The sequence below is a fragment of the Dromaius novaehollandiae genome, chromosome 1, assembly GCF_036370855.1.
Source record: "Dromaius novaehollandiae isolate bDroNov1 chromosome 1, bDroNov1.hap1, whole genome shotgun sequence".
Taxonomy (NCBI): domain Eukaryota; kingdom Metazoa; phylum Chordata; class Aves; order Casuariiformes; family Dromaiidae; genus Dromaius; species Dromaius novaehollandiae.
The window spans coordinates 140,291,992-140,580,349 of NC_088098.1; the positions used below are offsets into that span (position 1 = coordinate 140,291,992).

The following is a 288,358-nucleotide window of genomic DNA, read 5'->3' on the forward strand; positions in this document are numbered from 1 at the left end:
AATGCAGCTGTCATTCAGCACTTTCCTGCCTATGAGTTCTTCAGTTTTTTTTGTCATTGTTGTAGAGTTTGTTGGGGAAATGAAGAGAAATTTTAAGTGGAGTACAGACGAAGGCAAAGGTGAAAAAAGCCTGGTATTTATCTATATAGGTGTATTTTAGTGGACAACTCTACTGATAAATAAGTATACTCAAATAGAATGTAGCATGAATGTAAGGACACATTCAGATCAAGAGTCTATAACCCATCTTCCCTCTGGTAATGGCTAATAGTGGATGCTTAGGGAAAGAGGGCAAGTAGGGAGTGATCTTTCCTAGCATTGCCTAACACCTTCAGTAGTTTACTGGTTTCCTAAGTCAGTATTTAATATTCCAGTTAAGTATTTCATGTTCCTGTTAAATGTCTCCTCTCCAATTTTGTCTTAGGTATTTTTGGAACTCATTTATATTTCTGGCCTGCACTGTACTGATGAGTTCCACTACTTACATGCACCAGATGAAAAAGCCATTTTTTTTGCTTTCGAAGTTGTTGTCATTTTGTGCCCTTTTTCTTGTTTTTTTGAGAAATAGCGAATGACCATTTCCATTCACTTCCTCTGTATCATCCTTGATTTTGTAGATTGCTGTTGTGTTGCCTTGCATTCGTCTGTTTTCCAAGCTACCTTTTGTGTCCTTTGTATGGAAGGTGTTTTGTTCCTTTGTTACTTTCTTCCCCTAATGGATGGTTTTCAGATTTAATGATCAGAACTGCATGTATTAAGTGCATGAAGGACAGTGAAGGCGCCTGAGTTAGCAGTCAGCAGCAAAATGACATCTTCTGTTTAATTCTCAAGTTCTTTTCTAATATTTCCTGGTGTATTAATTTTTTCTCTCTCTCCATCATCACCATTAAGCTGATGTGTTGCAAGGACTATCCAAGAGCTCCTTTCTTGAGTCATTATTGACTATAAGTTATTAAAGCCCATCGTTCTGTAAAAATAACTTAGAATGGCTGAGTTGAGACATCTAACTTTGGAATACCATATATAGGTAAAATGAGTCCCATGTTTCTCTAAAGCTAGGGGACCATGTTGATGCTACCTGAGGTTATATGGAATGTTTTGACTGCGTTAGAACTTGTTTAAAGCTCTTCTTATCTGGATGGCCAGATGCTTTTGCCCCACTTGGTTAGGTGGATCCCATCTCTCCCTAGCAGTCCTCGGTTCTCAAAGAGGGTTCCCTGGTTGTAAAAATTGTAAAAAAAGTTGTAAAAATCTGTGCACTCCTGTTGAAGACCTTCTGCCTCACCAGCAGGTTCAAGGAGAAAATAATCTAGGTGCCCATGTCCTTGGCACTCTCCTGTAGAGCCCTGTAGTCACATTTGACAAGCTCCAGGCCTCCCCTGGCCGTATGATTGGTGCCCACATGGAAGAACAGTAGGTGATAGGGTCCAAGGGCTGGACAAGCTTCAATTGCCTCTCCTCAACGGCCCAGGTCTGAGGCCCAGGCAAGCAGATGGGGGCCTCTGTCTCTGACAGCTGAGCGTCTCCCACTGCTAACACTTGCTGGCGATTGTGGGAGATCCCTGGTGACTTGCTGGATTGGAGACCTCCTGACGCCCCTTCCATCTGGAATTATCTTCTGATCCTATGAAATGTAAGTGATACAAGCAACAAAATTCTGTATCAGAGATTGAATTGACTACAAAGTGATTAAGCTGTTTTATAGATTTAATGGGACTTTAATTCTCCACTAAATCACACTGAATAGTTAGACCCCCTAACACTAACAAACACAACTGAAAGGTTTTCCATTAGCTTCAGTTATCCATTTCCCTCATCTGAGGCTTATAAAAGTAATATATAACTGTAGGAATCCTATGGATTCTTTTTTTTTGACTTCTCCTTTGCAAGATGGTAAGATTTTGGAGAAAAGAGGGAAAAAATGTGCATAGATATTAGACGTTTGCTATAGCACTGTACTCTAAACTTAAAGCTTAATGCTATTATTTTCTTTGGGCCCATTTTAAACACATGCATGCACATATATTTGTATCTGTCTATACATATTCAAGGCAAGAAAAATGTATGGTTTAAAAAGTGCCATTAGTTAGTTATTTTACAAGAAATACATGGTTTATATAGATAGTATTTGTCGTGTCACTGGGTACTGCTGAGAAGAGTCTGACCCCATCCTCTTGACAACCCTGATCACGTATTTATATACATTGATAAGATTGCCCCTGAGCCTTCTCTTCTCCAGGCTGAACATTTCCAGTACTCTCAGCCTCCCCTATGAGAGATGCTCCAGTCCCTCAATCAAAAAGGCCCCTTTGTGGCCCTTTGCTGAACTTGCTCCAGTGAGTCCATTTCTCTCTTGTACTGGGGAGCTGAGAATGGGTTGCAACACTCCAGATGTGGCCTCACGAGGCCTGAGCGGAGGGAGGGGATCAACTCCCTTGACCTCTGGCACTGCTCTTTCTAATGCAGCCCAGAATACCATCGGCTGCCTTTGCCATGAAGGCTCATTGATGGCCCATGTTCATCTTGGTATCCACTGGGACCTCCAGTGCCTTCTCTGCAAAACTGCTGGTTGGTGCTCAGCCTGTACTGGTACTCCTGAACTCAGGTGGTTTTTCTCTGCCCATTTCTCCAGCCTGTCAATGTCCCTCTGAATGGCAGCACAACCATCTGGTGCATCAGCCACTCCTCCCAGCTTTGTATTTTTTGCAGACCTCTTTCACTCACTACGAGCTTTCAAACATAATTGAGAGTAGCATCACAATGACCTTGGCCAGCTCTCTCAGCACTCATGAGTGCATCCCATTAGGGACCATGGACTTGTTTGTGTCCAGTGTGTTTAAGTGTTTCCTAACCTCATCCTCCACCAAAGCTAGGTCTTCCTTGCTCCAGACTTCCCCTCTGGTCTCAGAGGCCTGGGATTCCTGAGAACTAGTCTTACCAGTAAAGGCTGAGGTTGAGAAGATATTGGGTACCTCAGCCTTTTGTGTGTCCTTTGTCACCAGGGCCTCTGCCCCATTTAGTAGCAGGCCCATGAAGAGTTATAATATATTCTCATAGTACAAGTGCAGAAAAGTCCATTTTATCTGTATTGTACTTGATCGTATTTCTTTTCTGGGCCCTTTTCACATGTAAGGAACCAGTCAAGAGCTTTTCCTGGATTGAGAGAGGAATGGAGGAAAGGCTGTAAGGAGTTTCCTACTGCATAGGAAATGCCAGAAAGAATTGTCCTTTGTGGAACGCAGTATTACTAAGAGCTGCAAGGGCTTCAAAAGGTGAGCTGTTAAGCTTTACCTGTACTGGTTTTGATTTTTTGTTGTTGTTGTAAGGCATATCCTAAATGAGAGTTTGAGACACCAGCATCTCAAAGTTACTGAAAATGTTTCCTCATAGAGTAAATAGCACTCCAGCTCACGAAGACATTAGGCTGGCTGGTGACGACTACTAATAGTCCTCAGTCGTCAAATGGTCATGACTCACTGCTGGAAAAATCCTTGGAGATGAGCATCCCCAAGTTCATTTCCAAATTGATTTTGGACATCACCCCATCAAGGATACACTACTTTTTATTCTATTTAGTTTTTTTTTTTTTTCTTATAACCGTGCAAGGCTTGATTAGCCCAGACAAAACTCTACTAATTTTAGCAGAGCTATGCCATTTCAAATGTATCCAGAATCTGGCTGAAGATTTCATGTTTGGAATATTTTTTGCTGGGGCACTGTAATAGAAAGACTTAGAAAATACAGTTAACTTTATAATTTCAGATAAATTAACAGTTACTTTCAAATATGACTTTCACTAGAGGTCCAATGGAAAATGATTAAAATCACAGAACATTTGGGGAAAATTCTTTGCTGAGGACCTACAACTCCCTTAGAAACTACGGGAGATTGTGCATATCTGGTATCTCTTAACTCTTATTCATAAGTCAGGAGCATCTTGAATACTGTTTTTGTGTGTTAGTAATTTGCATGGATTTGGAAGATAACAGCAAGTCAGCAAAACGGAAAGCAATGTCTAAGCTGCTTCTGATTTTCATCTTGCAGTGCTTAACAATATCTTTTATAACATGGGGAGAGGAGAGGAATGTTTAAACCACATTGCTAAGAAATTATCTTATTTCCGTGGACAGATTCCTTCTCATGGCCCCAAGGTAAAAAGTGCTGACACGTGTTCCTTATTCCACATGGAATTCAGCAGTTCAAGCACTAACCTTATTGAATCCACATAGATTCAATGCATACAAGGATATTTGATATGAATTTTTCAAAACTAAGATTGCACCAGAAACAAGGCAGTGAATGTCTAGCTTAGTGAGAGATGTTTTTAGCTAGTCAGAGCTTTGAGTTTGCCCTACAGTCATAGTGCATTCCTTGATACTTCTCTGTATATGCAATAAGGATCCCTTTTACATCTTGTTACAAATGTGCCCCTTTCCAGTGGATTTGTACCTATTAATTTGAATTCCAAGATTTTATTGGAAATTTTTCCTTATAGTAGAAGCTTGGACAGAATTATGTCAGACAACTTCCAGAGCGAAGATGGTAATTTTCGTACTGCAAGACTATTCTTGTCTGGAGAACTCACCCAATTATCTGATGCACTATAAAAGCTGATGTCATTATTGCTTTCACACTAATTTTCTACTGCTGTGTTGAGAAAGAATCTGTGGAGTAATCAGTGAAAGAAGTTAGCTCTCTGCTGAAGTCCCCCTGCAAACTTTGCTGGTAACCGTAGGATATTTTGAGGGGCAATATGAGGAGGAAGAGCCAGTGAAGGCCTCAAGAAAGAGGACAAAAAAAGAGTGAATGACAAGAAATATAGGGATCCCATAGAAGAGAAGGAAGAAGTGCCAGAAGAAAGAGACAAGAACCAGAAGAAATTAAAAGAGGTTTTCAGGTCAGTGTATTAGAGATACAAGCAAAGAAGGGGGCTATTTGAATGCAGATTTGCTAGTCATCCCTCCAAGAATGCTCCAAGCAAAAGTTTGGAAACACTGTGTTAGAGATACAAAATGTTTTAATGAGATGGCTGCTTTCCCTCTACATTTACGTTTTTGATTGTGTAAGCAAGATTTCCTATTTGACTGTCTGTTGCCTAATGAAACTACTGTGTTACATACTTCAGTTGATGCTTAACATTTCTGAAGTTTTTTTCTGCTCTCTTATTTTTTGATAATGCATGTATTATTTATATTCCAATACAGTCTAGAAAGTTGTACCCCATTTTACTTGGTGGCAAGCATAAGCATAATTCATGTCCAAAAAATGCATAACATTTATCTAGACAATGTCAAGAAATTATAGGATGTAGAAAATAGTAATATTTTATTTAGGAAAGACCAAGTCATTAGAGAATTAAGGATAAGATTCATTCAACCTATTTACAGACATGTCTTAAATGTCTAATCTATCTTCCCTTTGTGAGTGATGGAGAGATACAATTTATCTGAGCTACTTTAGACCACTATTGTAAGGTGCAATGAACAGTACCCTCAAGGTGCCCATTTCTGTGTGTTATCTGTAACTGATATTGAGACAAGTAGCTCAGATGTGACAATTAGAAAATAATTGTCAGAAGATTAATTCATCCCTATTAGAGCTTTTTAGAGGACATCTATATGAACCATTTTCACCATGGACAGGACATGTCTCAGAAAAACAAACAAAGAAGTGTGGATAACACTCAATCTCAGAATAATCAGTCCTTCATTAGAAAGGACATTTACATGGATCGTGAGAAAACAAGACCCAAGCCTTTGGTCTTCCTGTTTCAGATGCTAAGAATCAGTGTACTAGGTAGGCACTTCAAGAAGGGCTTTCTTTTTCACCTTGGAGCTGCTCCATTTCATAAAAATAACTTATATGTATATATAAATAATGACTACCACCACTTGGGCCATGTATGTATTATGCACTGAGGTATTGGCTATTCTGGAATCTCTCACTCTTTTATTTTCTGTGTCAAATGTTATTTTTGCATAACAGGAGAAATTTTGAAAACTCAGGAAAAAGATGCTCTTTGGGTAAGTCTAGTCGCAAGTGCAATCAAAACACTGAAACAGAAGAGATTCATTATGTACCATAACCTGCTTATTGCAAGGAGTGGACAGGGCTGTATCTTCTCAAATACTGAATTGCATAAAGGATCAACGAGATGGTGGCTGCCGTGTTATTAGTTGAGGTAGGTAACTCAGTGTGTCTGGAGAATGATTCCTCCTGATCTAAAGAGCTCTGGTTGTCACCAGACATGGTTTATCAATACAATTACTGGCTAGCATAGAAACAAATTTACCTCATAGGACAGAAACAAATGTACCTTCCTTTGTAATCTTGACACTTTTCACTAGCAACAGAGGCAGCCTTTTAAATGTTGTGATACCTTCACCTACTGTTTTATTTTTATGGTAGCCATTCCTTCATGTATATATATATACATATATATATATACCTTCCACATATAAACTGCTGTTGTCTTATTTAACAGTCTTTTTTTCTCTCCATCTATCTTCAGAAGTACTACTTTTAAAAGTGCAGCTGGATTTCTCACATGAGAAATTTACCCCAATTAGAAGACTGCTATAAAAGCTATTTGAATGTTTGTTACTACAGTAACAAACTGACTGAGCTAGTAGGAGCTTTTTGCAGCTTGTGCCATTTTGTTTCTTGACAACTTACTGTCATACTCCTTTTTCAGGAAAAGGGGTATGTGGTACCTCTCCTAGAATCCTAACAATGTTTTCCATTTTCAAATACTTCTTTCAAGTTAGGTTTTGCTTGTGCGCCCTTTCTAGTCAAAAGCGTCTGTGTGTGATGAGCACAAATAACACAGAGTTCCTGGTCCAGGAAGTACATTTACGTTTTAGGTATTAGTAGGATTAACTTATTAAATTCACTGATTTACTGTGATTATTCAGTGTGGCACTGCAAAAGGTCTCTGACCATACTTTACATGCAAGACTTGGAAGACATTTCCCTCCAGAAACAGCAACTGATTTCACAAGGAACTTGTAGAAATATTTTCAACAATGGATATTTAATTCAAAACTCTTGCACAAGAAGGAAGGAGGGAAAGGCAGGCAGGATAGATATTTCAACAAGTCAAGAAATGTTCCCATAGGACAGTCAATTTTTGCATTATTTATGTCTCATTTCAGCAGTGAATGCTTAACAGTGTGGATCAGGCAATGAATTCTCTGGTACACACTCCGTTCTCTGGCAGCTATATCATAGCTAAATTTTTCTATGCAGTTTTTCCTGAGATGCACTGCTGATTTCTACCAGTATCCATTCAACAAGAAATTAACAACAGCTTCAGCCTTGCCCAGCTACTTCGATGCTGTGAACTAGTTGCAGGGCTGAAAATGTTGTAGCTGCTCTCCAAAAACACAGGGAGGACTGTTAGAAATACAGGCTTTTCTGCAGGGATGAAGGTGACATCACATGTCTGGGACCTTGACAAGGTTAGGGCAAGGTTTAACTCAAGATCATACTTTGACAGTTCAGTAATCCTGTTTTAAACTAATAATATGGCTTGCGACATACCTGTTCTGAACCCCGCTCTTACAGTCAAGTGCTCTGAGTAACAAAATTTTCTCCTGTAGGAGGTATTACCTTGTTTTTCTGCCTTTGCATTCACTAGGGAGACATCATACAACCAGGAGAAACACTGCTGCTGCAAGATCCCTCTGACGTTCTGATACCAGTGGAGGAGATAATAATCCCAAATTATTCTGAACTTTTAGAATCTAATAATCTAGTGAAAATGTGAATTTGATTCCAGTAGGACTATGTGTCTGATACTTTCAGAAAACCCCCAAAAGGATGAAACATCAAGTGAGTAATAAGACAGATATATCAGTTCTGTGCTTATGGACTGATAATATCGCTGCATCTGAGCCATGTCCATATGTTAACCTTTAAAGCCTAACATCCTTTTATGGATGTTATCCAGGAGGATAAGAAATACCATTTATACATATAGGAGAAATGGACAAGTATGTCATCCTCCGTCTGAAAGGATGTTTTTTCTTATTCAGACCATAATAAACAAATGAATCTTGAAGAGTCTGGAAATAAATCTGAACTACAAGATATGTCAGGACTAAACTGGAAGAGTCTGTGAAATGGAGATTTAAAGGAGCAAGTGAAGTGCAGAAGAAGAGCATAAAGCAGCTGCAGACAAAATGTTGATAGCCTCGAGGAAAGGAGAAAAAGGAGATAAAATCAGGTCCAGCCATGCCAGTTTTTCACCTTGCTTCCCATCAGCCTGCAGGTCCAGAGCTGGGAAATGGAGAACAAAGAATACTTGATCTACAGTCAGCCATTTAGATCTCAGGGTGGTTGTGATGGGGAAAACTACGTTAACTGAAGCAGCTGCAGTACCTTCAGAGGTATTTTAAGCCAGGGCAAAGATACAGTGTCATTGTACTTTTGTTCCAAGTTTCCTTGCTTTTTTAAAAAAGGATTTTTAATTTAAAATTTAAAGAATTTAAAAAAGGATGGCTGTTCTAAATTACTTTTATCCTCCGCTCTTTGCTTCATACTCTCTCTTCAGAATTTGCCCCTTCCTATTTTTTCCTTCCCTAAATTCACCTGAAAGTAAAACTGTAGAATAAACATAGCATTTTCCATCCTTGGACTGACCATTTTCCTTGTGTGTCACTTGCCTTCCCCTCAGCTTGTCTCAATTCAGTTAGTTATTATTTGGAGCAGGGCACTGTCTTTATGTATGTGCAGGGTGCAGCATGAAGTGAACCCAGTGCTGTTTGGTCTCGAGGCACTGTGGTAATGAATAAATATTAATAGACCAAATTTAATGAGACTCAGATTCTTCTGAGCAACAGTTTACTAACTAATGCTATCTGTATTTATGCTTCTCAGTGAGAATTAAGAAGTTCTGTTTTGGTCTGCTGGTATTCAGAAAGAACCTAACCCACCATAAAAGGCTGGACAGATCTTTGGACAGAAACAGCAGCAGGAATATAAAAATCACCATTATTGTAGACAGGAGTGTGAACTATACACAGGCAAATTCAAGGCCAGAGAGCTCAGAGCATAAAAAGTGCTAAAGCATTTCCTTGCCGTAGAAATGACCCAAGAATGACTGGAAGAGGTAGTAAAATGGGGCGAAAAATAGCAAGAAAAATTACTGTCTTCTCACATTTTTGCAAGCCTTTGTCCTGTAAAACTGTAGTCAACCTATGAGTGCCCTGCTCCATCCCTCAGGCCAACAGGAGTTTGGCAGAGGTGGCAGAGTAGCTACTACAGCACTAATTACTAGTCTCTGAGGAAGAGTACAAGAGTGATTGATAGCACTGCAAATAACAATACTTGGTAAATAGTGGCATGCAGAACTGATGGCAGGCAAGCTAGGCTTATTTATGGGAAGTGGCAGTTCTTAAGGGTTATGCTGGTGCATAGTGAAAGAAACCCAACTGTTTCATTACAGTATAATATTTTAGGAAGAATTAAAGAAACATATATTCATAGACACATACACCCAGATAAAGGCAAAATTCTGCACCAACTTTTATTTTTTGAATCCAGTACTCAAGACTGGAAGCCACGGTGGTCCAGGTTTTGGTCCAGCTTTATAATGCAAAAGCACCTTGGAAGAAAAGGTTAAGAGGAAGCATTAATGCTTCAATACCAATCAAGAAGGCAAAAATAGTTCTGGAGTTGCACTGAATAATTTAATTATTTTAGAGGTTAATGAACAGAAAGGTGATCTTTTGCTACAAAATTCTTGTTGATTCAATTGATAGCTAGGTTTCAGCCATACCTGCTTTCTGATAGAGATTCATCCATGAGACAGCGGGTCAGGATGCTGATTGCAGCATTCAGCTTATTTCTGGTACACTGGCTAAAGGCTTGCATTACTCTCACAGAGCTGCAAATGGTTTGTGTACTTAATTTATGCTTGCATGCACATAACACTCACAATTTATGGTCTGTAGGTGTTAAAAGCAGACTTGTCATGTGTAATATGTTTTCTTCTTGATTGTCATTGTCTTAGTTCTGTATTAGTACTGCACTTGCATTCTCCTCATACTTAACTGTGGCCAAGAGCCTGCTCAGCTAAAGTAACTCTTAAGTTCGGATACTCTTCTTTTTCATAGTGTGACTTCTAATTTAAGACTTTAAATTCAATAATCTCAACCTTTTTGCTAAAATTACCTCTTGTAAAATTTCTTCATATGTGCTTCCCCAGAAGTTGAATACAGTAGGAAAAATATAAACAGCAAGAAAAAGAAAAAAGAAAGCAATATAGCAAAAGGAAGTTTTTAAATTATGTAGCATGTGCTATAGAAAAAAAATCCTCTCTCGATGTTAAATAGTTGGCATAAATGAAACAAAGGTGTCAAAAATGCATTTTTTTGCCATTTTTCTGATTATTCTGCAAACTGGTTTTAGTTCAGTTTGGAAAAAAGAAAAAAAAAGACTACTTTTCCTTTTCCCCCATGTTTAATGACAATGAGCTATCTCCTTACAATTTTTTTTTTTAAAAGGACCTTTGGAAGTAAGGAGTAAAGGTGTGATTCCACTCACTTCTGTGAAAATGAGATTAAGGTCAAAATTTCCTGTTTAGAAAATTTCAGCCTAAATTTTCTGGGAAGGCTTTTTAATCAGTGTGAGACAAAAGATGGAGGGAGACAGTTTTTGATCTCTGCTTTCAGGTTTGTACAGCTATACTTATGTGTGTGTTCATATTAAAAAGATCTGAAATTGATTATTTTGTGTGACATCATGCCTTTTGATTTAAGTTTTACTGAAAAATAAAAATACAAGAGTTCATCAGAAGATGAAGGATAAACTACTATCTTGATAGAAACATTATCTAAATCAAGACAGCTGGACATTGTAATCAGTGCAGATAGCATCTAGGCCAGGAAAATAAAATCCACATATAGAATGTTGCTGAATATTGCTGAAACACATACTTCTTCAGATTTGGATTATAGCAAAGTAAATATTATTTAAGTACTTTAAAATCTGTCTCCTACCTCATAAGTGTTGAACTTGATAGAGAGATTAGTGGAGCAAATAAACCCTATGGTTCCTGATTTACTTTGATCATTAGATGTCTTTTATTTCTTTTTAATCCAAGGAACAGTGGTAATAACACATGTTTTATGGTTACTCATTTGAACTCTGTTCTTGGGTCTTTGCAGTTAAAATGCTGAATTCAAGCTTATCAGCCAGGAGGTTCTGCTTGCTTGTCATACTTGCCATGGAAACTGCAGCTAATGTTGACAAACTGAGAGTATTTTGAAAGGCATGAATTAAAATTTCACTACTGCAGGTTATGGCTTGAAACTAAAACTAGTTTGTGCACTTGCTAAATCATATGATACTATGGTGACTGGCTCCTTAGGTACAAATAATTGGCCCAGCTTCATTTTCTCCTAAAAGGATACACATCAAATGTGGCTCAGGTGCAGCCCCACCAAATTCACATCCAGATTAGAGCAGCAGTTAAGACCTGTTGGAACTTGTAGAAATGCACACTTGAAGTGGTAGCTGGGTTTTGACAGATATTTAAAGGAATTTCAAAGTAATTTCAGGATTGGCAGCAAGTGAATTACCTGCCTAAGTAGGTTCTTGGAATTCTTGGGAGTGGCCAACTACCTGATGGCAGCAAATCCATGTTTCAGGGCCTTCTTAGCCATATTTCTTTGATACTGTGGATCGTGGGTATTTTAAATGCCTCAGATATTTTTATAATACCGAAGTTAAGCAGAGACAATGGATATCTTAAATCCCTTATTCTCAAGAAAGGAATACCTGTACCTGTTGTGAATGACAATTCACATTCACAGAGTTCCTCTTGTTTGTAAAAGAAAAGGTATCAAATGTGCCACGTCAACCCTTGTTGTCCTGCCACATAGAGAAGTGGAAATTTTTATTTAACATTGAAGAGAACAATCTGTGCTGTGCCCTGGGTAGCTTACACTGCAAGACCGAATTTTTTTCTTAAATTCACCTGTGGGCATACTTTGTATGCTAATACAAATCAGGCACAACTGATCAGCATAGTCTGATGTTTCCATTAAGGATTGTACTGATTTTGGTACCCAAACTAGTTCATTTATAGCAGATTCATCTATCTTCTCATGATACTACATTGTGCCACACAGACAGACTGCCTCTTTTCAGGAAAAGGCAACCACATAGTTACTTGTGGGCTTCTCATACCACTATTTCTAACAAATCATCAGACTCTGATGATTCAGGTGAGACATTAATTTGCATATCATAAATGAGCATTGATTGTCTTTAATTTGTGCTAGCATGCAAAGCATGTGAATTATGTACATATAAATGTATAATTTATAACATTTACATTCATAGCTAATTTTATGGTGTATATATACATTTACATTTTTGCATTGTACACTTCTAAACTAATAAAGAAGTATATGGTATTAATCAGTTGGTTAACAGAATAGCCATTCCATTCTTGGATATTTGCTGTATGGAATAAATACATACAGAATACAATGGAATATCAATAGGTTTTTTTTTTTTTTTTTTCTAAAACTCCTTGTTATTGTTTTATGCTATTGTACCCACTGTAGTGTGCAGTGGTGCAGCTCCAGAAAGTACTATGCCAGTATATTTCACAAGGTATCACATGACTATAGAATACTATGTATTCTCAAGGTGTAAATGGATAAAGAGGTAATTACCAGAGTGGGAGAAGATAAGGACATGAAGCATGGAATAAGAAAGACTATTTAAATACAGAGCAGAGACTTATAACTCTCTTTCTTTCTATTCTTCCATTATTTTCTGTGCTTTTGTCTCCAACAGCGTGAAGTTGGGTTCACTTTTACTTGGTCAAGTAATTTTAAAAGTGACCCCTTCTCACCCTATAGATTTGTTGGCATATTAAGTAATACTTTCTTGCATTAATGGCAAAAGATGTCTTCACTGCAGAGAAACAGGACTTTTAATTTATGACAAATTACATTTAAAAATTTTATTTCATTTTAAATAATCACATGAAGCCAGAACTGTTCAAAATATCCTGTGAACTGCAAATTTGGTGGAAGATTCATTTTGAAAAACCAGTGAACACTGTTTCCTTGACCACAAGTGCCCCAGTGCCCCAGCAGTGCAGCTGGTTTTCTTCAGATGTAGGTAAGCTTCATTAACGAATGAAGCTGAATGAATCTCAAGGGTCTGTAGGTTAAAGCTAGGGCTGCTGCGGCCTGGCTCTATGGAAAAACACAGCTGTAGACCGCCCTGTGACCTGCTTTGCCTCTCCTTGGAGCCAGGTACGTTCAGGCCACTTGGGCTCGATTTCGTAGGCACCTTGTCCCCCGTAATGGAAGTCACTCAGTCAAAGGTACACAAAGATCATTGAGCTCAATTCTGGAAATGTTAGTGAAGAAACATCAGCTATGTTTATTTTTACTTTTGACAGACAAGTAGAACTTATTCTGCTTTCTCCATTGCTACAAGAATAATTTATTTGGCTGCCCTCTGTGAACCTCTTTAATGCCACTGGGTGGACAATAGGCTCTACCAGTCCCATTGTGACAATAAGCCTTAGTATCTTGTGTTCTTGTACTTAAAAGAGCCAGGAAATTGGTTTGGACCTGGATGAGTTTGCAGAAATAGCAGTTAGAAATAACAAACAGCTTGAAAAATAACCATATTTCATATAGGAGTTATTGAGAGACAGTAAACATGAAACCTACAGATACCAGTTTCACAGGATCACTTTTCAGAGGGAAATTGTGTGATAAACAGTTTTGTTCAGAAAGGGAGACTTTTCTTGGTTTGAATTATTCATGCTTAATCTTGACCATTATTCTTATGTTAGTTGATTATGAAGCATATTATAGCGAATAAGCAGAACACCATAGCAACATATAGGAAACCAGTCTTGTAAATTTTGGAGATGGTGATATCATTGCTTTTAGTTAATGTGAAACAATTATTGAGCTGACATTTTTGAATAGGGTTTTTTCCAGTTAAAAAAGTGGTGCTACTATCGGATATGACATTGTGCCTCTATATTGCTTCAGGCTTCTCTTAAAAAGTCTCTGAAAGTCAATTCTTTTTCGTAATCACTGTTCCGTTAAACAACTTTGTCATGGCCTTGGCTTTTGAACTAGCAGTGGTGGAAAACATTTTTCTTTCATTTTAATGTCAACCACCAACCCAAAGCTGTCACTGCAATAACATTTAAAAAGTTGTGTATGCCAACTAACATCCTTGCTGTGTAAAATTTGGGGAGGGGGGAGGAGAACAGTTATTTCAAAGCACAGCTTACAAAATTGTTTAAGATTAATTAGGGTCATAATAACTTGAATTCTAACAGTATTTTTGATAGATGCAAGCATTTCAAAACTCATCTTCCTGAGCTGAAATGTTACAGTACTGCAGCTGGGAAAGAGAAAAAGTGAAAATATTACTAAAAACTTTACCACTTTCAAGAAGAAGTTGCAAAAATTACCAGAAATTCAGCCTCTGTAATTAAATTTTGTCTGCAGAATATCTGTTAGTGTGTTCACATTTTTGACTCTTAGCAAACTGATAAATACGAAAATAAAATTATGCATTGCTTTCGAAAAGCAGCCCTCCTTCCTAACACAGTCATTTCAAAATTACATTACCGATTACATTAAGGTAGAGAGGATACAAAATTCATGGACTGGAAATGAAACATGCTTTCCACAAGATATCACTGAGAACTGCAGAATACTTGCAAGCATTTTTGCCACTGTCATTTTAGGTTTTCTTCATAAATTCGTGTTGTTTTTATATTTTATCAAACCTGCTTTTGTCTCTAATCATATACATCACAGTGCCATCTAGTGTGGGAAGAGAAGAATATGAAGAAAATGGATGGCTTGAGCTGTAGTCTGCATGGAAGCAAAATCAATGCAATGCACAGCACTAACTGAACAGGATTCTGCCTACGCTTAACAACTATGTCTTTAATTTCAGTAGCTTGTCACCAGGATATATGCTAGCACTAACGACAGGAATATGATCTGTTCTGTATTTTGCCATGTATGGACTTGCAGTTTTGTTAGTTATGGCATTATACTTGATACAATGGAATTCTTTCCTTAGTGTTTGATTACCGAAAAATGTCCACTCCTTACTCCGGTATCATAAATAGTGTTATTATCATTAAAAGGTCTAGAAAATATGAAGAGAAATGTGAGGGAGATGCTACTTAAATAATTGATTATTTTGCAGTGAAAATTTGTCATACAAAAGACTGTATGGATCCTTAGCTAATTCTTTGGAGCCAGCCACGATTCTCTACTATATACTGGCTGAGTTTCTGATCAGCTTGAATGTCTAGTTGAGACCATACATTCCAACATTATGAGCAGAAGAAACTTGAAAGGTAAATTCAAATACTGAGAAAAAATGTTTTTCTCTTTGTCAGCAACTCTCATAATGGCAGTGGAGATTGGAGGCCACAGGTGCAGACTAGCAAAGGTCCTGTTCTGGGGCTAAATGCTGCTTGACCTGATGTGTGTTATGACATAAGCTTGAGTTCTGCTTCATGTCTGAGATTTACATCGCCGAAAATACTTCCTCATACATTGGCTGGCATTTTCACTTGTGTTTGGCTGAGGAGGAAAGAAAGGCTGTACTGCTTTAACAAACAGTATTGACTCATGCTGGCTTGCCTCTGGTCTTCCAAAGATGCAGCAGAAGGTCTTGCAGGCTCATCCACAGCTTTCCCAGCCACGGACCTTGGCTCATGCCAGTATGCTTTAGCATGCTGCTATAAAACACTACATACATTGCACACTTCTGGGAAACTTCACTGGACATAGTGTTTTGTGTCTAAGGAGGCCCACGGGGCTGGTGTACCAGGGCTCTGCCACTCACTGCTGCATGGAGACAGGGCAGAGAGAGAGGACCTAGCTTCTCTCATGTTAACGTTGTCCCCTTCACAGACCAGCTAACCAAACCAAAGATGAAACAGAGAAGCTCACAAGCGTCTGCTCTAAAATGAAGGACCTGAGCTGTTCCTCTGATCCCTGAAGCATGCTGATCCTGTATACAAGGACTTTCAAGGCTGGCCTTGAGCCCGGGTGCAACAGCACAGCTTGCCAGTGTCAGGCATATCCTACCCGTCCTTGCCAGAGCTTCTGGCCACTACTGGGACAGCTTGTTGGCTGCCTCCTAACACAGAGATGTTTGGCCTGGAGTGTGCAGGCAGGTAGGGCTCATGACCTATGGAAACCACTTGAACTGGCCCTTTACCCTCTGGCCCATGCCTTTAGTGTGCAGGTAAGCACAATAAATCCTTACATCTCACTTATTCTAACTCTCAGGAAGTAGGAATTTAAGAGCTATTTCAGGGCTTTAGCATATACTGCCAAAAAATGAGTAAGTGCTGAGGAGACTAGAAACTGGGTATACATCTGAACAGGCCAAGTAAGCTGAATGTGGACTGGTATCTACATATCTATCCATGCAGCCTTTTCGTGAAAACAGCTTTTTAGGGAAATGCATGTAAGATATAGGAAGTAGAAAGTCACAGTTTGGTTTTCTCCTTCCTTTCACTGAGGTGGCTAATTATACATTAAGGAGAATATTGCACCCTATAAAAAGAACATTAGTTACATATGTAACTCCTACAGGTAACTCAGCTGTCATATGGCAAGGTTGCAACAGGAGACATAGTGTCTTCCCTGAGCATATTGCGAACCAAGGCTCCCCTTGGAATAGTCTTTATATATTTCAGACAACCCACTTCTTAAAGATAAAATACACTTATGCATTCATCAGAATTCATGACAGAGAACAAATTCCAGCCCTACTGACCTCAGGGGAGATAGAAGTGCACTCACATGTTTCCTGAATGAGGAATGAGTATAAGAACACCAAACTGAAATTCTGGTAACAATTTTACACCTTCTCAAGTTTAATACTTTCCTAAAGTAAGCATCGAATGTTTCTGGGTTGTCTTTAAACTTCCATTCTGCATTTACTCCCCTCCTGTCTATGGATATACTCCCTAAATGAGAGGTTCATAGAATATTTGTTCAGAACCAACTTCTGTGCTTAAACAAAATTGTTGCTTTGAATGTTTTGATTGTGATGATTCCAATAAAATAAAAACTAGGCATGAAAACAAATGATGATACACGCTGAAGGGGCAAGGTGTTAGCAAATCCAAATGTTAGGCAAGCACCTGCAAATTGAAGCATACAATTTATATCAAATATTTTACGTGTGTAGTGGCTCATTGCAAAGCAAGGCATTCTTATGCTGTATGCTTCCTGCTGTCATCTTAAGTGCAACAGCAAAACCATTTGTGGGATTTTTTTGGATCTAGATGTCATAACGAATGTTAGAGGAACAGTACTGAAAAAAGGGCATGTTTTCTCTCTTTCTCTAGAGAGAAAGATATGTGATTTCTATATTAGATGCTGTCAAGACTAAAACACGTTTAGAATTTAAGGTAACTTTTATATTTAATATTGACAAATCTGATTTACAGGATTTCTGCTCCTTCTTTAACCTACAGACAGGATTAAGATTCATGAGATTACTTTGGTGATGTGAAAGCAATTCACACAACTATACTTCCACAGAATATTTGCCTTTTCTAGGATATCCTTAATTTTTTCAACACAGTATATCATGACTTTGTTTTTAAAGTCGGTCGAAAATGGTCAAACTGTTCTGAAGTTCAGTAGTATTATTCTTCCCCCTGCAAAAAAAAAAAAAAAAAAAACCCCCAAAAAAAGCCTCCAGTGAAAGACAACAATGAACAATGGTGTTCAGTACAAGCAGGCAAATTCCTGGCATCTAGTAACTTTTGAAACTGTAGCTGTACCAGCTTTATTTCCATAATGATAGTGGTAAAACAAAGAGGATACCAGCAGCATTCTTTTGTGCCTACATACAAGCGCTCTTGGCCAAAACTAAGGACCTGTTGGAGTTCTTATTAAATATTAGTCAAATGTTTTAGTTCAAACAAATATTTTAAAAGACAATTTTGATAAAAAGATACAGACAATTTCTGTGGTTCAGTTATTAGGTAAATGGTTTTCTGTGTTCCACCTCTGCTAGCTGTCACAGGAAGTTAGCTTAGCAAATGGTGGTTCAGCCTTTGGTCAGAAGCTCGTTGTACTAAGCCTGTTTCAAATGTCATAAATACATCTTGTTGGGATGTTTTATTTCTCTCACTTCCCTCCAGGCAGTCCAGCCTGGACTGGATTTATGTTTTTTTTTTTTTTTGGGGGGGGGGTCTGTTTTTGCTGGAAGGCCTACCAAAAAAGCAGTCTTTGCATTTTGAGAGAGCTGAAGTTGCACACCAAGTACATCTTAATTTAGTTATTGAGCTGATTTATTCTCAGAAATGTCTGAGGTGGTGTCCCTTCAGTCCTCTTCTGATCCTGAGATATTTTCTTTCATTTTCTTGTCCAGCTCCAAATGAGAACAGTGTGGATAAGTATTAGCGTTAGATTTTTGTTATTAAATTTCCACTATCATACTGTATGAATAGTGCTACCAAGGCAGCTTGAGGAATATTCTGAGATCCCTTTTTGTGGCTACAGGTATCAATTTTGTACAATATAGTTATCTCTCTGAATGTTGGTGTAGCTATCGCAAAATAATTCCTTTTTATTTTCTGGTAGGATTTTTTAATAGAATACACTCATCATTAGAATATTTATTATCACATCTCCTAGCAGGTGTCTATAGCCTCCAACGGAGCGTGGCGTAAAGAGATCCTTGTGAATGGGCTGGTACACTCAGCCGTACCAATCATACAAAACAGCACCATGTAGAGTCCTAGCTGAGGTTCAGAAAGCAATGCAGCTGCCTGAGTACAGTGCTGTGTCTGCAGTCATTACCGCAGCGTAGAGCTGGGCCTGCGAGCCTACGCGCAGTGCTGCGAGGCATCAAGGTTGCCAGATGGTCCGGCGCAAGCCGTGCACCAGGACTGCTTTGGCAGCATCTCCACCGCCCTCCCTTGCCCCAGCAGCACAAGTTGGCTCGGGGGCACTTGCAGGCTCGAGGGAGCAGGTGCAGAAATGAGTGGCTAACCCTGCTCCTGACTTTGCCTCATCCATCCAAGTGGCAAAATAAGCAGCAGAGATATCTGCTCTGCCTGTAAATCAGCTTTGAATTGCTGGCACATTCAGCAGTGTCAGCTAACTCCAACTTGCTGAACTGAAAAGTGAGAAGATTTACGAATGGTTTGACCTTAGGATAGCTTTATTAATCCAATGTCTTCAGCTTCAGCTGTCCAAAAATTATTTAACCACAAGCCCAGCCAGAGCCTTGGGTCTGTATTTTCCAGTGAAATTCTTGTCTCTTTTTTTGTAAAGACATACCCATTAAGACCTTCATTTTATCCCTTGCTATCAAACCAAATGGATGGAACCAAACAAAAGTATTGCCTAAGTACATGATATAGGTGTGTGACCTCTACTTTTCTAACATGCTTTTTAAGAAAATGAGCATCTAAATCATCCTCAAGCATTGCTAATACAAGTTAAATTGAGGAGGGACATATACATCTCCAAGATGCCGCCTCAGATTCTCTTCATATGGAGGTAAGAATCTGTCTCAGTTCTCATTAAAAACATTAGAAAGCGAAAATAAGTACCACTACAGAGGAAAAGATACTAAGAAAAGTCAGATTCTTCAGAACGAGATGATTGTCTTAAAATTACTTGTGTGTGATGTTCTTAGAGTATGAGAGAGAAATGGTATACATTTATTTCTTATGTCTAATCACTTGGCAAATGTCAAGATGACACTTCATATGCAAGCATACCTTTTATTACTTATTTTTTACATTGTGACAGTGTATAGGCAGCACAGCCTGGTATGTGTATAGGCATATGTAGAGAAACAGCCCATTCTCTTAAGAGAAAAGTAACAGTTTGCCTCTCTGTGGTAGAAAAGTAACTGAACATCTGCAAACGGTTCTTTGACTCCCATCAAGAGAAGGGAAGAGACCATCATGCATGAAGTAACATTCTGCTTGACACTGAGACATGTGTGGAAGTATTGAACAGCTGATAAACTTCAGATTGTCAACTAATAATTCAGATTCATGATTTTACAAATTATTTTGGGCAGAGTGCTGTCAGATGTTATAACATCCTCTGCTACTGCTTTATTACAGTCCTGTGCAGCTTTCTGAAAAAACAGTCAGTCTGTCATTTGTTCCATCTGTGCTTATGTATAATACTGTTAGTGTCTTGTATGTGGTAAATTAGAGGGCTTTTTAACTACTAGCAAATAAAATTAAATGCTAATCTTATAAAGTTGAGTGTTTCTCTTAAAGTATGAAAACTATTTCATTATAAGCCTGCTTAACTTGTTAGGGCAACTAAGACTGACATTTATGATAACTAATGCAAACGTTGCTTTCATATGACATAATTATACTCTAGTGCCAACTTTTCTTATGCCAACAACATTGTGCCAACTCCTCTGAACAAACTCCTTCATAATAAATATGAAGATAGCACATATAGATAAACTAACTGGCTGAGCTCCTAAACGCATCAGAGTAATATTTGTTATTTGATGAGTCATAGATTATAATGAGCTATATTCTGAAACACAGAAGGATAGAAGGAAGCTCTTCAAAGAGGGACAGGACTCCATGTGGTCTTAAAATGGGCCTTGACAAGGTTAAAGGCAGATGTTATGGACGTGGCTCTGGGGGTGGATGGTGCTGCAACTTCCTCATCTGCCTGACTCCAGGAGACAGCACAATGCAGGCAGGTTCCATTCACCATCCTGACAGCAAAATTTGCTTCAGCCCCAGTCTTGCTAACAGGACAGTAAGATCTTCTAGTTTGTTGGTGCACAAATGCTAAACAGAAATTGTTTTTATGAAGGTTCTTACCTTATTATGTAATGCTTATGTGCAATGTGTTTGTGGCTAAGTGGTCTTTGAGGTGATGCAGCCTTAGGACTACAAGAGTTACAGTTTATTACTTTTTGCTGAAGATTGTGTATAATTCTAAAGCATGAAATCAAATCAAAATTGTTTTTCTTATTCCTAGCTAACTACTATATAGGAAGTGTAAAGTTTTCTATATGCAAATTATTCTTGTCTTATCTTCTGGAAAGTAAGTAGAAGCACACTTTTGGGAGAATGTTTTTATCTTGTTATTGTCAGCTTCCAAGAAAACAAACTGCATCAAAATGACTTCAGAAGGTTATTCCTGACCTTTAATCATGAGTTTTTCCCAACATTTTTATCATCTGTTTTACTTCACACTTGCAGCTGAATTAAACCAGATTATCTTGGAATTGATGAATATTTTTATCAATGAACTAGATGATGACAGTGTACTCTCTAAATTTACAGATAGCACCGAGCTGGAAGGAACTATCAGCAGCTTAGGAGACAACATTAACATTCAGAATAACCTTGACAAATGGAAAAATGGAAAAAAAAAGATGCTATTTAATAGACATAAAATTACACACAGGCAGCAATAACCATCTGCACTGAGAGACTGAGAAATAACTGGCTAGGGAACAATTGTGCACAGAAGGCTCTGGATGTCATAGTGGATCACAAGCTGATAAAGCAGCAAATCAGCTGAGCAATTGCTTTTTTTTCTGCAACATCCTGGGATATATAAATAAACATAGTCTGTAAAATAATCTTTTCACTCTATTCAGCACTGATAACCAAATATTTTGTGATTCTAGGTTTCAATTTTTAACTATAAGTAGCTTAATCCAAATTCTTCTTCTCTTCACATGTGCCAGATACCTAGCCTCACCATCACCTCGTAAGGCCAGCTTCAGTAACTGAGGTACTCTGATCCCTGTATGACCACTGCACTTAAAACAGCCTTTTAACCTTCAGTTACAGCCCTCCCTCTATTCCAAAACAGGATGAGTATCTCAAGATTCATGTGAGTTTGCTTTTTCTCGTACATGATTTATCAAGAGGGTGGTTTCATTGCCCTTGTTAAGGAATAACAAAATGTCAGAGGTTAGTCAGGGCAGTTTTCCATCGACATAATTTGGGCCAGGATTTCACCCAGGGATATAAAGTGATTAACCACATGTCACATGGCAGCACAAACCAGTTGTGAAACCCAGATTATCTGACCTGTGATCTGTCCAATCACATGACCACACTTCCACACTTCGATACCTTTTACTGAAAAAGCTGCTGAACTGAAGCAGCAGTGCTCAGCAGGAAGTTCCATAAAGACGTCATTTGCGACATAGTTGTCTGTCTAAGTAAAGAGCGGGCTTGAGCCTCATCTTCTCATTGCATTGAGTAAAGTTTGGAGTACCTGATTAGACAGTTATATCCAAGAATGAGAGAGTGAAAGAAAATGAATAGTTTGTACAAATGCAATGTTTGTGAGGAATACTGTAAAACACAAGCATTTCAGAGAGAAGTGTGAGAATGTTGGAGAGTTCTGAGTGCTGACTTCTTAGGTTGTTCCAGGTACAGCAAAAGTATGAGAAAAGGCACAGAGTTGTGATTAAAAAGAGCAGAAAGGAGCACCTAGGCAAGATGAGTCAGCAGGGCTTGGTAACATAGAAGTAGGCAGAAACAGTTTCAAAATGCAATCAGGAACAAGCCTCTCTTGAAAGAGGTTGAGGAGTTGAAATGAGGATGAGTGCCTGATACTGGGCCAAGTAGAGGTCTGAGTGCTTTATCCTGAACTGAAGTCAAGACAAACAAGAACTTTTTGCAGCATTCAGGACTGTGATATACATCCCTACTTTGTTGCTTCATTATGCAGCTGTGTAAAGATAATTGAGAGAACTATGCTAGATTTTTCATCAACAAGCAATAAAATGTGATAAATATATTACATGGAATGGCAAATGTTAGAATTAATAAGCTGAAATGTTGACGAATTACTGTTTATATACTTGACATGTAATAATTGCTCTATTTATCATCTGAATCTGGAGAACTTAAATAGCGAGCATTTATAATTAATTTTCTTCTCTTGCAAACTGCAATTCATTCCACACTCAAAGGAGTCAATGTTAATTTCTTCTCTATCAGCCACAGGCCATAAGTTAATGTATTAAAAAATCAGAACATTTAAAATAACAGTCTAATTAAATTATATCCTCTACTGTTGGAGAAAAACACATGATTCTTCAGAAGATAATCAGTCACCACAGTAAACACCATTTAGTTCTTCTCACAAATCTGCGTCTACCCACTGGCAATCTTAGGCTGTCAAGATGAAGAATTCACTTTCCTGAACAGATGAAGGATATTGACTTCAGCCTCATTAGCAACTTCAAATGAGAATGACAATGGGGGTTCATTAAATAATAATATTTTTCCATATACTGAGTCTCTCTCATCATACAAAAGAATATGCTTTACGCAGCGTGACAAAGCCCGCATTTCTGATTCGAGCTTCCATGCTGATCATCTAGATAATGCCTTGTCCTTAGGCTCTTTCCTGTTTGAGCATCAAGGGCTTGCTACTGCCTCACTGAAATCAGTAAGATTGGCATGTCCATCTCAGCTCAGCATGCTAAGAGTAACTTGCTCCAGGACTCCATTCACCCAAGTCCCTCACAAGATCTGGGAACTTCTAGCAGGACCACGTCAGTCAAAGCGGCTAAGCACACAGCCCTCTTAACAACAGGCATTGCTGTCCCACAGAGTGAACTGGAGGAATCTAATCAAAGACCTGTGGGCTTTTTATTCATACAGCTTTGCTACTTAAAGAGCACCTGGATAGGTATAAGAGATCCTTTCAGTGTATACAGCTGGGAATAACTGCCAGGGAAAGGCAACTATTAAACTAGCTACTTTTGCACAGAGAGATAAATTCAGGTCTACCACAAATAACTATTTGATTATATATAATCATTTAGGCTGTGTGTGTAGTACCTGTGAATATTACCTGTGTAGCTACTCCGGAGCTATTTTATTATGGAATTGTTACAGCTGAAAACTAATTAAGTTGTTTTTTCAGCTAGTAGATGTTCTCATATCATAAATATCATTAAGTTCTAGCAAGAAATTGAGTACTCTATTAAAAAATTCACCTCATTATAATCTATTCACTTTTAATGTTTTTTTTCCCCCAAGTACTAGCAAGAGTCTTGAAATAGTAAAGATAATGATATTCCGTAAGATGAAAACAGTGAACACTTCCTTGTGTTTGGCCACTACTCATTAGTTCTCAGTTCCCTTTTAAGAATAACTTTTCAAATATTTTTAATTTTAAGATCTTAAGGGAAAAATAGCATGTGATTGATCTTACTCTCCTCACCCAATTAGTAACTTAATTCCAATGTACAGAACTAAGTAGAACTGACAGACTACATCTTCTTCTGCATTCTTATATTTTTGTTCTTCAACAGCTATCATTGAGGTCAAGGGCTTAACAAAGGGTTAGAAACCCTTCTGTTGCAAGGTGCAGTCCAGCACCTTTCTCACAGAAACTCAGGAAGGCCATTCTCATATGTAGGTTATTCCATTGCCCTGTCTTTGATATTTAAACTTTCACATGAGTGCTCCAGTACCAGCTGTCCCTGAAAAGAAAGCTGATCACTCCCTAGTAAGTTTTATTGGAGATGTATGTGATCCACAAAGTTCTGGCCCCTGCTGCCACAACTACTTAGGTGTTTTGCATTAAAAGGTCATGGGAAACAATACAGAAGCAGCTCAGAGGAATTCAGTGCTTTCCCTTTCCAGGTGAATGCCTTTGCCAGTAGGCATCTGGGATTAGACTCCTGTTTCTGTCCATCAGATCAGTGGAGAAAGACAGGGGGGAACCTCCCCTTCTTCACAGCATTTAGGAGGCTCTCCCGGCCTAGTTAATGGGCATTTGAGCTCATTCAGGCTAAGTCCAAACCAAGGTAAGACAGTATGTTTGAAGGTGAGTGGAAGATTGCAGGGAAAAAAAGAGTAAGCCAATTGCCTATACTGGAAGACATATTTTTAGCATCTCAATCTCAGAGACTGTTTCAAGCATAAAACTTTATTTTACATAAGTTCTTTACTGTGGCCATGACTTAGATCTCGGGGTAAGAGAGAGTTAGGATGCTCGCTTTTCCTCTTAGCCAGCAAGGGTGCTCTCTTCTCTCCCTGCCACCCTCCCTCAGTGGGTGACTGTTGCGTATAGCTGCAGTCCCCTGGAATTGAGCACTTAAGAGATGCATGCAGTGATGCTCAGCATATCTTCGTCCCTTTGCTGATCAGGTCAGGCAATCACCTCTGGTCATGCTAAAGAGCCAACATAACCTAGACTCACTGAATCTGAAGACATTGTATGTGGTAAAAGGCAAAGTCAATCCAAATCCATTTCTCTTAATGAAGACATTGGTTTCACATGAATAGACATCCTGATCATGCAGTTCACTGGACATCCTTATTGTGGCCAGAATACCAGGGCTTTTCACCCAGTGGCAGTTTGTAAAGCTTCAAAAAAACCAAAAAAAGTTGCAACAGCTAAAACAATGAACAAGCAATTTCTTTGTAGATGTCTTGTACAGAGAATGAAACTATTAAGTGAACGTTCTAAATACACTTCATAATGCAGATATATTAGCAATAATTATTTTTAACAAATTGAAACTACATTATAACTACGCTGCAATTATACTAATTACATTGAAGCTAATGCGCCTGTACTAAGAAGTGCATTTGTTTTCTTTCGTTAAACCCAAGCAATCAAGTGAACCAATTACAAAGAAATGCTTGAACTAGAAAGTAACCACTCTTTGCTGGAAGCAGTCTAGCTATGTTCATCATCACAGTTAATTATAAGTTTTTCTGTCCAGCATAGAAGGTCTTTGGCCTTCTACAATAAGCAGCATGAAAAATGCTGTAGACTATCATCTGGAAAATACAGGTGGAAAGAAAATGATTTTCTGATTTTACACAAGTGCAACATTTCAAAACATTGCAATTCCTACTGAGGGAGAGGATGTTATCCCAGTGCGGGATTAAATCACTTACCTCTTGTGTTGAAAAACAGGTCTCAAGGTTTTCCTCTCCTCTAGATACAGCAAGTATCTGAACCCTGGCTTTATTCACTCAAATTGAGTGGCCTCACAATCCTATTATTAATGGGATTTTTCAAGGCTAGTAGCATTCTGAGAAGGTCTTCTGTGTTGGACCTAAGAAATTTTTGTCTGAGCTGATGCACTTCTATAAAAAGTTTGATTTTATCAAAAAAGTAGCTTTGCCAGATGAAAAAACAGAAGTAATTACCAATATCGTATGGAAGACAGTGTTCTCACACTGAAGACTAGCATGTTCTTCAGCTTTTGAAAGCACTTGGAGACCCAACCTATATAAGAATGGAGTTCTGCTGATCAGCCAAATTTAGCTTTCTCAGGAAATTTAATTTTAGCCTTGAGAACTGGAGGTAAAATTCCATTGGAACAGTTGTTCAAAAATTAAAAAGTAAAACTTCTTTTTTGCTGGGCTTATTTTATATCAGTGGCAAAGCTGAGTTGAGACAGAAGTTCTTACTTCTTTCTGAGACCATCAGTCATGGAATCATGTTCCATGTCATGGAACCATGACAGTGAGTCACAAAACCTAGCAATAAGACAGTGCTTTACTGATTGTTGCATCTTGACTACTGGTGCAGTTGCACTCAGATTACCTGGCTATAAATAAAGCAAATATTTCTTTGACACCTGAATGCCTTTCCAAAATCTAAACCTGGAAAAAAAATCTCCTTAGGGGAACAGACAAAAATTAATTTCTTTCAGATAAAATGTATCCCTATACCTGAAGGGTGCTGGTCTCCAAAATATGCTTAGCTCTTAGATAACCTTATCACTCTATATTTTCCTTATTTGTATACAGACCTTTGCCAAAAATGAGATATTTGAATTATCTCTTTTAACCCAGCACGACCATTCTTCATGTTGTTTTGTCCCTTGATCACATTGTTCATGTCCCTACAGCTGTTTTCCTGTGACTGTTGCTTCTCTTTCCTCCACCTCCTCCATGCACTCTCTACTCCAGGCATTCTCTATTTTTCCTTTGAATCACTGTTCTATTTTAATTCAATTTTCCTTTTCATACGATGGATTCTTACTTCTTTTCACCTCCCTTCCTCTGATTATCTTCTCTTTCCATAACTTTTGAATTCATGGTAACATTTTTTAATTTTTACTCAATAAAATGAGGTGATTAATATCAGCCTAAAAAAAGAATCAATTTGTAAAAAGCCAGCTCCTAGCAGTTGCCAGGCAACAGCCTACAGGATCACCAGTCAGTCGATTGTTGGTTTAATTACTGTCTAAGCAAGTATTGTTTAGGCTTGAGCTGTCTTCTATAACACAGTCCTAAGGCAAAGTCCATTGGCTTATGTTCCAGGTGCCCAACCTGGAAGGACAGCAAAGACTAGGACTTTGTATAATACAGACTTTCTTCTATTATGTAATAAAATAATCTCTTCTATATGTTTTCATAAAGGACAAAAGCTTTCATAGCAACAATTGCTTTTCCAAGGTATTTGGACACCTAAGCTGACAGGCAGATGGAGAAGTTCATGTGCAGAAGCTATGCATGAGTTTTGCTGCTGGTCTGCACATACATGATTTTATTTTTCTGGGACAATAAGGCTCCTCATTCACATTGAGCTCATATGTGTCAAAACTGTCAGGACTGCTGATTTTATTTGATTCTAAACAAGGTAATATGCAAGCCTCAGTCTTTTTAGAGTAATTCAACTTCATAAACACTTCCACCTTATACAGTTACAGGTTTTGTCTTATACAGTTATAACAGCTGCTACTCACCTTATTGGTAGTACAGGTAACTACATGATGTACATGCATTTTAGCAATAGAAATCCATCATGTCACAACCCATTCACAAGTCTTTAACGTATAATCTACTAGTCTGAAAGAGTAATCTTTAAACTGTGCATTTAAACTGAATAATAAGAGAAGATGAACCAAAAACCCAACAGGCACTTTTGGGAAAAAAAGATTACTAGTACAGCTCAGCTGTTGAGTAAGGAAACAGAGCAGATGGACCTCCTTAAGCTTTTCCTAACCCACTTCTTCATCTGAAGAGAAATGAAGAAATTTAGATAAGACATGAAATAGGATGTTTAGGTGGACTTCTGGAGCCTTAGCCAAAATTATTACTGAAAATACCATTACACAGCAATCACCTAAGTTTGTTTGCTGCCTGCAGTTTGACCTGCACTTCATCTAAATGCCTGTAGTTCTTCCTCTGCAAGCTTACAATTGCTTTGACCTGAACACTGCTGCATCTGTGCTGGCTTGAGATCCTAAATCTCCTAATATTGCAAGTATGGTTAGAGAACATCATCATTTGTGAGCACATATGGTTTCTCACCATAGAACTGTGGCCAGAAGGTTCAAAACATGGCTAGGGAAAAAAAAAACAAAACAAAACTGTCCGTGCACATGTAAATATTCTGACTTACAGACTAATGCTCAAGAAGTGGGGGACCCCTGAATTTTAGGCCTAACGAAGAGTTAGATCTCCCTCTTCCACTTCTTGCTTAGTGGTCTGTTTACCTTTCTATTTATTTTAGGCTATTAGCTAGTTAAATCGTGTGTGTTCACGATTTATGCTTATGAGGAGAAAACCTGCTGGAGTAGAGAGGCAAGATTCATGTGACCAGAAATGGAGACATCAGAGGATGCCGTGAGCTATACAGAGGCAGGAAAGGTATATGAGGAAAGAGGGAAGCCAGAGGTGCTTCTCAGCATGCTGGCCATAGAAGCAACATCTCAACATGAGAATTATCTAGTAGTGCAGTGTTATAGGAACTTTAGAAAAAATATTTTGTAAGTCTCTTCTCATTATTACTGTGAGTTCTCAGTTGGAGCCAAGTATCAGGTCCAGTAAGACTTGCAGAAAAAAAAAAGTACAAAGTTCAATTTTTAGTATTTCTCAGATGTGATGGTGATAATGCAAATACTTTCAGACAGAAAAAATCCTGTGTCATTGCTGAAGCGGTAGACCATAAACTGATGAAAAAATAGCCTGGTCTCATTAAAGTAAACTCTCATATTTCTCTGAAGATTTCTTCTTTCAGAGAGTATGAGTTTCATTAATAATGCTATTCTACAGTTTTCTATTTTCTTTTAATTTCTGAATTAACATTCTTTTATATTTCATAATCAGAGTTAATGGATAGTTAATACTTAAAAGCCTCATTGGCCAAAGATGATAGGAATCAAAGGCATTAAAAAATAATAAAGATTTTTTTTCCTCTCTGATTTCAAAAAAAGGTTTTACCTGCCTATTATTTTGTCATTTTCGAAAATTAAAAGGTTTGTCTCCTCAGATTCCTCTGTTTTGGTATAGTATTTTCCCCCAATTTTGTGCAACATTTTACTTATTTGGAATTCAATAGTAATGTTTGTACTAGCATGCAACTTTTAAAGATTTGGGTATCTCATTCTTTAGGCTGCTTTGAGAATATCCACCTATGCTCTTATGTATAATTAAAAATCATGACATTTGGTAATAGTTCTCTCCTTTCATTTGTGGCATTTAGCCATCATTTGTAGATACAAAGCTTCATAAGTGAATATTCTAGTGTGCAAAGTTACGGGTGTGAGTTCTGTATTAACTAAATAGCTGTATTTTGTCTATCTAATAACACAGTTTCCATAAGTAATGTCTTCTGATTTAGCAAAACTTGTTTGTCTCCATAAACTAAATATGCAGTCACAAAAAGTTTGGGGTTTTAATACATACCTTAAAAAAGCCAGGGTTATTTCAAATTAAAAGATACCAGAAAAAATGAAATCACACTCAGATGCTTAAAATAATTTCTATTGTTAATGACTAACAAAGTCACTATTTTTCATGGCTTATGTCCATTAACATGTGTCCTGGTGCAGTAAAGTGCTTCACTTATTTCACACTGGAACAATTTGAAGATATAATAACAACAATTTGAAAATGTAATAAATACCAAGTGAGAAAAGTGAGTTGACATTCTTAAATCAGAGAACTTTGTGTAGCTATGGCAATTTGATAAACAGTAACTATCCTCTGTCAGACTTTGATTCATGAACAATGAACTCACTGTAGTCTTTAAATTTTTACTTCTGGTATTTTTTATTAATCATTTTGCTGGTGTTATTGAGACATATTTGGCTTATCAAAACTAATTTTGGCTGAGTGCATCCACTAATACATAGATTTTAATACTTACTAGGCATGTAGCCCATGCATAAACATGATTTTGGCAAAAACAGAATTTATCTCAAGCCAGTGTTGTTGAGGAGTGGCTACTGTGACTAAGCAGCATGATTGTTCATGATTTGTAGCAGAAAATCTACTTAGCTTTCAAGACAGCAGCATCATAAAAATTCCACAATCAGAGAGATATGCGATGACATTAAAGCTCAAGTTGCTCAGGAATTCTTATGGGACACGTAATGAACTGGTGAAGGGAAGACCATCATGAAGAGATGAGATGCTGTTAAGGTGAACTTCAAGACACTTTATCTGTTTTATGTTTGGCCAACAGTAATCTCATGATCTTGTATTTACAGATGGATGAATAAGAGTTCTGATCATTGCTGGAAGACAGCTGCAGCAGCTGCAGGACGTATGGCAGTCATTTACATTAATATGTGAGGCTATAAACTGGAGGGGCTGAGGAGAGAATAAGCATGTCATTCAATCAACCTTATTAAGTAGGATGGTAATCCTCAATAGAAACATGAGAGAGGCAGCTGAGACAGTAAGAAAATCCATCTGACATGAGCAAATAAGATCACAGAATTACAGAATAACTTAGTTTGGAAGAGACCTCTAGTCCAACCTTTGTTGAAGGCAGGGTCAATTTGAGCAGTATGCTCAGGGCTGTGTCCAGGCAGCTTTTGAATGTCTCCAGGGATGGAGATTTCACAACCTCTCTGGTCAACTTGTTCCAGTGTTTTAGCGCCCTCATGGTAATTCTTTTTACCATATCTAATGAGAATTTTCTATTACCCAACTTATATCTGTTGCCTTTCGTCGTATCCCTGTGCACCTGCAAGAGTAAAACAGCTGTCTGGTCCTATTGACTTAGGTGGGATCTGGACTGCAGAATGCCTTTGTTGAATCCAGACATGCATGAAACAAAGAAGCCTTCTTAGTCAGGTTGCATTAGTGGTCATAGTCCACCTTGCTACTGTAGGAGGTTGATTACAACAAGAGCAAATTCTTTTATTCTTTGCATGAAAAAGCAAAACCAAACTGATAAAACAGTAGTGGGAGCTGCTTCATTGATAACTCTGAAATTTCAAAATCATCTTCCCTATGAAGCTGAGACCTTGAACAGTCCCCATAAAAGATGACAGAGAGAATATCAACACTGAGCCACTTCTCAGGGATACTTTAGATTAGTCCTTACACTATTATTTTCAACATCAGGTGGTCATTCTAGAAGATAACAAAAAAATTTTGAAATCTAAGTTTTGGCAGGCCAAGAAATCTATTTGTCACTGAGATTTGATTATGCCCACCATAAACCTATACCAGTATGTCATACCCAGATTTCATTCTTATCTGGAAGAACTTTTTCTAGTTGATATTTCATTAAAATATTTGTGTTTCAACAAATCAGGATGTTCTAAAAAAATTTAGAACTCTATGGGTGTCAGTCTGAAGATCTCAAGCATATCTCATCTTTGAGATGAGATGGGAGATTATTATATTTAGTTTTGAGTAGTTCAGCGCCAGAAATGCAGTGTAAAATCTGGAGTGAATTCTGAGAAATGATAAAAGTAATTAAAGCATTGAGAAACTGATGAGTATCGTATGTAAGTAACCTGACTAAGCAAAAACAAGGTAGAAATGTATCCTTGTAAATATCTGAGAGCATAAGCATTAGAAACAAATTGCTCTTCAGGCACTACTAATCCATGTAATTATGCTAACTTTCAGAGTTACTCTGGATTTACACCACAGTGTGAATAAAAGAATAGCCCAGTTTGAATAACAGAACGCAAAAAGGATAGCAAACAGAAGGGATGTGATATATGAACAAAAGGGAAAATAAAACGCATTGACCATAAGGAAAGTCTCTTGAAGTTTAATTGTACCTAACTTGCAGACAGACTAAGAGATGCTTGCTTGAAAAGATGAACTCTGATGAATACAGCAGCATTTTTTGTAAGAAGTTTCAGTTTTGGAAATTTAGAGAAGTGCCTCAAGATAAGAAATCAAAATCTCACAATGAGTAGCCTTGCAATCTAAACAGAATTTTATGACTCACAAACTTAATCTTTTTCAGTGAAGGAGTAGCATTATTATCATGCAGTTTAGCTTGTGAGAACAATTTGCTTCATCTTCTCTACGAGATTTAATTTGCAGATACTCAATCCTCAAGTCTGGGTTTTGGGACTATTTCAGAAATGGCTAACAATACACCATATTGATGGAAAAAATTCTAAAACTGAAAAGTCACTAAGGTTTGGAAAAAAATTTTTCATTTTGTCTGTTATTTTTATTTTTTTACTTGGTGGTATACATGTACACTTAATGTTTAGAAAAGAAAAACCTAAAGCAGTTTTCTTCTGCAACTTCTGATGGGTAACTAGAGAAGGTAATATGGAGTAAGATAAGATGCAGGACAGAAAGGTTAGTGTTATACTAACCTAACCTAACTGTGAAACAGACTTTCAGAGTAAGCTGAATTAATGGTCAAATTAGGCCCTCACATTTGTAAGCGACAGCAGATTTGAGAGAAGAAAACCTAAGAGAATCATTCTGGCCTTATTAGTGTAATTCCCATTTTTATTTTAAATTCCCAAAGGAATGAAAATTTAAAATCATAATTTAATTGTTTCAATTGATCCCCAACACTTTCAGCAGAAAGTGTTGAATGAGACAAAAAAAAAAAAAAAAAAAAAAAAAAAAACAACCAAAACCCAAACAAGGCAAGCAGCCTATCACTTTGCATTTGCTGGTAGTGAACTGAGATTCCATGTCATTGAAAAGTTTGGCTACATTTTAAACAAAAACAGAAACATAACACAGTTTTAGCATTTACCAGTGCACTGGGTTATTCCTTTCCAGAGGAATATGTTTTTTTACTTCTTTGTCAAAGGATACCTAGTCATAGTAGTGAAATGCAAAGAACAGTTTAGCGACTCCTTTTTTTTTTAGCCCAACACAGTTCAGTCATCCAGATATAATGCAGTCATTTCACATATGAACTAAGCCAGTAACAATAATTTGAAATTCATTAACTGAGCAAAAATCCCTCCCAAAATCAAAGGAAGAGTGGTTTAATATGAACGGATTTCCTTTGCTACAAACACACCACTGAATCTGACAGCTTCCTGCTTGCCTCCTCTCTCCACTTTGCACATTTTTTCGGTCTGAAGTTGTACTGAAGACCCTCCTTCAACTGTTGTCCAGACATTTTCATTCAAATGAAAAAAAAAAATCTTGATCACTTTTCGCCTCTTGATCCTTAGCACCAGTAATCTGCATTCCTGCTCTTCTCGACTGTCAGCTAACTCCCAGCCATTTGAGCACAATCTTTTTCTGAAGAACGTCATCCTTCCTGGACTCTCATAACTCACTTCCTTTCCTCCTCTATGTACCTTTCCTAGTTACTCTTTTAGTGAGTCTTTAGGAGGATCGTCCAAACTCCCTGGCCAATGGGACAGAGCGGGTGCTCAGTAACTTCGTGGTTGATGCCAGGCTAGAGGCAGTGGTCGACAGGCTGGTGGGCACAGCTGCCATTCAGGGCACCTTGACAGGCATGGGAGCAGCAAAGGCAAATGCAAAGTCCTGACCCAGGATGGAGTGACCCCCTACCTCAGTACACACTGGGGATGGTCAAGAAAGCAGCTTTTTCAAAGAAGACCCAGTGGACAACAAGTTGAATATGAGTCAGCAGTGTGCCCTGGGTGAGGGTGGTCAAACACTGGAATTAATTGCCCAGTGAGGCTGTGAAATCATCAACTCCAGACAGCAGAAATCTGACTGTACAAGGCCCTGAGCAACCTGATCTAAAATTGGCCCTGTTTTAAGCAGGAGGTTGTAACAGATGACCTCTGAGATCCCTTACAAAATATATTACTGTATTATTCTATAGCTGTTCTGTTACTGTGCTAAAATTTGCAAGGACACACATTTTAGTATTTTACATATTCAAATTTTAACATACAATTTTATACAACATCCACTAACTGTTGTAGATTGAAACATTATAATATCATTTAATGTACAGAGAATAACATTTCCAACATAAAAGTTAAGAAAGTTACTCTATCTCTCTTCTCTGTCTCTGTTATAATCCCTTTATATTCTTATCCAGGCTGAAATAGTGAAACAGTGGAACACCCACCACTGAAATAACAGCCTACCTGGCTGCTGGACATGTAAGGAACTCAGAGTATTATGAGTTTGTGCTTGTAGCCTTCTATAATCCTAAATAAATCAAATGATGTATTTATGTACCTTAATGTAATGAGTCAGATAGGATACTGAATCTTATCTGATGAGCAAAGAACAAACTGGGGAGAGAGGGATGGTAGGGAGAGAGAGGTCTGTATTCTGGTTAATTCTTCTTAGTGTCATTGCTTAGACCATGCACCGCTGTCATAAGACATTTGTTCTTTCATTCAGAAGCTCATCAATCTCCTTTGAACAGTGTGACTCCCTTAGGATGAAAATGGTTGCATTCATGCAAGATGGAACACATGGCTATGCCATCTATGTATAGTAGCCTCCAATGTCCATAATCACTAAGCTCAAAAATTTAGGGACAGAAATGGTACAGAATTAATCTACTGGAGGATACAGAGGTTTAACAGACATATATGGTTAGGAAGAGGTGCGGTACACTAACAACAGAGCCACAACACATGAATCAGAGACAGGAGCTTGTTGCTAAAATACATAACATTCATCCTCATAGGAGAATTCATTCCGCTGTGTACCTATATTATTCCTCCAAGGTATTTTGAGATTATCATCTGAAACTTCACTGGATGCTTCTGTTGCTTAGACAGTCTCCATCCTAATAGATGCAAGAGTTTATAGCTATAATCTAATCATAATATGAAATCATGTTAAAACATTAAGAAAAAAATCAGAGGGTTTGCTGATTGAAAAGAATAATGATAGCTTACTAGATTAAGCAACATTTAAAATTGACTGTAGAATCCTTTTACAACTCTACTGCTTATAAATATATTGATAGAATTAAACAGAGAAATCGAAGTACTAATTTCTTTAATTTGCAAGGATAGACTTGCTTTTGTGTGTCATGACAGGTATCCCTGTTCCCTGTTAGCACAGCAACAAAGGCAACAAGCAAAATGGAAATACTGCCACCTTGTGTCTGAGCTGCCATTAAATGTTATCCAACTGAGCCTTTTGGTGCAAAAAGATCCTATTATGTTATCTATGATCATTGGGGGATAATAAGACCCTAAACTTGAATTGTCACAAAGGTGCTAATTGATTTAGAATAAATATCTACAGGCAATGCTGTAGATAATCATAGTATTGGATGTAACAATATGAAGATCTAATATTCTCTTTTATTAGATGAGATGTTCAGGAAACTCAATGTGTATGTACTCAGTACTGCTACACCCAGGTAAGGTCCCTGCAGCAATTATGCTATGAGTTCTTATGCTTTTTTCAAAATAAAGAAAGCCACTTCTCAAAAGTGGTTAACTTATTTCAACAGAATTATCAATGTGTTAAAAGTTTGACATGATGCTTAAAAATGTAGTTGAGTTGTGCTGACAGTCTCACAAATTGTAATGTATACTTAATTTAGCATGACATTTTTAAATGTTAAGCAACCTGTTGCAGAGGATGTATAAAAACAGCTTCACTGAAAAAGTATGATACACACATTGCATTTTGTAAATAGAGACAGCAAAAAATCTGCTTATTTTGCCATATAAACTGAAGTGTTGCTCTATGGCAATGGTTTTGCAAACTGGGTACTTCACAGAAGGTAAGCAGGAAAGATTAAATCATCTCTTTCTAGTGTAGTGACTCAGCTTTATTTAACCTAGCAGTTCCAGTCAGAGTAGGCTTCAAAGTGTTTTATTGCTATAAGCATGCACTAAGCCAAATCCTAGTTTTCCAGTTAACTGCACAGGGACCATTTATGCATATCTAATTTGTACATGAATTATTCAGCTCCCATTACTTTGGGCATTATTAAAAACCTTTAGCAAGTCAGGTAAGCGGATATGAGAAGATAAATGCCTTTGCCTCTCTACTGCACTGTGTTTTTAATAGTGTACTGCTGGGGGAGGTGGGGTATTTGTTGATAACTTGCATTTATATAAAACAGACCCAATGTATGGGTACAATATCACTGCAATCACCTTTAAGGTCAATCGCGAGAAACTCCCTTGTAGTAGGGAGTACTGTAGACTGCATTATGAAGCTTTTTTGTTAAACAAACCTTTCAAGCGACCTGCTCATTTGCTCCTTGAAAACCTAAGGTTTCTAGCAAGGGTGGCAGAAATAGAGTTACTGAAGAGGTGAAACAGAGCAACAATGAGGATTAAGGACAGGGATCCTTTGGACCATTGAAGATATTGCTCGAAGGACCCACTGTATGCTGAGAAGCTCTGAACCCCCTTGGGAGTGAGTAGGGTTAGGACCTTGGGCAGCAACATTTGGAAGCATTCACACTGTCCTGCACTGAAGGCAAACTTAGGGGTCAGCAGCACAGATGTTAGGACATCTGTGGGATGTAGGTGAGCCTGGGCTTTGATGTGACCTCAAAGCCTGTGTGGGCAGATCCATGAAGCATGACACTCAGCCCCAGTGTGGTGGAAGTGGCATACCATTACAAAGCCAGAGGCTCTTGCCAGTTCACAGAAGACTGATTCTGGACAGAAACACTTCATATGATGAGTTTATACGGTAATTCTTTAGGGAATTGGGAGCTTGTAGGTTTTCTCATCATAGCAGCTGCAGTCAAAACATTTAGGCACTTACTTAAGTAAACTGTAACTTAAATATTTAAGTTAAACACTTTTAGTGATTTCCATTGACGTGTTCTTAAATGCTTTGCAAAGATACTATGATGCAGAATACTGCCACCAGCATTGCATATAACTGCCTTTAGCAAAATACATTTTAATGGTAAATCCTGAACAGTACTGGCTACTGGCAAATCTTATATGGTATATAGGGAAGCCTACAAACAAAACAGATGTGGCTATCGGTAAACTGCAAAAGCTTAAGAAAATTATCCCATTTATGGCAGGAGTCAATTCAAGAGAACTGAATAGTTTACAGTATAATTCAGAGAAGTAGAGCTCATTTTGCCAATCCTATTTGGAAGTGTGTACTGCCATTTGACTTCCTTTATTAATATCACATGGCAGGGAAAGGTAAAACTAACGTAGCCTAGAAGAATGAAAAACACTTATTTACGTGAGTGCATTTCTCAGCACTAAGCACTAATATTTCTTTAGCTGCATGGTACCTGCTTCAATGGCATAGAGTTGCATCTATTGCATTAACAGGTAATTACCCTTTATTGTAAATACAGATATTTACTTTCCAATTTGTGTAAATGAAGTTCATTTGAAATTACATCATAGCAGTAGGAAACATGTTAGAATGCCGTAGATCAGGTATGAAGGTGGAATACTTATTAATCACAGGAGAAATTGTGGCAGAGAATGCTTCGGATTCTTGAAAAGCAAGCATCTCACTTAATTTCAGCCATTTGGTCTGCTTACCTAGGTTTCTTTGTTGACTGTACTGGAAGATACACATCTCCAGAGGGCAATTCATCAGAGAGAATGTTGGTAGAAAAATCAACTCAACCCTAGATGTTTGATAATACAGAAGTTTTACTTAACACTTAAGTCTTCTATTTGGGACCTTGTTTGGCTTGGCATTTCTGATAATAACTCTTCAATTTAACTTTCCTATGCATTGTACTTCTTTCTTTCTCCATTGATCAAAAGTTGTCTACCCTACAACTTCTGCCAATGGAAAATTAGGAAAGAAAGTTTGCTCTTTCTTCTGGATATTGTCAGGCTTTTTATCCTTCATAACTCGCATGAAATATGCCAATTCAGAGCCAATTCTATTATGACTTACACAAATCATGCCTAATTCATTTAGCCCATTACATTACTCTCACACATAGAGGAAAGCAATATATGTCTCAGTAATTAGTACTTGTCTGGCAGCTTTAAGGTAAGTTAACATGAAGCTGCCATTTTCATTACGATTTCCTTTTGACAATGTAATAGGAGCTAATTATTATGGACTAGATAAGCAGAGACGTCTGTGCAAAATGTGAGGAGCCATTAATAACTCTTTCCAATTACCATTTACTCTAGGAACTTTTATCAATAGCATATATCTGCTGCAATGTGCTGGCTCATCCGATCTGTCTACCAATAGCAAAAATGATATCAAGACTTCATTTTCTATTTCCTTGCCTTATCCACTCATTAGGAGCAAACTAGGAGTATAAAACAGCATAGGTTATGATGACCGAATTTTCCAGAGGCACATGTTGTGTAGGTTCCCTTTCGAAAATAGGGCTGGAGACCCTCAGTTTTGGGGGAATTTTGGAAATGTTATTTTGGAGTTTGTTCACAAGGTCTTTGTTACTCGGTGTACATTTTATCTTTGGAAAGAACAGGGAGAAAACAGAGAAGTTTATGCTGTTTTGAAGAAGCTGCATAGAAAATCTTGGTGGCATGGAGAAGAAATATTACAGGACTCCTCCTCCCCACAGACTGAAGTGGACAGTTTCCATCTGGCCCCTCAAAGAGGTCCTGAAATGGGAATGGCTGTAGTAAAAATTCCCCAAAGAAATCCTTGAAAGGTCAGTAAATGTTTGTACTTCTTTAAGAGAACTGCAGCTCATTTCTCAATTGGTTGGGATGTGCCACAGAAAAAACACAGCCTCTCTCTGTGTGCAGTTAAATGGATTCAAACTATATTTCCTGACATTTTGCTGGCTGATAAGAAGACACACCTGAGAATAAAATGCACATATGGGACATTTATTTGTCATAGCATCTATGACAAGTGAAATTTCCCATTAGACTATAAATAAAGAACAGCTGTGAAAACCTAGACAAGTTATTATAAGCAAGCATAGGCTGAACTAGAAAATGAAAAGCAGTTATTTTGGAAATACAGTCTCAAGGCTCTAAATAACCTCTTAGACAATTTAATAAAGTTCTTTATCCTAATTATTTTTTTCCTAAAATGAGAAATAGAGACTTCATTGTAATGCTGCTGTCTGCAAACTTCAAGTTATAAACATCTTTTTTTTAATATATTCATTAGACATAAAAGACAATCAGAAGTAATACTTATTAGTATTTTACACTGACACAAGTCCAAATGTCAGAGCAGGTCATTCCCAGACTTTTTAAAGTGTGCTTGTAAGCAGTGTGGAAATTGCAACATGGTTTTCATATTTTGGTTTTGTCAAAATAGAGTTTAAAAACAAGTTTCTACAAAATCTTCTCTCTGTGAAGCAGTTAATAAAGATACTTATTCTAAGGTTTACTATATTGTGACTCTATGTCCTACACAAACACAGTAGACGGCATATTCTAAACATGTTATAATCAAGTGCAGCACACACTATTAAACAGGTTGCTTGGAAGCTGGATTTCATAAGCTTTCCTTTTCACAATACAGCTTCCATATAACGAATGGAAGGTTTAGGTAGTCAGACATCTTCTGCCGACAGAAAGTGATATATTTCAGTCACTGAAATCAACATAATTCCTCAGGCACATACAACAGAATAATTTAACACAACTGGTGGTTGGTGCTTAAGAAAAGCCAAACACTAGAGCAGGGGGGATTCTGCAGGTTAGGAAACAGTGTGGGAAAACCTGCTGGTACTATGCATGGTGTCCTTATTTCAGTGACCAGCACTTTTAAACAGTTTTTTTAAGTCATCAATAAATATACATAACCTTTCCACTTCAGTCAGTCAGCAACTAAGAAGAGGAATAATGGCATCGCTTATGTCTTACTTGAAGTCATTTATAATTTCCAGCAGTAGCGTTACAGGATATTTAATAGCATCTAGATACTTAGGAAACAAAATATGTTGAAACCGTTTTCATTAGTAATGATCTGCAGTGGTAAGTTATATTCATAGCAATGCCAGAATTAACTTTAAAATATCACCAGAACAGTTATCAATAATGAGCTTCAAAGCTCTATTATATTCTCAGATTCTTTGTAGTCAAATTGCATAAAATGTCAAGTTAACATTATAGGTCCTTTAGTATAAACATTTGTTTTAATTAAATACATTTTAAATCAGTAATTATGGTAGCTTGATCTGATTAACATGGGTTAAAGCAAGTCAGAGATGATGTTAATTACACTAAATATCTGAAGTAGGATTTTGGACAGAAGCAGAAATATCTCAGAAACTGATAGAAAAGTATTGAACAGCCTGCCTTAAGAAATTCTAGAGGACTGAAATGCGCTACTTTTTCATACACATTTTTCCTTTTCCCTTCCATATCCACATAGAAGGAGATTCATTCTCTCCTCTTCTCTACCATTACTCATTTATAAATTGTCATCTCAATAGAGGTAAAAGCCGATCATCAAAAGAAAGTAAGAAAAATAAGTGTAGATATTCTGCTCTTGTTTCAGTAAATTAACAATTTCTTACCTCACATATTTATTAAGCACAAATCCACAACTTCTGTTCACCTCTGTGAGGCTTGAAACCAGGAAGACAGGAGGCCTTTAGCCTTTCCAGACTTTTCCAAATTTGACTATAGTATCTCTAACATTGAAACATAGCACCCCAATACATTTACCCAGTAATATGATGAATAGACAAGACCTTCTTTTTAACTGTACTTTTTTCGGATGGCGGGTTTAGTCTGAATCTCCAAAATAATGTATAGTGACCTAACCTGTACCATTCTTGCCAGAATTTGACATTTATAAGTTTGTGTAAGGTCATCTTTCTCCACAGGCTGAGAATTACAGTAATGTCAATTTTCCTGCCTAACAAAGCCAGTTCCTGAAAGGGCAGGTGACTACAGGATCCAATATCTTAAAAATTATTTCCATAAACCTGAGAGAGTAAAGAGAAGATGAGACTTAATAATATTGTGCATTTATTCAGTAATTTACAAATTTTAATTAATTTAGCTGTTAAATAAGAATGATAATGCATATCAGCTTTCTAGTAAGCAGAGACTGGTCAAGGGACTGAGCTAACACTTCGGTCAATGGAAAAAAACATACACGAGCTAAGGGACTTGCCCAAGGTCACAATCAAGTCTGCTGCAATGACAGTGATCAAGTGTATGTTGACGGAGGACAGCGCTGTGTGCCTAGAAAAGAAAGGTATTTTCTCCCTTTGAAGGCTTTGCAATTCATTATCCACAAGGGAACATAAAATGTTCTAATGTGACTCCATTGTAGTTCTGCTGATTACTTCAGGGACTGATTTTCTTTGGCATTTGTTTTTACAGTCAACAGCCCAGCCCCCCTATATTTAGCAGCAGTATATAGTATTTGAAAAATTTCCATTACAGTTAGTTTAATACTGTAAGAGTGCAAATGCAATTCATCTTCATGTAAAGTAACAGAACACCTTCATTTCTTTCAGTTGGATTTATGCCACCAGCAACACCTTCCTCTCCCCCCCTTTATTTTTTCTTCTCTCCTTCTGACTTTAGATGATAACTAGAAAAATCTTTGTATAGCAATAATACTTTGTTTCTTTTCACCAATTACCTTGATATATTATTAAGGTGTTACTTTTCCCTTTTTTGCTGCAAAACTATGTTCTTTCTTTTACCTGACAAGACAACGTAGTAATTTTTTAGTTTTAGTGTATGTAAGATAATGTTACAATCACTTATACTATCAGAAATCTTGACTTGCACATGATCCACACTTCTAACTCCCAGTTCCTCTTGATCTCTTTACCTTGAGTACTGCTGTTTCCTAGTGGAGAATTCACATGAAATACTGCTTGGTTCTCTGCCACAAATTTATTTGTATCTATATATTTTTCCACTGGAACCAAAGCCAAAAAGCTCAAATAAAAAACAGACTTGCATCTGCAAAAAATCCAGATGAGCATTACAAAGACATTAGCAAAAAATATATTTCAGTCATTCCACATATTATATATAAAGTTGACACAGTCCATCTATATTTTGAAGGAAAAAAATCATCCCAAACTACTATACCTGCAAAGAAGTTAACACCATTATAACCTAAATAATTTATGAAAAATTTTAATTATGAAAGATTTTAAGTAGAATCTGACTGGAAGCCAAACAAGTAGAATCAAATACACAAAAGCACCCTCCCCCTAAAAAACTAATAAATATTTGATATTATTAATCCTTGACATGCTGCACACTCAACATTAATTCTGATGCAGTTTCTACCAAATGTACTTCATAAATACTGGTGATTGCATAATAATTTTAGTGAGGGTTTCCAAGATAAACATCTGCTATAAAAATAGCCTGAGATCACTATCCTCTTACATGTAAAGGATTAAGTAATATCACACTTTGCAGGCCCTCTTTATCTGCATACGAATAATTTGCCATCCCCACACTCAGGCAATTAAAGGCCAGAATCAGGGTGATAATATATAACAATTAGCTCTGCCTCTGTTTCCAGAATATATCTTCCAGAAATGCATCTGTTCCTCGTTAGACTTCAATAAGCAATGGAGAATTCATACCTTTCGTTAGTGCTTCTACCAATGCTTAATCACTTTTTCTCATTACTTAAGCTAATGCTCTGGCTCTCATTTGAAATGGTCCACTTTGAACTACCTGTACTGGATAACACCATCAGAATAGTCTTCTCAAAAGCACATCACCTTGACGTTGATTTTCATAAACTGGGTAGACTGTACTCTCTTTTGCATTTTGTTTCATCTTCAGTTAATTTTCTGACTCCTTTCTGCATCTGCATCAAATTCTTAAATATCCATTCAAGTTGCCGACATCAGAACTGCATTCTTGTATATATATGTACATCCTATGTGTATTCTACGTAATATTCTTGTCTGGGACCCAGTGGCAAGTATAAGCAGATAGGGTTTTACCCTCATGTTCCTAGATACTCCTCTGTTGCTAGGCCATCTGAGGAGCTTATTAGCTTCTTTTTTTTTGCCACAGCTTTACTCTTGGAGCTCATATTCTGTCCATTATGACATCTAAATCTTATTCAGTTGTTCCTGTCTAATACATGATCTTTTATTCTATATGTGGAACCCTAAATTCCTTTTTCTGCAATCATAGCTTTGCATGTTTGGTATTAAATTACACTTTCTCTCCTGAACCAATTTTACTAAGTGATCCAGCATGCATGGTTTGATCATCCTCATTCTTTTTTTACCATTCCACCTGTATTTGTGTCATTTGCTCATTTTACCCATTTACTTCCAGGCTATCAGGAAGCATTGTCAAGCATTGCTCTGACTATTTTAGAATCACAGTAGACACATACATTTGATGGTGAAGGCCATCCCCATCATGAAGAAATATTTTATGGGCAAACTATATGGAAAATATGCAATCAGTATTTGTGTTGAATTTTTAAATTCCTACTTTGAATAAGTTTTACTTATATTTTAAATATGTAAAAATACTTTTAAAATAAAAAGTAGGTAATATGAAGGCTTTAACATTCTCTTGAAACATGATTTTATTTTTTATTAAAATAGCTTATGTGATGGTGATCAAGTCTCAAGAGGAAAGGGATTCACTTAGGAAACAAGAGATAAAAAATGAAAAAGTTATATTTTTGTTTTTAGAATGGAGAGAGGAGCAAAGAGGTGAGCTTGGAAATAATGAGTCACAGAAACAAAAGAGAAATTTTGTCCTAAAAGGAATTCTTCTTCCACAAATTTATTAGCATTATAGAAAATACCTGACAACATTTCTCAGTTTGCTGCAGAAGCTGACTCTGAGTGTTTGCACAGAATTCCAAAGCTTCTGGTCTTAATAAAACAGAGAGAAATACTCATTTAAAGATGTTTCCCATATAAATTATCTACATGCTCTCCAACAAAATCTGTGTGAATTGAGACTTGAGGGGTTTAGAGACAAGATGTCTTGGAGTTTAAATTTTCAGACAGAAAAACTTCATAAACAAAGTAGATTTCACCTTTGGGATTATCCTTTATTAGGGTTTCTATTTCTTATTCACTTATTCTTTTATTCAGTCATTCATCATGTCATAATGAGCTACTTCTGAGGAATAATATGAACGTTTCCTTTCTTAATCTGTCCTGTGATAGAAAAACCAGAAGGAAAATAACACTGTATAATGCAATCCATTTCAGTATTTTCTCCTACTACCATCCCTCTCTCACCTCATCTGAATTTCATAGCAGCTGCATTCCCCTAATCTTGATGTCCTGGCAGGTTGTGATTAGTAGAAAACTCTGCAAACTGGTTAGTTTTCTATTAGCTGTAAGGGCACATGATGACTCCAGAGTGTGGGGGTTGTTTTGTTTTCTTGTAGGCAGTACCTTTAGGAAACAGAAGACAGAACAGACCAACAGAGACCAAGTACAGTTTCCAAACAAGATTAAGCTGAGAAGCTCTGATGTGACAATGGAGTCACACTGTCAGCTGACAGTGCCCATTCTGCAGCTTGTCTGTGGTATGATGCAAAGCATCAGAGCAAAAAAGCAAGAGAAGCAGAACAGCAGTGAGGAGAGGCTAAGGCTAAAGATGATGCAGGTAGTAGAAGTCCATTATTATTATGCATTGAGTATTATTCCTCTTAATCAGCCTAATCACAGAGAAAAGAAACTGCTAACAACTGCATTAAGACATAAAACAATTCTGCATAATATGGACCTATTCCAACTCCAGTTCCAATATGACCCATCTACTCTAGTGCAGGTTAGAACGTGCACGTCTTATGATAAATTAGTTCAAAGAAAGCACTAACTGTATTCTAATGCTTACATCCTGCAGATCTTTTAACAGTTTCACTTGAAAATGTCTTAAATTAAGGCATCACAAAATCGTAAAACATGTGCCTGGATGTGTCTAATATTAAACATAGGGTAGAATAGCTTAGAAAGCCATACATGTGTCAGATATGGAATCTTTCCAAATTGCATCAGCGAGTGCTTAAATTCTGCAAGCTGTAGGTAGGAAACAATAGAATTGGTAAGTTTGAATCTCTAATTAGAGTAGTTTAAAGACTGTATGAATTAGGTGCCATTGCTTACAACAAAATCTGAGGGAGAGCTTGCTGCAAGCCAACACTCTTCATGGAGTGAGATACATTTCTTGCTCCCATGAAAAGCTACATAACTCTGAGTTCTCTTTTCCCTTCTTGTTAGTAGTACTAAGCTAGGTTTTAATGCTTTTGTACAACATTATTCATCTGTTATCATGGATTTTGCTCTGACAGGTTATTTCACCCAGTGCAACCTTTTCTCTTGTAACCACTGCTTTAATTTCTTTTATCTTTAGAGAGCTATCAGGAGTGCTGTTAATACTAGTTCTTCCTCTTTTTCACTAAGGAATATTAATGCAGTTCAAGGGGAAAACTGATTTAATAGCATGAGGCATTTTGAGAATGTAGAAATAATTAAAGTACAAAATAATTTTAAAAATGGGTCTGGATTTCATGTTCAATTAATGGAGAAGACTTTTTCATCATCTGTGAGAAGGAAGGGTGCTGAGAATGTCATTACAGTTTATGTACCAGTGTGTTCCATTTTTCTTCTGGCTGAGGAGAAGTCCTTGCTTTTCACTAAAATGATGACCAGTTAATTCAAGTAAGAAAAAAAATAGATATGAAGGTATTTCAACACCCAATTCATATTGCTCTATTATTCTTGGTAATAACTGCTTCTGTTACCAGGAACACTTGTAAAGCATTATCTAAGGCAGTATAGGAACTGTTTTTTCATTTTAGTTTCCATGGCACTTGGATTCCACTGAAGGCTTGTTAACTCCTGGAAAGTTAGGAAAGATTAAAATTCTCAGAAAATACAGACACACAGGCTGAATTTGTTCTGCTGATATTAGTGACAGATTTTGTTCAACATCTTCCCAGCCCAGCGCCCTTGAAAGATACATATTTATGGACAAGCTGACAGCATTCACTATTTCTAAATATATTTGCAAATTTAAAAACTCTGATAATGAGTGAATATCTTGGTCTTCAAGTCCATCTGCCAGGATCCATTCAAAACACACAATCTATGCTTGATTTCAAGAAGTTCACCTCAAATTTTGCCACATACATAATTCATAGCAGTATCATGAAGGAAGGGTCTGGATTACTTCTTTACTGTAATTATCTTGAAAGCCTACTTTTTTCATAAACAGCTAGCTTGGTCATCATTTTCTTCATTGTGTTCTTCAGTATTCTCTATTTCTCATTTAAGCACTTTCAGCACCTTATAATTTTCTGTTTTCATTTTGTGTTTCATTCTCAAGTGATTTTACAGAAGATAGAGCCTTATCCAAAGTTTGTATGTCTTCAGAGATTTTTTCCAATTTACTTGACAGGAAATCTTTGAGAGAGTGTTCTGGAGAGAGCTGGCTGCTGCATTGCTGAATCTAACCCAAAGCTCCTTTAGGTCAGTTTACCTTGAAGTTTTAAGTACCATCTATTTTTTTCTGCTATCAATTTTGGTCAGTCACAAATTAACAGTAGGTGTCAGAATTGTTAGAAGTTTGCCAAACTAGGAAACATCATGTAGGGTATGAGATGTATTGCAGCAAGAAACAGTTTTTACTTATGTTCCATTGGATCCAGGTAATAACAATTCATAAATGACAGAAGATAACAAAAATGAAAAGTTTAGTTAAAATGTGGCCTCTGAAGACAGGGTCTTCATTATATACAAAACTAATTTCATTCTATCTACAAATAATATATAAAAACCTTTTGTAATAAGGCACACAAAAACATTATAAAATGATTTATATTATTAACTATTATTTATGAAATGTGTCAGTTGCAACTTGTAGGTAATATTAACAAACCAGTTTTGACTCATATTTTAAATCTTTCAGAGAAAATCAACTGAAGGAAATGCCCAATCTACAAAGTATGACATGATCTAAAACTGCCTCAATAAGTGAAATTGTAGACTTATATGGTCACGTTTACAACATGTACCTGAAGATGGCAAGGCCATCAAAGTTTTTAATGGTGCAGATGAAGGCTTGACTGAGGCTCATGATCTGGGCTATCATATAGCCTATGAGATACATATGTGTATATACACATACATACATAAAGATATCTATCTATCTATATATACCTGCAGTGCTGCAGGAATCCTTGCAATGTCACATCTTATTACCTTAGAAGTAAAAAGTAGAGAATGTAATAGTTTACATATATATGTTTAAAATCCACTGTTGGTTTTAAATAGACAGTGGTGTTAAAAACAACACATTCTGCTGAGATATTAAGAAGGAACAGCATATATGTATGAATTGATGAATTGCTTTCAGAGAACATTCATGACCCTTTAGATTAACCAAGTTTTGGGAGCTGAATGAATTATTGGTAGATTGCTAAATGCACTACCTAAATGTTTCATGGTTACCATTAAATTATAAAGTTGTCTTTTTTCTCTTTTCTGACAGTTATTTATTTCAAGCACATGTGATTCTAGCTTTCTAAATAGTACCTATTGGTTAAGTACTGCAGGCTGTGCATATGGGTTAAATTACATACTGGGATACCAGTCAGATCTTAACTGTGATGTGATGATCATCAGATGGGTTTTACCCTTCTTAAGCACAAAGGCCTGCAGTATACATCAAACCATAAAAAACCTGTTTAGAGTAGTGTTAAAAGTCTGATATATTCCTAGAAATATTCAAGCAGATGAAAGCTGAAACTGTTGATGACCAGAAAGTATTGTGAAAGTAGAATCCTTTCTTTCCAGAAGCACTATTAAAAAAAAAAAAAAAAAAAAAAAGAAAAGAAAAACTGACTGCTATGAATGGCCCTAAAAAACTTCATGAACTTCAAACATGAGCAGTTCCATGGATATCAAGTACTTACATACAATTACTTACATGGTTTGTCATGCTGTGAAATGTTCCTATAAGCATTATTTTAAAATTCCTGAGAAAGTTGCAACCATTTAGGAGTCTAATTTATTTTCTATTGAAAAAGATTGCTTTCTGACATAATTTTGATGAAGAACAATTTTTTAAATGAAAAATATATTTTGCCTGAAAAAATTTTGCTTTTGTTTTACTCACAGAAAGCCATCATTAATCTTACAGAGGTCAAAATTTGAAAAACAAACAAACAAACAAACAAAAGCTCTCAGGCATCCATACCTTTATTCAGATTTTTAAATTTTGTCTTCATTTTTATTTTTCATTTCAGTTTTTTAAACAAAGGTTTTATTTTCTTTGCTATTATTTAAAATTTACATTTTATTTCTCAATGACAAAAAAAACTGGACTTGCAATTTTTTGCTATCAATCTTCCTTTTTATTGCCATAAATTGATTGATATCTGTGTTATTTTACTCAACTCTTTTGTCATTCCTAGTTCCTTTTTCCTGCTATGCAAGTTTTCAAATGATCCTCATTATTAGAATGTTCAGAAAGAGCAAAGCTCCCTTCATTCATTCTTCAACAAGAAAAATGTCTAGATACTGAAGATCTTTTTTAGTAAATTCCATGGCAAAAAAAAAAAAAAAAAAAGAAAAGAAAAAAAGGGAAATGAATATAGATTGAATATTTTTTTTAGTGATTAAAAAGATCTAGAAACTGTTCTATTTTGGACCTTTGAGGAAATAAGGAAATAATAATGATTCAAAGGAATAAAGAAAAATAATAAGGAAAATGCAAGTATTTTTATAAAATTACTTTTTCTGTTCATTTGGTTCTTTTCTGCCCCCAAAGCTCTATGCAAAAATTTCCAGGTTTTGTGTTTTACTGAAAAACTCTGATTAGAATAATCCAGGCACTGGGTTGGGTTTATGGAACTACTGTAAATCAGAGAAGAGATCTGCATTAAGTTGAATTTAATTTTTGTGCAAATAGGCGGATAGCAGTCTTTCATATTACAGACAGGGAACAAACAAATAGGAAAGTAATTTGTTTTCCCCCAAAGTACATTTTGATATTTTTGGGCCTCAGTCTGATCACCACTAACTCACTTAACTTTAGTATTGCCAGAAATTCATGGCTTCATAAACTTAAAATCTTAAACTTAAACTACCTAAACAAGAAATAAGTGTATGAAAAGCATTTTTTCTTTATTGAAAACAGAAAAGAACATACTTGCTAAAATCTCTGAAAAGTAAAACCATCAATTTCAGCATACACCTACAGAATGAGTGATCGAAGATTGTTTATACCTTAAACTGTTTGTTCACCTATTTTCTCACTCACTTTCTGCTCACTTGCTACTTATTTTCTATACAATCTGTTTCATTTAAGGCTTTAGCAGGATAAATATTTATAATCTTTAATACAATTCATTTTCTGTTGGATCCTCAAAAGTAATTTATATCCTTTCCAACAAATTTACAGTGCTAAATTTTAATCTGTTCCCTACCACTGTAGACTTTAGATGTTCATGCAAAACTGTCCAGCATTTTATGTCATCCAAACCTAGAAGCAAGCTGATGTGTCAGCTGCAAATATGTAGACTGCAAAGGATACAATTTTGGTGAGTTTTTATTGTTCTACAAATTAGAGCTCTATGAGGGGAAATCCATTCTTTTCTTCACTTGAAGGACCTAATGAATCTATTTCAAAAACCTATGAGATTCTCTTTTTACTTGTAATTACAGTAAAATTATTCTAATATTCATATTAACCTAGGTGCGGCTTGTGTTGCTATCATAATGCTCACCTCAGAAATGCCTGCTTCTTCATTGCATAAAAATAAGGCCAGTCTCTTGAGTATAAGATGTATTTGTCTACTTTATGAACTGAGATTTTCTGAGAAGATCAGAAGAGGAATGCCTCTTAAGCAACTAGAACTTTGAAGAGTATAGTTCATACAAGCTACTGTGAAAGTAGATACTATGGATAGTACTATGATAATATGGAAATAAATAATACTAATATACTATGGAAGTAAAAATTGCTATGTTAATCAAGGCCAAGTCTGATTTGATATGATCTATGTTAATGTAAATATATTATGACAGAAGCCATAAAACAAGTTCATTCTAAGTGTCCCACAGCTGCACCATGTTTTGTGAGTATATATGTTTTAAAGTTACTCTAATTGGATATGTATTTCTGATTCCTTAGTTTGTCTAACTCATAAAGGTCATGACTGAAGATGTTTGACAGAATGACATTTGGAGGGAAAAGCAAGTGTTTGTTATGGAAAGCAAAAAATAGATAAACAGGATTATAGAAGAAAACACTAAATGTCAGCCACTTCAGCACCATGCTACTTTTCATGAATTTATGTGAAAGTATTTATACAAAAATTCATAATGTAGTTATGAAAAGTAAAAGTGGCTCAGCAATAGATTAAGAGATAATGTGCAATGTAAAAATAAATACATATTAGAGTAGAGCAAGTCTACATTTACTTTCATTACATGAGAAAACCTAAAACACAGAATGGTCCAGGGGAGGAGAGGAAAAGAGAGAATTGAATGTTTACCCCACTTCCTTGTCCCCTGCCATGACATTAGTACTTGTTAAGGCATCATCAAGTGCAGCACTAAGGTTTCTTCCTATTTCCTCAATCCTATGCACAGCATTCAAAGAACCAGAGAGATGTGGTGCGGCACAGCCACCAGGAAATGTGTGTTTCTTTGTGACTGCAGCCCAGTTCTGTAAATTCACACCTCTCTAGGTAAACCATTACGAGCAAAGAAGGGCTCAGGATCTGTTTTCACATTAGATCTAAGTCTACCCTGTACACAGCCAATGTTGCAGAGGAGAATGCAAAGTCCTCTGCACAAAAGCCCCAGTATAACACAGCTGAGCTAGAGGAGACTTACCAAATCAGAGCACTTGGTATGCTATAAGTGATATCTTATGGGGCAATTAAAATTTTCTGTTAAAATAACAGTATAAGCTCGGACTTTGTATTAGTTAAATGTGAAGTGTAAAATCATGGTTCCACTGGCAGCAATATGAATTTCATCACTGGTTTTACTGAGGCCAGGTTTCAGCTGTTGCATATTGGCATAGCTACAGAGACATTACTGAAGCCATGTTGATTTGCACCAGTTGAGGATTTGGCCCAGATTTGCTAAGCACTGCTAGGCTTTGTACCACAGATATCTTGGGGATAAGGTTAACCATCAGCTTGCTTTACAGGCCAAACAATATCCATCAAAAGGTCAGAACTTCCTGTCACTACCAGTCCTATCTGGATTTCAGAGGCTGCTGTTAAAATATCGTCAGGTATTGCAGAAGACAACATAGTAACCAATAAGCCACTTTACAGCAGAGGAGAGTATATGACCTTCATACTGAAGAACATATGATGGATTATTTTCCTCTCAATTATTGCAGAATTTTCTTTTTTAATAGTTACAGGCATAGTTTTTAACTTTACTTCATTTAGTTCTGAGGCCAGATTTTAGCAGTAAATGTATGAGATACAGTCACAGACCCTTTGTATAGACAATGTGATATTTAGCATTTGTTCTAAAAATTCAGCCTGACATTTGGATAAAACTCTATCAGTACTTAGGAGTACATTACATTTCCATCACTCAGAACAAATAACTGGAATAGGATGAGAAAACTTTTCCTCAGATATGACAGATTTGCTCCTTGAATAGGAATCTAGTTTCAGAGAGAGACTAATTTTCCTTGTCCAGAATACCTCTGATTTGTTAAATGTTGAATTTTCAGCTCTTGCCACATTCCCTTCCTACCTCCACTTGAACCAGAAAGAAGTGTGTGCAGCAATGTAGGAAAAACACGTCATTTTTGATAGTCTGCTTTGCCTGTGGTATTGTAGAACTTGCCTCATTTATCCTTTGAAGGGAATGAACATCATCTTTTACCTAACTTTTTATTTATTACAAAATTCTTTAAAGATGTCTCTCATCCTTTGCTATTTTTTGTCTTCTGGTTCTAAATGAATTATCAGATGAACACTAAATATCATAGCTGGAAGCATTTAAGTATAAGGTTGTCAAAGAGAAAATAATCTTTTTAGGGGACATCACTAGTAATCTCCCACCTGCCATTTCTGCCTTATGAAAGGCCCTTCATTGTGCCCAAACATAGCAGTCCCTACTGTCCAGTTAGAATCACTGTGTAAGGAAATTTCCAGGCCTTCTGTAGGCTCCAGGAGCCTCCAAGGCCAGCTGTATCCACAGACTCAGTCGAGATATGGAGGGAGCCACTGGCTGTTCTTTCACTTGGACTCAACATGTGTCATATGTACAAAGGGTCTGAAAGTTTGCCCCTGTGCACCTCAGTTCACAGTTCTGGGACCTTCCCAAAGCTCACTAACTGTGAGAGAGGCAGGATTTGCTGCCACACAGCATGTGCATTAGAAGTGTTCCTTCTCTACACGCACAAAATAAACTCCATTTAATATCTATCTCCTCAGAGAATTTGAATATGCTTTCTTCATAGAACAAAAGACAAAAGGTATCCATGAACCCAAACAACTTTGTTTCATGAAACTATCTAGCACATATAATAGCTCCGAAATATCAAAAGTGATGAATAACTAACCTACTAGATAGGATCACTGCTCATTCCTAAACTGTGGGCTCCAGGTGCTACTGTAGGAAATGCAGTTGGCTGAACTATGAAATAAAACTCTAGTGGTCACCATTCAAAAGTCTAGCTTTATTCCCAAGTATTGTGGCAGAAGCAATGCTCTTATTTTGCATATGCAGTGTAGGGAAGTTTTGCAGAATTTTACATGTCATTGCAAATGCTGATTTCTAATGGGTATTTCAAGAACAGACCAGACAATTATGTATACAGAAGGGACACTCATGCTAGAGAAAAAAATGATGAAAGGAAATGGAAAACATTATAACTGCATCCAAAATGAAGACCAGAAGGAGTGTTTGAGTATCTAATTTTGATATGCAGCTTATTTGCACAATGCATGTTAGAGGAAAGATTGACCAAAGTGTAATTGCAGAATGTAGGCAGTATGGGTAGGTTTAAAGACTATTGTAAGTAGATCTATTATCCCGGCTGGAAATGAATATAAAGTATGGCATGACAAAGCTGGAAATATTTATTGTGTGATGGAGTGCTCCGAAAGAAACAGGAAGAGCGAGACAAACTTTACAGAACAAGAGCATAACTGCATTAGGTGATTCCTATATCATTATTTTATGCTGAAGTATATATTAGAAAGCTAGATCTGTTGGCTATAAATAAAAGAATAAAGGACTGTGCCACATCAAAACCTTTTCCTTTTGACAGGAAAGTTCACTTGAAAAGCAGGAAAGTACTCTTGGATATAAATAATTAAACCAGAAAACTTGGAGCATGAAAACAAAATCTTACTTCCAATGCTTTGCAGTGGCTTGAATCTCATGATGCAGCTATAATAGCCATAGCTTATGATATGGTTTCTATTAGAAGATACTGGGTCCTTCTGAAAGCCAAATTCATGGCCACTTCTAAGTATTGCAGAAGGTGGTAACATTTCAAAGTCATGGTATCTTAACATAAGTGATGGCTGCATTAGCAATCTTACTTTTGATGCTCCAGGCAATGAAGTAAGAATAACAGATTAACAGGGGTTTTTTTAGGCATAGATTTGAAAAAGGCTTTACAGGTGAAAGGAATATTATTGTCCTTTTGCAAACAGAAATCTGAAGCACAGAGGAAACAACATATCTGAGTGCAGTTGCACAGTAAATCTGCAGCATATCTGGGAAGAGAACGTAGGGTTACTAACTTCCAGCTGGGGACTCTAACTGCATATAAAACATAAACATGGGCTAGTTACACTGTACTGGCAGAGTCAGAATAGTAGCCATCAGATAACCATTATATTTGTACAACACTTGATTTTATAGGAGCTGGTCTAAATCTTCTTTAGGGACTTGAAATACAGTGAGTTGGAGTCTCAGTGGAGTCCGTGTAAGTGCTGTTAGATCACAACACTGTAGAATAATGACATGTATGCTTGAGGTAAAACACAGCTTTCTCCAGTAGTACTGGATGAGGAGATAATTTGTTGTAGAGTGAATACTCAGAGAACATTTTGATTGTTTGGAATGATTCCAAAAAAGTAAGGGTTTTCTTCTAAAAATCCTGACATAAAGAATTTTATTATTGTTTATAATGCAATTTAATCTTCAGCACACTTCAATAGAAGAGATGCTGTGCTCTTCTCCTGTGATAACCAGGCAAAGTTGCACAGTACTGCAGCAAACAAAACCAAAGAAAAAGTCCCAAAGCAAACATCAAATCTTAACGCACACTCAGTTTAAGTCTAAATTTCCACTTCTGTATCCATAGGCTACCAGACTGCACTTTCAGGCTGAAGGAAAGAAGCAAGCCATACTAGGTGCAGTCAAAACAATATCAAACACGTTTTCATGAAGTGGTGACTGTATCACCACAAGAAAGCTAATACACCAGCCAGTTCCCTGCTTGGGCGTTTTGAAACACATCATTTCAATAGACTAAGTTGAGATCTAGACAGAAATTGTGCTGCTGAGTGTTCCACCTATATCTTGTTAATCATGTTTCTTGAGAAAATGGCTTATTCTACTGCATCCTCCGCTACAGTTCTTACTTTAATCAATACCATTTCTAAATTGCAGTTACAAGCTCTTTATATTAATCAGATTGCCATATATAATTTGCATAAAATAATCCAATTTTTTTCACTGAAAATCTGTCACCTTTCTCAATATTATCCCACTGAAGTAAGTAGAGCCAGGAACCCAAGTATGCATATGTTAATACAAAAAACCCAACCAGACTAATTATGGAGTGGAATCAGGCAAATGGTGTAGCCTGATTCCTTATTTGTTATATGCAGTCTTAATATACTTCTAAGAGAAAATGCTTAAAATGAACTTAATATTTAAACCAACATTTTAGGCTCTGTAGTCACATTGAAAGATATGAATGAAGGCTGACTGCTTTTGTTTCAATTACATTACCATTATCATTACATGCAAATTTCTTTCTGGCTTTAAAATTCTTTAAGTTCTTGCTAAAATAATTAAAGTATTAAACTAAAAATATTAAACTCCAGCTGTTTTGAACATTTTCAGCTTGTTATTAGCATGGAACAACATTTTGGTTAATTGACACTTTTGCATTAACATAATTCATCAGAAACTGAACCATAAAGAGTGCAGGCTGGATTTTTAATATAGTCCTCAGTCAGGACTCATTTTTCTCAAGAAAAATAAGTAGCATTTATGTTTAGCTTCTTGCAGGTGAAATCAGTGGAGACCTAGAGTTTTAGGTGGTTGCATCATATTTTTGTCTTCTAGTTGTTTAATATCATTTTGTTATTTTTTAAAGCTCAGAGTTCCAGACACAGAGAAAAGATGGGAAAGGATTTGTTAACCAACTTTCTGATTTTCATTCTTTATGTTAAATATGTGAAGTCTATTAAAAAAGAAAAAAAAGAACAGTTTAATATAAAAGGTTATCCTGTAGTGGGAAGCACACACTAAAATTAGAAGGATACCCTTACATCTCCTGTTTAAGACATGCACCAAAGCAAGATTCCTCCTGTCATTTAGTGTGGCTTTCATTATTTGATAGATGCTTGATGGTAAAGTGCTGTCTCGCAAAAAATATTTGTTGTTCTGCTGTGGGAAGCAGGTGGAATTTAGGTTCCTGTGGATGAAGACGTGGTGCATGTGAAATTTAGGTTGCCGTGGATGAAGATATGGTGCCTTTTTTTATCCAGCTGTTCCATGAGCATAGCACCTATAAAAGCATTGGTTCAGCTGAAAAAGTTTGAAACACACATTTCTTCCTCTCTTGGTGGGGAGGAGACATACTGAGTATAATTTGCTCTGAATGGTCCTGGGACGGGCACTATCTATGTTTCCTGTTGGAAGTGCATGGTTTCACAAAGGAGGTTGCAGTCATCCATTCAACAGAGTGATGGAACAAAAATACCTAGCCTGGTATTAGGGCATTCATTCTGGGAAACAACAGTCTTGTGTTCTCACCTGCTTTCTTCCACTTGCTTATGAAACACATACATGAATCTAAATCTAAGTCTCTTCTCCCTTGAATGCCTAAATTGGAAACCTGATGGTCTTGTTCTTTCTTCAGCTCCCAAATCATGGATTCTTTTGCCCCAAAGAACCTAGCCTCAACCAGAGAGAGAGTCTTCAGCTCATCCTAGAGCCATATGATGTACACTTCTTTCTTGGAAAGAATGAAAGTGGGTTTTGATGTTAGGTGTCAACACCCTAACAGAGGTATAAAGCATATTATGTGTTCAGCATTGCTAACTGGTGAGCTTACATATCTACCTACAATATGCTGGCAGCTCTGAATTTCGTTTTGTGGTAGCTATCTGTACCTGGACATGAGTGTTGAACTCAGACCTCTGGAGTCTACTGGACATACCAAGTGCCTAAAACTCAGCCTCACAATGGTGCTCGAAGGTAAGAAACCTATTTTAGAATTCCCCTTCTGCCATGTTTGAAGCAAGGACTTGAATCCAGATTGTCATCTTGAAAACTGTTCTCTTGTAATCTTGAAAGACCACTCCAGTCACTAATCTACTGTCCATTGACTTTGCCTCCTCCTGGATATGTAGTATTTTGCATAAATAATGAATTAATTGCAGCCAATTTTCATTTGTTTCTCCTAACTCTGAGAAGAAAGTCCTCATCACTGAACTATGGTATCAAAAAACCCATGATTGTTTCTCTGGCCAAATGAAAATTTATTTCATTTATAGACAAAATTCAACAGAAGATATTCAGAGTGTCTTGAGTATCCAACAGTACACTTAAGATACTCTTATGAGATACACCTCAGAGATAAGGTAAATTACGGAACTATTCCTTTAAGTATCTTCCTAGAATTAAGGCACCTAAACTTTGGTAACCTCCGAAGAAAGGTAGTTTTGTGCAAGTCTGTGGGCAGGAAAGTAGGTTATAAAGCATTGGTGATATTTGATAATGATTAGTGGATCTCAAAGGATCAAAATGTTCTAGTTGTTGATGTTGAAAGTTGAGTAAGTCCTTTTATGGCTCTGGTCTTTGTCATAAGGCATGTAGAGTGGTAGAAGACTTCCTTAAAAGTGTGTAACATTTGTCCACTCCTATCACAAGAGATTATTACCTTTGGGCTATTTTAGAACTTTTATTTGTGTATATCTTCCTAATGTTACTAAATGAATGGCTATATACACTGCATTTTTTTGCTGTGCATTTTGCCTAAGTACTCCCCCTCTAGAATAGTTTTATTATTCAGAAGCTAGGATAAGAAAAATAATATCAGGCCTCTGTGTTTAACATCTAGTCTCCATGCCAAGTAATGGACATCACTTGCAATGTTGTGATCACTCATTCCTTGCCCTTTAACATCCTTTATTACCTGTTGAAATTTTTCATTTTTCTCATACATCCCCTATATAAATCCAATTTATCCAATTGATTTATCCAACAAAATCAGGCTTTTACCTAGGCCACCTCTGGAGCTTCAGGAAGCCTTAAACTATATATTTTTACCATGTAGTATTATCATTTGAGCTAACTGGAGAGAAGACAATAATGAAAATAACACTTTTTCTTTAAAAAAAAAAAAAAAAAAGGCCTTTGAAGGATTGAACAAACTGGATTTGCCTAAAAAAAGTTCTAGTGGGAATGCATCAAAAATTGAGAAGATGGCATTGTTATGGTCTGCAAGTATGTAAAAGGCTTCTGGAATGAAGAAGGAAATAATCAGTTCTCTGTGCCTAGAGAGGATGGAAAAAGAATTAATGGGCTTGAATTACAGCCAGGAAGATTTAAAATAGATATTAAGTAAAATTTTCTAACAACATGGGTCATGAAACACCAGAACAGATTGCCTGAACCACTTTTGGAGTTTCAGTCATTGGAAATCTTTAAGGACAGGTTAGGTAAACATCTATTGCAGCTGACAGGTACAGTTGATTCTGCCTGTGGGCAGAAGGATAGAGTAGATGACCTCTTGAGGTCTCTTCTAGCCTTATTTGTCTCTGATTCTGTGATAGGCAGCAGTTTATTCTATAAGTACTCTCGTGATTTCAATAGGAGTATTTGTAAAAGAAAGTACTCTTCAAAAATATTATTTGCAAAGATGTCAACAGTTGTCTGAAAGTAAATAGATTATGCATAAAAGGAGTAGAGCTGCTGGCTAAGAACGTCATCCACAATTTTTTTCTGATAAAAAATCACACATTAAATAGATTTTCTTGAGGCTAAGTGTAACAGTTGGCTTTGAATTTTCAGGAAGGTGTACATGCAGAGCCACATTGCTCCCCCAGCATTATCAGCAAGATATTGAAATGCCTACTTCCCAAATGCTGTACAAGATACGATTTTTGTAATTTACACAGTTCATGAGTCTCTGAGAAGGAAGAGAGAGAGACCAAAAAGGTAGGAAGGCAATGGAATCCCATCAGCAGTATTGACTATGGATATCTAAGAACTTATTAGGTTTTAAAAGAAAAATAACAGAAACTCATTCACCAGGGAGAGACATCTAGAGCATCTGCCATGAAAAATTTTTATTCCAGGTTTTATTCTCACATTTTAATGACCATTTTATAAGACTAAAAAAAGAATGGACAATAAACCTAACCCTTTAAGAAACTTGTTTTTCCCTTTGCCCTCTTAAGCAGTGTCTTTCCTCAAGAACTCAAGGAGGATTTTATTATCTAGCCAGTTGCTTTGGTGCTGGACGCTTGACTCTCATTCAGGAGACGAAACATCTTTGCTTAACTGTCCCAGATGTATGGTTATTACAAGGAACTCAACAGTCTTCAGGTGTGATTAACCTGACCAAATATGTGCAGTTATAACCATCTGCATATCTACACCTGAAACTTCTTTTAGAGTCAGTGGAATGCAATGAGCATTCAGCCAACTTATTTTAGATGTCTCCTTTAGGATGAGAGGAACTGTGCCTTAGAAATGCTTATTTATTTCCAGTAACTATAATGAAAACATAAAGTGACTAGCCAAAAAGTGGACCTCTGTATCAAACAGATTCTTAAATAAATGAGCATCACTCTCTTTCTAAGAAAGATTTTCATACTGTATCTAATCACTTCATAGTCTTCCACATACTTCTCCTCACACCACCTCTGCAGAGTAGGAAGTTCTGCTGGCCTCTTTTTGAAGACATGGAAATGAAGTGCAGGACAGTTAGGAGACTTGCCCAAGGTTATACTGGAAAAGAGGCTTGAATCCAAGTTTCTGAAGTCTCTGACTGTGTTCCACTGGATTTTCCTTTTTCTTTATAGCATTTCTCTGAAAATTTAACAAAACATCTGTTTCTAAGGCAATCATTACAGGCCTGCCACTTTATCCCCCTGAATACACACTAATATCCTTAGACAGATTGTTGAATGAGAAAGAAGAAAACTGGTGTGTGAGGGCAGGAGAGACTTTTTTTTAATTAGGATGTTGCAAAACATGACGGAATGGAAATGAGCTGTTGATACAAGGATAGCAGATCTGTGAAGATTTAAAGCTTCAGAATGAGGGTAATCTTGCAAGCATCCATATGGTAAAACAAAGTTTTCTGATTTAGAAATGAGTAAATTTTCCTCCAAGGTTGAAACATGTGTATACATACTTATGTGGTATATATAGGCGTATTTTAGTTTCCACTAGTTTGATCCAGGGATGGGCTGTTATTTTAAGAACGCTTAACAAAAGGGAAATAGAAGTGTGGCATACTAGAACTGTTAAATGTCCGGTGCTTCAAATATTTTTCAGTCAGCAGGAATTGCTAGGCAGACTCCTATGGGAGGAATCATTGTTTATCTTTTGCTATGTGGCAGGTGGTACTGTTTCTACCAGTACCAGAGAGGGATAAGCTCCAAGAAAGTATTTTGGCTTCTAATTTGTCACTAAATTCAATGGGACTCAATGTTCAAGGTTAACCCAAGGTAAACTCTTGGTCTCATTTGAGTTAATTAACAAAAACCCATTGCCACCAAGGAGAGAAAGATTTCCTTTCTGGTTCAGATGGAGATAGGAGACGTAGAGACTAATGTCTGAAATATATGAAGTGCTTGAAATGGAGAGATGGGAAGTAGAAAGAAGAAAGAAATAGAAGAATAAAAAAGAAACCTCTCACAGTGTAGTAAAAACATGCTATGAAGAATCTCTAGCACACATAGAAGTACTTTGTAAAACACAGTAAAGCCCTAGCTTCTTTTCCAGCTCCAATACTACTAACTCCAAAAGTATGTCTGTGTGCAGGCAGCTCTTACATTAAACTCATTACATTGTATTGGGAAGAAATCTCACATGGGCTAATATGCAGGCTTCTCAATATCAGCAAACTTTAAAGAACATCAGGTATAAGTCTCCTGGGAATTCTGACTGTGAAAGGTTTATTATGCATGTTGAGCAAAGTGAGAAGTTCTTGCAAGGAGTGGAGCAGCACAAATTAGAAATATTCTTGAATATTTCTGAATAATCTAGAAAATGTAACTGGTACATTTCTCAGAAATTTTACCGAGAATTGGCATAGCTAGCTATAAACTGTTCAGCACAGGAACTTCCAGATTAGGGAGAATGCTGGTAATGACAAGAAATGCCTACAACGCATAAGTGTTTCTCTTTATTGATATGTGGGAGACAATGCATCCATTAGCAGCAATAGTTTGCTCAGACCATAAGACCTTACAAAAAAAGTGTTAGTCAGAAAAGTGGCTATATGTGAAAACTAATTTATCTTTCCAGCAAAACTAAAGACAGAGGACCAAGGAAAACTGAATTAAGCTTCCTCCGTGCTGGTACTGCTTGAAATAAATTTGGGCTCTAGCACAGGCTGCAACAAGCCCTTAGTAGAGTGCTGTGCTTTGGTCTTTAAATACATTGTGTAATAATTACAGCCTCATTTTTTTTTCTAATACAACATATGTGAAACTTTTATGTATTCTGACTGGGCTGTCTAAGCAAAACTACATTCTCCTGGTAAAATTCATGCAGATGTCCTCTGTGGAAGAGGAAACTTGTTTTCTTGTGCATAGATACAATGAATTTACATCAAGATATTATTCTCCATAAAAGCAATCATTTAACAATAAGTAAATAGAATACTGTTCTGTCTTGCACTGGTTTGGCCAAAACCAAACCAATCAAACTTGTAAGCTTTTTTTCTAAAGTAAGATAAGAGGGAATTCTAATATATCTAAACTGTACCTAAAATCAGCTTCTTGTTGATAAACACTATGTTAAGTGTAAGATGGTAAAATCAATATTGTCTCAAATAAATATAGGAATAAATGTAAGGACTACAGAAAACAAAACAGATAAAATCCTTAATTTTTGTTTCATTTCTGCAGTTTCTTCCTATGATACAAAAATTCTAAACAGATTTGCAGTAAATTACATTACTTTGCTTTTCAGTGTAAGGTTTCTGCCTAGTAATTCCTAGCTGTATTATATTTCACTAATTTTTATTTATGCCAGACATAAATTTAGCTTAATTAGAGTCCTAAAGTTAGCAGTTGTGTTCACAACTGACTTACTACCTGATTAGAGGTGCAGAAAATTTTGTATTCTGTATATGATGAGTGAAAGGAAGTGATAAGATTTTATAACAACTCAAAGACAGTAATGTTGCTCTAATTAGAAGAGTTGAAAGGTTTTTTTTTCGCTTGTTTGCTTTTCATGACATACATTCATATATTCCAAAGTGATTGCAGTTTATTTTTTTCTTTTTACATATAAAAGATTAGGTCCTATCTAATCTGGAATATTCTATGGATCCCATAAAAATGTAGAAAATAATGTTAGAATTTTATATTCCATAATAAAATGTATTTAAAAATCTTCCCAAAATCACCATTAAGCCTTCTTTGGTCATTGCTGCATTTTTAAACTAAGCATATCTCATAGAGGGTAGATAGTTGTAGTCTCTGCTGATGAAATAAATTTGCCTTTTCCCATATATTTTAGTAATTAGCTGTATTTAGTTGAAGTCACATTTGTGAGGAGAGATACAAGATACAAGGTGTATAAATGAAATGAAAATTACTGCTTCTAGCTGTGTGCCTGGTTTATCTATATTTACTTGCTGGAGTATGCGTACTCTGGGGACCTTATTTTTCATCATGTAGATGAAAAGTGTGTTATATGTTTTGCGTGACACAGCTTTGTTTTGGTGAAGACTAGAGAGGAGGAGGAAGAGGAGGCTGGTTTGTGATTATGTATCTCCTAGTATAGAGCTGGAATATATCTGGAGGGCGTACATGGACCCAGAAACATTGAATGCTCCCAGAACTGATAATATAGTCAACAAATAGAACAGTCTCTCTTTTGGAACTTTTTCCATTTCATATTAGCTCATCTTTACTGCTGGTGGCTTTTATAGAACAATTTTTGGCAGGGTTGTATATCAGTATTGTCCTTTTTAAAAGAATTTTATTTCATTAATGTTATAAGCTATTCTGGTAATTCAGAACCAGAAAGTCCAGCGGCAATTCCATTTATAAAGAACACTGAAGAGCTATATGGAAGTGAGGACCGAAGAAAGTTATCAAGTCCAGTCTCCTCCTATTGGTGGCAAACACCTCATAAAATCTGGTTCACACACTGCAGACAGGTTTTTTGGTCCTGTATTTCCTTTTGAAAGACAAATGTCCTTTTCTTTGATGCTTAAAAACTTCTATTTTAAAGCTAAATTTACTAATGGACACTATATATATGTGTGTGTGTGTGCGTGTGTGTGAATTTCATAAAATTGGTTAAATTGCTCTATCCGCTCCTGCTCTTCAGACTCCTTATACGATTTAAAGAGCATTCGTGTACTTTTCAGCTTTCGTTTTTCAAGATCAGGTAGATCAGTTTTTCCATATCTTCTTGCGAAATTAACTCTCAGTTTCTAGGAATATGCTTGTCATTTTTCCCATACTTGTCTCACCTGAATGATCAAAAAATACTCTTTATATTCAAGGTGGAATCTTAACAATACTACATGTGAGGTAATGGTTAGGCTGCAACTGACACACTGAATACTTCATGTCTTTATAGAAAATAATCTTGCTTGATCTTTTTACACACATTCATGGGTGCATGGCACTGGTGTCTCAGCAGTGACAATATACCAGATCTCTTTTCCACACAGTATTTTTAGCTAACCAGCTCAGTTTGTAACAGAATTTATTATTAGTCATTATTTTGAACTACTGAATTTCCTTATATAACTCCAGCTCTGTAGATATTCCAGTCCTTCTTAAAGATTTGTTCACCATCTCTATTGAACATGTGTCCAAATTTTAAGTTGTCAGAACGTTAATTATCATAATGCCATAATAATAAACTCTCTGCAGCTTCTTGTCATTTCATTTTTATGTAGTTCCGTTCTACAATGTCTAGTAATCTCCATGTCCACCATGTTAACTATTGCTTCCTATGTAATACCATAATAGGATTTTGTTGAAGACTGAACTGATGAATTCGGCTACATTTCCATTTCTGAAAAAAAAAAAGTCCCTATTTCCGCTCCCCCAAAAAACAGAGTAGGGCGGCACAGTTCACTTCTCATAAACTCACGTTACATATCATTCCATCCATCCTTTTCCTTCATGCCTTTAATTATTTATTTGCTTCAAAGATTGTTACAAAATTTTGCATATTATTGGGGCAAAATTAATAGACCTATTTCTTTGGTTGCTATTTTCTCATAGGACACCATTTTCAAAAACATATTTTTTAAAATCTTGCTACTAGGCTCACGATTTCCTTTCCCAACTCTGTCAGGATTCTAGAGTGCATTCAATACATGTGCATAATCTTTGAGTTTTACTTCTCCTTTAAATGTAATTTTCATTTCTAAACCCTTAATCCCATTTCTTCTTTACCTCCATGTTAAACATAAAGCTGACCTTTCTAAAATCCAGAGAGATACAGTCTTCCAAAATATGTAACATATAGTTTCTTTTCCTGGGGCTCTCTGCTGTCATTTGGCCAAATATGATCCCACTAATTTCAGGTGTTTTTTGCCCTGTGAGTGTCAAAGCCTCTGCCACATGTTGGGGTGCCTAAATTTTGGTCTGGTACTTGACATACGCCAAGAAAAGGCCTTGCAACGTATAACTCCACACAGGCCACAGGGCTCGCCCGCAGGAAGTCTGGGGCTCAGTGGTCAGAGTTTGGCATCATCAGCTGTACTGAAAATTGAAGCACATTATGCATGCTAAGTTAGAGCTACACTGACACCATCTTGCATTTCATTCCTACCTCCACAAATTTGCTTCCTGGTTCTTTTTTTATAATTCTGGTTAAAGAGTCTACATTTTCTCTTTTCTCTTTTTAGTCCTACCATAACTTTCAAGGTGGTTTTACCTTAAGAGGCCTAGGATGTTGCTTGCTTAGTCTGCAAATTCCAGATAGAGTTTGCTCTTTTGAATTAATTTGCATGGCCTTAAACTCAAGTCCTTAAACTCTCAACCCAGTGATTGTCTCTAATTGGTCCTCATAATTTCTCGAAGCTTGCCCTTTCAAAATCAAAATCTTTACTTACAGACATTTGTTTATCCTACTGTTTCATTTAAACTGGATCAGCTAGGGATCATTAGATTCAAGGTTGTTTTCTACAGAAGGCTCATTTATAACATGACTCGTGTTGTCATATATTTAATGTTACGTCTATGCTTTATAATATCTATTAAAATGTAGTTATTGAAGGTACAGGACAACTATTGAGCCCTGTAATTTTGAATATTAGTATATGACATGCCCTAAAGCACTACCTAAAAATAATGCATTAAAATTGCAAGTTCAAGCGCTCAGTGGGAATTACAGTTCAAAAACTAAATTATCCTAGCAATTAATTGTGCCTATTTTGTGTGTGCACCATGTTAAGGCATTTAGTTATAAGATCACGTCATTTATTTTCTCCATGGGACTTCTGCCTTAGGCTGTGCACAGAAAGCATGAAGATAGCTGTTGTCTTCTATTGGAAATATATATATTCCAATTTCAAAAGAGCTGAATCCTTCACTCAAATCTTTACAAACAAGTACCACATGAGTGACAGAAACACTGTACTCCAAGAGACTTTTTCACTTTTCACTTTTCAAATACAGGCATGACACTGTATGTCTTGTCACATCAGGACTGAATCAGAATTGAATCCTCCTGGGTTCATCTGGAAGTGATAAGGTAAGTACAACTAATTAAATACCTCCAGCTTGCTGCACCAACCTGGAGGTATTTAATTAGTTTATTAATAATTTTGTATTATTTTATTATTAATTAATAAAAATTATAAATAAATAAATATTAATTAAATATATGATAAATATTTAAATATTTTTGGTAGTTATGTATTTAGAATTTTCCATCTGTTCATGTTCAAGAAGTTTTCAGAGAGGACTTGGGCCACAGAGGGTATAGAGGCCATAGAATGGTATGGCTGCATGTGTAAGGAATATACTACTCCAATCTAATTGCTTTAAAGTAAAAAATCTTTCATCTGAAGGAAGAATGGAAGCAGTCCTTTTCTTTTATAGTCTGATCCTACCCCTCATTTTCACACTTACAAGGCTTATTTTGAAATAACTAGGTGAACTAGGTAATATGGAGTAATATGCTTATTTCTGAGAAAAGAATCTTCAGTAGGTTAGTAAAATAAAAAAGAATTTAGGACTGGAAAAGTCTTCTAAACTGTTATGCAGCACTTTATTGCAATGCCATCTGTCACTAGGAAATGACCTTGCTTTCTCAAAGTCATGAAATTTTATTGTATGAGTGTGAACAATCTTGCCCTTGTGATGATGACAATAAAAAAGGAGGACAGACTCCATAATTAAACAATGGATTAAAGAGGTCTCAGAAACTAAGATGTTCATGAAGAGTTTTACACCTCCTGGTGTTGACTGTAAATAACTATTTGGGTCCCCTATTATCTAACTTGTATAGAGTGGCATCAACTGTGCACAAAAAGGTAAATATATTGGCATGTACATTGCAGGAGAGCTATCACGCTGTAACACTATTCCGCTTTACTGCTAAACTACGACTACCTCAAACTCTGAACTGAACTGCCAGAGTTCTTGCAAAAAAAAGACTGTTTTTCTCTTAGTCAGGAGAAAGTGGGCAGTTCCTCTAACTATCAGTTCTTGCTACTGAGGGCCTGATGAGTACCCAATACCATAACTACCTAATCTGATACTGGACAAGTTGCCCAACTTCATCTGCTCAATGACATTTGCAAAGAGAAATCAAGACAATTCACTGTGTTGCTTAAGACACACAGTTCAGCATAAGCCTTGGAGGAAATCAGGAGGTGTTATGCTGACTGATGTAGGCTGGGGATTGGTCCACACAAATTCATTTTGCTTGTCTAGCTAATCTGTGATTAATTCATTCTTTCATCCAAGTTTGGGCATTATGATCTGGATGGACGGATGGGCTCAGAGGGTAGTGGTTAATGGTTTGTTCTCTGTCTGGATGCCTGTGACAAGTGGATACTGTCAGCTTCTATGCTGGGACCTGCCCTGTTTAATATCTTTATCAGCAACCTGGAGGAGGTGATGGAGCGCACTCTCATCATGTTTGCAGATGACATCAAATTGGGAAGAAGAGTCAATATGCTGGAGGGTAGGGCTGCCACCCAGAGGGAGCCAGACAGGCTGGCCAACAGGAACCTCATGAAGTTCAGCAAGGACAAATGCCACGTCCTGCACCTGAGAAGGAAGAACCTCAGGCACCAGTGCAGGCTGAGGACTGATAGTCTGGCATGGCTTTACCATGTAAAGAATTTTATTATAAAGACACTGTATTTGCTAACATAGGAAGGCAGATATTAATACTGATTCCCACATTTGTGTTGTCCTGTTGGTCATATCCACCTAAGCTTTGGTTATTGCAGGTAGTGCTATAATTGTCACCAGCCTCTCTGGTCTTCTGAGTGACACAAGGAAAGAGCACCACTCTGAAATTTATTGCCAAATGAACAGAGGAAAAAAAACAAATTCACCTGAGGTCATTCACTATTCTCATGTTTCCATATATGTGTGTGTCAGCGCATGCAAATATGCAAAGTTACATACTTAACCATTTTTAGTAGAATTAATAAAAGACTGGAGGTAAAGGTAAATATAGTGCTATAGATTTTCATTCTATTCTTCTCAAAATTAATTAACCTTGAAGAGAGAACTGTGAGCAAAAGAAGTCTGAATTGTTCTGTATTTTAAATCTTAACATTTATAACACAGAGCAGGAAAATCCATGAAAACAAATTTGCAGGTTCAGCTTCTTCTTAATTGTCGTCATTTTTCATTCTATCACTTTCAGTGTTATTTCAGGTTGAAGGACATGCTGCACGAACAACAACCTCTCAAAAGCACATCAAAACGTTTCAGCTTAATGCAAGGGAACAGAGAATGTTTTTATATGCTGTGCCTTACCTTTAGCTATTTTTTGTACAAAAGTGTTGTTGTAGACATTGGATAGGAATATTAAGACTACACAGTTATTACCCAGATATGTTTATAAAGGATCATTTCATGATGTTATAGGTCTGCCATCCTGAACATTCTGATTTTTTTAAATATGTTGCAGATAAATGTTAAAGGATGCAAGATTTTAAAATTATGCAATGATGGGGGTTGAGGAGAAATAATTTATATTGTGTAACAGGTTAGACAGTCATTTAAGATTGAGGTTAATTCAACAGAATTATTCCAGTTGTGTCACACATTCCTTTCAGTCACTGCACACATCAGTAGACTCTGTGTACAGCCTAGCCCAATTGATTGGTTCATCTCTCCTTGGCAAAAGGAACAATTGCAAAAAAACTATTACAGTTACAGCCTGTTCTACAAGCTAGACAAACATCTGGGAAATCTGGCAAAGGGACAATCAGAAAGCAATTTAAGTATGGCAGAAAATTAAAATAATGAAGATAAATACATGAAAGTAATTTTCATCTACACATACAAAGCAAATCTGATATTGTCTTTAGTTAGATTACAAATCTGGCTGGCAAATAAGACTGTCAAGAAAGTGGCACTTGGCTCATTACTATGTGACTTTCTAACTAAAATTTCACGTTCAGCAACAATTAAACATATTTGTATTATCCAGATTAAAAAAAAAAATCATGATAGCTATTACATCTCCAAAAGTAATTGCAAATGGGAAATCATCACACAAATTAGTGTTGTTAGTGCTCTCTTTTCTTGACTCTTTGCTATTCAGTTTGTGTGTTTCTAATCTGTAAACAGATAATAAAATCATTTCTGATGAAGTTTGCATATGCCACAATTATTGGCTCAAGTGGTAAATAATAATAGAGAGTTCTGTATCACTCAGTAACCTGAATTCATTTTTAAACATCATGCGTTTTAATGCTGCCATATGCAGGGCTGTACATCTAGAAACAGAGAAAGTAGGTCACACTCACAGAACACAAAAATGTTTCTTGGAAAGCTTGTCTCTGTGAAAGCCTTTGGGGTCTGGTGGGTAACCAACTGAATATGAGCTCACAGTGTAATACATTGGCTAACACTAATGCAGCTCTTAACTGTGTAAGGTGAAGACTGATAGAGAGTTTAGAGATGATATTATCTCTATGTATGGTATTATTGACACCATTTCTAGGATACCATATCCAATCCTAAAGTATACACCTAAATGGGAAAGGTTAAAAAAAAAAAAAGAAAGTTCAGAAATTGCCTTAGGTTTACAAAACTTGCAATACAGCAAAAAATTGTAAAGAAAGCTCAGTGTCGTTAATTTATAATAGAGTTAATCGTGGTTTGTAAGTAACCTCCCATTATATCTCCAATTTATCTACAGATAGATCTCGATCTACCTTCAGATAGATTTCAACATGAAAGACATTCTTCATCTATCTAAAAAGTGAAAAAAAGTTCAGTGTCTAAACATTAATAAACACCGCATTCAGGCTAAAAACAAGGTGCACGTTTTTAAAGTAAGATGACCACTAAGAAAATTCCCCAAAGATGTGTTGATTTCTACATTATTTTCTGTCCTGATATGAAGAGTGGATGTCTGCCTGAAAATAAGCTTTACTTCAACCAGAAGATAAATACTGGATATACAAATGACAAGCAAAGAATTATGGTCTGTTTGATACAAGAAATCAGACCAAAAGTGACAAGAATGTGTCAGGAAGATATATTTTCATTGGAAAACGTATTTTTGCAAATAAGTTGAAGACACAGATCTGGAGCAAGTGAGGCCTTGGCTTTGCCCTATTCTGTGTGACCCTGAAGAAGATGAGAGTCCCTGGAAGGAAACAAGTATGTTCATTCAGTTAAAACATTGTTTGCTTCTTACCTTTCTTTATTGGTGTCTCAGGTTCAACATGTTCATAATTTGTCTCTGTGTTGTCTCCTTTTTTTAGCATTACAGACTAAACCTCATCCGGGACTATTCTATCATTTTGGCATCACCTTTGATTTTGAGGCTTCGGTTTCCACACATTGGAAATCAAATTTTGTTCTTTGACATATCTATCCATTCACATAGCTAAACTTTTATCATTTTCCATCCTAAATACTGTGACATTCTTTTCTATAGTCTTGATACAAGAACATCAATTTTTTATTTGTCAGTAACAGAGCAAAGGGTGTTTTCCAAGTCTTCAGTTCTGGTCATCGCCCCTCTCTTGGCATTTCTTCTCTTCTTTTCTGCACTACATTAAAACATCATTGTTCTTGTTCAACATTGAAAAATTTAATTGATCTCACAGTAAACTGATGACATCACTGTTTATTGTTCATCTCTAACTTTTTAAAATAGGCACCTTCATGCTTTCTGCTATGTTTGGGAAGACTGCACAACATATATCTTTAAAATTATCCGATCACTTCACTTCAAACCCTCCTCAGAACTCACTGCTCGTGTTTGCTGTGATGAGGCCCACCATGTAGTTTGAAACCATCTAATTGGTTTTCTGCATCTCCCCAGCAATCTTGGCATAGACATTTATTGTCTCTTTCTTTAGATACAGGTGATGAGATTTTTGGAACAGTGAACCAGTATTTTGTCTTGGCTTCCACTACAACTGGTAATTGTAGTACTAACACTCTTACTACCTCTCACATCCCTTGCTCCTGGGAGGGAGCAGTTTGAAAGGCTGCATAAAGACTGCAATTCCACATCTAGGAATGAAGAATATCAGCTTTATGAAATATACAGATAGATTTCTGGAGTTTACCTACAGGCCTGAGGCAGGACTGTGCAAAATCCTATTCCTCAAAAGGAGTTGCGGTGTCCATATCTTCAGGGATCCCATGTGGCAGGAATGCTACAGGCCACCTTTGGGAGCACAGGTAAAAGAAGAGTTATGGTGCTGCCTTTAGTACAGCAGTTGTGTTAGTATTAGGTACCTGAAGAAATGTGCAAAGTCTGTCATCCTCCCAGCCACAGGCATGAGTGTTTGTCCACACAAAGCATAATTTCTGGCATAAATTCATTCTTTCCATTTCAGTTCTGGCTTCCATTGTTTTACTTACAGAAGGAAACCATTTCATGGAAGTATTTTTCAAAATGACTTACTTTTCCATGCTAAATTTTTTCACCTTCCCTTGAGGAGTGGTGAACTACAGAAGACACAAGCTGGCTCCAAAATTCAGAAAGCAAATTAAAGACCAATATCGAGCAGATTTCTAGTTTCTGTAGTTTCTTTGCTGCACTGCTGCAAGAATTATCAAGAGATAATATAGGAGGAGAATAAAATTGCAGATAAGTAAGACATCTCCTATAACTTTGCAAGTCTATAAATAATGGTAAGATAGATTCCAAAATGTTTATGTTACCTCCAAATTATTGTATCTCTCTTGTATATTACCTTTCTCGTGTGTGTTCTAAATGCTAGCAAAGTCAATATGCAGGGTAGATGGGACATGCAATAGTCTTTTCAACCTGTGGCCGTGAATTTATTAAGAAAACAGATAGACTACTGATCTTCAAAAAGTTCATATATAAGCTGTATTACTGTAAGTATGTCTGTCAAAATCCCCCTAAGACTTCAACAGAGATTGTGGCAAGCAACTTGTTTTCAAGGTAACTGTTTTCTATTTAGCTTTCTTTTTTTATTATTTGGGAAATGCACTTGAAAATACATTTGCTCATTTAAATAATTGCATTGTTCAAGTGTTGTAACTGGAGCTATAATTATTTGTTTTTATAACAGCATTAAAGCCAAAGAGAACTGAGTAAAGACTGGCACATTAGGGCCATTTAATATAATAAATTAAATCAGTGAATTGGAATATGGTGGTTTATACGAAAATAACAAATATTTTAACATTAACATTATCTCCCTTATTTATTTACCTGAAATCAGAACCTAGTGTTGGTAATTTCCCTACAATAAGAAACAGTTACTTAAGATGCAGTCAGCTTAATTTAAAATCAATTAAAAGCAACTCATTAAAAAGAAATAATTCAGTGCAATGTAGAGTAGTTCTCACTTCACAAAACCAGTATGTGGCGCTGTCTCCTGTAAAAAAGCAGCCCTCGATTTTGTAAAGCTGGTCTTCAAAAAAGCTTGTGTTTACATTGTCAGCTGTGTATGTCACACTGGTTTGAAGCATAGAGGGGATACTAATCACTGTATTTTAACATAAGAGCAATGCTTTTATTATTTGCTATAATTTATAGGTATTACTTCTAATTCAAAAAGATTATTTAATTTCATTTACTGACCAAAAAAATCAGTGAGCAAAAAATAAGAATATTGTGTCTATTATGTTTATTTATATGTTTATAGATACTATTTTGATCACAAGAAAAAAAAGGAACCTTCACACAAGTAACAAAAGTCAGATGGGAAATAATTTGTGATTCAGAAAAAAAGGAAATTAGTTGTGAGAAGCAATCTGAAAAGTTAACTAAAAGGAATCTTGTCTGCCTTAAAAAATTACCATGATATTACATGGGAGTTCTGAAAGGTCCAAACCTGTCTCTGAGCAACTAAAATGATTTCCTAGTTATCTCCAAAGATTTGTTGGTTTGTATATCTCATTTACTTCCATATGTCAAACTCCTTAGTACACCTCCTTAATACAAGTGTATTTACAAACCTGTATATCTTATTAGTCTATCAGTTATTTAGCCCATAGTGGTTTTTGATTACCTACAAAATTCTTGAGGAACTAAGCCTGTTTCTTAATCTCCATGTAAGGGCACAGCTCCTGTGTGAATTCAGTTTTACTGGAATTGAACAGCCAGTCTTTTGTGTGCTAACCAAGTCAGCCTTCACTTAAAAGGAACTCACAGACTGTGCTGATGATCTCTGTAACCATGACCTTTCAAACACAAACAACTGAGTAAACTGTGTATTCATGAACTTTTTAATTATTAAGGGCTCTGTGCCCTTTGCTACTAGACTTTATACAAAAGAAACTGAATTCATACCCTTTTAGTTAAAGCTGGGGTTTCTAACATGTCACATAAATTGCATTAGCATTAACACTGGGGATATATCTATAGAACCATCTGCCCTCTCTGGATTTATAGATAGTTACATATTTTCTCAGGCATTTCTTATTATCTACTAAAATATGGCAGTTGAAAACATTTAGTATACCTCTAAACACTACGAATCAGCTAAGCAATTTTCTTTTCCTGACTCAGGGAAAGAGGTTGCCAAATTTTTAGTCAAGGTTTAATAAAGCCTTCCTGAAAGTTAGTCAGATAGAAAGTGGGAAGTCCTGAACATAATATTTAGGCCTGAATGGGCTCATCGCTATTTGTCACAATACTGCTAGGGCCACACTTTTACTTTTATGCTGTTCTATAATGTGAACGTGTTTTCTTTTTAAATACAGAGGTGCTGGATTAGGATAAGTGCATTAGCTGCTGTCAGCAGAACCCTAACTGGTTCTCCAGTGGGAGGAAATCATTCAGAATTGGGAACTGTTTTTGAGCTACCAGTGAGTGACCTCTGTTCATTAAAAGTGGTAAGTAGTCACTGCAACTCCAAAGATGAGGAAGACTTCTGGAAGTATAGCTGAAACAGTCTTCCTTGCCTAACCAGGGCACTTCCAAAATAGCCTGTGGAAAATGCTTACACAGTGCAAGCACTGGGGCAATGTCTATGCAAGTAGCAGCTGACCTCGTCTTCTGGTAACTGTGCTCCCTCAAGCACTGATGGACACAAATTGTCATTTCAATTTGTTAGCACCTGCAGGAGTGAATCTGGCCTACTGGCTTCTTTCAAGTGAAGATTTCTAGTCAACTGACAGGAGAACTTGGCTCAGCCACTGTAAGCTGCAAAATAATATTTAAACTTTGTCTCACTTCCTATTATATGTCGCAAATGCTTGTGACAAGAACTCTGTTCTTGTTTTACTCTGTGGTTATTTATGATAAGTTAGTAAAATTACGTCTAGAACCAATTCCTTAGTTTGGGTTTAACAAAGGTCTACATGCTTCGGTTTCATTTTACATATCTGTACGTGTATGGAAAGTGTATGCACATACTCCTTAAAAAGATGACCTTGGGGAATATGTTTTATTTTGCATTTGTGTATTTCAGGACATCCATAAAGAGAAGGATTATACCCAGGCGTAAAATTAGTATAAGCAAGATTGGTCAAAGACCTTGCTGCATTTTGTTTTAGGAGATTTTCTCAATGTGCACTTAACTTGTGCTAAAGCCTGTTTCAGCAAAGAAGACTCCTGCAGTCCATTTAATATAGTGTTCTATAACCACATTAAACTACTATTTATAGTTCCTGAAGTGGCCTAAAGACTACTTATTTCAGCTGATACGACCTTGAGATCTCCAAGTTCAGGAAGATCAATCGACAGATTGCAGGCAGAAAAGATTCACTTGCTCCTTCTGGTAGCACATAATTGCAACCGGAGGAGTTCATGTATTGTACTTCAGAAGAGGAATGTAGTATGTAACCTCTGTGCTATATGCTGTGGCATGCGCTTTCAGCACAGGAACTAAAAAAGCAGAGAAAGAGCATACTTGTTGTATACTGTAGAGTAGCCATTTTAAAGCTCAAGACATTATTACAATTTTGCAGCTATTTACCCAAAGGTATTGGACTAAAGAATTGAAAATTTTCATTCTTAAGTAACTCATCAGGGAAGATTTTACGGCTTTCACCTTGAGAAAAGGGCTTACCACGGCACTCGGTTCTCTGTCAAAAAACAAGGAGTTTCAAGAACTTCACCACATACTTTCCCCCCGCTTAAGAAAGAAAAAAAGAAGTCCGTAATACAAATCAGACTCCAAGGGACGGCAGCTCAGCCACTTCCCGCACACCTAGCCAGGCTGAGGCAAGGCTGCTGAAACGCAAACCACGAGCGGGCCGTGCTGCGAGCGGAGCGGAGGGCAGCGCGACGGGCCGCTCAGGGCTTCGCACGGCGCGACCGTTGGGCGCCGGAGCCCTCCGCTAACGGTCGGTGCCAGCGGCGCGGGGCTGCCTGTCCCCGGCGCCCAGGTGGGCGCCAGCCGAGCCGAACCGAGCGCCCTGCATGGCCACTCCGACCGTGTGTGTGTGTGCGTGTGTGTGGAGGCGTAGGGTGGCAGCTCAGCAGGCGCTGCCCCACAGGTGGGGGCGAGCGCTGCCGAGCCGACCCGCCGGCGACGCGACCTGCCTGCGGCGGCACAGCCCGCCCGCCCCGTCCCGTCACTCCGGCGCGGCGCAGCCAATGGCGCAGCCGCCTGTCAGCCGCGGCCCTCCCCTGCCGCGAGCGGGGGAGGGGTGTGGGCCGGGGAGGGGAGGTCGGAGGGGCGGGCGGGGGCGAGCGGAGTTGGGCGATTGAACTTTTCTTGTTTAGTTTCCGCGGCGCGGAGGCTCCTGCACCCAGTGCAGCCCGGCACCGCCCGGCGAACGGGACCCTGCCGCCGCCTCCCGCTCTCCTCCGCACCCGCCGGCCCGGCCGCCCGCTGCCTGCCCCGCGGTGCGATGGTGCGCGGGGCGCCCGGCGCGTCCCTGACCCTGCTGCTCTGGGTAACGGCCGCCTGCGGCAGCCCCGCCGGGCCGGCGGCTGGCGCGGCCGCCGCTGCCCGCAGGCAGGAGGAGGCTTTCTCGGCGGCCAGATGCTCCTCCAGGTGCCTGAGCCTGCAGATCACTCGCATCTCCGCCTTCTTCAAGCATTTCCAGGTAGGGGCATGGCGCCGCCGAGGGACGTCCCGTCGCCGTCACCCTGCGCGGCGGGCGGGCGGGCGCCGCTGGGCCCCGGCACGGCGGGCGGAGGCAGATGCGGCCGCCTGGCTCGTCCCCGCTCTGCGGCAGGGCGCGGGGCTCGCCCGCAGGCTGCCGCCGCGCCCGGTGACACGCTCGCCCCGGCACGGGGAGACCGGGGGCGGCACGGCGCTGCCCACAGGTGCTCTCGGCGGTGGCGGGGCGATGCCGCGGCGGGAGCCCGGCGAGGGGCTCCGCGGCGATGCGAGGGCTGCCCGTCCCGCCGCTCCCGCAGGCGCGTCGGGAGCTTGGCGTCGCGAAGCCGCTTGCAAAGTTTGAGTTTTATTAATTTTTTTTTCTAAGACTGATGCTCAGGAACGTGTACTGCTTAGCCGCGGTCTCCTGGGAGGTGAGGGCGGGGGCAAGGCATGATTTCTGAAACAGAGGGACACGCTTGTGCCTGACGAGATGGTAAAATGGGGATGGAGTTGGGGGAATAAGATAAAATGGACCGCGCGGAGAGAGAGGGAGCCGTGAAAGCTGCTGAAGCAGCGCGGGAGGTGGTGTGACAGCAGGGATGTGCGCCCCTCGTTTCCCACCTCCAGTTATGCACCTTTCCCTGCTCTCCTCCCCAACTGTTCTGCTTTGTGCAAGTATTCAGCCGACCCGACCCGAAGAAACGATGGAAACCCTTCTGGACTGCCTGCGCTGCCTCCCTCCCAGCCCCTTTTAGGAAGGGAACCGGGAGGAAACGGAGCCACCTCCACCTTTCGGGATAGCGCGTCTCTGCAACGTGAAGGGGACTAAGCGGGGACGCGCTTCTTGCTTCCCTTGTGCCTTCTTGTGAATTATAAACCAAAACTACTCGCATAAATGTTTGCGCAAAGCAGCTCTGAGGGCTAAGGTGTTGGCATGCAGAGAGACATTGAAGGATAACCCGATTTAGAAAAAAAAAAACGGAAAGAAAAGCCGAACGTGCCCTGTTTCAGCGGGACTTGCTCGGTGCCTGTGTCTGCGCTAGGCGGGCCGGGCGCGCACCTCGAGGCGGCGCGGAGGAGGCGCTGGTCCGCCTGCCTGCGCGACGCCAGGACCTGCGGCAACTCCCCGCGCCGCGCCCGCGGCGGCTTAGCCGGCAGCTCCGCTGCGTCTGGGGCAGCGCAGCGCTTCCTGTGAATGTGGTCTCCGCTTCGCGGGATGCCTCGAAAGGAGGGGACTCATTAAAGCAGTTCATTATCTTGAAGAGGGATTAGTATTGTTTTTTATTGCGTTGTCAGGCGATTGTAACCGACTTGTTTTACAGTTTCAGTGGCTAAAGAGGCAGTTTAGATCAAGCCAATTCCTAGTGAAAGGTTTTTTTTGTGTCGTCTTGGCATGATTTCTTTTCCGACGTAAAACTGCGGACAGAATGCACTGCCAAACAATAGTGATTACATTTTAATTAGCCAGGGATGAAATAAACTGCAAATTACTCAGTTAGGAGTCAATAACTGTGGGTTTTTTTGTTTGTTTGTTTTTTTTGTAATCAGTTGCAAATCTTCGGGTTTTAACCCCAACCTGCTAAAGCACAAGGTAATTTATCTAAATTACGAGGGATTAAAGTCCTGGTAGACATGAAACAACTGCAACGTTTGGAAGATAAAGTAGTCTGGCTTATAAAAGTTAAGCTTTCCATTGTCTTTTAATGAGGGAAGGGAGGGAGCTTTTAGAGTACAGTGAGCAGTGGATGCTCTCAGAGACTGATAATACACAGTGCACTGTAGGTCACGCAGGTCTGCTCTGTATTATTCCATGATGGTAAAGAATGTTTCCTTCCTCCCCTTTTCTTCTTCCTCTTTTTATCCCCTCCCCCCATTTTGGTCTCAACTGGTAGCAATTTCTGGAGTTCTTTTCATTGCAGAGATGCCCAATTATCTTGTAATCTGATTCAGCCTTTGAAGTGAACCAAACACTAGCTCGTCCCAACGGGAGCAGGAAGGAACTCCAGTGTCTCCCAGTTAGAACAGGACTTGAAAGAAGAGTGACCCACTCGCTTCACCAGCCTTGCTTTAGATACTGCCTTAGTGGTGGGGATGAGGACGACAGCAGCTTGATGCTGCGTGGAAGGTGACTCTCCCACATTTCGGAGAAATAGTTCACAGTACCAAAAAGACATCAGTAACAGACTTTTACAGGGAATGGGGTATCAAGTAGTATGAACAGGAAAACAGGTGTAGGTCTATAACTACAGGCTCCCTTATTTGAATGCCAGCTGGTAATTTTTCAAATTCCCAAAATGTTTACAGGAGATTTTCATTCTTTTTCTTACAAAGAGAATTTTCAGTCATTTTTATTTACTATCCTTATTTCTGGCAGGGCCAAGAGAGATGTTCTGTTTTATTTATTTATTTTTATGTTACTTCTCCGAAGCAGTTCTAAACCCGGTTTTAAAGGTACATTCTCACTAGGAAATTATTTTAACCAATGCACAGGTCAGAGACTTTACTTTTTTTTTTTAGTACTGTAGGCTATTGATGTGGGCTAGAAGAAGAATTAATCAGCTAAATCAAAAGTCTATGATCTTCAGAATGCCTGCTGAGCAAGCACAGATGCCTGTTATTTGCCATAAAATTCCCATGGCCAGGAGTTTTTCTATTTTAACAGCGTTGGGCAGTTCTAGGTAGAGGTCACACCAAAGGACATTACGGATCCATATGGGAAATATCACACCACGTGGTCCTTATAGCCCAATAAAATATATATTTTTATATCTATATATGACCTGTCTATAGACTGAGAAGTTCCATACCAAACATGCTGGCACAAAGTGCTTTCAAAACAAAACAAAACATAAACTGTAAGCAGAATGGGTCATCGTTGTTTCTTCTTTTGTATTGTTAATTATAGTCCTCATCCACATTAGAGAAAGATGTTCAGTCTCTGAATGAAGGGGCTCCGACATCTGTCTTGTGCAGCACTGGGCTTCAGGTTATTTTTGGCTTTTGGGGAATGATAACATTTTTATCTGACCTGTAGAGCTTGGGCTGCTGGACAGCAGAGAATGGACAATTCATTGTCCTGTGAGGAGAAAGAGTAGGGAAAAGAGAATGAGGCACTCTAGCCTAATGTTTAGGATACTCATTTATTTTTTTTGTGTGGAGAGTATTGAGATGTGGGTTTTAGCCTCTGCTGCAGTGACTGTTGTATAAAAGGTATGAGGGAGTAATTGGAGCATTCACTAGAACCTGTCCTTGCTCCTAGGTGACTGCATTAACAGGTAAAGTAGGGTACCTACTTCTGTGCTTTGTTTCTGGCAAAATTGATTATCATTGTTGTCTACAAATCACCTGAACAGGGGAAGAAGACCAGAGTGTTCTTGGAGCAAGTAAGAGCATGGCAGTCAAGTGGCCTGTCTGTGGTGGAAAAGACACAGATTTGAACCTGACTGTCCTGTATTGTAAGTGTTCTACCCACTGGGCTGCTGTCTAAAAGAGCATGTCTGTGTGTAAGTGAGAAAGCCAAAAGCTGTGCTTGTAAGAAAGGAGGGGTGATTCCTCCTCTGTTTTAGAAAGAAGGGAAGGGCTAAAGTGCCTGACTCTATGAGAAGCCTCAAGGCTATGGATCCTGTGTGGAAGAAGGCATGCTGTTTTAGGAACTGAGGTTGTAAAGAACAGTGCTGGCACTGAATACATCCATTCCCTCAGTATTTTCAAATGAGTAGAGTTAAGGCAGTTCCTTTCTCAGCTTTTTGGCTGATATACAGGAAGAAGTCAGGCTGTTGGATTCTACTTTGATGCATCCAAAGTTTCTGTGTGAATCTAGCTTTATAGTAACTACTACTAGGTAAAAAGCTCAACTGATTAAGATCACAGTTATTGCACATGTTTTTGCATCCATGAAAAGACTATGAAAAGACTGAATATATGGAAGAACCCTATATAGCTTTCTGGGTGACTGGAGAGGAGGTTTGAATACTCAGATTAGTTTGTCTAGAGCTTTTCTGTATAACCTATCTGGTTTAGTGGAGTGAGACTAAATTCCTTGCATTGTTGTCTGTGAATATGGAGGTTCGATTCTCTGTACTCTAATGGCCTTTCCCATCAGTGATATTAGCTGTGGATGAACTTATTCCACTTGGGGGAGTAGGCATAGGAGTGGCCTTTAGTGTTCATGTTTCAAGTTGAGTGAAAGCATGGTTTGGATTTTAACCTCTACTGCTAGCCACCTGAGCCATGTTCAGAAAAGAATATGATTGAAGATTTTCTGTGTGGATGATAAGAGTTTGGGGCAAGTATCATGTAAGCATATAGATTAAAACAACAGCATAAAAAACATTACTGAATGCATGTAGTGCTTACTTGGACCTGTGAACTCCTGGATCTTCTGTCTTAGTTGCCATGTGTTACAGACCTCTTAGGTGTCTTCCTGCTTAATATGTGAATCTCTACAAGTTGGCTTAGGTAGTGGAGATGTGCTTAATATGTGAATCTCTACAAGTTGGCTTAGGTAGTGGAGATGTACATCTTGTCTACTGGCCAGGCGGGAGGGTGGTGGAGCATGCCACAGGATGGCAGAAAGGCAGCAGCAATAGATTGTGTTATCAGTTACCAGACAGACCACCTGGCCATGTTTGCTGTTTGGAGGCACAGGAACAGAGAGAAGCCACAACCACATGCTCATGCTACAAACGCTTGTAATGGAGCTATAGTAGAGAAGGACATTTTCTCCTCCTATCCCCCCACCATGCTGTGCTTAAGGTACTACTATCCCTGTTTCACTAATGGAGAGAGTGATGAAGAAAATGCAGTTTAACTGTTATGTTACTCCTTCTGTTATACAAAAAATTGAAAAGAACAGGCAGGTTGAACTTGCAGGTTCTATCCCAAAGAAATATGTTGTTGTATTCATGGTCATAATACATTTATCATTCAAGGAGAAAAGGAGGGATGATCTTGAATAGAACAGAGAATAGGAGTAATTACATTTTATAGATATAATCAGGGCCAAACATCGGTACTCAATTTTAAATTTGGCCTCAATATTATAAGTTTCTTAAATTACCTTATATGTATATGACCATTCTTGGTTGACAGTGCATTAAAAACAGAATGTTAATCCTAAATCCAATTAGATACTTTTTTTCCCTCTTATTTTCAGACCTTTGTACATCTCTCTCTGATTTTGTTATTTTTTTGTGTGTTTGTATAGTCTTCAATAGTAAATTGAATCTTAGCAAACCCTTTCTTTATTCTTGAGCGGAAAATCTAGGTACATTGGTATGTATACATGTAGTGTGAACCAGAATTGTGATTACTGCTCGAATAGGCTCATGAGACATTGCTTTGAGCTGATTAACACAGGTACTGACTAAAGATATACCAGCAACAGTGTGGATGAGCTCAGTCCTATAGAGGTTCTGTATTCCTACATGAGCTAAATTGTTTGAATGCTGGATGAGTTCCAGTCAAACCTTTTGATACAATGTAGACATTCCTGAAATGCTAAGCCAGTATTGTGATATATGAAGGTAAATTATGTAGAGATTTCACCTCATAACTGCGATTTAATATAAATCTCACAGTAGTGTATCTTACAAACAACGGGTCAGCTAATGCTAACTCAAGAATGTTTTTGTAAGGATGGAAAAAATGTTCTTTTAAGCTAATAGTTCTATACCTTGCCTAGTGTTTAGTAGCTGTAAGAAGGAGCCACAAGACCTTAAATGTTTGTTATGTTCAGTAAGTAATAACTGTATGATGGTAGAAGGTTGTTTTTTACTACCCTAAATGGACTGTTGCTTGTCTATGCAGCTAAAGTTTCTGAAAGAAAACAGACAATCTTTTAAATAAATAATAAAAAGTTCTCAAATTTTATACCTTCAAATACATAGTGCACAAGTGATTACCTCTAGATATCCAATACCAGATTTTACCTACAAGTCAGGCAGCTAGTTGTCTAAGTGCCAGCACATCTGCCTTCAGATTGCTTGTAACTAAAAAGTGATTGCACCTGTGAAAATCTGGAATTGATTCCAGATGGGGAAGCTGTAGGCCAGGCTAAAAGTGTATGGTATCTGTGTCTCTCTCTGCTCAGTTGTAGAGAAAAGGGAGATCATGAAGAAACCATTTATTTTAGCTCTCTTGAATAATTCCCAAGCCTTAAATTGTTTTTCATGAAATCTTTTGAAAAGATATGTAGTACTTTTGTAATGATATGTAGTAGATATGTAGTGCTTTATACCTGGCATGTTTCAGTTTCAATAGATAGGCTGTGCAGGCACCTAGTTTGCTTAGGTCTTTCAGGACATGTTCACGATCTTTTCTACACATTACTACATAGGAAATGTGTGCCATCTGCTTGCATTGCCATTTCAGTACTCCACTGTCTTCCAAAAATAGTCCTTGCGTTAAAAAATTCTGACTTTTATATGTTTCCTTGCAAACACACTGCCATTAACTTCTCTGCACAAATAAATTTGATCACTTGTGATTACTTTATGATTTTCTCTCTTTTCTTTAAATCCAAATCATTCTTCTGTTTTGATTGGTCATATGACATATGATCTGCATAATTATTTTGACATTTGGTGTGCTCTTATTATTGAGATCCACCATCATGAACACAACAGTTGCATAGATCTAAAGTGATCTTGTATAAAATCTTTGCAGATGAAAAGTTTATTTTGAATGATGATGGTTGCACCTCATGAAGACACCTGCATTATTCAAAATGCTGGAAATCCACATTGTGGACTTGAGCCACAATTAGTCTTTGCAGTTTTGTCCACATCTGTGGTATGAGCCTCACTGATTTCAGTGGGGGTTACGTTCCCTTTCTTATGACCAAACTCCAATCAGTGATGGCATCAGTGAAGGCTTCTGCAGTTGATGTGAGTACCTGGGTTACAGAGTCTGGTCATTGTTATCTAGCAGTTTTGATTCCTCAGATTTGGGACCTTAAGTTTGAATATTGCCATCTCAAATTTGAATGTTTGGTTGCATCTCAAGTGTCAGTTTTAAATACAAATCAAATGAATTATATGAAAAGATAAGAGAATGGTGAGTGAGTTTATTGGACAGTAAGAGCTGGCAAGATACTTCTGTCACGTACTGCTTCTGGATGCTTACATATTTGAAATAATTCTTTATATTACCTTGCTCTTTTTCATAAATTAAAATTGCTACTAATTTGATAAATGTGCCTGAGCCCAAGTGGAATAAAGCCAGTAAGAGTGTTGCCGTTGATGCTAATTTGTTTTGAAACAGACATTCTATGTATAGAATATATTGGCAAGGCATAGTTATAATATCACAGGTGTGTATGTTTGGGGGGCATTGTTTTTGAAAAGCATTATAAAACTTCAGAAATAGGAATACTGGAGTTCTAAAATGTAAATCCTTTTTCTGTTCCAACATGTATCCACTTACTACAGAGTATAAGGAAAGGTTATAAGCTAGGTAGTGTTCATGTTTAAATTGTTGTTCAAACATTGCCTGCATATGGATTGCCTCTGTGATTAACTGCTACTTGGAACTGTATTTAAATGTGTTTGGTTTAGTAAGTGTCCTATAAGGAAAAAGCCAATGTGTATCTAAGACAGCTTGAAAACAAACTAATTTCCCAGATGCTGAACATTTGTCATTTTTCAAAGGACAAATTTCCTAGGAGTGAGTGCTAAATTTGTGTGTGTCTACAAATGGAGATTATTATTCACAAGCTTGTCTACTTCTCCTCTGGCTATTCTATGTGAATTTTTGCTATTTGGATTTGAGTACATATCCAGTTTCTATAAACAGAAAAAGAAAGTACTGTTATTTAGTATCCATATTTTTAAAGGTTGAAAATGAGATTAATAACCAAGTATCAGGAATATGTTATATTGGAAGAAAGAAACATTCAGAATGATATTAAGTAGTCAGTGCCTAGCAAATGTAAACCTTGCACCAAAAGAGTGCTTGCCTAGGAGTTTACACCAAGAATCTTCATTTTTTGACCTTTCCCACAGCTGAGCTTTATAAGGCCTTATATTTCAAAAACCTTTGAAGTCCATGAAAAGCCTTCTGTTGATTTCAGCTGGATCAGGTCCTTGTATGAATGCTGGGGCCATGCAGCCTTTGTCAACAAAGAACAGTGCTGTGAATTGCTGTCCCAACTCTAGTAGTATCCCTTTTTCATTTTTTTAATGTCCAAGAGATCACAGGACAAGAATATGGAGAACTGGGGGTGTTGAAAGGTAAGTGCACCCTTTAAACTTTGAAAGTACAGTACTATTCCTTTCATCTCTGATTTAAAAGAATCACACTTTCATTTTCCTCCACCAAAATAGTCAACAAATATTTCCAGAAATAGGGAACAATCACAGCCCTAAGTTAGTAGCAAAATTTCCGTTTATTTCTGTGAACCAGATTTTCACCCATGTGTCTCTAGACTGTCAAAGAGGTATGACATCAAAATTATATAAAAATGTTTATCTATGGAAAACGTAATACAGGAAAAACACATGTTTTTCAGCAAAACAGTTGTGGCTTACTATACTTTTACTGGCAACTCGTTTTGCTATTTTTCTTAGTTTCTATGTTACACCATGTTCCTTTAAAACATAGATGACTTGACTCAAGCTGAAAAGGGGGTGACTTCCCCTGGTAGCAGCTGAGGTAACTGAAGGAGATGTGGCTCCAGAACTTGCAGGAGAAGCAAAGAAGAGGCTCAAAAGGGCAAAAGCTGGAGAAAGGGGATCTGTGGGATCTGCATCTCAAGCAGGCATACACTGGGGGAAGAGAGTGCTGGGAAGAGAAATTGTCTGGGAGTAGAGGGGACTGCAGAGTTTACTGTAACACAGTTAACTGAAAGGCTGGAAACAGGGAACAACCCTGCACAGACATAGTGAGCACAGGAAGAGTTGTTTGTAAATGACTTTTAATTCTGCATTGTCTTTGGCAGCTGCTTTGAGTTTTACCTGTGTTCTAGTAAAAAAATTAGTTTGAAAACCTTTTTGTCTTCACTGAGGAGTCCGGTTGTAGGAGAAACCTCCAGACAAATTCATGCAAAGATGTAGCTAATTTGTGATCCTTCCCTGTATATCAATGAAGGCAAATAAACATTAAGTTTGTTGTTCTATAGCAGGGATCCTCGAGTGTGCAGCCCACCCAGGTAACTTTGCTGAACTATGGCCTGCTTCTTTTCATCTTGTTTCCATTCATTTTTTTCCTAGAACTAAATTGGGAGCGTAAGGGTAGGTTGTGGGCTGTGTGTGTCCTGGTGGTGGCAACCTGCTCCACATTTCTGTCTTCCTAAGGACCTCAACTCCCCCTTCTCCCATTCATGGATGATGGGCTCATGAGAAAAAAGGGACAAGGAACAGGCTGCTTTGGCTTCCTGAACAACTCCTGCTCTCCAGACAATACAAGATTGCTCTCTGGAGAGTGTTCAACCAGAAATACATTCTGGAGATGGCAGCCTGCTCTCTTCAGGCCACACTGTGATTTACTTACGTGTATTTGGAATTAAATAGTAATCCCAATTCCTCAGTAAGAATTTTGCATCTTATGCATTTTCTCTGCATTTTCAGAAATGCTGGATTTACTGTATTGCACACATAAACTGAGTTTAGTCATGTGATGAGAAAAGGGCTGCAACATTATATTGCCATACACTAGAAAAAGCCAAGTGGCCGTCAAAATGTTGGGCACCAGTCTACTGTAAGGATTTTACCTTTCAAGGCACAAGTCTGACAAATTATTGCCTTTGTACTTTCTGAAGTGGTCACAACTCAGAGTGAAAATCTAGCCAGGGTAGTGAGGACTTTATGCTTCTGCTGCCTGTGAGGGTTGCAAACCAGCTGCCATGGATCCTATAGTAAGGTTCTTTCAGAACAAATCTCTTCTGTCCACATAGTCGAAACTTGAGGTTGATGGTAAAGACTGGATGAAAATAACGTGTTCACCTAGGCCTGCGCAACCATAATTCAATGCTCCTTCCCATTCTTGTAATTTATAAAAATAGTTCTGTTTGTCTTGTTTATAGATTACTCTTTGATGGGGGTATCTTCCTATTAACATATATTTAAAAAAAGAACACAAGTAACTGTACTTGACTCACATGAGCATGATTTCTCATCTCATATCATGATTTAGCTCTTAGATACAGGGCTATATGTCATTTGTAGTTAACTGATAATATTATAAACTGTTAATGATTTGTTTGTATTACTGGAACTTTGCAGTCAGGCCTCAGGGTTTTTTTGGGCCTAGACAATATAAACTTGTTTGTTAACCCGGCTTGCTATAAAACTTTGGATTTTATTGGACTTTAGCAGATGTATGGACAAATATGTGAGGCAGTAAATAGTTGAAAGCCAAGGAGGATGAAATAACAAAAATAGGATATCCTAATAGAGAGATAATTAGTCATATTTTTTCAGAATTTATGTTCCCACCTGGAAGCTAATTCAACAGGGCAGGTGTTTTTTTTTTTTGTTTGTTTGTTTTTTTTTCCAGTTAGATGATGGTTATAGCTCCTTTGAAAACAATGAAATCACATTACTGTGCAAATGGAGCTAAACAATAATGAATCGCACCATTATCTGCCTCCGTTTTTCTTTGTCACAAAGAGTATATAATGTGTTGACACTTGATTCATATCGAGCAGTTTTGGAAAGGGAACTGAATGTAGGAGAGCTAGAGGCTTTTTTCTGTTTTGAGATTTCTTTCTGTGCAGCTACTAACTCAGAGATCATGAATTAACCAAGCTTTGGTCAGTCTGGATCTGCAGTACTTGGAACATCTGGGGCTAGAGAAATTGACAGAAAGAGGCAAAAATCATCCGATTAATGAGGTGTATGTCTCTCTGTTCATATAGTACTTACTTGCAGCTATGGGACGTGTTTGTCATGATAAGTGAGGAATGTAGAGGATGTAGATTTTTTTTCTGCAGCTAGCAGCTTATTGTTGGATTTTATTTGACTTAAATTGAACAATGTGTGAAAGTATGCTTTTAATAAACTTCATGCATTTTTTTATCTAGTGGATCCTCATCGATCAAGTGGAATAGGAATTCATTGGATGTTGCATATGCTGCATATTAGCTGATCTTGTAAAAGGTTGTGTTTAGTCATGTAAATACACACACAAATTTTATCACTGGAGAGCACTGAAACTGCAATTTTAATGGTGATTAAATGCTTAACAACAAATAATAATTATTTCAAGCCTCCTTCCATGTTCAAAATCTTATTTTTCTCAAGTAGAAGAAAAGCAGGAATGTTGTCTAGACTTGAAAGTTAAACCAAACTTCAGCCATTTTGTAAATTGCAGAAAGGGATAAACATTTAGAGTTTTCTGAAGGATATACTGGCTGCCTTTGGTGTGGGATAGAAAGCATGACTTACAGATAGTTTTAAAGACTAAAAAGCTTTATACATTAATGTATTGTGAGTTCATAGTTTTTCTATAGCTGGAGGTCTTTCAGCCTGCTGACTGATGTTTATCAGTTTTTCCATTTATACAATTAATAGTTTAATATAGGATTTTTCTGGAGCTTTCAGTGCTGGCCTGAGTCTGATATCCATACAGCTGATGGTGATGTCTCCAGCGGTTTCAATGGAAATAAGCTTATGCCAGTTGCAAATGTACTAGAAATGTTTCAGAATTTATGGATTAAAACCTCAAAAATCTCAGTATGCTGTTCAAGGACAATTAACCTGAATTTGTTAAATATCATCTTAACATCATCCTTTACAAATCAGAGTGGTAATAAATTATACCATGCCATTAGGATAAAACAAAACTGAATTGCCTAGTTATTTGCCAGATGCAAAGCACCTTGACTACAAATTAAGGTATTTTTAGGAGAGAGTCCTTGAGATGGTCAGCAAAGGCAGAAGCAATTTTTAATGTAAACAGAGCTAACACTATCATTAAAGACGGTAATGAATTTTTTACAAAATGAAGTATTACCCAGTTCCTGATTGTTACTCTGTAAATCCAGGTGCCCTCAGGGATTCTAAAACATCCCTTTAAGAGGATAAGCCATGCCTGTTGATGAAGCTTAATAATAGGAGCAGATGTCAAATTTTCATGCCCCTGAGATGCTTACTCATACCTACTAGATCCATCTGGTCTGTATCGAGCCTCAGTCAAGTTGTTCTCATCCGTGACCATCCCACTGAGAAAGCAAACCGAGAACAGCTTCTGAGTCCAATGAAAAACAAACTTGAGTATTATCAACATATGTCTAGTACCACAACCCACTTCACTTCACTGTCTTTCTTAATTGCTTTACACAGGTGAAAAGACTGGTAAAATGGAAGGAGACAATATAATGGGGAGAGAATTCCTCGAGCATACTGCCAATATCTGGGACTTTTCAAGGATGGAACCACTAAAATATTTGTCAGCTTTGCAAGAAGAGGTGATTTAAGAAAGAGAAACAAAATTTTTAATATAAAAAAACTACTGCTAACTCAAGATGTTGACGACTGGTATTAACATCCGCTGTCCACACTTCATGAGCATATACATTATATTTTTTTCTTTTTAGTGCCCTTTAATATAGATCAAAGACATAAAAAGTAAAAAATCTAGGCTTGAAAGCTAATTCCCAGAATTCCATATACAATTGTTTACATTGACTAGAGGTTTTAAAATGCTGTGGTTTGGGCAGTGACTTAGGCTGAGCTTTGACAGCCTCTCATGTTACAAGCCTTTCAATACTTCAGGACAAATTACTCTGTCTTAATTTTTAAACTCGTTTACCTGATGCCAAAAATGTCTGAAACATGACGGACCTGTCAGGAAATGATTGCTCTGTATAGCTGCTATACCTCTGGTGACCAGACGTGTGTCAATGACAAATGCTTCGGTCCTGCCTTGAAGAGAGATTTATTTTCTATTTATGGTATGTCTTCATTAGCTAGTTGTCAGACTGTATTCTAGAAAGCTGGCACATGAAAGGCTTTTGTGTTTCTGGAAAGTTTTATCATAATAAGATGAGGAAACTTAGATCTTTCATTGAAAATTGTCACTGTAGAAGGATCCAGTAAATTCCTCTGTAGCTCAGACTGTATGAATAGTTCTAGTAGTTTATATCTTTCTGAAATAATACAATTTAGGTTGATTTTTCTCTCCCTCTCCTCTCTTCTTCCTTCCACAATCTAAAGTTGGTCCTGTTCCTTAAGCTGGATGGATAATGAAGGGTGATCCAGAAGGCTGGAGTGCAGCAGTTGTCGCATGTGGTACACATTTCATGTGGCATTCAGTTCTTATAATGCAGAAAAGGCTCCTAAGGGACCTGGAAGAAATGGATTGTGTCTGTTGTTCCCTGTATGAAAAGACTGGCTTTCCTACCAGGAGTATCTTGCCAGTGTTGCAGGGCAAAAGGATCCCAGCTAGGATCAGGTTAGCAGGCATGTTGCATTTCAAGTGGGAAGGGACACACTCACACTTCCCACCCGACTGCTTGCTCCTTTGCATGATGCCTGTTTTCCATCTGTTGTCAACACAATGCTGTTGCAGTCTTTGCTGTTCTGGGAGCTGCTGCAATTCCTTAAAATTGGATGGGGGTAAAAATGTGACCTGCAGATGAATATGAACAGTGTGCACAGGTCTGAGAGCAGGGGAGAGACAGAGCAAAACTGAATTGGAGCCAGGAAAAGAGGGTCACAACTTCCTCTTGATTACATGATACGATATGGAGGGGGATGTTCATTACCGGATGTGATAAATGGGATCTGTCTACTGTGCGATTGTCGTCCGCTAGTCTCTGTTATTGGCTTAATGGGGAAGTCCTGCTTTCTGCAAGATAGAGAGCTGTCTTGGAAAGGGACAGGCAAGGGCCAACTAGTTGGGGCAATGGAGAGATGACTCAAATATCAGGCATCAGTGCATCAACTTGCACTGCGTAATTTTTTTGGGGGGGGTAGTGCTTTATAGGTGAGGCAGTAAAGTCATGAGCTATTAAAACTCTACCCATTAACATCTTATCTCTCCCTTTGTGGAATGTCTACAATGATATATGGAAAGACTATAGCAATTAAAATATGTCCAGGAAATAGAAATTTTTCCTGAAATACAGGTAAAATATTGTTGTGGTGAAAGCTGTTTTTTGTGTGGCTGATGTATGTGTCTTTGAATTAGTGCTTCATATTTTTAGACTTTTAGTCTGTGTTACAATATTGTATTGTTTTTTGTTGAGACTGAAGTAGGCCGTGTTGTTTAAGAGTATGCAGTTCATTTTGGTTCAGACTCAGTTCTTCAATTCCTGAATGACCACAAATTTTTGCAAAATTTTCTAGGAAATCCTAGGCCAGGTGAAGTGTACTTCACTCACTGGGCTGTGGCTTCTATGGAAAAAGGAAAAAATGCAAACAGGCTGCTCAACAACTTACATATTTAGCAATTTTAAGGGCGTTAAGGAATGTGTTAACTTTTACACTTGTTACTTTTTAGCTAGACACTTCAATAATATTCTTGTAAAATAGGATTTTTCTATAGAAAACTATATTTATAAATATGTGGCCTGTGGAGTTACCAGTGTATAATTACAGCCAAATTTTAGATTGCTTAATTTGTTTGTATGTTTGTGCTGTTTCGAGATTATGCTTTCCTACATGCTTTTCCATTATCAAAGCAGCTTGGGATATTGAAGCCATATATGTATACTGGTAATGATATTTATTGAGTCTGTTGCCATTCACAGGTCCAAGAGGAGAAATTTTATAGCCTTATATCAAGAGCATTGGAATAGAATAGGGAATATTTATCACAAATATCTTCTATTGAGGAAAAACACTTTATGGAATTTATTTATTTTTATTTTAAAGGGAAATGAAAATATATGTATTCATCAGCTTGTGGTGGATATGGCTGCTACTGCTATTTAAAATATTTAGTATCTTGAAAACTAATAACACATCCCAAGGGAAAATAAATTCCTGAAATTTATTATGTTAATTTTATACTACTATTTTGGGAATAATTAGTGCTTTAAGTATAACAGTGTTACCATAAAATTAGGTGGTGCCTGATATTTCAATCATAATAACATGGATACTAAAATGTTAAGTTCTAAACTTACATTTTAGCACACATATGTTTTCCTTTTTGTAAAGGGACCTTTTGTTAAGGGCAGCTGTATTTGTGTTAGAGTGAAGTGCAGTATTGAATAATGTCCCTCTCATGTACACTAGCAAGAATACAAGAAAAAGCAGCAAAATATCATATGTCCAGTATGTAGTTCATTGTATTTAGCATAACTAATGAAATTTAGATCTAGAATTGAAGTATGACACCAGTAATGAAATTTAGATTTAGAATTGAAGTATGACACCAATAATTAATCAGGCTTTTCCACTGGCATCAAGTCTTGCTATCAGAAAAGATGCCATGGCAGCGCAAGCTGCATGGAGTACTACATGTTTGTATGATCTATAGTTAAACTCTTTGTAAGGAAGATTTTAGATAATCTAAAAACTTGTGTTTGTTACTCTTTTTTTGTATACTTAGTTCCTTAAGGACATGAGACACCGGAATCCTAAGCTTGTTGCAAGTTCTGAAGGGAACGGTGTCTTGAAGGGCCCTGAACCAGTGGGGTTTCTGAGGAAAATTCCACACTAGCAGGGAAGACTGAAATATTATTCTTGTGTGTTTGTGGAAGATATTAGAAGTGGCTGAGGCATATCCCCATTAGCGTTCTAACATAGATCAGAGTGCGTTTTTGAAGTGAGTTTCCTGATCATCATTGATTGTCTCTTGCTTCAAGCCAGGGAGTGATCTGAGAGTTCATGCAGTGGATTCCTTCTGGACAAACCTAACTGGAAGAGGTGAGCCAGGGGGACCTACAATATTTTAGGGAATGGGAAAGTTGGCAGATGTGTAGCATGGACTTCACATCCATCCAAACCTATTGTTTTGCTCAACAGATGCGTTTGTATAGTTCACATTGGTCCCTAGTATTCCCTGAGATGTTTGTAGCTGATTGTGGAATGATCAATTGGTAGGCAGTGCACGTGATTGCAGCCTATGATAAATAAACCACATCACATACTGTTGGGAATCACCCAGCTAACCATTAATCTTGCAATTATACGGAAGAATAGTAATATAGACTGTCATTTTCAGTTATAAAGTCAAACCAGTGCTAAAAGCAGCATGCATATATTTCTGGAATATTACTGCTTTTTGGCAAAGCATTCCTGTTTTATCAAGTGCATTAAAATAGGCCATATATGTCTATGTTAATATCGCATTTTGTGAAAGTAAACATTATATCTTTAAAATGTATTTTGATCTTTTCAGTGATAGCTTCCAAGCTTTTTGTCGCATCCTTGAAGCAACATATATTTATATTGTCTCATTATTTCATTTGTATATAGGAAAATCTACTCTATGACATAACAGAAAAGGCGCATCGGAAGCATTTTGGAAGGGTAGCGGATTTGAAATAGAGCCTAAAAACAAATACTCAATAAGCCATGTTTTGCTTACCATATTCATGCAACTAGATTAGTCACTGTTCCCTTCAGTTGGATTACTTATTTGAGCAGGATTTGGCCCAGTGTATATTCCTGAGTGTGAGGTTCTATATTTACTTTTAATATCTTCAAGTTAGTGTCTGTGTATTTAACTCCTCCTGTTGCTTCGTGAAGCTTATTCCAATCTGAAGTTTCTTTTATAAAGTGATAGAAGCTTCTGCCAACTAGAGTAAGACCTCAGTTGAGATCAGTCTTAGAGGTGGTAACAATGAAGTCGGTGAAACCACAAGAAGGCAGTCATAACTCAAAAGTGCGCTAGAGACACAACGGTCATTTGTTTTTACAGCTTGAGTTTATCTTGTAGTTTTTCTGTTTGAGAAGATGATACTGTAGGAAAAAAAAAAGGTGTTCTGTATTAGAGATTCAAATTTAATCAAAACAATGTATAGTCTGTATTTTCAAAACTACTGATCTCTCGTTATTTCTTTGGTAATGACATTTGGATTTTGATGACTGTCTTTTTAGGAACCTACTGATGATGGCAGCCAGACAAGAAACACTTGTGTGTTTTAGATGGTGGATACTAATTTTCTTTTTTTTCCCTTTTTTTTTGGTTGTAATTACTTTGATCTTAATTGTTTATCTTTCTGCGTTTTCATTTTGGTGCATGTAAAGTTCTTGGTTTACATATTTCAATATCAACTCTAATGAAAACAGTCTGTAATGGAAATGAAGGTTGAAGGTGACCTGCATGTTTGGGAAATATCGATATAAGGTTTAGATCAGTACGGTTTTATTCCTTCCCAACCATCTATGGGAGGACCCCATCATATTGTTATGACAGGGGTTAGTACATTACAGGTGATGGCAGCATCAGTATAAATCTGAAAGAAAACTTGACTGAGACATTATAAAACTAATAGTCACACTGATACTTTGCCTTTGATTAAATTATTTGTCATATGCATTTTTGGGGGTTAAATCCAGATATTTAAAGTTAGATTGTACTGTTAGTCAAGCTGTTACCCATGATAATTTAATTTTGGTTTATATTTACAAACTGCAGTTATGTCACCAGAATCAATTGTTAGGCAGATCTGTGTTATAACTACTTCTTATACTCAATCACCTCTTTACCTTTAATTACTTCGGGTTAACTAGTAACCAACATTTACTTTTTTCCGGTTTAAATATCTGTGATAAAGAAATGGATTCTGCTAAGAAAGATGTGTATTTCATTTAGCTATGAAGGATCATAGTGAGTAGTTACAGTAACAGATGAGCTCCAGATATGTGTTCCAAAATGTGTTCTTCCACTCAGCTTTCTTTTCATAATACTGTTGCTCTATTTATTAGAGGAAAAAAAAAAGTTAAATCCATTATATGTCCTTAAAGATAGCAGAGAAAATATATTTACATAGTTAAAGATAATTCTATATTTCCACGTAAGTTTCTCTTATAAAACCCACTCATCATGAAGATATCCGAGTGCCTGATGGTAGTATATTAAACAATGTAAGTAATATCTGCTAAGTAATGCTTTTCTTGCCTTCTCTCAGGGTAGAGCCATATACAGTGATTTTTTTGTTTATTTTAGTAGGTTTTATACGTTTTGTTGTTTTTCCTGGTTTGGGTGATTTTATCTGGTTTTATTGTTGCTTTGTATTTTTGCTAATGAGAGCAAAGTCTAAGGAGCAATTCTTACGCTTCTGGGAAAAACGAAGAAGTTATCATAGAGCCCGATCCATACTGTCAGGGTGCAGCAAGGGCTGGCTGCTCCCCACGGACTGGGAGCTGGGAGCCAAGGGTGCCCCCAGCGCAAGCCATGCCCTCACAGATGGGGTGCAGTTTCACATGGTCTGCATGTGGTGGACAGAGCCAGAGGCTGGTAGCAGGGTCCATCAACAGCCCCCAGCACCATAAGCAATGAGCCCAGTTCAGGGTCCTTCCAGGGGCTCCAGCTGGGAGCAAAAGAAGACCAGGGGCAGGGCTGGGGACAAGGCTACAGCAAGGTGTCTAAAGTCCATCCAGGAGACATGGCCAGAGACAAGCTACAACGCACAGCTAAGGGTCCATCCAGGAGACGAGCTACCTACAGCACAGGTCTGGGGTCCAACCAGGAGGCAGGGCTAGACACAGGTGCTCCTGTAGAATAGCTCAGACAAGGGCTGAATGCACAGGGTGTGTGTGTGGATGGAGACCGCAGGTGTGGCTGGTCTGGGCCATTAAGGCCAATTGGTGCCCTCAGATCCTTGATATCTGTACACACAAGCTTAACTTGTAACATGTTAGATAGGTGGAAAATATCAGCTAAATTCTCTGGAACAATCAAAAATGAAAATCGGAGGTTAGGGATTTAAAAAAAAAACAACAGCGAAGTACTATTATGGTACTGTATAAATCATGTCATGCCCCACTTTGAATGTTCTATGCTGTCCTTGTCCTTCTATCTCAAAAAAGGTATAGTAGAAATAGAAAAATTACAGAGAAGAATAACAAGAAAGTTCAAAGATATGAAATGTGCCACTAGCTACCCATTCAGTTCTTACAATTTTGCTTCCATAAGCATTTTTTCAGATCTACTCTTGGATAGAAGACATTGCTATCTGGAATTTGATTTGATTCAGTATGACTACTCTAAAATATCTAAATATGAATCTCAGTCTTGTTTTGTCATCTTACCTATTTCCCGCTCAAAAACCACCTTTGCCAACTGTTTGATGAACTTCTATATAGTTGAAAAGCTTAGGTAAGTGAGGCATGGTTTTGGAGAGGCGATCTCTTGAACTCCCTTTCTTCTTTCTTGCTGTGGTTACTACACATTGCTACAATCTCAAACTTTGTTCCAGATTTAGTGGGAAGATAACAGACAATTTGAAGTGTTCATGACATCTGTTTTATGCAAATTACTTTAGATGTAATTACTTTAGACTTTATAAATTCAGTAGAGAAAGGTCTGATCATAATTTGGAGATACTTCTGTATGTCCGTTGATTAAGAGACTTACCATCAAAATGTGAATGCCTGCTGTGGGATTCTGAAGTAGATTATGTGAATATTCTTCAGGCTTTAAAATGCTTATTTTTTTGCAGTATATGACAGTGTTTTGTACAAGCTAGGGTTTCCTAGTAGTACCTAGGGTTCTCATATGGCTTAATATAGCTTAGGGGTGATGAAAGCATCCAAGTCTGATCACTTCATTCTGGGTTGGGATGAAGTATCCCAATTAAATGAATATAATGGAAACTGTTGCTGTACATGCAAAAAGTAAAAGTAAAAAAGTGTCAGAAATGGTCCTGATAAATGGCATTCAACTTATGATTCTTTGATTCTTACTTTATTAAATTAATTCCATATTAGAACCATTATAAGCCAACAGAAATTCTGTACTGAGCAATTCAATTTTACTTAAGGTAAAATTTACAATGAAATAAACTTTATAAACTGAACAAGATGTTGAAATTTCAGTTATTTGTATGTCCTTCCTACCTTCTCTGTGTAGAATTCAAGGGACCAGAATATTTCTGGGATTCTCTTGTCTTTTCTGGTAGTTTCATCGAATACTAACACTTTTCTCTCCCAGTCTTCTCCAATGGATGGTCTTCAAACTTGGCTCGCAATGAACAAGCTTGTAGAAGTGAAGACACTGAAAAATATGCTTGTAAAAAGCAGCAGCCTTGTTTCCCAGAGGTGAACCTTGTCCTTGGGTCTTACGACCTTTCTCATTCCTGTCTCTCACTCCATGTATCTCCTGTTCATTTCTGAGAATGGTTTGATTTTATTGGATGGGTTTCACTCTAGCCTGTTGCTTAGAATATTCTCAAAGGGCGTAAGGACTTAAATACCTTCTGGCTTGGTAAGACGACACTTCCAGGGCATGTGTCCTAGCTATTATATAAAAGGGCGCTCTCTTCTCATTTTCAGCCAAATTTTAAAAGAAAAGTGTGAGCCAGTTGTTTATATGCAACAAGATAACTAAAATACCACAGCCCTGGAGAGGGGCTTGGGAATATGACTCCCCTTTTTATACATCTGCTTCAAGTTTGTGCTTAAACGCAGGAGAAAGGCTTTCAGAAACAAAATTTTCTTTAGCTTTTCCTATCTGCTGGGTTTGGTATCTCTCTCCACCAAATGTACTGGCTTTTTTGAAGTTCATTCCTAGGTGCATCTCCTTTGGTATTTGGAAACTGAACTAGCTAGTGTGAATTTGTGAATTCCATTCTGAGGGTCAGTAAGGTTGGGCATGGGAACACACTGGATTGCCGTTATTAAGTCCCTGTCTGAATTTGGGTCTTAGTGAGCATGCAGTGAGGAAATGTACATCAGGCATAGTATAAGTGATATTTTACCATTACATATAATTTCATGCTGCAGAGATTTTTGAAAGGTCAAGGAAAAATTTTTGGACCCTGTCTCTTTAAATTCATCACTGCAGCAACTATTGGTTTATCTGCTTGATTCTCTGTTTCACGTCAGTGGGAGGCTGTTACTTGAAGGGTTTATTTCTGTGCTTTTCTTGTGATCTTGAAACAAGCAGGGAGGTCTTTGTTTGTCAGGACATGTCACCTGTGAAGGTTAGAGGTTTCGCTCAAAACTGATTTGAAGATTGGGCAAGGGAGAAAAGACCTTCAAAAGTGCTAATAGCAACACAGGTATTGTCATAGCAGATTAAATGGTTAGTTGATTTTGCACAGTCAGTCTCTGGCACTTCAGAAGAAGGACTTTTTCTCCTAACAGATATTTATGGGCAAAGATGCAAATTTTCCTGAATTCTTTTTTTGCCATTGCTCCAGTGAAAGGCCCATTTTTACTTGTTTGTGACAGTTATTATTTTTTTTCCCCAGGGAAGACTGTAGATAGATGAAGATTGATTCTTTCTTGCTTCTCTACTTGTAGTTTTATCTTACAAGATCCTGCCCAACTTTTTTTTTTTTCGAGGCATGAGAGGGCACAGAACATAGATGTTTCTCTTAACTGTTCAGGCCAAAGGACATTTGTGGTTTACCAATGGAAAGCAAGTATCCACATATACTTGCTGAAGTGAAGCCTGCTAAGACTTTAGCATTAGAGATCAGAGATTAGAGATACCAACTTAACAGTTTTGTTGCAGATATTTGTGGTTTGAATTATGATGGAAAAATTGAATGATAAATCTTGTAATATTTGCCTGTTTTTTGGATTTTTTTTCTATCTTTGCTTTTGTAATCACTTTCCTTTTACACGTCTGGTTCAGATTCCTGGGGAATTTTCAAAGGCAGTCTGTCTCTACTTTCATTGGCCAACAAAAAAAAGCAAAGCCAAATAATCTTGTTCTCTGAAGACCTGATTTTGTTTGTCTACATTTACATTTTAGGCACACTGAGAGGTGTTTGGGGCTCAGGCCGTGACCTGAGTTCCTTTTGCCTCTATCGACTATGTGATGTTGGGGACAGTTTTAGTCTTGTCTACCTGACATCTTTTGTGTGATCTCAGTGCGGAGAAGGTAGAATAGTTGGAGTTTGCCCTGTTGAGCACGGTTTCTTTTCTTTAGCATACAAATTAGGATACCTCAAAGCTTGCCCTGAAGGTACAGCAGTGGGAGGCTTATAGATGAGAATAAAAAGTGGTATTTAACTCCTCCCCAAAGCCATTTCTGCACAGCAGAGCCAGTCCATCACTAAAGGCAAAGTCAAAACTCTCATTGGCGTAATTCAGATCAAGAGTGGGTTTGAAGAAAAGCAGATGTGAGGGAATTGAGGATGTAATCTGGAGGCATGTAAAATGCTCCAGATAAAATATAGGATTTCTGTGCTTTGAAATTATGGTTTCAGACAGGTACACTGGATTAAAAACAGGAAAAAAAATCACAGCTGAACATTCGTGTAATTTAGATTACTCATTTGCAAAACAGGGCAGTGATCATTTAACAAATCTGCTTCCTCTGACACCACGTTGTTTAAAGAAAGCCTGTAGAATTTGCTTTCACCTTCTAAAATGAAAAATCATTCATATCAGTGTTAGTTTGTATGAAATTCATGTTGCTAAACAATACTTCTGTTTTCCTAAACTTACTTTTAAATTCAAGTCATAAGAGTTTTCAATAGAAAAATGAAAACATTTGTAGACATTAAATAGTCTGAAGAAGGAGGGCCACACATCTGGACATTTACTGCATTATTGTTTCAAGTAACAGATATAATTCAAAACCAGGAGTCCTTTTTCCAGGTCAATGGAAAGCAGCAGCATAACTGAAATAAAACAGCAAGCTGCTACTAATCTGTTATTGCATTCCGCTACCTCTGTCACATTTTATACGAAGAAGAAAGGGAGATAGAAATTGAAAGTAGCACATAAAATATTGTCTTAACATTACTGCTGGCTATATCTGTAAATGGAAATAATAAATCCTCATATGGCATTGAGGATAATACTGAAGTATTCCCACTAGCATATGTTATTTACAGCTATTCTAAAGTTTTATTTCTTCTGTTTATATCCCCTTCTTTTTGAAAGGGTTGGACCTTATGTTTTGCTCATTCAGCTATTGTTATACCTACAAATCTTTTAGTTAGCCAAATTCTACGGTAATTAGAGATAAATATGATATTAGCAAATTAAATAAGGATTGCATAATAGGCTACTGGGAAGATAATTTCAATATTTTATAAACATTTTCTTAAATTGTATGAACCAAAAATGTTTGAAATTGCTTCTAAATGAGCTTAGAAGTGGATAGCAGTGGATATGTCTTTACACTTGGCATCCCCAGAGCTGCTTAGGTATCACAGCAATAGAAATTTTTAGCATCACAGCTCATATGAAAAAAATGAAGTATATGAAAGATCCTGAAATTTGAATAAAGAGTTGAGGTGAAAGCGTAAGTACAATTTGCATTACTGTGGTTTTTAATGTGCAAGAGTAACATGCAAATTCAATGCATTAGTATCAGTTCCTGAACTTCCCAATGGGTTTGATCCAAATCTTTGCTGCTGTTAGCAGGAAAACTCTCACTGACTTCTCTTTGCTTTTTATCTGATTCAAAATGTGCTTACTGTTCAAAGTGCAGAAGGCACTGATTTATTTTGGCGGGCTGAAACACTTAAATTTCTTGCCTAGTTACCCTATGCTCCCCAGTTTTGTCTTTCCTGCTGACAGAAGGTAAGAGAAGAATTCAGAAGGTGATTCTGATTTTCCCTTGGAAGTGACTTGCTGTTGGTATTTTTAGGGAACCATCTTTAGCAAACTGTGCTCCTGTCTTTAAGTACTAAAGCAAGGTGCCTCAATTAGATGACTGATTTAGCCGAAAGTATCTATTTCTCCTACTGATCTCAAATCTCAGGGTAGATCTTTTTGTAATTCACTTAGTCCAACAGTGAACAGATGAGTGTGAATAGCTTAAAGCACAAGCAGTCCTGTTGATACCATTAAAACTACTTGTTTTTAAAGTTAAAAGCAGATTTATGTTCTGTGCTGTAAGAAGGCTTTAATTTCTGCAAACTATCTAATGGGACCGTGTCAGTCAAAATTCGTTCTGTTTTCTGTCCTTTTACTACTTTGTCTTCTGGTCCTTTTGGTGTACAGTGTCTTGGGTAAAAAGGGATTCTGGTTCTTCTTACTGGTTTCTGTGTTGGAGCCAAGCTGTTGTGACAGCTGGAAAGATTTTTGAAATGAACAATCGTGGGAGCTTGTGTGAAGGCAGGACTGCATACACGTATGAAGACAGGCATAAACATGATCTCCGCAAATATTTCCTGAGGGAGCCAGCTCCAGACCTTCATAACTCTGATAGCATAGTTCTGTATTTAAGTTTATAAGCTTTGCTGAGAACACAGAGTACTGTTGTGCTAAGAAACTGGTCTCATTGGCTTGGGTACAATGCATGGTAATGCATCTATTTCTTCTGTTGGGTTATAGTTGTTGCACATCCAGAGAATAATTTTTTTTTGTGATTTTTATACATAAAAGTTATGTGTGTATATATACATTATTTTTCTCCTCTTACGAAGAAAAAGTATAGTCCTTCTAGTTCCTCTGTGTCCTGGCTGACCTGAATTCATTTTCCCTAGAGACTGTTGTCTACACTCAGTGCCAAAGGTGAAGGCCAAGTACAGTCACATTAATTCATCCCTATGGAAATACCTTGATTAATTAATTTGAAAAGATGTCTTTTTACTCCCTCATGGGCTCACCATTATTGACGAGTTGTAGTCAGGTTGTGAGTAATGAATTTACCTGAATCTTTTTTCGTCCTGTTTCCAACTGATGAGCTCACGAATTATGGAAAAGAAATGTATATGTATAAGTTCCTAAATGCATGAACTCAGTGGTGCTATAGTTGTAACCTGTTTCTACTCCTCATCCAAGGGGTCACCCAGGTCATCTTTGTTGCTGTTTTAATCCTTCTCCACACAGAAAGTGCATCAATATTTTGTGTAATCTGTTAACCTCGTGAGCATATACCTCTCTTTCCTGAGCTGTTGTTTTAGTGGGAAATGTTGTTTCCAAAATTCACACTTCAGAAGCTCCTTTTGTAGAACAGCAGGTTGCTATGTGTCCCTGTGCCAGTTTCATATCTTTCTGTTCTCATCATATTCCCTTTTTCTTTGGCTTAAATAATCATTTTGCATGTGGTACTGTATTGGTTGCTTTATTGCAGTCAAGATAAATGAGACCTGCAGTATTTCCTGATGTGGAAAATCAGTTATCTTATCGAAGATGTAAACCAAAACTGGCATAGTTTGCTTTTGGTAAACTCATGCCACATTTGATCCAATTTCCAGTTACTTCAAAGCTTTTCATTGTTTTTCCTCATTAATTTATTCTATTCATACATTTTGTTAAATTGCATGAACTTTCAGTTCATGAATCACTACCATCCCCATCAAATTCTTAAATAAAGGATTTACATTTGTTTTCTCCCTGACAAAGTCTAGATAGTAAATGCTTACAAAGGTGGACTAAAGGGAGGCTTTAGTTGGTTTTCCACCAGTCTTGATTAAATGCTTGCCTAGCTTTTCTGTGGTCACTTTACACTTTTCTGAGCATTTTACTGAGCATCAGAATTGGAGTCAGGATTGCTACTAATGTCTGGGTACAACATTTTCTAAACAGATCTGGGAGGTGAATTCTGTTTAAACTTGTTTGTATGATCAGATCTTTTCTTAAAGAAGTCTAGATATTCATGTGTCTTTTCATTGTTTTTCAGAACAATGGGTCACTTGCTTGGTGCCAGAATCATAAACAGTGTTCAAAGGTATGTTCCTCTTCCCACCCCCCACCCCGTTTATAAAGTTGTCCAGTTGTCTGTAAATTTAAATATTTTTCATGTTAGCCTATTTTTCTGGAGCATCTGATTATTTTTTATTTGGAAACCTTGACCTCTAATAAAGTATCCAAAATTAACACTAAATGATTTGCTCTTTCAGAACAAAGGAATCATGTCTGAGGATAGATATCCAATTTAGGTAAACCAGCATAGTTCTGTGGTTATCAAAAACGTCACACTGGCTGAAATCTGGCCTATCATTTCTATTCTTACGATATTTTTGAACAGAAGAGAGTAAAACTGTCAATCATATAAAAATATTCCCCCAACAGCACTGAGATATGCCAACATTCAGCATTTCATTCAATCTGGGTATTTAATTTCTAGAATGACCCTTTATTTCTTTGACACAATTCTTGATACAATTCCCTGTGGCTCTAATGATGCCCTATCCTATGCTGGCTCTTTAACCCTGAAAGCTTAGAGAGTAAGTGAGGTTGCAGTCAACTGATTCTGGTGTACAAGAATCTTTCCAGGGTGCCTGGAGAGAAGCAACAATGTTTGGCAGCTTTGGCAAATCAAAGTTTAATTACACACTCTAGTCACCGACTGTTCCCTTCATAAACATAACGGAAGATGCATCCATTCCTTGCCTTAGAAACTTACCTGAAAATTGTGAAGAATGCATAGCAAGGAAAAAAAAATTCTTCAGAGTTTCCTATAGTATCTTTGCCTAATCTTACTGAAAATGTATTCCCACAATTTACATTATATTCACAACAATTTAGGCATTTTAACATAAATCTCTTTATTTGGTGATGGAAGAGACCATGCAGTCAGTAAAACAGGGCTCAAGTGGGATTAGCTCCAGCAATTGCATGCAGCTAAGGAAGTACCTACAAAACAAGACTATGGGGAATCCCCTTGCACTCCTCCTGGGAAATCAGCATGCTCAAATACCTGTCTGAAGTGCCTGTACACAAATGCATGCAGCAGGGAGAATAAACAGGAAGAGTTAGAGATCTGTGCATGGTTGCAGGGCTATGATCTCACTGCAGTTACAGAGACATGGTGGGATAGCTCGCATGACTGGAATGCTGCCATGGATGGCTACAGGCTTTTTAGGAAGGACAGGCCAGGAAGGAGAGGTGGGGGAGTTGCTCTTTATGTAAGAGAGCAACTGGAATGTATGGCGCTTTGCCTGGGGGTGGATGAGGAGCAGATAAAGAGCTTATGGGTAAGGATTAAAGGGCGTACTAACATGGGTGACACTGTTGTGGGTGTTTGCTACACTTGATCAGGAAATAGAAGTAGATGAGGCCTTCTACAGGTAGCTGGAAGTAGCCTCATGATCACAGGTCCCTGTTTTCTTGGGGGACTTTAACCACCCTGATATGTGCTGGAGGAACAGCACGGCAAGGCACAAGCAATCCAGGAGTTTGCTGGAGAGCATTGATGATAACTTCCTGACACCCAAAGAGGACAGGTGTGCTGCTGGACCTTGTACTAACAAACAAGGAAGGGCTGGTTGGAGATGTGAAGGTCGGGAGCAGGCTTGGCTGCAGTGACTGTAAGATGGTGGAGTTCAGGATCCTGAGAAGAGGGAGCAGGGCAAAAAGCAGGACCACAGCCCTGGACCTCAGGAGAGCAGACTTTGGCCTCTTCAGGGACCTTCTTGGAAGAATCCCATGGGATAGGGTCCTAGAAGGAAGACGAGTCCAAGAGAGCTGGTTAATATTCAAGGATCACTTCCTCCAGGCTCAAGAGTGGTGCATCCCAATGAGCAGGAAGTTGAGCTAAGGGGGCAGGAGACTTTCATGAATGAACAAGGAGCTCCTGGCAAGGCTCAGCAGAAGAAGGAAGTGCAGAAAATGGAAGCAGGGACCAGCCACTTGGGAGCATCATAGCAAGGTTGTCAGAGTATGCAGGGATGCAACGAGGAAGGCCAAAGTGTGTTTGGGGTTGAATCTGACAAGGGATATGAAGGACAGCAAGAAGGACTACTTTAAATACATCAGTAACAAAAGGAAGACTAGGGAGAATGTGGGCCCACTACAGAATGGGTCAGGGGCCCTGGTGATAAATGACACAGAGAAGGCAGAGATACTGAATGCCTTCTTTGTTTCAGTCTTTACTGCTAAGACTAGTCCTCAGAAATCCCAGGCCCTGGAGAGCAGGGAAAAAGTCTGGAGGAAGGAAGATTTTCCCTTGGTGGAGGAGGATTGGGTTAGAGATCATTTAGGCAAACTTGACATCCACAAATCCATAGACCCTGATGGGATGCACCCACAAGTGCTGGGGGAGCTGGCAGATGTCATTGCTAGGCCACTCTCAATCATCTTTGAAAGGTCATGGAGAACAGGAGAGGTGCCTGAGGACTGGAAGAAAGCAAATGTCACTCCAGTCTTCAAAAAGGGCACAAAGGAAGACCCAGGGAATGACAGTGAAGCCAGTCGTCCTCACCTCGATCCCTGGAAAAGTGATGGAACAGTGAAGGACAAGATGGTGATCAAGAGTAGTTGGCATGGAGTCAAAAAGGGGAAATCATGCTTAACCAACTTGAGAGCCTTCTATGATGGGATGCCTGGCTGAGTAGGTGAGGGAAGAACAGTGGATGTTGTCTCCCTTGACTTTCAGTAAGGCTTTTGACATTGTCTCCCATAACATCCTCATAGGCAAGCTCAGGAAGTGTGGGATAGATGAGCAGATAGTGAGATGGACTGAGAACTGGCCAAATGGCAGAGCTCAGAGGGTTGTGATCAATGGCGCAGTGTCTAGTTGGACTAGCCTGTAGCTAGCGGTGTCCCCCCCAGGAGTCAATACTGGATCCAGTATTCTTCAGCTTATTCATCAGTGACCTGGATGAAGGGAGAGCGCACCCTCAGCTAGTTTGCTGATGATACAAAACTGGGAGGGGTGGCTGATACACCAGAGGGCTGTGCTGTCATTCAGAGGGACCTTGACAGGCTATAGAGATGGGCAGAGAGGAACCTCAGGAAGTTCCATAAAGGCACATGTGGAGTCCTTCACCTAGGGGGGAATAACTCCATGTGCCAGTACAGGCTGGAAAGCAGCTCTGCAGAGAAGGACCTGGGAGTCCTGGTGGACAACAAGTTGATCACGAGCCAGCAATGAGCCCTTGTGGCCAAGAAGGCCAATGGCAGCCTGTGTTGCATTAGGAAGAAAATCACCAGCAGGTTGAGGAGCTCCTCCTCCTCTACTCAGCCTTGTTGAGGCCACATCTGGAGTGCTGTGTGCAGTTCGGGGCTCCACAGCAAAAGAGAGATATGGAGCTACTGGAGCGAGTCCCGTGAAGGGCTACTAAGATGATGAAGGGACTGGAGCATCTCTCATAGGAGGAAAGGCTGAGAGAGCTGGGTGTGTTTAGCCTGGAGAAGAGAAGGCTGAGGAAGGATCTTATCAATGTGTATAAGTATCTGAAGGAGGGCGTAAAGAAGATGGGGTAAGACTCTTTTCAGTGGTGCCCAGCAACACAATGAGAGGCAACGGGCACAACTGAAACACAGGAAGTTCCGTCTGAACATGAGAAAAAACTTCCTTCCTGTGAGGGTGACAGAGCACTGGAACAGGCTGCCCAGAGAGGTGGCAGAGTCTCCTTCCTTGGAGATACTCAAAAGCCATCTGGACACGATCATGGGCAACGTGCTCTAGGTGACCCTGCTTGAGCAAGTGGGTTAGACTAGATGATGTCCAGAGGTCCTCTCCAACCTCAACCATTCTGTGATTCTGTGCATCCAGTACTGACTATTCCATTGCAGGAAAATAAAAGTTGATCACTTTTGCCAGTATTAAAAACAAGAGTATGACCATGTGCATATAAGAAGACAGTGGAACAATTCCTGTCAGCTTTGCTAAGATCCTAAGGGTTGCAATGAAATCTCATCATTCTTGAAGAAGATTAAAAAAAAAAAAAAAAAAAAAAAAAAAAAAAAAGCAATGCAGAGGGTGTGGTTCATCATAACTAAATTTCCTTTTAAGGAAAATAGGAGGATCTTGCCCATTACCGCAGTGATCCAGATGTAATTTTCTTTTTTCATTCAGTTATCAAGGCTGCCATGGTATCTAATCTGAAAGGTTTCCCAATGGCTTGTTGCTGCCTAACAAGGAAGGGATTATAGAAGAGAATTCATCCAGCTTCTTAGGCAGGGCAAAGGTTATATGAATATCTCTCTGAGTTGTTCCAAGCTCATAGACTCAACATAAGATTAATCTAAAGTAGTATAAATTTAAGGACTACCTTTAGATTGTATTACTGAAATCACTATATGAATGCTACAAATCAGGATTATTTTAAGATTGAAAATACAATGACTTTACGTTTTAAATTACTTAATGTATCCTTTACAGTCATCATACCTTATGTTTTCATTCTTTCTTTAGAAAGTAATACATTTTCCTTATGATAGCCACTTTGCCATCTTTAGAAAAAGAATTAAATGTAAACTCAGCTGAATTGTTAGCAGAACTGGACATGAGTACAACTAAGGAAAATATCTTTATGATAAAATTTGGTCTTTTGTGTTTTGCAATACAAAGTTGAACAGTCAAATTACACAGCTTAAACCTTCAGAGTGATACAGTGGATTGAGTAAATCTTTTAAAAAAATGCAACTTCTTTTCACTGCTTCTCAGCTGTATATGAAGCAATTTTGTTAAATATCTCAGATTGCATTCTTTCGTAAGAGATTCTCCCAGTGTCCAGCTTTATTTTTCTGCTTGTACTAGTTAATGACACAGCTTTTCGAGGTGATTTGTGGTACAGTGAAAATGATGACAACGTATGTTCAGCTACTTTGTTCGCCTCTGTGAAATGCAGAAGCACCTTTCACCAGCACGAATATTTGAGTCTGATACATAGTGAAGAAGTTTTATTTGAAAGTTGCTTCAATGTGTAGACAGCAGCTGATAAAACAATAGAAAATTATATACTTAATTTAGTAACTTTTTGTTATTTTATTATAGGAGTTATAAGATGGAAAAGGCATGGTGGGTTATTTAGTCCATCTCCTTACTTGTAACATAACCAACACCGATTTTATTTTAGAAGCATTTTTTTCATTTCAGGGACAGAAAATAGCCTCTGGAAGTAGAAGCCCTGGATGGGAGATGGAGTTATACAAAAGAAAATATCATTGTAAAACATCCAATAGATGTGGATTTGTTTTTCATGTGTTTTCTGCTCATTGCAAAGACATTTGATCTGTTTTGGCTTCAGTTTGCCTAGACCTGAAACTCTGAACTGTCGAAAAGCTGTTCTGAGGTCTCTCTCCATTATCGTCTGAGAATGAGATCAGTTCAATATGAAATTCTGTGCAACTCTTGTGGACACAATCTTGTACATATCAGTACAAGAATATATCAGGGATTGTATCAGTATACTGTAATGCTATGAAAAGTATTTTTTTTCCTCATGGAATTCTGTGGTCTTTTTATTTAAGAACACTTCTGTAGTTGAAGATAGCTGCTGTTTAAAATACTGTACAAGTTCATTTTGTCAGTCAAGCAACTCTAAAGTAAATTCAGATTATTGCATCAGTGCCCTCTAATACAAGTGTAGACAACAATTCTGTTAGTATGAAAATGAATACCTTTGAGAACGAGTAATTTTTCAAAGAGATAAATACAATGAATTAAAATGGTTATAGCTCTCACAGGAACAGTTGTACATTGCTACCTACATCCCAAATGGCTATTTATTTTTGTTATTTTAATGGAGCAAGTCACAAAAGCATGACTGTAAGCAGCAAGATATGCACCAATGCTTTTATATGTATGATTTAATTTAATATGATCTCTCCAGTGGCCTATTTCACAAGATAGAACTCGAGGGAGCTCTTGAACGCTTGCCCTGTTTGGACATGAGATTGGTAATTTTAATATGTTAAAAATACTCTGTTATCATTAGGACAATTACAGGTTTGATCATTAAATAAAATGCCATTTTTCTCTGCAGTAGTTATGTATTTACTGCCATTAGGAGCTCCTAGCTCTATATCTATGCTTCTACAGAGTTCAGTGGAAGACTGAGGGCTTTCCTGGGATCCTGTCAATTCCCCAGTTGACTTCCACTGCAAATATGAGTATTGAGGTAAACTTGGAGACTGTAGATGTGATCTTGCACTGCAGTCAGTGAAGTTTTTCATGAACTTCTTTGGAAATAGATTCAGAACCAAAAGTTTTTTCTCTAACTTCGTGCACATTTCTATTGTTTTGTAGAATATGGCCTTTATAGTATTTTGTAGTTTTGTCTTTTTTTCTTACGTTTTGCTCTTTTCTATTCTGTTCATTCTTCTCACTGTTCTTTTTTTAAATCTCATGTGGTCTTAGAAGAGTAAGAAGTTTTTTAGAAAGTGAAGTTGGATGGTGGAAACAAATCCTTATTTTTTAGTCCTTTAAGGTAGGTATCTAGGGTATTTCAATTTCTTGTAGTCTCTAAAAAGATCATGTGTTGACACTGAATTCTTCCTACAGCTTTATCCAGGAGAAAAGTATTTGGTATGGTTGGTTAGGTTTAAAAAAAAAAAAAAAAAAAGCTTGAGGATTATTATATATACAAACTGATGACTTCTAAGTGACAGTATGTTCTATTTATATGTTGATAAAAACAGTGAATATTAATTCAGTAATGATTTGGTTCCGAAATAGAGTGTTTAATCTCTTAATGTTTAATATATTCAGCATTAAGTTCAGTCTTGAAAACTTAGTGGCTTTTTCTTTGGAAATGAATACTTTAGGATTGCTGTGGCATGTTATATTTTAGGACTTGCTTTTCAAATATATCGAGAGCTTTCCTTTATGTTCCAATGTTCCGTTCAGATTTGGTTTAGATAGCAACTGTTTAAAAAAAATAGCATTTCTTTTCTTTTGCTTTGTTATACAGTAGATTATTGGCAGTCTGTTAGAGTTGCTGAGTATTGCAAGGATGGGCTCATAAGCAAAAGTGGACAAAAGTGGAGCTGCAAAGTGGAGAGGTGGAGAAAAGGCAAAGTGGGCTGGGTTGCGTTGGGCTCAGTATTTCTTCACACACAGTTGTCAGACTGGCACCTGGATCTTAGTCATCTCTACCCATTACTGGACATCACGTGGATCAAAAGCTTGTTTGGGGGGAGAGCCAGACTGGTCAACTCTTTCTTTCCTTCCACACACATGACTACATCCTAACCCAGCTCCTTGTGCCAACAGCTGGCCCCGCAGAGAAATGTGAAAATAGAAACTCTGTGTCTGTTGTTAGGTTGGGGGAAGACGGTTAACACTGGAATCTGAAAGGTATAGGTTATGTATTCAACCTGGACTTATGCCTTACATCATAGAAGGTTGTTTGTGTTTCATATTGCAATTAAAATATTTTAATTCCTATAATCTATAGGCTGTCTTAAAAAAAATACTTTGAATCAGGTTACATGTGTGAGTATGCAAATGAAATCTATTTCAGTCTTATTCCTCCCTTCTCTCTCCTAGATATGGGTTATGATAGTATTTCTATCATATCTCATACTCTGAGCTACCTAAGTGATTATTTTAGAGTTACATGGTACAGGTTATATATGTGAAGAAGTAGTGTCTGTAATGTACTGATCTCATCTAACATATAACAATCTAATCTGTTATTTCAGTTTAAAGAGTCTAAACTTGTTTTCAAAGCAGATCTTTAGTCTGCTTTGATACATATTTGTAACACTCCTTAATATCGGAAAAGTTGCCTCTAAATGACAGCTTGTTAAACAAACTGCATCTTCTTTTATTTTTGGTTTTAATGGTAGTTGCTAGAGAGGAAATGGTGGGGTAAGTTGCTGTTTAAAATCCCATTGGTTGGATATATAGAGTGTCTAAAGTAGAATGTCTAGTTCTGCTTTGGGAAAAAGTGAGAGGTCTCAGGACATTTTTCCTCTTTTTTGTTCTGAAAGTTTCATTTTAGGAGCAAAAATCACATAATGAAATGCATATGGACTCTTGCTCTTTCTACAAGCATAATTCTCATTGATGCTAATGAGAAATTCTGAGTAGAGAGACCTGTGTACGATACTGAGAGAATAATTTTGCCCAGTTATGGTAATTGAGATGTGTATTTTCCTGAGCTGATCTTCTACATCTTTACTTGCAACTCCCAGTGTTCATGAGGGTAGAAAATTGTAATCTTGTTTTTATCCTCTATACAGATGTTCTTATCTGGCAATTTCATTATATTGCTTCTCAAGAGGAAATACAAGTTACTTAATGGGTTCAGGAGAAAAGGAGAAAATATTCTTTAATTTTCACAACTGAAAATTTTTCTGATGCACATTAGCCCACTGACTACATATATACTACTGACTGCACACAGGAGAAGGGCTGTTTCACTCCTCTTGTTCACATTGACCAGTAACCTCTCGTTTTTGGAATCCATTTGAACTAAAAGCATTACAGTAACCATTACATTTGTTGAATGGTGTCCCACTAACAAGAGTTCAGCTATGTGTGGATCAGGGTACTACTACTTGATGTGTGCAAGGCTATCAAAGTCTGTTCCAGTAAAATAGACTGTGACAAGCTACTCAAACTTGTCAAGGATAACAGGATCACACTGGAGATTCGATGGTTTTGTACAATGGCAAGAATCTGTTTTCTGTGATGTTTTGAATTTCCCCACTGACTCTGTGTTTACTATTAAATTTCACCCTCAAATCTTTACATAATTCTTGTTTAAAACTTTGCCTCTCCTTAACTTATCCTCTGAGAATCTTTTGTCCTTTTTCCTCCACTAGTGTCACTGTCCTGTGTGCCCGTTTCTCAGGTTCTTACACATCTATGTTTTCTTCCTTTCTGCTTATGCTTACTAATCCCAGGATGACCCCTGCCTACTGTCATTCATGAAGCTCCTGTCTTGTCCTTAAATTCCACTACCTTCTGTTGTCTTATTAACAGCGAGTCCAGCTACCTGTATATAAATGCATAGGATTTTCTGTTCCTGTTTCATTCTTCTCTGTTTTTACATTGTGAGCTCTATAGTGCAGAGGACAGTATTCTCAAGTAGTTTGGAAGTGCTAAGCACATGACAGGTGCTTCACTAAAAAGCAATAATAAGGCATGAATGCTAAGCAAGAGTAACATGAAATGATGAGGTGCTCTATGTTTATGCTGATTTAACAGTGCATTTTAGCCCTAAGGAGGATCAAAATTACTGTGAAAGACATTTTAAAAGAGTTTGAAGTAGAGGTTTTTTTTTTTCTTTTTTCTTTTTTTTTTTTTTTTACAGCTCTTCACACAAGTTTCCCTTTTGGTCAACAGCTGAAAGTCCAAAGACCAGGAGGCATAATTTAGAACTGCATGTGCAGTGGCATTTACAAGGACTGGAGATAAATGGGGTTTGTTATAATGCACTGTGAATTGCAATACAACTTTCTTGTTCCTAGTAGCCAAGGCAGTGATCACTGGTCGATTGATCTGCAGGAAGGCTGAAAGGCTATTTTTGAGTTTTCAGAACAGAAAGGAAAATGTGAAAATAAAGATAAGTTTACAAAAGCTGCAGCCAAATAAACATTCTGTTTCAGAAAAGACAACTCTGATTTCTATTTAGAATAACACACACTCCTGCATTCAATCTGTGAGCAATTATTCAAGGCTTCCAACTGAGCTCTTTCCAAAGATAATGCAGGTGGAAAGACGAGTTAATGGTTTAAACAATTAGAGATTTGATGCACTCTTCCATCTGTCAAAGCCCACCAAAATGAAAGCTCACAGTTTTAATTTGTGCCTCCAGCATCTAACTCAGTCTGAAATGGTGTCAGTGATTTGCCCTGCCCACAGTACTGTCATTCTTATGGTAAGCATTTTGTGCACTCATGCTGGGAGACTTTTATCAAACATATTAGTGTGCATTTGAGAGATCATTAGCCTGAAGCAGCTGGAACATTCCAGGTTTCTTAGCCTGGAAACTCGCATCTCTGCTGGAAAGTATGTTGAGCCACTGATATTTACACAAGAAAGCTGCAGCAGGGCAGGGTTAGCTATGTAAAATTTAAGAGAAATAGCGGTTCTTGGTATTGTCACTCTATCATGATTTAAGTACCACCCTTGAGAGGGTAAGATAATAGGTGTTTTGATTTTTGCCTAAAAAGAAAGAATGAATACAAATTTCCTCTTGATCTGCTAGACAGGGTATTTTTCTTTCATCTAGTAAAAGACAAGGTACAATAGAATTGGAATTCATAAGAATTGCTCAGATTATTGGTGTCCTAAAAAGATAAAATAATCCTGAACATATGGGGGGGGGGGGGGGAGGAAGACAGATGTAATACTTACTGCTTACATTTTTATATAAGCTTTGTTTTTTTAATTATATTTATCTATAAGAAGGTAGGTGGGGTGAACAGCAATAGTCATTTGATTAAAGCTAAACTAGCCAAGAAATAGGTTGGCTTAAGTTTCTGGATATTTTTGTTTGGGGAAATAGGAAAAAGAGCTTCTGATTCAGTGCTTTTGTTTACACAAAAGCATTAGTGTATAAATGTGCTGTGATGACAGGAATCCCTTTGTTCTCTAAGGGCTTTGAGAGCTGACAAATGAACAGAGTTAAAATCCAAATGATGTTAACAGTAGTTAGTAATCCCCTGATTATCAAAAAAACCCAACAACAACAATTCACTTGTATTAGAACATGAGGCATTGAAATAAATGGAAACTAAGAAAATTCATGTTCTTCACAATTGCCATATTGGATCAGATCAGTCATGTTTTTAGTCTAATATTTTGTTACCAATTAGATTCTCCACAGATAGGTACACCTGCAGATGAAGAATAGCCTGGTATTAGAAAAACTTACTTAAACCCTATTACGTAATTTTGGGTTGTGCTGTGAAACATAAAGAGTATGTTCTATCACGGATACTAGTTTTGGTTTCTCAGCTCTTACTGTTTACTGATTTAAAAGTTAAGATATTTTTACCTTGGAGAATAGACTTTGGTGACCCACCAAACATGTTTTTCTTGGCCTTCACTCTAAATAGGCCTATTGAAAACTTTCTTCTGTTTTATGGCAAATGGTTAGAATCCTGTTCTTTACTTTTAGTAAAAGATTATCACCCCTGTTGATAGCCTTAAGATACATAGGTAGGAAAGGATCATGCTAGTTGTTTATTCCTATATTGCAGTTGTTCATTGATTTGGAATTCTGTAGAGTTTTCTCACTGATCTTCATCCTGGGTTTATTGGAAAGCTTGGCTCTTCTGGAACTTGCTTTTCTGGCCAGTTGTATCTGTTCCACTTGCTAATGAAGGTAAGAAAACCTGATCACTGTGCTGTTTGAAATTTGCACTACTGAATGCTGCGCATAAAGAGCCAGTGCTGAGCGTAACCAGCCAAAAATTAAGTAGTCCACTTTCATAGAGAAAGGATACAGAATTGTCATTAGCTGCTGAATTGTGCCAACATGGGCTTTGAGGATAATGGCATAATAGTCTCAACTCCAGTCTCAAACATGCAAGTCTTGGCTTTAGATCTCCGGTCTACATACTCTACACTATATACAAATATATACGACAGCTAAGGAGAGAAATCCTTGCAGACATGCACACACACATACTTCTCCCCACCTCCCCCAGATATTTATTGAAGTTGGCATTCTGAAGCACTAAATGCTTCTTTAACTTAGCTTTATCTGCTTCAGTGAGCACTGTTCAGAATCCAGGGATATTCACACTGCAGATCCCTTTATTTAGAGGTATTTGAGCACAAAAATAATCCCTTCCTAGAAACTTTTGAAATAGCAACTGAACTGTGCAGCCTAATCAACTGTAAATCTTTGACATCTAGACAGCAGTTGATTAAGTAACATCTAACAGAAGGCCAATCATTGCTGGAGCAACGTTGGTTAGACACTAAGACAGTACTATTGAGACTGAGGCAAATTTAGCAGTAAATCTGCTTGAAAGCAAGCAACAGGTACATCCCTTTAAATCATTAGAGTTTTACCAGCTCTCTCACCATTCAGTTTGCTGAAATCTTGTACATATTTTTTTTCTTATCTTTCAGTAATTTTTCACTAGGATTCAGAGGCAAATACATAACATAAAAGTATATTTGAGATTTTGATTTCCCAAATACATTCTTAGCTCCCTAAGCTCAGCTGCATGATTGCTACTGTGGAATTTTAATAGCTCAAATAAGCCAGAAAATCTGTACAAAATTTATAAATTTGCAGTTGAGATCAGATCTTAATTTTATCTTATTAAATTACGTTTCATTAATTAATTTTTGATGCAAAACAGGCTGTAATATTCTGTTTAAATATACGATCCTTTCTTCCTCTTGTGGGAGACAACTGCAGAATTAGATTGAATGTAGCTCTAGTTAAGTGACAAAGATAAAATGTAGTTGCATTGACTTTTAATGTAGTAATAAAATGTATTCAAGTCACTGTAAAGGGATAGAGCCTGAAAACCCTGCATGCCTTTGCCTTAGCCGTGACTTTAAAAGCAGTTTTGCTCTAATAAGCACATAGCCTTATTCAAAACCCACTGAAGTAGGGAATTCTGACTTTAAATAAGCTTTATATCCATCCATAAGGCAAGATTATGCTTTTTCAGGTGACTAGCCATGGAATTTCTCAGTTACCATAATATTGAAGGAGACAGATGCAAAAGTGTGCTTAACTAGATGAGGATATTGTGCCTAGAGGAAGCAAACTGTCTTTGGAGTGCACAAACAAGGTTGTAAGCATCCTTTCCCCAACACACTCATTGAGGTGTAAGGAGTGTATTGAACTGAAAGTAGGAGCTATGACTATTTTCAGCTTTTGAGTGCCTGCAAAGAATTGGGAAGCTACCTGCAGGCAGAAGCATGATCTGTGCCACAATAGGATTCACAGGTTTTGATTCATAAGATGTGGTGTAATATTTAATCAGGCATTAAAGAGGTAATTGCTTTTCAGCACTGCCTGTATATTAGAATAACTCTCTATGTACAGAAACCAAAAATGTTTCTGAGCAGGTGTGCTATTAAAGAGCTGTTTTTGTGCTGTGGATTTTAAGCAGATCTGCTCAGTGAGTTTCACTGGAGAGCTGCTTAAAATCAGTTTAGGGTATAGTCTAAGGATAGTTGGTCAGAAAGGCAAAATTCTTTGACAGTTCTTCCATAATAATCACATACTATCACTTATTATGTGAATTGCAAGCATGCATTTTTTAAATCAAATTAAATGGTATTTTAGCTCTTTCAATAGCCTGAAGAGTTTAAGCACAAAAAGGCAGGAAAAACAGAATAGTCTTCCTGAAGTGTAGAACTATACAGACTTGAATCCCAAAGACTGAGATACTGACAGAAAGCAGCCACAGAATTACAGAAGGGTTGAGGTTGGAAGGGACCTCTGGAGATCATCTAGTCCAACCCCCCTGCTCAAGCAAGGTCTCCCAGAGCACGTTTTCAACACTGAACCTTTCTAAACTCATTTATGTATCTGCAATTGGGTGTAAAGGCTACTTCCTGCATTCTAATTTAAAACTGGTTTATATCATCATTGTATACAAGGTAAAAAACTATACTAGTTGTAAATCCATGAGGAGAATCATATCATATTTCTTGAATATTCGATGTATGTATTTAATGTTTATGTGACATGCAAAGAGCTATTCTTGGTTCATTTTCAACATCAAGAGTTTTCTGTGCAGGAATACTGGCAGGATCCACTATACTGAAATGAAAGAAGACAAAGGATAATTATTCAACACTGCTGCTTTGGTGCTGGTACCTGTAGGTTCAAAAGAGAATTACTTTCTTAGAAAGGTGTTTTCAGCTTACGTATTTAGGAATGAAAGGATTACCATAATTAATTTTGCAAAGGGATTTTTCCTCTGTGTTATAAAACAGGAATCTTGAAGTCATGAGTAAGAATCTTTACTCCATAATATCTAATGCCGGGTTTACTTTAAGATGTAAAACCTATGGAATTCTATCAGGTGTCAAAGTTTGCAACCTCTGGTTTTGGATAAAGAAGAAAGGTGTCTTTTTTTTGTCACTGTGGTGATGCTTTGTTATACTAAATATATCCAAAGTATATTAAATATAAATATTCTCAATAAATCAAGGCACAAGCAAGAGCAGAAAACTCACTCACAGCACCTGGGATTTGAATTGCACGCTTGGAATATAATAGGAATTTTCGAGATTTAGGAAGACAGATTCAATTTTTAAAGCAATTTCATATTAGGAATGAAATATCTCCAATTTTATGATTAATGTAAAACCTTTAGCTATATTCTCACTGACTGAATTTTGAAATTCTCAGGGATGGAGCTAGATGTTTTTATTTTACATAAACACAAACACCCTGTCAGCTTTAGTAAACATGGCATTGGTTAAATAGTAGTTTCCATGTTATCATTGTTTTCAACTTAGGTCCACTCACAAATGCCTCAAATCAGGCTTTACCATCAAGTGGATGCTGATGTGTTACTCTTCATAATGTTTAGAATTTTTCCAGTATAGCCTGAAAATACAATATAGAGTAGGTGAATGTATCCCTGGCCTAGTTCATGCGGCCATTGTTAGGGGGAGAACTGGCCGTGCTTCCTTCTGGGTGGCAAAAGTGCTCATGGGAGGTATGGTCAGACCCAGCAGGCAGAGATCAGTCTGGCCACAGTTGTTAATTTTTGTTTGGATCTTGACCATATTGTTGAGTGATATGAGGGTCTCATTATTCACTCACTGGGTGGCAGTTATAAAACTACTGAAAGGCTTTGAGCTGGGCAGGGAAGCGGTTTTTTGGGTGAGATTTTTGGGAAGGTTAGGAGTTGCAGCTGTAAAGAAGCACTGAGACAATGAGAGCTGACAAGTAACTATTTAAATCAATGAAAACAATACCCAACCCATCTTAGCCACCTTGGAAGATGATAGACTCAAAAAACATTTCTTAAAGAACAGCTGGTGTGTCAGAGAAAGCCTCCAACAGCCTTCTAATAGAAATCTATTCTGCCCGTATATCATTAAGTGTTCTATTTTCCTAACATTATTTACCATTGAAGGTATCTACATGACAAAAATACTGTGTTCTGGAGTGTGTACTGGAGTTCACCCATTCGTGCTGCACAATTTCCTCATCTGAAGTGGTCTTTCACTTTGTATCACCATAAACAACAACTATGATAATTATGATCTGGGGTTTTTTTTTTTGTGGGGTCCTGATACGGAGAATAACCACCTTTTAATTGGTCTGTTTTTCAAGAGACAAATTCAATCTTTCAGTTTTGTAACTGAGTATTTTAGAATTAATCTACAGTTATAATATTTGAATAACACATTAAGAATATGTTGAAAAAGAAAAGAGATAACTAGTTGTTTGTTTGTTTGCTTTTTTCCTTTTAATTTCCCTACCAATGCATAAAGTAAAACAAGAAGAACTAAAATAATGTAGTTTTATTGTGTGAAAATGTATTTTTTGTTAATGGACAATAATGCTGTGTAAAACTACAGTACTTATTTTATTCAAAGTAATATCTATCTTTAGGGGAAGTCATCTGGATTTTCATCTTTCCTAGGTTTAATAATGGCTTGAAAGTATTGCAGAAAAAAGAATTTAATCCCTTAAATGGCAAATAAGTAGGTCATCATCATCTTCAGGGAACGGCTTTTTTGTCCTCATTATTCCTGGGTCCAGCATTATGCATGTTTGTTTTAGAATATGCTTGAAAGTAGTTATTGTAAGGAAGCAGGTGTATCTACATGCAGTTTTTTAAAGATGTCCTTTCAAAACTCTTTTTTGCAGATAGCATTGACAGTAACGTAGATTTGCAAATGCTATGGACATACATGAATGCTTTCTTTTAATCATCGAGACAGGAAGATTGAATTAGCCAGAAATTCAGTCCTTCATACTCCCCCTTTTTTACCACTTCAGTGGTGGAAAGACAGTCTATTTTGCCTTGCAGCAGCCTGAGTATACACGTATACCTTCCCTAGTGCGGGAAAAATCCCGATTAGAAGTAGATGGAAGTGAAGTATGAGATGCAGCTGTAGTTTGCCCGTGATTCTTCTTCAGAATTATCTTGACCTCCTCACATAAGAATAGCATAGCTAGTTTGGCTCTCATCAGAATGAAGGGAACAAAATAATTGCAGGTGGACTATCTAGATCTCTCAACTGATCTGTCCTATAGACATCCCCTGACATGGGGGGGATATAGACATCCTCCTATAGACATCCGTGAATGGAATGGATTTGTATGAGCTAGGGTTGTAAATAGAGTGGATATTCAAATAAAAAAAAGATTCTTTATGTATAGAAGACTCAAAATAACACATCAGAGTCTGCTTTTAACTTTACTAAAAGATTGTCAGCTGTGATACTGCTTTAAAGGTGTTTGTCTGTAAAGTGTAATGTGCTTACTATCTCTGTATACTTATTCTTTTGGCCGATCACACTCAAATGTTAAAGACTGGTGACATTTTATAAAAATAATATTAGGAGGACACCGTGATAGTGAAGGAGCAGTGAACACACAGCATGGTAGTAGGTAAATCATATACCTACATCTTTGCTGAAACATGACAGCAGATACATAACCATGGTTCTAATGGAGGACTGCCAAACCTCTGTCCTCTGCCTGCAAAATCTGACCCATATTAGAAAATGAGCTCTAGTTTCACTCCTGAAATTTACTGTTTGTTCACAAAATGAAGTTGTTTTACCACAGAATTAAAAAAGGAAAGAAAAGTTTATTTCTCAGTTACTCGAAGGGCTTTTCTCGTCTCCACTGAGTTGTCACCACAATTTTCTGAAAAGATCAGTGCAATGCAGACATCGATGTGTGGCGAGTGTGTTTTGTATTTACACAGAAACTCACTTGATTGTTCTGTTAGGTCAGAGTGATGTTTTAAGTAGGTTACAGTTTTGTTTTTGCTTTTTTCCCCAGGAAAGGCTGAAATACTTAAATACATTTGTGTTTTTATTGTCATTTTATCAAATAATGAATTTATGCAAAGGCACTTGAATATGTTTTATAGTGCTGTCATAGAAAGCTAGGTAATTTTTCTTTATTAGTAACGTTTGTTCAGTGATGACAAGTTATCAAACAGTACAGAGCTGTTTAACACCTTGGAAGAAGACAATAAAGAAACTTGTGAAACAAACTCAGTGAGAAACACAGTGTGTTTTGGGAAATCTGTCATTGAGAAGACAGGCCTGTAAAGATGTTGGGCCTATTTTGACCTTTCCTCCCCTTTTTTTGTCCCCTACTGTTTCAGCTTTGCAAATAACTTCACATTTGGTACCTGACTTGAAAGTAGACCCCATATAACGTAAACATTTCTCAAACCTATTAATACTACTGTTCATTGTATAGGGGGAAAAAATCAGTTTTTGCAATGTTTGTAATTGCATCTCAGAAAACTGGCTTCACTTTCTGTTAGTGACTCTAAAATATTAAAGGGAGTCAAAATCTCATCTCATTTAAACAAATTATGTATGTAGTTATTTTGGGGTGGACTGTCAAAGCCATAAATGTTGCATTAAATCCAAGTACCGTTGATGCATGGTACTGTATGCCTACAGTAATCTGAGATCCACTGTAATGATGTATGACATTCACTGTGCATACTTTGTGTTATATTTTATCCAGCATTTGGCTAGCATGACATTCTGACCTTGTCTGTTTGGGGATCTCATTTACTGTGAATGTTGCAAGAACAGTAAACAAAGCCTAGAAGAATTGTCAAGCTGCCAAGTTGTATTGTTCTGTATCTTTTCAAGACAATGCCACATAAATTTATCTGTCTCGACACCTTTGTCTCTCCTATTAAGAAAGCCTTAACTAACATCTCTTTAGTTTTATGGTTCACCATCTAAAAATGCCACATCTTATAAAGAGATAACAGGTGGAAAGGCTTTTAAGAAAAGGCCTCAGGGAGTTGGAGTAAGTTAGGAAAAAATAACAGCAGCTAAATTGTCTAAGGGATTCCAAGATTGACAAGATTGTATCATAAAAAGAAGATATAAAACATTTAAACATTTAAATAACATTTTTGTATTAAAATTTATAAATTGCTGTGAGTGAAGCCAGTGAGTAAATGTTGTACAAATACGTTAACTAGGAGAATACAGTTTTGCATGAACAGTCATTTACAAATTGATAGCAGTAACTCTGAAACAATTTTGTTTTATTGCGTTTTGCCTCCACCTTTCTCTCTCCCCCCCTCAAAAAACTTCTGAAAAAGAAATGTTGCACTGTCTTCAAAGTCTATGGGAGTTTTGCATCTAACTCCTTTAGGCACCCTGGCAAATCTGAACCTAAATCTGTACATAATTTACTTTTAATTGATTATCAAGCTTATTTTAATTGAATTTTTTAAATTTGCATCATTTTAGATAGAATCACATCTTGATAATATGGCTATATTTTGATCTAATCATTTAAACTGGATTTTTAACTACTTCTGTTTTTAATTAAACCAAAACTACTATCAACAGTATGCATCTTCAGTAGGTATTTATAGACAATGAGAAGTGCAAAAAGGGAAGAAGTCTTTAACAAAGTGGCATAGGAATAGTGTTTAGAAAGTGTGATTATGGCATAGTTTTACTGGGATTTGGATGTAAGGTCTCTAATTTATTTATAACAAAGTTAATCGTCTTCTAGTCGAACAGTTAAATACTGAGGACATCTTTTTTGAGTTGTCTTATGCCTCAGCCAATTGACAGAAGATAAGCTTCTATACCCATCCCTCCCAGTACTTTCAAAGTGCAGTGGAGCTTATTATAAATGAATGAGTCATGCATAGGGTGGAACAAACGCACCATTGGTAGCCTACAGAGATAATAACACTGACCTCCGGTCATTTTACAAGAGAACTCTCTCGTGTAGGTCGACTTCCCACTGCTTTAAACCCAAACTAAATAGACTATTCACGGGGAACTGGATTGACAGATTAGAGATTTATATGCACAAATATAGGCATTAGCAGCATGGTTTCTGCACTTTAGGACGAGAGGTAGTTTAAATGATCAGACCACTAAGAGCAGGACATTTTTCTGTATAAAAGTGGGTTTGTAAACTTCCTCCATACTTACTGAAATATGTAGGAAGGACATAAATGTCCAACCTTGCAGTCTGTGCGTATGCAGGACTCCCAATAATATGAAGAGAAATTGTTGAAGAAGGGTTATAAGAGGACTGGCATTTCATAGGTGACATTGGGGTAGATGCAAATGGGGAAAGCTACTGGGTGCTAAAATGATGTGCATTAAAAGCACATTCTTTCCTTTCTTCCTTCTAATGTGTGTGCACAAAAAACAAGTAAGCAAGAATACATAATTTCATAAAGGTAGGAAGTTTAACATTTGTTGAATGTTGCTCATTTTGAGAGGATCTTAAGATGCTAAATTTAAACTTCAGAATATGAATGATAATATGCAGTAGTTCAAATGTTTACAGCACAAAGCATGACATCTAAGTTTGTCAAATAACTTCATCTTCTATCTCTAAAGTATTAATGTTAATGTAATGCAATTTGTAAGTAGAACTAGTCCACCCGGGGCATACTAGAAATAAATTTAATTTGTGCCTCTCTGCAGAAAGAAATGTATTCTGCCTGATTTTAACAAAAGGTTATATTGAAAGGAATGATTTCAAAGCAAATGACAAATTATTGAAAATACATTTTTATTATAGAACAGTGCTTTTCCACAGAAGAAAGAAAAACAAAAAGCTAGAATAAGGAAGGAGAGGGGTTGAGGAACTCCCCCTCATACTCACTAACACTAATTTAAGGGAAATTGCATGAAGGGAAAATCTTCTGTTCTGTGTGTGTTTTTTTTTTTTTTCTTCTCCTCTCTCTCTTTTCTTCTGATTTCCTTTAAGGGTGTGAATCTTAACAGGATCATTCCTCATTTCTGGGCTCTTTAATACAGAACACTAGAGCATGTAGTCAGATCTGTCCAAAACTTTTTTTTTTTTTTTTTTTTAATAATTGTTCCAATTATATTCTACCTGCATAATACATGGCAAGCACATTGGTCATATTTGATTTATAGAAAGTGAAGCAATAAAAATGTTTTGGAAATTTTTAAGAAAGAAAAGAAAATGGCAAACCAATGACTGGGAGTTTTGGTCCATTTTAACATTTATCAGTCTGATCCCCTAAGTCACTCTTCATGGGAAATAAGACTAAGTTCTGACAAGATCTTATAATGTAAATTATTGGGATATATTTGCAAGAAGTTAATTTCCTGAATCTGTTTTGACGCTGTAGTTTCCAACTCTTACTGAAAGCACTGAAAACACTCTTTGTTATCTGTTCCTATACCAGAAACTTGTTCTTAATCACTAAGAAAATCATCCTTGTTGATTAGTAATAGTTATTTATATGTATGTATGCATACATATATGTATGCTTAAATAGTTTCTGTTCTCCATGAGGCAGATGAATGGATGCTGGCAATGATATTCAGTTATCTGGTTGAAGAGAGTTTTTTGAGACCTGGATTCAGAGATCTTTACTTGGTCATACTTCCCTCAGCACAAATTCAGGATAACAAATTCCTGAGGCTTTCCTTAGTTTGCACTCAGGCAAAGTTTCCATGGAAATCAAGACACTGCAATGATTCAAGGTCCTCTTCCCCCTCAGGCTGAAACTTTTGAAGACTGGCTCCAGCCTTGCAACAATTTTCTTTTTGGAAGTTTTGGGAGTTTGTTGCCAGTCAGGAATGGAAAAAGCCACATATTCATTCTTTGTGACAGTGTCATGATTTTTTTTTCCCTGAACCAAATTGAGTAGCCAAATGTCAGTTTTTCACCTAATTGATATTTCAAACCCAGTTGTGTTTTCACAGATCTGGACCTATTAAAAATAAGATAAAATAGAAACTGGTGTCTGGGAGAGGTAGAACATTTTTACTTTTTTTATTTCTGCGGCATTACCTGTGTAAACCAACATCTGCCTATCCAGAAATGCACAATTTTCAAATGTGTTCATTTCTCTTGCTTTTTAAATTCCACTTGCTTAAACTGTGTTTTTTGACTGTGCTTGTGCAGTGTGCTGGAAAAGTTTTTTGAATCTTAAAATGCGTGGACTGCACTAAACTTTTGTCGTGACTTTTGCAAGCACTGACAATGTTGCACCTTTGATGGTTAGAGGGAGTTGCCGTGAAAAGGCAGAAAAGAAACAAGAACATTTGGCATCTTCTGCTTTCAGATGGTTCTACATATCTAACCTCAACTTTAGATTTCATCCTGTAACATCACTTCCCTGGGAAACTTCATCTGCCTTCCATTGGGTTCGCTAGTCCATGCAGATATGTACAGACATCCTTCCCTCCATAAAGGAAGAATTTAGGATTATCAGTCTTTGTTGCTATCTTGTTTGAAGACTAGAAGTTTTACTTGGATCTAAGTGCAATTTTAAATTTGCTTGACTGAATAATTTTACTACATCTGTGTCTGTTCTTGTTTTTGGTTCCTCACAAAGAATTACATTTACATTAGCAGAGAATTATTGCCATACTGAGAAAATTGTGGCTTGACACAGATGCTGAAGATGTGTTTGGGACTGCTGCCTTTCTTAGAGCTATTGTAACTATACGATCTTGGTGAATACTTTAGTTCCTGTGAGCTTTTTTCTGTTTGCTTCTTTAACAAGACATGGTATTTTAAAGCTCTTTTTTTTCTAATTGAAATTCAGTTTGAGAGAAAAAGAGTCATTCTGATTTTCAGGTTTACAGTATATATTTATACAAAGTATGGCTAACTAAACTTATATTCCATGGGGCCCTGTTTGCTCTTGAACATAATCAGGCTTTCAAAATAATAAGGACTATTAGGGTAATTTGAGAGAGACTTTTTTTTTTTTTTTAGGTATTTGAAAAGATACTGGGCAATGAGACATTCTAATGGAAAGCTAGAGAACTGTTAAAGATTTGTGATGGTCCATTGTAAATTTCTCCAAGTGGGCCACCATTTAGAGAGACTTGCACATACATTCTCTATTATATTTTCTGGGTAAAATCCAGTCCCAAAGGAAGCCAGTGTAATTTTCTCCTAAGTGTCAGTGTCGTAAGGAACAATACTGAAGTTAATAGAACGGGGCATACCATCATGACAGCTAGTGTAATTTTGCAGCTAAACAGTGGTGCCCTACCTATGGCAGTTCAAACTACTCCAGGATTTGCCTTTGCTTGTTGGCACAGAAATCTTTACAGATCATTGCAGCTTGAGCTCCTAGATCCTATATGGGACTATCTACCAGAATGTCTGAGTAAAAACAATTTTTTGCTTTTACTGTAAACTACATCTTACTGATATGTCTATCTGTAATTATGGGAGTATAGGCTTCATGTCACTATTAATAAAATGGATAAAATTTCTATTAGTGACTGTTGTATATGTCTGGTTAGGCTGAAATTACACGAAGAAATTGCTAGAGTCCTAATGTTTCCATGGTTATCTTTTTGTCCAGTGGCTACTTTTATGTCCAAAAATGCATGCTGAAGTAGTGCCTGTGCCTGTGACCCACACTCAAGCAATCATGCCCCTTGCCAACTCTTAAAAAGCAAGTGTTACATAGCTTGCTATGATAGCATCATATAATCTGTCTTCAGTGTTGTTTGTAACCAGAATGTTATGGTGAAATAGATTTTCTATGAGGGGTGAGCACACTGTTAATTGCTGCTACCCTTATTCTTTATATTATGTTGCAATCATTTTTATTTATATGGGAAACTTGGGAGGTTCCTGCAACCACATACTTGTCTCTTACAGAGCATTTGTGTACACATCAGTGTAGGATCCTGATGTAATTGGATCATAAGCCTGCTACTGTAGTATAAATGAATATATAATAACTACACGCTTTTCTCTTTATGTAGATATAGATATAGATACAGATCCCGAGCAGTCAGCTCTACTGCTTTGAGCAGGGGGAGTTGGACTAGCTGATCTCCAGAGGTCCTTTCCAACCTCAACCAATCTGTGATATAGATAGATACAGATATAATCATGAAGAAATAAACTAAGAAAAAATTAGACTTTCTGATTGTTTGCAGTATGTGCATCCTTGGGTTCTTACCAGCCAAACAAAGTGTTTTAAGATGCAATATTTAAAAGGGGAGATATGAAACACAAAGGAAGAGTTGACAGATACTGTCTTCATTGTCCAACATAAAATTGTCTGTTTCCTTTGAAATGCAGATTTCATTTAAAAGAGGGGGAAAAGAAGAGAAGCAGCATTTAATTTAGATTTAGGTTGTTTTTTTTTTAAAGGAAAGATAAAATGCCTTGGAGGACGGATTCATGCTAAGTTTAGAATTGCACAGGCTGTCTCTTGAGTTGCAAGGAAGTATCATTGTTCAATTTTTAGCAGTCTTCATTACTGAGGAATACTGCAGGTAGGATTGATGGTTATTTGGTCACTTTCTAACTGCAGCTGACTTTATTCCCGAGGAGGACTGTGCTTATATTGACTGTATAATTCACCGTTTTAAGAGGAATAAAGATAAAATAACCCATTATGCGAAATTATGTCGAGATAGGCCCATATTGACTTTAAATGGAGTTATGTCAGTGTTTAATTTGGGACACTAGCTAAGAGGGCTCAAATAGTTTCCTCATTTTCTCAATTTACCTTTACTCTTATTGCTAGAAAGAGTAGGAGACCAGGCTGCTTTAAGTCAATGGATGAGAAGTAAACCAACCTCTTTTTCTGCTTTCCTTTGGAGCTTCTGATTTACCTTCATCCTCTCTGCTCTTACAGCTCCTCAAGTTCAGTTGGTTGGGCTTTATCACTCTAAGCCTTCATTTATTTGCTGATCAGAATTCAGATTAGTGCTGCTAACAAGGTGAATTCTCTGTCTACTTCTTTTGAAAAGTGGGTAACACCCAAAAGAGATGATATTTGAATGAAAGTTACATGCCATGAAAGCTTTGTACTGGTCTTTGTGTTTTCTGGTGTGTCATGGGTTTGCCACACATACTGGATTGCATTCTTCTGATGAATTATATGGAGCATGGGAGCTGCTCTGAGTAATACTTAGATGTCAGCAGAACTAAAGGTCTAAGTGGGTGTCTGGATCCTACTCAGGGTGGCACTGGCTCATTTATACTGATATACATTTTACAATCCACCTGAAACTTTCCTGATCTTATTAACAAAAGAATAAAATGCAGTCGTAGGAAAACCTGCTCCATTTTTGAAGCTGTTTTTCTCTTTTGTTGTTGCGAAGAAGTGTGTCTGTCATAGTGGAAATTAAAAAAAATACATCTACTGTGGATGAAGTCACTCTTTTATCAGCACGAGTAGTCAGCACAGTACATACATTGCCTTCAGGCTGGGTTACAGATTCTGGTTTGTGTGCTACACATTTTCTGGTTCTTATTGTACCACTGAGGAGGTTGTTGCCCCCAGGTTGCCCTCCTCATCTGCAGTATCCCTGTGGTTACTGCTTCCCCAGTCTGCTATTGAAGCTGCTCCAACGAGCACATCCTAACCTGCTTCAGTCAGAACAGGTTAAGTTGGAAAATTCCACCTGTTTTGCTAACCGGACTGAAACAAGTCACAGACCCACTTGTTTGAGGAAATCTGAGGGTGCAGTATTCTCTGGTGTAACGGGAGTATGACAGAAAACGGGAGTGGGATATGGGGATTGTCACAGCAAGATATAACCCAGGGATAGAAAGGGATTATAAATGGTGAATTGCTCATGGGTGAATGTAACTCAGGTAGGAACAACTTTCTTTTGATTTAGCTGAAGTTGAGAGTTACAAGTTCTAATCATTGAAGCAGTAGGCTTGGCAAATTCTGCGTCCTCCCTCTTCTCTAACTTCCCCATCTGTAAAATGGGAATGGTATTTATCTCACGTGGACTTTGCTGGAAGCAGTTTTTTAGGGTCAGTAAAGTAAATAGATTCCACTGGGTCTGCTGTTGAACTGAAAAATAATTTTTTTCCATAGTTGGCATTACATATGTGGGTAATGAAATGTTTCTTAGAAAGAAAGCTGTAGTAGTGTTTGAAGTGTAGTAGCGTATGGTTTGTGTCCTACAGCTGTCTTTGTAGGATGAAATATTCCAAAATAAGAAATATTTGTTGTCCAGTGTCTTTGCTAGGTGTCCACCAAATTGAAATCTAAGTCTGATGATCTTACATAAATCAAAAATGAGAGCTGGAAAGAGAGAAATATGGGTACTTGATACATTAGCAGAGTAGCAACTAAGGGCTACTCTTGTGAAGCAGAGATCTACTTACCTATGAAGTTTTAGTTTTAGTTTCAGTTTCATATTGCTTTTTCTTCAGTGCAGAACAAGATTGGGAAGCTATTTTTAGGATATAGCATATTCTCTTTAAAATCTAATATAGCAGGTATGATAATGGACTGCTTTACCAAGGAAACCAAGTAACAGTATTTTATGATACACAGGGGGTGGGAATCATAATTTAATTTATTTTTTTATGGATACAATATTAAAAAAGGAAAAGAGCAGAAGAAAAAATGTTGGCCAAGAGACAACATGATGCTTGATTTTCTGTAATGAGATAACTGGGATAACTTACTAGACACACTTGCAGAAATCTAGGGTGCCTAGTCACTGATAGTGTTTTTGGAATTCTTTGCTTGGGTAATATGACTGAAATCTGTAATCATTTCTCATGACATCTGATCTCAGTACAACAAATACTGTGGAGAAGAGGACCCATTATATTCTGTTCCAGGGGAATCATGAACCCTTTTCACCAATTCTGCTAGTTATAACTATGTGTTGATTACATTTGTTTATGCTAGTAAAAGGATGATAGGTCTAATAGTACACATATAGAGAGGATATTTATGGAATAATCAATGTGTCATAATGTAATATATGTGTTCCTTTTGGCTAAAATTACATTTTAGATTAAGTCTTTTTTTTGGGGGGGGGGGGATAATAATTGACACCATGATGAGCTGATAGGTGTGAAATAAGTCTGCCATACTTTGGCTCTCTATTTGCAGCATCACAGAAAAATAGATAAAGAGCTTGATTCTTCTTATACATCAGAAATTGCCCTAATAGATTGTTCGAAATTAGTGTTCTCTAAACATAATAATGCTTTATGAAATGTTTTTACTATATGCTGGTCTGCTGTGAACACTTTTTCTGTTGATCGTAGTAAACCTCTACGTGGTTAACAATAGAGAATAAACTCTTAGCAGTGTATTGGTGTAGTATCCTGTGGTAACAGTTGGTGTAATGGAACAGGAAAATGCTGAGTAAATAAGTGGTCTACATATTATTCATACTTCTTGCACCTCGGCTTAACTCTGCTATCTTACTTGCCACAGTTTGGTCTTTCCAAAAACGTTCAGTAGAGCTAATATATGTATGTGTTAATGGTTCCTATTCAACTTCTGGAGTCAGAGTAACTTGGAGTTTCTTGGTAAAGCAAGTATTGTATGCAGAATATATTGCAGAGCTAATATAAAATATAGTAAACCGTAGTTGCAATACTATCGGAGACTTTCAAACTGAAATTATTAAATAATAGATCTATTGGCAATCCTTAATCAGTCATCCCTGGTTTGTTAGATACATTTTCAAATCTAAATTTGTATGCAACCATTACACTTTGGTTCATTAATATAATTGGGTTCCTGCTGATCAGCCTTCAGAGCTAGTGCTAACATAGCCCAGGTGGGTTAGAGTGCAGCATCTAAATGTTTGTCCCCAAGAAAGTTAGAAAGAAGGGGATACATGAATTCTAATTTTCTCTTGTGAATCAACAGAATTTGCAGTTTAATGTAATCTGGAATTAATATTAGTAAATATTAACATGGAGGTTTATCAGCTGAGGCAGATCAGCACTGAACGTCTGTCCTTTTCTGGAATCTCCACTGAGGGACCAGTAGCCAGTATGAGGGAGGCAGAGCAATGAAAACCCACATCAGCTCTCTGTTTGTTGGTGCAAAATCAACACCACCCCTGGTGTGACTTTCAAAGCAGCATAGCCACAAAAAGAACTTCTAAAAAAGCTTCAGAAATACCAAGCTAGTGCATTTATCTATCACACCAGTATTTTTGAATGTTTACACGCAGAGTCAAAATCAAAGTCATTTCTCATTCCCTCCTCTACCTACTTGTTCTCTCCATTTCTTTGGCTAGAGTAATCATATGCTGCTACGTAAATCATATCTGTCTTTTTAGTGATGATGGTTAAAGTTTGATGACAGGGATGTGAAATGTTATGAAAGTATAATATTTATTTCCTAGATTGTGACCCAGAATATACAGAAGATAAAACATCTGGTTCATAGGAAATCAAATGCTTTATCTTTCTGTATTCCATGAAACTAAAAATTTTATACTGTCTTATCTTGCTTTTCTGTATTGTCAGCTTCAGTAACAAACTGGCTCTCATTTTCTTATTTAAATCACATGCAAGAGACAAAAGAGTGCTGAGTGAGCCTAAGACGAGTGTAATTTTGTGTTCTGATTGAATTATTTCATACCAAAGCATCCAGTACGTCAGCTGAGTGAGGAAAACAATCACAATAAACAAACATTTGTGTGTGTTTAGGGTGAGAGATGGAAGAAGCATTTGGGTTCCTGTTACATGATCACTATGATCATACAAATACAGGTCTGTCTGGGCATTTTTTCATCTGTCAATCTGTTCTAACATATGACAACTACAGTGAAGAAAGAATTGCCATTGAAAGATGTCTGCAGTGGCTCTTGCACTTTTGGTGTTAAAACATAATACGTCTGATTTTTACTAAAATTGACTTCAAGAATTCCTGTACATGATTTCCCCTGTTTTCTCACACAGCTGGCTGAGTTATCACAACACCTGTGGCCTACATAACAAAAATAGGCAAGATGGCAAATATGAAAATATATAAATATATATAAATATATATAAATATATGAATATATTTGAATAAATACATATATATATATGAAAAAATATAAATATAAAATGCAAATGAAACCTATGTGCCCACTGATGCACAAAAAAGCTATAGCTATAGAGAAATAGAGTTACAGCTTTAAAATTTCAGGGAGAAGTTCTTGCTTTATTCTAAATCCCCAGTGGATTAGGATGTTATATTAATTTGTTCTAATGGCTGAGATAATGCTTGAGTCTGTTTCTACTTGATCTGGAATGTATTTGAAACATTCCTACTCTTCAGGACAAAGTACTTTATCTGGGAAATGTACAAAAGGGAATCTTCCTGCAGTGTGGAATGGTTGCAAACCCTTCTGTAACAGTATAGAGTCTACTGGTAGACATATCTTCTGGAAGTATATTTTCCTGGTTGCCTGATGGTTCTGTTGCCTTAAAATGCTAGATTTCCTGCACCACATAAATCTTGTTAGCAAACTCTTCCAACTAGCCAGATGTGGTTGCAGACGATGGTAGGGCAAATGATGCCAGATAAGGGCATCAAGCTAGAAGGGTAGGCTTGTGGGGAGAGGGGGACGGAGGGAGGACTTAAAGTGAAGGCCAAAAAAGTGAGTGTCTCCTTTGTCATAGGAGACTTGAAAGGTCTATTATTTTATTCTCCCCTTGTCCCTTCTCCTCCAATGGAAATAAAGGGAAGACATGTATTGCCAGAATCAGAAATGGACCTCACAGGGGAAATCACATTTGAAATTCTATGAGAAATATTTCAGAAGTTTCTTCAGAACTCCATTTGAAAAGTGCTGAAGTACCAATACCACATGTTAATTCCATCATATATCTACATATTGCACACTTCTGAAGGCAACCAAATAATGAAAAAATTGTCACATTATATGCTTTTCTATTTTTATAATAAGAAAATACTGATTTTTTTAAGCTCATGATTTATTATGAACCACAGCATCCTCATAAAAATTTAATTGCATGTAATTTATGCACATTCAGTACTGGATATTACACACAAGTATATGCTTAATTAATGAATCAGCCTGACTTTTTTTCTGCATCTGTTACTGCAGTAAAAATATTGCAGCAGCTATACTTATAATCTGTACATATGTACAGAAAGACATTTTGAAGAGGAGACTGGTATGTTTCAAATTTACATAAGAGATTATTTTCTCAACATCTTTTCCTGTTTATTAAACCATAAGGACGTTACATCATTTGGAGTCAAAGTAAAGAGCTGTTGTAAATATAGATTAAGATTTCATCAGATATTAGCAATAAACCTAGTCTAAATTGAATGTCTGGGAATAATTCCAATTTCTATCAAATCGTACACACATTTTATAGTGTTTCACTGAAAAAGAACAGGAAACGAGAAAATGTAAACTCATACGTTATGTTTTCAACAGATCTTGGAATTTTTAAGTGCCAAACATGTTTTGCATGCTCAGAATATATTGACCAAAATCCATTTTGAATTACAAATTATTTTCAGCTTGAAAGCCTGTTGTTAGGGAAATGCAGGCTGTGAATGCTAATTTGGATCTGCTTAAGCAATTAAGAACTGTAGCTTGAGCTGGACACATTTTCTTTGAACACGTCTTTGTTATACATGTATGGATACAACACCTATGGGCTATGCTGATGAAGTTACTGTGAAGCTTAACAGGCAAGTAACTAGTCACAGTATTTTTGAAACTTATAAAAAGCTCTAGAAAACTGGTACAATTGCAAGACTGTGTAGAAATTAATGCCTTCTGTGTTGTAGAAGAGATTCAAGAGACAAGTTTTGTTGTAATAATCCTGTGCAGTATTTTGGCTGTTCTTTCAAAGCAACAGACAAGAACTACTAGGGCATATTAATAATTTCACCACTTTATAGACACTTTTATAATAAAATAAATGTAAACATTTCCATACAAACGCTATATGTATAAAACTGCTGAAAATGTCTCATGTTTTGATATTGCATTGAAAACACGCTCAGCTTTGGAAAAAATGGTCTGCTAATTTTTCATTGACAGAAATGAAAAATGTGTTACATTGGAAGGAAATGTTAAGACAGATTTGCAACTTTTAATGGAAAACTGCTTCACACCTTGAATAAACAGAAACATAGAGATGTTTGAACAATATAAAATTGTTAATTTAGAAGTTTATGGAGGTAAAAAATGAGGAATTGTTGAATAAGTAGTTGCAAAAAATGTGTTCATTCAAATTACAGAGATGATAAACAAGTGGAGAAAAGAGGCCTTTTGTGATTAACATTCTCAGTTTTCAAGTATCTGTTATTATTACAATGTACATGATATGATCATGGGTTATCTTTCAAGACTCAATTAAAACAATTACAGTCCCACTGAAAGCCTGATGAAGTAAATGCAAAGGCATCATTGATTTCATCTGACTTTGTTTTAAAGCCTTATTGGCTGCCTTCGATTGTAGTTTTCAGGTTTAAAAATCTTATTTCTTATGACAGAAATCTCAGAATGCAATTCCTTGCCCTTCCTGCAATTAGTTTTCATTGCTATTAATTTGGGCAGTATTTTATCTTCAGTTCTATTTTAAGCTTTTCGGGGATTGATAGAGATCTGTTCATTTACATTTTTCACTGTCTACCAAAATATCAATTTCAGGAAAGGTAAGCGATATTTCTCTTTCTCCTCCAGCCTGGATTCTGCATGTTGCTAAGAAGGACTTGAGAAGCCTCTGAGCTTTTTTTATGGAGAATTCCTGCAGAATAGGCACTGCAAAAAGTTGCATGCAGCATTACCCAAGTCTCTTGTAGACATCCAGAGCAAGGAATGTGTAGTTGGGATAGAAAGTGAGACATTCTAGAGTGGGAAAAAGGAAGGGCATTATACAGCACTGCTGAGTTCTGGGAAAATTTGCTTAAGGCAGCTGGGAACCCAGAATCACAATCTGTAAAGTTCTTCAACTCCCCATAACCTGGTGCTGTAAGAAGAAGAATGCAAGATTAGAAAAAATCTTTTACTCTGCTCCTTAGTGTGTTTGTGAGTTTGACAGTGGAGGTCAAAACATGTGATTGCAAGTAGTATCTTCCAGCCTGAAAGTATGTAAGCTTTCCGTGTGAATTAATAGCAAATTATCTCCATCAAAAATGAATTAATGACTGAACTTACTTTCAGCATAACAATTTGGTCACTGGACCAGTCATAGAGCAGCATGATGATAGAACTATTTTTTTGTCAATCTGTTTGATGCTCAGGTTGCTCAGATTTATGTCTCTATGTGAGACTTTGAACAGAAATAGGGCAAATAGGCCTTTGTTATTTTGGAATACAGTACTTCTCCTTTGAGGATCATAGGAACATTTTAAATGCAAAAGTAGAAGAGAAAAAGCATTAACAGTTCACCTTTTATATTTTGCAGTTGCTTTAAAATCCCAAAGTTTTCTCAGTTTAGGAAAAGAATGAGGAAAAAGGAATTTTCCAAAGATAATACATTTTAGATGGGTTGTCCATAAAAGCCCATTTAAGTATTGGATGGTCTTGCAAGGGGGCAGTCTTCCCTTCCTGCACCTACTTGTTTCATCCCACTACCTTGTGTTGACTTTGCAGTGAGCAAGGTTGGCTCACGTGTCTGGCCAAAAACTTCTCAGGGGGAAGGAGAAGAGCAGAGGGGGAGTTTTCAGCATTACCAGCTCACTGGTCACTTCCTCAGTTGAAGGGAAAAAGAGCAGTGAGAATGGGCAGCCCAGCCAGAGGGGGAGGGCAGGACCAGGATATCTGCAGGAGGATCATAGTTGTTTTGGCTTATGCTGGTCATGGAACCTCACCTGCTCATCTCAGCACAGGACTCGCTCACTCTCATTATATGCAATGGGACTTGAGGGTCTTCTCACTTGTACCACTTCACTTAATAGCTAAGAGGAAGGATGCCGTTCTTTAAATACATCTCTACTCTAATTCTGTCGTATGCTTCTAACTTTATCTTCAGTTATTGCTTTGTGGACACCACCTCTAATTTCCAAATTCTTTGAATCTTGGGTTATTTATATACACTAAGGAAATTTATTTACACTAAGGAATTCAAATTCTGATTTCATATTAATTGCTTTGTGTTTGGTATAAATGACTAGACAAGGAGCAATCCACTGAAGAATAAAGCTCGCTACAGGTCTTGTATTGTGCATAACCTCCAAATACTTGAGTAAAGTTTTTGTAAGGAACTGGCATAACTGAGAAAAAAGAAGAACTTGCAAGCTTTGGAATATATGCACCCTCAAGCATATTTATGTGTAGGGAGAGAATGGTGAACATTTTGTGCTGATGAAGTGTTCCTTGTGTAAACTTAGGAAGTATATGTCACTGTTTAGTCTGCTTCTTTTTTCTGTATGTTGTGGAGTCACTGTTTCAAGTATCAAACATCCATATCTTCTATACTCTATATTGCATTGTTGTAACAAAAGTGGTATTTTTAAAGCTATATATCTACTTTTTTTTTCCTTTTTTTTTCTTTTTTCTTTTCTTTTTTTTTTTTTTTTAAGCAAACCTGACTGTAAGATGCTATGTCATTTAGAAAAATCAGTAGAATGGTTTCATGGAGGAAATAGCTTTTTGAGACTCATATGCCATGTTATGATTGACTGTTCTTGGCGGGTAACTGGAGCGGTTTGGGCTATTAATGTGGCAAATAGCAAACTTCAGAGTATGCTCTCTTTATTCTGAGATACTACATGAAGGTACAGAGTACCTGAAATGTAGTCTTACTTTTGCAATAGAAAATGGCAAAATGTGCCAAAAGGACTTATGAAACAAATAAAAATGAGGCTCTTAAATGAAACCTCTAGCTTATAATATTTGCAGGGCAAGTCAGTTACTTGGAGAACAGTTAGTGGCAATAAATTATTTGTAAAAGAATTACAGAAGCAATGTGTTTTTTCTCTTCAACTTCTTGATTGGATTTGTGCCTGGAGAGATATGGTGACATTTTCCCATGACTGAATTATAACAATCTTTAGCTAGAATTCTTCCTCTCTTTCAAAAAAATACTTTAATTGTTGTGACATCAGAAGTATATTTACTTTGTAGCCAAAGTAAAACCTGAACTATGCTCAAGAAGTGTAGATTTTTTAACGTGGTCAAAATCTATCTTTGCCTGCAGTGATGCCCTTTTCCTGTAAAGGCTCTAATATTAAGTGTGTTGGCATAGCCATCTCTGTTGGTCATCTTTAGAGCTGAAAAGGATTTCAGTAGTTATTCTGAACAAGAGAAGGTTGTATGAAAGGACTAGGGAAAAAGAAAATAAATCAACTGTAATGGCAACAATTTAGAGAAATACCCTTTTCAAGCTATTTTTTTTTTAATGTCTGGAGGAAAATTTTGCTCACAGAAGAAAATAATTGAAAAAGACATCATTTGAAATAGATTTCTTAAAAATGGGTGTACAGATTAGTCTAAAAGGTTAAAATAAAAAAAAAAAAAAAAAAAAGAAAGATGTGTTTGGGCTATGAGCTGCAATAGCTGTTGCCATTGCCTTTTTAAGAGTATGAATAGAAAGACTATTTATATAAAGTCATTTGGCCTAACCATTGTTCCAGAACTTGTGCCAAATACATGAATTATTGTTAAGATACTTTGGGCCCAGCCCTGTCCCCTTGGTTGCCTGGGTGGCTTCTATTGATTTTAATGAACATTGAATATGTTAATTCAAGCACAAATTGGCCCTATGATACAATTCACTTTTGTTAAAGCATAAAACAGGTTATTTCTCTATGGCCTATGAAAGTGTAAACATCTTATAGTATACTTGAAGAATGCATTTGTCAGATGCCTGCAAACTTTTAAAGCCATTCCGTTAGGAAACTGTAAAATGTGAAGGGAGAGAGCTAGTATATTTTTTCATGGTCAGATGTTATTAGGATTTTTTTGATAGCCATAATCCTGAAATACTCCTTGTTCTGCTGTGTATAAAAGTCAACACTATTTAAAAAAATTTACACTGTCCCCAAAAAGAATATTTTTCAAGATTCGGTTTGCAACTACTGGCATTTGCAGTAAACACTATATGTCTATTTTATGCTACAAGCAATTCTGTAAACAATTTCAGTACATTAGTAATTTTACTGCGGGGCAATGGAAGTTTCACATGGTGGTAGAAAAATTTCATCTGTCTCGAGATTAGAGAAAAGGGGGAAATTTTTTTTTAATACAGCATCCATTGATGCATTTGTTCAGACAAATACAGGGTGGTTACCCCAAGGTGCTTACATATTCACCTCTAGCCTTTTGCCCAAAGAAATACTGTTGAAAATATTAGAACAATTGAGAAAGTTTGTTTAAATAAGCAAAAATAGTGGGTTGGTGGTTTCATACATGTAGCTAAACATATAATTGAAAATTATATAAATTCAAATTGGGTGGTTGAGGAGAATGAGTAAAATCATGTAACAAATGTGATTGGCAGTGAAACAAACCAGATGATTATATCTTATATCTTGTTCAGAAGTCTCTTCTTGAGTACTTTTCTATCTACTGTCATGATTGAGTGTTTTCACATTTAAGAAATATAACACAATCACAGTATTGGAAATGTCTTCTGGAAATACTGATTACAGAAGTAATCTATTTCCGTGAATATTCTCGAATATTACAGTTCGTAGGTGGGAAATTGTATCTCAATATGTTGATTCCATTATGCTAATCAAATTAATACTTTGACAACTGGTGGAACTTGAGATTCAAACACCTACATTTTGGTTTCCATACAACTAATATATGAGGGAGGTGTCCAGGCTCCCACTGTTGTCTATAGAGATCCAGTTAGTACTGTCAGTAACATTTGAGAACTATTTATTTCACCCTGAAGCAGACACCTCTTTTTAGTCAGCTGACTAGTTGACTGTGTTGACTAGATTTCCATCAACTAGTAGGAAGTTGGGACCCTGTCTCACACATGGACATGCAACATGGATACATGAATGTGCACCCCACAGTAGGGCTGTATTAGTTGTTTTGCCCGTAAGCACCCAATTTCATTTGAGCTTCTGTAGAGTCCTGGAGCTATCCATGTGTGGCTGGCATATGTGACAAAATGCTTAAGACAAAAAGTGTTTGCCTTTCAGGTTTAGCAGCTGGAGGCCAGATGCAATTGTGTGAGATAGAGTAAATGACACCAAATACCTATGAATAGGCCACTGAATGAAGCCCTAGATAGTTTTTTCTCCCTGGAGAAATAATCGGCTTTGCCGTGGTACATCCAAAGCATGACTTCTGGGTTTTGTGGCCACAGAGAGTTACACATCTCCTGAAACAGGTGTCTTCCTTTGAGCTTTGAGCATAATGCATGCACAGCTTCCTAGCTCGATGGATTAAGGTACCTGGTATTGCTGAGGGTTAATTAGACCTGAAGAAGATTCTGTACCATTCAAGATTGCAAGTTGGATCCCCACTGTTCATCAGTAGTCACTCATAGCAAGGGAAATTTTGATGGGATCAAAAAGGAAAACAGGCCTGTCTTACTTCAATTTTGCAGTTATTTCATGAGGAAAGAGTTGTGTGATTTGGCCTAGATCCTACCAAGGTAGCAAGCCCCCTCTAATTAACTGCACACTAAAATGACTTTTTTGTGGTATATTACATTTTCAGTGCTGCATAAATAAGCCCTGAGGGTAAGGACAGGATGAGGGGGACAGTGAGAGAGAACATAATCATTGGAGAAAATGAGCTCTCCCCTTCATATCTGGAGTCCATGAGATTCTCTGTATAAGGCTGGAAACACATTGCTACCTAGCTTTTCTGTCTCTGATAAATAGCAGGAGGTTGTTCCTCATTTGTGTCTTTAGCCTGTGATTACTCTGTGTGTGTGTGCATGGCCAGCAATAGGTGGCCAGGTGGATGAGCAGAGCATGGCCTGGGAAGAATAATGCAGAGAGTGATGCAGCTGTTGCGGCAAGAGGTAGAGTTGTCTTTTGCAAGGCTCCAAACAGTTTTTAGTGGCCCTGCGTATTGGCCGTGTAGTCTTTCTTTCTTTTCTGGTGGTTGATTTCAAAAGGAGAAGAGTATGGATTTTAAAGCTTAAAGAAAATCCTTGAAACATTTCATTAAAAGAGGTAAAAGAGGTATACAGAAAACAGAAAGCCTGGAACGATCCTGACTGAATTAAAGGCTGTGATATTTGATTACACGTTAATATACCCTCACGATTGTACTGCGAATAGGATCCTTACAAATGACTTCACATAGAAAGCTTTACAGGACTTTTTTTTTCTTCTTCCCAACTCTCCCTTCTCTATTTACCTCAGCCGATGCCTTTGTTTTCCTTCTTTTGCGTGCGGACTTCTAATCTGCTGTCTTATCACCACTCCCAGCCTACTCCTGTTTGTATTGAGATCAATGGTAAAAACTGACATTCAGTTAGATCTCCATGATGCCTGCCACAACTCCAGGGTCCTCAGTGAAGATTTTTCAGGATTGTAAAGTTTTCAGATTTTCAATAATAGTAATTATACATAAGCACAAAGGTACATGCTGTACATACAGAAGCAAGCATTCTAGTACCCTTATCTAAATGTAAGTTACTCTGAGATTTAGTATGCCTCTGAGTAAGCACAGGGAATCAGTTCCTGAGATATTCTGGACACCTACAATCTCTGCTGATTTAATCTAAAATTATGACTTCTGGTTAAGGCCCTTTGGCTATACTTCATTAACTCATGTGTGTTTCCTTGCATATATTTACATAAAAAGGCAAGCTATCCATATCATCTACAGGGTACAGAGTCTACAGAGTGCTATGAAAAGAGCCTCCCAAAGAGCCACTTTTTAGATATTTGTTCTCTGGGGCACTTAATACCAACATACTTCCATAGTCATGCTCTATTTGCTCCCTCTGAGAGCTTGCTCAGCAGTCCCATTAAGATGAGTGGCAAAAAATTAGATGAAGCATTACATATCCCAGACTTCCACTTCACATTTTTGCTGTGCTACAGCATCACCTTTATCACAACTATATTCTGTTTCATCATCTCAACATCTGCACGCTATGATAGGTCACTTAATGATAAAAGTGTATTACTATCACTTTTTGCCTGTATGTATTGTATTCCATGATTGGAAGGATCAATGTTTTAATAATGTTAGAAATCAGTGGATAATTAGTCAAAATACTCAACTTCCAAGCTAATGTTAAAAAAAAAAAGAAAGCTACATATTTGCCCACAACTCTAGGATTCTTTTAGAAGTAGTATCTGTCAGCTAAATTTAATATTTAAGAAAGATTTTGCTTACCCAGTTAGCATTCTAAATTTGTACTCTAAAGTAATGCAATAGAATGATATCTATTTGCAGAGCTAAACTACCGCAGTCATCAATACTGAAAGTGAAGTCTGTTCCTTGGGTTGGGGCAAATCCCTGCCAGTCTGGACAACATAATCCTATTGCTTTTGGTCCTGGAACTAGAAATGGCCAGTGATCTGCACCAGGTCTACTGCAAGGGAAAATTTATCCAATTCTTCCAAAACAGTGCTGAGGACTGATTTACCAGTTGTTACATGCTGTGATAGTATAATCAGAACTATTTATTAACTCAACTGTCAGTTTATCCCACTTATCTCTCAACAGCATAATGTCAAACCTTGTTACTCAGTCTTAGAGAAAAGAAAGTGAGATAGTTTTTAGGCTGTGGTTTTATGACTGGCTTAAGCTGTTATAAATGCAGGCTGTCAATTAAAGAGGTGTTTACACACTCCTCTCTCCTTCCCTTTTGCACACCTCTGTGCCCCAGACAGCTAGTTTTTATGAGGCTACATAGTGAGCTGAATAGGGAAACTGGCTTGGCTGAAAACTTATCACTTTTTACATCTAGGGTAGTTCTATGTTTCAGCTCATTTACAGTGAAATGTGTGCTAGTCCTAGTACAGGAGGATTGGACTCTTTAGTGGTAACATACATTTAAATTGGCTTGTGCCCAGCATGTAATCATATCCTCAAAAATAAAATTATTAGAGAGAGACTTGCTATGAAATTTGTCATGCAAGTGTAGTCTTACTTTGCATTGAAAAATAATAAGAGGTAAAGCATTTATTTCATAACTTCTGAAAGAAATTTGTTTGAAACAAAATAGCTATTTTAGGTGACTTAGTTGGTGTTTTCTTAAGATATTGAGACCATTCTTTTTATTCACAATCTTTTTTTGCAAATAAAATGTGAAACACTCTAACTTTTAAAATATTATCCCAAAGTGTTTATTCTAAGAATTGTCATATAAACTTATAGAATTTTAATCATTTTCGTCTTTCAGAAGAGTACGTTAAGATACATGAAGAGATTATTGTGCAAAGGAATCACATTATCTCTTTTTAGAAAAGATTCAATAGATACAATGGGGATTCTAAACATGGGACAGAAAAATGTTCTTTGTGTAGTGGGACTATATCTGGAGAAAAGCTAAGATAAGTATAGAATGTTTTACATAATTTCCTGCTATACTTTGTTTTTCGGACCTGTTGTACTTGGGATTAGCTGAATTAGAATTTCTATTTTTGTAGAATGAAGTAATATTTCTGTTAACTATGATCCTGATACATTTTAGAAACACCATATTCTTGCATTTCTGATTACTTGCACTGTTTTTGTGAATTTGTTTACACTGAAATAAATAAAAATGCAAAATTATTTTCTTTAGATCTGTTTTTTTTCTTCCTCTTACCTACACAAATTCATATCATAAATCCATTTTAGCTCAATAGATTTTTTTCTATTAAAGCAACAAGTGTAACTCCTAATACACTGAAAACTTTCTACAGTTAGTTAGTATTATTAGATTGATTTGTCTGATCTGAGGTGGACATCAGAAGTACTTAAAAATATTTAGGCCAAGCTATAGAATGTAAATTGCTTGCTTCAGAGTAGGGGATGACTTTTTTTTGCAAGACAATCTCATTTTCATTTTTCTGTTCTTTTTCCTCCCCCTTTGCCATAACTGCATGAAGAGGCAGGCACAGATGCCTGCTGCCAGAATGTGATACTTAACCTGACCATCAAACAAGCCTCACAAAGAAAGGCTTTTCAGGTCCCCCAGTGAAACAACCACTGCATTTTATTATGGCGTGAAATTAGAAGTGAAAAGCCCTATGGCTCTTGCTATTTAGTAATGCAGAATATGTCGTTTCTGATGGCAATGGAAGTGCTGGGAGGGAAATAGAAAGCCAGAGAAGAGAAACAAAGTAACAGTTTAGACAAAGTAGGACCCCCTCCTTTTTTTCTCCATCTCCAATTGTTAGGTGGTCTATAAAACAATAATACTGTGGTGGATACATGGAAAAAGAACATTTTGTTGTGGCTCTTTCATTCAGAAATGTATGTGTGAATTTGCAGAGAGATGTTTAAGGAGAGTCATCTGTTATCGGAAGAGTTCACGAGCCTAACTCATTTATAAAACAGCAACAAAAAGCTTGACTTTGCTTGGAGAGAGCAATGCTGCTCTGACAGACACTTTAAGTTCCATAGCAAGATGGTGTTTATAACAGGACTGTGTGTGGTTATCTGAAGCTGCCTTGAAACAGATTGGAAGGGGAAAGTGCCAGCTTGAAGAGGTTTTCCCTTCTCTGTTTGAGATTAAAAGAGCTGTGTTTTCTCAGTGAAAATTATGTGCATATATAAAATGTCAAAATATTTATGACCACTTTTATTTTAAAAATATTAAGTAATCACTGAAGTAAATAGACAACCATTAGGAAATGAAAAAAGAGTATATGAAAAGTGAATTTTAGAATGTAAGATGGCCTTCTAAAGTTATCCAGCAGCTAATTACTACAGTTACTGCTATAACAGAAACAAATTATAAATGCCTATCCACAATTCTAATCTCTTGAAGAGAAAAACCATTATGTTTTGTGGATCCTTATTGTTAGCAGTAAACATTAATGTTATTTTTACTAGATTGCCTTCTTTGGACTCTGTCAGCAAGGCAATGGGACAGCGAACTGTGATCTAGAAATGTAGAAGCCTACAAGTGAAAAATCTGTGCTGTGTTACTTACAGTCTTGATCATAGATGCAGTCTAGGAAAAGTTTTAAAAGCAAAGAGAAGTAGTTTGCATGACTGGTCTAGGATTGGTGGAAGGGATGCAAACATCACATATCAGCTTATTGGTAAACTGCATTGCAAGACTTGAGCCTGAAGGAAAAAAAATCGGCCAAAGAGGCAAAACTGCTACTGTTGTAGCAATTTTCATTTCATTGAAGTAGTTCACTTCATTATTATTTGTACTGTAATAGCTCTTAAGGGGTCCTTTGTCCTAGGTAACAATAAATATGTAATGAAAACATGGTCCCTGAAATGAGGATATTACAGGGACAGCAAGGATGTGCAACATGAAAAATATATAGACAGAGTAGAAAGGAGGCTTTAAAGGAGAAGAGTGAAGATGAATAATGAAAACAACTCTCCCAAATACATGGGAAAGCATTCTATATGTAAGAAATAGCACAGAAAAAAGCAGAAAGGAACTAAGCAATTAAAGTTATTATAGCTAGCAGGAAGAAGTCTATTAGAGAAGTTCTTAGCCTTTTTAGACTGTAACTCTCTTCATTTGGTTTAAAATAATTTATGCACTTTGCTGTAGCATCTAAGTCTTGTGTGCACTCTAGTGCTTCAGGCTTCACTTGCTGTTTCATAGCATTTTGCCAATGCTAAGCCTTATATCTTGGTAAGTGAAACATTAGAATACATAGATTTAGAATGCATGCTAGGAAGAGTTTTGAAAAAAAGAGAACTGATTGGTTTTTGATGTAGTGTGAAAAAGCAAGCCAGTAGAAGAACAGAAAAATAGTCCTTGAGGCAACAGTTTGAATAGGAATAAGGGGAACAACAATGTTTAAAAGCAGAGTAGAGAGGTAGAGGAAACGAGAGCTTTAGAGAATATGAGCCTGAAAAATAATTTTATCTGTGAAAAGAAGAAATTATGGAAGAGTATCTGCCACCCTGAGACATAACCAAGTTATTTATACATATTAGAAACATTTCAAAAGAAATTCAAGACAGTCAGAAATGGCTTCGGGCATGCCTCTTCAATGTGAGAGATCCCCATTTAAGGCCTTCCTCTAAAGAGGAACTTTTTGCTCATACGAGATGACAGCTTCATAGGAGAAACTGAGAAAGCTCCATCGAATAGTCTGTGTTTAGGGGATTCATTTTAAATGTAGGAAGTTTAGATTTAATTCTATGTTTCGTAAGCAGGCAAAATAAGAACTCAAATTTGTTTTCTTTTGACTGCCTTAAACTCCAGGCTATGAGGCAGGGAAAAGGAAGAATGTATGTGTCCCAGTTTCATCTGCTGGTACAAAAAACCTATAAACAAACTTTGAAAAGAACTGGTCAGGAATGAGCTAATGTTTGGGAGCCAATTTTCTGTTGACATAGATGGCCATGATTTTGATTTGGTAACAAAGAACAGAAACATGAAAAGCATCAGATTGTTCTTCCGTCCTTTCAAACAAATGGTTCTACTGGCAAACTTTGACATGCCAGACAACTAAGCTGTAGAGATAGGTATCAAACTGTCAGTGTTAAAAAGTTGTTTTCACTCTAAAAGGGTTAGAGTTAAAATTGTTGTGTGTCTGCTGCAGTGTGATGATGTCATTTCTCATCTTTTTTTTTTCTGAATAGTAATTTACTTTCCAAATATTTTATGTCAAAACACTTCTTTCATTTCCAGCACATGCAGTGATTCTCATCTTCAATACATGTACAGTTTTTCTGGTAGCTTTTACTTTCTGTTTAATTCTGAGCATTTACAGCAAAGGCTATATGGACTTCCATAAAATTTGACCTGAAGTTCTCTCCAAGGATCTTGGTCTTTTTGATGCTAGTGGGAGATGCTGTAGCAGCTGGAGATTTGAAATGGTGGATTTTCAGAGATCCATGCAATCAGAGCAGCGTTTTCCCCCATATGTTTCAAACAAAGCTTCCATTTTAGGAATAAAATCTCTAATGCTGCCCTGTATACACAAAGATGCAGACAGACTTAACTGATATACTATGACTATCTCTTTCCTTATCTCTGTTCTAGGAAATATTGACACAGGTCCTAAGATCATAATGCTTCCTTTATTTTCTTGCAGTTTTGATAGGCATTCGATAATTGAAAGTGCCGACATTTAAAATAGTGGCATTAGCATCCCTGATGTTGCCTACTGAGATGAACTGGGCAATTAAGAAAACAAATGATTTTTTCAAGCTCAGGTTTTTGTTAGTTATCCAACAATTCCACCTCTGAAAATTACCTTTACCATAGCTACTGATATGGTTTTAGCAAGTTTGCATAACTGAGGAGATCAGTGATACCTGTCCCTGTGTGTGCTTTTAGTTCTTGCACACCCAAGTAAAATAAATACACACCAGATATAGCTATCTGCCATAGCAGTTTAAGCTATGCTGCTAGACTTTGCAGTCAGTAGAGTTTCTGAGAAATGTTCATATACACCGTTCTGCTTTGAAATGACCTTTCAAAAATGACTCTTCATAATGCTGGTAACAGATAGAAGGCAGTTGCGCCTAAAACTGCTGTAGTTTGCTTCAGTAACTGTATGTCTAAATCTTGTAAAAAGCTGAGTACACAGAGACCAAATCAAGGGTTTGTCAACCTCTTTGCTCAAGAAGCAAGGCACAACTTCAAAGAAACATGACGTTACACTGTCCTCCTGTTATTTGTTTGTATTATTATTTTGAATTATACTGGTTTTATGTTTTAACTTTTTCCGTGTCCTTCAGAACTTGTATTTGGAATACAATATTTTATAGCTATGTTCTACGTGGTGTTTGGGGAACTGGAGGTTTTGATGGTCTGTGCTGAGACACTGCCAGCCCCAACTGCAGAAAACACTATGCATTTGTTCAGAGCACAGTGCTTGGATGTAAAACTGTCAGTAAAAGAATTTAATGCTATTTTGAAATGAAATTAAAAAAAAATATATTTCAGTATTAACACCGTCTTGAGATGACAGAGTTATTCATATCTTTCAAGATTCAGGTCAAGGTGCCAGATAGAGAAGGTCTCATTTCATAGGTTTATATTTAGCATATATTAGGATGATTTGTCATTTACAATCTTTGTGTTAAAAAAAAAAAGGAGAAAAAAATAGAAAGAAACCAGTTCTTGGAAGATTAACTCAAGCAAGTGATGTGCCATAAATTCAATATTTCATTTGCAGGTTGTATACATCCTCTAACTTAGATAAGAATTATTAAAAATGAATCTCGATTGCATATGGAATAATGTATTTTGGCTCTCTATGTACTTTTCCTACTTTTTCTCATTGGGGGCATACCAAAAGCTGCCAGGAAATATGCCTCTCGTTACTGTTGATTACAACCACCACTGGATGGCTTATATTATCTCTTATTTTCCAATGTTACAATTCAATAAAATGCTGTGTTCACATAACTTAGCCTTTAGTACTTTAATGCCAAATTGCTGTGGAAGAGGTCACGTGAATTTACCAGAGAAATCAATTAGGATGTTAGCTTCACCTCCATTAATTCCAGCCTCTGAAGTTACACTCTTGTTTGGTGTGATGGCAGCCACGTGGTTGCAGTTCCCTCCTTACTCCTGTCAGATCCTGGAAGTTTGCACTGCAGTGTTTTACCTTATAGTGGGGGATAGCTTAGAAGAGTTAGGGTAACTGTATGTAGGTTTCATTCAATACAGAGACCATTCTGTTAGTTTCAGTGCCAGCCCCAGGCATTTTGTTGTTATTTTTTCTGAGCAATTAACTTCTGAAAAATAGGAAATGGTCATCTGTCATAAAACCTAAGGATGTACTGTGTGAATACTGATTACATGTGAAGGATTCTTCTTTCTTCTTTTTATATATATTTTCCTATTAATTAGCATAAATCAGTACCTGCAGATGATAGCAGATTCCACATCAGTAACCTGCTCCTCAGCTACCCCATCACAGTACATATCAGGATATTAGTAGTGTAGAAGAACAGAAAATACATTTTGGGTAAAATTAAGAAGTACTCCTAAAGGAATTTTAAAGACTGAAATCACTCCAACCAAGTAACACAGTCTTAGTTTAGTGACTATTTAAAATCTAAGACCTGGCTTTCATTCAAAACAAGCTCTTCAATTAGCTACTTTCAGACAGTATCAGCTGGGTTCCCAGTATACATGATAATGTCACAGAATTATCCCAACTGTAACTAATTTAATTAAGACTTGATCCTCAAATACAAAATCACTCCTTTTCACCAAATCATGATGATCAGTGACCTACAGTAGAGGAAACAGGCAACACAGGGAACTTTTCTCTGTTATTTAACCCACTTGTTTATTCCATTACAAGGAAAATGTATTACTAGTGTAATTTTTCTCTTGAGAATCTCTTAAAGTGTACAGAGAAGGAACTCCAGGTAGCTACATGAAACTGCTATTTTACATAGAAGAATAGGCTTCAGATTTGCTCCTGTTAAGACTTTCAAACTTTTAAAGATACATAAGTATCTTCAAGTCTACATTAAGGGTAGGTGCATTTTGGGAGCTAAAATGTCACACTGAGTTTGTAGAAAGTTGATGACTAGTGCTCCAACAGCTCAGTCTACTAACAGGGGAGATGAGAGACAAAAGAGGCAGAGAAGGAAGAGAATAATTCGGGTTAAAATGGATCTTGCAAAATGCTCAGAGGCTTCTTGACCAGCAGGTAGCAACGTACAGGCTAGCATGACAGTTACTGGTTCTGCAATTGAACATTTCTCGTTGGGCTTATGGATTGTTTGGACTGAAGAACTAACTGATTCATTAGCACATCTGTAGCTCTAATGTCTTATTTAAAACAAGATAGCTGTGTACCCTGAATTCCTGACCTAATGAGGTGTATGGCCACCTCAAACCCTGATGCTGCAGTGCCTCATCTTAGGTACCTAATCACTAGGAGAGATGCCACAAACCTATGTGCAATACCCTAATATCCTTAACCACTCATATAGGGAATTAGGAGTCTCAGAATCAGTCAATCTGTCAAGTCTTAGCTTAGATGCTAGAGCATCTAGCATTCAGTGTGGAAACAAGCAGAGGGTTTTTTGCATCACAATGCTGCATTCACTTACCTGTATTCATACCTCAGTTTGAATCCTTTCTGTAAGTGCCTGAAATTCTCACTACATGTAGTTCTATTTGCCTGAGGTTTTTCATCTTGTTATACACATTATGAAACAGAGTTGTACTTGTGTATGATAGGTGGGTAGAGAGCCCACACTTTAGCACTGGTCAAAGATTTGAACTGGAGATAAAACCTGGAATCACAAAATCACAGAATGGTTGAGGTTGGAAGGGACCTTTAGAAATCGTCTAGTGCAAACCCCCTGCTCAGTCAGGGTCATCTAGAGCAGGCTGCCTAGGACCCTGTCCAGATGGCTTTTGAATATCTCCAAGGATGGAGACTCCACAACCTCTCTGGGCAGCCTGTTCCAGTGCTCAGTCGCTCTCACAGTGACTGAAAAAAAGATTTTTCCCTAGATTCAGATAGAATTTCTGGTGTTTCAGGTTGTACCCATTGCCTCTCGTCCTGTCACTGGGCACCACTGAGAAGAGTCTGGCTCAGTCTGCTTTACAGTCTCCTTTCAGATATTTATACGTGTTAATAAGATCTTGGAGCCTTGTCTTCTCTAGGCTAAACACTCTCAGCTCTCTCAGCATTCCCTCTTACGAGAGATGCTCTAGTCCCTTAATCATCTTTGTGGCCCTTGGCTGGCATTGCTCCAGTAGCTCCGTATCTCTCTTGTACTGGGGAGCCCAGAACTGGACCCAGCACTCCAGGTGTTGCCCCATCAGGGCTGAGCAAAGAGGAAGGATCACCTCCCTTGACCAGCTGGCAAGGCTTGTCCTAATGCAGCCCAGGATGCCATTGGCCTTCTTTGCCCAGGACCTCCTCCTTCTCTGCAGAGCTGCTTTACAGGATTATGGGGTTATGGGATTATAAATCTTTAAAACAGTGTATCTAACTTCAGTTTCCTAGACAAAGTTTCTTTTTTTTTTTCTTTTTTTCTTTTTCCCCCCCCCCCCACTTTCATATGCAGATTTCAGGTATAGTGACTTGAATGATGCTAATAGATTTACAGAAGGAAAATATTCATCTTAAAGTTTATGAGGAAGTTCATTGCCACAGGAAGCTGAAAGGCCAAATGTATAAATAGACTCTTAAAAAGTGATTAGATAAAAAATATGTACATTCCTGAAGTTTGTAGGCAAACTCCATTTCAAGGAATCCTTAATTCTCTGGCAATTGCAAGACTGTACCAGCAGAAGAAGGACTGTTTGTTATATTTCTCCCTAAGGGTCTGCTCTCTGAGTTGGAATATTCAGGTCGATTCATTGATCTCATCCCAGGATGCTTTTCTTGTGTTTCATTGAAAATTGTTGGAGTTGTGTTTGTTACCTACTTTTATGCATAATTATATTTTCCTATTCAGCTAATTTTTTTCCTTGTATGTATAGCTTTTAGAATTACACCATAAATTCCTAAGTGGCGAAGTATGATATCAGATTCATAGGTCAATTACAACAGTGCTGGAGTTAGAGGACCTGATTTGGTCTTTGGTTCAAACAATAATGTAAAGAGTGATACTTCTTTTTGACATTAGCAAATGCGATGCATCTTCTATTAAGCGAATGTAGGAGGATTGCTATGTGTGTGTATCTTTTGGAGAAAATATAACCCAGAACTAATGGGAGATTTTTTTTTAAATTTAATGTTCCACAGATTTTTTTTGTTGTAGATCTTTATGGTAATTCTGCTCAGTTTTATCATGAGAAATAGTTTCATTGAACATGTCCTGCATCTCATATAATAAAGATGAAAGGTAGTTGCCTCAGACTGTTTAAAGGAAAATATGTTCTGTAATATGATATTTCTAATGTCTAGTATTGCTCTATCAGGTTAGCATGCTGTTAGTGGATTTGGACTGGATGAGTATTAAACTGTGCTTTTACTGTCCTGAAGCCAAAGGTTAAGTTATTCAGGCAAGTCACAGTATACTTTTTGAGACGCAGAATTTCTATTCCTATTAATAAGCAGCAAACACCACTGTATTAAGAATTACAGAGTAAAAATACTTTTTCTCCCTGTTCTTTTGGGTGCAGTCATATATTTAAGCATACCCATGGGAAAGTGATTCTCTCTAAGAGTGATGAACACTATTCTCCTTTGGCTTCAGTTAAATTCCTACCTCAGGAATGTTGTCTACTCAAAGCCTGATAGTGAGAACATACATTTTTTAGATACTTTGTCTTCATGACATGGCAGGTTCTTAAGAGATTGTGTGTTGAAAGGTGTTTTTTTTCCTTTTTTTTAAACTATCTAGGTTTCAGTTAATTAAATACCTTAAGACAACAAGGCACTTACATATGTGTTTTAGACATAAAATATAAATTTCTGACCTTCCTGCCATGAGCAATTGGAATGGTGAATGATAATGAAAAGAAGAATTATATCTGAGCTATAACAGTTTGATTCCACTCTTTTTATAATAGTTTGGATATTGCTTGGTTACTAGTGTGGGGTAGGAAGAAGCCTTATTAGACAAAAATATCAAGAGTAGAATCTTCTCTTCTGAAATAAATTATTGTTTGCCATTTAAATAGTAACAGATATGTCATATTTGGTGATTCAATTTAAATATAATATTCAAATAAATTTAAAATATTTGAATGAATATATAATATTTAAATATTTGAAAGAGCTTTGGAATTCACTACATTTTCAAAAGTTTAGTGTTTATGTAAATTTCTCCCCTTCAGGTCAAAGGCAATATTTTCTAAGCAAAACTGATGGTGAACTATTTTGAAAATCTCTTTCCTTAATAATGTAAAAAGCATAGATCTCATACTTGTTGCTTTTATTTATTTATAATTTAAAAGTTAGAGCGAAATAGGCTTCTCTAAGAGGGTCCTTTACAGTACATTAAAAAAAAAAAGAAAAATATGAAACAAAATAAATTAAAGCAATAGTAATACTTCTTCCTTGAACTGAAACAGTATTTTATCATTATTCCTAATTTTATACAGTGTGATTATTAACAAGATCTACAGTAATATCTCATATATGTATGTTTACATACATGTGTGTGCACATGTACACACATGCACAGATTTTGAAGGAGGACAAATACTGGGGTGATTTTTTTGATGCAGTTGTACAGTAGTGAAGAGCAATTCTGCAGCAGTCTGGATGAAGAAAGAAAATCTTCAACTTCCAAATTAAGCCACAGGACATCTTAAAATAGGTATTTTTCTGAAGATTCAATTTAGCAAGGCCAGCCTGATTAACACCCTTCATCTTATGAAAAGTGCCACCGGCCCATAATGACTGCAACTGGTTAGGACCTGTGTTTCATATCTCATTCAAAACATACTCCCCTCCAGTGATACAATTCTGTTAGCCATCGTGCTTGGGAACGTGTTCAGGAGTGACTCCAAGGAAACAGTGCCATCTGCTGAATGAATTACCAGAATGCTTCCCGCGCCACCTTCATGTGTGTTGGTGGTCTGCCATCTAAATACCAAAGCTTAGCTTCTGGGGGTGGGTGGTAATGTCTGTAAGGTATTTTTTATTGCATAAAATACAGCTAAAAATCAGGTGTCAGCTGCTTTTTGGCATCAATTCTTCTCATCCTGGCTAGAGTATTTTCAGTATCCTTTTAACAGTCACATGTTTACAATAATCCAGAAAACCAGGATGTGTTTACTTGCTGGATGGGAATACTTTCTTCATGGGCGTTTTAGGTATTTTTTTGAAACTCTTTGTATTGGTGAGAAGTGCTGTATGATTTCCTTTCAGATATCAAGCCTCAGCTAAAAACTAGTGAAATAACTCCTGGTGGTTTGTGGCAGGTAGTTGGCAACATTTCTGTCTGTTTGTAGCAGTTTCTCTCCAAACCACAGAAAGATGCAGCCCCATTAAAGCTGGGCAATCAGGAATTCTGCAGCAGCCCGGTGGCTCTTTGCTGGGCCAAGCCCAATGCCCTGAGGACTCCTTATACAGCAGGAGCATGATGCATGTATGAAAGACATTTTGTTTATGTATAGATAAGAGACAACAGTTGACCCTGAGCAGCAGTCGGACAAGGCACTGTGTGCTAGAGCCTGTTTACATTGCAGGTAAACACACCCTTGTACAAACACCTTGAACAAACCCGCTGGAGTAGCCTGCATCTTGGTACTTCCTTCCAAATGTTTTGCTCTAGAGCCTGCAAGGAAGGCAGTGCAACAATATAGTCAACAGTGAACTTGGTCCCGGTCCCAAGCTCAGGATCGTGTCTGTCCTGTAGTTTAGGCACAGCCTGTGTGGCTGTGCAGCAGTGAAGCAAGAATTAGGAAAAGGCAAGAATGAGGAAATCCTGACAGCCTTGGAAATCACTGGCGAAATCCTAGTGTGGGATTTATACCTCAGTAAAGTGGGGCTAAACTCGTCAGACAGTTGAGAGAGCGGTAAAATTGAGATGTAGGTGGAATTGAGCTCAAATGTACAGTATCTGTAGCAGAGGAAGAACAACACTCTGGAGTTAATTAAGTTTACTGAATCAGTGACATTTTATAATGTAGCCTTCTATTTACTCTGTATACTGCACGTTGTGAATTTTCAAGTACTAGAAGCTGGGGCTAAAATACCAAAATGTACATATAGAAAATGTTCAAGTGGTATTTTTCATCCTGAAACGCATAACCTTTCTGACTAATGCTTTTATTAGATTTTCAGGCTTTGTCACTGCTAAGAAAAATGCTTAGCTTTTTAATGCATTAATTTTTTCAATACATTAATGATGTAGGTGGTCAGCTGTTCTGAGTTATAGCCTATATGTATTCATGATTGGTTTCGAACAGCATAAATGTATATGTCTCCAATGTGATACTGTGTGTTAGAGAAACAAGTTATACGAATGCCAGATTGCTTTCAAAAACCTTTCTCTTTGCTGCAGTAAGTGTCTTTCCACTTTCCACTGTGACCGTAAGTGTCATTAACTCCCAATATTGCCAATATTTTCTAAGATCGTCTGTCTAACAAAGGAGACGAAGAGGTTTCTGAATGTGGGTCTAAATTTATGTTCAGATTTTTTTTTATGCTATACTGTGAAGCTTGAGTCTGGTTTGCAGAGTCTGAATCTAAACTCTGTATATATCCATTGCAGTAGAGGTTGAAGGTGAAGAAATGATAATTTGGTACTTGAAATAAAGTGGTTTTGCTAACAGACCAGTGAACATTGTCTGTTTATACAAGAATGGTGGCTAAAGCTCTGGTGAGTCTAGTCCATAGCTTGATGAAACAGCTTTTCACCTGGGAAGTCGATGCACCTCTCTTATCTTTAGCCTGGTCAGTGAGGAGAAGATCTAACTTTCTGTAGTTTAAAGTGGTGCTTTTGTCATTGTCTTTGTGATCCAGCAACATGGCGTTAAATGTTATCAGGACCCAGATTCAGTAAGGCAGAAAATAGGATGGCGTATACATAAGTGGGGAGATTGCGTGGTACAGTAAGAAATGCTGAAAATGTTTCCTGTTATCTAACCATGGCTTGCAATGACCTTGCTCTGACATTGTGACACAATGACACAATCTTATCCTCAGGAGAAGTGGATTTTTAAAGCCTATTATTAACTTCCTATGGGCCAAACAAACAACTAGAGAAGAACTAGGATCATTTGTGGACGTTTATTTCTTTCTCTTCCTGACATTTTTCCCCCTCCTGATTCTTCCTAGTGCCTGGAGCCTTGCAAAGAATCTTGGGACTTGAAGAAAAACCACTGCCAAAGTTTCTGTGAGGTATGTCTGCCCAAAGGCGCTCTTTCTCACTTTATTCTAGCTGTCTCTTTCATTTGTATTACTAGAGGTGTGAGCTTTAAGGAGACAGCTAACCAGCAGGACTTATATAGCATTCCGCTTTATTTGAATGGATACACGGGTAAGAATGTAGCCATATTAAGTTTGTGTAATTTTTTTCTTTTCTTTTTTTTTTTTTTTTTTGTTCTGACCAAATGACTTATCTCTACTTGAAGCTTTAAGCTGTGATCCAGCCATACTTACATAACTTTTTCTCTGAGAAGGTGCTGTTAATTCCCTTCTGTAAGTTGCTATTTCTGTCGCATACCCTTCTTTGTCTTCCAGCTACGTGTAAGAAAATGTGTCTTTTAAACAGATAAAATGTCACGTGTGTGAAAATCCTTGCTGGAAAGGTGGACTTTCCAATATGTGAAAGTCGGTTTGTGATTTTTGAAAGAGTAACTGTTTAGGAATAACTGTGTTGTGGACACTTATTTCAGAAGATTAGTATCAAATGTATAATTTGTCAGGAACAGGGAAAACTATTTCTGCATAGCATTTCAGAATAACTTTGTGTATAAACAAAGCCTCAATCAATTAAACTATTACAAAAAAAGATCGTTTTGTTGGGTTTAAAACATGGCTTCTACTGAATTGGTGGAAGTCAGTTGTTACAGTTCTTAATTGATTTTTAGTATGAAATGAAAACATCTCAATAGAAGGTTGCTGTGTTATAATTAAATCAGTATAAAGATACATCTTTATTCAAATCAATGAAAGTGTCTGTTTATAAAGACTTTTAAAGATTTTCAACTTCACCTATAAAAAAAAAAAAAAACAGAAGTGACCTTATCTAATATTCTGATTTAACTTCTCCCTCATCACCGTGGACATTCTCTTTCTGGTGTAAGAATATGTGCTTTGTTTACATTATTCTAAACATCATAAACATGTTTAGGAAAAGGTATAGTTTCAACTAAAAAGCTTTTTCTGTATCCAAATAACTATGTGTAAATAGGGATTACTACCTAACTAATCTATTTAATTTTGTTAGTGTTACAAGTAAAAACTTCCTATGAAAACCAATTCTTGTAAGATTTCTTTAAACAGAATCAACTACTGCTTTCTCATATACAAAACTAGGGTAGTGTAATAAAGTAGTTTAAGTGGGTCTAATTTATTTCACCCTCATATATCACTTCTCACTCTGGCTGTATATTTCCAGATATGGGTGTAAATATATATAAATTTAGTTTAAAAGGAAAACATTTGTAGAACACTGTTGTATTGTAGTTAAAAATAGTGAGCATCCCTCTTTGATTAGTGTTTTGTGGTTGCAGCTAAATTTAGAACTTCAAAGGCCTGTAAGGAAGAGCAGCATTTTTAGCAGCTAACTGAAAAATGAGCTGTGAAATAGGGTGAGGAAGAGAAGCCTTGAGGATGTATTATGCCTCAGGGAGCTATAAAGTTTTTAATTAAGTAGCTGCAAATTTGTGATGTTTTAGGATTTGAAATTAGCTTCACATACACACACGCACGCACGCATGCACGCAAGCAAGGGGCTGTTCTCCTTTTTCTCAAACTCATCTATTTCCTGTGGACACTGTTTGACTGAATTAAACCAGTCTTTTCTTTTGATAGTTCTCAATTTTTTTTGCATTTAGTAAAAAACTTGGAAGCAACAGTTTAGCTTCAAATTTTTCAAGGTCCCCACTTTGGAAGTAATTTCTTATTTATTGAATCCATCTGCTAAAGTTAAAGGAACCTTACATGTAAGGAAGAAAAGGAGAATATCTCTGAACAACATACGGAAGAAAATTGTGGCTCCTGTGCTGCCACCAAATGAAAGAGGCACAGGTTTTCATTTAGTTAATGGATGAGACCTGTACATGGTAGGTTAACACTGGATATGGTTTTGTTACCTAGCTAAGCCTGGCTCACAGCCACCTACTGCTTAAGATCTTAAGATAGGGGTCAAATTGCCACCCCCCCCCCCCCCCCCCGCCTCTATGGCTCATTTCCATCCTCTCCTTTGGACCAGCACTGTTGCTCATCTGATTTTATTATTTGCTGTTACTGAAGTTTAGCTGACTCCATTTTTTCCATAGGGTTAGTTTCCTGCTAGTTTAGCTGCTTAACTGCCTAACTGTAGGATCAGGTAAGGACCTATGGGAGAACAGTGGGTATGCACATCTGGGGATGATAGAGTCAGTAGGAGAGAAACCAGGACTGCCCATTTTGGCAGCAGTAGTCTTTAGACTGTGTCACCCAACTGCATCCTTAAGAGTCTGATTCAAAAATTATGGACTATTGAAAGAAAAGGTGAGAGAGGTAACTTTGTGGCACCTCCACATTCCTGGATTGTGTTGACTTTGCAGTATAAACTGACACACACTTAGTGACCCATTTGGGCCTCATTACTGGTGAAGAAGGTCAACAGTCTCATTTTGCCAAAATATGAGAATACTATAAATGAGAAAGTAAAACGTTTGAATATGGAAGAAAGCCGTGAAGTTTTAGAAGCTATAGGAGTATTTAGATGGAGGTAGATTATAATTCCTGTGTAGGTTTAGAAATCTATAGATCAGATTCTTTGGAGAGGAAAGTTTTTGATTCCTCTAAGAAAAGTTATAGATAATCCCAGTTGCATAGGTTACTTACCCAAAGTTCCACCAACTACTTTGAGAGAATCACTTTTGCTTTTTTTTGCACCAGCATAAACAAAATACAAGCTAACAGAGGTTTAATCCCCTTGTCACACACAGTGTTCTCCTCAGTGTCCTACATGCTATTATTTTTTCATATAGTTTTAAATGAACATTGTAAACCTTTGAGTAGTACACATATGCTATAAAATATCTGTGCTTTAAAGCAGTCACTCTAGGACCTGATTTCTCAAAGAAGTAGCATTTATCTTGGTCTTGAATCAATACGTTTAATTCCTATTTTAATCTGCATTTATCAGTTTTATCAGAAATTTAATTCCAGTTCCATAAAGAGTTATACAGTTACAAAATATATTGGCAGGAACATAAAGATGCTGCTAAATCCTGTCTATTCAGTTCAAACAGTATAATGAGGCAAGATTTAGCTTATTTGTTTAGAGTGGCATTACATCAGATATTGTGGGTAAAGTGTCGAAGGGAGGAATGTGGGGTAGTCCAAAAAAAAGACTGTCTGACCATTGTTTCCCTTTGTGTTGTGAATGTTTTTAATCTGCTGTTGAGCAACTTTGTAGCCAGGCAATGTGAGGAAAACAAGAGAAAGCTGGCAAATATAAACAACCTTATTCCATAAAAGATGGTGGTCTTACTTGAGGGAATTCATCATTCTGTGCTTGGAATGCTTAGAAGTGACTTGAATACAGAAATCTTCAGGGATAGTCTTGCAAAAGCTGAAAATCTGAATTTTCCTTTAGGAGGTCTTGGAAAATGTACAACATTTTTGCTCCTTTTCCTGCTGAAAATGTTGTAAAATTCTTTTGTTTTCCCTTTAGCCTCTTTTCCCCAAGAAGAATTATGAATGCCTAACTAGCTGTGAATTCCTTAAGTACATCCTGTCTGTGAAGCAAGGGGACTGCCCGGCACCTGAGAAGGCCAGTGGTTTTGCAGCTGCCTGCGTTGAAAGCTGTGAAGCCGATAGTGAATGTTCTGGAGTGAAGAAATGCTGTTCCAACGGATGTGGACACACGTGCCAAGTTCCAAAAAATCTGTACAAAGGTAGAGATTATTACTAGGTACTCGTACTGGGCAAATAACTTCAGGCCATAATAAAGCCTCCTAGAAAACCAGGCCCTTCATTTCACAGATTTTTGTATGGATGGGGAGATTAAGAGAGAGAAGGCTTTGGGGATATATCTGGACACTCAAAGAACAGAAAGACAAAGAAAACTGTAGCTTGAGTTTCTGAAAATTGTTTTTTCCTTTATGAAGCCCATGTCTCGAAATCTGTGGAACATAAACATGTGGCTGTTACGAATCATCTTAAGAAGAACAAACTTGCCAGTTTAGGTGAAATTTCACTTGATTTGATGCAGATGAGAGAAATAGTTGCAACAGGAAAATACTTAAAGATAAATACTACATGTTCTATTAATCACAAATAACCTTTATGATTATGAACCAAGTAGGCAGGACTACCAAACAGGATGTTGGAGATAATCCCGTAACAGAACAAACAAATGCAGTGTATTTGGAAACAGTGTTCTTAATGACCTAAGAACAAAATAGTGAAAAATGCTAATATCCACATATATATTACTTTATTATTTGAAATGTAAGGCATCATGACTTATTCAAAAGTTTTTATTTGCTTTGATTTGAATCCTGAGATTCTGTAAAAAATGACTTTCCTTGTCATCCATCAGCATGGCCTTGTACCTTAAGGAATGATTTGTGCTTAGAAAAACTCCAGATTTTAATTTGTTACCATTTAAAACAAATTTGTACATGGAAATATTCTGAAAATATGCTTCTAACACAGAATAATGGCCATATATAAAAGGCATTTTCTTATTTCACAGTTGGAATGTTTTGTTAGAAATCAATTCGACTTATTTTAGCGATAAAAAATAAATACTAATCAGTTACACTTTGGATAGCATAGGTTCTCTGTGAAGAGCCTAATAAGCAGAACTGTGAACTAAGCTCCAGGCTTAGGTCCGAATCTAGACTTACTTCAATCTGTGCAGCTCCAGTTGTTTGCAGCCTTAAAACCACTGGGGATGAGTATCTCTGAGTGAGGTCAGAAGTATTGCCCTTAACCCAAGGTGTAAACCTGCTAATAGCAGTTGAAACAGAACAGGCTATCATGATTTTGTGTAAGTGTACCTTTGATAACAATAAATACCTGGTCTGTTTTGAAAATGGAAGTAAAATATATGAAGAAGACATTGGTGATTTTTTTTTTAAGTTCATTCCTTTAACTGAAATGTTGATGCAATATTTTGAATGCCCCTGATGATGACAATGTATGTCAGAAATAATCTGCTTTGACTTTTTGGGTTTAAGTGTGCAGGGCTGGCCATCAGGAAATACTGCCTTCATTACTTACATAAATGGATAAAATTTGATCTAGAACTCATAAAGGTTGAGTAAACATAAAACTGGTGAGGTTACTACTCATAAAGTAATATGAGCAGGCAATACTGTATATTCCCAATATAGAAAGGAAATTCCCTTGGTTCCAGGGGACTTCAGACCAGTCCCTTCAAAACTGTAGGGAATTCATACACTATCATCCACACCACCTATTAAAATGAAGATTATTCAAATGGATTATTTAGTTATTTCTATTCTCTTCTTGAGAAAAATGACCGGAGTGATAAATTCAGCATTCATATTGCATGCGTAATTATTTACATGGTCAGGCTCCGTACCACAGTTATGCAACAAGATTCTGCAAGGCATTCCAGCAAATATAAAATCTGGAGAAAGGGTAAACAAAACAAAACAAAACAAAAAACAAACAACAAAAAAAACAAAACAGAAACAGAAGAGGAGCTACATTTCGGGAGGGGCAGATGTAGACAGGATATGGTGCACTGTATAACTGCATACAGAAGAATCTAGTATTTGTTCAGGCTAATTATGTAGTAATAGAACTAACCTTCTGTTCTAACATCTTATCACCTATCTGCAGGAGGTGCTTGCTTGTAAAAGCATATATGAGCTACAGAGGAAGGGCAGAATGAATATGGCCTTCTCAGCTGATGAATTCAGCTAATTAGCCTCTTCAATCTGTCCTTTTGCAACAAAGGACAAATGGAAGCTGAGCAGGCTTACTTTTCATTTCCTCCAGGGGTAAATGACCTTCCCGTCACTAAGGAAGAGCAAACTCGGCAAGCATGACTAAGATCTAGTGAATAAGTTTAGTACTAACTCTTATCATTTTGACAGCACTCACAGCTAGAAAATGAACTCAGACTGAATCTAAGAGTCTGCATAAGTTGCTATAGTTTCACTGTTGATCAGGCTCTGGAGGTTAAAGTTACATCAGCAGATACAAAATACCCATCTGATTTAACTGCATATACCCTCTAGTAGTGGGTGTTAAAGCCCAATCCTGAAAGCGTATTAATATGAGTATACTTGCACCACAGCTGCATATAGAAAATGTTGGATTAATTGTACTTATCTTAATTGCTTCTTGACTTGTGCTTGGTATAATCTTTAAACTGCCCATGTCTTTTTTTTTTTTTTCATATCTCTTCCATTTGTCGAGGAGTATTACTAATCAATTATGTAGTCTTCAATTTTTTCCCTGTGCCAGAGGTATGAAATGTTCTCTCCTTCACTTGTCATCTGCCTCATCCACCTGCTTTACTTTGTCTCAACTTGTAAAAGACTTTACTTTGGCAAGTGACTGTCCTTTCCACATGGCCTACCTCGCTGGCTTTTTCTCAGAGGGAAATAACCTGACATAATGATGTTAGGAATAACAGTAAGTGCCTAAAGTAAATTTGTACTTTGCAGATAGAAAGGGAGGTGATATCCTTGCTTAGAAATGAAACAGAACAAAAAAAAGTCAGAACAAAAAAGGAAGAAGAGAAAGTGATGTCAAATGGTTGATTAGGTCCACTTTGTCTGACATGTATATATCCCCACCTAAGGACTTGGACATGTATCTTTTTCCACATTCAGGTGGTGACAGCTGAAGAAATTACCCATCACTGCTTTCCTGTTCAGAAGTTAGTGGAATCTCAGATGTGATGATACTCATACTTGTGTGGAATTTCCAGAACCCCTTTTTAATAAAGATTTAGGGTTCATACTATCTAAAAAAGCCTAATTCATTTTGTCTGAAACAGGTTGAGGAGCAATCCATAAAGCAGATCTGGGCAAGCGTAAACTATGATGAAGAGAAGGTTACGGCACTTAAAGTGTGTGATGGTGTGGTGATGTCATAATAGGATAGCTAGAGCTGGAATGGTCATCCACAGATTAATTTTTTTAAAATTTATTCTATGCTTAAAGAAAAATACAGGTTTTGTGTCCAAAAGGTGTGCATCTCCGACTCTTTGAACAGGCTGTGTTTATAGTCATATTGATGCCGTATCAATACCCTTTACTGTCTGAACTGTCTGAACAATACCCTTTACTGTCTGAAACCTTTCCATGAAAACTTCTTGAGTGTCTGGGGTTGGTACCTCCATTCAAAGTAGATGTTCTTATGTTGGGCCAGCAAACATTTTTTTTTCACAGCATGGAGAAGCATGTGTCATTTGAAAGACACCTTTTGAATCATTTTGCCTGGGCTCTGGTATTGCACACACAGAACAATCAGTGATTTGGATTCTTCACTTAAACACTGCTGACTTCAGAGGACTGATTTGTTCAACCATGATGAAAGGACTGACCATTTACATAATGAAAAGCACATTGAAAAGTGATTGGATCCACACATCTGGATATGAAATTGATGATGCTTGTTCTACAAAAGTATTCTAAAATGCACTTGTGCTATGCTCTAGTTGCTGCTGAGATCCATCTGCATACAATTACATAACACCAGAGAGGCTGAGTTACTTGCAATCAAGTGAATCCAACTGCCCCTAATGCAAAGCAGATGGAAGTTTTCTTAACATACAGATTGTAGGATTATTGTACATCATAATTAAAGAAGGATTTTCAAATGTAGAAATTTGAACTGGCATGATCTGTGATGCTCATTATATTAGACTAAGAATGCTGGGCGTTGAATGATATCCAAGGTTTAAACTGGTGTGGTAACAAGATTTAAGCACTGGATTTTCCTCAGGTTGATTTTAGATTTGTTCAACAGCTACAATATTGATTTTTATTTACTTGTAGCTAATTATTTAGCCAGATTTAGGAGAAAACATCTTAAAATGTGAAAGCTGTTTGTTGAGCTAAGGAAAGATTGGTACTGCAGTCATCTGTGACGAGCTAGGTAGAAGCATTTAAATTACAATTTGTGACACCAATGCATGCAGTGTGACTTATGTAGAGCCACACTGAAATGACGAAAGACTTAAAGTGCATATGATAACCTAATAAAAAGACTTGTATGTCAACATAGCAATTTTATGTATGGCATATCCTAAAGTCACAAAATGCTGCACACTTAAATATTAAAGTTCCTAAAGTCTACCTGTAGAAATGTATCTAACACTTGATTTGCTGATTTAATCAAAAGATGCCAAATTTAAAGAACTGGTCTTTCCTTCAACCTACTATAAATGTTTTTAAAAAGATGATGTTATTAGGAGGAGAAATAACAGAAATAACTGTCCTTCAATGCAGCCCTGAGGAATTACTGTGAATTTTTAGAAAGACATCTTTGTCTCTGAAATACTTGGACTTGGAACTACCCTTCGTAGATCTTTAGAGAAGCATGGAGATTGGCAGATCATACAACATAGATGCATGTGAGTCAATAAAGTCATACTGCTGTGGAGAAGGCAAACAGCATACTTATATCAGAATCTTGTAACATAAGTGAAATAATCCTGCTGTTGTAGTCAACACAAAAGAGCTCAGCTGGAGTCTTTGTCCAGTTTTAGGCATGATCCTGGAGAAGGGTAGTGGATGAGCTGGAAAGTTTCCACAGGAGAATTCCAAGAATCAGAGACCGTGATTTAAAAGGAAAATGGATTGTTATTAAAGTTATTAAGTTATTAAACTGTAGAAGAAAACACTGAGAGACATGATAACAGTCTTCAATTATAGAAAAGCTGCTCCAGAGATGAAGGAAATAGTTTTACAGGATCCATGACTATAGCGGATAGGTATTGAGTTCAAGATGCAGCAAAGGAGATTGAGCTAGGCAATAGCGGAAGCTTTCTAGTGGTGAGGAGAGAGAAGCAGTGGAACAAGTTACTAAGTGATTCTGTGGAATTCCCATCATTGGATATGTTTAAGCATGAATTAGATGAAAATCTGAATGTCACAGATATAGGTGATCCTGGGTCAAAGGAACTCCACGTTATCAAAGCAGGTTTGGAAACTATTTTCTGTGAGATCAGTTTTAGCTTAGAACTTTCAGATCCTTACATATTCCTTCAGTTTTTAAGTGAAATAAAGGAAACATTTTGAAGTTTTTTTTTATAACAAGTTTTATTATTGACAGAGATAGGTCAGCTGTGAACAGTTCTGAAACTTCATTCTCATCATCCTACCACTTCCCGCTTCTTTTCTTCTGGCTGACCAGCCATTTGCTCTTTCTTTTTGTACAGCTCTGTCTACATATGGCTTCATCTTATTTTGTAAATTATTCAGATATTTTTGTCTGTATGTTCCTATTGCAGGTGTTCCACTGAAACCCCGGAAAGAGTTAAAATTCACAGAACTTCAGTCTGGAGACCTGGAGGTGAAGTGGTCTTCAAAATTCAATATTTCCATTGAGCCTGTGATCTATGTTGTTCAGAGGAGATGGAATCAAGGAATCCATCCTAGTGAGGATGATGCTACTAACTGGCAAACTGTGGCACAGGTCAGTTCTTTGTAAAATGATAAGGGTCCTTAGCTTCCAGACAATGATCTGAAGGTCCTCTTCAGATCAGAGAAGAGTCAGAACATATGATAGATGGGCGATCCCTTTCCAAGGCCTCCCTATAAGTAATGACAGAGTCATAAATAGAATCCAGATCTCCCAGGCCTTACTCCACTGTTCCATGAGCTTTTTTCAAGACTTATTTAGGAGAAGTGAACTTCAGTATTTTCACATCAATTTATTAGCTATAGACATATTAAATGCTTTTGATATTGTAGAAGACAACAATGTTAGAGAAAGCTGTTAGTGTGAATATATCAGTAAAGAAGTAAATATTTCTTTCCTCTTCCTCAAAATAAAGAAGGATATTCAGAGGTTTATGTTTTCAAAATGAACTAAGTGTTGTGGGTGTCTCTCTATAGGTAAACATGTTTAGATCTAGCTGGAGGCTTGATTTATGTAAGCCTAGTGAGTGGTACTTTCTTGTAAGCACATACTTATGAGACATATTAAGTTGGGAATTCCAAAGAAAGGCTCTCTAAAAGTCATGAAGCTTTTGAAAAATGTAGAGTTAGATACCAGAATCTATTAAAGGAAGCACTTGAGTGACATAACCTTTTGAAGTCAGTGGGACTCATATGTAGTTTCCAAGGCATGGATTGGGTCTTATTACAATGATAAGAAATATAATTGGTGAAAAGGCCATTTAATTAAAAAAAATAAAAGGAAAAAAAATACTAGGACCTTTACTGTTTGTAAAGTAGCTTTTTCAGATGTTGCCCTCTCAATTTAGAAAAGTCTATGATGTCATGCTCTTATCACTCAGTACAATCCAGGCTGAAAATGTAAGATTCATGAGCAAATGTTTCTTAATGAGAAGCAGCCAACGGAGCATAAATTTTCACTTAGTTCCTTCCCAGTTTCAATCTGTTTTTTAACATGCTGACAGTCCACCTGGATGGTGGAGTTCCAGTCGTTTATCTTAACTGTTTCACCCTCATCCCTGCTGACAAGAAAAGCAAAATGTTGATTCTGAAAAGACCTGCAAAATGTCATTACAGCTAGGAAAAAAAGTAAGATAGAATAAGTAGAACCATCCACAAAACACAGGAGGGAGTTTAGATTCTGTGACAATCTGTGTTCATTCTCAATTCAGATTGTGTAGAAAGAATCTATCTTAAAATAATGTTTGACTTGTGAAATTGAGCACTCCAAGCTGTAATGAGGTATTAGAGGAGACTGTCACTATGTTATAATCTTGCACAGAAAAAGTCATCGGTAGCAGAGCCAGGCATGAAACCCAACTTGTGCAAGTCCAAGGAAAAGTGCACAGATTTGAACCTGATCAAGTTGCAGTGACTTGTTTTTTATCTGTCAGCTGAGGTTCAGGTTTTCGATCTGTGTTCTCCGTATTCACCAAACAACCCCCTGCCATAGCTACTAGAATACCAAGTAGAAAAAATAAGCCAAATCAGAATTTCTCCTTGCAGTTATTGTGTCATGTACATGTGCTAGACTGCAGATACACAACTATTCTAGTTGTGGATGATCCAGACTGCAAAGGGAGCACACCGCTGCTCTTTTCTCATTCCAGGAACAGAGCTCATGCACATTTCTGGAAGCATGTGCTACAGAGTATATAGACTACACTCCGTAGAGAGCATATACAGATCTCTGCCTTCTCGCAGTGTGTCTGCAGAAGACAGGTTTTGAGAAATGTGTTCCCATACAAGAATGATAAGAATCCTGACAGCTGTCTTTCCTGAGGGTCTGTCACATGCAGGCAGAAGAGGCTGAATTAATCACTATGGCAGGAGAAGCCTACTCCAACTGACATCTTTCTGAGAACTTCCCTGTCCCTTCTGCATCACAAGAGATGCATGTTTGATTGTGTGATGGACCCGACTGGGGATGTCAGTTCAGAACAAGCTTCAGGATGCCTGACTGACGTTGTGAACTATGTACACCTAATGGGACATACAGGCTGGACACCCTTGAGGGGTGCTGGTAAATAGGAATTTCTATGTCTACAGAGGAGTGTGCCTCCATGGCAGTTTTAGATGTTCCAGGTGGTCAAATTTGTTGTGCGTGGGTGGGCGCATTAGAGTTTATTTTGTAATATCAGCAGCAAGGATGGATATCCAGTTTGACTAAAGTAACTATGTGCACAGCCTTTGGGCTTTCGTTATTCTATATAATGGAGAATTTTACTCATATGCTTCCAGGACACAGATGTATGAGAACTGCAAAAAGCTCAATCATTCAGCTGAGAACTCCTGGGTTATCACAGTACAGGGAAGATGGTGCTCGCTCTTTCATTACTCTGCTTGCAACTTAAGCTAGAGCACATGTACAGAGCAGATAGAGATCAAGAAGGCTGCAGGGGAGGATATGAATTTCTGTATGCCTATATCCATATGCAGTGTAATTATGCAAGGTTGTTGTTTTCATCTTCTTACAAAACATTTCATGATGTTTTGTCAGGGTTCCTCATCCAAAATTTTCATTTTTATTAGTTATTCAAGAGGAAATGGGGCTATAGTTTTAAAGAACTATATTTTAAAGGATTTAATTTTCAAAAAACTTGCTATTTTCCATTTCATGAATCCTTACCGTGAGTGAATTTGCTAATGTGTTCTCAAGTCTCACATAATGATTACATGCTGCCCTTGGCTCAGCCATTATATAAGGTTTTACTCCAATGTAAATTCATGGGGACTTACCCTTGATTTCATTGAACTTTGGATGATGCTGAAGATGGACATGTTGGCCAGTGATTTTGTCTGAGGACTTGCTTATTATAATATTTTTATCTAAATGTGTAACAGGATTGGAGGCCAGCTTCAAAACCTTTCTCTTTAAGTAAATGGATAATGTGTAGCCAAAATAAATAGCAATTCTGATCTGCCAATGATGTAACTGAGGAGTGATTTTTTTAATTTTATCTTTTACGAAAGATATTTTATTCTTTGTCAATATCTTTTATCTTTTCTTTGTTTCATCTTTCATCTTTTGTTTTTTCTTTTAATTAAATTTTTAAAATTTTATACTAGCATTAGAAGATTGTTGTTTAATGGTTTTTTCGATATTCAGGCAGAAGTTCAAGGGTGTAATGAAGTTCAACCTTTTATTATTTAATACTTTTCAGCATGTTGTTTAATGGGCTTATGTTTAATGGGCTTATACAAGACAGATATCCGAAGGACCCTGAATATTATCTTGGCGCCAGATACATTTAAATAGTGAGAACTAAGTGAAATAACTAAACAAAAAATTCAACTTACCATTAACCTAGTTTAAGAATATATATAAAGAAGAAGATGAGGCAGGTAATGAAAGTGTTGGGACTGCTACCTTAGCTTAAGCTAAAAAGACAAATGTGGGAGTCTGAATGGGGAAAGAATGTGAGTAGCAGCAATACGTGGAGTCTCAAACTCTGCACAGCGTATCAGTAAGAGAGCAGGCTATAGTATATGTTTGAAAGGTGATCTTTCTTTTACATATGCACATACATGACATCTTTGTTTCCCTATATTTGGCATGTCACCAAATGAAGAGCTTAAGTACAGGATAGCATCTACAAATTTTAGTGGTCAGTGCTCTAAAAATGTCCCTACTGGATAGCTGCAACACCTCCTTGAACTTCTGTCTGCCTGAGTTAGGTCAGCAGCTGCTACTTTCTTATAGAAATTGAAAACAGAGCAGTGAGCAGGAATTATGCTATGCCTTCTTTGGCAAGTACTTGACATCACTGCAAGTAATATTGAATCCAATACAGGGAAGGTGGTTGAAGTTAGGGAAAACAGAGGTTGTTAAAATAAATTAATATCACCAAATTTTTTAAAGAAATTGTGTGTTTGGTCAGTAATGATGATCAGTGTTTGTAAAATATATTTAGACATACACAAAACATTCGAATTATGGTTCATATGTTATTTTGATTAAAGAAGGCAGTGATTCAGCTGCTTCCAGAAGGCTATGTTCAGTCCTGGTGTTTGTACTGTAGAAAAAGATTAGAAACAATGCAGAAGAGAGCTATATATAGAAGATTAAAGGGGAAAAATGGTAGAGGAAAGCAGGGTGCAGAATGAGAGAGCATAAAGTACCTCCTACTGAAAGGGTTTAGAGTGCATCTCTCCTTATTCCATATTTTTGTGGTTATGGCACTCACCAAGGAAGCCCAAAATTGAACTCAAGACACTAGCAGTCTGAGTGAGTGTTGCAGGAGCAGAAGACATCTATGGTTTGAGAAGACTGCTGTAGAGAAGAGTTAAAGCTATGAGTGTCATTTTGACATAGGTGCCAAAGATCTGAAGAGGACTTACATGTACTACCTGAGGGTTACTGTTTCCTATGAACCAGAAAAGGCAGCTTTTCACAGTGCTGGATTTTGTGAACTCTCCTTTTTCAGAAACTGGAGAAATGAGTCCTCTTACTTGGGGCAGCACTTGATCAGCTAGACACTATACAGTAGTAAAGGCTGTGATATCTGAAAAAGTAATTTTGTGAATTTAACACTTCGGTAGCTTTCTAAAGGTTACTTTTCTAACTTAAATGAATCCAGAGAGACCTGCAATGCACTATAAAATTTGTTGGTTACATGATTTTGTTCACAACTGTAAATTCATTGCAGTTCAGATTGACACTCAGAATAGGGCAAGGTAGTTACATACAGTTTGCCTACGCTTAATAGGCTTCTGCATATTTAAAGATATGTGTCTTCTACCTCCCAGTCTGACTGAGCAGCATTACATGGGAGATAGCACAACTAACCAGGTCAGACCCGGAGAGTAAGCGTGACATTTTCCCCACCAGACTACGGATGAGCGGGTTCAGCTGTTGGACATCAGGGCGAGCAGGTGGTACCAGTTCCGGGTGGCAGCTGTGAATGTGCATGGGACGAGAGGCTTCACGGCACCCAGCAAGCACTTCCGCTCCTCGAAAGGTTAGTGTTTGTTCGCTGTGGCTGACCCTCACCTTTAGGTCACTCACGTGTGGAATGCAACCTGATCTGCTTATTTTTGGGGCAGAAGGCTTTTAACAGGTGGGAGGGTTTTGGTAGTTTTGCTATCAGGTTTAGAAATGGTGTGAGATTTGTTTGAAGTCAGCATATGAATTAAAGGTTAAAGATATCATTATTCTTTTATCAGTAGAGGGTTTCTGTGAATGGACCTCCTTTTAAACTTTTTTAGTACTGTTGGTATTGAAGTTCTGACAACGTGACTCTGATCATCAAACATGTAAGAACTAGGCTTTCAACAGTATGTTATTCAAGAGGTTTCTCTTAATGTTCTTTTTTGTTGTGAGAAATATGTTCTTACCGTATGTTTAGCAGAGATTATTGGAACATATTGTTGCCTGTATTTAAATAATTGCAGCAGCATTGTTCTGATAGAACTGTGGACTCTCTTTACTAGCATACTTTCCCCTTGCTAGCATTGATCATAAGGGCTAAGTGATAAATAGGGTGTAAATTTTAAGTAGCATGTTTCTGTTCATTAGGAAGACATGTCAGGGAATCCAGTGTTGTAGGAATTTTTGTGGCTGTTACTAGTTTTGCAAGGGATGTGTTCTGGTGCTAAAATAACTTTGAAAATGGTGTCTATACCAGTAAATAGTACTGGGGGTGATGGGGGAAATAGGAACTGGAAGTGGATCACCGCTTCTATGAAGTGGTTGGATTTGTCCCTGACACACCTTTGATGCAAGCTAGCTACAGTTTTCCCACATGACTCTCGGTTATAGCGTAGGAGTTAGTGTAGGCCAATAATCATTCCCAACAGACAGCCTGGATGTGGTCACCCTGTATTAAAGAGAGTTACTAATATGGGCATAGGCAAACCATACTAGCTAGTTGACTTTAATGCTGAAGAATGAGACCTGGCACTATTTACTTTACTGGTGTAGGCAAAGTTTCTAATAGATCGATTTCTCTTTGTTTTGGCAGTGACAGAATCTTTGCACTTTTATAACGCACACTTTGCGGAATGCATTCTCTTCTCTTCCTGCAGATAGAGCTATCTTTCAACACGGGCAGTTGCCATGCTGAGTTGACATGCTAGTTTGTAGCTTGTTGTTTGGTCATGTTCAGTCCTAGGAAAAAAATCTTACTTTTATACAGGTGTGCAAGTGCTTCTGCTGTCATGGTTTAATTGCTTACTGAGTAAGTATATGTTCAGATGGATAGTTTTTGAGGCTACAACCACATTTGTGCTAGGAATGTTCATTGGCATAGTTACCCGATTATCAGTGTTACCACAAGCCTTTTAAGGTATAAAAGAAGTATTATTTTAAGAATTTATTATACTTAAGCAGCATGCTGTGTCAGTCACATTGAAAATATAGTTCCTTCAGGCTGTGTTGAGCTTACTATAAGCACTCAGCAGCAGCAGTAACTTTCTCTGCTTTTTTTCATGAGTTGCACTGTAGCAGATATAGCACCATGTTGCTGAACGTGGCACCAAATTTCCTCTAAACTCAGAATATACTTCAGTTGTTTTTCTGAGTTTCTAAAGAGTTCCAAACTATTCTGCTTGGAATTAGTAAAATTGCAATTACATAAAAGTATATCATGATAACATTGAGGTTTTGGCTTGAACTTGACATTTTCAGGCAGGATTTTCAGGCTAGCCACAAGAGTGTATGCTTTGACATACCTCCATTGGTAATGAATATAAGAACATTCATGCTATGCCATACTGAAGGTCTGTATAGCCAAGTGTCTGACCTTAGCCAAAAGTGGGCATCTGGAGAACAGTGTAATAACAGGGTAAGTGTATAGGGATGTTTCTTCAGAATAGTCTCCCAACTGGCAGTGATTTGTGTTTCAGGAGCTTGTGGGTTTGAAGTGATTACATGTTAGGTGCAAGAGTCCCCTTTCTGTGGTCCCTGCGTCCCTGCAGCTACTTCTTGAAGCACTTGCTCTCCTCGACTGCTGCTCCCAGCTGTCTGGTAGGTGGAGAGTGCTTTTAGGGCTCGGTGATAAGGACAGCAGGAGCTGACAGCAGCTCTGCACACTCTTAGAGAATAAACCAAAATAACAAGGATTTTGATAATGGGAGAAAGTACATAACTGGCACTGCTCAAAAGGTTATTATGACCCTCACAGTAACAATTTTCAAATATAAACCGCAACCCTTGACAAAGAATTGTGAGTTGCCAAGCAAACAGCAAGGAGCCCAATTAGCTATCAGCTTCATAGCCAGAATCATCTTAGTTTGGCAAATCATTTGACTATTTTCAAGGCTTTGTCATTGTCAATGGCTATTACAGATGTATCACGCATGCGAACCAAAATGTGCAGAATTGTTATATAGCTCAAATAAAGATGCTGCTAGGTGGTGACTGTCAGGAATGATACTGAGATGCTTCAGTATCTCTTAGTCTCAATGTCTCTGAGTAGGCACACATAGCGGTGACAGTTATAGTGTCATACAGACATTTAATTACTCCTTTGGAGCTTAGTGGGAAGTGGCAGCCCCTGCCTGGCAGAGAGGCAAGAAACTGCTGGTCAGCTGATCAGCATTGTGTAGTTTTTTGAGTGCCAGCATCTACTGGCTCCTGCTGAGCTCCTACAGGCATGTTTAACTTCTAGTTTGGAAAAGGAAAACAGACTTTGGCACACCATCTTTGGAAGGTTGCAGACCGTCTGTGGTACATTTGTGTGAAGTGTGGACAGAAATTCGCATTAGATCTTGTACTGTTTCAATTCCTATCATTGAGCCAAGACCAAGAGAAGATTATTGTATTTGTCAGACTTAACAGAAGTTTTCTTCAAAAAGAAATCCTTTGATCAGGGAACATGACAACAATTTCTAAGACAGTTTCTCACACAAGATGCTGAACTTTCACCGATTGCGCTTAAGTTATAATGAATAGCAATAGTTATATTCATTTTTTTGAAGGCGGCCAAACATGATATGTGATCTGAATCTAGGGAGGAGTATGGCACCACAGAGTCTCTGTCACTAAACATTTTAAGCTGTTAATAAGAATATTCAAAAACATTGGTGCCATAATTATTTAGAGAGAGACTTTTTGTCTGTTACCACCCTACTGTTTATAATATTTTGTTTCTTTTTGAAATGCAAAAATATGATTTCTAAGTAAAGACAGAAAAATAAGATTGTTTTATTCAAAATAATGTTATGTATTCTGAGGTATGTAATTTACATTAACTTTTCCAGTACTAAATTAAACTCCTTATTATCAAAATCAGTTTAATTTCACAGTCATTATAAAAAAGACAAAAACAAGACAAAATAACATTCCAGCTGTGATGACTCCACACCATTTTTCATATCCTTGTTTTGAGTTCTTATCTGTTACAGCTGTTGATACTTCCATACTGTAAACATTTGAAGTGAAGGTTTATTAGCTATTTTACACTGCCTCATGTATTCATTTATAGCATTAATATGTAAATAATAAATAATCAAAGTGACACAGCTGAGATAAATAATTTATGAAATATTCAGAGGTTCAGCAGGGATAGACCATTTGTTTATGCAGTTTATTTCTTTTTTAAAAATAAATGAAGGGTTTCCATATGCCCGTCTGGCATGGCCCTTCACAGAGAATGAAGTGATCTTTCATTTTGCTGAAATACCATCCCAAAATGACAAGATGAACAGATTAGACTATATCTATCTTTTTGGAGGAGAGTGGCTGGAAGATGGAGTAACTACTGTGCCTAGGAGAATGAGTCCTTTCATAAATGTAGGATTCTACCCATGGATTTTCAAATTGATACTGTCAGCTAAAATTGATCAAGATTTTTTAAATATTTTGACCTTGATTTCCATTTTGCTTTTCATTTTTTTTAATACGCTTGCTTTCCTTTTTGTCTTCCACTGAGTGAGCAGCAACAATTTGCAGTAAGAGCAATAAAGCTAACAAAATGCCTGGCAGAATATTTCTGTTCCCAAAAGATACAAATATTTTTTCTTTTCATAATTTGATTAGTTCTCTCCAAACTGCTTCATTTTGCCCTGTAAGGAGGTGAAAACTGTTCCTACAGTCCGTCACAGGAACCCCTTGAAAGAAAAGCTACCTGTGCCTTTCTCACATTCAGTGGGCTCTGGATAGCCTAACCCAACTGGTCAGAAGCTGCTCAGCTCTAGTAATACAACTTGTAATTAACTGCATTCGGGAAAGAGTTTTCTGCCTAATTTCTCTATCTTTGTATAGTATAGGACAAGAGTACACTCAGTAACAGGGTCTGCAGCTAACCAGAGGGATCAATATTAAACATGTCCATGTAATATATTATTTTCCACGTCTGTTGTTAGATACTGTGCCATTTACCCAGGCAAAAAGAGGGTATAAGATCAACACAATGAGCTCAAACCATCAGATCTATCTACCTTGGCTAAAGGTTTCTGTCTTGAACATGAAGGCAGTCATTAGCATACAGAATATAAATTGTCAAGCGAAAGGAAGCAGACAACATTGTTTTCACAGCACATAAGTACCATGCTGGATGTGATTTCATGCATACATTACTGAGTGTTAGTAAAACCAGAACAGACACCCACTCCCAGCAATAAAATTCTTTCTGTTGCTCCTTTGGGACCAATGATTTTTTTATACTATTGCACAGCTGGTTTGTGTGCCATTTCCATCGGGCAAAGCCAGTCCTTCTGCTTATGCATTGGAACTGTTTAGTAGTTGGAAACTTGTCTGTAGTGCAGCTTCAGCAGATTTTTAGAGTTGTAAGGTATAATGTTTAACAGATAGCAATGGCTGATCCATTTTAAATAAATAAAAAAAAGCTTTGTAAAAAAGGGTTTAAATTAGAGTCAATCTTGCTGTCACTTTTACAGCTCAGAATGGGAATTTCAGGTTCCAATGTCCTTATTTCCTTCTATGACATATATTTCAAATCATTTATTGTATTCATTCTAGTTGCCACATTTAAAGTGGACATGGATGCATTTGTGAAGTATATGATATGATTCTTGGGTATAGCTTGCCCATACTGTTTTGTTAAGGTTGCAGAGCACTTCCAGATCTTGGTGAATGAAAAAATGTTGCAAAATATGTCTACCTATATTTAAAATTATGAGTGTGGAAATTGTGCATTTTGAAACAGTGATGGTGTGAGGATTTTTTTCTTTTTGTCTTTTATTAGCAGCAAGGAATCCTCCCTTTTGTGGAATGGAGGCAGTGTTTTGCTTATGATGGCTGAGTAGCCAGCAAGGCAAGAATTTAAGTCCTTTGAGTATACACAAGCCAAATACAATGCAGACAAATGCAGTACTTACTCCATGTGGTGGAACAGCAGCCTCAGCCTTGACCTAATGAAGCTGTCATTTCTAGCTGTGAGAAGTGATTTACTTGTCAGGCTGCTGAGACTAGAATATTTTTCAGATTTGAGGACAACTGTCTGTGCCAATTTCTAGTATATGTGGTGACTTATTTTACTTGAACTGTAGTATAAACTGCAAAAGAAAAGCTGCAACTAGCATCAGCCTTTCTGTAAACCAAAGGATTTGATTTAACATTCAGATAAATTTAAGTATACAAAATTTCTAAATTTGAAAAACTGGCAGCAATTTCCATTTCAGTATTGTTCGTGTATCTGAATTACACATGTGGGCAGTCAGAGGTATCACAGATATAAGAAGAGTAACAGCAGAATGGCCGTTGGCTTTATAGTCAGCAGAATGACAGTTTAGCTTTATAGTTGGGTTAACAAACATCTTATGTATATAGAAGTTCATAATCCAGTACCAGTTATTTTAGACTTTGGAGTATTCCAGCAAATAAGTTGTGTTCTGCTATTCTGTTTTCATAGACATAATCATAACAGAGCACCTTGTAGAAGCATGACTTTTTCATTCAATAATGCAGTAGTGAAGGCTTAAAAAATTTCAGAAAAAAATGAACATCTATTATCTGCTATCTGGCAGGCATACATTACAGAGGAACATATTGTTAAAGCTGTTGTCAATTATGTAAATTCTGTGCTTGTATTTAAGGATGGGTTCGGTGTCGTATCTTTTTTTATCTATTTATCTATCTCTGTTCAGAGATCACAGTATCTTTGCCTCGCTGCTCTTTCTTCTCATCCATTTATTTTGCTGGTGGAATTAAATCTTTTCAAATTAAAGAAAACAAGAATATCCCTGTTTCCTTGGCTCACAAAAGTGATAGTTCTGTCAGTTGTAGTAGTGATGAGCATCATGGAAATATGTAGATAAAGATGAATAAATTAAATAGCAATATTGTAATACTTCAACTTTAAACAATATGGAGTAGATCTTCAGCTGATGCAAAATGCTGACTAAGTGGCCTCATATTTCAGGTAATACGCCCAAATTCCAAGCAGTATTTTACTGCTGAATCCCCACAATCATCTGTTTTTATGATTATATGCAAAACTGTGAGATAAATTAATTTTTGTTCACCTTTGGCCATCTTACTTGCTTCTAGATCATTATCTTCTCCAGTTTTAGTCTACTAGTTTTAAAAAAGCTCTTCTAGAAAATATTCTGCTTTCAAATGTCTCCTCTTTTCATGTCAACTGCAGAATTCCTTTCTTTCTGCCTTCTACTACTCCCTCCACCATTCTTCCTCCTGTTCAAAGATACTTTCGTGGATGACATTTGTTAAGCCTGCAAAACAGAGACTTAGAAGAAAAGAGGCAGTTAGGAAAATATTTGTGCTATTGCTGGTGCTTTATTATTTCACATGTATATTTCCTCAAAGAGGATGTTCTTTCTTTCCTTAGCTAATAGTTACGCAATGAATTATGCATTTTCCTGTGGCAAAGGAGAAGGATGGATCATTTTTCTTTTACATGTTGATCAGCACACTGTATGCTGCCTGGACTGTCTGCTTTCAGTGAACATAGAAGAAATGCTACTGATACAGTGATGTCTTCTGTAACCTGTGCAATATAAAAAGTACAGGGTAAAATCCTGGAGCTGTAGAAGTCAGAAGAAATTATCTATTGCCTTCAGCGTGCACATAGTTCTTCCATACTGTTTTTGTTTCTGCTTATGTCACTGGGAAAAATGAGGCTGTTTGAAGTTACCTGAAAGAAATTCCTGTGGTGCTGAGAAGTTATATAAAAGCTCAATTCTGGTCAAATACAGGGAAAATTACACATTATCTTGCATTCATATGGGGCCAGAAAGAGAAGGTTTATCTCACTTGAAAAAGGATTTTGGAAGAAAATATATTTGATCATTTGCTTTTAGACCTATGAGAAGCTGGTGAATAGAATTTTAAAATATTTTTAAACAGGTAACATGTTTTACCCAGAAGAGCTATTTCATTTAATTTTTAGAATTTTTTTAAGACCTTCAAAATTTTTATAGATGCAGAATGAAGACAAATCTATTTTACAGTTAGAATTGTTTTTGCACATAGGTTGTATATCTGACCATTTCTGTAGATAGATTCTCTGAAAACACTTTAATTCTAACCGAAATGTTATGTATACATAATACATGATGCATAGTACTTCTGGGAGATAATCTGAATAATTCATCTACAGGTAATACGATCATGTTGCACTTCAGGGTATGAATGATTTATTGTCATAAGACTTTGTCCTGTAACATAAAAAAATAACATTTTAAATCAGTGAAGATTAATGTCTAATAAGGATTTTCTTTTTTTGAATCGTGTTTCTGATTGTATTTATTTCATTTAAATGTCATTTAATGTCTACACTTATTTTAGTAAGTAATGGAAGTAGATAATGCATTATGTTAGAGAAATATCCAAGTCATTAGTCTAAAATGAATTATGGTAATATGTCTCTTATATTTATCCCCTCCAATGAAAATACCTTTTAATATGTGTAAGATGGAGTTTTGGGGTATTTCACAAGTAAGGAAATAAGTGTAAGAACAGTGCTTTTCCAAAGGCAAAACAAAGAAAGAAACTGTTTTGCAAGTTGATTAAAAAAAAAAATGAGCAAGTAAAAAGAAATTATGAATTCTGGAAATTCAACTTACTTTTCCCAATAATGAGAATTCCTTAACTCAAATATGCTTTGTAACTTTTATGGCCAAAAGTTTGGTTGAATGAGGAAGTGGGAGCATCTATTACTATTTAACTAAATTGGCATGTGTGAGGAAACAGGAACATCCCTTGTTGTTTAACTAAGACTCCTGTTAAATAACAGGAATAAGCCATTATTTCACATCTGCTGATCTTTAAAAAGGAAATGCTGTCTTTATTAATTGTGGATGTGTCAGTTTTTGTGTCCTAAGTGATGGAATTTTTCAGTGAGACCATTTGTCACAAAGATTATCTGATGAACTTAGTATGCCTGGAAAGTTCATTTAACAGCTCATTTACAATTATAAAAAGATTCAGGTGAACCATGCAGTAAATGAATGCCTGGTGTCCCCTTTGCACACCTCCAGTTTTATTTCTGGCAGTAAGTGGTGGCTCATTTGGCTAAAAGATTATGTGAAAACGATTCTTTTCAATCACATTGTTTTTTATTAGCCACAGCTTCTTAACATGCCTTCATTACTATGAATTTCCTTTACTCTACCTGATAAAAACTTTTAAACATAATTTTCTGAGTTATACTATTTACTTCTAATTTTTTTTGAAGTTTTATTATATTTTTTCCACCAATGTTTTGCTATCGCAGGTATTTAAAAAGATAAGCTTTTTGAAGTCTACTCATTTCAATAAATTGTGAAATAAATGTATAGCCACATTCACTCCTGATAATAACATCTATTATTATGATTCTAAGATTAGATTGAGAATCCCGATGAAAAGTAAAAGTTACTTAAAAGCAAATTCAACCTTCAAAAGCTCAGTGGCAAAATTCCTATGGATTCACATGACTCAGAGCATAAATGGTAGGTCCACAAGGAGGACGAAGGCTCAGTGTAGGAAACTTTGTCTATCAGGTGTCATTGTGCCCAGTGGAGTGCTCAGCCCAAAACCATGTCCTAAATATTCCTTACGATGTGTAAGACACTATACAGCAAACATTGTGTGTGGAGCCATCTGGAATAGCTTCTAAAAATATAGAGTAAAGCTATTAGTCACTTTTTGTTCAGAGATTTCTACACTGAAGCCCTAAAGAGGTTAATTGTTTTTACCAGAGGAAAGATAGGGAGGCATTCGGATGGACTCTTAAGGCTCTTAAACTGCAAAGCTTTGAAGTATAGACTTAAGATTTGGAGCATCTTGGAGGAACAATATTTCAGCATCAGTATATTCAATATCCACCACCATAGGACTTGAACACTCCTCTAGAATAAAAAGTGTCAAGATTTAACAATATATTATGCTCTCATAGAAATATATATTTCTTACTTAAAAGAAAAAAAAATAGCTATCCCTGTGACTTACTTCTGATTTCATTTCTGGTCAGTATTAAGTCCTATGGTGGTGGATACCAAGGCAAGAATTTTCAAGAAAGAGACAACATGTAGAAACACACAATTTAATCATCTGAGAAGCTCTGGCAGCACCAAACAAAATATTTGAAGTTTCCATTATTTGATTCAGGAGTGATATATAGACCCACATATAGAGCATGATCTTTTTACTCATGTTGTCATTTATGGAAAGCAGTGAATGCCAGAAGTAAAACTAAGAAGCTAGTACATCCTGATAAAACTTTGTAACATTTACCCAGATACCAACAACATTCACAGAATAATCACACTTCTAAATGTAAATCCATAATTTTTATTTTAGAAGAGCTTGGATTTCTAGAATTTGCAAGAAGCTATATCACTTATGGGAATTTTTTGCATAAATTTTCTGAAGTATATAGAGTATGTTTAATCCAGCTGTTGTATGACTGGTAAATACGTAAGATGAAGATGATCTTTACTTTACTGAAGATGATCTTTACTTTAGCATCTTTTTGTTGGTTTGTTTTAAATTCCAGATCCATCTGCTCCACCAGCCCCGTCTAATATCAGAATTGCCAATATCACTGCAAACAATGATGGAAGTGTGAATGTAATGATTACTTGGGATCTTCCAGAAGAGCCTGATATCCCAGTGCACCACTACAAAGTCTTTTGGAGCTGGACATATAGCCAGTATGTGATCCCAGCTAAAAAAAAGAGAAGGAAGATTACTGATGGGGTAAGAAAGAAAATAGCAAATGAGACAGAAATATGGTTATGTATTAATTCTGGAATTTTCAGATTTTTTTCAGACACAAAAGAAAGTGTGAATATCAAAAATGTGAGAAGTTGCAATAATTTGAACTTGTGGGAAAGTAATTGTCTTAATTTTTAAGATCACTGACTTTGCAGACAATTTCAATATCTCAGTGCTAATAGTCAATCTCATATTTGATTGAACTTGGAGAGAGAAGTAGATCTCCTCTCTCTTAAAATGCAGACAAATACCACATGAATTTGCAGGGGAGATGAATAGAAAGTTAAATGTTGTTTGTCCTTTAAACTGGAGCTTATTTTACTAATGCTTCTAAAAGATACAGTGCTTATTTTATTTAGAAAGCCAAATGTCATCTATCACATTATTATGCAATATACCAAATAATATTTGGGACAGATCTTAAGCACTATTGAGTAATATAGATTAACCATTAAATAATCACAATTTTTGTAGGTTCAAGAAAATAAAATACATGGATCTTTGCTAGAGTAGATTTTCTGAAACATTTCCATAGCAGCAAGTCCTTGTCATTTTTTTGGTGGATGTATTATATATTTTATATCCTTAAGCATACTGTATTTTATTTTAAAGTAGTTAACAGAAATAGAATCCCACCACAGATAATGGGCTGGATTTTATTCTCAGTGGTTTTAATATACCGTTATGCGAATTTGGTCCCGTGTCTATGTTAGCACTGTCTTTTTGGCTCTGGTTAACCTCTTGCATTGCGGTGAATGGTAGCCTTGTCAATGGTCCTTTGAATATTATAGCAACTCTTTGGTCTAAAAACTGAAAACTTGAAAAAAATAAGTGCAAAGATGGAAAGATCTTATTTTTTAAAGATCATTGGGGATTTTTTTTACTCAGTTTTTACCTTTAGAAGTAGTCTGGTCCAAATCATTCTATAGTCATTTCCGTATGAAATCAACGCAGATAGACATGCAAATATTTTAGCTACAGTATTTAGAAATAAATACTGGTAATCAAGGGTTGTAATCAATGTTATAAATAGCACAAAACAAAGGTAATTGATACGAAAAGCTTTTGACAATCCCTGAATTGTTAAATATGGGAGTACATAGTTGTCTTTTTCACTCTGGATCGACTGTCAAACTTCAGATGAGGCAGAAAGAATTATAATAAAAGCATGGAGTAAAAACTTCTTCTGTCTGAGATACGGGCTAGAATGGCATATTTATGTATACTTAGCAAAAATTTAGAAATGTAAGAATACTGAGAGGTCTTGTCTTTTTTTTGCAATATCATGAGACTTGCCTTAGTTTATGGGTTATTAACTGGAGAATGATAATCCTACGCATGTGTTTCTCCAGTCAGTGACGATGGAAAACTACATTTTTTCTTTTTCTTTTTTCATTGTATAGAGGAAAAGAATCCTTACGGATGAGGGTTTTTTTTATTTGGTTGTTTGGTTGTTCTTTCATTTTTGTTTTCAACAGTTGAAACTAACAGAGAAGTGTGACCAGTGTACTGATTGCTGTATTCTAGCTGTCTTCAGACTAGCTGTCTTCAGACAAAGTTTCCAGTTGCTTTGCTAATACAGTTTACTCAGAAGTTGGGGAATAAAGAATTAAATATTTTTAGCCAAACAAATTTATTGACATAAGAAAGAAAAAACTTATTCTATATAAAAAATAAATTTAGTCTTGGCCTAAGCAGTAGGTATCTGTATTTACCAAGAAACTGCCAAAATTCTGTAAACATCATTAAGGTTAGTACTTTTAAAAAAGCAAAGAAAAATAGAGTCCAGAAAAATAGATTTTTTTAAAAAACATCAAACTGTGCTTTGTTGAAATCTATACATGACTTTTTTTTAATTTCAGAAGAATGGTGTGCCTAAGATAACAGGCCTGCTTTTAATAAGAGCCTGTGTTTCAATAATATTATAACTGCTTTGTATATATATTCCCCTCTATTATAGCCCCAAAATTATGTGGTCCTGGAGGGACTCCAACCCAACAGCAACTACAATGTGGAACTGCAGGCAGTAACACGTTGGGGTCAGATACGCCTAAAAAGTGCTAAAGTTTCCCTCCATTTTAGCACAACTCACGACACCAGGAATAATAGTAAGTAACTGCATTCAAACATATGAGTGCTTTATATTTGCTTTATCTACAATTTGAATGTTTTATATAATGATTTTTCAGATTAAAAAAAATTCTTAAAGCTGGCTGTTTGGTAACATAGTGATCTTTTCTTGGTCAAGTTGAGTAACTTTTTGATGTTAAATTTCTTCATCTAAAAATTCGTGATTGTTTTTGCCTAGTTCTTTGTCTTGGGTAGTACTTATCTGAAATAAATAAATGCAGTGAAAACAGGAGCATTTGCATGACTGTAGTGTTAGTGTTTTTAAAATGTAATACAGGTACAAATACTCATTACCTACCTCAGGGGTTGGAATACATCCATTTTTTCTGTCTATATCTTAACTGGACAGTTTTAGGTTTCGATGCTTTTTAGAATCCTGACTATTCTGAGCAGCCCACTAATTCAGAATCCCAGAGCACACAAACATATATCTCCTACGAACTAACACAACACATTGACTCTTCTATTAAGCGATATAAAATGTTCTATGCCTGAAATGAATTTTAAACATACTGTTGCATGGATAGGACCCAAATTCAAATTAAAATCTTGAGATCTTTAGATGTCAAGATACTTCTTTATAAGATCTTTGGAATCTCACATGCTAGGTAATATATTTGAAAGTGTATCTGAACCTGAGTGTAAACCATGATTCTTAGTCTTAGTTAAATGCTATTTGTGTAACTATAATAGGCAAATTTCAATACTGAGTTACTATCCAACTGCTGATATTTCTTTGATTAGCCAATACAGTAAATTTCTGATAAAAAGATGTTAAACCATGTCATTTTAAATATTCCTTCCTACCTCTTTCATTTTCCCCTTTCTCATTCATTTTCCTTTTTATACTACAATCAAGTTTTAAACTTTACTGGAACCATTTGCATAACATAACTGTCATTCTGTATTCATATCCTGACAAACAAAGCAGTATCGTTGCAGAGCCTTTCTGAACACATACTCAGTTTGGATATACATAAAAAATTTTAAGGTAGTTGTTAGCTGTGACAGACCTTCATATCTACAGTTGTTTTCTGTTTTAATGTATCAAGAAGATAAAACAGACCTAAAGATCCTTCTTTTTTTCCATGTCAAGCACATTTTTACCACATTTTCAGGCCATCTTAAAAGGCAGGAGAGGGCCAAGCTTTCATGTCTTCAGTGCACTGAGTCTTTGCCTGAAATCCATATCAGAATATGAGCTTGAATCTCTATGGTGTGGACATAAGGCAAGTTTGGGCTTAATCCGCAGTAAAACACAATGTAAGTGAACTCAAGAGTTATGCTCTTTTCATACTGATTCATCTAGACTGTACCTGTATTTTTCTATCATCCCCTAGAAAAGTGATATTGTTTTCAGGACTATGTATGATATCAAAAACTTCTCGGAGTTAACATATTTAATTTTTCTTTCTTCTATTAAAGTTATACAGGGGATGTAATAAAAGTAAAACTAAACTTCATTGGGAACTGGGTCGTTAATTCTAATACGCTCGGTCACTAAGATCAGCTAGAAGTATATCATTTGTATTTATAAGAGGTGTCCTCATTTTGCAAAGTATTTTCCTAAGAGTTTTTTTTTTTTTTTTTTTTTAATCAAACACATTTTGCTAGATGAACAGGCTAAATGTAATCTCTTCATACAGTAGATTTCCTCTTTCTTCCTGATCTTCTTGTCTCTTCTGATCAGAAGTTTCTGTGAAGTTCTTGATTTCAGTGCTAAACTTTAAAATGTCTAGTTTTCAGTCCAGTCATCTAAACTGGCTTTTCTCCAGACTATATCACAACTCTGAGACAAAGCATGTAGCTGAGTTTTCTTTATGTAGAAATCATTTCACAGGAAAAAGCTGGTATCTGGATTTCACCTGAGTCTGAAGCTGGGCTGTGTCCTGGTATCTGGGAGGGAGCCCTTGGTGGCAGTATGTAGAACTAGTCAAAGTGACATTGGGCAAGCTGTTGAATGTCTTTCTCTCGTAGTAACATGAGAATAGCCTTATAAACTTTCCCCTTTTGGGAGCAGGGGTAATTAATCAACTTCTGTTTGTCAAGCTTTGAGTCCTGACATTAGATCAGATTATAATAGTACGGTATTAAAGAGTTTCTATATAATGTAATGTATTCCTTATCTATTTGGGGACTTCCATGGTCAGGCTGCCTTTGGGAAGTAGTTCAGAAAACATCATGCCAATTTTACTGAAGTCCCAGTTCAGTCAATTGCTCAGCTCTCTGGGAAATGAAGCTTTTTTTTTTCAGATAGATATTCAGATTGTCAGAACAGAGATCAGTCCATGCCCCACAGAAATAATTTAGCCATGGAGACTTCTGTGAGCTTTTGCTCTGGTCCTCAGCAGTTGTATTTTCCCACACTCAGAAATATGTTGCCTCATCATACTCACATTGCTTGTCTGCTTCACTTCTGGCAAATGCAGCAAGACTCTCTTTCTCTTGATCACTACATATAAATATTCTAAATCAGTGTCCTCATTGTTCCAGAAGTGGAGCAGACAGAGAAAAGCATAGCATAGACTTACTAAAATTAAAATATTTTCAACTGAGATATATCTAATAGATTCAAGTTTGTACTTCTCTCTATTGCTTCATGATTTCCTTTTAAATAACCAACATAATGGTTACCTTGAGAAAGAATTTGTATACAATTAGTAGTTTTTCTTTCATTTAAAAGAGGCAAAATATGTATCAGGTTAGAGAAAGGATTAAAAAAAAATATGTTCAAGAAGCAAATAGAGTTTTAGTTTAAGCTATGTGTAGGGCTAAACATTCAAATTTACATATTTCTCATGTTAACTATTGAAACCTGAGTCATTCCTTCTTTCTCTCAAATATGTAGTTGATAATTTACCGCATCCTAATTAGGAGAATCTTTACTTGTTATTTAGGTGCAGTATTCAATTACCTACGGCTTTTTGTTCAGCTCATGCAAATACTGTCCTCTGAATTGGAACAGATATATTTGCAAGTGTGCAGTGAATTGGCCCTACTTTTTTAAACTGAAAATGTCTAGAAATACTCAACTATTCCAAATACTGATAACTCTTCTAAATTTTCTTAAGTTGTTGCAAGGTGAAATGTCTGAGGGAAGAAATCTGTTTACCATTCCTTGTTGGAAGTTAGGTACATATACGAAGGGAATCACTCAGACTTCACTCTGCTCTTATGATGTTTTCCTAAGTATTCACTGTTGGAAACAGGGAAGTGGGCTGGAAAGATCTTTTATCTGACCAGAATGTTCTTATGTGGTATAGCAGAGGTATATATTTACTTTGATGTAATAACCACAAACTGCACTCTGTGGGTTACACTCAATCCTGTGCTTTGGTTTTGTGTGTATTCAAACACTGTGGGAACATCAAGAACATGAATGATTATACATAACTACTGCTAGATGCCACACTTATTAAAAATTCAAAGTGTTAATAATGCTTGCTCCTGCAGTTATAAATACACTGCCTTTATTTATGATGCTTTTGATAATTTGCAAAGCATATTCCACATTTGTCTTTTTCTCTCTGTCTAAAATATCTTTATTTGACCAAATTTCAAACAAATGATTCACCCATTATGTATGTTTGTTCTTTATGTCAATTTCTTTCAGGTAAGTTGTTGAAAGAAAATTGTTTTAATTGAAGGCCTTATTTATTTTCTGACTGTCAACAGCACTAGCACAGTCAGTAGGTTGTGCTGTACTAAAATAAATAATTTCCTGATTGTTTTGTGTCTTGCAGAAGAACAGACCTCTTCTGCTGTGAAACCTCAGAAAGGACTGGTAGATCCTTTCCCAACCTTTCAAAGAAGAAAACCCACTCGTTTTCTTAAAATTGGAACTCCCTTCTATCAGGACAATCAACTTCAGGTCAAAGTCTACTGGAAGAAAACAGGTTTGTGGCATTCTTCCACTACTTTTTTTATAGGGACAAACTGTCACAAACTGTCTCAGAGTTGGAGAACGTTGCTGAGATATAATGAACTCATCCTGTCATTCCTACCAAAGTCAAATCCTACACCTATCCTTCCAGCCCTTCACCTTCCTGTTCGAGTGAAGCATTGCCTCTTTTTTTTCCTGTTATGTGTGTATAAATATCTGACAGAAGGAAATAACATGAATCAGGTGTACAAAAACTATAGTCGGACATCTTAGAACACTGAATCTTCCTAGCGTTGAGATGACTTAATTCAGCAGATATTGCTTCTGCAAAGTTTTGAATAGGGAACCAGAGCTTGGCCTTATGTTCTATAGAACTTTTGTGAATACGAATGTTGTTTCACTAGCATGGGTCAGAGGGTCTCAGGCACATACAGTACACATATAGTGTTCCTCCTGATGCCTCTGGGGCATGTTAAATTTGGTCAGTTGAGAAATAAGTCAGGAAAATAAGTGCATATGGAAATTATGCAATGGTGTCACAAAACCTAAACTGTAGTCTGTACCCCAACATTTAGAGCTGTACTGGCTCAAGTTAGGGCTGACATGGGATTTATACCAAACTCTAAAACATTATCAACCACCCTGAAGACAGATCTGGATGAATAGTTTGCCACAATTATTGGAAAAATCTTTACTTTAAGGTAGCTTTGTGCTAGGCTGCAGCCTTCTGTTTTACAGAAAGTCTAGTGGGAACAATGATTTTATGTTTTAATCTTCCAATGTAAAGGAAAATGCCATAAATTTTAAGTACCTAATGAGGTTTAGAAGTCAAAAAGGGATTTTTCTTTCTTGCCCTTTAGGAGCAAATAGGTTGTTACACATTTTTACAGCTTTGCGATACAGCTTCATATGCTATTATTTGAAAAGGTGTTAAGACTGTTAATGTTTTAAACTGGAGCCATCTACATGTGTAGAGCTAACACATGTATAAAATCCATTCAGTTTTTGTATTTGAAATGAAGGACTACAGAATAGAAAATCGCCTCTTCCTCTGGAATTTTTCAAAGGATTTTAGAAATACTAGAGTTCTTTTCGGTTTAAGTATATGCAGCACCAACTGACTGGGGGAAGGTTATGCTATGTAACAGAGTATGTCACACTGGATAGTGTGGATGTATATCCTTTGCTTTTTAAAAAATGCCTGCATGTTTAAATTGCCACGTTTTAGGCCTTCCATATCAAAACTCTTTTGAATCAAATACTTATTCCTCCAAAATATCTGCAAGCTTTTGTTCAGCCCTACCACACACACATTTTGAATATTTGTCCCCCATTTGGCTATGCCAGTTTTCTTTTTTCTAGCCTTCCCCATTACATTTCATTTTTGCTTAATGTCATGAAAGCTGAGATAGTTCAAAGTTTAAATGAAAGTTGGGATATTTTTAATCATGAATAGTAAGTTTACCTAATAATATACTTTTGGTTATCGAAAGTGAGATATACATATTCTGAGCTTGGGATTGATCTCATTGAACTTTAACCTTCTGTAAGTGAGATGTCAAGTCTAAACTGGTTGTCCAAGCTCCTTTTACAGTCAAAAAAAAAAAAAAAAAAAAAAAAGAAGAAGCAGGTGGTTTCAGAAGCAGTTCATCCCACAGAGTAGATGAATCATGAACCTGGATGATTAGCCCAGACTAGACATCTCATTTGTAGGAGGCTTAGAGACACCTAACATTTCTTTGTGAGCTGAAGTTCAGTTCTGAACAGTTTGAACTCAAAAATTTAAGAGGGAAGAATTACAAGGGAGGAGACTATGATGTCTTCCAAAGGTGTAAGGCAAGGTTGTACAGCTCACAGTCTAGGGGTAGGAATCAGCCCAATGGAACAATCAATCCAGCCTCAGCCCTTTTCCTGCCAACCCACTTCCCAAAGAAAGATCATGAAGATCATGTGTCATATGACCAAAATGCCAGCACCCCTAGTGAAATTCACCTTACTTGTAGGGTAGTTGTCCAAATCACTGTTACAGTCAGCAGATATGCGGTCAGTATGACCAGCACAGTTTGGAGAAATATTCATTTTGCTGCAAATGAGATATCTTGAACTGGCTGTCCACTGGTCATAATGACAACTTGGACATTGAGCTTAAAAGTAGACATTACATTGTAGATACCTAAATGCTGATGTTTAAATGTGGAGCTGAATCCCACCCTGTGTTACGTAACAGGAAGGTATGTAGTGTAGGAAGTGTTAGGAAGTGGTGAAATCACTGTTGGTGGTCTTCAAAGACAGATATAACGTATATCTGTTAGAAATGACATGGATTTAATTGCTGTTGCCTTGGGCAAGGGATGGGCTGGTTGAGTTCTTGAGTACCCAACTGACTGTAATTTTGTATGAATCTTTGTATATCCAGTTATGTAAGGGGAACATGCGGAAGTCCATTTTGGTCATGTGGTGGGAGCAAGGTCAGACATGTGAGTTAGGATGTATAAATAGATGCCCCCATCATGCAATGGAAGCTGCCTTCATTTTTGTTACATAATGAATAGTGATAACATAGGTGTGTGAAGAAGGGTAGTGTATGGCAGTTTCCCTTCTCCCCCTTCTTGCTCCGTCTTCTCTTTTTGAAAACATCTGTGCTCTGAATGACAGTGTCTGCAGGAACTTGGTGGGAGCCATTGCCTCATGTGGAGATAAAATATAGCCAGTTACCTGCTATAGAAGCTAGCAGCTTCTGTAAGCTCTTACAGGAGCTTGCAGGTTATGTAGTGCATGGACAAGGTATTGACTGTAGATTTACTAGTCACAATTTACTGTAGAGCAGTAAGTGTAGAGCAGTAAGTGTAGAGCAGTAAGTGCATAGCAGTAAGTGCAGAGTGCTTGTAGGAACGCAGCAGGAGAAACAGATTGGCTGTATCTTGACTTTATGAAAGACAGCAGTTACTGGCACTGACTGAGTTTGGAACTGTAGCCACACTTCTTTCTCCTGTATCAAATAGTGTTTAGGGATTTGTAGAAGGTATAAGAGGGCAGCAGCTGTAATAGGAGATGCTGAGAGCGAATTTACCTCAGCCCACTCTACGGCCTGATGTTTAGGTTATTTTCATTACAGATAGGCAATCAAAGTTCAAATGTTTCTGCATGAGGAACTGACCTCTCTACCTTCTACATGGTGGATGAAAACAAGAGTCCCTGTTGATTGCTCTAACGATTGCTCTAACATTCTCACTATTTTGTAGTTTGCAACTAAAGCAACATAAAGTTTTTCAGTGCAGGAATGCAGCCATTCTATAGTCCCAAATAGGATGTATGACTTCAGAACAAATAACGATTGCGAAAGTATCATGAAACCATGTGAAATATGTATATTGATAATGTTGAGAATTTCCATGACATACAAAGAAACACTAGTCTCCAGCCTGAAGGTGTTGGACATCTATAAATTAAGTACAGCTTCAATTGGTTGCGATAATCTTTGCTTTGACAGATTCTATTTTGAAATTTTTCTGTACTTTCTGCAGTAGTATTCATGGTCCTAACCAGAGATGGTTGCATGTCAGTGGTGATGAAATAATTATTTTATAAAGATTCTGAAGGTATTTTAATACGAGAACTTTTAAACCAGTATGAGAAGTCGATATAGAATGTCTTTTAGCTGTAAGGAATACTTCAACAACTACTAAGACAGAAGTTTTTCACTTTATAAGAATAATGTTAATTAATTTTCTTCAGTTATAGCTGCTCTTAATTTTTTGTTGTATGCCTGAATTCAATAGTTCTATCATTCTACCTAGACCTGGGAAGTTTTTTTGGAATTCTGTCTAGAACCAAGATGGCTCTGTGAAGAGTTTTGCATTGCCTCCTAATACTGTAGAATCAAAGCACATCACTAATTACAGAAACAAACAGAAGGAAAAACCTGTGTGGATTTCAGGCAGTCTCTGTTACCATTTAAGAGACAAATATGTTTTTAAGGTTGTTTTAGATTATTTATTTATTTTCATTGGTTTGTTTGTTAGCTTAGAAACAGTTTTGCTTTTGAATTTAAATCTTTTTACTTTGCCTAGAAAGGGCAAAACAGAATAGAATCATAGAATAATCGGGGTTGGAAGGGACCTCTGGAGGTCATCTGGTCCAGTGATCTGCTCAAAGTAGAACTAACTTTGAAGTTAAATCAAAGGCCCTCTCTTGAAGGCTCTATAATAGACATTGTTATTGCTTTATGAGTGACAAGGAATTTTTCCTTAACCTTATGAATACCAGGCTGCAAAGGCCAACAAACAGTTTACTGCAATGGTCCGTAAGGTTTTCAGGGGCATGATGATGTTTCTTGATATTCAAAGATACCTCTTTCATTGCTGCAAACAAGTTGTATTCCTATATGTCATTTGCAAATGTGCCTCTAGGAAGCCAGTGGAAGGAACCAATGATGACATCAAGGTTGAAGTTCTTGTTTTTATATCCCTCTGAATAGATTTCATCAGACTTCTATCCTGTGCAACAAATGAAATAGAGGGAATGCTGTAAACTATTACTGGCTTTATTATATGCTACAGGAATGATTGCTTATCAGTACTCAAACTGAATGCAGTGCTTGAGTTAAAATCTGAGTAAGTGGATCGATGATGATCCTGTTTCCATATATGTGGGCCATTATGTGCTACAGTTTGCCAGTGGGAAAAACTTATTTAGGCCTGTTCAAGTGTTATTTCGTATGTCCCATTAGCTTCAGTAAGCATGAGGCATGAATGGAATGTAGGATCTGGACTTTACATTAAAATAAATCTTTCTGAAACAATCTTTCAGTCTGAATGCCTCTGTATGATGGCAATAATTTCTTCACTTCAAGATGTATGTTAGCAAGAATAACTCCACACTTCAGGCAGGACAAGGTGCACAGAAAAATGCACAGAATTTTGCTAGACAGAGTTATCACAAAAGCATATTGTAATTATATGAATACAATGGCTTCTTGTCTGAAAGAAGAAAATGTCTTTCACTTGCTGCCTCTGACTTAGGCTTGGGATTAGAGAAACACAGTACATTCCTTAAACAGCATGAATCCCACTTTTGTCAATGAAAAGAAGAACTTGTTTGTGACCAAATTTTTTGGCCATCTTGACTGTGTGAAATTAGAAATTATGTGCTATTCATGTCAAGTACTGGAACTAACTTAAACAAATCACTTTTAACTCCTTGATGCTGGAGTTTCAGACTACCATCCATTACCGAACCTCCTACCTAAAAGGATTAGGTACTTGTGACAATTCAGATCCTAGGTATCTTGTGCAGTAATCAAGACAGAAACTGTGAAAATAATACTAATAAAATCTAATGTTTCCTCTGTCCCATAGTGGTTTGGCAACTGGAGAGCTGAGGGTTTTGAACTTCAGTTGAGAAGCCATCAAGTTGCTCCAAAGTCATGTACTTCAGGGTCTGAAAATAAGATATTTCTCATAAACTAAAGGAAAAAAAAAACTTTATTCTTTATGAAGTCATTGCAATAATTCTCATCACTTGGTGCAGTATTCTCGTACATGAAAATATTAGAATGGAATTTGGTGTGATGATTGCATTCCAAAGCAAAATGTCTCAATAATGTTTTCTAACACGTTACTCTGTCTCCCCTACTATTTTCTCAGTACCTGTTATTTGAGTACAATGTCCTTGCTCAGGTAAAATTCTAGTTTCCTTCACTTTTCCTTGAATGAAGACTGTGAACATTTACCTCACGTTAAACACTTAAAGTACTTCTAGATATTTAAAATCAATATATCTGCTCCTTGATTTTGCTTAAAAAGACAAATATTTAAAATACATTAAGGCTTGGCTTCAGGTTTTTTTTTTTTTTTTTTTTTTTTTTTTGCTTTAGCATTTACCAGAAATGCAAAGAAAAGAACACTTAAAACAGGGCAAGGCAAAGAATCCTTCATTGTCTGATAAATCAACCAAACAAGAATCACGAATTAAATTACAGGGAAGTATAAAATGCAAGGCAAGGCAAAGCAAACAGAAAGCTGCCACAAATGCTTTTAAAATCAGATCTTAGGAAAACAAAATTAACTTTTACTTAGTTCAGGGAGATAAATGAGGCGACTGTATGTGCTGACTCTTTATTTGCAATAAGGTATTTCATACGGCAGGTTTTAAAATAATTGAAAGCTTTCCCAGTGTTATCCTATGGTCTCTTCTCAAGCCACTAGTGCCATTGAGGTTAGTGAAACCATTCAATCACAGTAAGAGTTTCTAGCTGTACCATTTGTTATTGTAAAGAATTCAGCAGTAGTTGCTTAACACCAAGGAATTGTTTAATTTGGTACTAATTGTTGTGCTAGGCAGATCAGTGTTTGAGCAGCTGGCCATTTTCTAATTATAGATATTTAAGCAGTAAAATATTTGTAGTTGAAGGTGTCACTGTGGTCCAGATGGTCTTTTGATGGGAAGAGCTCAGTGTTAATTATAGTAAAATTTACAGCAATATATTTCCCTCATGCTTCCATGTGAATATGGGGACATTGGTGCAGCAGGGGTTGATTGTGTGGGCATGTATAATGTTCACTTGTATTTAGGGATTTAATTAGTAAAGCTGGCCCTAAGCACAGGAATTTTTGACTAGATCAACTGTCAAGAAATTCAGCAGTAAACATTGCATAATTTGCTTTTCCATATGGGCTACAGCTGACTCAGATGCCTGGATCCTATGGACTTCCCCAGCATCCTGCCTGGTGAGAAGTTAATGCTCTCAGCTTTAGCTGTAGTGGAAAATATTGCAGAGTGAAAAGAATATCCTGTCAAAAGAATCTTCTGTGAGATTCCTCCTCCTCTCGAACTTTGTTTTATATAGACCTAATGTAGTTCTAGAAATAACATTGTTGCTATCCCACTGCTGAATTTTAAAATTTCTTTGCCTTTTGCTCCCTAAAGGAAATGAAAAGGGCAGTATATGACCAGCTCCAGTTACCTTTGTTATAGTTTATAAACTGACTACCGGGCTCAGAGTATTTGGTTTGTGTTTGGTCTATGTCCAAATGTGAAGTTCTAACAATACTTAAAATGTTGCTGGTGGGGATCATGAAAAACATCAACAAATACTGCAATTAGTAGAACAAATAATGTGCAACTTTTCAAATAGTATGCAATTTATTAGTGGGACAAATAATAAAGATTTAAAATTTTGCAGAGGATCAACCTAGTGAGTGGAATACAATCTTCCCTGCTGCAAATGAGACAATATAGGGGAGTCCCTTCAAGGTCAAAGTTTACTGCATTTCTTCATGTTTCCACAGGCACAATAGAAAACTACCAACTCTTGCCTTTCACCTGCTTCCAAAGCTCCCAGGTAGGTGGCTGAGGGAGGCTTTTGGTGTGAGAGACCTGGGGGCAAGTCCCTCCAGGGATTAGTTCCAGGAATGTATTTGGAACAGATTTCTGCCAGGAAATCAAATGTCAAAAGCCAAATCAGAACTACCCACTGTGGTCCCAGAACTAAGGCAGCTCAAAAGACTGATTTTGCTTAGCAGATGCCCACGCACATCTGCTGAAGGCAGACTGTGGCTATACTGGATTAGTCCGATCCAGTGATTTGGTCTTCTAGTTCTTACACCTTGTATGGTTGATTCACATATGGCTTCATTCTAAAATTTACATGTAGGCTGTTCTCAAGCCTTCAGTATGGTTTGAATTATACTCCAGAGCACCTTTAGTAATTGCGAAAGTGTATTTAATTTGACTCAGAAAGGGACTTAACGTGTTTTTAAAAGCAATCTTTATATCATTCCTAAACTTAGGAATAAATTCCTAAATTCAGTTTGAATACAAGTTTGAGCTTGACTGCCATTGAACTTACGTTAAAAGATCAAATAGAATTTTAAGTGCAAATTATAAACCTGGTCCATGAGTGCAATCCAAAGATAGACCATCATGTGGGATGAGTACCTGCAATAGGACTGCAGGTACACATTCAATATCACATTGGGAAATTATTTACCAAGAGAAAACTCTTACTCAATGCATTGAAAAAAATTCATTGGCCAGCTAGTAAATTTTGTTGCCTGCTTTTTGACTCTCCAGAAAAATTGTTGTTTTCAAAAACAGCATCTTTATGTGGCTTCAGTAATAACATCTGTCTTCCCAGTACCCGATTTTCTATTTTTCTTATTATCCCTTGACCTTTTACCACAATCTATGAAGTGAATTATTTTAACAACAATTACAAAATATTAAAAAAAACAAAACAAAACAAACAGACTGACTAAGGTCATCAATAGTCATATCTTTTGTTAGGCAGTCTGATAACTGACGAATAAAATGGTATGCTTTTTACGATTCAATTCTTCTCCCCTTTTCCCCCAGTTATATCACTGTCTGTGAAACTATATCATGTTCTGTCAAAGCTTTGTTTCGTATCTGTACATTATCATACCTACAGCAATCCTACCAGTACTACTATGAGCAAAAAGATGCTGAAGTACTGCAGCTTAGCAAGTTACCTTTCCTCAGTTGTGGTGTGATAATTGCCCATGACTGTTCTCTTAGCCTACCTAAGTTCTGACGTAAAATATTTAGCTTACAATCCAGAGGAGGTTAAACTATCAGCAATATGTCATTGTGCTTATGGTGAAGGTGGTTTAAACCAACAATTGTTGTCTTGTAAATTGAGTAGACTTTCCTCCACGTGCCAGCTCTTTCTTTTTAGTCTATATTGTTTAATTAGCCTAGTTGATTAAGTGGCCATAAAACAAATTGCATAAACACCGCAGACACGGAAGGAAACTGGAGCACTTGAAGGAGTAGTTAGAGTTGGAGGGAGTGACATCAAAAAGGATGTGACTATGTCACAGGTATGCAGGTGATAAATAATGAGTTTTAAACACCAGTTACTTTAACTTCTGTAATGATAAACTGAACATAAAAATAGCCAGAGTGGTTCAGACCAAACATCCATCCCACTAGGTGTTCTATTCTTGATGGTGGCTGGAAGCAAATCCCAGGGGATATAAGAACAGGGCAAGTAAGAAATAAAACTTCTGCAGATTATTCTTCCAGCTTCAGACAACTTGTAGTTCATGGGGTTTCCTGAGCCCAGTGTGGTCTCATTGTATTTAATTACTCTTGATGGATTTCTTTTCCATAACCATGTCCAGCGTCTCATCAGGTTCATGTAAACTTTTGGCATCTGAAACATCCTGAGTTAAGGAATTCCAGAGTTTTAAGTACTTGTTGCATGAAGAACCACATCTTTTATTTGTTTTGGAGCTATTTCTTCTAGCTTCTTTTGAATACCAGTTCTTATATTGGAGACATAATAAACAGTTAAGCTCTATTCACTCTGTCTGTATGCTTATGATTTTACATACATTTATCCTGTTTTTTCTCAGTTATTTTTCTCCTAGGCTTAATCAGTAGCCTTAAACTACTGATTAAGGACCTACATATTAATGTTATCAACTTTATGAATAACTGTTCACCAAAACAACTTGTGACGTGATATGCCATGGTATGTTCCCTGAATATCCAGTTTAGGAACTTCTTGGAGCATTCTACATGTATGCAAAGCCATCCATCCAGCTTTTCCTCACACAGAGTATGAGAGAGAAGGGAGTAGCAAGTGCATCTCTACATCTCCTTCCAGGGTGGAGTTAGGGTTAAACTGTGTTCGTACCTGGACTCTGGAATGAGGAAGAACTCCCAGATTCCATACCCTCAATACAGCTTACCTACCTAGATTAAGGTCCAAAATTGTTAATGCTACACAGAAGGCTAACGTTAATGGTAGAATACCTAGTAACATTTTCAATAGTTGTATAGCCATATTGAGCCGTGGACTTGCTTTTCCTTTTTTTTTTTTTTTCTCCTTTCCCAGTTTTAGTTGCTTAGCTATCTGTGAAAATCTGGCTTTGAGGGAATAATGTAGGAAGCCTCTGTTCAGGCTATAAGCAGATATTATGAGACTTGGAGCTTCCATGAGGCAAATTTCTTTTAAACAGAAAACCAGAATGAGATACTGTTGAATTCACTTTATATAGGATGGTGTGGATGGGAAAGGGAATGAGAGTAGAGGTAATCCAACTTAGTGAAGGTCCCAAACTTAAATCCTTCAAAACAAACATCCTTAAACCTTGAGGCTTCCTAGGTCCAGATATGGAAACAAATGCTGTGGCTCAAGCCCATCTTTAAATTACATGCTGCTTTTTAATATCGTTTTTGGAAACGGTTATTGTTGTATTATACAAAGAATGCATTCTATAGAAAGAAAGTTTGTTTTAAATGGCATAATGTGACCAACAAAATATTTGCAATTTAAACACTGCCGCTTATATTCCATATAAGAGCAGGAAATAGTATAGTTTGCCTTGCTAAGAACTGTTTATTGAATGAAGTTTAAATGTCAACTGAGGGTTTTGGTGTTTATTTTAATCATATTGCCTGAATAGATGATTATTAAAGTTCTTCTTTTTTCAGAGGTGTCATAAGTACTGTGAGTTTCATAACCAAACATTTGACATTTTGGATTTTTTTTTTCTTTTTTTATTCCATTGGGTGAATCAGTACACGGGCAGCTAAAGAACCAGGGCTATTTTTATTTCAGTCTTTTGAGAGAACTTACCTGAAATGACTGAGACAGAACACATCAACAACACTTTTTACAAGGAAAACAGGAGTGCAGGGAGGTTCCCAATGCATTAGGTCATCAGTGCAGCATAATTAGTTAAAAGAAAATTGAGTTTACCTATGTATCCTAAGATTGAGAACTCACTTTGCATTTGCTAAACTACCATATCGAAAATAGGACACTTGGTGTTGCATCATTTCTTGTCCTGTCATTGGTTTCAAGTTTCGGATGTTGTCAAGAAACTCCATGATTCACAGAGGCATAGAATGGCTTGTGAACCAATACATGGGTAAACAAATAAGTGTTATGATCAAGTACTGACTGAGATAACAATACTCAGATAACTGAGACTGCTTTTCAGTGATGCTATTACTGCATTGTGACACTCTCATGTGTCATAAATACCATGTAGTAACTCTGCTTAATTTATTCACTTGTTTTCTATCCATATTTAATCATTTCCTACATATTTCTTTCCAACCTTTTCAACAACTGAGTTCTATCTGAACAAGTGCTCATGGTAACCTGCATCTTATAGAACCGTGTTTACGTGGAGAATAGTGGTAGCTTGATAAAGAGCTGAATGAAAATCTAAGCAGGCATAAGACTCTTCATTATAGTCTGTCTCAGATATTGGCATAATGGTTTGGGGTGTGGAAGTACAGGCAGACTGAACTGCAGATGGAACGCTGCAGTTCTTCCTTTTGCAGAAAAGGTGGGTTGGAAGTAATGCTGTATTTTATTATATCCACAGTAGTAAAGGTGTATCAAGGGTTGTGTAGTGTGGTAAGAAAGGGAGGGATAACTTATTACTGTTTCTCCAGGAAGTCTTTGACTTGTACACATCTTTGGACACTTCAGAGGTGATACAAAATATTTTTCTTTATGCTAGGGATAGCATAACTTCACCATTTAATACAAAAAGATAAAAATTTCTGTCCTGGATGGTACATTATTTGACACAGCATTTATACACAGCTCCCAAAACTTTGACCTAGAAGTGATTAATCAAGCTAGATAGATAGAGAGACATGTATTTCATGTTTCTCTGCCTATTTTACCCTGGAGTATGATATTAAATATAAAACCTTTACCCAGTCAGGTAATAAACCTTGCTATAACCTATTTTTGGAGCAGTAATGCTTCAAGATACATGAACCAGAAAGGAAATTATTTAACTTTTCTGTATTACCTTCTTCCTATTAATCTAAGACAATTAAAGACCTAGAGACAAATTCAAGAGCATCTTTTAACTCTACTGTATATGGTCATCAATGTCTTGATCCTACTGGGTACTAAACATTCTGGCCCTGATCCATTAGCTACGCTTAACTATTTAAGTCAACGCAACTGTTCACATGCTTAAGTGCTTTGTTGAATCAGGGCCAGAGTGCTCAGAAGCTTGTAAGATCAACCCCCCAGTAAGAGAACAGAAACAAACACCATGTGGTCTGTCACAAATAATCATTGCAGTTTGTTATATGAAATATCAGAGTTAGCAATTTATAATAAATCCATAGGTTAACTACATGCAGAACAAATTCCTTGCATAATTTTCTTACTGAATAAGTTCACAGAAATTACAGTCTGCTTTATGGCATGCTATTTGAAGAAAGGTTAGGTTTGAATGAAGAGAGTTGGCTTTCATATGGCAAATTATCTTCTATACTTTGATAATAATCCCTTTTATGTACAGTTAGTTTATTAATTGCATTTATATATATATTTTTTTACAATTTGTTGAGGTTACTTGACAAAAAATACAGACACACCATTTTCTTATTAATTGAAATACTCATTCAACTTATGCTTATTTATATTAAATTAATATTTTTATGCTACCTAGATAAAGCCTGGGGTATCTATTTCTTATTTTATAATCTTTATGTTTTTACCGTATTTAATTCACAACGAAGAAAATCAAGTCTATCGGATGTTGTTTGTTGTTACTTCAAATCCTGTCACTATACAAAGATCAGCTTGATGTTACTGTGTTTACTGATGCCAGACTTTTTTATTGCAATTAAACCTTAATTTGAGCTGCTGTTGTTGAACAAGTCTGCTTTGAAATGTTGTTTTCCATGAAGCTCCATTTGGTTTTTCTTTCTAATAAGTTTCCGTGATTCAGATCCCCCATAATAGTGCTGTCACAGCTGGCATTAATCGGCATTTTTCTACCAAATTGTAGAAAGCCATCATCCAGCAACGACCCATCAAACAGAATAGTATACAACTGCAGAGCTGAAGTACTTTTACAGCAGAGACCATTATTGTTATACCCACTTGATGGGGTGGAACAGAGGTAAGGAGCTCTGAAGTGCTTTGCCTAAAGACATTCAGCAAACCAGTGGCTGAACTAACCACAGTACCCCGAACAGCATGCTGTAATGTATGTGCTGTAGGTCAGAGGAATACAAACTGATATATATCATTTTAAATAAATCCATTTACATTGTATCCTGCAGCGATATGAGGTGGTTGTGATTTTGGTGATATTGGGTTGTGTGAACAAAGTTTACTGCTGTTTCTGCTCTGCTATGCCAAATTTCTAGCTACAAAGCAGACTTCAGTTCCTCTTGATAGTCAATTTGGCACCCTTCTTCAGCAATACATGTACTATAAAGCAGAATAAAGTATTTGAGGCAAGAAAGGAGCTGTCTGTAGTAACATGGCAGAAAAAAAAGAAACTACATTAGATGAATAATTCACATGGCTGGCAATGAGGGAAATGTATAGCAGAACAGATATGTGGAAAATGTTGGCAAAGAGAAGGAAGAAAGATTACTTATTTAGTTTTATTTTCAATAAACTATAGAATCATTTAAAACAGAAATTCTGTCTAGGAAAGGTAGCAGTGTTAACTGATATCGTTCTGGGTGATTTTTCTAAATCGGACTAAGAGCTTCAAATTCTTTGTGGAGATTATGAGTTTTAGCAGATGTACAATGTATGCCTAGGGTACTCCTATTAACCATTGCATAACCACGACTTTGAATATGTTGCAGTACTTTAAGCAAAACATTTCAAACTAAGATGCTTAAACTGTGCATATGAACCTGAACTTTTCAAAGTGCACAAACGCATGTATCTGTCATTCACATTAATAGGATTCTAGGTTGCTTTTGCAGCCTTTTTTATTTATTTTTTTTAAGAAACAGAATAAATATCCATCTTTCTCAAGAAATTATTCTTTTATTCTTTATTAAAATGAAGCTAAAGTTTTCAGGTTGGAGAGGGGAAGAAGGGAGACAAATCTGGCAAAGAATGTCTTATAAATAATTGTGATGGCGAAATCGCTTTGTGGAGATATTTCATTTAGGATTAAATGCTTTTTTGGGTGAAACGTGAGAGTCAAAACATCTTTTTAACAGGCTGTAGAGCACCCCCAGGTCGATACATTTCTAGGTAGAGATTTGAGATTTCTGTCCAGCAAAGCTAAATATATACTCTTGTTCAGCAAAAAAACTAAGCATATATGGAGCTTTAAGACCATGCTCATGTGATAGCTGCATAGGAATGTTTTCATAAGTCTAGGAGCTCATTTTATACTTTAGAAAATATATGTAGAAAATCATAGCCAAAATACTTAACATTTGGAATTAGTTTCTTTGTAAGAATTAGTTTTGTGCAACTGTCTGAAACATCTAAAGCTCTTTAGTTTGGGCAGCTGAAGATTATGTCCACATCAGTAACTTTAAGAAATTTTTTAAGTAATTTTTTCTGATTTGCTTAAATTTTTTTGTAAAGAAACTTGAGAATAAAAGTAATTGAATAGGCTGGCTGCTGTAACAGTCTTTTCAGGAGTTCTTACTTAAATGACTAGTCTATTGACTAATTTCACAAGCTTAGAGCTGCTGGAATGAATGCTAGCACTTAATGTGTCCTTCAAGTTAAGTGTTTCTATACAGATTATATTTTCAGTTCTGGGAAACTTGGTAAATTTGCTGTTTGTGCTTGGTATATCATTTTTTTCTGGGTCAAATGGTATGCTTTCTAACCACAAAAACAAAAAAGCTCTACAGCGACCTTTTAATAAGAAGCAGAAAATCAAGAGAACTCCCAACTGTTAAGCTGCAGATCGATCAGTTACAAAAAGGTCTTTATAATGTGATACCTGAAATATCAAGGAACTAGAATAAAGGACTCTGGTGATTTCTTTGCAGTATTATGTTCACATTTTACAAGGGCATAGCTTTCTGATAAAACTGGCAGAAATCAGTCTCATTAGATACTGCCTATTCTTGTTACTATTAACTAATCAAGTGACTTTTCAGAAGATGTGGTTTACTGGCACCACTATAGATTACAGTGTATTAACTTCAGCTGGACTTAATTCAGAACCATTAGCTTTGGTGATAAACACTGCCATTTAACTAGACTGCATCTTGATTCAATTGTCCAGTACCTGTTGCTGAGTTTGTAAGGGACAGCTGAAAAAAAAAATACAAATAAAATTATAGTAGTGGTCTCATTAGGGAACAGTGTATATCGATGAAAGGAAGGCTAGAATAAGCTTTTTTGCATGAGCTAGAATCAGATGTATGCTGTTGTATAAAAGCAAAATTCTAGTATCATAAGCTTCATACAGAGTAAGCAACTTCATGAAAAAAATGTGTATTTTCATCATTTTTTAAAGAAAAAAAGCCTATTTGTATTATCCATGCATCTTACTTCCCTTTGCTTGGAAAAAAAAAAAAAGATAATTTCTAAACCAGTCTTATTATTCAATATGCATACTTCATGCATGCATATACGCTTTGAGTTTTTAATGCCTCGAGCTCTAGTAAATCAAAAATGTTTCTCCTTTTCCTGTTGTTGAAAACTTTTCTGTTTCAGATAGGAGCTACTTCCCTATCATATTCCAGTTTTGCAACCCTAATTACTCTGGCTTTAAACCTTGGTGGGATAGTTATTTTTCTTAAGGAGAGAAGTGTTTTTGTTATTTTCAAATCTTTTTCCATTCTTCTTTTTAACAACAAACATTTGAACATGCTTTTGTTCAAACCTTTTAGATAACAGTAATCACAAAGGTGAAGATGGGAACTGAAGAAGTTTTAGTCTTGGAAGTCCAAGTTTAGGGAAGTTAAAAAAGATCTATTCTAATGAAAAGTTTTGGATAAACTTAACTGTTGCTGCCACAGTACATTACAGCTGATTGCTGATGTATGTTTGCATATATGTCTATGGAAAAACCTGTTTGGAATAACTTTAATTACTGTCTTTTCAATATCAGTTGTTATCATAATACCAGATGTGAGCACTATCAAATGCAAGATTTATTTGTTCATTTTGTTTAAATAAAAGATTATGAAATTGTGGTTATTATAACTTATCCCACTATCGCATTTACAGTCCCAACTGATAGGACAAGTAGGAGGAGCATTGTTTTTGAACCTTTGCTGATTTTCTAGCTCATATAGAGAGTGTATTAGAAACCACAGGTGTTTGTGAATGGATGAGTGAGGGTTTGCTAATGCAAGAGAGAAATAGAAAGGAAGAACTACATGAGAACAGAATCTGGGTATACTGGTGAAAAGCTCACATAGAAAACGGAGAAGGAGCTGCAACAATATCCAAACAGTGTTCTGTTGTGCCAGGATCTAGAAATAGAAAAGATCGTGGGTGACAACCTGTTTAATGACATTTCTGTACAGAGGCTTAGTAAAACTCCATATTGATATATCTAGATACTGAACTATTGTAAGCTTTTTATGCTTGGGATTTATCTTTCACCAGTTGCCCATGTTGTGATATTCAGTGACATATCCAAAATGTTGGTCTTATCCAGTTCTTGATGAGAATGACAGGTCTTGAATCTGTATCAAAGATGGAGTGATTTGTTTACAGACTGAGAAGTGAAAATATTCAATTTGTAGCCTTAAAAGGAGCAGTCCACCTTACATACATACAATTTAAAAGGATGAGTAGCTGATCATCAGGTAGCATGCAATCAGTATAAGATTCACTGTGTGGTCATTTGGTACAGACTGTGCATGGCTAATATAATGTGATTAATAGAGCAGCACAAAGTTTTCAGGTCCCAAGAAACCAGGTGACGGATTGTATGTCGTGTGTGCTTGTCCCAGGAGAGAGGCACAAGCAGGTGATAGGCAGTAACTGAGTGAACTGGAACAGCTGAAATCAGATGAAACCTACTTCGAAAGACAGTGAATGTGTGTCTGCTTCTGGCACATCAGGTGGGAAAGCCCAACAATCAAGAGGCAAGTGAAAGCACATCATTTATTCATTTTTAAATGAGAGGGAACAATCACAGGACAGCTTGTTATTTCTTTATGCATTTGTTTAAGAAGTCGTGCAAATAATTAGCATGCATGTTATGAAGACAGCTGCTACGCAAATCCATTTCAAGCAGGCTACTAATCAGTCCTTTTACCAGAATACTATTCGAGCGAGTTTCAGACACTACTTATTTTCTCTTTAATTTATAATCCTTCCCTTCTGCATCCAAATTGCTCATAGCAGTCTAAAGCCAGATCAGCCCTTAAGGCATCAAAGATACTTGTTTTCCCTCTTGAACCCCACAGTCAGGCACTTGGCATGAGCAACTATGTCATACCAAGTTAATTAGTCATACCAGATATGTAATTTTGCATATCCTACATGTAGATAGAGGAGAACTAAATCCAGAAAAAATGACAAGAGGTATTTGCACTACCTGATGACTTTTTCTTCTTTTGTCTAATTCCTTACTGCCCTTTGTTTTGCTTACTTATGCAATCAGTATTAAGAAAAGCAGCTACAAATTACTATGCCTATCCCTGCAATTACATGTAGAGCTCTCAAAAAATGAAGAGCTGGAAATTGCTTGAAAGTTTATACTGTTGATACTGTTGTACGTTTTGCCACTGATTTTAACGGGAGAAAACACAAGCCTCTAGTATTACTGCTAACAGTGAAGATTAGAATTTTATTTGAGCAGATAGTGAACAGGTCTCATGATATATTCTGAAAGGACAAAACTCAGGGATTTACAGGTGTTTTCGCATATCTCCAGGCATCAATTTCCCAGGCAGTGCCAGGCAGCAGTATTGCAATGCTCTAACAATATGAACAGTCACAGGCAGTTGGCACAAAGTCATTCCTATCATTTGCAGGATGTTTAATATCAGAAACACTGAGGTATTTTTTAAAATGCTCTTATCAATAGATGCTTACTTTTCTGAAAATGCTGGTTCTCTGTTTTTAAAGTTATCCCCGTTATGTTGATAAATGTGTTGAATTATTGAAGTGTATAGTATTTTCTCCTTTTTATTAATAGATGCTGAGGAACAAGTACAGCTCTAGAATACTTAACACTCCTTCTGTTTGTATCCATTTGTATCCCCCCCCCCCCCCCCCCAAAAAAAAAAAGCCAGAAAAGTGGCAAATGCCTAAAGGGTAATTATAACATGTTTTTTCCTCTTTTTTTGTATCATTTAGATACCAGCATGAATCAATACCAAGTCCACTGGTTACTGGAGTCCTGTGCACGCAATGACACCAAAGGATTTGGGAAAGTAACTGAGCTGACTTACGTAAGTCTCCATTCAGCCCTCTGCTGAATAGCTTCTGAGCAGTGAAAGGATAGTTCTGTAACATAACAGAGTACATTTTATACTATATTTCATGAAAAAGCAAGAGTGTTTCTTTTTCATTTTCCTCTTGCACAAAAGCTAAAAAATGAGGTATTTGGAGTCTTTGTTTAAAAAAGATCCATGCTAGGCTAAAATCTTTGTTTGTCATTTGGTGTTGAGAAAACAAGAGCAAACAAACAAACTTAATGGCTGAGTACCTATATATTTGTACAGCGTGTAGAACATGGAGTTTGATTCATCATTAGGACTGTAGCGCTTGACGATAGGCAAAGAATACTAGATATTAAATCTGGAAGTAGGATGGATAATAGAGCAATAATTACAGGATCAGTATAAGGGGAGAAGCTCTATGTAAATACGTAAGTTAGCCCCAAAAAGTGTTGCAGTGACAGTTCTTCATACTCAGTTTGTTGGCAAGCCAGTTTTATCCCAAATTGTAACACATTTTTCAAACAACATAATGCTGTGATTGGTGCATCACGTTCAATTTAGTGGATTTTGAAGAACTGAAGAAAATAGAATTTACCTTTCTTTGTTGCCCTGACCTGTAATAACAGATTAAATCAATGGAGCTAATGGCATGTAAAAGTTGATTAAATCAAAGCAAATCATTTCTCCTGCAGCAGGTTGTTAGATTTACCTCTTCATTTGGTCAGCAAAGCAAATGTCAGAGGTGGATTGAAAATGATTGTGACATAATTTTATGATCAGTCATGATATTTCAAGTTATGCACATTGAAGATAGAAAAAAATTAATATTTAATAAATCTATTTCCACTAGGGGTCAGGAAAAACTCATTGTACATCTGGCCAAATGCATTGTGGGGTTGGTTCATTTATTTCCTCTCAATCATTTTCAAATAATTGGTCCAATCTACTTTGGGAAACTATGTTTCTTTTGAGGACTCAGAGTTGTTACAAGCAAACAGAAGGAGGCTGATGTTACAAAAGGCCTGAAGCTGGATATGATGGGTCAAGGCAGATAAAGGCCTTAGGTTCCTAGTATTCAGTATTTTAAGTCCTTGGCGTCTGATATTATGGACTCTGAAATTAGACTGTTTGCTATTCTCAAAGCACACTTTGAGAGATATGGATGCATATGGACCTTCATAAAGGTCATCCATACCCCCAAATTGCAAGCAGATGTCTGCTCTAATGAGTCAATAGGAAATACTGGCTACAGAGGATGGCCTGAAATCTTGCCTAAAAGTACAAGCACCTTATTCAAATGACAACTTACAATCATTTGTAAAAGAATGGAGTAGGTCTGGCTTTCTTTTTTTTCTTATTAAAAAACAGAATAGTCTTGTCACTATTTGAAATGGGAGTCTATCTTGTTACAGCATTTGCCCAGCAGGTGGAAGGCAGGGAATCAGTTCTCTTCTCAGCCCAATCTTTTTGTCCCATTGAAAATGCCCTCACAGATGAAGTTTAAATTAATCTGGTTTGGTATATGCCTCCAAAAAAGAGAATTATGCAGAAGAACCCTGGAAATTACTGATTCTAGAGAGAAAGAAAGGTCTAAAAGGCCGAAAGACTTGGAACTGTAGCAAGTAAGGTGTTGGACATTTTCCCAGAAAATACCTTTTTTTTTTTTTTTCTTTTTCTCAAATTTGATTTATGCTAAAGCTTTCAGGCTGTGATTTTCAAAATTACTTTAGCCAACATTAAGAATTTAGTAGGACATTTATGCTTTTTCTTCTTCAGTTATTATGTTTAAATGGAGAATTGTGTTTTGTAGTTTAGCTATGGAGTTGTTCTTCCTTAACATGCTGTATAAGAAGGTAGACATACTTATGGTCCTAACGGAAAAATAAATAATGGATCCATAATGCCATACTGGACTCCTTATGCACTTTAAAGAAGTTAAATGTAGACAAAGCCTGTCATTTACAGCAGCTTAACTCAGCTTTCTTACATTTATTTAATTTGATTAGCATTTACATCCTCACATTGCCACCCCCACTGCCATCATGCCAGAGAGACTGTTCAAATGTTAGAAGTTAGTTGCTTTGATGCAGCATAGCTAAGGAACTGTGTAGAATTGAAGGACATATCTGACTACCATCCTAGTATTTGACTGTTGAAAATAATCATAACATAAGCAATGTTTGCTTTGTTCTCTGAATAAAAGACATGCTGGCATGTGTTAGGCATATCAGGAAAATGTTTTATTGGAGAAAAACTTTTCATCTTCTGCCAACTTTATTTTTCTGTTTCTCTCTCTCTCTCTCTCTCTCTCTCTCTCTTTTTTTAAGAGCTATGTTTACAGCATGTGCTCTTTTTGTTTTTCTTCTTCTAGGATAACTACTTAATTCTGAAGGACCTGTCATTTTCATGCAAATACAAAGTAACTGTTTTGCCTGCAAAATCTAAAGGTCGTTTTAAGGCTGAGAGTATTTTCTTTGTCACTCCACCTTGCTCTACATTTAAAGAAAAAAACCACAAGCACATTAATTGTCCTGCTGAAGGAGGTAAGGCCTGACCTGGAGAACTTGCCAGATAGGTTCAAGTGCACTTATAATCACTAAAAAAACTCTTTAAAAGCAACTCTAAAATGGGATATGAAAGATATGAAAGATTCAGAACCAATAAAAAGATCACTAATACTTACATGAAAAATCAACTAAAATACAGAGCAGTACAGATTTTGATTACCACATTACTGTTTTGTCAATTAAGTGATAGTTTTAGTGGACTGTTTGTAAACATAGGGTGATATTTGTTATTACATGGATTTATTTTTTGAAGAGTTTCCCACTTATATTCATTATAATAACGGATGATAACTGTAACCATAATTATGCTGGCATGGCCCATCTTGTGAACATTTTCCTACTGATGCAAGTAGCTTTCTCAGTTTAATTTAGTTTAGGTTAATTCTACTTCCAAATAGCAAATAAAGTAGCTCATTCACCTTTGGCAGTGGTGCCAGAGTGTTAAGTATAACTAAAGGGTTATAGAAAATCACAGAATCATAGGCAAGTTGGTTGGAAAGGACTTCTGGAGTCAGCCAGTCCAACCACCCACTCGAACCAGGGCTGTTGCCAGCGCTAGGTCAGGTCAGCTTGGCTTTGCCTAGCCAAGTCCGGAAACCTCACCCTTTAGCTCAAGGGTGGCCCCTCACTGTGAGTCCCTTGCAGCTGCCACGACAGTCCTTCTCCGGGGAGTCATCTCAGAGTCCTACCAACTGCTGCCACTTGCTGCTCTCCCCTGTCCTGACAGTCTCCAGCATTACAGTCTTCTTTCTGGGCAACTGCAATACTCAGCAAAACTCAGGCATATGTTTACCCTGATGTGCCCCTTTTACTTAACGGTTTTATAGCATCGATTTTGCTTTTTGCCCACATCAAGAAGTTCTGTGCTAACCTGTGAGTTTTCTTGTGGTCCAAAATTGAAAGTTGGAACTTGTATTCTGAAATTCAGAGAAGGAGCAGGATGGTTGCTTGTGAATGAGATGTTTATACTTTTACATGGCAGTTCTGATGCCTTGGGCTTTCCTTTCTGTCACATCTAGCTGACAGAAGTTGATGTGAAGTTTGAATTTGGCCCAAAATGCCAATGGTATAAGATAGGATTTGGTTAACACTGAGAAATGAGGTGACGGAAAGCTGGCAGGATCCTGGGTAAGCACAAGAAAAGGAATTCTGTCTGACCTTGGTATGTGAAATTATATGAATATTTTAAACATTCTCTCTCAAAGTTTAGCTTATTTTTTTGCTTTCCAAATTTATAGTGCCAGTTCTACCCAAAGTGTTGGCCAAACCCGAGAATCTATCTGCGTCTTTCATTGTTCAGGAAGGTAACATCACTGGTCATTTTTCCTGGAAGATATCTAAGGCAGTCCTTCATCAGCCCATGACAGGATTTCAAGTCACATGGGCAGAAGTAACCACAGAAAGCCGACAGAACAGCTTACCCAACAGCATCATTTCACAGTCACAGATACTGCCAGCAGTAAGTTGTCTGTTAATTTCCATTGCTAGGGGCTTTATAAGCGTGTGCATACGTGGCTTATTCTTTATTTTTAGTCGTGATTCAGATGTCATATACAGTGCACTCTGGATCTGCAGGCGTGCTGGAGCAGGAAGTGCTTTAATTTTTCCTCCTTATCTGAGATATATCTCAAGCACAGCTACCCTTCTTGATGACACATCAAACATTTTAATGTGCACAATTGTCAAATTAGCAACAATATCTGAGAAGTGCCTGAAGGGAGGAAAAAATCATCTGTGTGGCAACAGATAGTTGTTTGTTTGTTTTTTTGTTTTTTTCTCGGATGATCAGGCTGTTCTATTTGGTGGTTATTATAGTTTTACTAATTATTTGGTGTCCAGGTTGAGAAACTTGATGGATTTAAGGGAATTTTCCTTTCCTTTGTGTCACTCCTTGCTCTAAGAAAAATAAAACTCACTTCCCCCCTCTGCTAGTATGCACCATTGTCCCGCTGACAAGTAATTTAAAAAAGGACTAGATTTCATTGTTAGTTGAAAGTGTAAGAATGATTAATTCTTCCCTCTATTTTCTTTAAGATGGCCTTTGCTATTTCAGTTCCTCCTGTGGCAGAAGCAGGTGAGGAGCACTTCGTTCAGACTGTGTTGCCAGATCCACCAGAGTCAACAAAAGGGCTTAAGCAGCTGGCCTTGATCCAAAGTCTGCTAAGGACATTGAGAGTCTTTCTGTTAACTTCGGGGAAGTGTATCGAGGCAATTATGTCTGGAGCAGAACTGGCTGCAAATCTTTTCATGTTTGTTTCATCAAAGAATGCACAAAATTTTTTATTGGACATGTCTTACATTCAACAAATTTTCTGCAAATGCAAGACAAGGTTCTCACAGTTCTGTCTTAATTCCTAGCAGACTGCCCTAAAGCTAGGGTCTCTGTGTGTCAAGGCCTGTTGTTGTGGGGAAGAGCAACAGAGCTGACTGTGGACACTTAAAACTCTGAGGCTAGCTACTGTGCGAGTAGGTGTTTTGTACTAGAGCTCAGTGGTGCTAAGTAGTGTAGACCCAAGGTGGTCCACACCAATTCACTTGCTACCAAAGTTCACCCTGCAGTCCCAGCTGGGACCACAGTGGATAGAGCCTTGGTCCCTTCAGCAATCCATGTGACAGGATTGCCTTAATTTAGCTACTTGGTCACAGGCCTTTGGCTATGAACAGTCAGTTTAGCACAATAATAAGCAAGGTTACAGATGATTAGATATTACTTTTCACTGCAGTTTTCATCTTTGTTTTAGGAGCAGGAGTGTGTTTTATTCAGAATTTCTATTTCTTTTTTAAGCTTTTGGTCCAATTAGGTCTGAAATATATCTTACATTTAATTTAAAATACTCCTTTACGTTGTGTTTTGTTTCTGTTTTTTATCTGTTTTTCTATTTGTTTATTCAGATTTTTATCTGTTTTTCTCTGCTTTTACTACTGAAGAGCCTGGAAATTTTATTTACATAATTATCTGTCTGTCTGTCTGTCTGCGTATTTACTTATGGCAGCTGGTTAGCTTGCAGAAAACTGTGGTTTGTTTTGAAACAACATCTCCTACCTCTTGGAGGAATCTTATCACCACCACGATGTAGGGTATTTTAGGGTGAGGTTCATTCACTCATTCTTTTTCGTAGTCTCTGACTGGTAAAAATCTAGTGTTTTCACAATCAGGGGCTGAAACACAAAGGTCCCAACTCCAGGAGGAGCATCTGAGTAGTTATGAGTGAGCATCTGAGTAAGTGTATGAGTGTGAGGTACGCATTCCTTACTCTCTCCTATCCGTTAAGTATTTTATGTGAAGTGGAACAGCTTCAGCAAGGTGTATTATTAGCAGCTCCATCCTAGAATATGCAATTATTTGGCAGTACAAATACACTATTCCCTCTGCCTTTTCTCTCTTTCCCTCCCCCTTTACTTTTTGGTCTGGCAGTCAAACTAAATTATCAGTTATTCTCACAACCCTGCTTATGTCCCCCTGCTGTGTGCCCCGCATAGTGCCTGCCAGAAGAATTTGCTGTGCAGATTCCTAGCCCGCTCAGTCTGGCTGATGAGAGGAGCACGCTGTGTGTTCGCGCACTGTTCAGCATCACTGACCTGGCAGTCGATTTCTGAGACTGGTCCGCTGGGTGCTTGTCAGGTCCTTTTCAGCTTGGAATAAGCTGTATCAGGACTTTGATTCCTTAATGCCCTTCAATCATTAGTCATATGTATTCCTGTTGGGAGCATTTATAACCTTGCTCTGAAGTTATTTTGCACAGGTGTAAGTGAGCACACAAGGTGTAAAGCAGTGAAAAGTAAGGCCTAGACTGATATTTGCCAACTCGCCATCATGCCAGGACAGAACACAAGGGCAGATCCTCATGGCATAACTTGGGACAAATCTGGTGAAATCAGTGGAGCCACATTTATTTTCATTAGCTGGAGCAAGGGAGACCTCTGAAGTGCCATGAATTAATTTACCAACCAGTAGAGTTTACAGACAGATCTAAAATAAAAACAAGTTCATTCAATGAACTTGTTTGTTAAAAAGAATGACTAGGAAATTAAAAATAATATTTATTTTGGTGATGAGCATATCAATTTTCAAGAACACTAAGGAAAAACTTGGACCTTTTACACATGAAATCTTAATATTACGATAAAAAGTACCATCTAGGAAAGGAAAACTACTGACTACATAGGTGAACACTCAGAACTAGCTGTATTTCAATTCTTGTATTCCAGCCTTTTATCCATATATTCAAAGGCAAAAAATTCAAAATAAACCCACTCAACCAAATAATACATATATTAAATCTTTTTAACAGAATTATAAGAAAATAATTTCTGAGTGCTGAGAGTGACAGGACCTGTTTAACCTACTGATTTATGTGACTAGAGCAATCATATTTTATTTTTAGATGTTGTAAGAATTAATTTAGTTGATTTATTTATTTTCAGGATCATTATGTACTGACTGTGCCCAATCTGCGACCGTCAATGCTGTACCGATTAGAAGTTCAAGTGCTGACAACTGGTGGTGAAGGGCCAGCTACAGTAAAATCGTTCCGAACACCTGATCTTCCTCCATTTTCACCCCACAGTAAGTAGTACCCCATTTTGGTACATGATAAGATGTTATAAAACTTGAGTCCTCCACTGTAAACAGTTTACTGTGACCTTAGAATCTTTTCAGTAGTATTCCAGTAGCATTCCATATATGGCACATGGAGTTTTTCTCTCATTCAGTTTCTGTGGTCGGACATCTGCCGTTCGTTGAACCGCAGTTCTTTGGCTTTTGCCTATATGCCTTGGGATTCAAAGCTGGTCTGTTGTCCATATACTATCTAGGTCTGGGATTGCTTAGCTTCCAGGATTAGATTTTCTTGGGGTCATTCAGTCCAGCATGACTATAGGCCTGATAATATTTCTAAATCAGCACAAACCTCTTAATGGCTATTTCCAGCATTTTTAAAGTTTCTGAAAAGCATAGCTCAGTGTTGTGAAGCACAGCAAAGACATAATGAATTAGTCCAAGAGTCATGTCTACTTGAATCTTTGTCCTTTCACAGTACCACTAAAGGTATCTGGACTGAACATGCACATATTTGTCAGCAGAAGCATATCTCTTACAAACTGAAGGCGTATGGGGGGGCCTCATGAGACATTTTTAGTAAAATCTGAAGTACGATTGCATCACATATTCAAGGAATATGCATGCATATTTTCCTTTTTTTGTTTAGGACCTCATCTGAAGCAACATCATCCACATCATTACAAGCCACCCCCAGAGAAATATTAGACTGTTTCAGGTGATTACACAAATAACTGAGAGGAAAACTGAGCTCCCACATGAAAGTTAGAAAAATGCACATCTGTAGGAGCAATGAATCCAGTTTTCCAGTGGAAGTTACCATCCCGTAGGATCTGTATCTACTTCTGTGTAGTTTAGCCATGAAGAATTGCATTTGTACCAACACCAGGATGAAATATACAGCAAGTATCGTTTCAATACCACCACTATACAACAAGCTGAAGATTGCATCCAACTCAACACTTGTGAGAAAATCAAAAGTGTGTTCATCATAATGTTTTTGTATTCCTAAGTTTAAAGTAGATTGAAAGGGTGCAGTGTATATAGCTTTTTATTCTTCTGACTTTAATGTTAATATTTGAGAGGTTGTCCTGTGATGTATGCATACTTTTGAACACTGGAGGCCAGAACATCAGTGTGCTTAAACTGATATCTTTTAAAAGCTCTGTGTTTTCACCAGTTCAAACCCTAGTATTTCTGTAGCTCTTTGCTATTAGAGAAGATCTCCATAGGCCTGAAATAAGGATGTAAGTAAAATAAGTATCAGTAACAAAACCCATAAATTAGTCAATATTTAATAATTGCAGAATCACCACAAAGGAGAATAGTGATACATATATATCGTCAATGATCTGTTCTGGAGCATGGAGATCTTGTATTAAAATAGCTAATAGTTGAAGTATGTACATGGTAGTTGTACCATTGTAAAGAAACAAATGGCAGTTAACACCAATTAACTTCTGCTAGATAATGGAAGAAAATCCTATTTCTATTTTTTTTGGTTATTATCTTGAAGAGAAACTCCCAAAACCTAAATACTTACCATTAACATTTAAGAAATAGAAATTCTGAGGCACATGTATTATTCAAGTAGCTGTAGAGCTATTTTTTGGCTTCTTTGGCTTTTGATGCACATACATACTTCTTTTCCCCATGGATCTTTTGAACAGAAGGATGGATGTATTGGCTCCATGCTATTCTGCTTACAGAAAGAATTATTTGACAATATTCTAGCATCTGGAAATCATTGGCTTATAGTTTATTTTAATGCATTTTTCAAATTTAGGCAGAAGGGTGCCCTTTTTAACCATAAGGGAATGCAGATTGCCTTATTGTGCAATATAAACTGTCTAGTATAATTTGCCACACAGTGAGACATCCTTTGATAGTAAACAGAAACTGCTTGGATTTATTATCAAGAAGGTGGAAAATATCTGACATAAACATTGTCCATAAAAGTACTCATAATCAACTTCTAATGTTCAAGACTTTTGAAATACTCCTGCATTCTTTGGCACAGATTCCATTGCTCCATGAATAATCATATGAAGCTAATATATCTTAAGTGCTCAGTAGTCAAAATTGACAAGGTAGACACTTTTGTACCTTCTACCAGCAAATGCCACAAACTCAACTTTACATCATATCTGCCTGAGATATTCAGTGAGAGGAATTCAGATTTTAATTCGATTATATTTTCTTTCTCACAATGGCAAATTTGACTTTAAGAAAAGCAAATAAGGAAACAAGAAATACATGCCTGAAACTGAGGATCATAGTTATGATTATCATTGTAGAGCGCTCACAAAATATTAAAATAAGTTTGCCCGTACTGAAGAAGTTTATAGCTTTTGGTGCATGTAGGCTGATACCACAGAGGTTGAAGAGGACTGAACTAATTTCTGATTGCTTGCTTATTCTATTTTTTTCTACATTTCCATCTTCTCTGTTAAAGAAATCTTTCTTTTTTTTTTTTTTCCATTCTCTTTCCACTTTGCTTGTTGTATTTTTTTTGATATACACTCAATGACAAAGAACTTTTCCAGACAATCTGTATGGCTACGTGGTTTGGGCTTTTAACAGTTATTTCAAAAAATATTAGGGGCTATGGAGCTTTTAATTCCTTCTTCTACTACTATGTCATCTCCCCTTTTCCAAAATATATTAACAAATAAACAGATGATCTCTTCTTCACAAAAATCTCTGTAGTGTAAAAGGATTATTTTCAATTTTGTCAGAAAGGCAGGGTATCAGAGATTTTTTTCTGGGTGGGAATGTTTCATGTGTACAGCAGGTCTTTAAAAAGTAAAAACATTATTTGAATCAGACTGGTGTGCAGCACTGCTTCAAAATTTAGATTGCACAGGGCATAGGTAAGGATAAAGAAAGTTCCATGTTGATCACTGAGAGTAGGATTCAGTGGGATCAGGACAAGTAATTACCCCTGGCTTCTTCGAAAACTTCTGTCCAAACCTTTCAATCAGAGTCTATTCGAGTTATGCTGGAGCAAATCTGTAGTGACTTGATTAATGTTAATGAAATTATGCTGCATTTATAGTGACATTGCTAAGCATAGAACGTGAATGTCAGTCTTTATTACAATGATGCCAAACCTGGTTGAAGATAAGCTGGAAGTTAGCATCCCTGAGTGATCATACCAGTCTCAATTGCTGAGTGGAAGCCATGCTCTTCTGAAATGGATCGAAATAATTGCTCTGTTTGCTGATGTTAGTCTCTTTTGAAACATTCAGTTTTAAAAAGTAATAATATACTTTTGAATAAGATAGAGGGCTTTCCTTATTAAAGTAGATTCTGGACATAAAAAGAAAAAAAAAGCTGATAGAGTGGAATTGTATTGAGAAGGTGTGTTTTACAAAGATCATTAAGATGTAAATTTATTTTTTCTTCTCTGAATCAGCTTATTAACTCACCTTTCAACTGTATAGATTTCAAGTGACCCTCCAAAGCAAAAAAAATAAAATAAAATAAAGGCAAAAACAGAACCAAGCCTATGCATGGACATTCAGTTCCCAAATGTGAGTGATTTTTGATCATTCTTTGAATTTAGGAGTACATATTTGAAGCTTTTAGTGCCTAATTCATGAAGCCTTGTTTACTGAATTGTACAGGGAATTGTCCTAATTTACTAGTCTCAATCACATTAAGCATTTAATTCAGCAGTAGAGTTGTAATTCACTACCTGATTTATAGTTAAAGATTTATTTTCTCAAACGATGTTGTGTAATACAGATTTAATACAGATATTGGGATGTTTTTAGATACTCTGCACCTTTACACTAATGTATTATTTGCTATGTACGATTCTGATGGATTTGTCAGGTGACTTCTGGACGAAATGCATTTTGCTTATTTTTATTTCCTAAAGGAGAGTTATAGAATTATGCCATTTTTGCTAAATGCTTTATGCAGTTGGATTTTTTGTTTTCTTCTACAGTGAATATTGGTTAAGAAGGGAATGTTTTCTTCCTGTTATTTCCTTTTTGACAGTTTTTGAGTTGTTTTTGTAGAGCAGGGGAAATTCAAATAAGACAGAACCTGTGCTGTACTACTATGTGTATCCTCTTGAATATTTATCAAGAATATGGCATGTGGACAATGAACTAATACACATAAGAGGTCTGACTCCTGAACTGCTGAGCATCCTCAACTTAAATGGCTTTAGAAAGATTTGAGGACATGCTGTGGCAATGCTGACATGAGATTAAAGTTTGGCAGGGTCATACACGAAATCAAAGAAATGCTCACTGCTAACGTGAATGGGGTTTTACCATTGATATTAGCAAGAATGGATAGAGACCTAAATGCTGAGTAGATTTAATCTGCAATACTTTAATATCCATGTTCCCAGTTGGAATAGGGAGAGTTTCAGATAAGTAAGCCCTGATTCAGGAAGGTATGGAGAAAAGAAAGCTTCCATATGCACAAAAGTCAGTGGGATGGATGTACACCTTAACAGTTAAGAACGAGCTGTATTGATGTTTTGAATAAAGCACGGATGTCAGAATTTGCTTGAATGCTGTCTTAAATCAGGACCTTACAGAACAAAGTATGGGACCCAGACTGTTCTAAATTCTGTGTACAACACCATAGAAATTTTTATTTTTGTCTTGTGTATATGTAAATGTAGTTGTGATATTGACTTATTTATTAATTCATTTTCTTATACTATGTGCCAAGTATATTCCTACCCTTTTGATCAGTACCTGTGGACATCAATTACTAAAAATAATGTTATGCAAACTTGTGCATTGTAACCAGGAATATGATGCTAATAATCTGTTGCATGTAGTTTTAAATAATTACAAAACCCTTTATTTAAAAAATGTAAATGAATACCTGCAAATGTTGATGATTATATATGGTTTTGCATGCCAAAACTCATTGTTCAGTTGTGGGCATGAAATGTAACGACTGTCTTACCTCTACTGAATATATTAGTAAGGTACAATTTACAAAGTAATTAAAGAGGTCTATATGTAAAATTTTTCCTTTTTACTTGATTATATTGTAGTAGAGGTAACAGAAATGCTTATCTGTTATCCAATTTGGCTGTAGAAATTATGTTCCTATAACAATCATTTAAAGTCAATATTTATTTATGTATGTAATACAAAAAGATTGATCTTGTATGTGTCTGTCCTGTTATTTAGAGAAAAAAAAATTCACTTGTAAAAAAATTTTGTAAAAAAAATGTAAATGTAAAAAGTCTGATTTCTGTTACTCATTATTTTCATGTTTAGAATTTGTACATACTGTTTAGGTAATAAACTATCGTACATTGAAGTCCTGCTACATTATCTCCTGCATACAGAGTTTATACTTTTATTTTTCTTAAGTTGGAGACTTAGCATCATCTAAGCAAAATCAGTGTGATGCCAAGTACCTTGACTACATCTACATCTCATTGTGTATAAATTATACCATTTTTCCTCACTGTTTTTACATTATTTTGTTTTTCTTTAGGAAGTGATCAAAATAATCCTAAACTAAATTTAAATATTATATTATATATAATATTATAATATTATAATATTATATATATATATTATATATTATATTGTCATAGTTGTGCAGTCATTCTCAGAAGCAATATTTTTAGTAAATCTCTTAAAAATATTTCAGGAGGGGGTATGCCTTTTATTTACCCTTGACTTGCCTAATAAACATTTAGATTTTTTTAACTTGAATGACTACATAAACTTCAAAATTTCCCTTTTTTGCTTTCTTGTAATAGTAACATTTTGGGGGGAGGGGGGTTGTTTTTCCTTTTACACAAATGCGTAATGTTTAGAAAGACCCATATACTTAAATTTCTTTCCAAGGTGGACTATGCCAATGGAATGTCCCATTATGGTAGGGTAAACCCTTACAAGGATTTGCCTGATATGTCACCATGGATAGATAATTTGTGATAGTAAATAAAACAAGTGTTCTAAACAATATAATTCAAAATATGCATTCATTTTTTTCCTTCCATAACCTCAAATAAGTGTTCTATTCAGCATTAGATTAAAAAGAAACAATGACTGGATAATTTGGATTATATGAAATAAAGCAAATTTGCTATATATCGAACTGTATTGATCATTCTGGCTTTGTTTTTTGTGGCATGAATATGTGCATCTAAAACTGGGATGCACTTGAGAATCGTAAGATTACAGTTAGTGAAAAATGCATATAATGCAATGAAAGCTCTTTACAGTACAAAAAACTTCTGTACTTCTGTTGCCTTCTTACAGGTGTTGTATTCTCATCATCTGGATAAATGCCAGCCTCCTTGAGGAAGGCCTTGAGCCAAAACACTGGCTGTTAGCCGATCAGTGACAATGCAGCACCTGTAAGGGGAAAACAAAGCACTGGGAGAACACTGAGAACATAAGCTTTGAAGGATGGCCAACATGAGAGACTCCTGCTGATTTGAAGGGAACGTGGTTCAACAGAAGTGAATTGCTCTGTCCCCATCTGGATCACGTTTGATAGCCTTCCTGCTTCTATTGAAGGTGCTAGTAGGAGCATAGATTACAACTGATGTTTAATATAAGCCTCGCTGTAAACATTTATAGAGAGTGCCATGTGGCTCAGAATCTAAAGAATTTATGAATGCTTGCTGTACCCAATTCCTCCCCCGTGATGGTGATTTATTCATGTAGTTAATAGTAAGCTTCATATAGGAGATCTCTTTCTTCTCAAAAGCAGATCAACTTTGGAAATAGTGGGCTATCATTCTTCAGGAGAGTAAAGGGAACAGGTTACCAACAAATACTCCTTTATATATATATATGCAAATATATTTGTATATTAAATAGGGCTAGCTTGTCCTTTATACAAATTGTTCAGTAATATATTTGGAATATGTTCAAAATTGTCAATGCTTAACTCTGGGTTGGATAGTTAGTATTAAGCATTAGCCAACACACTTCATACTTTCAAAATTTTATTTAGAAAATATTGCCTGATTTAACTGCATAGTTATTAGATGCAGAGTGATAGGCTGTACCTTTGCTTCTATCATTTCTACCTAAATGAAAGATGAAGGAAGACTGGAGACAGAAGAGCAATAGGTGGCACAAAGAGACTGATTTATTTCTTTGCAGGCATCCAGTTTGCATTCTTACTAGCTACATGCAAACATTCAAAATAATCTTTTAAATTTCTTTCATGAGATTTACTGCAATACTTGCTTAAAATATTAGTATTTCAGATTTTCAATGACTACATCTACAAGCCAAAATCAATTAGATTGTAATTCGTAAGAGAGGAATGTACGTGTGCGCACACGCACACACAAAACAGACAAAGCTATTGGTGGACTAGTGGTTCTCACAGAGCCCCTTTGGTAGCTATTCTTTTTGTCTGGTGTTTATTGAATCATACTGAAGACAATAAGATCCATATGAAATCTCCTTGCTTTGAGTGGCATGCAGAGATTTTTTTTAATACCACTTATCACAAAGTATTCTATTAATTTGGCTAAACTGCTTCACAAGGTGTGGAGTTACCACAGTAATACAGTAGCTTAAAAGCTATAATAATGCACCAGTGAATGATCTCTGTATTTTTTCTTTTATCTGAAGGTTGTATTAATTTCTGTCCATTGTTTCGTCTGAATTTCTTCATGTTATTTTCTTTTATAAAGGATCACTTTGTTCATTGTTTTTATCACATCTTCAGTTTAAGATCTTGTCTCATCTGTTTATCTTGGACATATATGACATTCAAATTATATTTCTTTTCTCTATCCTGTTAATTGCTATGAAGATTTAGGTTTGTGTTACCTTTCCAATAAAAGAAAATAAAGCCATTAAAATAATATATCTATGTTCATGTATTTAGAAGCAATTTCAATAAAGTGTCCCTTGTCAGCAAAGTAATTTTATTCTTGCTGTAAAATATATCTGCTGCTGGATCTCACTGAGTTTGTTACGTACATAACATAGTTTTGGGGGATAGGAAACCTTACTGTTTTGCCACAGCAAATTGTAGCAAGCATGTAGAAGCAAATTGAACTGATAGATATCAGCCATAGTCGTGGGTTAGTAAATGCTACTAAAACGATAACTTATGTTCGGGTTAGTTGACTACATCACTTAGATGGAGAGCAAACTGATCTTAGTTCATCTGCAAAACATGAGATGTGGATGAATACCAGGTGTCTGGAGAGAGATGCAGAAAGAGCAACATAAACTTCTTTGTCTGGATAATATCGAAAAGCAGAGAGCTGACACAGACTAAATTATTTTCATAGGTTTTATTCCCAGTCATTAATAAAATGTACTCAGTCCTTTCATAAATTCTCTAAGACAATCCCACATTTTGTAAATTTTTTAAGTAGCCTTTAAAATATGTGGGACCAATAACAAGAAATGAACCCTATTATTTCATTTCAGAAAAATTACTATTTACCTAATATCATCCTCAGAATCACTCAGCAGAAAACTCATACAGAGTAATGTAATTCAATCGATTGAACACTTCAGTTTAGGATTCTCTCACTTGCTGAAATTCAATCTTTGACTGCAAAAAACTGCCCTTTAGGAACTGTATGTACAGTTATTGGGAAGCCATGATGAGAATAACATAGTCAGTGTACTCTTGGTAACTGTTGTCAGAATTTATCTAGGAAGCTCGTTCTCTTATCTCAGCTAATCTCTAAATCTCTAGAATAATTTATTACATGCTATCATTCATAGATTTTAGGTCGCTCAGGGCCTTGCCCTTTACTAGTTAGCTGTGAAACAATAGTAAGGCAAGGCAGGACCCATCTTTGCTATCAAAAAAATAGCATATGGAAAACCACATGGCATAAACCATTTCAATTGCATGACGGGCCTGTCAATTTACGAAGAAGTTGAAAAATATTCCTTTGAAGCAAGAAGCTTATGGATTCTTTTATCCTCAGTTATTGGGTTTGGGATGAAACTCTTCTTACACTGGCCTGGGGAAATCCAAAGCTAGCAGAAAATGAAACCTGCAGCTTCCCACTGTATTTTTATTTTGTTACACATTACCTTACAAGCCTTGAGAAATGGGGAAGTTATTCAGCCAGATTTATAGATGAATTCATACTGGTTGCTAAGCTTATAAATTGGGGCATGAATTAGGACTTGCAAGGGAACTTAGCATATAAACAAATTATTGACAATGGCTGTGCCCCAGTTATACTCCCTTTCTTGTATGCTGTGGGTTGTTAGTTTGAGTCTCTGCCACAGCTGCCAAAGCTATTAGTCCTGCCTGATCAGGTAACTCCTGACTCTTAACAGGGTATGAGCTTCTGTGGAGACCACTGACACCCCTTGGCAAGCTGTGAATGAGTGGATGTGGCTGTGGGCCAAGAGTGCCTGAGAACTGGCTAGCTCTGCAGGTGAAGCAGAAGTTGAAACCTCTGTGCTCAGGGATGGCAGAGTGAGCGTGGCTGCCTGGCGGTGGAAGGAAAGAGATTCCTTAGTGAAAATGCTGTGGAAAGGCAAGGCTCCCAGCACAGCAGTGTAGGGTGGCTGGGAAAGAAAGGATTCAATACAGAGGTGCCCATTGATGCTGAGGGGCAGTGTGTGATCTGGGAGAGAGAGAATGTAATTGATTTCACAAGCCTGGACAAGATGAGGAACAAATGGTATGGAAAGGCATGCCTGCTGGGGGAAGATGCCCCTGCTGTTGAGCTGGAAGGGCTGTGTCTGCAGCAAGAAGAGGTGAGCAGGGAAAAGAGGAGGCTTACACCTTGGGTAAACAACCTTTCTGAGGAGACTTGGCGAGTGTGGGAAAGGTTGGCCTGGTGCAGACAAGACTGGCACACAGAGCTTCATGCTCTAAGTGACCCTGCTTGAGCAGGAGGGTTGGTCTAGATGATCTTTCAAGGTCCCTTCCAACCTCAATCATTCTGTGATTCTGGGATTTTAATTAAGAATTTTTGAATCCACATAGACCTGCTTCTATTGAACTTTGGTTTGTGGAAGGCTTACTCATAGAAATACCTTGATTTGCCCTGTTAACCCAGATATCTGCAGAAGCAGAACTAAAACTTTGGGACCTCAGTGTAAAATTGGCTGGGATACCAGCTGGGTCTAATACTGGCCACTGCTCTGGAAGAGATTAGTGTCTACTGCTGGTACAAACTGTGCATGGAGCTCCTCAGCTCCTCCAAAATGAAGTATATCTGAGCAAAGCTTTGAGACACAGAATTTGGACCTGTGCAGGCGTACACTCCTGAGCTCCAATAGCTGTCACTGTTTTGCCACTTGTGAACATGTGTGCTGCTGTCCCTTCTCTGCCTTTTTCTAGTGGGTTACCTACTCAGATAGATTCACACTGAGATGACCTAGGCAAGCACTCCTCTGCAGGTCTCAGAGCTTGGTGGTCCTCACATCTGCTGGTTTGGGGTCTACCCTATCTCACATGGACACCCAAAAACATCATCTAGCACAGGGCAGGAGAAGCTGTGTGGGTTTCATCACTCTCGCAAATGCTGTTGCTGAAAGGAGGGGGGGGGGAATGTGTTAGATCACAGGAAAAGTAAGAGGAGTCCTGCTGTAAACAGGAGAATAGTGAGAGACAAACATTAAAAATAAGAGGCAATATGTGTACAAGAGAAGATGAGCAATGAAGAGACCTGGAGGCTTTATGCTAATCTATCAACTATCCTAGCACTGGGAAGCTGTGAAGTGGGCAAAGCCTTTCTGCAAAATCATCAGCTTCCAGTTTTGCTTATAGACCCAAGTTAGCTTCAGTTGAAAGAAGGAGGTGCTGCTCTGGCCTTTAGCAACTTAAAGTGAGGCTCTAGCAACAGTGACTTTGAAATTTTCTGAAGCTTGGACTTCTGAAATAATAGGTTGTCTTTGTATTCTAAAGACAAGTCTAAATGAATGACTTGCTGCATTCCAGTGAAAGCAAGCCATTTCCAGAGACTGTGAAACATATATTACAATCATCTTGAATGTGGAAGTATTGAAATACTTATAGATCAAGTAAATACGGCTCTTCTTAAATAGTTACCTTATGACGACTCAGAAACAAGCCAAGGGCCACCCTTTAAGTGAACGCATAGCCACAGATAAGAGGAGAAAACTTACGGAATTTCTTAAAGACTTTTGAAGGAGAGGATAAATAAACATCAGCAAGTATAGCTCACCAGAGGTCTGGTGCCAGGAGTGAAAGGAGGCCAGATGTGAATGCTAGTGTCCCTGCACATCTCTTTGCTGTGCATCTTGGCTGCTCTGTGGCCCAGGTATAGTTAGCCTGCCAACAAATTCAATAGCTATGCCACTGCCTTGGAGCCAGCATGCTGTAAAGATCAACAAAGAAAGCTTCTTCCGGCCTCTGGCAGGCTGCGCTGTACCATTCTCCCAGTAAACTTTCCCATGGTACGGGAATTCTTAGCTTCCCCTTAAATGAACAAATCCATGAAATTGAAAAAGGATAATTTGATAAGCCACTGTTGGGAGAAAGCTATTAAAAGGAAATACATATAGGGGTACAAGAAGCATTTCAATGAGGTCAATAGTGAAAAAGGATTAATAAAATGATACAAAAATTCTCATTTTTCTTTTGTATATCGCTTGGCCAAACTGATTGGAGAGGGAATAGTTTTGCAAATTCTATCCCATGAATTAATGAAATATGTTTCTAATGTGTCATGGAAGTTGAAAAAGCCTGTGCAATTTTGGGAAGCCTTTTGTTGTAGTATTCTGATGAGAATGGACATCTTGGAATACTGCATTTGGTTCTTAGCGTCATATTCATTCTTAGCACCCTTAACACACGCAGTTAAAAATGTATTTATGGCTTAGCTAAGTGATGACTAGCATAAGTACTCTGAGGACACACCACATTGTCAGTTTAATAATGCCTGCTACTTTCTTATTTGCTATGTTCCGTAGATCTTCCTTTCATAGGAGCAACATAAATGGCAAAAACGCCTGAGCAAAATGCATAAAATAAGGTCTCTTCTTTCAATAAATTATAAATGGATTTGAGGCCATTATTGCCAAACTTAGGTCAAGCTGCTTCCACTTGTTTTTAAACCCCTTCTCAATGGTTGCAGTTTCGATAGGCATTTTATTGAAATCTCATTAATGCAGTGTGCGCCAAATGCACACCCCTTCCCTTTGTCGCTAAGGTAGACTTTGAACTAAACAAGGCAACTTATCTGTCCCCCAGGGATATTTAGCACTATCCACAACTGCTCCATCTGGTACCAAGGATCATCTCTAGTAAAATCTCTTTACAAATCAGTCACCTCACCCTTAAATCCGTTTTAAATTTAACAGTAGTACTGCAAGGTTTGAGATTAACAAGTCCAACTTGTTCATCCTTGTCAACTTTGAAAATAGATCCTAGGGTGTATGAAGCACTTACTGATCTCTCTAATTCTTTCTCTTTGACAGACAAGCCTTCCGACTTTTCATTTACACGTTGTGTATATACTTCTGTTTTCTGAGCAACTCTTCTCCATCCTGTGTTCTGCTTTGTCCCTAACAGTCACATTTCTGTCAAAGGAAATCCATCCCTCTAAAAGCATTTTTATGGGCTTCCATATTTCTCCTGGGATTTTCCCTTTTCTTGTTCTTGATCCAATATTATCCTACTTCTTCACTGGAAATCTTGATTTTTTCCTGAGCTGGACAGTCATGCTTCCATGCTACTCATTTAAGAAGAAATTCAATTATTAGCTCTAATGTACTTTTTTTTAAAGTTCAATTACTTAACAATCTGTTATGTGTTCCTCAGTCTCAAGGATGTGCTGCTTGTTTCAATGCTAACTTTTCAAAGCTTTTTTTCTTTTCTTGAGCACTGAGTATTTTGTGATAAAAGTCTTGCCTGTTTGGGCATAATATACCTTTTAGACTGGAGTCAATCTTTTGTTTGTTTTAAAGAATAACATCACCATTAATATTTTTTATAGATGATACAGCAGTATTATGTCATTCCTCACTGCATTCATTACGAGATGGTTTATCTGTCACAAATTTGCATGAAGTTTCCTTTCTCCCATTTTCGGGATCTTGTTCTTTCTTCCCAGACATTTCAAGGAGCAAACGATGAAATATCTTTCAAAAAGCTAAATTCCAGCTGATTGTCTCTCTTATTTAGTTTCCTTCAAAATGAGTCAGTTCCTGCCATCAAGGATCTGAAAATGACAGAATATTAGTAAATTTTGTTAAAAATGAACTGAATTTCTTTACATAACGGGACAGTACTATTTGCACCATAAAATGTTTTTACTTCCAAATTAATTTCAGAGAGTTTCCCTAACATTTTCTTATTCCCAACTCCTTTCTTATTATAGACTTAAATAAAGAGAAATATAAGTCCTCATAGGAGCTAATCATTATGTCAGAAGAAGGTTGATTTGATGTTATATTAGGTATTCCTTAAAATGTCTCATAAGTATGACTTTGTCTATGGGATAGTTCCCTGCACTCTGTGTAAGTTGATTAATTCCACTGTAAAAATTCACTGTTTACGAGAGTATAGTTTCAGGAAGTATTTCAAGAATGCAGTCAGAGTTTTAGTTAAGGCAAAAGCTTATTGCTAAAGACATTTATCTTCTCTTTAACCACTTGCCCCTAAGGATGGATGAGTTTGTATTCTTTTATTCTACTGTACTTTTAATTGTGGTTAGCAAAATGATCCCTGGAATTACCAAAGTTGAATACGCTTGAAAAATCATAGGCTTGTCTAAAAAGAAAAAGTATGTGCTTTGTTTTGTTTTATTTCATTTTAATTTACATTCTGGTTTCTTGCCAGTCAAGACTTCTGTTTTTGAGCTTTTCTCTGTAAATAGAAAAGTTATAATTTTACAAGAATGACAGTAAGGATGTGTGTGCGGGGGAGGAAGGGTTGGAAGAGAAGAATGTGAAAATCTCATGAAGTTAGCTAATTTAAAGGATGAGGTTGTATGAAAAACATCAAGTAGCACCAGTTTTGTGACAAGAGTACAAGATCTGCCAATGACAGTGGTGATGAGAGTGACAGTGGGACCCATCTGTTGACAAGACTTGACATTCTGGGAGACGTGCTGCCTCCCAGGAACCCAGATCCTTGGTGTTACTGAAATGTTGCCAAGGCTCATCCAACCCACTGAAAACTACCCCATGCTAATGTTACATGAGGGTGTTAATACTACTGGGAATGCACTTACGCAAATTAAAAGCTACCATAAGGCTCTGGGAATGGGGGGGGGGGTGATGAGGTCAGGAGCTCAGGTGGCATTTTTGTCAATTCTGCTGACCAAAGGTCAAGGCTTAGGGACAGATGTGACATGGAGATAAATATGTGAGTGAGCAGATGGTGCTTCCAGCAGATCTTCAGCTGCCTTGACTATGGGATAATGTTCCATAAACCCCATGGCACAAGGAAGGACTGCATCTATGTCTCACACCAACTTGCTGATTTATTGAGACAGGTTCACAAAACCCGTCAGATAGGCATGAACTATTTTGCCCTTGACAAAAGACTATATTTTGGCAGAAACAGAGGTATTTACCACAAGGTCAGAAGAGGGGCAGAAAAGAGAATGGTGGGTTGCTCCACTAAACATCTTAGATAATATAGGAAGAACTGGATGTTTTACTATATGGGCAATGTTCTGCTTTAATTGACATCTACTTGATAAAAGCTTGTGGGATGTGACACAACATTAATACTGAAGGTTATGGCTTGCTCAAAAAAGGCAAGAAAGAGACTAAGGAAGACACAGGAAAATATTCTTAAATGTCAATGATGCTTACATCTGCTGTGAGATCCAGATTACAAAGAAGAATAAATTTCCCGTAATTTTTCAGAGCCCTTTTGGTACTGCTGGGAATTAAGGGTGAAAAGGACATATGGACACTATTATGGTGAGAGTCCTGGAGATGAAAATCAGAATAATCTTGAGTTGGCAACCGTTCTAGTTAATAGAGGCATTAGTGGACAAGGTATTGAGGTCTGAGAAATTATGCCTTTGAAAGGTCTGTTGCTTTCCACTGACAAAAAGAGAGCTTTGAATGACAAACTTGGATGGAGATGTCTATACAGAAGATAAAGTAGGATGATACAAATCCCATCCAGACAGTCCAGAAAGTTTTTGGGATGTGCTGATGTTATCACCTGTAGATTCAGGAGGCAAGATCTGTTAGAGGGACAGGCTGAAAGAATCAGTTGTTATACAGAAGCTGGAGTTCTCTGAAGAAACAATACCAAGGACAATTGCAACTTGACTAACTTGAAAACTCTTAATTGATACCAAACACAAGAAAACATCCTGGCTATAGATAGATCAGTAAGAATGAACATGGGGACAAAAATAGATGAGCAGAAGTATAAAGAAAGTACACTTTGCAAAGGATAGAAAAAAATTACAAGGCATTATTCAAAAAGGACTTGATCGGAATTAAGAAAAAGATACATGAAAGGAAGACCCAGAAAAGCACAAGAACAACCAAGCTGTAAGAACTTAGAAGGTAATATAAATAATATGGGGAGTTGACTAATGGCCAGCATGGATTTATCAAGACCAAATTGCTTAGAAGTAGTATAATTTCCTTCTCTGACATTGTAATAGGCCTTTAGGATAGAGCAGGAGATTTTCATATATCTTGATTTTTAGCATGGCTTTTGAGTCCACCTCCTACTCTTAGGATCAAGTTAGGAAAATGATGTTCAGATGAAAATACTAGAGTATAGGCAAACTTTGTTGCAAAAACATGTTTAAGAGGTAACTGCCAATGGGACATGTCAATATTGAAGAATATATCCACTAATCTTCTTCAGGGACTCCTGCTCTGTTCAGGATTATGTACTATTTTCATCAGCATTTTGGAGGATGGAATAGGGAGTACTCTTATTAAATTTGCAGATGTCATGAAGGAAGTATATCTTAGGGAAAGATTAGAATTCATAGTACTCTTAATTTAATGGCATGATCTGTTAAAATAGTATAGTATGTAATAGGGATGAGCAAGAAGTACTTCGCTAGAACAAGAATAATCTACCAGACAGTATGGGCTGGGGAACATTTAGCTACATAGTCATCTAATAGATGAGAATGCACTGGTTAGTGAGACGTGGTCCATGAGCCAACAACATTATATTGTTGCAAAAGGAAAAAAAGACAAACAATACTGAATTATTTAGGCAGGAATGTGACCATTACACAACATTAAAATGTATTTTCCTTCTACTTGCGCTAGTAGGGCTTCTGCTGGAGTACTGATGCCAGAATTAACCTCACTTTAAGAGAGGTTGTGCAAAAATTAAAGAACAGAGAGAATGATCAGAGTTCAGACAATATGGCCTATGATAAAAGAAGGCAGGACTGGGGGAAAAGGGTAATTTAGAGAAAAGGAAAATGAGAGAAGTGATATTTACTTCCAACTATTTAGAAATGTGCTGCAGTGAGAAACAGGATGATGAATAACTAATGGACTCAAATTCAAGTATTTGGAAAGTATTTTGTATTAGTGAGGGCAATGAAGTACTGGAAAATTTTGCCCAAAGAGATTTCATGGGGTTTAAGAGCTATTTAAATAAACTACTGTCTTAATCATCGTTTATTTTGCTTTGGGGTATGCGGATGATCTTTGAAGGTCTCAGCCAGCTCTTAGATCTCTGAACACCGTGTTCCTACTTCATTCCTACAGGACAAAGCTCTGTTAAGAGAGATGGATATCTGAGTTGATGCAGCACAGCTGAGTGGACAGTCAGAAAATCCCCAAGCAGTGCCATCAGGTACTCTCAGCTCAAGGATGTCTATTGCTGCCAGTTACAGTGGTACAAGAATGATACCTCAGAGAAAGCCATCTCTCCTCCCAGGTAGTTGCTGAAGTGGTGATGACAGAAGTCATGCAAAAGAAAAGGGATGTGGACAGTCTTCCATCTTTGCTACAGTGCACTGTAATGCCATCATGCACAAGGCTTAAAACAAATCATTCAGGGACTGAGTTTGTCAGATGTTTATTAGATTTGAAGGCTCTTAGTTATCTGGAACAGTTTTTGAAGGTTAAGAAGTTACTTTGTTTAATTTCCTTTTAATTATTTAAAGTTTATGGAGAGATCCTGTTTTACTTGTGTTTGAAAAAGTGTCCTACAAACACTTTGAAAAATGTTTAAATGTCTTTAAAAGATGAAACAAAAGAAAAACTGAAATAAGAAAAAACAAATGTATTATCAGACGACTCAGCAAAAGGAAATTCAAATTTCACATTTTTCTATTTTTGTTACAGCCTAAAATATGATGCATTCTTCTAATATAGTAGTCATTCCTTCTCAATAAAGGTTTCATTAAGATATTCATGATGTGTGCAGTAATCGCAGAATTATTAGCAGATGCAATATTTCATGAGATGAAGGCAATTTCTATAACAAATACTACAGTAGACTTATCATTTGATTTTAACTTACTAGGCCTGACTACAGTATATATTATAATACAGGGCTAAGGTAAGTGTTCGAAAGATCACAAAAGATGGATGTGAGTGGTACTTTAGCAAGTATGAATAGCCATACTGACAGTTCATGCCAGCTTCATTAGTACGGAGGTAGGTGTCCAGTAAACATTGAAGGAAGACTAAAGAAATGAGACAAGGCTTGGTTTGGGCAAAAGGCCAGAAGAACTAGCTTGAAAGTTAAGTAGTGGACAGGGATAATTTTACCCCATTTAATTTAAGAGTCTGTCACTGTTCCTCCAGTGTTTATGCTGAGGTCCCTGTATGCTAGCATTCCTGGAACTACAAAAATTACAGAAAAGTCTTTCTGCTTTATTAATATATTTAATAAGCTCTATTTTTACTTTATATACTTTCACCTTACATTTACATTTGCTTCTCATTTTGACTCAGCACAGTTACCACTTGCAAACATTTTGTGTCATTGCATGATATGCACTTTCTATGACCTAGCCACAACACATTGTTCTTTACATTATTGTATTGTATACTTAAAAGTTTAAGAAAATGAATTTTTATCAATCCCTGTTAAAGATTAGTGTCTTTGAAGAATATTTTTTGACCTGTTCTGGTTCCCAGTTGAAGCCTGTGTGTCACCATTATCTATTATAGTTACTTCAGGATATTAAAGTTCAAGGAAGCTTACACCGTGAATTATCTATTTAAATGACTACTGTACCCTTAAGAAATCAAGTGGATAAGTCTGATACATTCGTAGCCAAACCCAAGAAAACTCTTCCAAAACAGTTTAGAAGAATCTGACAAAGTCCAAGATGTCACAGAGGAGAAGATTCATACAGGGACACAAGCAATTAATGTTCTGAGGCAGTAGAGTGCCGTTTCTCGGTTCAATACTCGGGCAAATCACTGTGTCAGCTTCCCTTAGAAGAGAAAGTGAACACAGCATAATACACTGCCTGAAAAGAGCTTTCCCAGTTCTTTTCATTAATGCTTGTGTATCTGGTTTGCACTGTAGCAGTGAGTCCTTCAAGAAACAGGGAAGTTATACCTGTTGGTTCCCAAATGACCTGCTAGGGAAATGGCAGGATGGAAAGAAGATTCCATCTAATTTAGAGGAATAACAATTGTTTCATTGAAAACGGTGATAGCTTTACATTGAATCTGACATGGGCAGGACTGGACCATAATGTAACACAATTTCTGAAAAAATGCCATCTTTAAGATGGTACCACATACTTTGGAACTGGCACTGGAAAATATATAATTCAAATATATTTAGAAACTGGAGAAGGATAACTGTGAAAGTTGCCCTCCTTTAAGGAGTGAAATCAATTATTCTCTTTAACTCTCCAATATTATTTTTTTTACTTGTTATTAGGATAAGAATTAAAACAAAGTAGCTGTTGTCTATATTTTCTTTCCATATAGAACTTCAAGTTCTAACCCTGGACACACTATAATACTGCTTCAGAAAATATGTGAAGTAGTATACAATTCAAACAATACTGTACTTCTAATACAGGAATGCTTCTAATTGCTTTTAGAAAGAGTCTTTTTCTAAAAGAGAGCTGCTGTTTAAATTAAGAAGGGCTAACGGTATCACATTACTTGCAAGAGCAGTTCCTTTGAGTTCAGTGAATATAAAGTACTGTGTAAAAAGTGTTGCTAGTCTGAAATGGAGATCTTAAGAATCTGCCATATGTATGGTAGCTTTTTTAAATTGAGTTTTGTCTGCATTATTAATGCATCAGTGTTCTACATGTGCAATAGTACAGGACTAAAGGCTTGTTTGGCAATTTGTCATAAGTTCTAAAGATCATTTTTACACATGTAAACCTAATGTCTAGGTGTTGTTCTTACATCTGTAAGTAATCTTATTAAAAAATTAGTAAATCCTATTTAAAAAATCACTAAGTATCAGTAAAATTAGTAGACCAGTCACTGACCACGGAACAAAAGACTGAAAACTTCAGACCAGTGACAGATACCTTAATCACTGATAAGGATCTCATTGAACACTGACTGGTTAGTTCTTGTTTAAAAGTGAAGGAAAAATATGTTATCTTAGCTATATAGCATTGCTCTTTCTGCGATATACATCTACTTTGGGGGAAAGCAAAAAAAAAAAAAAAAAAAAAAAAAAAAAAAACCCTTAAGTTAACTCACTATTATTTCTGTCATATTCAGTCTTATCAGTTGTATCTAAACGGATGGATTTTTAACTGCTGCTGAGCTCCAGGGTCTGAAGATATCATCTGGTCTTTCCTCCTGCCTCCATAGCCTCAAATTACTTATGGAAGGCAGCTGGATATGTGGACCAGAGGGGAACTGCAGAGTGCTGTGAAAATGTTCCTAGTTTCCCCTCGGAAGAGCAGGACCAAGAAAACCCTACAGGATGTCACTCTTCCTACAGCGGCAGCAAGAGCTGCTGAGTTTTCCAGGCATGCACAACTTTCTGATACATTCACATGCAAAGACAATAAATACCTCTTTTCTATTATTTCCTACTTTAGAATGCTTTTGGATACATTTTCCTCTTAAAAAATAAGCAAGTATTATAACTAGCTATTTCTAAAGAAAATACTGCATTCAAATAATTGTAAACATAGACAGTAAACATGCAGCATTTCCTGTTAATTTAACAAGAATAGTTATCTTGCTACAGAAAAGTGCTCCATTAGTTCAAGAGTAGTTTAAGAAGGTTTTTAATTCATGAGCTATAACTTGCAGCATTAAATGCATGAAGGTGCTGTTAATGTGTCATGTGATTCTCTTGGAATTGTGGCCAAATTATCAGTAAATTTTTGTGTAATTAGAAAATCATTCAGTGAAGGTTCTGTTCTACTGCCCGTATTCAACTTTGAGGTATACCTTACTCTTCCAGGAATGTCATCAAAGATGCACATAGTATATTCTCACTGTTGCTTTTGAAGCATGCTTATGAGTGACAGATGAAAGATGCCAGGTGTATCATAAAATGTTTGTTCCACCATGATCTAAAACTGCCATTGCAGAAGGTCATACATTAGCATTTGCGTTAGATCAAAAATATTTTGGAAATTTTGCTAATAAAAGAAAGCTTTGAAAAAAATACTTGACTGCTTTCAGTTTGATATCTTTTAATAGATTAAAAAATGGTAGGGGGAGGATAAATATTGGCTAAATAGACAAAAACACATAAGAAGTCAAAGATTCTCACAGGTATATATGCTTTGTGTATATTTCTGCAATTATTCATCATCTAGAAATATTGCCCCTTGAGTAAAGGTCAGTGTTGACTAGAAGATTCTGCTATTACTAAATATTTATCCATGCCTGACCATTTTTGTACAAATCATTTCTGTGAGCTCTGTGTATGGTATTTAGCTTAATGCTATTTAGTATATATGGAAAAGGGAATAATCAAGTGACTGTGCATTGCATTATCATTTAGGGTGTACCCACGTAACCATCTTTAATCAGAGAAGCTTCAGTCTATGCCCAGTACTGCAGATGTGAAAATACAAATGCTGGTAAACAGTTCTCCTATCAGAAGGGAAGGCTAATATCTTTCTAAAGACTAGGTGATAAAAGAATCTGAGTTGAACTCAATTCGTCACAATTTTCTGTATAACCTTTGGCAAATCACTGAATTTTGCTATTTCCTGATTTTTGTACTAGTGAAATACAGATTATAGCGGTTTCTCTGCTTATCAATCTAAGTAATATATTCTTCTGGGTGGAGGATTTGCCCTTTACCCATCTTCCTATAATGCATAGCTTAATATTTTTATCTCAAGGTTCTACATGTTTTCTAGTAGAAATAAAGTAAAGGCAGTGAATTCTGAAAGAAACATGCTCACTCTGTACTGTAGAATTTCTGACTTCTGTTGGATGTTAAATAAAAAAGTACAAAAATCCCCAGATTTACTTAATTTAATAAGGTAATTAAATCTTGTTGCTAGGACAGTTAAAAGCCATCTATATCGCAAGATCAATTATTCAGTCTCTCTCTCTCCTCTCTCTGCTGTCTCCCCTTCCAGCTTCCCTACCATTATGGATACAGTAAAACTAGTGTTCTACAAATGCTACCATCCAGTTGCTTACTTTTAGGACGAAAAAGAAGTACACATGCTGACAAAGCTTTAAGTGTATGAAACGAACATGCAATCCTCACCCGCTTTCTCTGAATAGGCAGCAACATAGAGAGAACATGGCATATCTGAGGACATTGGACTGGCATGCTTTTCTGTGCAGCATAGCTGTGTTTGAAACAAGAAAGTGAAAGTTAGGACCACACAGTTTATTCATCTTTAGCAGACATGTGCCTAATCTGCAAAATTTAGATTAGAGTCCTGACTTAACTTTTACATAATGTCATACATATTCACACTTCTCTCTTTTGCAGCTCTGTGTGGCTCTTCAAGGCCTGGGAGGCAGACAGGTTTAGTAATATCCTCACAGCTACTACAGTGTCCTAGAAATCAGCATAGACTAACTCATTCTTTTAATAATGCTCAAAATTCATTTTCATCTACTGTAATGTTATTAAGATAGCATTGTATTTTATTTCAGAGTTTTGCACAAACAGAGCTATTTCTGTACAATGGAAGAGGAATGCAAGTATATCTGGAATGAAATCTAAAATAGCTAGACTGACCGCAAAAGGTGGAAAAAGGCACATTCTTCCTGACAAGGTCTGGTCAGGGAAGATTTTGTACTCTTGTTAGACATAAAAAAGGCAAGAGGAATATTAAGCTACTTAACAGGGACAATGTCCTTCATGACGGTTATTCCTCCAGGTCAAGAGCAAATTAATAAGTCTCACTTTCATTCCACAAGGCAGGATCACTAAAGGTGAATTTTTGAAGTTGAATTTGCAATTTGAACAAGTAGAGCACGGTTTCCTTTTGGTCAGTACCATCAAAGATACAACCAATAAATTTGCTCCTTCTAGCCATGTCCCTATACTGCGAAACTGCCTTGAGGAAAATGATATTAGTCCAGTCCTAATATGCATCAAAGCTCCCTGAGCTGGAGTTCTCTGAAGATAAAAGGGCAGACCCTCAGCTACTGTAAATCAGCATAGCCTTTTTGACTATTTGATCCTACCAATTAATGTGTTTTTTTAATAAGACTCCATCTCCTTGCTCAGTAATGACTTTAATAATGGCTTATTTAGTCTCTACTGATTTATACTACATAGTCACACCAAAGAAAGAGACACAACTCTTTCCCTCACAGGCCTTACTCTTGTTGGTGAATGTCTCCAGCCACAAATTAATTTTATTGTAAGACTGTCTTCTTATAAGAACTGATTCTCATAAAGCCTTACTAGGATTGCATGGCTATGCAGTATTTCTGTCTTAGCAGGGCTGTTTTGCAGTTGGCTCTGGCTTGCTGGATTACAAAGTCTTAATTGGTAAGCATTCGTAGTTTTTCTTATGTTTTTCTCTTTCCATGCTCAAGGAATTGGCATACCTCCACATTCCTCACAGACCAAACTTTTCCACAGCAGGCAGTTTCTCTGAATATATTTTTTAAATCTGTTGGAAGACTGAAATCAAGATAATGAGAAGAAATGCGTAGGAGGTTAATAAAGGTTCATTAAAAAATAGCCTTTGACTACCTCTTGTTCTTCCTTCATTCCACTTCTCTCAGTGTCCCAGAGTAGCTCTTTTTCATTAGAGCATACAGAAAACTTAGTAGTTCAAAGAGAAAAAAGAGCAAAAGTTGATGACAGATTGTTGGAACAAAAATAATAATTCAGAATTTCCCCATTTTTTCATAAACAAGATACACATGGCACAAAATAATTAACTTCTTGTGTATATTTTTTTGAGAAATCTGAATTATTTCCAAATTACTGCTTCTTGGTATAATATGATTGTTCCCTGGATGGGACCCAAGAAGGTAACACATGTATGTTTAGCTTCAAAAAGAAAAAAAAGTCTGTAGAGTCTGAGGACAAATTAAGCAAAATATCACAATCTAAACCTTGACGACATATATTTATTTGTAATATACATGCTGTTAAAATGGTGTTGTATTGAGTTCGGTTTTTACATATAAAAATTGTGTACAAGTAGCATCACAGGGTGCCAACAATAACAGGGAAAATACTTTCCATATGAAAGATACCACATATTCTAAGACAAAGGTTACACCTATCAAATAGAAAGTGAGATTCATTTCTATTAATAAAGTTGTTATAAACAAAACTCATATTTGTGAAGATATTTCAACATTATAGAAGCCTTGTTCCAAAGACAATTAATGAATTTCTGGACTGAATTTTACTAATTTAAATTCAAAAGCAATTGGATGAAATCAGGCTAAGATTCTAAGGAGTGTTATTTCAGAGTTTTACACATACAGTCATGAATAAAATCTGCCATGGTGATAAAGCTTTATTTGGCGTGTGGGTTTTTTTAATATTTTATTCGATTGGGTTGGACAGTATAAAAAATAACAGTAGCATTCCATGTTATCTCAACATTATATGTTTATTCCAAAGCTGCCACATATAAACTTCTAACTGAGATTCTGCAGCTAATAGTATAAAAGCCTATTCCAAGCAAAATAAGGAACTGTGATTGCCTTTTATGGCTGTTGCTCCTGAATATATTTCTCTAGGTCAATTAATAAATGCATTGCATAAGTTGTTCAGCACTAACAGTCTGCTTGATTCTATAGTTCTACAGAAGACTAATTTACCTTTCCTACCCTGCAAAATGATGGCTGAGAGGAAGCAACCACTTCAGGTAATTTTTTTTTCTTTTTCTTTAACAGAAAATTAACTTATAAGCAAACAACAAAAAGAGTACTGTGTCTGCAAACCATGTGAAAATAGACAGATTTTAAAGTGAGATGTAAATGTGCAGCAAGCAGATGGGAACAGCAAACACATGGTAACAGTTGCAAAGAAAAGGACTGAAAAAGGCAATAAATAGAGAGCTGGCATTGCTAACAGTGCAAACAGTTTGAAGGGGATGGTGACATGATATGTTCAAGACAGAGTAATGCTGAGCCAATAAAATTAAAAGGAAAAAAGTGTTAACTTCTAATGGTTAGAAATTAACTAGAGGAGGTAACTCTGAAACAACTCACAGGAAAGAGAGGTGAAGGTAGAATGAACAGGAACATTTCAGATTATCAAAATCTGAAATGACGGGAGATGGTTATGATACACGCTTTTTCTACCAGAGAGTCTTCTCCCATAACACAAGATGTATGCAATTTTAAAACAAACACCAAAGTTAGGTGAGAAACAAATTAAACATCTTTATTGCCATGGCCTTGAGGGAAATGGTCTAATGGCTTGAGGAGAAGTGTAAGTATTGTCATGATGCAGCAAAATAATGAAGATGGGTCCAAATAACAGATTTCTTGTCCTCTTATCTTCAAAGAAATTGAAACCTTGCTTGTTCAAAACAGCAGTAACGCAAAAGCAAAAACCTACTTTTCACTTAAGGCTAAATATTCAAAAAGATGCGCCAAAAAAAAAAAAAAAAAAAAGAAAATCCAACAAAAAGCTCTGTCTGCTGTCGGTCTCACATTGCTGGGAAAGTAGTGTTCTGATGCTATCATGAAATGAGAACACCAGGTGTGTTACCTACGATCACATCTTATTCATAGCAAACAAAGAGTGGTGAAAGATGGGAGCAGAACAGCACCAAAAGCAGTGATGAGGAGGTGGGGGATTCAAACAGCAGTGGATAAGTAGGATGTGGAGACAGGAGGGAGCAAAGAACCACATAATAAGAAGAAAGGGAGATGGGGAAAAAAGGAAACCCAACCCAGAAAGGCAGAGAATCTAATCCCTACTGTAGAAAATCTCTGCTTTTCAAAACATTGATTATTAAACCAACAAACCAACACTCTCTTTAGAAAATAATCAAATTACTCCATTAGTATGCATACAGGCATGGCCAAAGCAAATTCACAACCTTGACAGTTGTAATTCCTGTGTTGCAACTGCTGTCTTTCAGGCAGACACAAAAAGTTTCTATCCATCCACCTACTAAAAAACCAGCTGCCAGTTTCTTAACACATTTCAACAGTGGCTTTACTGGAATGTAGAAAAGATGGTGAGCAACCCCTACAGAGAGCTTCACTTCTACTTAGCACAACTTTATAGTGCATAGCACTGACTTCTTTGTGTGAAGGAGCATTCAGAAGCTTAGCAATCCTGAGAAACCGAAGATCTCCCAGAGTAGAGTTAGACCTCCCAAGAATTTACAGAAAAATTACCATTAACCCAAAACATGTACTTCCCTCATTCCTTAAATACAGCCTTCACTTCCCTACCATATATTTATGTTATTCTAGTGAGTTGCTGCTTCTTTCCTGTTGTAACCTTCTGTGGTTGACAGTGATACTGAGCACAGGGTCCTGTATACTTAAGAAGTCTGACCTGAGCTTTTACACATCACAAAAGAGAAATGTTTTCCATTTTTGCCCCAAGTACAAGCACAGCTTTCATCCTTCAAGAGTTCTTCAGTTGTGTGGGTGAAATAGAGCAATCTTCAGTAAGGGGAAACAGGGCCTTGGAATTTGAGAAACTCAAGTAATAATTTAATGCTTATGGAAAGACTAAAGAATTTGGCTCCACTCTGATCTTTCCATTTCAGTTGGAGGTAAAGTATTTAGCTCCATGTCTACACTTTTGTGGGGATATAATTAATTAAGATGGTTAAATTGATTGACTCTCTCCACATGACTCCAGGTACCTCAGACTTCACTTGCAAATTGTAGTATTAGCTGTAGTATTAATTACCACATTAGTATTCCAGGTGTTTCAGAGTGTCTGCATATGGCAGCTGGAGGGGCTGCTACCATCACAAGTTTTGCACATCAAGTCTGTTGACCTAAGATAAGTATAAGGAAGGGTTTTAATTAAGCTTCCTCAGCTCTACCAGGGCTCTTCGATAGTCTCTTCTGAAAAGTCAGCTTCATGCTGCAGGACTCTCCATAGCTGAACCCCAAACCACCTGGGATGCTGAAAACCAAATGCCTTTCTGCTCATGATAACCTTGATGAGTGATCCCTTTTTCCTTACCTCTGGGTCTTTAAACATCACTTCCCTACTCAAACTGAAGTTTGATATGGTTAGGATGTTTTCTAGTTGTGACTGAGGATGGTAAATAAGAAGCATATGAAAATAAGGCTGTCTAAATCCATGATTTTCTTTTCCTCCTGCAGGGAATGAAAAACACTTTTCACCTTGAAGGTTCAACAGGCTCACAGGCTTATTTTCTACCACGCCTTTGTCTCACTTTCTTAGTTCCTTTTTATTAGTCACCACAATTCCTACATATAACAAACTCCATAGGCACAAATGCCCTTCTTTCAGTCGTCCTTTCTCTCACATAACTGAGGATCCAACAGAGACACTGACAGTCTGATACTGTTAATGTGGGCAACACGGGTCACTGCAGGTAAGTCAGGTTCAAGAGTGAAAGTTTTATAATTATCCACAAAGTCACTGTAGTCTAGAGCCTGCTAAAATAACTTTCTTATCACTTGATCCCCCTCTCAGTTTTCTCCTCCTTTTTTCCATAACTCTTTCACCCATCTCAGAACAGTTTGGAGAATCTGTGCCATTAGAGTTGCTGAGAATATAAATGAGCTATCTTCTACTGGTGAGGGAATATTTTTGCTTGTAAAAGATAAAGAGAAATCTGAAGGTTTTTTTCACAGCAAAATAAGGACCAAAAATTCTTCACTGTCTGTATCTGAGATAATTCTGTGGGTGATTTAAAGAATCCTTACTTTTCCTGAAGTGATTCTGTCACCTATAGTATAAAGTAAGCCTAAAGCAATGCATTCTTTGCAATTAATGAAAACTTGAACAGAACAAGCCTGGAGATATATACATTTGCCTCTGGCTTTGAATGCAAGACGCAGTGTTTGCCAAACTTAACTCCACAGTCTTTAATGGCAAAAAAATTAGGGCTTTAATGTAAATGCTTTGAACTACTCCTATCTGAGGTAAGCTTCCAGGCACATGAGACTACCTCCCCCACCTCCCGAAGCTTTCTAAGCATGCATACTGAATGCTTTTAGTGGACGAAAGATTGTCTTCTGAATTTGCTTAAAAATACAGGTAACTGAATATAAATGCTATGTTCCTTGCAGCTAATAGGAAGCTTACCTTCAGGAGGCAAATTAACTTCAGAAGTGGGAAACAGCCTTGTCTAGTTATAGTATCATTAAGTATATATTCAGCAAAATCTAAGCAACAGGTATACATATCTAAGCGCTAAGGGTATGTTCAGTGATTAAGTGAAACTAATGAGACTGGATGATGGCATGTTATTACAAAATTGGTATTCAAAAGGGTGCAAAACCTGGTACAGATGATCCCAGAACTGCAGATACTGTCTCTGAGTATTATTGCTGCCACCACTCAGAAAACAGTAAATGGTAAAACAGCTCTGGTAAAACAGAAAACAGTTAATGGTAAAAAACCATTCTAGGACAATGAACTTGTGTTGATTGTAGTAGAATTTCAGTATGTTCCTGTAGCATAATTATTTAGGTATGTCTAAATATTATTACTATACTTTATATATAACCTCTTTTATAGGATACTACTAAAGTATGAGCAGTAACACTAATTCTATAATGGATTAATATGTTAATCATATAATGAAACATGTATGAAAATTGCTGCTACTACTTCAGGAGAAATATGAACAGTGAATATAACTATTTCTGGGCATTTAAAATATGATAGTACTTCAGAGCGATTTTACTTGGGGATTTGGATAAATTCCAGAGCACTTTAATGCACAGTTTCTATTGAAATTTGCTACTTTGTGTATTCCAAGAAAGGGAAAAAAGCAAAACAGAACTATCAAGCATTAATTAGTCATTGTTCTTCCCTGAACCCTTGAAGCCCTTTCTAAATCACATCAGCTTGTGGGGGAATCCAGAAATTTATGATCCAAATGAAGATTTTGGAGTGAAGCACATTTCCTCCCTGAATATTTCTCAGGTTATTCATAAAGAGTCCTCTACGCTGAGAAGGCTGGCTAACACTCAAGTTTTGTATACTCAGTTGAGAGGCGAATGCAGTTTTCTAATTCTATTTCACAAGCTGGTAAAATAGGGCCAGACAGAGGTTAGGATTTAACCCTTTGAATGGCATTGAAGGATCGGAAGAGTTCTAATAAAATGATTGTATTTCTGCACTATCTGATATATTCAGAAAAAGAAGAAAGAAAAAGAGAAGAAGTCAGGTTCCAGAATAAATGGTTTGATTCTAAAGATAAGGCGTTATTTTTATTCTTCTAGTTTTTGGCCTATATTCCTAAGGAAAAATACAAAGTTTCTGACTGAAGTCAATGAAAATTTACAAGACTACAAGTGGATGGCCAAATATGAAGAGCATCAAAACTCAACCAATAGATAAGGGATTTAGTAGAAGCTTTTTATGGAGATCTGAAGCTCTTATTTGAAGCAGCAGCTAAACATTTCTACAGTTAAGAAGTATTCCCATCACTATGAGGACCACATTGCCCAATACAGTTCCATCAAAAATAAAATACTGTGGAGCTGGAAAAAGGCCTCCAAGGGTCTTTTAAGTCCAGGACCATTTACTGTAGAAACAGATGAACAAGGGTACTACTGATATTACTGAGGAGCGTGATTTTGTCATACTTTGTTGCAGGAACGGGAAGTATCCAACTTCAGAGAAATAAAACAATGGAAAGAGAATGTGCATCAAAACACAATGAATAAATTCACAATAGTAAAACCAAAAAAGTTACTCATATCTTAGTATGAGATATGAGTGATACACTCAGAGTCTGTGTGATACGAATGCACATTTTTAAATTTTCCTGAAAATGTATTTCTATCAAAAGAAAGGCATTGGTAGTGAAAATATCCACCAGAACTTCACTACAGATGAAATTTGGATTCAAAGAGCAACAGACAATTTCCATACTATTATATTAGCATTAATCAGCACAGAGCAATTGCTGCACTGTGCTTCCTAATTGCTGAGGTTGCATCCCTTGATGGTCTGTCTTCTAGAAGCAAAGCTGAACAACATTAACTATGCACACCTGGAAGGTGGGTGTTCAGCTTTGTTAGTCTAGTATGGAAAAGTCCAGTGAACTTTAAAAGATATCATTCTGATCAGTTTAGCTTCTCAAATGTATACCTTTTTCCCCTGTTCTCTGCTATGTATTCATTTTAATGCAAGGACTGGGCATACAGTGCTTTGGAATACTTCTGGAAGAAAGGTATCATCATACCTTTCTCCATCATACCTGCTCTGGCTGACCCTGCTTGAGCAGGGGGTTAGACCAGAGGTGCCTTCCAAACCCAGCAATTCTGTGATTCTGTGATAATATTGGACACTTCATTAACATTAGCAAAGCCTATTATGTTATAGTTAACTGATGGAAAACTATGATTTATTTCCTGTTTGGAAAGGAAAACATGCTTTAGGAGACAACAAGTGATTTAATGAATATCCAAGATACTACAAACAGCCTGGTCTATAAAGTGTTGAATACTTTTCCTAGATTGGATCCTTCTAATCAGATACACAAATCTTTGGTTACAAGATTGTTTTGGCCCATCAGTTGTTACTGTGCAATAACAGCGTCTTCTATCCTGCTTTACATCTGAAACACATTTCTTTTGGCCTGGAAAACTTGCAGAAGTCTGAGGTGGGAATATTATCCTTCCTTCACCCTGTTCCTCCAGTTAAATAACAGTTTAGCTCACAAGCTCCATTTGGGAGTAATTATCATTTACTTTTCATCCGGGAGTGGATAAATTGACATAAAACCTCAGCAACACCTGAGACCATGTCTGTGTTTCACACTAAAATATGTCACGGATTTTTATTGCACATTTGTAAAACAGTAAACTTTGAGTGCCATGCACATCATTTGCTACAGATAAGAAAGCTCTAACTACTAACTATATTACTGTGCACAGACCCTGGATTGTTCTGATGTTATCACGGCTATAATGAAAACAGAAAATATGTGGTTTCTGGGATCAGAAAATTTGAAATTCACTGAGGTGTGGGCTGGTACTACTCTTAGAACGAAGCCAAAAGTCCTCATTGACTTTTGTAATTAACCTAGTAGCCGGAAAACTTATTACCATTTATAATTTACTGAGTCAGGGGCTTGGTAAATCAGTGGAGCAGGGGATGTTTCTACCAACACAGTCTATATTCTCTCACTTCTGTGTTTTGTCAGACTGTAGCCCTGAGATTGTAATGGCAACACACTGAAGAACTAAAATTAACATCAAAATCAATGGAGTATTCATTTGTGATATAACAAAAAAGAGATTTTTTTGAGGACCAGCACAACTGTAGCAATAGAGTACAGTTTCTCTGACGTTGAACAAGGACCAAAAATAACTGTGACTGAACACTGAAAAACTCAGTGTTTGTGTAAAGAACTGGACAGGGAGAAACATTTCCTTGTGACACACTTCTAGCAGAAAAAGGAAAAACTTTTAAATGGAATTTGCTACATCTTTCCATACCAATTATGTTATTTAAATGTACATGGAAGTGCTGATTCTGCCTCAGTTAAAATATAAATACACACTGTGTGCAAGAGAAATACCAATCTTTTATTGTGATAATTAATAAGGCGCTTTCAGCCGTTCCTTACTCCAGTTCGGGCATGAAGTTTATGCTTTCTGTCACTAAAGCCAACACTGAAAACGAGAAGGTGGGACATCAAATGGTAAAAGGGAGTGTGTCTCTAAAGACCCAGAACTGATAATGACATATGTACCGTTTCAATTTTAAATGGACAATTAAAAATCTCGGCAAAATGTTCATACAGCTCAATCACATTTCCCATTGCAGTTTATGGATAGCTACTGAGGACTTCAACAGAGAAATAAGTCTTTTATTCTTTTCTCAAGCTCATAGGAAGAATAATGATTTACTTCAGAATGCAAAGTAAAAGAAAAGGACTGGTTGTAAGCATCTTATACGATAGCAAAGCTGCAGACTTCATGCCACCAGCTATTTCTAGAACTTTTATTTTCTCTCTGCTCCTGACTGAACTATGCCTAAGAAATAACAAGAGGTTAAAAAATGGCTTCCATTCATTGGGAAAAATGCATGGAGCAAATGGTATTTTTTTTAAACGTGTAGTTTACAGAGGTCAAAAGGTCAAAAGAGGTCAATAATCCTGCTGCATATCCTGCTTTGCAATAAAACATTGGCTCGGGCTGTTATAAGCTCACTCCCCTCTCTCCCTCTCTCCATGTTTTGGGAAGAAGATTGTTCTTTACTTCAGTGTAGCTAGTGAAGTGCGACCCAAACTGAAGAGCCCACAGAAAACACAATACCACTCTTTCTCTCTTTACTTTATCAAGCCCTTCACTTAAAAATGTTAAAATAAGGATTGGTCAGAGAATATCTATATTTCATCCTGCATGGGAATAAACAAGGTCTTGGAGAAGTTGACATCCAGTCCATAAAAGGTAATATTTTACCGTTAGAATACCTCCTTGCAGTGGCAGAGACCCAGCTGCAAGTCTGCTCTGTGAGATAGTCTTTTGTGATCCTCCTCTTCTTATTGACAATTGTATTCTTGTTCTGATAAACCTTTTCATCCTAGATACATAAAAATTCAAAGCTTTTACTGTAAAGGTTTCTGTTTAGATAAGCTAATCTTTTCAGCTGAAAATAACATTGGAAAAATAGCTTTTTAGGTGAAAAATATTCCCTAAAATTTTGAGTGAGAAAGCCTTCCTGAGGTTGGGGCAGGGGAGGGAGGAAGAAAAATCAGAATAGCTTTGAGATGTTTTCTGGAGCTTTTTCATAATCCTGCTTTAGTTCTGTTTGTGTGCTGGATGTTTGAATATAGAGGAGATATTGAATGAAAGCTAAGCCAAGTGCAATTTTTTTATTGTGCTTTGAAAAAGTGAGACTTTCAGTGAGTCTCATGTGTTGTATTGCAAAGATCCAATGTCTAAAGCCTGCTTTAGTGCAAGCGCACTGTCTCACTGTTCTGAACATCCCTATACTTGTTGTCTGTGGGCATAACTATTAGAGGATGCTGATGTTAGGAATGAAATGGCAGTCATTTTAATAACTTGATGAAGAATTAGATTCTCTTTTTCAAAGTGTCAGTAGCTTACTTTGCTAGTACCCATGCTATTTAGAGGGACAGAGCTGCTCCAAAGCTTTATAGAGCTGTTAATTTTCTTCCGTGTTCTTACACACATCCAGTCATCTTCCCTTGCAAGTTCACCTGCTCTGAACTTCTTCTTCTTCCTTTTTTTTTTTTTTTTTTTTTTCCTTTTCCAGGCCTCAGGTTCTTACTACAGCTATTGAAGCATGCATCCAGCAGTGGGCTACCTATGCTTGGAAGCAGGGCTGTTTGTCATGTATTTTCCCCTGTGAAAGAAGGGAGTGTACTTGTAACTGGTTTCTCACACCACAGCTGGTCTGCTTCCAGCAGAGAGGTCCTAGAGCAGGAACTCACTCATGGGAAAAGATGCTCTCCAGATCACCTTGGTCCTCACCCAAGACAGAGACAGCTTCAGAGACTAGAGATTGGTGATCGAGAGCTGTAATGTCTTGACGCAGGGAGAAAAACCAACACACAGGTTACAGTATGAAGTACAAAGGTGGCCTGCTTGTAGCAGTTTACGCATCTAAACATACAGACTGCTGCATTTTGTAGCAGTGATTCTGTAGCTTTGAGTTTATGTGACTTAATATTGAAGCCAGGATAGCACAAATATCCTTGTGGCCTAAATTGTGGTTACTAATAGAGCTGCAATTTTCTGATCAAGCCAAGTTAGAATTAAAAGCTGTTTCTCTGAATGCTTAGCTGCTGTGCATCTGCGTGCACTCAGCTGTGCTCTGCTAGAAGTCCAAAAGTGCTCTAGGTATTAGGAGCCAGTTTAACAGGCTTTAACGTTTAACATCCCTTTAACATTCAACATCTCTTTAACACTTAACACCTCTTTAACATTTGTCATTGAAAGTGGAAGATGATAATTCAGAAGAGACAAATCTTTCAAAACACACCTACTTTCACAGTTCTCATTTTGCACTTGTATCAGGAAATTTCATTATTACTTTAAAAAAGAATCTTGGTCTCTTTTTCCCCTTTTTACACAGGAGGGAAATGAAATTTTCTTAACCAATGGACACCAGCAGAGCAAGGAATAAAACAAATCTTCTGAGCCCTAGTTCAGTAAAAAACAGTTTATGGCCTGCTTGCTCAAAAATATTTATAAATGTTGGAATTATGAACATATACTCTTCTGAGTAAAATTGAGATACTGGCAAATGATGGAAGGGTAGACAGAGTAACTATATAAAGCTCGTTATAGTTCCAGATTGAATAATATAGTTCATACATCAAAAATGTGTATTTCTTCAAAGTTTATTGCCTGCTAATGATATTTAATATTACCCATATTTTTCTCTTCATCTGGCATTCTTGTCATTCACTGACTTCTGTGCTTTTTGGGTAAGGAAATATTGCTACTTCCTTTAATGATGCGGTAGCGTGCTTACCCCCCATTCTGAAGCCTTGAAGGGAATTTTGTCTGACTAATGACAGCATTTTGGCCATAAATCTAATTTAATGCTTACAAACTGAAAATTATATAGTTAAAAGTATTTTAAGTACCAGTATTTACCATCTTACAGGTAACAAACTGTAGATGTATACCATAAATTTCACTCATAACTAATGTCTAAATGTTAATATACACAATTCATCCACCCTGGGACATCTACAACAGTAATTATTTAATGCCATTCACATGGTGTGAGGTTAATTGAAAGAGGTCTCGACCTCAGTGACCTTTCAATTTTGCCTACTCAGCTTGACCCAGGTCAAAGATTCTCCCTGATAACTTTTGCTCATCAGTAAAACCTTCTTATATACAGAACCAGTGTGCATATACATGTGTGTATGTGTATGTATATACCCATATGTATATACATATTATGTATAAGGGTATGTGTATATATACATAATAGTTAAATAAGAATTCTTTGTGCCACTGGTTTATATCTTTTGTTTTCCTTTTCAAGTAAATTAGGCATTATGTAATTGCAAAGTGAAGATGATATTACATTTTAGTTTGGGATTTAATCATGATCCCCAAATTAATTTTTCGGGTCAGACTAGAGTGACTTTACTGTTGCACATGTTATCATGAATGCTGCTGAGAAGAGAATTTGACTGATGCAGAGGGCCTTCAAATGGTAAGATTTACTAAAAGAAGTCCTCTTTAAAGTAAATATATAATTAGTTAAACACAGTTCTTGGTGACTGATGCACCAAACTTAGTTAAGTGAACACAATAAATGACACTGAATGAATTTTATGCTATGCTATATATAACTGGATGGAAATTTGTATTCCATCACAACCCCAGAACTTCTTAAAATATACGTAAGTTGAAAAGGTGAGTACACAAAAACTAGGAGCCTGAATTCAGTATTTTTTTGTGTTGACCTCATGTTGTGTCTTTAATTTATGACCACCGTAATCACTGCCTCTGCTTCTCACTTCTTAGGCGTGAAAGCACCACTTCTTAGGCATAAAAGCACCACAAGCAAAGCAAAGGTAGGTAAAGCCTAACAAATTCTTACAAATTCTTCAGTTGCTTTGTGCAGTTAAGACATATTGCCTCTATATTGTCTCTGTATTGCTGTGTATAAAAGGTCCAGGGCTTGAGCACTGGGCACCTGATCAGCCCCGTTGCTTCTTTGTTCACTCCCTGCCCTGTGCAGGGCTGCTCCCGTTGGCCAGGGCCAGGACTCAGCCTGAGGTCCGGATAACTTCCTCTTGGGATGGTCTCCAGGGGCAGCGTGGAAGAGATCAAACCAGTCTTCTGTGAAATGGCACCACTGAAGCTCCCCCTGCCTGGTGCAGTCCTCAGCGCTGTGGCAGCCAGCGTCCTCGACCACCCCCGCACCCCTTCCTGCGACGCCTCAGCGGATGACACCTATACTCTCAGTTTCATTGTACAGTAAAAGCACTCTAGTGGTCCACAGTGTAATCCTCAATCATTTCAGAGGCTTTAATATATAAAAAAACCCCACACAACAGTAATTATGGTATAGGAAGGTGACAGAAGAAGTTCTGTGTAGGTCCCTAGGCAACATGGTCATGAGCCGGTCACTGCCCCTTGGCCCCAGAGCCAGGAATGGTTATAGCACTGCATGTGACTCCCTGGTGCTTCCTAGCAGCATGCAGGCCAGCAGCTACAAATCAAGCACTGGCAGATGTTAGAGGAATCTTTCTGTGGCCTTTTGTGAGCTCTTTTTTTTACTTATTTTGGGGTTTGGCACTCAAACCCCACTTCCCTCAGGTGGGACGTATGGGGGGGTCCTGTGGTTGGGCAGGGGCAGAGCCGTGGTGGGGCTGGAGTCAGCACCACTGCAGCATCATGGGGCAGCGACTGACGGCCCCAGGCTGGAGCCAGGGCTGGGTTGGGGACCCCGGGGCAGGGAGGGCTGCTGTGGCCCCCGGCAGGGCTGGCTGGGATCACTGCAACTTGCCATTGCTTTCCAGGCAGTGTGGGGCTGTGTGTCCCAGCACAGCCATGAGGTACTCCATTAGCTTACCTGCACCTAATTTCATATTAATCTCAGTTTAAAGAGTGATTGAATACAGGTGGTTCTCAATAGGGAATGCATGATACTTCTGGGATGAATCATAACGCAACCGCAGCTAACACATTTTCAGCAGAGAAGACGTATTTCCTAGGAGGTTACTTTCCTTTCAGAGTAAAGGACTGGCTGGAGCATGCTGACCAGCAGAGACCCCTGCTTGTACTTAACCTGCGATTCCTTATGCAGCACATGCACCATTATCTTGTTTCCTTTGACATTTCTCACATGCACTAATCCTTTCCCCCATGAGACCAGGTCTGAGCCCTCCTCATGGATTTTATCCTAAGACAATCAGCGGGCCCCTAAATCGTAACTTCTGTGCCCTGACCATACCAGGTCAGTTGTGCTTTCAATTCAGTACAAAAATATATTTTACTGGTTAATTCACCTATTAAATCTGGCTCAGACATGCTGTTTTCCATTGGGTTCAACCTATTGGCCTGCACGTAGTTATTCTCAATATGCATCAAACTAAATCACAGGACTAAAGGCACACACTTTCTCCCATCAAAATACTAAATGGAAGACTCTACTGCTAATCATAGCACTGGAAAATATGTCCGATTCATATCTTGTGAACTATAAAAGAGAACAAGAGACTGCTATCAAAAAACCTAGCATGTTGTGGCTTTCTGTCATCCTTGAAGGCAAAGCATCTTCCAGCTCCTGCAAGTGATGAAATTCTTGGTAATCTGGATGGATTAAAAAGCAAAGTGTACAGTCAACAGGTACAAGTAAACTACTGGTAAGCTAATAATAAAATCTTTCTAATTAGATACTACCGATACAGCCTTCAGTATGCTTTTTTCTTTGTACAGTAACATCCACCAGTTCACTCTGCTAACTGGTCAGGAAAAGCTTTAGAAGAAGGTAGAATTAGTGGCCCATTTTCTAATATGACTTTTTTATTAGAGAGTTTTAGGAAAACAAATGCCTATCAGTAATATTTATTCAGAAAAAAAATTATTATGTAATTGAGTTTGTCAGCTTTCCTGAAATTGTACAACACAATATCCATGAATGGAAAATAGGTTGTTCTTCTGATACATCCTGCCTATAATTTCTAACAAATACTGACTGAGGGGATTTTCTTTTCTATCAACTGCAGATTACACTGAATTTGTAGAAATGGGACCATATTTTGTTAATGAAGTCTGTTTGATATCTCCAGCTGCTTTGAGAATTTGTTAAACATAACTATTCATTTTTCTTCCATTTGCTGTGCAGCTTTCACTTCTAATTTCACCAAAGCCCTATTTACCTCACTCATATGCTTTATCTCCCTAATATTTTTGAACTATGATGCATTAGATATCAAAAGTGATCTGAAACTGTCAATGACTGAAGTAAAATATCTTGCGCATATCACAATATGATGATGCTTAGTGGAGGTTTATACTCCCCACTTCGTCAATAAGATACATGTGTCTCTGGTGTATGGTACTTTCTGAACATGTAGTAACTATTATTCCTGGCACGTATGTGACTGATTGTTTCCAGAATGAACAAAACATAAGGCAGCATCATTATGTCTGGTAGACGCAGGCCACACTCCCAACAGTGGGCTTGTTTTTATAAATTGGTTAAATGGTTTCCAGAGAATGATGTGCTAAACTATTTGGGACACATTTCTTTTAAGCAAATGATGAAAGGATTTCCAAGTAGTTCCAAATGGTCCATATTTGCTTTGTTTAAAAGTCAGGCATATTAGTCACCTGGAAAGTATCCATAAAAGATTTAGGTGGTGACAGAGTAATTTACTTTATTTAATCTTTACTTTGATTTTTAGCACTATATTTATTCTTAGTAGGACATTACCATATTAATGAGAAGTTCATATAAAATCATGAAAAGCGTAATTTTTGTTTATTTCTTAAATCTGTTTGGAGTGTTGCTTTACATATATTTGCATTTAAAAAAATGATGCCAGCTAATATACACTGATTAAATTATTGCCTTATTCTATCACAGAATACAGCATTTTTTGGTAAAATAGAAAGTCTCAGACTTAACTTCAGCCTCATAAGTAAAATTCTTTAAAGAGTTTTAATTTTTTTGATGTAATTAGGAGCTGATAGCATAAAATAGCTCACAGAAGATGCCTGATTATGCAGAATTACTTTATTTTCTACCAGCTTCTAAAGAGCTTATAAATAACTCACAAAGTGACTTAGAAATATTACAAAATTAGCAAGGTTTCCAGGTTGCCCAAGGGCAACATATCAAATGGACAAGAACCATAACCCTTGTTTTCATCTTTCAGTGCATATTTTGGAAATGACTTCTTTGTAAGACATCTGAATAAATGTTTCTTGTCCCAAAGGAAACGGGTTTTCATTGCACTTGTTGTAACATCTGATCAGAAGAGATTGAGATCTATCATTATTTCTAATGATTGTAATGGTTCCTACTGGAATCTGAAGGATAAACTGAAGAGAGATTTCTTTGAGCATCATGGTTTTCCTTGTGTTTGACCAAAAAAAGTAAAAAAAAAGAGCCAGAAATAATACAATTCTTAAAGATTTTGTGTTCTCAGTGTATGCTCTTGGAAAAAAAAAATATATATATATATTTTTGCCTTGTCAGAAATACCTTACCTTCCCCCTTTACCATTCTCTCCCATTAACATAGTTGATAATAATATTTAAATAACAGTAAATTTTTTCAAAAATGTTTTCACATTGGAAAAAGTGTCTTCCAAAGCATCCCACCCAGCACAGAAATAAGAGCAGAGAACTTACTGCAAATATTTTAAATGGGCCTTGGATTTGGGGGTGGAGGAGGAGAGAAGGGAGGTTACATTTGTGCGTTCTGCAACAAGTCAAACACCTTGGCTTAAACAGAGCTCACAATCTTCTTGGCTCATGAGGTTCCTTTGATAATGTTATGTTAGCTGAGGCTCTGAACATCATTTTCATCCAAGTCAGTATGTTTGGATGTACTTAAATCCTGTATTAGTCAGTGGAATTGAAGCTCATGGCAAAAGTTAAGGAACACCTAACTATGTCCAGATAGAGATGGAATTGTAGAAATCTAAGTCATGTCATCATTTGCCTTTATGGGAAGTTGTATGATTTCCTATAGGAGAAAATAAAGATACTCTGAAAGCTACTTTTTTGTTTTAATCTGACCAACTGGAATGGGGCAACGATAAACATTCTTTTCTTAATGTTTGCTCCCTAGAATCTGATAATATTAGTATTTTCTATGATCTTTATGGTAACAATTCCCTGCTATCAGAGCTAAACTGAATATACACCAATGCATCTCCTGGAATTAAAGCATTCCATCTGAGATTAGAACTTACTTTACATAAACTCCATTCCATTTCAATATCTATTTTTTCAATATGTGTTTGTGCTTAGGGAAGTGTTGGCAGAAAAAAAAAAAAGAGAAAGAGGCAAAAAATTACTTATTCTGCATGTGATTCACTTACACAGTCTTTCTCAAACTGTTTCACAAATAGTAATGTCTATTTTTTTGATAAAACTCTTGTGAAGTTACACCTTGTGATTTGAGAGGCTTGCTGATTGTCTAATGTTTCTCAGATATCTAAGCTAACAAAAGAAGAAATTCAAAATTCAGTTTTGGATGAGGGCAAGAGATATTCAAAAGCCCATTCAAACCCAGAAGAGAGAACAAAAACTTGAGAAAATCAGGAAAAGGATTGAGCCACATCTCCAGGAATCAACAAACTGATTTGAAACTTCCTTTCAAGAGGCAAGTTTCAAATTTCTCACAGGTACATTTTGAGCCTGTTTGTTTTGTTTTGTTTTGTTTTTTGTGGAAAGAAGAGTCATCTTTTTGCCAAGATGACAAATGAAGTAGCTGTTTTTCAAAGTTGTATTTTCAGGTAATAGATCAGCATAAAGCATATCTAGCAGTTTGCTTTACCAGAGGTAAAGGTTACCGTTGTCACCAACATGAACTGTCATTATAAATCAGCTTCATAAAGTAAATCTTTTCTACAAATTACTAGTGCCATACACTTTCCTTACCCTCCCTAGAAATACACTATTGAAATAATAACAATCAGTGATGCCAAAGGCTGACTAACCTCTATACAGTGCCAGTAGCTTTCAGAACAACTCAATGTGCTAATTACTTCATACACCTTTCCCAATATAGTCTTTCATTTTTGAATTCTTTTCACAGTAGAATCCTATCAATGTGGTTTGCAGTGGTTGTTTCTCTTTGCTTTATGTGGTGTAATTTGAAAAGAACTGAGGAAATGGCAAACTAAGAAAGATACAATTGTTGAGTTAATCCTATAAAAGTTTGTTTTACAATATTACTTTTCTGATAGTTCATGAGAACCAGTCTTTTCCTTCTGTATGTATACTGTTTTAACCTGCACATTCTTTAAAGAAGAAAAAAAAGTAACGAAAATAAATGTTCAAGTTCTAAAACATTCAAAAGAATACCTAAATGTCTTGTTTTTCAAAATAAAGTCAAATGGAGTCAGCACTTCAACTGTCATATGAGAAGGGTTGGTTCTTTTGTTGATGTTGACTCTAGTGAGCATCAAGTTGCTCATATGAAAATCGCATGTCCTGCCAGAACTGTCTTGGGTATCCAGCATAGTTATCCTGCCTTGTTTTACGCTCAAGGAAAGAGTTAGCATCCTGATTACTTGGAGAGGAAGATGAGCTTTGCTACCTTATCATATCAGTGCTAACTCAAAAATTCACGTGTCTCTGGACATAATGCTAGAATCCTAGAAGCTAGCCTAGACACAGCACCCACCTTTCAAAGTTACTAGAGATGAATCTCACCCTAAGAACTCTTCCTGGGTTTTATATAAGTCCTTGACTCGCCTAAGAAGAGACTCTATTTTTTGTCATTTTCCTATGGTCCTGCCACAGAGGATTACTCCATTTGACCTGCTATGCTTCATACAGCCAAGGCATCCATGTGCAAATAGATAAACAGCATGGTAACTAACACTGCTTAAGTCAATGTTTTCAACTACTGTGATGTGAGAGCCATCTTTGCCATCTCCCCCATGTAGCCTGTAAGATGGATCCCAGAACTGACATCCATTTTTACCACAAAAAAGACTGAATTTTTCAATTCTCAGCTATGGATGGTTCTTCCATTAAAAACAAAACAACCTCCTCCCCAAACCCCCCCACACACCTTTTTTGTTAGGCATCATGCGAGTTATCAACTCTTTGAGCTTCATAATTCCTGTATTTAGGCTCAATATTGAAGTCAGTTTTGAGGAAAAAAGGTAAGCAATAACAGGCCAGTGGGCAATAATTATTCATTCAAGTCTGTGGTATTGCTACAAAGAAATGTAAGAACATTTACCTTATATATCATTTCCAAAAGAAAAGTAAAAAGAACAGAATAAAATTAATGATGCTATATATTTTTAAGAATAGGGTAATAAACAAAATGGAAAGGAACAGTATTTATGGAAATAATCAAATACTTTTAAACAGCCCTCAGGACGCTAGTAGTGAATTTTCCTAGCTGGCTTGTTTTTGCCCTTGGAAAAAGATAAGTGTTCAGATGAACAAGCATCTGAAATTCATCTCTCTTCTGTCATAGTCTCTTGGCCTTTTGGAATATCACTGTACATAAACTATGTTTTTTCTCCCAGATATACTGAGAATGAATTATTATTTGTATCATGGTAGCTCAGATTTTAGTTAGGACCAGAGCCATACTGGGCCAGGGGATGTACTGAGAAAGACTAGTTTGTGAGTGAGAGCAGAATAAAATCCAGAGAATGAGAAAAAAGGGTTCTTTTTCACATGAACAGAAGAAAGAGTAAAGTGAAGCACAATCCTTTGCTAACTGAAGGATACTTGATAAAGTAGGTTGGACTCTGTCATAATAAAGGGGCAATAGTTTCCAGCTATTATTATTTATTTTTCTATTTTTGAGTGAATACACTTCCTGCACACAATCTTAATTCTTTACTCTCATAGATGTCTCTGATACTTGAGATTCATCTGAGAAAGAATTGTCTTGCTGTTGTTTTTTGTAGGAATTTTTGTCATACAAAAATTAAGTTGCACCTTATTCAGAGTGGGAAAGAGAAGCATCAGAAAAGAGCCCTCTTGGGATGGAATTAGCTGGGAACCTATAAGTCTGTCCTTTTGCAGACAGTTCAGTCTCTACATGCTTATATCTTTTCCATTAGAGTAAGGTGGTATCCTAAATAAGTTAGAATAGTTCTCACAATAGAAGAATAAGAAGAAAATTTTAAGGGCCTTAAAAAGAAAAAAAAGCTGTTTGGCATATTAAAAACTGATCTGGAAAGCAACTTTTGTAGAAAGTTATACAATTGAAGAAAATATTCCTTAATAGATTTTCCTCCTTCTGTGGCAACAAAGGGTTGTTCAATACTCAAAGCAAAGTGATTTAATTTAAAAGTTAAACTGAGCTGGGAATATGTGACACCTGCAAGCACTTCTCAGATATAGTGGTCTCTGGTTGCATCCTAACAGCATATCATGCTAAGGTGAACGTGTCTCTTCAGTTTCCTACTATCCTCCTTCTACCTGTGTCTTAAGATTAACTAGAAGATTCGGGAGCTAAAAAGAGAGGAAATTTCAGTATGCTCCATCAGATCTCCTGATTGGGGATAATAAAGGGACCAGTACTACAGGTGTCACTAGAGAGCATGACGACGTAAATCCCAATTTTTAAGCGATTTAGGAAAATAAATTACCATCAGAAATAAGGCTAGGCACCTTGCAGTTATGCTCTGAAATTTTCAGTACATGAATCCTTATGGGAACCCAATTCCAAGCACACAGGCTAACAAAGGGCAGGCTCTCCTCATTTTTAACCCTAGGGACCTTAGAGGTTTATCAGCCTTTTTACAGGGAAAAGGATGGTCTATCCAGTGTACTTCTTGCAGTAGAAAGAAGCAAAGAAGAAGTTGCTGCCAAGTAGGAAAGATAAGCTCAGCAACGATCAGATAAGTGAGAAGAGTTAATGACTCAATTAGAGTGCTCTAGATAACTAAGTAAGACTTACATTTGGCAAAGACACTGCAGAAAATTGTTTTACAAGTTTTGTAATGGAAGAAGCATTATACTATGCTTATAGCAAAGACTCGTTGAACCTGATCCTGAGTAGTATTTTATGCTTCGGAGTATTATTCTCTGATTTCAGTGCGACTTCAAGTCAGAAATATTAAGGTCAGTAGGAGGCGTACTGCTCAGAATATGGTATGGTTACTGCACTCATAGAGAGTCCAGTAGGGAGCAGTGACCCACAAGGGTGTCAGAGGAGCTTTATGTATTCCCAAAGCAAAGCACTTTCCTGGTAAGACAGAAGGGCCATGCTCCCAAAACAATTAAAATGAGTGGAAATACTTGCTGTTTTCCCTTTAGAAAAAAAGGACTGAGGGTGGAAACATTATGTTCTGGCTCACAGTAGAGTCACCAGCAAGCCTGAGACAGACAACAGCTGTGTACGACTTGGTTTAGATTCTGTGGGCATCCATATGTAGCACCCATGCAGTGGCCTGGACTGTGCAAGTTCTAAGAAAAAAAAAAAAAAAGGAAGGTTTAATCCAGAAATCTCAAATCATTTTATAAACCAGGTATAAGCTCTGCTCTTACAGATAGAGGAACAGAAAAACAGAGGTTTTCCAAGGGAGCATGAAATCAGTGATTGAGACAGATATAAAATCTAATCTTCTCCCTGATGGCTGATGTTATGTTCAGATTATGTCTGTCCCAATGGAACTGTTCAAGAGTGTCTGGTTTTCTTTATTTTCATCAACCATACTCATATTAAAGCACACCAAAAATGATGTGGCAGTCTTCCTTCAGTAACCCAAATTAGTAGTTTTCTCTCCAACCTTTTAAAGAGTGGTTTCCCTCCACTGGGTATTCCAAATGGGTATGAGTAAATGGGAGAATAAAAACACTAAGCAAATAAAGCATTAGCATGCAACAGTCAACTAGGCTGGTGTTTCTAACAGGCCACAATGCTTGATCATACTAAGTCTGTAAGAGGTCAACATTTTAGTATTATAAATCATAGTATCCTGAGCACTTTTATCCTCGGCCTCCTTAGACTCTTCGGAGAGCTAATGTAATCACAGGGCTGTGAACAGGCTAGTTCATTAAATTCCCAACTGCTGCTTGCAGATGTTTGAGGCAGGTGTTCTGTACAGACCAGGGAGTTCCCTTTCTTCTGCCGCATGTTGCACTGAAGGTCAGAGGTGATGCCTCAATGGCGAGGTCTCAACTGCACAGCAAGTCTCAGAGGTCTTTGTTAGGGGAGAAAAGGAATTCAGTCTCCTTAAAATTTATGTACTGCAAAAGATAACTGCACCTGCAGAGTGTTGCTCTTATTGAAAACACATGGTGGCTGTTGGAAGAAGTATAAAAATGCTACTCTCTAGTTCCTGTTGAGAATATGCAGGGACTGCAAATGACCAGTATTACACCAGAGAGATCTTAATGATTCATGATCCAATAGTACACAGTTCTGGTGCAAAGTGTATGTTTTTGTCATACACTTTGAGATTCTTGCAAATCCATGTGTATTTAAAAATTGACTTTGGTCAGTGTTGCATTCACCATCAAACAGCTGCCCTGCATAACTTAATGTAATGCATGCCAGCAGGCATTCTCAATGACCCAGCTAGTTCATAATTGGAAAAGGTTAGTCTAGTCTTTCCTGGCCACCTGTGTGTTGGCTTTTTAACTTCCCAAATGGAAAGAGCACAGATAGATTTTTGTAAATGCAGGAAACCCAATAAAATAGACCACCCTTATTTGAGAATCTTCTGTCTTAAAGAGACCGCTATAGGTTTACAGGCTAAAAATCTACTATCTTTGCCTTTGCTAGAAATAACCTCCAGGATAAACCAAGTTTTTGTCTGTTCATGTTGTCAGACTGGTATAAATGATAAACTAATAGAACAGGATAGAAATAACTTTGTGTTTATTAGTGTTATTGACATATGTGGCTGTGGTACTGCTGAAGGAGCCCTTTAGCTTTCAGCAACAATTGTTGGGGCTCTAACACTAATAATTGCTGAAAGTGCATTAAAAATTAAGAAAAATTATAGAATAGAATATTGGAAAAGCTAGGGCCATAGACTTTCATTACAACTTATTGAGTAGAAAGAGCTATTATGGACTAGTTTTTCCACCACTACTCTGTAGAAAATGTGAAGTTCAGCCCTGTGTTCACATGTTGTGGAGAGTATTCTTGGTGAAAATCTTGTATGAAATCATGATGTGGCTTATGATGTTACAATAAGTATATTTTGTCATTGGATTACATACATCCTTTACCCTGTATAGAATTGGATAATCTCTGTACCACATGTAAAGGGTAAGGTATAAATGGGAGGAGATAAAATATATTTTTTTAATTCTGAAAGATATATCTATTTGCACTACATATACAAGACTGTAACATCCATAGCTTCCATAGTTTCAGAAAGCAGAAATTTGATATAGAACATCTAATTTCAACATTTGAAATATTTATAAAATTCTAGCCCTGAGAATATAACAATTTTTCTTTTAATTTCAGAAGCACAACATTTTCGTCTGTGTTCCCTTCTTTTTATGCCAAATAATAATCTTACATAGTCATATCTAGAAATTCATTTTAAGTAATAATGATTTTCAACTGGAGATGAATAGGGCACGTCATAGACTAGAACACTTTGCAAGAACAAACAAACAGAAATAATAAATGTGCTTTCAGTTGTATTTTACAGAACACCTAATATTCACCTCAAGTGCATCCCGACCACACAGGTTATGACCTACTGCCAATCTCCAAGCTCTGATGGAGAAATCACACTGAACAGTTAACACTGAATACTTGATAGTGTTTCACCCAGTTTTAGGTAAAATGTTTATATTACCTATCCTACAGAATACTGTTGAATGTTATTCAGACTTCTATATTCCTATTTATTAACAACATTTTTTAAATAATCATTTTAGATTATAAAACAAATTCAGAAGAGGCAGCAGGGTTCCCTACTCTACCTAGAAAGACTCTTGTAGAGGATAAAAATCTGCACAGATATCGGCTCTGATTAAAGCCTTTAGAGGCATACACTTCAGGACTGGATTCAGAACTGGCAGCATTCTTAGTGAAGAGCCACTTAAACTCAGCTGGTATCAAACCTTGAGAATAGAGAGTGTTTCCTAACTCCTATTTCTTTCTATAGCTTCTGTCCTAAATTTATAGCAATGAACCTTCTCTCCAGCCTTTTAGAAACTAAGCGACTTTCTTTTTTTAAAAACAAATAGCAGTTTTCAAAACGTTAACAAGAATAGAAGAGTTTAGTTTTTGTACTGCATTTACATTTACAGCAGTCATTCAGTATTTAGGAAATCAGTTCTATTGCCTTTTCTACTTCAAGAGATTCAAACCTATATTTTCACCATTGCTCTGATTCATGCTAGGTTCTGAATCTAGATGCTTTATATATTTGAGTAATTTCAGAGACCATGAATGATAACTCTGATGGTCACTCTTATACTGCTTCTCTGTCTTTTTTGTTAACAGTGGTGAATGTCCAAAGCTTCAGTTTTGACAAACCATTATTTTCTGATGAAACTGTTTCATCAAAACATTGATAGCCATCTGTTCCCCCAAATCCTCTGTTGCATATGAGCCTGATATGGCAGCTGAGCAGAGTGGAGAATCACTGTTATGTGTTTAAAATTTGTATATAGGCAGAATGGGTTAAACAGCATGAGACAGAGATGAATCTTAGTTTCATTCTATCATTAAAATGAGACAGCAAATGCATACTTAGAGTACAGCTGCATTGCTTGGAGGGTTGCATTAAAAATTGGGGTATTAATTCATCCTGTTGAAGGGTAAAGCAGTAAAATCAAGTTCACAATTTCAAAATTAGACATGTGGGACACATTTGCAAGTAAAAATTCTTAAGTTGGCTTTCCAGGCTCTGCTTACTACTGTTATTATGATGCTTATGTTCCTTTTATGGTTAATTGTGTATCTTATATATTCTGTCTTAGGGAACATCTTTCCATTTTGCCCATCTTGCATGTTTCACTCAGACTGTTCCTCCATTTGAATCTATCACCACTTGCACTATAGAGCTGAATGTTTTAATTTTTTTTTTGTTATGTCTCAGCTGTTTTAATTTGCATTGGTCTGCATAGCACTTCAAGTATCATGAAAATTTCTGTTTTTCTAATTTCCTCATACATAGAAGTATCATTTGAGGTTTTTAGTACATTACACTAATACCATGCCATTTTTTCCTATTTTAAAGGAAGGTGCAGTTGTGCAGTCCAACAATAAAAAATAATCCCAGCGTTACTATATTCTGTTTTAATGGCACCTTCTGCAGGTGAGGATTCGAGTAATCTGCACTTCTAAGCATGATGGAAGATTCCCCTATGGATAAGATTTTGGGGTTAAAATAGTTTTTCTGGTAAATAAATTCAAAGAAAAAGGAAATGGTAAGTTTTTAAACTAAGAAATAAGTCTTCCATGAGCAGACAATTTCAAAATATAGTCTCTGTTAAAAAATAAAGCACAGATGACTTCTGTCACATACTCTGGTGAATCAAGTCCTAGACTATTAATCTGGGAATGGGGGTGTGCTTTGTAGTTCTCAGTTTCTTTCTCAGTTTCCACCCTCTACTCTCAGGATGCAACAACTGCTTCTTTCTAAACTGCTTTGTGGCCCCCCATGAAAAATAAAGGGTGTTCTTGCACAATGCTGCAAGTGACAGTGAGGTATATGCAGGGTATCCCATCCTTCCGATGAATTCTGAAGTGTGCAGAGCTACCTTTGGATAAACTTCTCCAGAACTGCCTACAGGATTTCAATCTAAAGCGTAGGTTTACCTCCCCTAAGCTGGGTGGTCAAGACAGATGGAGGTCTGGAGATGACTCTTCAGATTATCTGACTTCCTTCTAGCTGTCATAGAAGATGCTCAGGGTAGTCAGGCAGCAAGCTCTCTTTTATATTTGGCAGTCCTCTTGGATAAGTAGTTCCTTTTTTTCAAGAAAAACTTCTCTGGATATGTTAGCAGCCTCAGACATGCAAAATGCACTTGCATTTTGGCTAATATGCCTCTCTCCTGCTACTGTATCAAACCTCAATTGTTTATCATACCTATCATCAGTCCTTTTTGCAACAGAAACTTTAGATGTATATCTGCTCTTTCTGTTTCTTTCACTGATGCCATGAGGTGTAAAAAGTAACGGCATCACTGAGAAAAGATAGCAAAAAGTAATACCTGCGAGGTGCTGATGAAAATTAAAGCACACTTTTAATGATCAAAGCCTTGGCATGTAACAAAGCACAGTCACCTTTCCAGACCCGGCATTTGGAGAGAGAGATTGTTCATTCTTTGCCACAGTCTATTATGATTTAGCAGGAACCTAGACATGCTGAACGGTGAGCACCACACTCCACTAGAAGTAAGAGAGGTGTATCTGACCAATGAAAGGGTCTATTCATGATGAAGTAAAGCCAGGGAAGAACAGGCCCTCATCAGGCATTCCCCTCAGTCTGAGGACTGCATATGAAGTTCCCTCCTTCTTCCCTCGACTCTTCAGAGGTACAGTTTGCTGGAAAAGCTTGAGATATCTATGTCTGAGATGTCTAGTGACTCCAGTTTCTACTCATTCTTTTGCTACATTGGAAGTTATATCAAGAAAAAAATGTGAAACATAGGCAGAGCCCGTATGTACATGCTTCTACACTGTCAGGAAGAACATGGCACATTCTCCTAACTTTTGTGTAAAGTCCCTCCCATCTCCAGATCTACGTCTTATTCCCTCTTGCCCTGCCTTTGTCAGTATCCATGTCCTGACCAGCCTATTTGGTTAGTGTGCCACTCATGCCAATGTAGCCACAGACCAGTCTCACTTCTGTCTCTGCCTGCCAAGCGACACAGTTCTCATGCATGTGTCACTCGTCAAAACTCACCTATTTAAGGTCTTCGGCAATGTAACAGACTTTACCAACAGCAGGAGAAAAGGTGGTTGTCACTCTTCAGTCTGAGCTGTGGGTCATGAAAGATCCTCTATCTCAGCAGCTTCAGAGCTCCTCCAGATAAGTAAGTCCAAGACCACCACTAAAACTACTGTTGTGGTCTATGTGTAATTTCTAATACTTTCTTCTGACACAGTTTGGACCTCTGTCTCTCCTTTACCTAACACCCAAGAAACATTTGTATGCCATGGAAGTCCCTGTTGTAGCACCACAGTCTCACAGAAAAATTCTGGTTTACTGGGTCACACTGGAGTTGACTAACTGCATAAGAAAAGCTCATCAAAATTATGCCCAGACACACAGCCTCTCACAAAGTTCTATAATGCAAGCCCTTATCTAGCTAGGACAAAATGGCAATCTCCATCATGATATCACAGGGAACATCTTTGCAGCCTACAGAAAGTTGCTTATACATTTATGCAGAATTCATGGTTAACCAAAAGATCAAGTGTATCAGATGAAGACATCTCTCCAGACAGCCAGCCCCAGAATGTACTCTTCAGGCTGCAAAGGGAGGGAGAAGTCATGAGAAGGCCCAGATAGGAAGTGGTTCATACTGACAGAGTAACAGCAGTATGCATATGCCTCCTGACCGGCCTTAAGGAAGGTCTGGAAATACTGCGTGACCAGAGATCATATTTGAGAGCAGCCAGCACAGCTGGTAGATGCTGAGAGTGAAAAGAAGGGAAAGGTTGCAGTTCACAGGAAAACTTTGAAGAAACTTTAGAAAATAGATGCCGAAGGTACCTGTGGGATACAGGAACCTTCGTTAGCTAAGTCGCATAGCCTGATAATTATGGGCAGTTTCCATATCTGACATCAGCTGTTCACTTTCTCAAGCAGAAGGTGATAACTGGGCTGCCAGAGCCAATCGCCCAATTCTTTAAGGCAAAAACAGAAAGCACGAAGAAAGGATCACAGGCCTACTATTTTAGTCATGTTTTATAACTACTTTTCTTACAGAAGCAGTAGCAGGAACAGCACAAAAGTGTTTTTCCCACCACAGTAAAAAATAAATCAAAAACAGTTTAGGCCCCAAAAGACTAACATTCATTTGCTAACACCCCTTTATTATCATCTACATCCTGAAAAAATGTCTCTCCAGGGGTCAGCCATTAAAAACATTTACAGGAAACAGGATCTGTGTTGGTCCACAAAGGAAATATTGCACTAACTCATCCTTCTTCAGGAGACCATATGTCCAGGAAATGATACAGTCCTCCAGACTGTGCAGTAACTGTTTCTAGCTTTCTTTTCTACTTCTAGGGAAAAAGCAAGGCTGAAGAAGACAGTTGTCCACAGATATCTTCTGCCTTATATAAGTCCACCCCTTAAAGAGCTACTTTCATGGGGTGAAGGATTTTTCATCACAAGCATGTAACGTATACAGATTAGGTATTCTTGGAGTCTTTTTCTGACTCCCTCCAGTTTCTCTAATTGAAGATATGCCATTGCATTACTCAGGATAAACATGCTGGCTGATGGAGTAAGCATATCTCTGGCCTCAGCAGCTCATTTTGAATCTGCTTGTCAGTCCATGTTGGCATCCATATCCTAGCCTGTTTTTAAGTATTCATCAGTTATTATATATATTACCTGTCTATCCCTCACCTAGCTCCCAGGCAACTAACCAATTATTCCCTAATTCACTTGGAGCATGATCTGTTTTCCATTTAAATCAAAAGTAGCTCAAGGAGGCTGTTGAGAAGAGATGCCACCATTTTAGGTTTTCTCCAAACACTTCTCTCAAAAGTCTGACTTGGGATACCTCTCAAAGCTAACTTAGCTAACTGGATCAAAATAAATGAACAGAAGCACTACTACATGACTTCTGCTTGAACCTCTAAGTTGTCGGGATTCTGTAACTGAAGGACAGAATTCAGGTTTGATACAATAGAAACTGTTATCTTTGTTCACATAGCAGCCCAATAATTTATAGTTAAGTGTAAATGTGCTTGATCTGAATGCAAGTCAGAACATCCTGTGTTTGGTTTGCCGCTGGAATAAGGTTCTATAAAGGTGATAAGGATGGGCACTTCAAGAACTTTGAGCCGTAGAAAGCATTTGTTATTGTAAAACAGCAGTTTTTATATGGAAGTAAGTATGGAAGTAAGAAAGACCTTCATCTGAAAGACAAAAAAAATCATAATTAAGGCCTATCCAGGTCAGCTATTGACATATCATAAATAGTATGGTAATTTGCCAGGATAGCCTTGTAATATGACTAACTGCATAATTATTTGATTCTACATATCATTATAATATGAAGCAGCTGTTATTGACATAAGTATTTTACCTCAAATCACAACAGGATTTCCAACATACCCTATTCCCAGCAGCAGCCATTAGGGAAAATAACCTATGATTAATATCAACAATATGGCAATGTGTGATAAAAGAAAGTAAGCCCCCAAACCCAGCAAGCTTGTGTTATAACGTTATGTTATAAATGCATATGTACATAAAACCTGTTGAGATACATATTTTAAAAGCACTGACACATGGTTGTGCCAGCCAGCTAGGAACTGCAGTGTAGGAGGTCTATCTGAGACCTTTCAGCAAATATCGCTGTGTTACTGTTGTACTGCCTTGGGGGCTTGGGAAAAACTGAACTTTATTGGGTGAAAACAATAACAAGATGAATGAGGTAGAGCAGAATCTTAAGAAGGAAATCTTTCTCATGTTTGTTTCATAATTCAAAAAGAGTGTGATGGGATCTTTCTATGGCAAGCTTTCATTTAGAGGTCAAAAGTGCAAAGTGCTAACAAATGAATAAGAAGACCTTCCAGAAATGGTGTAAGGAAATTTTATTCGCATGCTTAGAGCCAAAAGAAGTCCCAGTCTGCATGGACTATATAGCCATTTTGGTGTTTCCATTCAGATGACTAAGAAGTATCTCTGTCGGTAACCCTGTAAATCTATGTGTATGTATAATAAATTAATATATATGCTAAAGGCACTTCAACATTTATATGAAGTATCTGCCTTGCTTGAATGAACATGTGAAATCATATCCTATTTTCTCAGATTATCAGCTCTTTCTTCACAAGGCAAAACTACAGTTCCTCTACCCAGTTCTCATTCTGCCCTCATCCTCTCTCTGTTCTCATACTAGGGCAGCCTGGACATTTAGTCATCAGGGCCCAATGACAGCTAGAGGGAAATAGATGGGGCACCTTTGGTCTCTCCCTCCAAACAGGAATCAGGTTAATTTGTAAAGCAATACGTAAAAGAAACTTGTTCAGTTTACTTTTATTAAAGTGGTTGTGTGTCACGATGTCTGAAAAACATCCATAAGTAAAAGGAACAATTTACAAATCTGGAAAAGTTTCAATCAATAGTCTGATTTCTGGATTTCGTCACATGAATTCTTTTGTAGCACCTAGAAGGTCTATGTCATTGGCTTCACCCTTGTGTGTACACATGTTGTTCTGATTGTCACAGACCAAGCTGAGTGAGGTTATATCACAGAAGCACTGAAACTAAGCTCACCTATAGCCTCGGTTGCTGCTATCACCAAAATCATTTTGTCATCTTGATTACTTTGAAAAAACAATGATATTGGATTTAGCTGAACAGAGATACATCTGAACTGACTCAGTATTCTTTCTTTAAGGTCACATTTGTCTTGCAATGCTGAAACTGAATCATCATTCTGTCTTGACTGAGAGTAGAAACATTCACCTAAAGTGCATTTTAAACCTGCTTATTTGTTACAAATGTTGCTTTGGTAGAGTTCCAAGACTATAGATAATTGTATATACTTTCTATTTCAGTCTTGACTGGATACTAGACATTGTAAAATCTATTACTTTCAAGCAGTATAATTACTGTTTTGAATGCTGAATTTGGGTAGCTTGATTCATCAGTATCTATTTACATTTCCTGGCAACTTTTTTTTATTATTCTGTGGAAAGTTCAGCATTTTTACAACATCTGACCTTAAGCTTTTCTAAAGAGTTAGCTCCTTGAAGGAACTGTAGTTTCTATATGACTAGGTAGACTGAAGAAAATTGTCCTACTTTTGCATAGCTTGAGACAGTTGGGTAGCTATACCATGTTTATGTCTTTTTGACTTAGTGCCTTGGAAACATTGAAAGTTTCTGCTAAAGCTACTGTGCATAACATTGGACATCATGTCCTAGGAACCTCTGCAACTCACCAGGTTGTACCTAATGCCAGATAGTTCTCAGAAGTTGAAATTGGTGCTTCTGTATGTTCATCCAGTTATGCAGAAAAGACATCCATGCAGTCCTGAAATATGAACTCTTATTAGGATTATTTATGAAGAGTATCAAGAGTACATCCCTGTATATACATTGTTATTTTTGCTAGTTTCCTGTCATGTCAAATCTATACCAATGAGGATATTTAGCTCATGATTCCTTGAGTTGCAATTTTTTTGGTTACATTTGGATACCAAAACTGTTTTTACTAACTGGATTATATAATGATGCCTCTGAGAACAGCTGATATACATATTTAAAGTCAATATTATATGTTTAATTAATGATTTACTTCTGCCAATGTACAGGTTATCTTATACAAATCAATAAATTAAGGAGAAGTAATGTCATTGCCTGCATACTATAGGCATAAAACCAGTCTCTCTGTGTTAGAGAAGTCTAGGTCATTTAATCTACCATAATTATGTGTATCACTTTCAGAAATTTTTCAAGAATGATCTCTCATGATTTTTAAGAGCCACTGTTATGGCTATCTCATTTTGAATGACAAGCATTTGTCTCAGCTCTATTTCACTCACTTTGAAGCATCAGGAACATTTTATTCTGCATACAAACCAATCAGTTAAATAAAGTTATAGCTGACTTCTGTATTTACTGAGATGTTTTCAGTTTATTTGCAATGTTACCTTGCAGTTCAAATCCTTGTTTAGCAAGGTACTTAGTACATGAAATAAAAAGCCTTCTATTTTCTTCCTTCCTTTATTTATTTATTTATTTTTCATTCCTGAGAGAAGTATTGCTTTGTGCTTGGAAATGTAGCAGCTATTTCTTGGTATATTCAGTGCTCTTCAAGCTCAAACTATCTTTCCAATTAGACTCAGACCAAGAAGAAGCTTTCCATCTGTGCATACTGAAAAACAGTTTGTGCCTAAAACCGTACAGCAGAATCTAGTTACAAACTTCAGAACAGCAGAGTCATTACAAAAGAATGTGGAGAGTAGCTTGATTTTCAGTGTCAGGCACAAGGAGAAAAGTTGTCTGGGAACTGTTAACAGGTCAAGGTAACTAACATATGATTGTGGGAAATATCTTGAAGGAAATTATGTTGCATCTCATTAGGACAGCCAGCAGAAGAAGCTGATCTACTTATTTTGGAATTATTTTCCTTCTCATTATTTAGCTGTGTTTTGAGTGCTTCAAATCACTACAGGAATATGAACATTGATTTTACGCTTCAGTTGGTCATTATTCATTTAGTAAGACTAATGTAGGACTACAGAGTGTAGCACACAACATTCAACAAACTGAAACATTTTTCTGGCCTCAGAATATGATTTGAGCCTTTGGGAGACAGTTAAGAATACGATCGAAAGAACAGAAATAACTTCTGAACTTGATGATGCTATAAAACATCTGATTTTGGGTTGTCCTTATGTAATCTTCTGAGAGAGAGAAAGGACTACTTAAAAAATAGCAGGAGCTCCTTTGGAGCTCCTTTGCTTTCCAAAGTTTTCAGGAACTCTAAGAATCAAGCCAGAGGCAGAGCAATGACAGCCTATTTTAGCTGTAGAAGGACAGAGAGGCTGAGAAATCCATGCATAGAGTTAAAGAGAGTCCATAATGTTTAGAAAAGGAGAGAAAACAAGAAGAGAAAAAGTGGGGAAAGGATAAGCATGTGATGCTTAGCAAGGCACAGAGGAAAGGAGGCTTAATTTTCTGAGCTATTTCCCAACCATGGAAGCTGATGTTCCACCTATATTGCTAAATAGAAGTCCAAGGAATGATATTTTTGCTGTAAGGCTGAGTGTTGCCAACTGGCTCGGGTCCATAGTGTTTAGGGCTAACCACCTCTAGAAGAAATTTATCTTGGAGAGAGCTAGTTGGAGCGTTCCAAAAAGCAGTCAGGAAAGTGTTGTTAGCAATTAGGCAGTAAAGGTGCCCTAGTCCAGTGCTGACCTCAGTCTCTGGCCCTTTTCTGTTTCACAGTACAGAGGTGCCTAGAGAGACTTTTAGCCTAGCTGCATCCACTGTGAGCCATCTGATGCTCCAGAAGAATGAAAGATATTTCAAGCAAAGATCAGTATCAGTAGAGTGTAACCACCTCTAGTGTAAGAGTCTGTGTCCAAGCTACAGTAACTAGCATAAAAAAGAAATTCATATATTCTTTTGGTTCTAACTTCTATGTTTTCAAAAATATTTCATATGCCCTTTCTGACAGTGCTCTGTTTTTCTGTGTTTTTATTGTTTCTACTGTTATAACACAGATAATGCTGAAAGTCTTGATCTGGCACCATGCTTAGAAATATGTGTGATTTTCAGTAGCACTGCTGAATGCAATAAGAATATTAAGAGAAATTAAGAGCTTTCCTGGACTGAGGCAATGACAATTGACAATAAACAATGACAGACAGGCTAAACTATATTTTACATAAGCTTTAACTGAATGTTCATATTCTTTCTTTGCAATGATGAAAATGGACTAGGTTAAGAGAAAACCAGGACAGCAGATACCCAGAAATCAGCTCTAGCTAGGTAGGCTATAGATGTTACACAGCATACCACAGAGGAAAGATAAAATGAAGGCTGTCAGTTCACCTAATGAAGAACAAAAACAAAAGGCTGCTCTTAAATGCTTGAAATAATAGGATCATCATGAATCTCAAATCCAGTTTAATCCTCTTTGGCAGCATAATGCCTTTTTAAGGCCACATAATTAAAGAATGGGGAAGAAAATGATGAGATTTAAAATACAGACTGGAATCTGGACCTCTACAGGAAACCTATGTGTTTCATACATAATTGAACAGATGCATTTATCTTGCATATAATTTACTGCACAGGAGTACTTATTTGAAATTATCTTTTGGTGATTCAGTGATTTCACTTTCTGCTATAATTTTTCATTTGTACACAAAACGCCTTCTTTTACCAGCCTTTTCCTTCTAAAGAAACATTCTTCAATATTTCTCCTAAAAGACTGGATTTTATAGCAATAACCTTGTCAAACTGATTGTAGGAATAAATTGCAAAACTAGAACTTTCAGAAGGAAGATTTAGCCAAGAAGAATTTTTTATTTCCCAATCTTGAATATAATATATTCAATAATTTTATGTTGCTATATAAATAAGTAATTTTTTATTAAGCATCACTACTCACTCCTTATGCCTCATGATCAACCAGGAATGGATCCCATTACATTAGGTATTATAATGCTTTGCCTGACAATATTGCAGTCCAAATAGAGAAGATGAGAAAGATCAAAAGAACAGAAGTAAAATATTTTGCAAGAGTAGTATTGCGGTAGATGACACTTAGTTGTGGATATAATTTGAGTGTGTTTAGATAGAGATTAGATAAATGGTTAGATAAAGTAGAAGGAGGAATCAGGTGTGCAAGCTAATGATGAAAATGATAGGTGAAAAAAGGCGGGTCAGAAAGGCACTTCTAGAGAGAAACCAAGCCAAAGATACTCTGAGAGGAGGGAGGATTCAGAGGGAGCTGGACTGAAGAGCCTGTGAACACAGAGCTGAGCAGTTCCCATCAGACCACATTCTTTTGGTCTCTAGCTAAACTGATACTTCCTCTCCTAGCTCAAGTTGGGAAGGAAACACTTTTTTAACTATTCACTATTTGAATCTCCTATGTATGAAACATTCTTATTTTCAAATGTCATTATATGAGAAGGGAAATCCTTGAGATCAATGTTCCAGAATATTAACTTTTTCTGTTTACCATCAACAGTTCCAGTACTGGAAAGCAAAATGTTTGCCATCAGTATATGGACTTGGTTCATGTCCAGAGCTGCAGATTGAGGACTTCATATATGCATTAAAACAATGCATGTTGTAGTTTATTTTGCCGAAGATCCCTTTGAGTAAAGTCTCCATAAGCATGAAGTGATATGATGGTTAATAATTTTTGAACACTTTGTACACTTTTGATCCATGGCTAAGGACAATTTATTGTGTATTTTGATTTGATCACAGAGTCTCGAAAGTAGTGATGATAATTGTAATATATGAAATCTACCAATTTCACTGAAATGTTTTTGTGATTTTAATTACATCATGTCATAGAATGGTAATAATAAAATCTACGTGAAAGAAAGCTTGATTTCAAGATATACAGGGTATAACTTCATGGAAAATATTCAGTATCTGTCCTTCATTTCATGTTCTTTTTTCAAGTGTTGCAAGATTTTGGAAATGGCAGTTTGGTTTCATCTCTTTGCAGTCTAGAATATTATCATTATGATCAAAGGGAATTCATGTAAAGTCTTTTTGTACAAAAATTTCATGATCAACTCATGTTGATGAATTTAGTAGAGACTATACACAGAGACACACATACGGTTGTGTTAAATACAATGTATAAACCAATGTTTATTTTGGCTCTGAATGGGAAATAAGTTTTCAGATGAATTAGTTATTTTTGAAACTGTGTCATATTTTACTGAGGAATTTAAGGGCTTTTGAAAACTCTACTCAGTAAAATGAGGCCCATAACATATTGATCTAATTAAGATCAGAATTTTAAAAGTTTAATAAAAGCATGTCACGCCTGTTTCACACATATTGAGCCAGATACCGGTTATACAGGCACATGTTCTCGTGCTAGGGATTCTGTGAATTAGTCTTTATGGAGGGTAGTTCATATCTTCAGTAGCATTCAGATGCATTACTCCATGAGTTTAATGGTTTTGGTACGTCTTTTCTCTGCATGCCTCTTCTCACACTTTTGGTAGATGTCATTCACATATTGATTGGATGCATCCCCATGCAGCAGGTACACAAAATCTTATTGTTTATCTTATGTATAATGATGTTCATGTCATCTTTCTATAATGCTCTTGTTTGTGATTGAAATTATATGAATTACCCTCATAAAATCAATGGAAAATTCATCCATCTGATCCATAAGGCCAATATAAGAAATAATAATAGCTTGTCAGAGGAAATTATCCTTATCTATGTGCACATCCTTGTGTAGATTTTGAATCAGAACATGAATCACAGAATCACAGAATAATTTAAGTTGGAAGGGACCTCCTGAAGTCATTTAATCCAATTTCCCTCTCAAAGCAGGACCAATTAGATCAGGTTGCTCAGGGCCATATCAACTCCTGAACATCTACAAGGATGTAGAACCTACAGCCTTTCTGAACAACCTGTGCCAGTGTTTGACCATCCTGGAGAAACTTTTTCCCTTATATCCAATCAGAATTTCCCATGTTGCAAGATATGTCTGTTGCAAAGTGTGTGTCTACTGGACATCAAATGTATCTGGGGCTGTTCTCTGGTGCTGAGAGCAGCTGACATGAAACAGACCACATTCGTAACCTTATCAATCTTGTCCATCAAAAGTGGGTGACTGCATCCAAACTTTGTTAGGAAGAGCTCCTGGCCAATGTTTACTCTTCTGTTCCATGGAATTGTTTTGGAGCTAAATGTGAAGACCAAAACTGTTCTAGGGACTACTGTAACAGTTTAACAACACTGATGATTAAGTTTCAGTGCTTGGAACTAGCACTAGCTAATTTATCAATCTGTTCCCTAGATCCATTTAATTTAATTATTTAGATGTGGCTATAGTTCCATATAAAATATGAGATTATAATGTGAAACTGATATGGTATGTCAGATCTACCAACAGATGCATTTGTTTTCTCCGATGATTGGGAAGATCTGGCTATCGGCCCTTCTCAGAGCGAGAGAGCAGTCTTCCAGTGGCATAGTCAACAGCTATGGTCACACATCAAACTTTCAGTTTCTGAGAGTATACAAGACATGGCTAGAACAACAGAACATGGTGTTGCTTCTTTGTCATCGTCTTCATTTGCTGTTTCAGATCATTAGGTCATTAGGTAGAACATTTTTCAGTTTCTCTGACTTGGAAGCTGGGTCTTCACAGAACAAACTCAAGATCTGTGGAGTTAGAGAGCATGAGCTTTCATCATCTCTGCTCTTTCCTTCTGGATTTTTCTGCTCAGTTGCTGCTGATTTGCCCCTGTATTTGGCTATTTTTTCCCAGGTTTCACAGGGACAGTTGCTGCAGTTGGGCAATGATTTTAGTGTTTGTAAAGCTTTACATATCCTCCACAATCAGGCATTGTTACCATGTAGATGGATAATGTATATAAAACACCATCCCCCCACATGCTCTATTCTTGACCAGACATGAACACAAGATAAAGAATTTGGGAGAAACTTCATCAACAGCTTCTTAATATTTATCAAAATGTTCATGGTATCTGCAGCTTCTTGAGTTTTGCCAAACATTAGTAGCTGATAGCTGGCAAATAAACCAGACAGGAACTGTTCTTTTTCAGAAATCAGCTAAACTGATGCAACATCTTTCTGCTTAGTGGGAGATATGCCAATTTGAGCTGTAGCACAATTTTAAAATTGGAGGAGACATCACGAGAAATGAATGATGAAGGCAGATAATGCAGTTTTCATTTCTTAGGGAACTGATTAGTTGTTCAGAACTCAACTAAACTAATAGATTGTTGGAAGGCTTCTCAATGACTGCTGTTACTGAAATGAACTGATGGAAATAATCTGTTTCCTAATAAGTTTATGGTCATGAGTCCAGTACCACCTAGTGCTTTCATTAGCAATCATATGGGAAGAAAAACTTGAAATGGAACTGCCATCTCAGAACATGGCTCATCTCAAATCTGTCCCCCTGAAAGACAAATGTTTAGGGGTTTTCTTTCGATAACTTGCCTGTTATTCTCCGTTAGTAGGTGATTCCAGCCACCTATATTAAACATCTATCTTAGCAGTCCAAGAGAGGCTACAGAGAGAGCTCATACCACTAGGTTATGCTGGGCAGTTACCTTTTCAACGGTTTAAGTTAGGGAAAAGAAATTCCATGCTCAGTTCCTGTGTCTAAATCACCCAAACCAGATTTTGTGGAGGAAAAAATCTGAAAATGATTTCCAGCTTCCCAACTTGTCAAGCCAGTTTCCACAGTGCAAATTTGCCTTAAAACAGCTCTGCAATTAATCAGGGCTTGATTTTCACCTTGGGAAAACGAGAATTCATTTAGCTGCAGTTTGTCATTCTTTATAATGATCTTTTTTTTTTTTTTCCAAGTGAAAATATATACACATGACCTAGAAAGTTTGTTCTCTCAGTCTAAAGGTCAGAGCACAGCATAGAGATGAAGTAATTGTCATAAATAGTTTAATATTTCTGTTTTAATATAAGCATGTGTCTTTTGGTAATGTAGTTCATGTTGCTTTCCATTTGATGAAATGAAACATCAGTCTAGCATGCTTTTGAGCACAGATGCTCCAAGTGACTCTGCTGTTGAATGCAATCAAAACTAATACTATTCAAGATTTATTTCACAAATATTTTTATTTGGGTCAAGTTCACAAAGAGTTTGTAACAAGATGAATTTTAGAAATGCATGCAAACTCCCAAACCGGACAGAAATGTTCTCTCTAAACTAATTCTGGTTATTGCTAAAAGTATATATTGTCCTTCGATGGAGCATAACTTATGAAAATAATAATATCAGTGTCTTGAGTTCATTTGGCATTTTTGACTTTTTCAGCTTCTCAAAAGTTTAATATGTGCCTCATCCATTTGCATAACAAACTTGCATCTGTTACAATGTTTCAAAAAGCTTTAAGCATTTAAGATACTACATCAGAGATAGAAAGTTAAAAATAGTCAAAACTTACTAAAAGGTACAAAATAGCTATACATGATGTTATTAATGTAATGACATATGGTGTTGTCTTTCCTGTGCATCTCACCAAGCAAGACTCCATACTGATCAATATTCCAGCCAACTTTCTCCATATCTCTTTGCTACAGAGACTCTCCACTGCCTTTGTGCCCTTCAGCCGGCTTCACAAACGCCTTCAAGTCTGAGAGCTGAATTCTCTGAGCGTGTGTAAATTCTTGGAAGTTAATAACCATATGTTTTGTTAGAATGGGATTTCTTTCTTCTGGCATGATGCTAATGTGTGTTTTAATTTTGTAATCAGAGTATAAATACGGCAATTACAGCGATAATTATTTCTGCTTCTAGAGTATTTTTCCTTATTTGAAGTCTGGCAAATATAATTTATTATGCCAGTCGGTAATAACTTTAACCATAATGAACTTTATAACTGCATACACTGTCTGTACATAACATATAGGTAGATAAATCAATATCTACATATATAACTTCAAATGTCTATAGCTAGCAGTCTTTTGTATGCTTTTGAGTCTTAATGCACACAAGGGATGTGACTGAAAACAAGCAGTTTTCACCCAGGCTCCTTTCCCTAATGTTCTTTGTGTTCACTGTGTGCCCATTTGACCTGTAGGTCTTATTTTCTTAAAAGCACCTTTGATCCTCAGCTGTTTAGCTTTCTCAAGTGGAATCCCAAGCTGGTGGCCATCGAGAAGCCTGAAACAAAACTCCATCCATCAGTGTGTACGTATATATATATAGTGGATTAACATGCAAAAGCTATGCCTCAGGCTGATGTGACTGACACAAAAAGGAGAAACCAAACCATTAGGGCTGTTTGAGAGCGGAACTTAAAAATTCCACTGTTTGGTCCACTGCATTACTAATCTGTATTTTGAGCTTTCAAAGCTTCAGTTAGGTGTGAGAGATCCAGACACCAGACAAAAGAAGGTTGCATTTATTTTTTTGTATGTGTAAAATGGCATCTGACTCTAAGGGAGCATTCAAAATTTGTTCCAGCTGGGGTAAGCTAATTGCTAGTGTGACAAACACACTTCAAAAATATTTAGGGTTTCAGAAGTTCAGTAATCTCTACCATACTCCTTTCATTTAAAGCCATATATTTCTGCAAATATATGTCAGGAAGATGATATATTCTATATGCTTAAGATTTAATAACTATAGCAAAGCTATCATTATTGATGCAATGCTGTGTCTTTCCTTATATATTTTGGAACTATGGAATCATCCCAGAATATAGAGATATTGCAGATAAGACCAACTGGAATAGTCATGGCACAAAAATATATGAAGGAATTGTTACACCCTTTTAGTCATTGAATTGTGAGTTTACTATAGCTCAAAAGATTCCTTTGAGCAGCTGTATTCTTATGTCCAACCTGTCTTCTTAGTCAGTGTGCTAAGGCCTTTAATTTGGTCCTTAATCTTGTTTTCAGAATACTGAGCTATAGGAAACTGGAAGTTTCAGGCGAAGTGGTGAATATTTTTGCTGTAGACTCAGATCACCTGTAGAAGGATAAAAGTTAGAGTTAGGTGGCAAACTTTTAGTGTTAGTATTAGCATCCATAGGGTACAGCTTGAAATTTCATGCTTAGCTGCTGCCTAACCTTGTTTTTTTAAGGTGTGCATGTTTCACCTCAGAAATTGAGGTGTTCACCTGGGTCTCACAGCACGTGGCAAGGGGAGTCTGAACACACATCTCATATCAGTGTGTCTTACCAATAACCCATGCTCATATTTTCACATGTTTCTCTCTCTGGCCCAAAGAAAATTTAATTTTTCCCTCAAAATGGAACACTTCAACAAGAATAATTTAGTGAGCCCGTCTATTCAGATCCCTTCAGGCAGAGGGAGAGCTGAACTAACTTTCACAGTTACTAGCGATTCCCTAAACTACTACTTAGTAAGGTGGTTGTTCCTCTTTTTCACCCAACAATATTGTGTGTAGTATATACACTATATATGCACTTGTAGATATACGTTCACACACACACAATACATGTGCGCATGTATATACACATACTATCTATATACATATGTATCTATGTCTGTATGCATGTCTTCATTTTGTGAAAAGGACTAGCTGGAGGAAAATATCCAGGATTATATATTGCAGGTAGAGATGTCACTGTGTAATCCAAGAGGGGTAAAGGATAACAATGATACCTAAAGGCATCACATTTTGTATTGACATGTTCTGCTGAGGAGTCTAGCTGCTTCCTGTTCAGCACAGTTACTGCAAATCCTCTGTTTCTCTGCATGTACTTATGAAAAGCCTTTGGTACCTATGTTAGGCCTCCAGTTTTCAGTAGGAAGGAAGAGTCAGAAGTTAAGTCTTTGCCCCTCTTGGATATCTAGTTTCGTGTGTCCTCTTGCACCTACCTTGTGTCAACATAATTATTTTAGTTTCATCAAGTTACCTTTGATTTATACTGGTTTAAACAGAATAAGAATGAAGCTTCTTAAATCTATTCCTCTGCCTGCAGAGCTAAGGCTACTTTAACTGAGAAATGAGGAAAACAAATATATTCTTCATTTATGACTTGATGCATTGACTAGACTTCAGTTAGAATATTATGAATCATGTTAACTCTTGTGTCATATTGATCTGGATGGTGTGAATGACTAATTAATTGCGAATAATTTTCAGTATTTGGTACAGACAAATATGGTTCAACTTTGCCTTAACATAATAAATTGTTAGGTTGCAATCCTGTTAGGGAGGAAATAAACATCCAAAAGCAGAAAGCACACTGAGGATTGAGTTTATCATTTCTTAAATATAATGTAACATACCATTTAATAAACATAAGATGGAGTCTAAAATAATGCAGAATAGGAAGACTCCTATTATCTTTGAATACACTTATATCTGTATTTTAGCTAGCTTGCTTTGCTATGTTGCATGCTGGGCATCACACAAATGGACAGCTACTTGAAAAGGATATAATTCGCTCTATCAAAACTTAAAGCTTCAGATAGGATTATATATCCTCATTATCTTTTCCTTAGTCTTTTACAAATTTGTATTTGTAATACAAATTCATAATTTTATTTATCATTTTTGGTGCTTTTGTTATACTTTTTTTCACATGCTTTTTCATTACTTTTGCCTCAATTTAAGTGTGTTGGTAAACTTGCTCTTTCAAGCTTTTTGTATGATTATTCTGCCAAGAAAACATTATTAGTTCTGCAGTTTGCATGCTTTTATTCTAATAGAAATCTAAAAAAAAAATACTTTTTCTTGCAGTTAATAATTTCACAGAGATTTGTAACAAAAGCTACCTAAGTTTTTGAAATATATGACTTCCAATTTATGGAATCATTCCTTACTAAATTATGTCTATAAGTATACCAACATTTAAAAACAGTTTGTTAGATGAAGGCCTAAATCCTTCTGGGTATGCTGATTTCAAAAAAAACCCTCTTATACTTTATTGCTAAACCAAACAAAAGCAAAGCCAAAGTGACTGAGCTTTAGTCTCTTTTTATTAAATAGACTATTAGAAAACTTCAAAAGTCATGAAGTTTCATAAAGGTTTTTGCATATTTATCTATCTCATGTATCAGGGCACAGCTGACCAGTGTATAGACATGCTCTGTATCTGTTATTGTATGAATATAAAAAAAGTTAAATTTAATGTATCTGTCATAAAATGGGAATGATATTTTCTTTCTATTCCTAATTTTGAAGCAGAATCCTAATTCAAATGCTGTTCAGAAAGCATCATTTGCAACTTTGGTAACAAAAATATGCGGTGAAGTCTAGAAGTCTTTTTAGTTCTTGTAGAGTTCTGTTTTCCCGTAACAGAAAGTCTTCCATTTTTGTTATTACATTAAAACATGCAGAGTTGGTATGCTCACCAAAGCTATTAACCAAAAATCCACTTGGCAGTGGTTATGCTAAGAAAAGATTAGACGTGAGAGCAAAGTCTTGAACTGAGATAGCAGTTATAAACTAAATGAGCTGAAGATTCATAGTCTGAGTGAATATGAGGCCATTCTGATCAAATCAGAGAGCCACATAAAGCTCAGTATAATGCTTTGCAATACCTTAGAAACTAGATGTTTCAACATCCTGTGATGAGGAGTAATCTCTCTGTTCGAACACTGCAACAGAATGGATCTTGTAAAATGATAAGAAGTTGGAGGGACAATATTCAACTACAGGACTACTAAAGTTGTGCCAATTACCAGGTTTTAATACAAAATGAACATTTCTTTCCATCTTAATTTTGCCTTTCCATATGTAATACTAAGAATCTGACTCTTTGTTGTGCATATGGGGGATTGAAACTAAAGCCATCACTCCTTTTTAAAGGGATTAATAAGTACCTAGGAAAAACTGATGGTCTTAGGCTTTTAAAATATTACTGTTTGAAGGCTTAATTTGAAGATTTGTCTTTGTCTATATGATGATGCCCTTTACATGTAAATCACATCATCTTTGCCTGTAGCTGACATTTCTAGAGAATTAATGTCCAGAAATTGTAGCACTTGCACATTCATTGCCAGACTCCCATTTAGTTTATAATATCTTTTATACTAGTTTCCCCATGAATACCCTTGGGGAAAAAGCTAGAAAGATGTTTAGAATGTATAAAGGTTGATATGCTGAACCACTAAAGAGTATCGACTAACAATGAATTCTGCAACTATATTAGATTGTGGGCTTTTCTTTAAAAGCAAACTAGAAAATCAGCCTAATGTAGATTTATTTTCTGCTACAATGTAATGTAATTTGGAGCTTCTTAAAAACCTCACAGTTTCTTATACATAAGATTTTGTATTCTATTTTAAAGAAAAACCTGGTCCAATGTATTAAGAAAAATAAGCATATTATGTAGTGAAGTAATTTTTATTATTTTTCGTAAAGGTTATAAACACCCAGATTATGACTGAATGTCTACCAAATCCCTTAATCTCTGGCATTGATAATTCAGGAGTCAGCTGTTTAATTTGAATTATTTAGCAGAACTGGGGAAAAAATGCTAAAGTTCCTTTGTGACTCCTTTGTGAGTCCAAAAAATTAATCTATCTATCTGAGCCAAGCTCTTTGACAAGCAGTGTGAGAAGAGAGATACAGCCTGCAGCAACATAATCACAGAAAAATCCTTCCTGGTACAGTGATTTCACAGTGAATGTTGCAGGGGTGTTGCTGAACCAAGGCCCATTGAAGAGGAAAACATAAGTCAGAACACCTTAAATCTGAAGTAAATTGGTGATCTAACTGGAATTCATAGTATATTGGCACTGAATGTATTGACGGGACAAGCTGCTACATCTCAGATTGCTGCTACTCCTGATCTACAAATTACTTGACTAGGTTTTAGTGTATGACCCTTTACAAGATGTGTTAACTGCAGGGATAATGAGTGTAAATGTTTCTGTCTGTTAAACTCAGAAACAAACAAACAAACAAAAATGTTCAGTAAAGCTTAGAAATTAGGTCACATATGGCGAGAGTGGACATGTCTCACTTTTATTTGTGTGTTTGAGCCTCTTCACCAATACCCAACTTATTAGGCAGAAGCATAAAGGTCTCAGGGATGTTAACCTCCTACAAGTTTTATGAAATGGGTCAAGGGGAGTCCTCGAACAGAGGAAAATTTCCCTCTGCAAACTGTAGGAAACTAAGCTTCATTAGTTCTGTAACTTTTAGAATGATTTGCTATAATGTCACTTCTAAAACATGTCAAAAGATAGTACAAATATATACTTGATGTATATAATTCTCTCTGTAAAAAGACATATATTTCTTTAAAGACATATATGTTAATGACCCAGCAATTGGCTAAACAAGATGCATTTTAAACTCCTTAGGAGATCAGAATGCAGAATCCAGTCAAATGGCAAGTGAGAATAGATTCGCTGGCTTCCTCCTATTTGTTCACCTCAGATCAGTTCTGCTATTAATAGCCAGGAAGCTGCTCAAAACTAGTTTAAAAATAGTGAGACATACCAAGAAAACAGGGAATGTACAAAGGCATAGGAGATATTTGTTTTACAGTAGATTTTATCTGACCATGTAAAAATCTACTTGCTGACCTCCACATTTGAGCTTGCTGCCTATAATCTCTCCACAGTCAATGAACAGGTATAAGAAATGATGTCTAAAACAGGTCGGAAGAATCAAACCATACAGCTGCTTCCTTTTCTCCCTTGTCTCTACAGGGAACTGAAGGTTACTAGTACAGATATGGATATTCACAGTGTGGAGGTGCAAAGATAAATTGTGCTTTCAGGTTAAATTTGTTTCAATGCAGATCAGAAAAGCTCTGAAAAGTTTAATGTCTTTCAGTAGTTCCTAGCTTGTTTTTTTTCCCCTTTCTTTTTTTTTCTTTAACAGTACTAGCTTTCTATTTCTAGAACACATTGCCTTTGAGCTTTTCGAAGAACACTGGAAATTTTATGCAAGATCAAGGGGGGAATATTAGATGTTTCAAACAGATAATATCAAAAAGTTACATACCTGGCCCTAGCAAAGTGACTCAAGGAAATGCAGTTGGACATCTAATCATCACAGATAATGAAGAGAGAGGTAGGTGCCTCAAATAGGTAAAGTCTAAGAAAACAGATCATGAGTAGAGAGCCATTAGAGTTTATAGGAAATGCTGAGCCCAACGACATGCTTCTTTTTTTGGCCATCTCTGAAACACCAGAAGAAAGAAAAGTTCTGTAAAGGAACAAATAAATGGGAATCCAAACCTTTTACCTTCATGCTTAGGCATTGAGTTAAACAAGGAGACTTGTATTTTCAGCTCTCTGTTGTCAAGTTCAGTTTTGTTTGTATTTTATGACTGGAATTGGAAAAAAAAGGAAGATTCTATGTAAGTTAAGGAGGCAGCCCTGCCAGCCAAATGATGTGACTACTACCAGGCCATCCTTCCCCAGGCCTGCTAGCCCTGTGTTCTTGGCTGGTGGTTAACCAGGTCGACACCCAGCTCCTGGTAATTAAAGCCTTCTCCTGGGAAACGAGCCATGTGTGTCTGAGTCTTCTTAGACTGCTTGCATCCAGAACCCAGATGTCCTTTCTTTCTGAACACCAGCTGTTGCATAAAAGATACTACTACTACTCCTACCAGAATGTTTTAAAATAGTCTCTGTGCTGTAGGAGCCTCTACTTTGATCTGGATTTGGTGATGACTCAGAGTCTAATCACTGTATCATTTCACACATAGATTGTGGAGTTAGGCAGATATTATGTGACTAGTTTCCCAAATTGTGGCTGTCTGTGCATACTTGGAGATTCCATGACTAAAAATATGATTGAATAAACAGCCACTTTTCCAGCTATCAGAGAAGGGAGTTTCTGAATCCCATCGAAAGCTGAATTTAGGCATCATGGTCCCTCTCTGGGTCTTGTTCTTAGTGCTTTCTAGCATTCCTATGAAGTAGGGGGAAAACATCTCATTCATGAAAATAAAACTGGAGCTGACATTGCTCTTACTTAACTTGAATTGCCAAAGAGTTACACACCAAAATCTCCCATTACAGGGAGTAGGGAGAAATAAATACTTTCAGAGATGGTGTTTCAGATCTATGTTAAATGTCATGTTGCAAGGAAATGAACTATGCTCTGACAATTATGCCATTTTCTCCTCATGCAATGTAATGGGAACTTATAATGATAATTCAAACAGAAATATCTAACTCTGAGGTGCCTAAATTAGGTCAGATCAATTCCAGCTTAAAAAACAAGGATTTTAAGAGATGTTCAAATACCATAGTTCCCATTGTATCAGGGCTACAGGTGGCAACAGCTTAAATTGTACAATGACTTCAGAGGTATCAAAGTGAAACACAAAGGTAGAAAAACATCCCAACATTTCTTGCCAAAAATTTAGATAAAACCTACATCTTCCGAGATATCTGCTAGTTTTCTCTTGAAGCCACTATACTACTATTTCCTTCCCTTCACCTTCCACTGAAGTACTCACATTTATTCAATATATATCAGTGGTGGTCATGTACCAGGTGATGGAGCAGGTGAATAAACAAAAGGAGAGCACATCTGAACAGCAGTTGAAAGTTGTGTTATTCAGCTCCAAGGGAACAAATGGGTTTCTGTTCCAGCCTCCACTAAAGAGCTCCTCTATCAAACTGAAGTACAGGTTTTCATGAGGAGTCACTACTGAGGCATCTTCTTTTCATCAGTCTTGGTCATTAGACTCTCAAGTCTGGTTTGCATAACAGCTGGGCAATGATAGCTGGGTTGACTCCATCTGTGTATTGATTAAATAAAGTTCTGTAGCATGGTATTTACTTTGAAATATCAGGTTCTAAGTATCTCTGAATGATGTAATGTTTTTGATTTTCATTACTCATTGCTTTAGCTCTCCATTTGCAAAATGGAGATATTATCATACTCTGAAAGTCATATTGAAATAAATTCGGTAAAGCTTGTCAAGCACTCAGATACTGTGGAAAAGCATACAATCAAACGTTCTTCAGCAGCTTGTTCTGAATAGCACAGTCAATGAGGCAGGGGTGATTCAGTGAACTGTAGCAACAGACCATCCATCCTGTAGAGTGGCTGAGGCAGGGAATGGGAGAAAAATAACATCTTGTTAAGATCTACATTGAGAGGACCAAATTTTAAATTGCAGAAGCAACAATGATTCTACACAGTCTAACAATTGTTCAAGTTCTCAGCTTCAGAGATTCTCTGAAGTTGATTGTGTAGGTGTTTTTATTTGAAAATCTAAAATCATAAGCTCTGGGAAAAAGAACTCTACCAGCTCTCCATTTTTTATTTCCTTGTTTTTTACTTATTTTCTTATTCATCATCAACATATTTCCTAATAATGTAATTTATGATGTTTAATAATTTAATGTTATAAATATTACTTTATTTATTATAGAATGTATTGTTTTGCTCTTTTTTCATGTAAAGATGGTTTCCGGGATGAATCCTTGCTTAAACTTGTGACGAGAGTATTTGTGAAAGTGTAAGGCTGAGCTGTATACTATAGTTTATTTGATGACAAACCTAGTTTAAGGAGTTTGCACTTCAAACTGCACTTTTCTGCTCTCCATCACCATCCTCTGTGTTCTTACTTGTCCTGCTGTGTAAGCAGGAGTACTGCAATGTTTTTTGATGTTATTTTTTAAACCAAGATCATCTAAGCGATCTGGTTTACACTGCAGCCTCATAAGCAATTGTATCAAATGAGAGGCTGGCAAATAGAGAGTTAGCATGGGAATGAGCACTGGAACAGGGAGAAGGGGAATACGACTTCTGCTGACTTCTCCACTGGAGAGAATATGTTGTATAACTACGCTATTCATTGCAGTAGGTGAAGACTTAACAAGCCAAGGATTTGAAATATTTGGATAATAATTGAACTGATTAGCTGTCTAAAATAATTAACTGTTGATAGATATAAAGGTTTATTTTACAAGAGATACAGTGTCTAGAAAGTTAGAATTCCCTACCAGATGTATTTTTGACACTATGGGATCTATTTTGACTGGACTAACACATCATTTATGGTCTATCAAATTGGTACAACATGTAAATAGGAAATACCTTGTGTGGTTTGATTATCTCATTTCAGTTATATAACAGTGGCTATTAGCAGAACTTTATTTGTGTATTTATTACTTTATAATATAAAGCTCTAAAACTAGTGTAGAGCAATGCAAACTCCTTGAAGTGAATGATTTATTCAGCGTGTTTAAACTTGTTAAAATTTATGAAATATCCACACGCAAGCCCTGTAAGTCTGTTCATGATAGCTTGGTTAAATATAGGTTAAATACAGGTTAAAATATACATTAGCATTTAAGTTAAAATATATATTAACATTTTCCAATAACGAACAATTTTCAGCAGGAAAAAAATAGTTTGTAATAAGTATTACTGCTCCACTGGATACGTAAAACATTTGGATGGAAAAAGGAGATTAAACTGATGTCAAGACTGTTTATGCCTTTGAAGCCGCAAACTTGATGCAGTTATTGCATTATTGATACAAATATATATTGATACAATTAGAGTTCTCACAAATAATGTCATCAAAATACACATGCACACAAATATATACATATACATACATACATATATATCTATATTTACATCACTAATCACAGAAAAAAAAAAGAAAAAAAGTCATAGATACCATGTGATGCCATAGATACCATACCACTGTGGCTGTTTTCACCAGTGTTGGAAGACACTCTTGTATCTGATTATAGAATGATAGCTATGCGAGAAAGACCTAAGAAACCAAATCCAAACCATTTCTTAATAGTCGATTGCACATGAGCACCAATCTGCAGGAATTCACTGAACCCCAGAAAATCCTATTTTGCTAAACTGATCATGAGAGCTGAGCTTTCTCCAAGCAATTTACCAATTTGCACAACGGATATGAAATGGTAAACATGCAGGATCCCACTGACCTGTACAGGCAAAGCAGTTGTTACATATCAGTATGCAAAGTACTTTTTCAAAGAGGCCTCTGCATTGAGTTTGATATCTGATCCTATGTACGTCAACTTATTTTTCTTTGTGAACATTTCCACTAACGATTAAAAGAACTGATTTTTGTGGAACCTCTTTGCTGATTAGGCTGGTCCACAGAGAAGTAAAGTGCCTTTCCTTCAATTTGGTAGTTTACATATATGCTTTGCATAAGCATAAATGGCAGTCCTGGGATTTAATCTCCTGCCTTTTGTGTCCCTGTCACTGGTGCATTGAGGGAAGTATGTCCTTAAGCCTATTCCAAATTCACATCTGTTTCTCCATTTGGATAGACCTTTAAGATTCACACTCGATGGTGCAGCTGTTGGCTTTTCCGCATGTTGTCTATTCCTTTGAGGATGAAGAATTCATTTTATTCTTTTACAGAATAAAGTTACAAATAGTTTTCTTCAGGGGCCAGTTTGCTTTAGGCTCTTCAGCATGCTCGGGTTGGTGGAAAGGCCATTTTCAGAGTCCTCTTGCATCCCTATGTGAAATTCAGTCACTGCTCCCTCGTGAAAGAGGAAAGGAAGCAAAGAAGGTCAAAGCCACATTCATCCTTTCCCAGAATTGTAGAGTATGGCCTTATGGTGCATTGGAGGGTGGAAGAGCAGAAAATAGTTTACGTAGTTGCCTGCACATAGAGAAGTGCGTATTTATGATGTGAACTTGAAGCTCATTTTGAACACTGTACTGCATTAAAGTATCACTGCTAGCATTTGTCGTCATACAGACAAATGTGTTCATATATGCCATTTTTCATGTCTAGCCCTCTTGCATATGTGCATGGTGTTTTGGCTTTCTTTACTTTCAAATATGCGATGACTTGTGTGCATGTGAGACGCCCAGGGAGGCATTTTCACGGTAAGTCATTTGAACACTGAAAACACAAGGGAAACTTATTTACAGTAATTCTGTCATAGAAATGTTATAAAGCAACAAAATGATAGAAATGATTTCACCTTCTTTCAACTTATCGATAATACACAGTAATACTTTCCTATGAAAATTTATTCTAACACTGCAGCTTGAGACTAAGATTCTTTACTGCCCTTAATACTGTTTTATAACATTCCCTGATGATTTCAGCACCCTGAGAGAACTAATGAAGATTAGTATAAGTAGTTCCATGAGGCATGAAAACTAGAGAGATTTTGGAGAGAAGACGACAAATCAAGGTTAAATTTTGCCTCCACAGAAAAATGGGGAGTGTAGTCAGGTTATGTAGCAAGTGCTGCAAAATTCTTTTTGGGAAAAAAGAGCTTCTTCATTACATTTCTGTGATTTGTTCTAGTCCTGCTGACACAGGCTATTAAAAACCTTGTTTATGTTTTAGAGACTTTTTTAAAGAGCACTTTGGGACTTTATAGTGTTTGTAGAATGTTCTTTATAGTTAAAATTACATTCTGAGATGGCAGGCTGCTGAGCTAATATATTGTTACACTGATTAAATTGATTAAAAGCTTCATTTTTGACAGGCAAATTGTAGAGGCTGAGATCTCTTTATTGCACATTTCAGTAATTCAGCTCATGACTTGTCCTATCTAATAATCACTACTCTGCCTCCCTGTTTAGGAATCATCTCAGCAGTGGGTACATTTTCAAACAGCATATTAGCTTCAGATCTGAATTACATGAGTCACAGTGCATTGGCATTACAAAAGCCTTATTCAAGGTAATGGCTTATTCAGTGAAACACGTGAAATATATTCCTATTTTTTTGTCTTGCTATACTGCAGACAAAGAAAGGGACCCTTGGTTATTAGAAGCTTTAGAAAATAGGAGATTTTTCTTATTATAGCTGTGGATTGACAAGAGATACCATACTGTAGAAGCATTTGATGTCCTACTTAGAAGAACATACACTTACTTACAAATGTGGGACAGAGTAGGGCATAAAACCTTACAAGAAATCATTGGAGGCATAACAGGCAGCTAAATAAGAGAATTCATCTTCTTAAATCATCTAGATAAAAGGTATTATGCAATAAATGAGGAAATAAGGTGAATTTTTTCATACAACAGAGAAATTCTAAATTGCTTTAAATAAAGGTAGATATCTACAGCCAAATCTGTATACCTCTGACTATTGTGCAAAGTGTTCACAGACTGACAACAGGAGAAACTAAAGGCAGTCCAGAATTGTGAAGCACCTAATAGTCCTACACAGATATGAGTAGTCAGTGGCCACCACAAAGCGCACTTCTGCACTGTACATTCCTGATTTGATACAGGAATTAAGCATTTTTCGGGGCAAAAGTTTGTTTAGCCAGAGATCAGTGCCCAGCCCAGTGACTCAATAAAATAAAGAATAAGCTACTTGGCTGTCTTGCAGTATAAAAGGAAAGAAGATAATGTATGTCTAGCTGGTTCAAGCTAAAGGTCCATGTAGCTCAGTAACCCGAATCGCTGATTCTGCTTAATGGACCATATGACCTAGCTTCTAGCTATCAGAAGTTTAAAAGCTTCTGAAGTGGTGGTGACATCCTGCCTACTATATTTGAACACCACTGATTAACCTTTCCCTTGAATTTTGCTTTTTGAGCCTATTTACACTATCGGCTACACATTGGCTTGTGACAGTGAATTCACTGATTTCAGAATTATGTTCTGTTTTAAACTTGCTCATTCGTCATTTCATTTGGAGACCTCTTCTCTTTTACTGTAAGAAATGATAGTTAATCATTTCACTTCTTGCTTTCTTCCTATCATTTGCTATGTCAGACACCTCTGGCATATCCCCCTCAGCTGTCTTTATGTTTCTCCTGAGCACTTCAGAAACAGCAGTGTTTCCAAAACTAGTCTGATAACACTGGCAGTTGTAGAGAACTCAGTGAAGGTGTAAGGACAGTTGTTTAAATGTTGTATCTTTCCCTCTGCAAAAAGGAGTCTTACAAGGGAAGTGTAGAGGAAAAATAAAGGGTTTGGAGTTAGTTTAATACAGAAGTGTTGAGGGCATATAAGTCTTGCAGGCACATGAAAATTTCAGATTGCATCTTCCAGCAGCTAGAAGTTGTCACCCTTTAGTCTTAACATTTACAAAAACATCTGGGAAGAATGATAAGGAGGTACATTAGCTGACTCTGCTTGGGACTAAAGGTTGTCAGAGTCTGATACACTTGCAGAATAGCCCACTGTCCACAGAAAGTCAGGGAAGGAAGTACAAAGTTGTCTGACTTTGATTTTTTTCTTTTAATGAGCAATGAAAAATACATATAGTTGTGGGAATCCATGTTGTGTCATAAATGTGCATTAGATATGATATGCAAGTCTTGAGGGGTTACACAGTGAAAGCAGGCAGTTTAGATTTCACAGAGGGCACAAATGGGAGCATGCAGAATCTTCCCAGGAGCATTTTGAATATGCAACATATTGTCAGTCCCTAGAGTTCCAGGATCTTAAATCAGATCTGCATAACACTGGAAATTATATTCTTTTTAACCCTCTGCGCAACCATCCACAATCTGTACATGTGTGTGAACAAGCACATCAAGCAATTTTGATTCCGTCTGCAAAAGATAGTCTCCACAATCCACAAATTCAGATCTCCTTAAATCTGCCCAGCTCTCAGCCCAGCAATGAATTACATGCCTTTCCTTCCTGTACGGGTATAGAAGAGCTTGTTTCTACATCCCTTAAAGCAAATGAGGGGTTATTTTGGAATCACTTCATCCATCAGGTCTTCAACTTCCCATTTTCTGATAACTCTGAGCCAGGATGCATGTGCCTACTCTCCTTATATATCTCTTAGAGTATATGTGGTTTGGATTTATCTAAGGGAGAATTTGACCTGCAGCTAGGAAAGCCCTCATGGTATTTATCTGTAGTTAGAAATAAAGCACCATATGAGCCCAAGAGAGAAATACTGGCTATGAGGAAAGTCTGTGTCCAATAAGGCTAACTCTTCCTTGCTCAGTCGCTGAAAAAGCCTATACATTCCTATGTATGGCTTTTTCAATTAAAGTTGTAGAGATTCCAGTCAGTAACCACTCTTGATCACTCTGCACCTTGGGTACAGGTAATCCCTATTGACTCTCCACCCTCCCATAATCTACAGATTTTGTTCACCAAGGGAGTTCTTGTGAATAAGATGTGGCATTTTAGCCAATATTTTAATTTCTACATTTTGTGCTGTTGCATACCTGTAAAAATACATTTATTATTTCATGAAAGAGACTCAAAGGAGAGCCAGGGGAACTTTTAAGGAACAGCTATTAGAAATACTGTTCTTCTGTAGCCAATTAACCCTTTTGTGGGCTCTTCTGCCACTTCCAGGCTGTTTTATCACCTGTCAGTGTCCTTTCAAATAGCAAAGAAAATGCAGGCACTACAGAATCAGGCCCAGAAGGTTTATTATCATGTACTGCACAACATGTTTGGTACATTGTGACATTTCTGTTTTTAGAAAAAATATATTGGATGGAAGTGCTCAAACATAATCTGGAATAGTTTGATAGCTGATGATGAGCCTCTGTTCATCTTAAAATTGGCCAATGTTTGTTATGCATATTCAAGCCACCTTCCCTTTGAACTGTTGTGAGGTATCCACACAGCCTAATTTTAGGCACTTAACTTTGGCTTTCCCTTGCATTCCTTCAGATACAGTTATTCAGGGCAGGAGCATATTTGTAATAGCCCATTCATTTTCACTGTCTCTGCATGGAAACCAGAAAGACTGATCTGACTGATTTAGACCTATTGATCAGTTTCCCAAAGGTAGGTGATGTGAATATCTGTTTCTACTGTCCATGAGGGAATGGCTTTCTAAAACAAATGCACAGTCCTTCTGGGACATGGGAGCTGGTGTTCTTCTCACTGCTACTCAGTAATGTCTATTGGATTTAGAAGTGGGGTTTGGTTGATTGTAGTTTTGCTTTCTGTTGTACTGATGGATACCTATTATTACCCTATGAGATTTCGAGACTTTTACTCAAAATAAAAGATTTCCTAATTCCTTTCCTTTCATCTCATTCCTTACTGTATGAGCCCTTGCCACTTTTAAATGGTGTTAGCCAATGTGGAAGAAATATAACTCTGTCTCAGGATCTTCATGATTGTTAATACTTACAGGATGATGAAGATATTTTAACAGGTGTATATCCAGCTGCCTTTGGAAATGCTTGGTTACAACCACAGAAGTGTGGAAAAAAGTGTGAGGATGAAACAGAGCAGTTATTTGTGCATGACATTTTTCTGAAATGATCTTGCTCTCTGAGGTCAACCAATTGGAAGTAACTGTTGGGACCGGGTAGTATGACAGAACTGGGGAAGGACACGGAGAAATTCAAATGAAGGAGACTGTATTCCTAGTGCTCTCTGCAGCTGCCTTTGGAAATGCTTGGTTACAACCACAGAAGTGTGGAAAAAAGTGTGAAGATGAAACAGAGCATTTATTTGTGCATGACATTTTTCTGAAATGATCTTGCTCTCTGAGGTCAACCAATTGGAAGTAACTGTTGGGACCGGGTAGTATGACAGAACTGGGGAAGGACATGGAGAAATTCAAATGAAGGAGACTGTATTCCTAGTGCTCTCTGGAGCTGAAGTGATATTGTCTCAGCAATACTCTAAGATGTCACTATTTACAAGCTCAGTGACCTGAAGACCTACTAGTCAGATTGCTGTTACTAAAACAGCAATTGAGACTATACTTAGAGGTGTGTTTCCTCTCAAGTGAGGGCTGATACTCTCAAATCATGAAGCTTGTAAAGATAGAAAAAACATCAGTGTCCCAAATTATGCTGGTCATTGTGGTCCGTACATCTTCTCTTTACCTACCCACTTCTCAGTGTGGCTTAAAAGCAGAAGAAACTTACCATCACTAACATATTTATCAACTCTAAGGCAGGGCACTCCATCATTATTTCCAGTGAGAAACTGATTTATGCCAGTTGAAGCACTATGATCATTCATTTATATTATGATTCTTCTTTCAGTTCTGAAAGATGTAGTTAATTTTCTGATTCTTGCTTAATGAGCTCTGAAGCATGGTAACAAGCTCAATTTGTATGCCATATAACTGTCTCTTAGAGCTTTCTGAAATTTTTGAAACAAGTTCAGCAACCTAATGACCTACACTTGGGGTAGAAGTCCAGCCCTGAGGAGGTCTCTAGGTGTTGTATTGCTGTTGAAGTCCACATTGGTAATAAAGATCTAGAAAGAGGGAGATTTCCTTGGATTTTACATGACTGCTTCCAATCTAAAAACCTGGCTAGAATTAAGCAAAGATCTGGGAATGAATACTGGGAATGAATGAATGAGGAACTGAAATACCTTTTCTTTCATTTCAACAAAGTTGTCTTTGCTCAGTTCTTCCCAAAAGTACAGTTTACATTTATGGAGTACTTTTAAAGTAAAGAATCAAAGTTACTGAACAACCTTTATGAAGAAAATAATTCAATCATAAAAAAATAGAAAAAATATATTGGGAATGTGTTTTCAGACTACTGTAACCTACCTGAAAGAAATGCTGCCAATATTACCTACATACTCAGTTTGTTGTAACAGTGGTTTTATCCCATATACTTACTTCAGGCTTAGCACTAGCTGTACAAGCACATTATTTGGTTTTCATTAGCCCAACATATAACAAGTATAGATTTGACAAGGTGGTCATGACATTAAGTAGAGATATGGTTTTATGTGGGTAAGTTATATACCTATGTGAATCATGAATTCATGATAGTAGATACAACAGTGACACTTCAGCAGCAAGTCAAGGCAACTGATGAAAAAGTTTTTGTGTTTTCCAGAATGCATATAGCCATGATTTGCATTGATCAACAAGGCAGAAAGAATTAACATAAGGATTACCATATGCCAAAGACTGCTAGACATGAAATAGCATGGAAATGGAGAAAATCATAAACTTATGTGTAGTCTAACTTTCCAGGGGGAAGAAGAAGAAGAAAAAAAGCTTTTACTGCTTTTCTATTTCTATAGATAACTTTGTTGGCACGATGGAGTAATAAGCATTGTTTTCTAAGATTAATTTAGGGATAGAATAATATATCTTGGCAAATCAAGAGCTTTATGTTTTGTTTATGAAGATAATGCAAAGTTGTTTTTCAGTGACTGAGTATTGCCAACATTTCTCTTAGGACAGTGTTAGAACAAAGGTTTTTTATAATACAGACTTAAACTCAGAATAACTTGATGTCTTACATTTTAAAGTTTATGACATAATGCATAAGGGTAAACTATAACAATGAAAAAGAAATGAACAGTCAATGAATGTAACTCTTGCCTCAGATTATCATGGCAAAGGGTAAGAAATGGAGGGAAATGCCATTTAAGGGACATATCGGATCTCATATTCCTGCCTTGATATTTTGATTTCAGCAAGCGAAATTACTCCTTTAACCAAATTCAGCCATATCTCTGAAATTAATGCTTCAAATTAAAAAAAATTCAATTATGACTTTTTTCTTTCTATTGCCAATGTGTTGTTTATTTACTTGCTGTTAACAAAATTTGCTGGTCTGAAACAAAAAAATTACTTTTTCTGGTGCTCATAATTTAGAAAAGTTCTTTCAGGCAATGGTACAAGTAATGGGCTGTATGAATTCATTATATAATGCATTGAAATGTATTTACTTCTATATAATTTTAAATGAGAAGCTGAGATTGTGATAATTGAAGTAAATTGCTTGATGGAAGTAAAAATGTACGTTTATGCTAAGGGAAGTCTTTTTTCTATATAATGCTGTTTTATTTCGGATACTGTCATTTATTGTATTTGTGTCTTGTTATTTGTACTCAAAAATATGTGGTCATGCAGCTTCTGGTGACTGTTCAGGTGAGAGTGGATTTGAGAAGAACAGTGTTCTCTGCTGTCTAAGCGCTGTGGGATTTGGATGTGTAAAACACTCTAAGCTATAGCTGAAAAAACGCACAGCTACCCATGTGCTGTATGACAGTGAGATGGCATCTGACACCTGAAGACACAAACAGTAGAATGAAGATATGGAGGTATAGGTACTCTTTAACACAAAAATTCCAGGTTATGAAATCTTCCAAAGAAGGGTCCCATTATATTAATTTAATCAATTCAATCAATCTTTCAGACACTTCTGGAGTTTTATGTCTCTTCATACATGTCATTCATGTCTCTTATGGCATCACAAAAGTAGCAGGAACCACACAATGCTTCTCTGATTTACCTATAAACATTGATTATTACGGGAAAAGCTGCTTTGTCCTCAGGTGGTATAATAACCCAGTAAAACTATTTAAGCTCCTCAAAATGATATAGATCTCTGGGCTGAACTTGCTGGGTCATGTTGCCTTAGGGAACAAGCTGGGAGTGGGAGTTTCCCAAAATATATAGGTCAGGTGATGAGAAAAAGAAAAGATTTAACTTAATTGGATTTTTCTCAGATCTTGAAGAGAGAAAGGCTATGATTTCTCTGCTATATAAAATAGGCTGTGGACCATTCCTGGACCATGAGGCTAAGTGGCAAAGCATGACTCACATCCATACACCTAAAATCTCTTCCTTACCAAAAAAAAGGTGAATGTGTCTGAACTGCCTACGCAGAACAACCTGTGAATGCATAGGTATTGTCTGGGACATCGTTAACTGTGAGAGAAATGAAAAAGCTACGAGAAAGCTGATCTGAAGACAAGGTAAGATATAGTATGTTAGAGTTCTTCAGGAGGAAGCTGATTGCAGGAAGTTTGTTGCCTTTCTTCAAAGAAACAAAACATCTGTAGAGATTACACCTGAGAAAAACTCTCACTTTGCAACATTTTTTCTTCCTGAAATGAGAAATAAACCTTTTAAGACCTGAAAACCTTCTGCTTTGTTTTTATCTTAGCCTCAACTGCAAAAGGGGCATAATGACTAAAGAAGTGGACCCAGACTAGCAGTAGGTCCAGATTTCCTTCATTCTTTTCTTCGCTAAATTTATGCCTTTTTTAAATTGTTGTAGCTTACCTTTATGCATTATGTTGTAACGCATTCATAAAAACAGTTAAGATCAAAGGGCACTTTAGGGTTATGTATTCAGATCCAACTGAAGTTATTTGGAAGCTCATAATTCAAAATAACGGTGTGCTCTTCTGCTTTGGCTTGCAAAGTGCTCTGTTTTCTGTTGTTGCAGTGAGACATGTTGATTCACAGTCTCAGGTTAGATTGTGATATTGTGACCTAATAAGGAGAAGTAAGTGTTGATTACTTTTCCGAGCAATAGTGAAATCAAAATATGTTATTGAAAGGGTGGGATCTGAGACAAGGCCTATCATGTGTCATAAGGTAGATAATTTTGGATGGGACTGAAAGAGACTGCACTCAGGAGAGATTAGTATTTCTGGACTGAGACAGTAATTAGTAATTGTCTATCAGAAGAAGTCAAAATTGCGATTGCAATTGTTATAATAGGAACACCATGTGCGTATTTAAAGAGTGAATTTTTGTCCTGCGCATTGAGCAATTCAGAACACCTTGAAGGAAGGCTGTTTTAATATCTGCTATCAGTGCAAATAACAGATCCTGAAAGGAAAAGTTGTCTCAGTTGAACACTGCTTTTGTTTTATTTGGTTTACTGTCATTTAGTTTAGTTTCTTGCAGTATCTCATTCAAAGGGCAAGTCAGATGTAATCTCTTTGGGTACATTCCT

At 36.9% G+C, this 288,358-nt stretch overlaps 1 protein-coding gene and 1 long non-coding RNA gene across 3 annotated transcripts; both read left to right on the forward strand.

The window, feature by feature from the left end:
* Positions 1 to 4,484: 4,484 nt before the first annotated feature.
* Positions 4,485 to 11,063, forward strand: LOC135324443 (uncharacterized). Its single transcript, XR_010385815.1, has 3 exons — positions 4,485 to 4,897; positions 5,986 to 6,181; positions 7,640 to 11,063. It is a non-coding gene; the product is annotated as an uncharacterized LOC135324443 (long non-coding RNA).
* Positions 11,064 to 74,752: 63,689 nt separating this feature from the next.
* ANOS1 (anosmin 1) lies at positions 74,753 to 215,252 on the forward strand. 2 transcript variants are annotated; one of them, XM_064500789.1, is made up of 14 exons: positions 74,753 to 75,154; positions 100,804 to 100,851; positions 151,443 to 151,505; positions 154,999 to 155,221; positions 160,771 to 160,955; positions 165,771 to 165,900; positions 175,840 to 176,042; positions 178,021 to 178,168; positions 181,934 to 182,086; positions 200,129 to 200,223; positions 202,586 to 202,757; positions 204,020 to 204,240; positions 207,207 to 207,348; positions 213,600 to 215,252. In XM_064500789.1, the coding sequence occupies exons 1-14, from the start codon at positions 74,957 to 74,959 to the stop codon at positions 213,623 to 213,625; spliced, it is 2,007 nt and encodes a 668-aa protein (XP_064356859.1). In that variant the 5' UTR covers positions 74,753 to 74,956; the 3' UTR covers positions 213,626 to 215,252. The 2 variants fall into 2 exon arrangements, with proteins under 2 accessions (XP_064356859.1, XP_025972847.2); XM_026117062.2 differs by lacking the exon at positions 213,600 to 215,252 and adding an exon at positions 207,989 to 212,643.
* Positions 215,253 to 288,358: the final 73,106 nt, after the last annotated feature.

Excerpts from the sequence above, each read along its gene's own strand:
- ANOS1 (XM_026117062.2), top strand. The coding sequence starts at position 74,957 with ATGGTGCGCGGGGCGCCCGGCGCGTCCCTGACCCTGCTGCTCTGGGTA. Across the intron at positions 200,224-202,585 it reads AAGTAACTGAGCTGACTTAC|GATAACTACTTAATTCTGAA; the intron begins GTAAGTCTCCAT and ends TTCTTCTTCTAG. Across the intron at positions 207,349-207,988 it reads TCCTCCATTTTCACCCCACA|GACCTCATCTGAAGCAACAT; the intron begins GTAAGTAGTACC and ends TTTTTTGTTTAG.